Source organism: Macaca thibetana, chromosome 14, assembly GCF_024542745.1.
Source record: "Macaca thibetana thibetana isolate TM-01 chromosome 14, ASM2454274v1, whole genome shotgun sequence".
NCBI lineage: Eukaryota > Metazoa > Chordata > Mammalia > Primates > Cercopithecidae > Macaca > Macaca thibetana.
The window spans coordinates 51,920,109-52,208,466 of record NC_065591.1 but is presented as its reverse complement, the minus strand read 5'-3'; the positions used below and the strand labels follow the sequence as shown (position 1 = coordinate 52,208,466).

The 288,358-nt window shown below is 41.1% G+C and overlaps 3 protein-coding genes and 1 long non-coding RNA gene across 27 annotated transcripts; 2 read left to right on the top strand and 2 right to left on the bottom strand.

Moving 5' to 3' along the window:
- Nucleotides 1-59,133: 59,133 nt before the first annotated feature.
- Nucleotides 59,134-169,343, top strand: BMAL1 (basic helix-loop-helix ARNT like 1). 16 transcript variants are annotated; one of them, XM_050758837.1, is made up of 22 exons: nucleotides 60,367-60,496; nucleotides 92,167-92,239; nucleotides 108,568-108,622; nucleotides 132,061-132,186; nucleotides 134,256-134,412; nucleotides 136,382-136,529; nucleotides 137,302-137,372; nucleotides 138,813-138,851; nucleotides 139,130-139,171; nucleotides 140,597-140,754; nucleotides 142,508-142,587; nucleotides 147,637-147,729; nucleotides 148,806-148,923; nucleotides 151,779-151,928; nucleotides 154,308-154,551; nucleotides 156,223-156,329; nucleotides 157,735-157,885; nucleotides 158,728-158,816; nucleotides 160,440-160,548; nucleotides 163,230-163,323; nucleotides 167,776-167,878; nucleotides 168,673-169,343. In XM_050758837.1, exons 7-22 carry the CDS (start codon nucleotides 137,362-137,364, stop codon nucleotides 168,831-168,833), a joined length of 1,749 nt encoding a protein of 582 aa, XP_050614794.1. In that variant the 5' UTR covers nucleotides 60,367-60,496; nucleotides 92,167-92,239; nucleotides 108,568-108,622; nucleotides 132,061-132,186; nucleotides 134,256-134,412; nucleotides 136,382-136,529; nucleotides 137,302-137,361; the 3' UTR covers nucleotides 168,834-169,343. The 16 variants fall into 16 exon arrangements, with proteins under 16 accessions (XP_050614782.1, XP_050614784.1, XP_050614794.1 ...); XM_050758836.1 differs by having other exon boundaries at nucleotides 160,425-160,548; XM_050758835.1 differs by having other exon boundaries at nucleotides 154,305-154,551; nucleotides 160,425-160,548.
- Nucleotides 169,344-170,104: 761 nt separating this feature from the next.
- BTBD10 (BTB domain containing 10) lies at nucleotides 170,105-242,106 on the bottom strand. Of its 7 annotated transcripts, none has more exons than XM_050758842.1 (9): nucleotides 241,914-242,106; nucleotides 221,413-221,570; nucleotides 197,874-198,070; nucleotides 195,743-196,028; nucleotides 193,445-193,547; nucleotides 190,184-190,304; nucleotides 181,488-181,685; nucleotides 178,993-179,103; nucleotides 170,105-171,226 (listed from the first exon to the last, which is right to left on the bottom strand). In XM_050758842.1, exons 2-9 carry the CDS (start codon nucleotides 221,511-221,513, stop codon nucleotides 170,916-170,918), a joined length of 1,428 nt encoding a protein of 475 aa, XP_050614799.1. In that variant the 5' UTR covers nucleotides 221,514-221,570; nucleotides 241,914-242,106; the 3' UTR covers nucleotides 170,105-170,915. The 7 variants fall into 7 exon arrangements, with proteins under 7 accessions (XP_050614799.1, XP_050614801.1, XP_050614803.1 ...); XM_050758844.1 differs by lacking the exon at nucleotides 241,914-242,106 and adding an exon at nucleotides 241,372-241,601; XM_050758846.1 differs by lacking the exon at nucleotides 221,413-221,570 and having other exon boundaries at nucleotides 241,906-242,106.
- A 15-nt stretch (nucleotides 242,107-242,121) lies between these two features.
- Nucleotides 242,122-250,710, top strand: LOC126936255 (uncharacterized). 2 transcript variants are annotated; one of them, XR_007719411.1, is made up of 3 exons: nucleotides 242,122-242,885; nucleotides 249,512-249,600; nucleotides 250,437-250,710. It is a non-coding gene; the product is annotated as an uncharacterized LOC126936255 (long non-coding RNA). The 2 variants fall into 2 exon arrangements; XR_007719410.1 differs by having other exon boundaries at nucleotides 242,124-242,885; nucleotides 250,481-250,710.
- Nucleotides 250,711-275,148: 24,438 nt separating this feature from the next.
- PTH (parathyroid hormone) lies at nucleotides 275,149-277,883 on the bottom strand. Of its 2 annotated transcripts, none has more exons than XM_050758849.1 (3): nucleotides 277,744-277,883; nucleotides 275,871-275,961; nucleotides 275,149-275,767 (listed from the first exon to the last, which is right to left on the bottom strand). In XM_050758849.1, exons 1-3 carry the CDS (start codon nucleotides 277,820-277,822, stop codon nucleotides 275,506-275,508), a joined length of 432 nt encoding a protein of 143 aa, XP_050614806.1. In that variant the 5' UTR covers nucleotides 277,823-277,883; the 3' UTR covers nucleotides 275,149-275,505. The 2 variants fall into 2 exon arrangements, with proteins under 2 accessions (XP_050614806.1, XP_050614807.1); XM_050758850.1 differs by lacking the exon at nucleotides 277,744-277,883 and adding an exon at nucleotides 277,616-277,702.
- Nucleotides 277,884-288,358: the final 10,475 nt, after the last annotated feature.

The following is a 288,358-nucleotide window of genomic DNA, read 5'->3' as shown; positions in this document are numbered from 1 at the left end:
TCTCTTGTGGACATTTAGTGCTATAAATTTCGCTCTACACACTGCTTTAAATGTGTCCCAGAGATTCCGGTATGTTGTATCTTTGTTCTCATTGGTTTCAAAGAACATCTTTATTTCTGCCTTCATTTCATTATGTACCCAGTAGTCATTCAGGAGCAGGTTGTTCAGTTTCCATGTAGTTGAGTAGTTTTGATTGAGTTTCTTAGTCCTGAGTTCTAGTTTAATGGCACTGTGGTCTGAGAGACAGTTTGTTATAATTTCTGTTCTTTTACATTTGCTGAGGCGTGCTTTACTTCCAACTATGTGGTCAATTTTGGAATCAGTGCGATGTGGTGCTGAGAAGAATGTATATTCTGTTGATTTGGGGTGGAGAGTCCTGTAGATGTCTATTAGGTCCGCTTAGTGCAGAGTTGAATTCAATTCCTGGATATCCTTGTTAACTTTCTGTCTCGTTGATCTGTCTAATGTTGACAGTGGGGTGTTAAAGTCTCCCATTATTATTGTATGGGAGTATAAGTCTCTTTGTAAGTCTCTAAGGACTTGCTTTATGAATCTGGGTGCTCCTGCATTGGATGCATATATATTTAGGATAGTTAGCTCTTCCTGATGAATTGATCCCTTTACCATTATGTAATGGCCTTCTTTGTCTCTTTTGATCCTTGATGGTTTAAAGTCCGTTTCATCAGAGACTAGGATTGCAACCCCTGCTTTTTTTTTGTTTTCCATTTGCTTGGTAGATCTTCCTCCATCCCTTTATTTTGAGCCTATGTGTGTCTCTGCATGTGAGATGGTTCTCCTGAATACAGCAAACTGATGGGTCTTGACTCTTTATCTGATTTGCCAGTCTGTGTCTTTTAATTGGACCATTTAGTCCATTTACATTGAAGGTTAATATTGTTATGTGTGAACTTGATCCTGTCATTATGATATTAGCTGGTCATTTTGCTCACTAGTTGATGCAGTTTCTTCCTAGCATCGATGGACTTTACATTTTGACATGTTTTTGCAATGGCTGGTACCTGTTTTTCCTTTCCATGTTTAGTGCTTCCTTCAGGATCTCTTGTAGGGCAGGCCTGGTGATGACAAAATCTCTAAGCATTTGCTTGTCTGTAAAGGATTTTATTTCTCCTTCACTTATGAAACTTAGTTTGGCTGGATATGAAATTCTGGGTTGAAAATTCTTTTCTTTAAGAATGTTGAATATTGGCCTCCACACTCTTCTGGCTTGTAGAGTTTCTGCCGAGAGATTTGCTGTTAGTCTGATGGGTTTCCCTTTTTGTGTAACCGGACCTTTCTCTCTGGCTGCCCTTAACATTTTTTCCTTCATTTCAACTTTGGTGAATCTGACAATTATGTGTCTTGGAGTTGCTCTTCTCAAGGAGTATCTTTGTGGTGTTCTCTGTATTTCCTGAATTTGGATGTTGGCCTGCCTTACTAGGTTGGGGAAGTTCTCCGGGATGATATCCTGCAGAGTGTTTTCCAACTTGGTTCCATTTTCCCCATCACTTTCAGGCACACTAATCAGATGTAGATTTGATCTTTTCACATAATCCCATACTTCTTGGAGGCTTTGTTCATTTCTTTTTACTCTTTTTTCTCCACACTTCTCTTCTCGCTTCATTTCATTCATTTGATCTTCAATCACTGATACTCTTTCTTCCAGTTGATCAAGTCAGTTACTGAAGCTTGTGCATTTGTCATGTATTTCTCATCTTATGGTTTTCATTTCTATCAGTTCTTTTAAGGTCTTCTCTGCATTGATTATTGTAGTTATCCATTCATCCATTCTTTTTTCAAGGTTTTTAGTTTCTTTGCATTGGTTACATAGTTCCTCCTTTAACTCTGAGAAGTCTGATCAACTGAAGCCTTCTTCTCTCAACTTGTCAAAGTCATTCTCTGTCCAGCTTTGTCTGAAGCCTTCTTCTCTCAACTTGTCAAAGTCATTCGCTGTCCAGCTTTGTTCTGTCGCTTGCGATGAGCTGCGTTCCTTTGGAGGGGGAGATGCGCTCTGATTTTTTGAACTTCCAGCTTTTCTGCACTGCTTTTTCCCCATCTTTGTGTTTTTATCTGCCTTTGGTCTTTGATGATGGTGATGTACTGATGGGGTATTGGTGTGGGTGCCCTTTCTGTTTGTTAGTTTTCCTTCTAACAGTCAGGACCCTCAGCTTTAGGTCTGTTGGAGTTTGCTTGAGGTCCACTCCAGACCCTATTTGCTGGGATATCAGTTGCGGAGGCTGCAGAAGATAGAATATTGCTGCACAGCGAGTGTTGTTGTCTGATTCTTGCTCTGGAAGCTTCATCTCAGGGTTGTACCCCGCCATGTGAGGTGTGAGGTGTCGGTCTGCACGTAGTGGGGGATGTCTCCCAGTTAGGCTACTCGGGGTCAGGGACCCACTTCAGCAGGCAGTCTGTCCATTCTCATATCTCAACCTCTGTGCTGGGAGATCCACTGCTCTCTTCAAAGTTATCAGACAGGGGCATTTACCTCTGCTGAGGTTTCTGCTGCTTTTTGTTTAGCTATGCCCTGTCCCCAGAGGAGGAGTCTACAGAGGCAGGCCGGCCTCCTTGAGCTGTGGTGGGCTCCACCCAATTTGAGCTTCCTTGTGGCTTTGTTTACCCACTTAAGCCTCAGCAATGGCAGGCGCCCCGGCTGCCGCTTTGCAGTTAGATCTTAGACTGCTGTGCTAGCAATGAGAGAGGCTCTGTGGGTGTGGGACCCCCTGGGCCAGGTGTGGGATATAATCTCCTGGTGTGCCATTTGCTAAGACCCTTGGTAAAACGCAGTATTAGGGTGGGAGTTACCTGATTTTCCAGGTGTTGTGTGTCTCAGTTTCCCTTGGCTAGGAAAAGGGATTCCCTTCCCCCTTGCGCTTCCCAGGTGAGGTGATGCCTCGCCCTACTTCAGCTCTCACTGGTCAGGCTGCACCAGCTGACCAGCACCGATTGTCTGGCATTCCCCAGTGAGATGAACCCAGTACCTCAGATGAAAATGCAGAAATCACCCGTCTTTTGTGTCACTCATGCTGGGAGCTGGAGGCTGGAGTTGTTCCTATTCGGCCATCTTGGGCGCGCCCCCCCTAAAATATATTTTTAGGAAGTGAAAGTAAGCATGACCCATGCAAATGTCAATTGACTTGAAGCTGGCAGAGAGGAGGATGCCTTCTGTCTTGAGACCTCAGCGCATGCTGCACATCGGGCAACTGAGGGTTCAAAAGGCAGGAGCAGGGCTCCTTCAAGGCTTCTACCCATATTTTGTTTCCTAAGGCAAAAAAAATTCAAATTAGTGTTTGTTTTTCTTTCACTATCAAGGGCTTTGCATTTTCAAGTGAAGTGCCTTCTACCAAGAGGAATGTTATAATCCAATTCAAGGGGATTTCAGCTCACAAAAGAGGATTAGGAGCCATTGGGTAGATAACAAGTGGCAGCATATTTCCTATTAAGAGCCTCTTAAGACTTTTTTCCCTGACTGGGAGTTCTGCTCTCTCTACCATAAGAAGCTCGGAAGAGACACATTAGAGACACAGGCTGCTTTCTCTCCCAAGTGCCCCTGCTACCTTGTCTTGCTATTTGTTGCAGATCATAAGAGAGTCCATGGCCTTTTCACACTTTGAGATAAAACAAAACTTCCTGAAAACAAAGACCAAAATGATAACCAACCCCCAGGCTCCTGGGCATACGTAGGAAAATGAACAAGATCTGAACCTAATCAGTCCTGATTGCTATATATCTCCACCTGGCCAGCCACCTTGTCCCAGAAAGACGGGGAACATTTTTTTTCTCCTGAAATTTCAGCTTGGAACACATTCCAAGCTGGCTTCTCAAGCAGGAGCTGTGAAACAAGATGCAAAGAGACACCAGCAACAGAACCCAGGACAATGGAGCCCAGTTCCCTGGTAAATGCCTGCCCAGGCCTGGCTCTCCCCCAGGGCCAGGCCTCCCATACATAGCATTCTTCCCTGCGATGTGTAACCTGGAAGGAAGGGTGAGCAGACAGCCTTTTCCATCCTCCCCTCTGACTCACAGAACAAAAGAGGGCTAATTGTTTTTCTTTTGGATGAGCATATGTAGACAATGAAAAAGGCAGCCTAGTGAATGACAGAGTAGGGACTTGGAGTCAGCCCTGTCTGGGCCTGGTTCTCACTATTGCTTTATAGCAGTGTACACTTCTCCAAGCACTAGATCCGTCACCTGAAAGGAGAAGAGGAATAATACCAACTTAGCGGGTCACTATCTGAGTTAAAGCAAATATGACACAGGGCAGGGTCAGACTTAATAAATACCTGCTAAATTTGAATCATTAACTGTATAAAATCAGCAGAGTCTATTACAACCAACTAAATTTTTGCTATTCAGGGTTGCTTTTAGTTTACTTTATTTTTATGGTTTCTAACTCCATTGTTAAAAGGAGTTAAAAGGAGATGGAGACTTCCTCCTGGATTTCTTCAACTTCTAAATAAGTTAAATTCTTCTGTTCAATTCACAAGGAGAAAGTCCTTCATCTAGACAATATCCTCTTGGCACCCTCTAGAAAGCCACTTGCTTGTATGATCAATTTGTCCTAACAACCAGGTTAATTTTCAGGCTCCCAGGAGCCAGCGTGATCATTTCAAACTGCACTGCTTCGGGGTTTAGATGACATGCTTGTGCTTTGGTCCTCGGTTCTATCAGACCTTTCCATCAGGCCTTTCTCTAATACTCCCACCCCCATCCCAGGAAGGCTCTGAACTAAGGATGCTCCTCTGAGTTTGGGATGCTTAGAATGAAGCTCTCACTTCCACTCCTTCTGAGTATCTTCCCTAGGTGCTTGGTTGCAAACCAAGACCCTGGAACCTCGAAACAAGCCACTCCCTCTGCCTGCAGCTGAGGTGGAAAATGTCCCAATGTTACCAGTAAAATGATTACATTTTTACTCACATGTTTTTCTCCCTGTGTATTTCTGCCAATGCATTTTGAACTGAACAGGTTTTTAAAAACGCTTTTCTGCCTTAATTCTCTTGCCTCATTTTTCCTGCTCCCCCTTCTCCAGCTTTTGTTTATTGGCTTGGTTTGCTTGTTACTGCATTGCAATAATAGCCCCAGTTACTAGTCAGGGTGTAAATGGGACATGCTTCTTTTTTGCCAGGACGAATCAAGAGTTAAAATAAAGAAGCAGCTGTTTTTCACTCATTCATTTCAGTACATTTACTGAGCAGCGACTGTGTTCAGGTTACTCTGCCAAGGAAATGAAGATGAATATGGCATGGCTGGCTCTCAAGGAGCTCAAGGGTTGGGGCAGGGACATTGATCCCAGGATTTGTGAATAGGATTCAGAGGGTCTGTGACTCCTGAAATTATAGACAAAATTTTGTGTGTATATACATGCCCACACACACATATGCATGCACACACACACACACACACACACACACACACACCCTATCCGTATATATATACAGACAGTGAATTTTTTCAGGGAGAAAATTTCATAGCTCTTATCAGATTCTCAAAGACATCCAGAGTATAAGACAAATGGGATTGGGAAGCAGTAGGCTAAGAATTATTGGTCTACAAGGAGATACTGACATGAGACTGAATCATTAAGATGCAGTTTCTTGCAGTCCCCTTGATTGACTGATTCTCTCTTTCTCTCCACATCTAATCTGTCAGGAGATCCTATTGGCTCTATCTTGAAAATATATTGCAAATTTATTCTCTCCTCACTACCACCACCACTACCACCCTGGTCCATACTATCATCTCAGCCTTGAGTATTACTTCTGCCCTTGTCCCCGTAATGTATTCTCAACACTACAGAAGCCAGCTCAAACCTTTTCAAGGATGAAGCAGATTATTTCATTCCTCTGCTCCAAATGCATCAAATGCTTTCCTGCTTACAAAGGTTAAATTCCAAACACCTTTATGTTCCAAAGGACCAACGTGCTATGTCCCATCTCTGCTCCTTCTCTGACCTCAGCTCTGACACATTCCCTCTCACTCAGTCATTTCCAGAGTTGCTTCCTGCTATTCCTCATACATCCCTCATAAGTGCCTCAGGACATTTGCACACCATTGCCTCTGCCTGCAACTCTCTTCCCCAAATGTCAGTTTGGCTTACTGACACTTCATTCAAATCTCTGCTCAAATGTCACTCGATTAAAAATATTTTTCATGTCCACCCTAGTTAAAACAGCACCCCACTATCTCTCAACCTTTGTTTTCTTTTTCATCTGATATTAAATTATGTATTTGTTTATTTTCATATTGTATGTACACACACATACAAGGATGTAACCTTCTTGAGATCAGGGATTTTGTTTAGTTTATCACTCTATCTGCAGCCCCAGGTGTATAGAAGCTGCTCAATAAATATCTGTCAAATGAATAAATGAGTGAACCACCAAAGGTTCGGCTAACAAACCTACGGCCCTCGTGTCCCCAGCCTCCTTCCCCTGCCCATTGCAAGGCTCATTACCCTGTACTCCTTCCCTCTGAGGCATGACTTGGCCTTGGAATCCTCCTCAACACAGTGCATCAGGCCACTATTACATAGTAATTGGAGTTGATAGTCAAATGTAAATCTGTTTGTCATCTGTGATATAAGGTTTCTACTTTGAGTGACTCTATAGTCACATAAGTGCAAATGCAGTGAAGTAACAAGTAATAGTTTAATCTACAAAATGCTACAGAAGCACATGGAAGAAGAAGCCACTCACACTGCTTTGGGAAGGTGAAGGAGAGGAGTTTGCCAGGCAGAAAAAGCTTCCAGAATAGGCTATGCCATATCAGCACATTATAGGATGAGGCTGTGGAGCCAGGACTGTGAAGAAGGGTATACTAGAGAGGAGAAACAGCATAGGCTAAAAAGCTGGGGTTGGGGGGCCTGGAGAAGCATGGCCTATTGGGAACTGAAAGTAATTCCAGGAACACTGGGCATTTTCAGCAATGTGAGACTATGCTTGGAGAAATTGCCATGCCCTGTGGCCAGGGGCAAGATAGATTAGAGCTGAAAGAGCCCTAAGGCGGGGAGCCCACTTAGGAACCTGGTGATAGAGATCGACTGAAAGATAAAAAGACCAGAACTGAGAAGGAGAGTAGAAATGGAGAGAAAGGAGTCAGAATGAGAGAAATGGACTCTGGGATCTACTGCATGTGAAAGGGAAGAGAAAAAAGTTTAGGTAACTCTAAGGCTCGGCTAACAAACATACGGCCCTAGTGTCCCCAGCCTCCTTCCCCAGCCCATTGCAAGGCTCGTTACCCTGTACTCCTTCCCTCTGAGGCATGACTTGGCCTTGGAATCCTCCTCAACACAGTGCATCAGGCCACTATTACATAGTAATTGGAGTTGATAGCCAAATGTAAATCTGTTTGTCATTTGCGATATAAGGTTTCTACTTTGAGTGACTATATGGTGCTGTCATGAATTGAAATAGTAAAGAAAAAGAAAGCTTTGGTAGGGAGGATTTAAGTTAACTTTGACCATGTGGGATACAATAATTGTGGAAATCTAGATGGAGATGTTCAGCCTAGTGGAGGACAAGGGAGAGGGCAGCGAAACAGCTCTCAGAACTCAGCTGCTCTACATCCCTCCCTCCCTATCACCTCCAACAGTCCTCCAAACCTCCAGCCTCAGGCCCACAGGGCCATTCATATTTGAGGTCCTGTTCTCCTGCTCTAACTTCATCATATGGCCCTTACTGCCTCACAATCTATGTTCCCACCACTTCTTTCGGCTCCCTCCATGCCCCTCTTCTTTCTCCATCATGCTTCCTCTCCCATGGGCCATCCTTCCCCTCTTCTCCAGTCTTCTGGCTTGGTCTGATTAATGCCTATTCATCCTTCCTCTGCCAGTTTAGATGTCACTCTCCTGGAGCTCTTCTATGGCACTTGGCCTCCTTGTCACAGCAGAGCACCATCCCCTGTTGCTGGGATTGCCTGATCTTTTGTCCAACAGCCCATAAGCCCCAGGAATGTGAAGGCCATGCCTCTGAACACAGGGTAATATCTCTCCATCCTGTCATTTTCCCCTCTGCATTCCTAGGCTAGTGCTAAGCCTACCCTTGAGGCCTTAGTGTCACCTCCCACATGCAGCCCTAGGTACGTATCCACCAACCTGCCTATGCACCAAGCACCCTTTGGTCCCTTATGTGCCAGCCTGAATTGGAGTAGAAAGAGATAAAGATTGGAAATGGGGAATTCAGGAGGTCCCAAACAACTTATGATTCACCAACCTAAAAGAATGTGACACTCAGAGCCGCCTCTCACCTCCAAAGGGAATGAGAATGTACTGGTGACTCTTAGGGTCCCTCAGATTTTATTTTATTTTGGTCCTTCACTCCCTGGCAGAGCAGAATTCATAGGGTCTAAAGTATGAAGCAGAGTTTGTGTCCTGATTGGTTCCCTTGGAGAAATTTGGTTTTTAAGGTAGACTTTCCAGATCTGAGATGTCAGCACCTTTCATTTTATTCTGGTAAGTCTCTAAAGGTACCTGTTGGGAGAATAGACAACCAAAGAGCACAGTCTCTAGAAGCTGCAGAGCACCTCCCCTTCTAATTTCTGCAGGAAGGCATTTCTCTACGAACGACTTGTTGGGAAAGAAAACACCCAGGAATGCCAGTACCTAGTGCATTTGTTACATTTTTGTAGGAAATAGCAACATAAAAGAATGCTGCTTTGGGCTGGCTGGAGAGGGTTTTGGGGGGAAGAATTGGGGCTAGTGGGAGAACATACAGAGACAATGACATGGAAGATTAAAAAAAAAGAGAGAGAGAAATCAGGTGGAGGCATATGATCATTGGGAAATTAATGGGAGTCCTGAGAATCTGATAGTCACCTTTTGTATGCCTATCTTGGGTTACACATTTATTCAATAAACGTTACCTGAACAACTGTAATGTACCATGCACTGTACTGCATGTTAACCAAGAAGTGGTAGCAGTGTCTGTGGTTGGAGATGCTTAATGTACAGACTGAGCATAGCACTGACTGCTTAGGACTCTGGTTAAAGAACACAGTTGTTGCAATCTGACAGCTGCGTTCAAATCATGGCTCTGTTACTTACTAGCTGTGTGGTCTTCAGTCAGTTAGTAATCCCAGGTTCTAATATATAAAATGGAGATAACACTTATATCACAATGTTGCTATGAAGAATAAATGAGATGATAGCACATAGTAGACCTATAAATGCTTGCTTGTATTATTCATGTATTTACTCAGTACATATTTATTGGGGACTCTATGTATTACTATTATTGCAAATCATGTGCTTCTTGCTCTCTAAACACACTCCATCAACCTCTGTCTCTATTTTTTCAACATCTTTGTGAAGACAGGGAGGGATAGAAGAACATTCATCCATTTAGAATAAGAGCATTTACTGACTTGTCTAAACAGGCATTCTACCTGCCAAATAGTTTTATTTTTTTTTTCCCAAAAGGAAAAAAATTCATCTCTCATTAAATCAGTGGGCAGGTTGCCTTCTTCCTCAACTGACAGCTGACGTTGCTGGCAGCACTTCTGTGTAAGCATCTGGCAGGTGACCACTGAAGGAAGCCACAGACGTGGTTGGTGCAGCCCTGACATGCACAGACAGCCAGGCAGACTTGCCAGTCACTGCCCACTTAGAACCCTCTGCTGCTGGTGGAGGCCACCAGCCCAGCCAAGATCACACGTCTAGACAAGGCTCAGGTTGTCCCATTGTCACCCAAGGACCAGAGAGCCACAATGCTGATCTGGTTTCAGTGAGAAAGAATGCACAGGGAACATCTCTAACACACGCTTCAGGTATGTGCACACACACGCACACATGCACACACACAGTCAGAAGTCAGAGACAGAATGGTTGTTTCTAAGCAAAGACATTCTGCAGTAAACCTAGAGTGGATCCTAGCTAAACAATAAATGAGCTATAAAATACATTCTTGGCAGAAGTAGAACCTTTGAATATAATAGGTAGAATGTTAGATGATATTATGAAATTCAAGTTCATTTTCTTAGGTGTGTGAAGGGAATTGCGCATGTGCGAGATTGGGAGCTGTACACTGAAGTACTTAAGGGTGAAGCATCATGGCATCTAGAAATTAATTTCAAACAGTGTAGCAACGTAGACCAACAGATAATGCAAATATGGCAAACTGTTTAAAGTTGTTGAATCCAAATCAAGGGTTTAGTGGCCTATTCTTTCAATTCTTCTTTAGTTTGAAAATGTTAATAGTAATTAACAGAGGTAAAAAGAATTATAAAGAAAGAATTAGCCATAAAGTGCTCAAAAGCTGAAGTTTTCATAATGTTAATTCTCCTGAGATGTACACAGGTTATTAGCGTGAATCAGAATAAGAATGGTGTAGAGGAATATCTGCGGGTGGGGCTAGATTCTGCAGACAGTAGGGGAGATGGCAGAGCCACACGTAACCACATAATGAACATCTCTAAAGAACTTTATCCTATTCAGTTCCTCCTCTTACATATTCTCACTTAGGCTTTGCGAATGGCCCAATGAATGGGGTAGATTTTATTATGCTCTGACTTCTTATAGTTAAGGGAACTAGAACTCAGAGAGATTAAAGTCAGTTACCCAAAGTCATTGACACATAAGTGACAGTGCTAGGATAAAACCGGTGTCTTCTAGTCTGAAACCTTGTGCTATTTTCTCTATATCATGTGTTTTCATGTGGGTTCTCCCAGAAGCAGGCCTTGATACAGGGGTTCTAGTGCAGGAAGTGTATTTGGGAGGTTCAGGGACCAGTACTGGAGGAGAATGAAAGTGACAGAGCAAAGAGAAGGAGCCAGGCAGGGGTGTGGAGTGAGCCTACTATGGCAGTGGGCAACTGGAGCTGAATTTCATGGGAAAAATCTGGGAAACAGTATAAAACACATGAGTCACAATTATCCCACTCAAGGGGTGAAGGGACTGGAATATTTTTGCCCCAATTAGCAAGAATCTTTGGTTGAAGGCTGCTCCCAGGAGTGTTAACTCCCCTGGCACTTCCAGCTTGCAGCAATTCTGAGACAAAGTCTTCAGACACAGAGACACAGATAGAAGATTGGCCCATGAACACTGGATCAGTACAGTTTGAGGAATGTGACTAGCAGACTGCCCACATCTGCTACTCCATGCTCCAGGGAGACCAGCCTCCCCTGCTTCCTTCTCCTCTTACCAGTCAAGTACAAGAAGTAGAGATCAGCTCGGACTGCAACACTGTCCAGGGAGATCCAGCCCCTCTTTAGAGTGAGGTAAGATTTAAAGGCACTCGTTTGAGGCATGTACCCATCCATTCAGGTGGGTCCATACCTGTGATCAAATCCTAAGGCAGCAGTGGCAGATCTTGACCTGAGGGGTGTTAACATGCAGGCACATATGTGTACACAGCATTGCTGTTTCTAAAGTTACTTTAAGCCACATAAGGCTAAGAATAAACCACTTAGAGGAAGAAGCTCAACAGCTGTTTACTGGAGTGTAAAAGCAAATGAATGGGGTTCATCATAAATTCAGACACCACATCAAGCCCCTCATTAGGCTCACTTAGGGTTTGAAGACAATCGGGAGACGGGTAACAGGCTGGAATGAATATGGGGCCCAGGAGCATGATCTAGCATCCCTTTCATATCTCATTATTCCTGCTGCCTGCTGTGCTCTGAACAATCAGACCCATCCAACAGAAAAGAGCTTACAAATGCAAAAACACTGGGCAACCATGATTGTTTAAAATCTGTTTTTAAAATTTTACAGCCATCATAGCTCCGGTAACAGAACTGAAAATATTTCACCCACAGTTCTGCAACCACCAATAAATCAGGCTGCTGTCATTTTTCCGTATTTCCTTCCAAAAAAATAGAAGTGTCAGGGAACTAAATAGTAAAGGCAACACATATTAGAATGGGGCAGATTGAGGCAGTTCACCCAAAGGAGATGGGATGTTGGAATGCTTTGGAGAGGGATTGGCCAGCCTTGGATGTGCTGGCAAAGAAAAGTCACAAAAGCAAGCCTTGGCCGCCCTGCCCAGCGCAGTCCCAGGGAGACACAGAGCTTTAGTCAATGGGTTTTGAGTGTTTCCACTTCTGCTGGCAAGACAATCCCTATGATAAAATCAGGCTGTCTTCACTGCATACTATTAGATACACAATTTCTCTAATTGTTTTGTTCTGGTTCCATGTTTGCCAAGCAAGCTTATCCTTCCCAATAGATCTTCCCGCACAAAGATAATGTGTCAGTCCCGCTGACTTTGAGTATTTCTGTCCCCATCATAATGCTCCCTCAAGAGAAACCAAGAATGTCACTTTAAAAAAATTTTCCCAGGATTATGTAAGATTCACTATTTGTTCAGCATTGCTGTAAAACTAAAGTACTTTACCTAGATCTACTCATTTTAATCCTCATGATGACTCCAGAAAGTAGATGCCACTACGGCCTCCATTTTGCAGATGAGTAACAGAGAATGCAAGGGATTTGCCCCAGGACATGTGGCTAGAAACGGGCAGAGCGAGGACATGAACCTAAGCAGCCTGGTTTCAGAGCTCATGCCCTCTGAAGATCACCAAGTCACATTGCCTCTCTCATTAGGTTTTTTCTTTTTGTTTTGGTGGTAAAATATACATCACATAAAATTTACCACCATAACTTTTTTTGCATACAATTCAGTGGAATTAAGTACATTCACATGGTTGTGCAACCATCTCCAGCATCCACCTCCAGAACTTTACCATCATCCAAACTGAAACTCCATACCTTTTAAACAGTCACTCCCATTCCCCTTCCGCCCGTAACCTCTGTTGTACTCTCCGTCTCTATGTATTTGCCTACTAGGTACTCCATGGCTGGGCACAGTGGCTCACGCCTGTAATCTCAACACTTTGGGAGGCCAAGGCAGGCAGATCACCTGAGGTGAGGAGTTCCAGACCAGCCTGACCAACATGGTGAAACTCCGCCTCTACTAAAAATACAAAATTAGCCAGGCGTGGTGGTGCATGCCTGTAATTCCAGCTATGTGGGAGGCCGAGGCAGGAGAATTTTGTGAACCAGGGAGGCAGAGGTTGCAGTGAGCTGAGATCATGCCATTGCACTCCAGCCTAGGCAACAAGAGCAAAACTCCATCTCAAAATAAATAAATAAATAAACGGAATCATACAATATTTGTCCTTTTATGTCTGGACTTATTTCTCTTAGTATAATGCTTTTGAAGTTCATCTATGTTGCGGCCTGTTTCAGAATACCTTTCTTTCTTAAGGATATAGAGTATTCCATTGTATGTTTTACCATGTTTTGTTTTTGCATTTATCTAACAGTGGACAATTCTGTTGCTTCTTGCATTAGGGTTTGATGCTTCTCATATTTTATCATATGCTGGGGCTTCTGCTTCTGCTTCTGCATTGGCTCCCTCTGCTTCTTGCCTCTGGGGAGAGAAAGCATTACAGTGCTGGGACAGGTATCTCTGTTCCACATGATATTTGCATTTCTCTTTCTAAGTCAATACACTGGCACTCTAATGTCTAGGTCAGGCCTTCATTAATTTTCTTTTAAGTAGAGACAGCCTCTCAGAGCCTGACACCTCTGGCCATTGTGACAAAACTCATTTTCCAGGTCTTGGAGATCCACATCCAGTAAGTCCATAGTGAGGCAAAAAAATATTTCCAGTTCCCGATGCAGGCTTCCCCATGGCTGACAGGTGCATGCATGCTTTTGTGGGCTGCTTTTCATCCTATCATATTTGTTTCCATGACTGTAAAATATTCTTTGTATACTTAGCTGCTATTAATATTTATTTGACACTTATCATAAGCCAACAACTATGCTAGGCACTTTTTAAATACTATCTTTTTAATCCTGACAAGCCTGCAATAATAAAGATTATTTTTCCCCACTTAACAGTTAAGAGATGTTAAGTAATTTTCTCCAAGATCACACAGCTGGTAAGGATCAGATGGTTGCATGCTGTTTTGTCATGTAGCTGTACTATAATTTTCTTAACTGTTGACTATTTTCATAGGATAAAAGTTTTTGCTACTTTAAGTAGCAAAACATCTTTGTCCACATACCTTTATCTTTCTTTGGTGTTAGTTCCTTAGGTTATATTTCCAGGAGTGCTATTACTAAATCAAATAGTATGACTGTTTTTGTGGTTCTTGATTGCTAAAACATTTTCCAAAAGGCCAAAAAGACGGTCATGCCAAGGTTTCATGCCAAGGGTCCAGTGTTGGTGAAATCGCAAATCGGGGAAGCAAATGTTGAAGGCTTCCCATCTCCGCTTTGTGTTTTGTTTGTTTGGTTGGTTGATTGGTTGGTTTCTGTTTCAATTTTTAATCCAACACCTTCAGTCTGACCCTAGAATAGCTAATTAGTCCCATGGCACCAAGTCCTACATTCCTCTAGTAATGTCTTATGCCCCTGAGACATTCTTCCTCCTGTCCCATTCTTCTCTCAAACACCCACCCACCCTCATACCCAATAAACCTCCCTTTTTGTCGGGGTTTATAACTACCATAAAGAAAGGAGTGATTACACCAAGCTGCTAAGGAGTGATAATTTATTTTTAAGGCAGGGTGCCTGGGGAATTTGTCCTAAGGAGCAATGGGGACAGGTGCTCAAAGTGGTATATATGAGAATGTTCCTAGAGGTGTTGTTGACAAAAAGCAGTGGCTAGGCAACCATATGTCCAATAACACTAGATTAGTAAATAAATTATAATAAACCATACAGTGATTTAAAATGATGATGTAAATGTGTGCTTATTGACTTGAAATGGTAGTGTTAAGTTTGGAGGGGGAAGGAGTAAATTACAGAACATTTGATATAATCTCAATTTGGTAAAAGGGAATATATACATACATAGAGGACAAAAGAGGTCCCTTGTATATACACAAGTATATATGTGTGTGTGTATATAAAATATCAACAAAAAAAAAAAAAAAAAAAAAAAAAAAAAAGCTGGAAGGATAGATACCAAAATGTTTTCTTTAGGAAGGTGGGAGTAAGGATGATTTTTTTTTTCTTAAACCTACTTCTAATTAACATGTGTTACTTATATCATCTTTAAGACTTTTTTATGGCATGCTTGGAGTTGGCACTGCTAGGAGAGAATGAGCATGTAATGTGCAGGTGGGTGGGAGAGAGTGTGGGGGCTGGGAGCTTGTCAGGGACCCTCCAATCCACCAGCACTGATACTGGCTACTCCGCCTGCTCCCCAGTCTGGCCCCTTCTCAATGTGCACTGAAGGAAAAACCAGCTCTCACTAATTTGCCCCCCTCCAAATGGCTATAAAAAGCAAGTTGATTTAGGATTCCATGAATCCTACCTACTCTAACATATGCTGAACATCTTTTTTGTGTGCTTTTGTTAAAAATGCTTTCTAAATGAGCTGGTGCCCATATGTCTCAGGATCCTAAAATGTGACTAGGTAGGCTGGCACAAGTCATGTTTCTATAATTCACTTCCGTGGGTTTCTAATGAGCTCAGTTAACTGCAGCAGGAGTTTCCCAGCCCAAACCATGATGCAGACCATATAATGATAAACCTTCTCTTCCCTAGACACCCCCAGAGAAGAAAAGGAGGAAAGATGAAAGACTTATCAGTTTACTAAGCACTTTTTATAAAACATAGTATTGGTTGTATATGTGTGCATGTGTTTTTATCCTATTCTAGAGTGTGACAGACATGTGCTGGTCAAGAGACATTTAGCCCAGTATTATGAACATGGGCCCAAAGTTAGACAGAACTGGTTTTGAATTCCAGTCCTGAAACCTACTAGCTGGGTGATCTTGGACAATTTACTGAATCTATTCTTTTCTGTTTCCTCATCTGTAAAATGGGAATGGCAATAATAAAACTGATCTCCTAGGGTCATTGTGGGGATTGAATAAGACAGTGCATGAAAAGTACCTAGCATAGGCCCTGGAACATAGTAAGAACTCAACAAATATTACTGCTCTTGGTCTAGTTACTAACATTTCAAGTCAAGCATGCCACATTGAGATGAGGACCATGGCAGAAAAGAGCTGGGGTCATATAGGAAGACATACTGGAGGCACTTCCCATAGATATGGGAGGGTCACACTTTCAGGAAAAAGTGATGTCAAAGTTGGGATTCTGAAAAGTTGATATGAGAAGTCAGGTGAAAGCGAAGGAGGATGTGTGGAGAGAAGAAAAGGGAAAGGTCGCAGAAGTGTAGATGTAAAGACAGATGTAGCTGCATATTTCTGAACTTCCATTCATTTACATCCTTACAACGACCCCATGAAACAGACATTAATATTATCCCCATTGTATCAAGGAGAAGACAGGCTCAGAGAGGTTAATTCATTTGCCATTCAAGACTGTTGGGGAAACAAGGGACCTCCTTTGTCCTATATGTCAGGAAGACCTAAAACACAGGGCTTGAGCTAACAAATGGAATGTGGAGGCCGGTAGAAAAGATTTTACTGAGATACAAAGATTAGGACTTGGGGATTGGATGTGGAAGCCAGAGAGGAAGAGCTAAGGCAAGACTGAGCCTCTACTTTCTCTGCCTTAGGAGCATGGCACCTGAACTTGTTCATGTTCCAGGGGTAGATTTGGAGATTCTGCTCTAGATGTCAGGCAAGATGAAGCACACCTTGAGTGAGCAGGTAAACAGGAAAAGAGCCACAGTGCCCTTCTGCCCCCACCTAATACCCTGTGCCCAGGTTCTGTCATCTTAGCCCCTTTCTACTCACCATGGTACTTAGTTTTTGTGGAACTGAAAATGGGTGGAAAGTGATTCATAATTACTATTTCCTGCCCCAGAAGCATTATCCACTTTGTATTCTGAGACAGAGGGTAGTTTCCCAATAAGTACTTTTTAATGGTTTGATTGATTGGTTTGTTGGTTGATGAAAGGACTAGCAAGCATTTTAGTAAATGCGTATGAATTTTTGAAGTCCATAATATTAACCTACCAATATCCTGCCTTAAAAACAAATTTCTCTGGCTGGGTGTGGTGGCTCACACCTGTTATCCCAGCACTTTGGAGGTCAATGCAGGTGGATCGCTTGGGCTCAGGAGTTCAAGATCAGCCTGAGCAATACAGTGAAATGCCATCTCTACAAAAAATTAACTGGGCATGGTGGTGCATGCCTGTATTCCAGCTACTTGGGAGGTTGAGGTGGGAGGATTGCTTGAGCCCAGAAAGTCAAGGCTGCAGTGAGCCATGTTCACACCACTGCACTCCAGCCTGGGTGACAAAGCGAGACCCTATCTTAAACACACACACACACACACACACACACACACACATGTTTCTTTTATCATCATTATAATGGCATAAGAACAGTCAGATGTTGTAGACTTTCCCCAGGCCAGCATCACTTGATACATGGGGAGGTTTTAATGATTTGCCCAAGACCATAGAGAGAATCAATGGACAAATCTGTTGCAAAAGTTCCAGTCCATCATACCTTGCCCTATATCCAGATTAATGGGCTGTACTCAACACACTAACACCAGAAAAGAAAGGGATCCCTTATTCATCTCCCAAACTGCTGTCAAGATTCCCACTAGGAGGTAAAAGTCTCATTAACAATGAGCAAGCCTTTCCTAAAAAGCCTATGAAAACATCCTTGAAATAGAAATTCGTCCTCTTTCATAGGTTTCAGGGGTTAGGAAAAAGAAAAAAAAAAAAGTAGAAACTCATCCTCGAAACTTTAGCTAACTTCTGAGATCACACAGTGATTCTTCCATTCCAATTTGATTTAACAGGCACCCAGACAGGTTTTTTAAAACTTTGATTTTTTGATTAAGTTTGACAATAGCCATCAATTTAATTCCTGAAATGATAATGTTTAGAGCCGGAGAGAAGTATCTCTTACCACCTTTGGGAGTGTATGTGTCATGTCTTTTGGCAAGAGATATAGAGCAGTGCTTCCTTTTTTTTTTTTTTTTTTTTTTTTTTTTTTTTTTTTTTTTTTTTTGAGACAGAGTCTTGCTTTTTGACCCTGACTGGAGTACAGTGGCATGATCTCAGCTCACTGCAACCTCTACCTCCCGGGCTCAAGCGATTCTCCTGCCTCAGCCTCCTGAGTAGCTGAGTGCCACCACGCCTGGCTAATTTTTGTATTTTTAATAGAGACAGGGTTTCACCATGTTAGCCAGGCTGAACTCAAACTCCTGACCTCAAGTGATCCACCCGCCTTGGCCTCCCAAAGTGCTGAGATTACAGGCGTGAGCCACCGAGCCCAGACTGCTTCTTAAACTTTATTGTGCAGCCGGGTGCGGTGGCTCAAGACTGTAATCCCAGCACTTTGGGAGGCCAAGACGGGTGGATCACGAGGTCAGGAGATCGAGACCATCCTGGCTAACACGGTGAAACCCCCATGAGCCGAGATCGCGCCACTGCACTCCAACCTGGGCGACAGAGTGAGACTCCTTCTAAAAAAAAAAAAAAACAAAAAAACCCCCAAACTTTATTGTGCGTGGGGATCCTGTTAAAAAGGAGATTATGATTCAATAGGTCTGGGGTGGCACCAAAGATTCTGCATTTCTAGTAAGCTCCTAGGTGGTGCCAATGTGGTTGGTCCGCAGACTATACTATGAGTTGCAAGGATGTAGGATGCAGAGCAAGTTACAAATTAATTCTACTTTCTTTTAAGAGCCTTCTGAGGAGCCACAGAAGCAGCTTGGTGTGAACAAAAAGGACAAGAGCTTTACAGTTGGACAGATTTGGGTTTGAAACTCAAGTTTCTTCATTCATTAGCTTCTCTGAGCAGCAACTTCATTTTTTGGGAATTAAATTATACAATGCATACAAGAAACATGGTACAGTGAATGGCACATAGGAGTTGCTTAATGAATGTAGCTAGCAGCATTGCTTTTGAAAATGAACAGGAAGTTGTTTTAAACATTCCATGGATTTCACTACAAATTTTGAATAGTAGTAATAGTACGTCACAGTCTGCCTACTATCACTTATTGAGTGCCTGTTGTAGGCATCCTGGCACTTTCATCCCCTTCTCTATTTTTACTGCCCCTAAAAACACCTTCCTCATGCCTTGCTCTCTTCAATAGCCCACTTTTTATCTCTACTTGCTCTAGAGCAGCAATGTTTGCTGTCAAAATCCTGTGCCTCCAAAGAGAGCAACCTTTGTGTTGCAGATGAGAATAGAGGCCTGGCAGGAATTGTCACAGATTTATGCCTCATCATTATTCTCAGACCTTCCCCAAATGCTTACCCTGGCTTGATCTGGGGAGGAACAGAGACCATAATCCCAGCCATCCTTGCATTCCACCTTCTTCTTCTACCTCCATCCCATCCAATGAAGATGAAATTTTCACCAAGTTACAGAATTGGCCCATGTTATTTGCCCACTAGAATGTAAGCTCTTTGAAAGCAAGAATTGTTGCTTAGTTTTTCTTCTGTTAGATCACCAGAGCCTTGCATAGTGCCTGGTACATTACAAGTGCTCAGTAAATTGTTTATGAATGAATGCATGCATGTTATTCTGCAGAGGCATCTGTGATAAAATGTCAGGAACATTGAATACAGAATCAGAATTATTTTTGTTGCACTCCCACCACTCTCAGCTCATGTGACTTACATGTGACTTTGAGCAAGTCACTAATCTTGCTCAGTTTCCCTTTCTGCAAACTGAGGATCATGCATATGTATTGTGCAGTTCAGTGAAATATTGTATATAAAGTACCTGACACATAGCACATGATCAGTTGCTGGAAGCTGAATATTCAGTCCTCCCCTGTACCATTCGACATCACCATGCTTTTAAATCACACAAACATTTAAAATAGATGAAATGCAAAGATCTTTTGGAATATCTCCAAGTTAGAAAAATAGCCTTTGTTCACCGGAGATTTAAATTATGCCTCTATATGTACAGAGACCTAAGAACGTATGTGAATCTGACACTGACAAGTGCAGAGCATGTGGAAATGCCAACTACTCTGTTATAAATCTGCTCTGGGGGAGGAGAGCGATGTTGCCTGGAGATTTTTATTCATTTGAAAATGTTACCATTCACCCAGTGAAAGCCAAAGAACGGCAATGGGACACTTGGATCCAAGTGCTCTGATATTTCCTTGCCGGCAGACACCATCAATGAATTTAGAAGCTGTATTGCTTCATATGGCACTGAATTAAGAAAATGGTGTGTTATAAAAAGAGGGAGAGAAGGCTGTCAAAGCCTAGGTTTCCAATATGTTTCTTTTGTCCCAGACTGTTCCAGAATAAAGGTTAAGTATGGAAACGTCATGGGCTAGAGAAACTTGGGTCAGGAAGAACCCAAGGGCTCACTTCACATTAACAGCTTAATACTCCTTGAGTAATTATGTGCCAAACAGTGGGCTATGCACTCTACTTGGAAAACATTATTGAATTCCTACAAAATCCCTATAGGAAACATGACCCCCACGTCACAAATGAGCAAACTGGAAGTTTGCTTTCTGAGTTGCAGAAAGGCAAAGTGACTTACTCCAGTCTTGCAGCCACGAAGAGGCAGAACGGGGGCTCTGAGCCCATCTAGGTCCACCCTGGCAACACCACTAGAAGATTGAGAGATGGGGCTGGAGGGTGGGCAGCGGGAGGTTGGATGACTCTGCTTGACTTGCCAGGCAACAGGGGATATCTGTCAGTTACTAGCTCCATAGCTCCATGGTTTTGAACACATTCCCTGGTCTTCCTCATCTGAGCTTTGAAGGATTTAGTAGTAAATAATAATAGTAACAACAAACTTTTATGTTTCAAGCACTCATTGTTCAAAAATGTTGTACATAGTATTTCTCAAAGTGCTTGCAATAACTCTTAGAAAGGAGAAACTATTAGCATTCCCATTTTCCAGCAACAGAAACTAATAATGAGAGTCACAGAGCCTAGATAGCACACAGCAAGTGCTCAGTGAGAGATATTACCAATGTGCCACACTGCCTTCTTATCCTTCTTGCAAGCCCTCTTCCAACAGGACCACACCTCCATGCCTTCCCGAGTCCCACCCAGCTTTTTCCTGAACGCCCACCTCTTTCCTTCCTTTCCTCCACCAAATCCTTACCCACTGCAGAATCTGCCCGCCTGAGAGTGTCTAAGATAAACTTTCACCAACACTCCCCCTAGTGGTGGGCCAATGCCACCCTTCCCCAACTTCCTATTTTATTTTTCTATGAAGTTCCAAAATATAATTCTGTAGAGTTTAAGCTGCAAAGATTCAACCAATTGATGAGGAAAATATACATGCTGACTGTAAAGACAATTGTGAGGATTGGTTTGGGGACACCAAAAGCATCCAAAGAAGGTTTCTTTGGACGGCTACTGTCAATAACAGATAACAGATACTGAGAGATTGCAATGTGCCAGACATAATGTGTAGTTTGACTTTTAAAAGCTCCACAACCAATCTTGAATTAGACACAATTATTTTCCCCACCTTACAGATAGGGAAAATGAGAGAATGTAAGAGACTTGTTCAAGGTTATAGTGTTATGACACTGTGACAGTGTCAGAACTGAGCTGCACAGTGACAGAAGGACCCTGATTCCAGGCCTGGGCTCTGGGTCTTTGTGCTCAAAGAACCCTAATTCAAACAAGACATCCAGATTCCAAACCTGTTTTTGCCATTCTAGACCTGTGTTCCTCATTGGTAAAATAAAGGATTGCCCTTAATGACCTCAGAGAATTACAGATCTTTAGAGAAGTAGATTATCTTATTTAATTCTTACTACCTATGAGATTGATTTCATGATCTCCAGTTCTACAGATAGGGAATGACTGTGCACTCCCTAAGGTAGCAGAGGCAGGGCCAGAATTGTTTTCTCTGACCCCAATCCCATGCCCTCTTCTCTGCAGATGCTGACTTTCCAAGTTCAGGTTCACAGCACTCTGTGACTCTGGTCATCCCATCCTTCTTTATCTAACCCATCCATGTCTCTGCTTCTCTAATTCTCAGTTAAATATGTTAATTAAAACTGAAATCAGAATTTCAAAGTTTTTCCTAAGTAGTTGGGATTTTGTTCATTAGTTTCTATCTCTAGAAACCCACCAAACAATTGGATATCTTTGGGTCAGCTTTCGGTATAGCTCATAGGTCAAATAAAAGAAATGCAATATTAAACATGTGTATTAACCAGCCTGGCCAACATGGCAAAACCCAGTTTCTACTAAAAATACAAAAATTAGCTGAGTGTGGTGGTGCGCTCCTGTGGTCCCAGTTACTCGGGAGGCTGAGGCACAAGAATCACTTGAACCCAGGAGACAGAGGTTGCAGTCAGACAAGATCGCACCACTGCATTCCAGCCTGGGCAAGAGAGTGAGACTCTGTCTCAGTCGATCAACTAATCAATCAATAATGTATATTAAATATATTACAAAGAGGAAAGGATGGTCCTATCATTACATTGCCTCAATAATGTGTTATTCAAAGGCTTGTGAATAATTTTCTTAGGTAACTCAACTCTTTAGAGAACATTGATATAAACAGAAGAAAATCCAATACTCAAAAATTCCGAATTATTTACCAGGAGAATACTAAAGTATAAGTAAACCCACATGATATATGGCATGTGGAATTTATTAGAACACATAGTATATGAAAAATATGTTAAAATTAAATCCCAAAATATTGTTGTTATTATATGAAGGATCCTTTCTTTGTCTGTTTTATGTTTTTAAAAGTTCATTAATAAAAATAAATGTTGTATGCCTATTTAAGTGAAAAGAACATTTGATAAAAACATCAACCTTAAATCTCATCATGCTAACAACTATTTTAATATTTGGACATTATTTTTCAGTCACAGCCTGCATACAAACACATTTTAAATATCGACTAATTTAATATTTTGTGTTCTTGGATATTTTTTTACTTAATGTAGCGTAAACATTTTACATATCTCTTTTTTTTTTTTTTTTTTGAGACAGGGTTTTGCCATGTTGGCCAAGGTGGTCTTGAACTTCCGACCTCAAGTGATCCACCCACCTTGGCCCTCCAAAGTGCTGGGATTACAGGCATAAGTCACTGCATCCAGCCTTGTATATTTCTTAATGGCTTTTATTATTGCTATTGGTAATGATCTGATACAACTCCAGAGACTGACATACCATACTTTTTCTAAATCATTCTCTACATCACTGGATATTATTGTCCATTTCCCATCGTCTGATGTTCTAAATCAGCGCTATCCAATATGACAGCCACTAACCACATGCGACTATGGAGCACTTGAGATGTAGCTAGTCTGGATTGACAAGTAATGTAAGTATAAAATATGTGCCAGATTTCTAAGGCAATATAAGAAAAACAATGTAAATGTTTATATTGATGCTGAAATTGTGCTATTTGGATATATTGGGTTAAATCAACTATCAAAATTAATTAATTTCACTTTGTCTTTTTAAATATGATTCCTAGAAAATTTTAAATTATAAATGTGGTGTGTATTATATTTATATTGAACAGTGTTTGCCTAGATGACACTTCAGTGTACAACTATCTGCCTATAAATTTCTACTTCCGTTGAATTCCTCCCACAATCTACAGTCCAGTGAGTGAGCTTACTAGAATGAAACGTATAGTCTTAACGGTTTTTGCTATCTATCATGATATTGCTTTGCATAAGACTTGTAGCAATTTATAAAGCACTAGCACTGGATCTCTCAAGAACATTCCTAGAACTGAATAGTCTACTTTTAGGTATGTTTATTTCTACTAATTTCCCAAGTGTAATATGAATGTAAGAGCCAGACTGTCTGAATTTAAATCTCCCCTAACTAATTATGAGTCGAGCAAGTTACTAAACCTCTCTGTGCCTCAGTTTCTTCACCTATGAAATGGAAATAGCACTATCTCTTATGGTGGTTTTAGGGATTAAATGAACTTATATATGTAAAGCAGTTGGTAAATATCAAAAACTGTAAAATTATTTTGTGTAATTATAATGATAAAGATTGTTTTAAACTGTAATTCTTTGATTACTACTCAGGATAAATGTTTTCTAGGATAAGTGTTTAGTATTTGTATTCTATTCTATGTAAATGTTTTCCTCATGTCCTTTGGCCATTGATCTATTGAGATCTTGGGGTTTTTTCTCTTAAAATCTGAATTACTTCTTCATACATATAGTTGAGTCTTAATCATCTTCGGTTACATATTTTCCTTTCAATCCCATGCCATTGTTTTTACATTTTAAACAAGTTTCAAATTCAATATTGTCCATAATTTAGCAAGAAATTTAATTCCTCCTTTACTTCAAAGCTAGGAAAGTTATTTCTCATCAAGAGATACACATGATATAGTATTTTATCTCTTTTAGCTCATCTATGCTTTGAGCCTGGTTAATAAGGCTGGATTTTTGCTAAATGTTTAGACTTTGACACAGCAAAGGATAAAACAGAAAACTCTCCCATTAGGGTGCATGGAGGCATAAGGAGTAGTCCTAGGGATATTATGGTGACTTCATTGGAAGCAATGAGGTCCTATGAAGACAGAGTTGTTGCCTTCTGTAATCAGATGGATCTGACCCAATCCCTTGCTGTATGGAAAATCACCTGCAAGTAAAACCAGGTAGTGCTGGTTTCTAATTCTTACTCTCCTATTGATTAGTTGTGTGTGATTGGAGGCAAAAAATTTAGCCATCTGGAGCCTCATTTTATTCTACTGGAGATTAAATGCATATGAAAATGCTTAAGCATAGAGCAGCCAAATATCAAACTCAATTTTTAAATTCTTTATTTTAGTACAATATTCAAGATTATGTCATTTTCTTAGTGAGTCAGAAAAGGGAGTGGTTCTATATTAAACATTTCCCTGTTAATCACATTTGGCTAGATGTATCAGAAATTAGCTAGCCCATAAAAGAGGACTAGAGTATGCCTGCTGTCTGTTTAGTAAGACAAATGGGTGGCTTTTGTCCTGTTCCACTTCTTATATAGGGCTTTTACGTACTGTTCCTTAAAACAAACCTGTGAGGAAGACAGAGCAGTTTATCAAAAGTTGATAGCAAAGGAAAACTGGGGTCCTGGAAGATTTAGTGACTTGCTCAGTCACACAGCAGAGCCTCAGACGAAATGAGAGCAGACTCCTAGTCGCATGCCCTTCCAAATTGCAGGTTGCTCCCCCTAGGTGTACAATTGGTTGAGTTGGACAATCTCTGGTTCTTTCCAAACCAGTTAACATAGTTATTAAGATCTTAAGCTCTGGAGTCCAAGAGACCTGGTTGGGTTCAAATCCCAGTTCTACTGCTTGCAAGCTGTATGACCTTATAGCAGTCAGTCAATCTCTTTCACCCTTACTTTCCTCTTCTGTAATGTAAAACTAACAACTTTACCAAATTTACTGGGTTTTAGAAAGGATGAAAAGAAATGGTGCAAGTAAAGCACGTAGCAGTAACTGGCAGGTAGTAAGTGCCCAAAGTTACTCCACTAAAAATGGAAAAATTGAACAATGACTCAAAATAGTTAGGTTTTGAGCCCTGAACTCAAATTTGAATTAGGTCTTCCAAGTGCTTGATCCATTAACCAGTGCATAATACCATGGAGGCTTCTGGAGGTTTCCAATGCTGTGTCCTTTGGCTCTTTCTGGTGTTTCAGGCACAAAGAGCAATTCATGCCAATTCGGCAGGCAGGTGTCATGTTTCTTACCTGTCCCAGCTGTAAACAGCATAATTGAATTTAATGTGAGAGATGATAGCAACTTCCCAGAGACACTTAGTGTTTAGTATTAGATAGCTCATCTAGTGCCTGCCCACTGGACAGGCTGCTGTAAGATTCTAGAACTTGACTTTATTGTACATTTCCACTATATATTTAGCAGCTGTAACATACTGATCTCTCCAGCTGCGCCCAAAGGTGCTCTTTCCTTTTTCGCCTCGTGTACCCAAAGTGCCTTTCTCATGTGGGAACCTCTCCCACTGGGTTGTAATGATCTGTAGCCCAGATGTGGCTGGCATCCCGGGGATACCACTGACCTCAACGAAAACGTCAAACCCAGACTCTTTGCATTCCCAAAGAAAGCAAACTAACTCCAGCAGCAAAGAGAGTCAGGGAGATTTCACTGAGGACCTCATGCAAAGGCTAAGGAGAGGGTTGCATCACACACCAGACAGAAAAGTTGATCAAAAGCTCTGATTTAAAAACTCAATTTCCTTGCAAAAGCCCTTTCCCTGGGTGTTAGCAGCCCTTTCTTCTCTCTTTTCTTTTTCTTTTGAGACAGAGTCTTGCTCTGTCACCCAAGGCTGGAGTGCAATGGCGCAATCTCTGCTCATTGCAACCTCTGCTTCCCAACTTCAAGAGATTCTTGTGCCTCAGCCTCCTGAGTAGCTGGGACTACAGGCATGTACCACCACACCTGGCTAATTTTTGTATTTTTAGTAGAGACAGTGTTTCACCATATTGGCCAGGCTGGTCTCAAACTCCTGACCTCAAGTGATCTGCCCACCTTGGCCTCCCAAAGTGCTGAGATTACAGGCTTGAGCCACCACACCCGGCCCCCTCTTTCCTTTCTTTCAAACCACCCATTTCTTCCTGGCGTTCTCAACAAATTGGCTCTAGACATTGCCTTGAATATCCCAGAAAAATTTGGGAGTTAGCTATTCCCAGCCTCCATAAAAGACATTTCAACCATTACATCTATTCTCTCCCAGTCATGCCTCTGGCATCAAAGCCTCAGTCTTGAACATCTCATTAAAGAATCTACCCAACAGCTCTAAAGCCTTCTGAAGATGTGTGTGCAGATTTTATTAAGAAAACAAAGTTTTCTTAATAACGACTCTCTTGATCTTCATGTTACTGCAAGCTTGCTTGACTGAGCTCTTTAATAAGAGCTGACATTTACCCCATGCCCACCGTGTCAGGCGCTGCTTGCTGTAAGTGCAAGACATGGGTTATATCACTAGTTGTCATGATAAACTTTTCCTAGTAAGAACCATCATTACCCTGATTTTGCAGATAAAAACCCAAGGCATAGGAAAGTTAAGTAGTTTATCCATGGTCATACAGCAAGTGGCAGATCTGGGATTCAAACCCAGGCAGGTTGACATTAAAGTCCACACTCTTAAGCAATAGGAGGGCAAAGTCTCTGTGGTTCTCAGGGACAAATGCCTCATCTCTCGCACAAGGCAGCCCCTCACAATAAAGTGGTGTTGACTGTTTGCTGAGGAGACAGACTTGCCTGGTCTTCTTTCTTTTCTTCTATTTCAGAACATCTATTCCCCTCCCTTCCATTTCATCATTCAATTTAACCAGAAAAAAAATCACATACAGAGTTGTCTATTATGTGCCAGGTGCTATGCATGGCAGTGGAGAAACAGAGACATATAATAAGGCAGAGTCCTTGCCCTTGTGTGTAAAGGTCACAGTAGGTGAGAAAGACACGTCAGACAATAAAGTATAATACATCTTTGGAAGAGCTACATTCGTAACATTAAAATACAGAGGTGGCCCTGCAGATGTCGAAGTGGGTAACCCCCTAGAGAGAGAGTCAAGGGACTTGTGTCTAGAAGAAGTGATAACTGGGCTGGATTTTGAAGGAAAAGGGGGTGGAAAAGGAAATAACTCCAAGGTATAAAGTCACAGCATTGTTTCCCCATTCTGTCTGGCTGAAAAACAGAGATTGAGAGAAATGATGGCGGCCTGTTAGCGGGTGGAGCTCAAGAGACCTTGGCTTGGCACAGCCTTGATTTTCAGCCAGGAGCAGGACACTCCTCTGAGGGAGACTGAGAGTTGGGGAGCAGCCAGGGTCCATCTCTCCTTCTGGGGACTCTGAAGACTCCATAAAGTATGGATGGGGGCATGTTGCTGCCATAGTGGCCGAACTTTTAGGAGGCTCTTAGAATGTTCCATAAGAGGAACTAACAGTGGTATGGATTCAGGAGAGAAAAGAGAGCATTTTAGAATGTCTTAATGAGATGTGGAAGTTTTGACATCACAAAGTTTTGACATATTTTGCTTTGGTCATGGTGCTGCTGTTTAACCTCATTGATAGAGTTCGTTGTTGTTGTTTTGTTGTTTGCTTTTCTTGGTTAATTCTCTAAATTCCCTTAACTTGAGGTAAGATTTCTGGATTAATCAAATAGTGGAATTAACTTAACCCTCTGGGCATATTTCCAAAAGTTCAGTCAGTATTAAGAAGCCAGACTGCCTTCTTTTTTATGGCCTGTCAGCTACTTGTTTTCAAAATTTATAAATTAAGTAGAGATGGGGGGTCTCACTATGCTGATGAGGCTGATCTCAAACCCCTGGCCTCAAGCAGCTCTCCTGCTTTGAAATCCCAAAGTGTTGGGATGACAGGCATGAGCCCCAGCACTTGGCCCAACTATTCCTTTTCATTTATCTTTTTCTGAACTCTTTCTCAGAAAGACAAGAGTTCAGGATCTCTGGTCCTAGATTCAAAATGCTGTGCTAAAATTTTAGAAAATAGAGCTTGATAAAGTGTAGCATGGTTCAGTAATTCTCCAGCAGGAATCTCCCCTGGGCCATGTTCTCTGTTCTACTCATTACTTCCACAAAGTTCAGGGATGTGTCTAACCGGCCAGTGGGAAGCCGCAGCTATGTGCATGCACTAGGAAGAGACGGGATCACTGTTCCTTCAAGATCTGATCATACAAAATCACGCAGATGGGAGGGTGAACAACCATATCCCCAACATCCACCCAGCCCGCTTAATGGTTGGTGCTCAGTAAATGTTTGCTAGATGAGTGAACAAATGAATAAATTAAATGGAAAACAAGAGATCAAGTACACATGGCCAAATAAACTTGAACTTGCTTTAACTGTGTCCCTTCAGACTGGTCTTTTCACGTTGGGAAAACTGAGGCAGCTAAGCTGGCTCATTCATTGTCCAGTCTTCTTAGAGAAGGATATTGTTCTGTTAATGAAGATGTAAACTCCCGAAATTAAAGCTATTAGAACTCAGCATTTACAGATTGAGACTAGCAAAGCAACTCACTCCCAGAGTTGAGTCTTCTGTCTGCCTCCAGTCCCCCAGTTCCACTCCTCCAAAGGCAATCCACTGGAGTTATTGTTCTAAAATAGAAATCTGATTGAAACTCTGCCCAACTGGAAACAAAGAGGGAATTAGCATTCACCAAGAACTATGATATGCCATGGCTATGTTAGGAGTTTATACTTTACCTTGTTTCATCCAAATAACTCCTCTGTATGTGAGGTGGACATGATGTCCCCATCTTATAGACACAGGCACTGAGACTCAGAGAAACAAAATCATTTGTCCTCAGCCACATAGTCAGTAAGTAATGGAACTCAGATTCAAAACCAGATTTGACTCACTCTAAACCCCCGGGGTTGTTTCTCCTCAGACTGCACTGCCAGAAATCCTTGCCATTACACCTCACTGTCCAGAAGCCTTTGTGGGGCTTCAGTCCCTTTGTGAGCTGATTCCAACCCTTATTTCCAGCCTCATCCCCCTCATGCCATGCTCCTCTCCTTGGGCTCCTGCCACCATCTGTCACAAAGCATTTCAGGAGTGCCATGTTCTCCCAGGTCACATAAATTTGTAGTATTGTCATTCTCTCCTCTCTCTATACCCTCCCCCTTTCTCCATCTGGCAGACTTCTATTCATCCATCAAGATCCAGCTCAAATATCCCCTCCCTAAGTTTCTCTGATCACTCGCCACCAAGTAGGCTGTTAGTGGCCCCTGCCCAAGGCTCCCGGTGCCCTTTGTACCTACTACCATCAGATATAATCCAAGCAGTTCTCTGGTCTCTTCCTGTCTGACATCCTTTCGGCCACAGCTTCATGTTTAAGAATCCACTGCAGGCAGAATCTGGGTGCTGCCAACCCTCTAGCCTATTTCTAATTGCTAGGCAGATGCCACCCCCTCTGTGGAAAACACTCACAGTGTTCCCTGCAATGAATTCAGGCAATTGTTTTAAGACGAAATCCTTCCTGGGTGGAATTAACCATCAGGTGAGCTGTGGTTCTATTCTCAGTGCAGTCTGTGAGTGTGTGGTCACTTTTCTGGTTTTGCTCAAGGTACTATACTCAGGTTTTTTAAAATTATGACTAAGTGGACTCTATGAAATGTATGGACCGTAGAACCTTGACATTAAATAGCCTCACACTATCCCTGCTCCTCCCACTCCTGTTCTATGAATAGTAGACCATACAGACAGCAGGAAGAATGAATAAAAAATGACAACATTTCACCAGGAGACTGAAGCTCAGGATTATGGAACAGCTGGCTGGGGGATTGTGATCCACACACAAGCTACTGCATCATCCATTTTCTGCTGATCTTTTCCTTTTAGCTAGAATATGTGCTACTGTCTACACACCTGATTGAGCTGGTAATAAACATGATAGCTATGATTACTAATCTAATAATAAGCAGTTATTAATTGCTTACGGTGTCCCAGCAATTTTCATATGCCTTCTCGTACTATTATCATCATAAGCTTGCAAATAGAATGAATTTGTGGTTAAAAAACAGGCTCTGGAGTCAGAGAGATATGGATTTAAATTCTGACCCTCTAATTCCTAGCTGTGTGACCCTGGGCAAGTCACTCAATGTCTCTAAACCATGTAATTCCACGTGTGTGAAATGAGGATAATAAATGTGGTCATGTGGTATAACAACATGTCAGTCAATTAGGAACCGAATATACAACAGTGATCCGTGAATTTATAATGGAGCTGAAAATATATACGTTTTATCTGAATATGTTATTTATATAATATGTATGTGTTTCATATGTATGTATATATATGTATAATGTCACACCTAGTGACATCTTGATGACATTCTGGCTGTGTGTAGTCCTATGCAAATATGTGTATGTTTGTGTCTTAGTTTTTAACAAAAAAGTTTAGAAAGTAAAAAAGAAAAATTTAAAAATGGAAAAAGCTTATAAAATAAGGATATGAAGAAAGAAAATACTTTTGTACAGTTGTACAATGTGTTTGTGGTTTAAGCTAAGTGTTATTTTTAAAAGTGAAAACTTTTTAAAGATTAAAAAGTTTATAAAGTAAAAAAGTTACAGTAAGACAGACTAATTTATTATTGAAGAAAGAAAAATATTTCTTTATAAATTTGTTGTAGCCTAGGTGTCCCGTGTTTATAAGGCCTACAGTAGTGTACAGTAATGTCCTAGGCCTTCATATTCACTCACAACTCACCCAGCACTCACCCAGAACAACTTCTAGTCCTGCAAGCTCCATTTGTGGCAAGTGCCTTATATGTGTACCATTTTTTATCTTTTATACCATATTTTTACTAAGCATTTTCTATGTTTAGTTACACAAAAATTTACCATTGTGCTACAATTGCCTATAGAATTCAGTATAGTAACATGCTGTACAGGTGCGTAGCCTGGGAGTGGTAGGCTATTCCACATAGCCCAGGTGTGTAGTAGGCTATAACCATGTCGGTTTATTTAAGTACATTCTATGATGTTCATATAATGACAACATTGCCTAACTATTCTCAATTACACATCTCTGTCATTAAACAACACAAGTGTACATTCATCACAGTGCAGAAGAACCTAGTAAATGTTTATCATGTTACTATCAGACACCCTTATCATACAGGATAAAGAAATTGATTCAAGAGGTTAAATGACATGCCTGTGGCTACAAACTAGTAAGTGGCAAAGCTGAGATTTGAGCCCAGATCTGTCTCTTTATATTACCATCCTTTCCAGTACAGCAAAGCAATATTGAACAGTAGTTAAGAATGCAGCTGTCAGGGCTCAAATTCTGGCTCTTCCGCTCTCAGCTTGTGATCTTAGGCAAGTTACTTACCTTCTTCTTTGTGTCTCAGTCTCTCCATTTGAAAAACGGGTTTTATAGGTTTGTTGTGACAATTAAATGTGTTGATATGTGTATAGCTCTTAGAATAGTGCCTGAAATACAGTAAATGCTATACAAGTGTTTGCTATTAAAAATGACTTCCTTAGTTTTCCAAACATTGGATCTGATTGGACCCCTATCACAATGGTTAGGGTGAATGTTGGTAGAAACTTGGGCAGTTGCTCTGGATGGTTCAGTCCTTTTGCTTTTCTAAGATATTTCTCAGGTCCCTAAATCTTCTCCAGGATAATCACCAGTTTCTTCAATTTTCCCTAATAACACTGTTTTAAAAACTGTTCCCTCCACTAACCATGCTCTAGTTGCCTCATCAACTAGAGAAGGGTTTCTCACGCTTTGCACAAGTGACATTTGGCCTAAGTAATTCTTTGCCACGGGGAGTCAGGGGCTACCCCATATACTATAGAATGTTTAGCCAAACCTTTGGATTCTGCCCACTAGATGCCAGTAGCACTCCCTCCAATTGTGACTACCAGAAATGTCTCCAGACATTGCCAATGTCCTGGGGGTCAAAAACACCCCCAGTTGTGAACCATAAGGTGGAGAGCACGGCCACCAAAACTGATAAAATTCTCCAGATATAATCTGGGATCTGAATGTGCAACACTGTATGTCTTTTAAGGCAGCTGAAGATTAGCATAGCTCCTTTGACACTGAAGAATCTCCATTCTCTCACTGAACTTGCTGAATGCTAAGACTCCTATGTCTTTTTCACATGAACTGCTGCCTGTGTAGATGGATTTCTGGCCTTAAGTGCATCTCTTCCCCAGAAATCTCAACGTGTTAGAGACTGCTTAATAGCCCAGCCAGTATACGATTACCAGGGTAATCTTCTCTAAATGCCACCTTCCCTTAGCTCAGAAGCGGGCCCCATTGTCCATTCTTCCATTTCTACCCCTCTGTAAGGCCTAATTCAAGTGCCATAGCCTTTAGGAAGTTCTTTCTGATGCTTTGTTAAAATTCTTATTCTTCAGCTGTCTCTACTGTGCTTTGTTTGCATTCTATGGGCTATTTCTTCCAAAGGACTGTTAGCTCTTTGAGAGCAAGAGCTTTCTCAGGGAATTCTACAGTTCCAGCCATCTGCTTAGGGCAAACTCTTTCCCAATGAACGTTCTTTGAATAGAGTTATGTCCTGACCCTACTCATAAATATTACAATATCTTCTTGTGTACTGGAATATCAACACTCAACCATTCTACTTGGCATTCAACGTCTTCTGCACACTGTCTCCACTTACCCAGTAAACTAGTCCCTAAACACATCTTCCAACTGGCCAGATCAGTCTGTTTTCATCCAGGAACAGGTTTACTCTTTTTAACCCACAGAAAGCTGATGTCTTAACCCAAAACACCTGCCTCATCTTTCAGCCCTAGTCTTCTCAGGCATGGCTCAGCTCATGTTTAGCTGTTTCAGATCCACTTTGGATGAGATAGTAGATAAAACACAAATGCTGTCTTTAAGCACAGCCTTTCCTTTGTTCTCAAAGGCAGACAAGTGGAGTGATTTGTATAATCTAACCAATCAGATAGGCATGGGCTCAAATTCCACTTCTGTAGATTCCATAGCACTGTGACTTTGAGAAAATAACTTCACCTTACCACCTTATTTCCATATCTATACATAAGAATTGTTTGGTCCATTTTGTGCTGCTATAACACCGTGCTATAGACCGGGGTGATTTATAGTGAACATAAATGTATTTCTCATAGCTCTGGAGGCTGGGAAGTTCAATATCAAGGTTCTGGCATCTGGCAAGGGCATTCTTGCTGCATTATCCCATAGCAGAAGAAGAGAGGGTGAGAGAGAGAAAGAAAGAGAGCAAGACAGGGCTTAGCTCAATGTTATAACAAAGCCACTCCTTTAATAATTGCATTAATCTATTCGTGAAGGTGGAACCCTCATGACCTAATCATCTCTTAAGGGTCCTACCTCTCAGCACTGTTGTATTGGGGATTAAGTTTCCAATGCACAAACTTTGGGAGACACATTTAAAGTGTAGAAAGTATCATAGAGGTGCCTGTAGAATAGAGGAGTTGAGAAGAGTGAGGTAATGCATGTGAAGTGTTCAGCCTAGAACTTGGAATGTGGTCACCATTCCAGAAACATTCGCTATTAAAGCTCTTCCTTGACCAATCCACCTACTATTGACCTTCCTTATGAATTCCTACAGCCCATAGACTATGTGCCACATAATGTATTCTTCCATTACACACTGTCTTATATTTTCTGCTTGCATGGCTTTAGGACTTGTTATGTCTCTTTAAATAGACTGTTAAAATCCTCTGAGGCTAGAAATTCATTCACTCAACAAATATCTGTTGTGTACTCACTACAAGATTCAGGCTAGGCACTGTGGATGGAAAGTACACAGACATATCAACTTGGACCCTGACCTGTAGGAATTTACAGTTTAGGGGGGAAGACAAGACATGTACAATAAAGAGCCATAATTTAGGTAGAGAATGATCAGTGTCACTAGGAAAGTGTAAGAGACCAAAGGTAAGAAGAATCACTTTTGCCTGGGTGATCAAGAAAGACTCAGGAAATCTGAGCCTTACAGAGATGTGGGCTGAGAGAAGGCTTTATGGGAAAATGGAATAGCTTGAGCAAAAGCATGGAGGTGAGAAGGCAAGAAGCTTATATGGTAAACTGAGTAGTTCAGTGTAACTTGAGCTTGGGGTATGTGAAAGGTAGCAGTTGGAGAAGAAGTTAGTGGCAAGAAGGGACCTTAAATATAAGGCTGAAAAAGTTGTACTTAATGTAAACTTAAGGGTAGGGAACAATGGGAGTCTTGATCAAGGAAATAGCCTGCTCAAATTTCTGCAACTGGAAGATAAATGTAGCAGGACGCAGGATGATCATTTATGAGACCACACTAATAATTCACGTATGATATGCAGGGAATTAACTTAGAGCAGCAGCTGTGAGGATGGGAAGGGAGGATGGAGTGGGCAAGACTCTGTGAATGTCAGGGGGACATGGATTACTATGTGTTCTTCACTTTGTCCCCTACAGTCTATTCTTCATACAGCAACCAGAGGGACCCTTTGAAATGCATATCAGATCATGTCTGTCCTAGTTGGTTTTCTGTTGCTTATAACAGAATATCGAAAACTGAGTAATTTGTAAAGAAAAGGACTTTATTTTTTACAGTTATGGGGGCTGAAATCCGAGGTCAAGGGTCTACATCTAGTGAAGGCCTTCTTGCTGGTGGGTGCAGGGCATCACATGGTGAGGGGGCTGTGTGTGCCAGCTAAGTCTCTCTTTTTCTTATAAAGCCATGAGTTCTATTCCCATGATAGCCTATTAATCCTTTAATTCATTAATCCACGAAAAGATTAATCCATTCATAAGGGCAGAGTTCTCATGGCCCAATCACTTCTTTAAAACCCCACCTCTCAATTCTGCCACATTGGGGATTCAATTTCAACACAAGTTTTGAAGGAGACAAATATTCAAACCATAGGAATGTTGCTTCTCTGATTGAAACCCTCCAATGGCTTCTCATCACACTTAGAATTAAATTCCAAACCCTTTTCCATATCTCATAGCACAATCTGGAGGTGCTGCTTCTCTGGTCTTGTCTCTTTACTGTCAACCTATCACTCGATGCATTCCGGCTGCTAACCTCTTTGCTGTTTCTCAAGCAAGCTCCCACTTCTGGCCCTATGCATATGCCGTTCTCTGTCTGGTGTTCTCTTTCCCCAAATATCCACATGGTTTGATTCTTTATCCTGCTCAAATGTATCTTCTCAAAAAGAACTTCCCTAATGAAAATAAGCAGCATCCCCACCCCATCGCTTTCTATTCGCTTTTTATTTATAGTATTTATTGATTACTAACTGGCATTATAATATACATTGATATTGATGAGTTTAATCTTGGCCACCCATACTAGAATGCTAGTGCCATCAGTTTTGGTCCATGCTGTATCCTCAGAAGGAATGAATGACTAAACGAAAGGGGGAGTCAAAGAGACACTAGCATTTCCAATCTGGATAGATGGGAGGCCAGCAGAGCTGCCATGAACCAGGATGGGAAACACAAAAGGAGAAAAAATTTTGAAAAGAAAGATGAAATCTGTTTCTAACATTTACTATTGCAATACCAGCTGGACATACCATGGGAGAATCCTAGTAGGTAGCTAGGAAAGGACTAGAATTCTGGTTTGCATTGGGGCTCAGGAATCAATCATAAAGAGCATTTATTCAGCCATGACACTGGCTGGACAAAAGCGTAGACAATCCATCTATGAGTGTGTTCAAAATGAGGAAGCAGGCAGGGAAAGACAGGTTTTTCAATATCCACTCATTGCTCTTGGGAATAAATCCCAAACCCTCTCCATGTTCCCTACAAGATCACACATAATCTGGCCCGTTGTCCGTGGCTCTGACTTCATCCCTCCACCATTGTTCCCTGCACTTTAGCTACATGAGTATTCTTTCAGTTTCTTGAATCTGCCAAGTTCCTTCTCACTCCAGAGCCTTCACAGTTCTTCTTCCTTTTCCTGGAAGCCACCTCTCCAACTTTACCACTCCTCACTCAGCTAACATGTTTTATCTTGCAGATCTCAGCTTTGAGATGTATCACTTCCTCAAACTGTTCTTCCTTAACTTGTCTTCCCCTCTCCCAGCTTCCTCCTTGTTATATGCTTTTATAATATATTGTAAATATGTAAATACACACATGCAGCAAATAGCTGATAGAAAGAGTGTGTATGACTGATGTCTGCTCTATTAGACCATAAGCTTAAAGGACTAGCGGGCCACTGACAATGCCTGTGATGTTCACCATTATATCCTGGCAGCTAGCACAGTTGTGGTGTAAAATAGATGCTCAATTAAAAATAAAAAAATTGTTCTGTGAGTGAACTGAAGCAGTAACAAGAGAAGCAGGAGGAGAACAAAAAAATATATACAATGATATGAAGTCAAGGTGGATTTTTCAAGTAGATCCAGGGCATTGCCATTGTTCAATACTGCAGTTGCACATGGCAAGCTGAAGACCAAGGAAAACCTGCAATCAAAGGGCCTAGAAAACTGTGACTTTAGGAACCCAATTTAAATATGGTGATGAGGGAGGGAGAAGAGGTGTTGAGGAGAGAGTAGGTGGCAGAGAAATAGAATCAGCTAGTATAGACTGCTCTTTCAAGCGATTTGGCAGTAAAATTAAGAAGAGAAGGAGAAGATGAAGGTTGAAATTGTTAGAGTCACCAAAACGAATTCTTGAGGTGAAGAAGAATTTTACATTTTCTAAAGTCAAAAAGAAAAGTTTAGCTAAAGGGAATTACAAAATATTCGTAAACAAGTACAAAGTAGTTGATGGCGCAAAGCTCCAAAGAGAAAGGGAATGGAATTTGGGACTCAAATGGAGAAGCTGGGGGGGTGGGGGTGGGAAGAAAATTCAGAAATTCAGGGCAGATGCCTCAGTTGCACATGCATCCAGCCATTTAATCCTCTTTACAAATCTCTTTGAGGTTGGTACTATTGTCATCCCCACCTATGGGTGAAAAAGGTGAGGCTTGAAACAGTAGATAAATTGCTCCCAGACATAAAACTGCTTGCTACTTGAGCTCAAATTCAAGCCCAAGACTGTCAGTTTCCAAAATCCATTTTTCCCCATTATACTTCTTGGGCACCCCAAAGGATGAAGTGGAGAAGCTTTACTCCTCTGAGATGTGAAAGAAGGGAGTGTGGTGGAGGGTAGGGAAGTTGAGAGAGCTCCAGTGAGGTGGCTTTCCCTCCACAGTGAAGGAAGAGGCAAAGGCATCTTTGGAAAGTGGAGTCCAGCTGAGACTGAAAGGTTTACAAGAGATGCTACAGAGCGTGGAAAAGAAGCCAGGTGGAGGTGATGGGAGAGTGGCCAAGTCACGGAGACAGTCCTCCCAAAGTTGTAACAGATCCAAACATCCTGGGTTCCTGAACTTCCCCAGCAATGTGAAAGAGTAGAGAAAATAGAAGGGGTTTGTCCAGGTCTGGAAATTGGTAAAAGAGGCAGGGCTGCAGTAGAAAGAAAAGAGAGCAAGACAAGGAAGCAGCATCTTGCAATAATTGAATCTGGGCCAAAGGCTGGGCTGATGTTACGAACATTAGGAGAGAAAGGATATTTGATTGTGAAAATGGAGGATTTGAGGCCAGGGCATTGGAAGGGTTATCACTATGAGGGTTCGAGCTCTAAAGGGAGACAAAGAGAGGTGGAGAGGTGAAGGCTGTGAGCCTGGTGCTAAAATTCTTAAGGACTCCAAAAGAGGAAAATCTGTTTGAGGATAAGGGTAGAATTATGGTCTGTAAGCTATAGGCGAATCCATCAGCTTATTGAGAGGACAGAGGTGAAATACGAGCAGACCCAGTAGAGAACTCTGTGAGGGGAGCAACGTCTTGATAGGGGACTTAACACCTTGAGAAAGTGGCAGTGATGATTGAGAAGACCCTGAACATCCTGGGGAGTTTGTTCCCAGTAGAAAGCAGCAGCTCTGTGGGGCTTAGAAGTCAAGACTGAATTCATAGATGAATGAGGTGATGGAGGAAGAGATAGATAGGAATGGCCATGTCTAAGCTTGTGCATAGCATGTTGAGTTTAAGTGAAAGGAATTAATTCATTCCGAAAATCATTGTTGAGGATCTACATACTAGAGTAGGAATACAAATGAGACACAGTCATACCCTTCGGGAACACCCTTTCACAGAGAAAATAGATTCATAGCTTAGTGATTAGAGTGCAGTTACATAGCTTAGGCCCAGCCTACAGCTTTGCCAGTTGCAGTACAGTTACTTAAACTCTATAAATCTTCTTTTTTTCATTGTAAAATGTGGATAATAATAAAACCCACCTTGGCTGGACACTGTGGCTCATACCTGTAAGCCCAACACTTGGAGAGGCCAAGGAGGGAGGATCACTTGAGGAAAGGAGTTTGAGACCAGCCTGGTCAACATGATGAGACTCTGTCCCTACAATTTTTTTTTTTAATTAGCCAGGCATGGTGGCATGCACCAGTAGTCCCAGCTAATCAGGAGGCTGATGTGGGAAGATTGCTTGAGCACAGGAGTTCGAGGCTGCAGTGAGCAGTGATAGCTCCATTGCACTCTAGCCTAGAAGACAGAGCAAGACCCTGTCTCAAAAATAAATAAATAAATAAAAATATGACCCACCTCATCAATTTGTTGCAAAGATTAAATGAGATAATACATGGAAAGAACTTAGCACGGTGTCTGGAATACAGTTCTCATTAACGTCAGTTATTACTATTCATTAGAATACAGAAGGAGAAGTGTTGAGATACAGACATGACCAGAGTGCTTTTATAACTAGAGGAAATCAGGAAAATACTTCTATCATTTTAGAGTAAAGAGGTCTTTTTAAGTAAAAACATAAAATTTAAAAGCCAAAAAGCAAAATATGGTCATATTTACTAATATAAAAGTGTAAAGCTTAAAAAAAAAAGTGCATCTTCTATATGACAAGAGGCATTATCAAGTTAAAAGGCAAGCCAAAAATTTTGGAAAATATGTCCACCCTCTCTAACAGATAAACATTTATATTCATAGTATGTTCAAAGTCATTTCAATAGTCAAATTTGTAGAGATGAAAAGTAGAATAATGATTTCCGGGGCTGGGGAGAGAAAAAAATGAGAAGTTACTGTTTAATGGGTATAGAGTTTCAGCTTTGCATGATGAAAAGCGTTATGGAGATGGATGGTGGTGATGAATGTACAACATTGTGAATGTACTTAATTCCACTGAACTGTACACTCAGAAATGGTTAAGATGGTAACTTTTATGTCAGGTGTTTTTTACCACAATTTTTTTTTAAAAACCCATTGCAAATGAATAAAAATGAAATTGAACACTCCTATAGAGAAATGATTGATGGATATAAAAATAGTTCATGGATGAAGGACATAAATGATGGTTAAATATCAAAAACTATCAAGCTCAACAATTGAAAACAAGAAAGTTTTTGACCAATTAGGTAACACAGATTAAATACAGCAATAATACCCACTCATAGTGTGAGCTTCTGACACTCTTATGCACCACGTGTGGAAGTAGAAATGGGCAGTAGAATGCTTTTTTAGAAGACAATCAGGCTGGAGCTGTCAACATATGAAATGAGATGCCATTTGATCCAACAACTCCATTTTTAGAATATATTCCAGGCCAGGAGTGGTGGCTCACTCCCGTAATCCCAGCACTTTGGGAGGAGAGGTAGGTGGATACACTCGAGGCCAGCAGTTCAAGACTGGACTGGCCAACATGGCAAAACTCCCTCTCTACCAAAAATACAAAACTTAGCTGGATGTGGTGGCACATGCCTGTAATCTTAGCTACTCAGGAGGCTGAGGCACTAGAATTGCTTGTACTGGGAAGGCGGAGGGTGCAGTGAGCGGGTGCAGTGAGCCGAGACTGTTCCACTGCACTACAGCTTGGGCGATAGAGTGAGACGCTGTCTCAAAAAAAAAAAAATATATATATATATATATATGTGTGTGTGTGTGTGTGTATATATATATATATATATATATTCCAGAGAAATAGCAACTGAAATTTGTAAAGGTGTAACGGGATTTATACCAGCATTGCTTGAAATTAAAAAAAAAAAAAAAAAGAAGATACCTAAATAGCCATAAAGAAACAGATTTTCTAAAATGATAGTATAAGCACACAATGAACCAGTAATCAGCCACTGAAAAAGCAAAGTTGCTCTCTCTATTACAACATGAAACATAAATACGAGAGATAGCAATTGAAAAGTAACTCACTAACTGGTATTATCCAATGATCTGTTTTTTACTTTCTAAAAGTATACAATGGTCCCTTTTTTATTTAAATGAAAAGAGTTAGTATATGCTTACAAATGCAAAGAAAAGAACTCAGTGGTACTCGTGGTCACCTGGAGCCATGAGAATGGAAAGGGAGGCTTTCATTTTTTACTTTATACACTTCTGTGATGTTTGCTCATGGTTTTCTAGGAGCACTTTCTAATTTTTGTAATAAGAGAAGCAAACATGAGAAGGTTAGGAGAAAATAAAAGTGTTTGTGGAGCCTAGAAGCAGAAGTAACTAACATCCTACAAAAAGTGTCAGAATGGGGTGAAAAGCTATTGTAAGGTGAGCAGCAATGTGCTAAGTGGAGAAGGTGATGAAAGGCCTCCCCAGGCTGAGGGAGGCAGGCACCTTGGAAGCAAGTTCAAGACACCTGTCAGTGGTGGGGACGAACAGGTGTGACCAGGCAAGAAAAGGCACTTAGTTGATGATATCAACTTCCCCAAGTTCCAAGTGGAATGTGGATTTGAAAGAGTACATTCTTTCACCCGAAAGTATTTACTGAGAACTACTATGTGATTTAGAACAAAACCTACATGAATTCTCTTCCTTTCAAATTGCTTTCAGTCTAATGGTAGGGGCACACAAAAAGTTAAATTAAATTTAAATTTAAGTAAGATAAAATTAAATAATTGGCAAGAGCTTTGAAGAAAATACTGACAGTGCTGAAGTGGAGAATACGGGAGATGGGTCCAGGCAGTTATGCTTCAGTTTATATGCACACTATTTTTAAAGCCATTACAGTAGTGAAATTCAGAGATGAAAAATAGAATGGTGATTGCCTGGGGCTGGGGAGAGGAAATATGAGGAGTTACTCTTTAATGTGTACAGAGTTTTAGCTTTGCACGATGAAAAGAGTTATGGAGATGGTTAAGGAGATAACTACAACCCTCTGAGGCAGTTTTGTTTAAGCTGAAAGTTGAAGGATGACAAAGTATGCGCTTAATGGATGCACTGCGTCCATTAAGGGCAAAGGTTTTTCAGGCAGAGAACACCATGTGCGAATGCTGAGAGAGGAAAAGTCTGTTCGAGAAAGGAAGGAAAGTCAGTGTAACCATTTTCCGAAGCAATACCAGGAATTTGCCTAATATGGTATTCCTTTATAGCACCTAGGTTGGCTGAGGGGTGAGGACCTGGAATGCCCTTCTGCAAACACCTGTTAACTAATGGGCTTTTTGTTTGATATGGCATTAAAATTTTTTATTACACACTAAATCTTGTACCCTAAGCTTCATTCACGTATCCTTAGGCATTTCTACTCTGTGTGTTGTATATCTGTGTGGGTGTGGGGACAGAGGGAAAGACAGCGAATGAAAAACAAAGACAGAGAGATGGAGGGAGAGAGAAACAGAGGAGAAGGAGGGAGGGAGAGGGAGACTTGGAGTGCAATTTAGGTATGCTGCTATCTGTTCCTATCTTAAACAATTAAATGCAGAAATCATGCACCCTGAAACTGTTGCTCTTTTGAAACTGAATACTCAGTGTTGGTGCAAGCCAAATGTTGCTGAAAGTCACATTGAATGCAAAAAGCTGCACGGAGGGAGAGCAGCAGGATTGACCATTGTTGCAATGCAACTTCTTTTAAACTTTTGACCATTATACAAATGGCAAAGAGTATAACAGCTGGTGTGTAAACTCTCCTTGATTCAATTAAGATGGAGCAAACACAGTACTCATCCCTGGGGAGCCCACAGTCTAATGGGGAAGATAAAGAGCATGGACCCATCCCATGCAAGGTAATAGCTGCTAGAAGAGAGGCACACATCTAGTGCCATGCAAACACAGATCAGGGAGCAACAAACTCAGCAGGGGTGGGAACAGGAGCCAAGAGTACTCCTGCAAAAGGAGGTGAGATGTGGGGGGCGCATTGCGGGGCTGAGCAGGAGGCAGTCAGTAGGCGATGGGATTCCAGGTAGAAGAAACAGCATGAATAAAGAAAGCAGAGCTGAAAGTACACAATGTTTTCAGGAAATAATGAGCAGGCAAATGTGGTTAGAAGCTCAGGGAGTGGCTAGTAATGAATCTGAAAGTTAGGCAGAAAGTCAAAGAGTGAAGGGTCTTGGATGGCCTATGAAGAATTTTGGAATTTCTGTAAGTGTGTATTCAGGGAGGGTTCCCTCAAAGGTTTTCAGGAGAGGGAGGTGATCTGAGCTGTGTTTAGAAAGATCACTGACTACTGCGTGACGGATGGACACAGGGGCAAGTCAGGGCAAGCAGATGAGACAGGATTCTTGTTTAGGACACCGTTCCTCCTCCACCCCACCCTCACCTCAGCCTGGCCTCTGTACACGAATAGGTCTAATGGCGGATGGAGAAAAACACCAGTCAGCTTCTACTCTTCCTCCATGGCAGGGCCGACCTCGGCACATCCATACTGCAGTTTTCTCTTGGAAGGGAGGATCAGGCTAGCGAGGCAGTGTCCTCACGAGGCCTCATGCACACCCCTAAACGCTCCATTAGGAGATGCCTGTAGGTCTGTAGCAGCTGCAGACAGAGCTGAGCCCTGGCTTCAGACTATTTCCTAGAGGGAGCAACGAGGAAATTTATCCTCTACCTTCCCAGGAGAGTACCTGCTTGGTGCTGGGTTATTTCCTAAGCTGAGTTTTGATTACTTTATATTCCAGTTTAGGAACGTCTCTGTCATTTGGGAACTGTTTTTCTGGCTGCAGCTCAACAGTGGCAAACATGGACACTGGGAACAGGCCCAGAGTCCTGAAATGATTAATATCCTGTGTTGTGAGATGTCCAAATGCATGGATAGCCAAAGCATTTAGAGAGCCAGGCTAGGCAGTGCAGTGTGATGGCAGACAAGTCCCTCAAGTTATATGGGGGGAAAGATGCTACAATTCCATATACTAAATCAATGAAATTGAATAAAGGTTCTGAACCAAACCTCCCTGTGGACATTCACTTTCAGGAAATGCTCGGGCTGGTTGGTCTGCAGAGCTCCGGTCATGCAGGGCTTCTCCAGGGAGACTCAGCCGATCCCACGTTTACCATCTTCTCACTTTCGACCCGATCCCTCAGTTTGACCAGTGGCGGCCCTGCCTCTCCTGACTGCCACAGATCAATTGCTTTGTTTATCTTATTGTCAGCCTGTTTTGGAAACACTCTCCTAGACTCCTGTCTGACTCATAGGTTAAGGAGCGTGAGTAATTCTTCTGGAACTCACTTGGAACAGGAGGGAACCCTTCCCATTTGATTTCCGGTCCTAAAAAAAGACAAGATAGTTCACACAGGATACTAATTAGTTTTCCTATTCAACAGTTAGCATGGCCTAGCCCTGTTTGGAAAGCTGCCTTTTGTGCTGCAGGGTTTAGAAATTTGAATACCTCCAGCTTTTATTCAGAATTTATAAAATGACACCAGAATATCGTTTTGTTGTGATTAGTTTTGCTGCTAAAACTGTAGGGTTTTTTTGGTTTGGTTTTGTTTTTTTACAGAGGAAACCCAAATGGTTTCTCTTATGAGACGTAAAAATGAGGAGAAATGAACAACCGGATTTCTCTTCTAGATTGTTCTTGTTTCATTGTTGGTGGATGAAGGTAACCTCTCATTGTTCTCCTCCTGTAGTTTTTGGCCTGTCCTTCTAAGCAGTGATGTAAACTCATGAAAGCTTTCACTTCAAATGGGTGTGGCCCTCTTTGTAGCCAGAATGGTTTGGCATTCATTTTCTGTAGCAGAAATGGTAAGAAAGTGGTTTTATATTCTTCTGTTTCTAAACTGGCTTAAGAGAGGACCAGCCCTTTCGTAGAGGTCAGGTACCTGAGAGCTTTTCACGTTGCCGATAGGAAGTATTCTAGCTCTGCTGGGGGAAAAACCACAGAGCGCAAGTTCAAAACCTCACCTTAGGGGCAGGGTTACAGGGAGCTTTAACTTTCTACTTTATGCAGTTTTGTACAGTTTGCATTTTTCACAATGAGTGTGGAAGACATGAGGAAAAATCAATCAAAGACTGACTATATTTCTTTGGAAATAGTTTCTTCATTCATTTTTGTCTTAGCTGCTCTGTGGCCTTGGACAAGTTAATTCACCTCTTTGTCCTTCTCTGTAAAATAAAGGTGGTTTGGCTCATGCCTGTATTCCTAGCACTTTGGGAGGCCGAGGTGGGTGGATCATGAGGTCAGGAGATCGAGACCATCCTGGCGAACACAGTGAAATCCCCTCTCTACTAAAAACACAAAAAAATTAGCCAGGCGTGGTGGCGGGCGCCTGTAGTCCCAGCTTCTCAGGAGGCTGAGGCAGGAGAATGGCATGAACCCGGGAGGCGGCGGAGCTTGCAGTGAGCCGAGATCACACCACTGCACTCCAGCTCAGGCGACAGAACGAGACTCCGTCTCAAAATAATAAAATCAAATAAAAGATAAAGGTGGTAATACACCCGTATAAGGCTGTTGTACACTAAAACATCTAATGCACGTAAGTACTCATATTGAGTACACAGAGTCATGCTCCATAAGCTTTACTGTTGTTGCATTGTTGATATTGCTCATTGCCAGTACCCAAGACCCCCTCTCTGAAGCATGGCTGTTGAGTGGTGCAGAATGTGACTCTCACCTTTTTGATTGCAAGGAGGAATATTAGTCTTAATTAGAAAAACCTTATATTGGGAAGATTTGGAAGAGAAAGGCAAACCCACAGGTTTCCCCACTTTCTCTCCAATCATTTCTCCAGAAAACAGCTGAGAAGGTCACTGTCCACCCCATGCTTCTTCTAAGTGTAAGTTGGATTAAGCTCCTCCTCACTTGAGCCCTCTGAAGGCTTCCAAAGCACTTTGAATAAAGTCAGACTCATCTGCCCTTCTAGTCCCTCCAGATCTGCTTCTACTCACTTCTTTCCTTTTCTTTTCTTTTTTGAGACAGAGTTTTGCTCTGTCTCCCAGGCTGGAGTGCAGTGGTGCGATCTTGGCTCACTGCAAGCTCCGCCTCCCGGTTTCATGCCATTCTCCTGCCTCAGCCTCCCAAGTAGTTGGGACTACAGGTGCCCGCCACCACGCCCGGCTAATGTTTTGTATTTTTAGTAGAGACAGGGTTTCACCATGTTAGCCAGGATGGTCTCGATCTCCTAACGTCTTGATCCACCCGTCTCGGCCTCCCAAAGTGCTGGGATTACAGGCGTGAGCCACTGTGCCCAGCTACTCACTTCTTTCCTGGTCTATCCACTCTCCTGCCAGCTCATTAAGCTCTGGCATCCGACTGGACCTCATATGGGCAATCCACCCTCCTATATCCACTGTTTCTCATGGGTCTCAGTCTAAATATTACCTCCTCAGAGAAGCCCTTTCTTGTCTGCTCTCTTCATTATTCCATACACAGCCCTCTGTCTATTTCACTGTACTTGACAGAAGCTATCACTAGTTTACTTGCTTGTGGGTTTCTGTTTCTCTTATCAGATTGTAGGCTCCAGGAAGGCAAAGAGTAACCTGGACTGGCATGTAGTAAGTGCTTATTAAATACGCCATAGTAAGTGGGTAGGGGGCAGATCTGTGGAAGGAGTAAGAGGAGAGAAGTTAAAGGAAGGAAGGAAGGAAGGAAGGAAGGAAGGAAGGAAGGAAGGAAGGAAGGAAGGAAGGCCTGCAAAGGAAGGAGAGGTCAACTATTCAAGTGGGTGGCTTTAAAAGTCTAATGACTGGTAGAATGTGGTGCCAATGACAGAAACAGTTTGAGAGGGAGAATAAGATTAAAGAGTAGATTGAGAGCTTGGTTCAAACATGTTGCATTTAAAGTGAGGCCGAACACCTAGGTGAAACTTCCACCAGGCAGAAAGATGCAGGACTAAAACTCAGGACCAGACCAGGGCTGGAGATGCTAGGTGGAGAGTGATGAAATAGTATTTAGTCTCTCAGAATGGAAGAAACCTTTAAAAGTCAGGGAAGGAAGGAAAAGAGAAGTGCTTCTGGGACTCAGACCTTTGGGTTCTAGGGAGAATATGATTGCAAAACAGAAATTTAAAGGAATCTGTAAAGAGCAAGATCATGAGTGGAGCCTGAAGCTTAATTTGACCCAGCGTGGGAAACCTCACCCAGGCAGGAAATGGGCGGATTGACAGATTCCTGTCTTCATTTAGGGTCAGTGAATGAGAAGGCACATTCAGAGAGACAGGAGATGGAAGATGGTGTAAGGTCATGGCCAATGGAGAGGAGGACAGGGTTCTTAAGAAGACACCAATATAGTATAAAATGCCTACGGACACATTGCTCACAGGTTACTGATACCTCTTAGCAGTGTCCTGCCAATTAATGAGCAGACATGGACAGGTGATGGTGATGACCCCAGGCAAAATTGTGAAGTTAATGGAGTCTTTCTTTCCCTTCAAGGGTTTTTCTGCTTCCATTTGCCCCTTTCTTGCTGCTGGTGGTGTTTCTTAGAGGTACCATGGAGAAGAGAAAACAGTAGGGCCCTGGAGCTGGAGAGCTCTGGATTTGTATTACCTACTGCCAGCTTGGTGATTGGGAACATTTTCTCTGTGAGCCTTAGTATTGTTAATCTTTCCGGTGAGGATGATAATATCTACCTCCTGGGTAGTTGTGAAGATATCAGAAAGCCTCTGAAAAGCCCCTAGCACACTGTCAGTGCTCCGGAAATGTTAATTATCTTCCTTCCCAAGGCCTTTCACTTTCTGCTACCTTCTATTCTTATCAGAAATTAGTGAAACGACTTTATCTCTTCTAGGAGTATTGGCATTTATAGCTTTTTATGCACTTGTGAAATGCATTTTTAATTATTCATTCGTTCTTTCCACAAATGTTTATTGAATACTTACTACATATGTGTCCAATGCTGAGCTAGGTGCTGGGAGCACAAGGGTGGATACAACAGACGTACCACACCTCAAAGCTTGCTAGGGAAATTAGTTTCACTGTTCTAAAGTATATGCAGGAGGGTGCAGCAGTAGTTCCCAAACTCCTGCATGGACCAGAATCGCTTGGAGGGCTTTTTAAAATTGATTGCTGGGCCCCATTCAAAGCGTTTCTGGATCAGTAAATCTGGAGTGTAGTCTAGAAATCTGCATTTCTAACAAGTTCTCAGATGCTGTTGCTCCTACTGCTCATGGTTCAAGGACCACACTTTGAGAACCATTGAAATAGAGCATTAGGAAGAAAGGGGAATAGGGTATTAGTAAAGTATTGTCAGAAGAATCTGGTACCTCTTGTCTTTAAGATGTGTTGTTTTCTTTGTTAAAGATAAGCTGGGGTTGTTCCAGCTAAGTTCATAAACTGCAGATGTTTTGGAGGTACAGAGGACCTCCAAAACAGTTGCCTGGACCTCCAAAACAGTTGCACAGCAACCTCAGCTTCCAGATGCAGGGCCCATTTGCTTTCCATCCCAATTCATCTCTTTGTCCTGTCCTTAAAAGTCTCTATTCAAATCAAAGCCTTTTTCTGATGACTTTCCTCACTTTCCCAGATAGAGTTTGGCCATTCCTCACTTGCATCACACTTAATACATCCCTTTATTATGATAACCATCTCACTGGATTGTAAATTTGTTTATTGACTTATATTCTCTGGTAGCCCAGAAATGCCTTGATAGGTGGAACTATATCTTATATCTCTCAGTATTGCAGTTAAAACTTGAATGTTAATGGACCACTAGACTAACTGATAGGACAAATGGATGTGTCTAATGAGTATTAAATTATATGATACAGGAAAAACTATCAAAATGATACTGTGTGTAGATACTGAGAATTGGGAGCAAGGTTTCTCTTGTCTGACCAAAATGGGTTGAACTCGTTACTCCACTGATAGTCATGTAATCTTGGATCAAATGCCCAATCATTCTGAACTTTCCTTTCTTTATTGGTAGAATAAGGACATTAATCTTTGCATGTGTGTGAGGATTAAATGAAATAACATACATAAAATGTTTAACATAGTGCTTGGCACATAGAAAAGGTGAAATAAAATGTACTATTTGATAAAATAAAGCAAAAGGAAGAATTAAAAAATGAAAACGGATTGGGCAGGGAAAAAGTGGCACCGTCAGTTAAAGCTATTTATAATACTTGCTTAATATTCATGTCCAATTACTAAGAAGTAACTTTTTTGCATATCAGTTAATATATGTTAAATTAACTTTGGTAATTATTTTTCCATTAAACTCTGTGTTGTTCTCAAGTCAAGAAGACTGAAGACTTAAGGAAAAGTCATTTGAATTGGTGTTTAGGATGTCATTGGTGACTTTTAAGAAACTTTATTCAGGAAAATGGGTATATAGGAGGATAAGGAAGGATTTCAGAGTGTATAACAAGAGGCCACAAGTATAGACAACTTTTTTGGGATAAGTATAGCATTACTTAAGAGAGAAAGATAGGCCGGGCACAGTGGCTCACACCTGTAATCCCAGCACTTTGGGAGGCTGAGGAGTGGGGATCACCTGAGGTCAGGAGTTAGAGACCAGCCTGACCAATATGATGAAACCCCATCTCTACTAAAAATACAAAAATTAGCCAGGTGTGGTGGCATGCGCCTGTAACCCCAGCTACTCGGGAGGCTCAGACAGAAGAATTGCTTGAACCCGGGAGGCAGAGGTTGTGGTGAGCCGAGATAGTGCCATTGCACGGCAGCCTGGGCAACAAGAGTGAAACTCCATCTCAAAAAAAAAAAAAAAAAAAAAAAGAGAGAGAGAGAGAGAAACATAATAGCAACTCTTTGTTGAACAACTTATCTATAGGAACTAAATGTTTCCACTGGCATTAGCAACATATACCAGATTTGAAATGGTTTTAATGCAATGTTCTAGGTATTCTTGAATCTGAAGCCCTGCAATTCTTTTCTCTATATTCTATGAGGTAAATGTTCAAATTCACATGTAGCTCATTTTAATGTTTCATTCCAAGATTTCTTTACCAATGGATTCCCAAGCATACTTTTTCAAAGAGCACTTAAAATGTTTCTACTTAAAAACGAAGCTTTTTTACAGGATAGATATTTTAAAATGGGCAACACCCCAGTAAGAGGAAGAATACCATTAATAAATTTGGTTTTAATGACCCTGGCAGGGCAGAGCAAGCAGGACCCTGTCATTGCTGAATTGGCTTCAAAGACAGTAAAGCACAGGAAATGGGATGACAGCAAATTTCAAAGCACAGCAAAATCCTCATTAATGCTGAACTTGGAAATCACACTTCAGCTTAAAATGTGCTGAAACAGAAATAGAAAACAAACATATTGCCCTTTGGGTCTTCTTGTGTGGAAAAAAAAATGAGTGATGAGTGATGGATTATTCTTTGGGATTCTATGATAATCAATTTTGACCACTTGTTTTTCAAGGAGCTTTTATCTTCAGATTCATTCTCAAGGCGAGCTCATCTAGTGCATTCTCCCCAGTGTGTTCAAACATGCACCAAGGACTATCCTACAAACAGAAACTTGAAAGCTTTTCAGCCTCAAAAAATAAATAAATTAAAAAATAAGGCTTCTGCATTGCAGATAATGGCCTCTTACAGAGGCTTGCAGAGAATAAGTGCAGTTTAGAAGCATGGTTAGTAACAAACTAAAAAAAAAATAATTATAATTTTTTTGTTCTTTGGTGTGTGTGTGGTTTTTTTAAAAGAGAAAATGCATTTTTCTAGTTCAATCAACTTAGTAGACCCTTTCCCTCCTTGCAGAATAAGAAACAATGTTTTCAAAAGACTATGGTACTTAATATTTTAAAATCAGATTTTATTTTCTAAACTTGACTAATCTATGACTTTCAAATGTAGTGAGTTACAGACCATCATTTATAAGGTGATCCCTTGGAAGTTTGAAAATACTTTCTAAGGGGGAAAAAGTGTTCTTTTCATTGTGTTTTCATACTAACACAAGTCTCGTTAACCCATGATGTATTTAAAAGGACATATAATACCCCCCTTTTTTTTCCTTTGAGATGGAGTTTCACTCTTGTCACCCAGGCTGGAGTGCAATGGCACGATCTCAGCTCATTGGAAACTCTGCCTCCTGAGTTCAAGCGATTCTCCTGCTTCAGCATCCGACCAGCTGGGATTACAGACATGTGCCACCACACCTGGCTATTTTTAAATTTATTTTTAGTAGCGACGGAGTTTTACCTTGTTGGCCAGACTGGTCTTGAACTTCTGACCTCAGGTGATCCGCCGGCCTCGGCCTCCCAAAGTGCTGGCATTACAGGAGTGAGCTACTGTGCCTGGTGCAGGACATATAATACCTTTTATAAGTAGGACTATCCTACCTTGTATTAGTAGGAATAAAAAATAGAACTTTTTATTCCTACTTATAAAAGGTATTGTATTAAATAAATAGCACTATTTCAGGTTGGAGAAAACACAAATATTAGAGTCAAAGCCACCTGAAATCTGAGTTGAATCCTAGATCAGCTGCTTACCAGATTTGTGATGTTGAGTGAATAGCTTTACCTTGCTGAACCTCAGTGGCTTCATCCATAAAATGGGGGTAATGCCTATATCCCAAAATTGCTGCTGTGAGACCAACACATGGGCCGAGAGCTGCCTCTGGAGTCAGATGTCTGGGTTTGGATTCTAGCTCTACCATTTACTTCCTGGGAGCCATAGGCAAGTTATTTAACTTCTCCATGCATCAGTTTCTTCATTTATAAAATAATGATAACATAGAAACTTACCTCTGGAGTTGTGTCAATTGCGATGGGTTGAGTCAATATGTATAAAGTGTTTCAAATAATACTTGGCACGTGGTAACACCATAAAAGTGTTGGTTTTTATTATTATTATTTTATTAGGTATGTTTTCTCTCTCAAACAACAATAATGAACTCTCCTAAGTTTAAAAATAGATAGATCGATGGAAGGATAAATAAATAGATTGATAATAGTTACCTAGGAAACTGATTTGGTTCATGGTAATTTACCTCTATGTATAGGAAACAAATTTCATCCCCTAGATTGTGTAAATGAAAACATGGAGAAAGAAGGAAGGATTATGTCTAGCCAAAACCACAATTTCAGCTGCACATTCACTTGGTTTAGAAAGAATGTCAAGTGTTACCAATTCTTCAGCAGAAGGAAAATAAGCAACAAGTCTCTGCAGCCAGACATAGAAAGCACTGTTTTGAAAAAACTGGGAAGTAGATCTCAGACATGCTTGGGCAAGATTATTATTCCACTGCATTTTAATTGCAATTGCCATACTAAAAATAGTTGCATTAGACTTCATTTATCATTGTTCAATAGCCCCATTTGTGGAATATGAAAATATTTAATGCCTTGCAAATGAAGACAGCTGGATGCTTAAAACTCTGTCTGAAGAATTAAATAGAGAGTCTTACTGTATTATATTCCCCTGGTACAGTGAAATTGCTGTTTGTCTTTCATATTCTCCAGTCCTAAGATTAGGAAGGAGTGAGGGAAAAGGTTTTATTTTAATAGGGAGGTTACCAACTATTTTAACTTCATCTACTTGGAAAGGTTAACTCCTAAACCTTATAATGGACCACGAATCATGGCCAACCTTCCAAGGTGCCAATATTGCACTCTGCATTAGGGGAAGAGAGTGGAGGAGTAGACAAGGTGGGGATTATGTGAGAAGAGCTGGTTCACTCTAATTTCCAAAGCCTGCTGTCCCTGGGAAGCATGAAATCACGAAGACCATAGCCTCAGGAAAAAAATTATGTTTTCTCACTTTGGGCCCAGACCGGGGCTCCCGACTAAGGCATTGACCTGGCGTAGTGTGTGGGGTTGTGGTGTTACAGTGCAGAGGTCCTTTAGCTATGAATGTTCCTGGGCAGCAGAGTGTCTTCCCCAGAAGCAGAGCTTCAAGCTGGAGAATGTCCAAAAAATAAAAATAATGCCAAGCACCACTAAAACTGTAAGTCATGTTGAATTTCATCTTGGAACCGGAAATTCACAATACAACTCTTGGTATTTCTCTATCAGTGTATTGAGATTAAAAGGAGCTCCAAGGCATAAAAGCAGATCACCCTGGAATTTTCCAGGGATCCCAGCCCAACCAGGGCAAGTCATCTCAAAGGCTGTTCAATTTGAAGGTGGATAACTGGTGACTAAGAAGAAAAAACCAGAATAACATGAAGTGGTGCCAGAAAACACATGAAGTGTTCTGGGACACTTGGCTCTCCTGGTTTCCTTTTAAAATTATTTTTATTATTATAAACAGCTTTGCAGAAAGTTTGTCCCCTAACCTCTTCAATAAAATGTAATCAGTGAGATACCTCTAGAATACTTATCACTTTGTCCATGTATACACATCTTATTTACAAAATTTCAGTCACTCTGTATACGATGGGAGTCTCACTTTTCATATTACATTATTTGACTTTTTTCTATATATTTATGGTTTAATGTCATGTTTAACATTTTAAAGGATGACATTGTATTTTATCCAGCTGATATAACTACTTATTTTCTCAAAAGTGAATCAACTTTCTAGTCCTTATTATTGGACTTCTGAACAACGACAGCAACAACAACAAAATCAACATTCACACTGTAGCTTATGAAAAAGTTTATTTTTCTACCCAGTGAGATACTTTATTTGAACATATTGTCAACCCACTGTGAGGCAGAAAAACATAAAAAATTTTGATAGCTGCAACTTTAAAAATTGACTAACAAATGATAGAAACAACTCAACTAAAGGAAAATATTTTAAAAATTATTTGTTCTTTTATTTCCCTATATTATGGAATATGGTGCTTTTTGCTGGAAGTTGATAGGACTGTTTAGAAAGCCAAAATGGCTCAATGTGCTGCACTTGGGAATCTCATTGATTCATTCATTCATTAACTAATATTTATTGCACACCTACTACCTGCTGGAGACTATTCTAGATGTGAGAGATATGGCAGTAAAAATAACCCTCCCCTCACAGACCTTACTGTGGGAAGCATACAATAAATAAATGAATACACAACAAAATGTCAGCTAGTGATATGTGTTGAAAAGAAAATTCAAGAAGGGTAAAAAGATGAAATGCAGAGGCTGCTGTAATATTTCAGAAGGGATGGGAGGTTTTCTCTGATGAAGGGGTAATTGAAGCCATTGCTTAAATCCTATGAGTATCTCTGGAAGGTGATGTCTTGCGTGTGTCCATGCAATAGGTACAGCTCACTTTCGCATCTCTTTATCATTTTTTATTAATTTGTTCAGACAATATTTGTTCTCATGAATGTGCCACTGCTTTGATAGCTATGGGAGATACAGAAGTGAACCATGCAGGTGTGGCACCTGCCTCACAGAGTTTATGAGAAGACGAGAAATTACAAGTGTGACAGTGCTTTGAAAGAGGAAGTACCAGGTGCTGTTGTGGTAGATTTTTATAGCTGGGAGGTCAGGGAAGGTTTCCCTGAGGAAGTGACCTTTAAGCAGTGAAGCAAGTGTGAGCCAGATTCATGGGTCAAAGGCAATGGAAGTAAGGGAAATTTACAGGCAGGGAGATCAGTGTGCAAGCTTGCTTTCCTTTCTGATCTTTCTTTCCTTCCTCCCTCCCTCCCTCCCTCCATCTCTCTCTCTTTTCTTTCTTTCTCTCTTTCTCTTTCTTTCTCCTTCCTTCCTTCCTTCCTTCCTTCCTTCCTTCCTTCCTTCCTTCCTTTCTTTCCTTCTTTCTTTCTCTTTCTCTTCTTTCTTTCTTTTTCTTCTTTTCTTCTCTTTTTGGCTGTTGACTTTCACCTTTCTCACCTATCCAAATCTTCCAAGGGCTAAGAAGTAATATCACTTGATTATATTTTCTTGTCTTTCTCTGGTAAATGTGCAAATGTATGATTTAGTAGTAGATGAATAAAAGAAAATGTACATGCAGCACAGGAGTCAAAAACAACAATAATAATAATACAACCCAAACTAAATGGACTTTATTCATACTCAAGATTTGGATAGCTTTATTTACAGTAAGTTTTATTGTCCATATTTTGTTAGCTAGAGTGCTATCAATTTATGACACAGATTTTGGCTCATACATTTCTCAAAGACCACTTATCAAGTTATACTCACTTGTGGTTTTGTATTTAACTCAAGTGCATATAATTTTCCACGTCTTTAAAATAAGTTTTATGGCAGAGAGAGAAGCAGCAGCAGGAGAAGATAGCATTGAAACCTTATAAGAAAAAAATATGTAAGTTGTATTTCCTGTCTATACCAGCTGATTCTTTGAAACCCAGTGTGGTAATGAAGTAGAGTAGGAAAGCTATGGGCCGGTCCCATAAGCTTATAGCTTCCAGAGGGCCCTGAGGTTTAAAAATCCCAAAGAATGTTCTTTTCAAAACTGTTTACAGATGAACCTCAACTTACGATGGGGTTATGTCCCAATAGACCCATGGAAAGTCAAAAATATTGAAAGTTGAAAATACATTTAATATCCCAATACACCAACCATAAACTAGAAAAATTTAAGTCAAACCATTGTGAGTCCAGGGCCATCCGTATGATAAAGAAACATTAGAAACTATGTGAATATTTTCAATGAGAGAGTTTTGCATAATGAGGTATAGTTTCTCCATACAATAAAAATGCTGCAGCCATTAGACAGCCTGTTGTAGAAGGAGGCTCAGTAACAAGAGAGAATGCTTGTGATAATTTTTTAAAGCAAGATGACAAAACTTTGACATGATAAAAATTAGATCAAAAGAGCTGGGTGTGGTAGCATGCCTACAGTCTCAGCCACTTGGGAGGCTGAGGCTTGAGGATTGCTTGAGTCTAGAAGTTCAAGTCCAGCCTGGGCAGCATAGCAAGATTCTGTCTCTGAAAAAGAAAAAAATTAGGTCAAAATATGATATAGTTACAGAGAAAATACATTGATATTTTAATGGGGGTTATATCTTCTTAATGGAATTATAGATTATTTTTATTTTCTTCTTTATGTGTGTGCTTTCCAAATTTTTGATCACAAATGTAAATTGGTTTCATAATCTAAAAAAAAAAAAGCAATAGATGTTCTTGTTCTTCCAAAGAGAAAGGAGAGATTTGAGTAGCAGTTGTTCTTACAATGCACACACATCTGTGTACAAGATGAGAGTTTTCCTTAGGTAAATTCTGAGTCTGTAGCTTTTATGTGAGTGGAGCAAAGGACCCAGAGTTCACTGCAGAGGATCTGAACAACCTTTGATGCTGGAGATTGTGCTTGGTGATTATAAACTTTTGTTTGTAAAACACCAAATGAGAAGGAGAGGGCCAATGAAGTAAGGCAATGTTACAAGGAGTAATTCTTTATAAGGAGTAATTCTTCTACCAATGACAGGTTAAATGACATCACTGCTTACATCTCACCATGCCAGCTGCTGACTTATTAACTGGAATGTGTATATCGCGCATTAATAATGTGTTGTGGGGCCTGCATGCTAGTTTTTCCTTTATTTCGTTTATATGGAGAGTGTGTGTGTGTGCAAAGGTTTCGTACACAAAGGTGTATGAAGTCCACCTTTATTTTCATAGCCTCTGGATTTTGTGTTATACTTAGATGTGCCTTTCAAGATTATAGAAGTTCTACTCATATTTTTTTCTAGTGTTTTTATAGGTTTGATTATATGCACTTAAATTCTCTATTCCTATGGTTTATGTTTTAATGTAAGTACAGGGTAGGGGGTAAATTTTATGTGTTTCCATACAGCTAGCTAGTTGTTTCAATAGCATTTATCGAAAAATCTATATTTTCCCCAATCCTTTAAAATTCACGTTATAATTCAACTTTCATATACTTTGGGTCTGTTTCTGAAAGCTATGCCTTTTAATTCGTCTATTGGTCTGTTTCTATACCAATACTAGACTATTTTATTACCACAGTTTAATAGTACACATTGATAATGTATGAAATCTAATTCCCCCAATCTATCCCTTCTTTTCTTTTTCAAAAGCATATTGTAAATTTTTTTGAGCTAATGCATTTCTGAAATGGCTTGCTTGAACACTTCACTTTGCTATACTAACTTGAAGAGATTCTTCCTTTCTTTTATATCTCCAGAAAGTGAATTCTAGTCTGCTCATCCCAGTGAAGCAGGGCAAAATCGATGCCAGTTTTTTGAAGACAGTGTCTATCTGTTCTTCAGAGCTTCTGTTGAGAAGCCATGTGGCCACTGGTCCTTTAGCTCCCTCTAGCCAAATGGAAAAGCCCCTTTCACATCTGAGCACCAAGATCTTTGGAATCTTCGCCATGTCTGTAAGCAAGATCTAGTCTAAAGCCTAATTACACGGTCTAGGACACATTCCAAATAAGGTATTACTGCTCTCCCATTCTGAACTGCTATGGCCATCTCATTCAAAAAAGAGCCAAAGAAAGTCTTTTCAAACGCAGCTGAAAAAGCTATAAACACTGATTAACTCATTAATGCCTGATTTTTTTAATTCCCATTTTTTGTACACCCAGATGTCAACCTTGGTTAACAGATCAAACCATTCACAAATGTCAAATCCCAATGAAATGCAATCAGAATCTTCTAGAATGGGACTCAGAAGTCTGTATTTTTAAAACTCTCCAAGTAATTCTGATGGATCCAATCATTGGATCAGAGTCAGGGAAACTACTGTAGATTATACTACTTTATCCTCACTAACTTCATTTGTAAAACGGGAGCAAGAAATATCAATTTCATAGAATTGCTAAGAGTGATACCTAATATATACTAAATCTTGACTGTATGCCAGGTGTAACAGCCCTATAAAGTAGATACTAGATTATCCCCCTTTTACAGATGAGGAAATTGAGGTACACAGAGGTTAAGCAATTTGATAAAAGTCATCCAGCTAGCAAGTGTGGAGGGCAAGCATATCAACTGCTAGGGTTAATGTGAGGATTATATTAAATAATGTATTTAAAGCCTCTGGTACACAGTAGGTGCAAATAAATGCTCTCTCTTATCTTCCTTTTATCCACATCATTCTACTCATGCCCAGGACAATACTTTGACCTTAGCAGTGCCCTAAGAATTGAAAGTTTAGTATCCTGGAAAGTAGAAAAGAAAAGGGAAGTTAAGTAGTAGTGGAAGGAGGTGTTTGGGATCTCCAACAGAGAGAAACACAAAGAAAGGTGTAATTACATAGGGAAAAACAGGTGCACATGAGGGGAGACAGTGGCTTGGCCACTGAGGGTAGGATAAGGCAGGGTGATAACCATTAAAAGAGGAAAGCCAGGGTACAAGATGAGAATTTCAGAGGAATGGAGTCCAAAAAGACACCTATTTCAGCCCCCCTCCCACTGCATGGTAATTCAGTTCTCACTTGGAGATTTTCTGTGAGAAGAAACTCAATTTATCAAGGCAGAGGATGCTTTAGCTGTTAGAAAATTGTTCATATTGATTCATTCTAGAGTTTCTACCCACAGGTTCTCCTTCAACCCCTTAAGGTCCTGAAGAATAAGTTTAATTTCTCTTCTATTTGACGGTTCTTCACATATATCAAGACAGTTACCTTGTACCCCTGGGGCAAAACCTTCTGCTTCCTTTAATATTTCCTCATACGACATAGGTTCTAGCCTCTTTACATCCTGGTCCCTCTACTTGTGCAGGTAGATAATTTCTTTCTGCCAAGTCTTAATTGCAGACAATACTTCGTGTGGGTACTCACCAACACTAGGTAGCACAATAAGACCTATCTTGCTTTACATGTCAGACTTCCATTGATGCAGCCTAAGAGCATTTATTTATTTTGGCAGCCACAATTCACTGTGGACTCAGATTTTTTGTCACCTAAGACCCTTTATCTTGCTCCTATAAGCATCTAAGACACCTCTGCCTCCGGCTGGCTTCACACAGGGTGGGACTCCACATTTACCCTTAGAGTCAGCCCACTGCTCCAATATTGTATGTGGTTTGTGCTATATAATAGCGTCTCTTCCCCTCCTGGCTTTGTGTCATCTGGACATGTGATGCGAATCTTCTGGATTTTCCTTCAGGCCACTGATAAAAGTTCTGATGTCTGGACCTGGGAGAGAGGCTTCTGTCATTCTGAGGGTAACTGGTGTGGTATAGACGCTTTGAAATAAAAAGAAAAAGTCTGGTTTGAATCATGGTTCTGCCACCTACTGTGTAACCTTTGGCCAGCTAGCTAAATTCTGACTTTCAGTTTTCTCATCTGTAAAATGGGGCAATAAAAGCTTCCCCACAGTGTGGTTATAAAGATTAAGGGAGAAAATGCGGGGAAAGTACTTAGCACAGTGTCTGTTATGTAGTAGGTGCTGCTGGAATGTTGACTGACTCCCTGCAATCTTCCTTTCAGTCAACGTGGACTCATTAATCAGCATCTTTAGGTTATGGTTACTTAACCAGTTATTAGCCCAATTAATGATACTAGCATCCATCCCATATTTCTTCATCTTGTCCACGATATCTTGTCAAGTGCTTCCCTTAAGTCCCACTTACCTAGAGTGATCTCCTCATGAAATGGGGGCAGAGACAAAGTAGCAATAAGATTCCATCAGCGTGTAAACTTAGGAAAAATAGCAAGCTACCGACCGAGGTGGTTGACCTAGAAAACAGTCAGCATTCAGCCCACAAGCACATATTGGGCACTCCGTGCCTGTCAATGAGCTGGGGATGGGCAATGCTGTTACAAAGATTAAAAAACGCAGTGTCTGTATTCAAAGAACTTATCAGCCTAGAAGTCTAGAGTCACGGGGGGCCAGTCTGGGTAACAGAATTAGGCCAATTGATTTAATTCCATTTGTTCATATATCCAGCCAACAGATATTTATGGTGCACTTGCTGGGTGCCGGTCCCGCCCCCACCACTCCACCCTACCCCAGCAGGCGCTAAAGGAGAGCTGGCACGATGGATAACGAAAAAGAAGACGCTGTCCTTCTATTCAGGGAGTTTAACATCTGGAAGAGCCGGGATTTCTTTGTGCTAAAGGCCCTCTACAAAGTGCCTGGGATGCAAAAATAAGTCAGTGTCTCTGTCCTCTCAGGAACCGAGTTGCATGTCGTTATCAAATTTTTATTTTCTCTGTTTCCTTCCGTCTCGCTCCGTAGACAGCTTTTCGCAGCAGAGAGCGCTGCCGCAGGGCTGGTGTCTACCCCTCAGCAAGTGGTCAAAACCTGGCTACTGGAAGGAAATGGCAATGGAATCGCTCCACGCTCGAGTATTCTCTTTGGAACTACGGGAATGACAGCTCCAGTGGGACACTTGGAGGTCATGACGAACGCAAAGAACGTGAGAACACTTGCAGTCCTCGGGGTGGAAATACCTTCTAGAAATACTGAGTATTCGTTCTCTAGTTTAGACTTGGGCACACCAGGGGTTTTAGGAAGGGTCTGGCACTCAATGTTCCTAAAATTGGTTTCCTAGATGGAGCTGGAGGGAGGGGAGTCAGGAACTGCTGCTTTTCGTCGCAATGCCCCGAGTGGAGGAGAAGGAGGAGGGGTGAGGGCAGACGGCCAGACGCCAGCCGGCAGGGGACCCAGAGAAGAGGGACATCCCCGGCGACCCCGAGGAGCGCGGCGTGGGCACCGCAGTGGCCGCGGTTAGTGGGAGACCTGAGGGGAAAGGGAGAGGGCAGGGGCGAGGAAACCCAGGGAGCGCGCGCAGATTGGTCTTCTCCTCGGGGCGTGCGCTCCTGTGCGCCAAATGATTGGTGGCAGGAAAGTAGCAGGTAAACCGGCCCCCGCCGCCTCGCCATTGGTCCGCGGCCTCTCTAGCCGCCACACAACTGGCCAGCGGGCTGCCGAGCCGCGCGCGGATTGGCTGGTGGCGGCCGCCGGGACCGGCTCCCTTCGGGCGCTCGGATTGGCTGGCGGGAAGAGGCAGGTATCCGGGCTCCGCGGCTCCTCCATTGGTGGGCGGGGAAGGGGGGTTGGGCACAGCGATTGGTGGGCGGGGGGCCGGGCCTGGGCCGGCGGGGAGCGGATTGGTCGGAAAGTAGGTTAGTGGTGCGACATTTAGGGAAGGCAGAAAGTAGGTCAGGGACGGAGGTGCCTGTTTACCCGCGCCGGACTCACCGCCGCCGCCGCCGCGGGATCCGAGTGCGGGCGCGGGCGCGGGCGCTCCCGGCGAGCCACGGTGAGTGTCAGGCCGGCGGCGGCCAGCGGCGCGATCCCGCGCACCCCGTCGGGGGCCGTTAGAACCCTCGCGGGCGCTGCGCCCCTGCCGCCGCCCCGGGGGCAACCCGGCCGCCGAAGAACCCTGCCCGACGTGCCCGCTGCCGGCCTTAAAGGGCCCGTGACCGCTCCCTGCCCCCACCCGGGCCGCGGGGAGGCTGCGCCCCTTAAAGGCGCCGCGCCCGTCCGCCCCCATCCTCCTCGCCTGGGCTGCCGTTGCGGGCTAGGGCAGGCAGAGGTGCCGCAGGAGCCCTTGAAGGGGCCGAGAAAGTGTCCGCTGGAGTACCCACCGCCCTTCCGCGGGCATCGCTACCTGGCGGGGGGAGGGGGCAGCTAGCTGCCTCTTAAAGGGACAGCTCTGCACTTGGGGGCAGTGAATCGGCTGAGGAGGACTCGTAGATGTATCCCCGGGAGCTTCGGGGATCCCCGAGGGGACCATCCCTGGCGGCTGCCCCCCAAGGGCGTTGGGCGAACCGTGCCGCGTCTGCCCTTCCTCTCCGCTTCACTTCCCTTTCGGGAGCCCGCGAGGCTGGGTGGGGGCGGAGAGGGCGTCTCCGTCGGGCTTGGGGAGTCCAAGTCCGCCCGCCCCTTCGGCCCTGTAGCCAGGGCTGGCGCTGCACCCGGGAATCCCCGGCCGGCACGGGGCCGACCCCAGCCTGCGAACTTTCGTGGGGCCTGTGCGGTCCAGGTCCTGGGCGGCCCGCAAGGATGCCCCGTGGGTCTGCTGGCAGGTGCGCTTCGGCGTGGGGATGTCGCCCGGAGCCCGGGTGCGGGCCGGCCTTGGAGCCCCAGAGCTCCGGGGAGGGCGCAGCGAGGCTGGCTCCAGCTCCGAGTTTGACAGATGTCAGGGAAGAAAAGGTTCCCGCTTGGCTATTGCCGGGCGTTGACGTCCCAGAGAGCTCCCCGTTTGCTTGGAAGAAGACGAGGAAGGTAGTGGTGAACGTCGACCTTGTGGGGTGTATGTCAGCCACCCCGAGGGGTCGCGAGAGCCGGCTGCGGGGTGAGCGCAGGTGTCGCCCGGCAGGAGCTGGGGAGGGAAGGGGTGTGCTGGACACCGGCGCCTGCTGTCAAGTTCTCGCCGGCCGGTGAGAGAGCCGCTGCCGCCGCGCACCCCGCACCTCCTGACCCCTCTCCCCTCTCCGCCTCGGCCTCTTCCCGGTCACCTAGCGTTGTTTTGGCGCTTTGGCGCTTGCGGTCTCTTCTCCCTTCTTCCACCGCTACTCTTCAGTAAAGAATTATTAGCCAAGTTTTCTCACCCAGCTTCCAAAAATCAGATTCCGTATTTGTGAACAAGCTTTTCTTGACACTACCCGTATACCCGTATTTCCAGCATCGTCGTTTTATTAAAAATCCACAAAAGCTGCTCCTTAGATGCATTCCTTTCCCACGACACCTGCTTGCTTGTCATTTGTCCTTCTGACATATGCTGTTGTTCACCTCTTTAATCTATTTTTATATGACTATTATTTTAATTCTTCTGGACTCATTGATATCAAGATCTGTCAATTTGGGTTGGTGGTGTCTTTAATTAATGTACCCGTTGAATCATAAGCTTAAAATAATCATTGCTGCTCTTGAGCAGTTTTGAATAATATCATGCTCTCTGTGCTTGCAAGACTTAAAAAAAAATCGCCGCTGTTATATTTGATTTCCATATCAAAGGAATTCCAAAATTTTTTTGAAAATACAAAATTCGATCTTTCAGTCCATGTTTTGTTACTCAGATCACTTTATTGATAAGTCTTTAAAACCGCTTATAGAACATATTTAGAACGTTTGGAAATTTCCTGGACAGGATTTGAAATTGCCTGTATCATCTGAAGCTGGGTCTGTAGAAGCGTTTTGGTTTTGATTGTAGGCGTAGCCAGTGAATGATAGCAATAAGTTAAAACTGTAGTTAAATTTGTTCTTTATTCTACCCTCTGAAGAAAAAACAGGTCTCGTACAAAAGCACTAAGGGAGTTAGAAGCTGGACATCCTGGTTCTAGTTTAGGCTTGGGCTCTCATGGCCTTTCCAGTTATTAAATTTATTAAAAGTTATTAAATTTTTCTGGGTTGTGTTTGCCTCTGATGGAAAGTAAGACAGTTGAATTAGGTGATCTCAAAGGTTCCTCTGCTGTAAAGTTCTGTAAGTCTCTAAATATTTAATACATCTGAATTCAGGTTGGTATTTACCTCCTGGCACCTCCAGAATATCTGAGCTGAAGCCCTATTTTCATAAGAAGGTTAAGCAGATAAATAGATGGTGTTTTAAAGGATCCATTTCAAATGATTTATAAAACGATGACTACTCACGAGTTTGTCTGCTATTTGCAGAAGAGGTTTGCATGCCACAGGGCAGGAAAAGGAAGTGGCCGTGTTTTCAGATTTATCCCTTCACACAATAATCTCTGTGGAATTTATATGCTAAAAGATGGACAAGCACCATAGAAAGATTTGGCTGTATTAACAAAATTGCATATGAAAAGGTAAAAACTAGATAGTTAATATCTCTCTTTGGTGTTAGGGTTATAATATATCTGAGCTTTCTTTGTGATTTCATCATCAACTCTCACTGTGGTAGGACAAAGTCAATATTGAATAAACAGCTTCAGCCCCCTGATTACATGTAGTGATTTTAGGAAGCATCGTGATAACTAAAGTAGTTATTTGCAGGGAAGTAAAATATTCTTTCTAGACCTTGAGGTTTAGTTGGGAACTAGGGACACAGGCATGTTATCCTTCTCCACAGTCTTTTTTCATTGTCACCTTATCACAAGACTCAGATTTATCCCAAATACCCACCCTGTATTTTCTTCTCCTTCATGAAATAAGACCTGCTCTGACCCAACCCCCCTCAGCATCTCTTGCTTCCTGCCCAAAATGTCCTGTCTCTATCCCCATCATCCCCTCCTCTCCTCCCAGTTCAGAGAAAGCAAGTGGACCCCTCCTCTGTTCCTTTTCTTGGCCTCTCACCATGGGCAAGTGCCTGGGCTTAGGTGGCGGAAGAATCTATGACTCAGGTTTGGGCTGTGTGGCCTTGGATGTGTGCTTGACTCCTTTGACCTCAGGCTTCTCCTCTTGGTGTAATGGCAGTGCCTGCCTCATTGAGTCTGTGTGAGGATTAAGGGAGATGGTGCATGTAAAATGCCTGGCACACAGGAAGCCTTTCCTTTGTGCCAGCTGCCATTCCTTCTCACCTCTGCCCGGGTCCTGTCACTAGAATATTATTTGTGCTGTTTGTCCTTAGTCTCCCCCTCCCCACCCTGAAAACCTTAGGCTTGATTTAGGAGAGGAAGGATGGAAGAGGCAGAAACACACTTGTGGCGAGCCTGCTGTGTGCCAGGCAATTTACATGTGTCTTTACTTGGTACCCCAGGTTCGTATGCCTCTCTCTTTCCTCCCTTCTGCCAGCCTCCCCCACTCTCCCATCTCCTGCTCCATTCTTAGTACCTGCCCTCTGGCTTCTCTCTCTACCACCTTTCTTTATATTTCTTCTCAAAGTTTTCTCCAAAACTTTGTCTTGAGTTCCTGGGGCCCATCTGCCCATCCTTATTCCTGAGTGGTTGTTCTTGGCCCCTTTGCAGTATTTTTTTTTAAAGGGTCTCACTCTTGCCCTGCCATGGCTCACTACAGCCTCCCAAGTCTCAGGTGATCCTCCTGTCCCAGCCTCCAGAGTAGCTGAGACAACAGGTGCATGCCACCACACCTGGCTAATTTTTGTATTTTTATTAGAGATGGGAGTTTCACCATGTTGCCCAGGCTGGTCTCAAACTCCTGGGCTCAGGTGGCCCACCCGCACCAACCTCCCAAAGTGCTGGGATTATAGGCATGAGCCACTGTGCTCAGCCCCTTTGAAGCTGTTACCTCACTTGTTTTTTTGTCCCTTGAAATCCTTTCCTCCCTCAGCCTTTGGGTCATGCTGGTTTCTTGATTCTCTTCTTGCACCCCTGTAAAGATAAATGTCTGTCCTAGCTTCTGCTATTCATACCATCCATGGCCCGGGGTCCCCTCTTTAGCCCTGACCTGTGTCTCCTGTGTTCTGCTAGCAAGGCCATTGTGGACATTAATGGCAACCTGTAACCTGCATTTGTGGCCTTGGAGTTACGGGTTTGCAGACTGCTTGCAAGCACTGTCACAATGAGTCCTCATGACACACTGGAGCCTACATCCCTTCATTCCCCAAGCTGTCCTAAAAGGCAGTTTGGTTGGGTAGTTTAGCATACAGACTCTGGAGCCAGATTTCACATCCTAAGTATTCCCTACTGGCTTTGTGACTTGTGGTCAAGTTTCTTTTGCTCTCTATGCCTTGGTGTCCTCATCTGTGAAACTGGGATCATAGTAGCCCCTACATCAAAGAGTTGAGGTGTGGATTAAATGAGTTAAAGCATTGGAAAAAGCATTGACAAGGGGTGCAACAGGGCCATAAGTGGACAAGGCCGTGAGTACTTAGGTCTGCGTGGAAGGAGGGTTTGAATTGGGGACTTAACCTCAGGGGGAGATAAGATTCGATAAGGTTTAGTCATCTTCGCTACAGGGGAACGTTGAGTACTGGCATGTAATGGAGTATGGTTTTTACCTTAGTACGTGCTGTCCTTTTAAATAGTGTAAACTAATTTTTATCTAGCCTGGTTAAAGAAAGGATGGCTGGTCTGCCTAACTTAATATTTGGCTAATGCTCTACCCACTGAGTTTTGTGCATGTACTGAATGAAGCATTGGCTTGTAATTATTCCTTCAACCACTGTTTGAAATGTGTGACCTGGGCAAGTCAGTTAGCTTCTCTGAGTGCAAAATAGGAATAACAATTATTATGGTAATAGCTAACATTTATTGAACACTTTCTATATACCAGCACATATGTGAGTCACCTCTGCTTATTAACTCATTTAGACCCCATAACAACTCCATGAGGCAGGTACTATTATCCTTACTTTACAAATGAGGTGGTTTTATAAACTGTCCAAGGTCACTCAGCTGTTATGGCTTGGGGCAGGATTTGTGCCGGTGGACTCCAGAGTCTGCCCTGTAACACCCTAGTAGATGCCTACTGGGAGGAAACACCCCGTTACATCCCTTACGTCACTCAGCTGCACCATGCCAGGAGCCTAGTAGGCCGACAGCAATTGGGAATCAGTGTTGTTGTTGACAAACGTGGTATGAGCCTCTTTTAGAGCAGGACCGGCTGAAACCCTCCGCATAAGGGACGCGGACCTGGATGCTACCTGAGCAGCAGCTCCAAGGGCTTGTGAGCATTCTCCTCACATTCTGTTGTGCCTGGCTGTCTCTGGCCTCCTCCTGCCTTCTCTGCAGTGTTGCTCTGACCCAGGCCCCCTGTGGCTTAGCCAGCTCCTCCCCAGGCAGCTCCTTGTGTGAGATGAACCTTTTAACATAACTCACTAACCCCACCTCCTAGCCTCATCTAGCCATCTGCAGAGCTCCTCACCAAGGAGGGGACCTTTTCAAAGGTCTCTCACCTTTGTCCTTTTCTCCCTGAAGACCAACGTCCACAACCTTGGTATATCCACAGCCTTGGGGGTGTGTGTGTGTGTGTGTGTGTGTGTGTGTGTGCATATATATATATATGTTTTTAATGCCAGTTGTTCCCCAAATACATTTAGATAGTAAGGGACACATTGTTTTATGTCAAGAACCTGTTACATAAAAATGTGTTATATAATGTTCAAATATATACTGCACAGTGAAATTAGATACCACTTTTTTTTTTTTTCAAAGAATAAAAAGATAATAAACACAGGCCGTCCTGAATATAATTAACCTCAGATTTGGGAGGCATGGAAGGACGTGCCCTGCCCTCAGAGCTCTCATCCTGAGCTCTGTCTTTCTTGAGTGCACCAAGAGCAGGACGGATGGGAAGTTGGCCTGAATCTGCCATGGTGTGCTACTGTGAGATGCTCTGGAAATTGTCTTTTTTTTTTTGGCGGGGGGTTGGAGATGCCTTCACATCTTGCTCACTTGTATCTTTCTCATGCCTAAGCAGAGGAAAGAAGCTCTTTTTGCCCCCTCATACTTAGACCACCCAGGTCATCTTCTGACTAGTTTTCTGCTCTGCTTACCTCCTTTCAGTCTTCCCACATGACAGGCCAGCTTTGCCTGCTAAGAACAGCCCTGTTGCCAGTGGCATGCAGGTGACACCCCTGTGTCCAGTCTTCCAGGCTCTCCAGGGTCTAGTCCTGTTCCTCCTCTGCAACCCTGCTTCCCCACCCAACCTCCATTCCCAGCCACAGCCCTGTACCCGAGGTTCAGTTCTCCTTGCCTCTCCGCTGTCCTCCCTAGGCCTCCTGATTTCACACTCTCCCTCTGGCTGGATGGGTCGTTGCTTAAGTTGTTCCCTTGAGGCCTCTCTTCCTTGCCCCTGCCTGCCTTGGATCTCACTTCTCTGTGAAGTACCTCTGATGACATTTGTTCCCTTTATGTGTGTTCTCCTTTTTACTCTTAATTACCAGCCATTTATTCATTCAGAAGCAAGGGTATGTCATAATGAGCAAATTACCATATCATACCAAATCAGGATGGCCAGTTCTCTCATTTTTAAATTGTTTCATGGCTAATTATCTGTGCTTACTTCCAACTCTCCAGTTTCACTCAGTTACTCTGTCTGTGAAGTTTATTGGATGCATAGCACTGTTCTGGGCACTGAGGATACAGCAGTGAACAAAACAAGGGGCCAGGAGGAGGAGGCAGATGATTAATAATGAAACACGTTCATGCTTTGCTGTGACAAGTGCTGGGAGTGCTAGGATGGCAAGCAAATAGAGTAAAGCAGTAGTGATGAGGTATGGTGGGAGGGAGGGTGCCTTATCTGGATCACAGGGGAGACCTCTCTGATGAGGTGACGTTTGAGCTCAGCTCCAGAAAGATCTGGGGGAAGTATCCCAGGAAGAGAGAACACCATGTGTAAAGGCCCTGAGGTTGAAAGGTGCTTGATATCTTTGAGGAAAGTAAAGGCTAGTGTGACTCAATTATGAACCGCTTGTGTACACATGTTTTCTGCCTCGTTTATACTCCCTTTAACCCTGAGTCCAGGGTTAGAAAGGCCTTGTAAATACTTGCATACAGAATTATAGCATTTGTCCTTGGTTATATATTATAAAATAGTAATTTACCATACCCTGCTTGGAAGGCTTTTAATAAAACATTATATTGCATATAAACAAATTAAGAGTTTGAAGGGTTTTCTTATAAATGCACTCCTAGCATGTTTCACCAAATATTACTGCTTTAATTGTGTTTAGTGCAGAACTTTAGACCTCAGAACTCTGCTTCATGTGCACAGCCATCTTAAAAACAGGTTTTGTTCCAAAAGTTTATTTGTAAGGCACTAGATGGAAACTTGGGATAAATTTTTCTATAGGAAAAAATGAACTAAATAGTGGTTTAGTTCCTAGGCGAGCCCACAAAAGCTATTTAGTGGTGACTGTAGCTGAAAACATACTGGTTAGTATCAGCAGTCGCCAAGCCCTCTGCTGCTAGACCCTCCTCTCAGTAGCATTGTGCCTGATTTGCTGCTAGCGTTCATAGGACCCATTTACCTCAGTCACTTCTCCTACTATAGTTTCAGTCTGTTAAACTTTTATAGAAGGGATGTTTTACCTCTATATCTCTAAGATTTGGTTTCATGTGTTATAAATTTGACAGTAGTGCAGAGAGTAGGGAAAACCCTGGACTGAATGCTGGGAGAGGCCTGGGCTCCAGTCTTGGCCCAGCCACTGACTGGCTGAGTATAACTTCGAGTAAGTTATCCCCTTTGAACTGTGATTTCTCAGGTGCTTTTTGACTGTAAAATCCTGTTGTTTTCTCACCATAGCAGGGGAAAATAGATATACTTCATTGTTCAAACCTGCCCTCAAATGGCTGCCTCTGATTTCTTCTTGAAGAAGTATATGGCACTCAGCAATGAGGAACTCCAGCAGTTCCCATGTGTAGAGCTCTGCAGTGACATTCTCAGTAGGAACCTTGATTTTGATCTGCTATCTTTCTTGATGAGTTGAAAGAAATTTTGTCCCAGAACTTTTGGTCCAGATAAGATTTCTGTGTTCTTGGCCAACTTATCTTCCATATAATTATGTAAATTGTTTTTTCTGTTTAACTCTTAGGGATAAAAATGGTGACTCTGGCTTGCCTGCTTATAAAATATACTTATAAGTGCCCTTAGGGAATGGAATGAGTTTGCAGGAGAGAGCAGGGCTGAAAGAGTGTGGGATCAAAAACAACTTTAAATGTTAAATGCAAAGCTATTTTCAGTACCCTGCTGGAAGAAAAATTTTTTTTCAAGGTTTTAGAGGATAGAAGAGGTTTTTGCTCCAAAGAAGAAAGGAACCTAAGGTTTTGCAGTGGTGAAAAGTACCTGATCTTTTAACCAACTACCACCCTCCCTTCCCACCTCTGAGTTTTGTTTTTGACATCATGAGCCACATTTGCCATTTGAGAGGTTTGATATTTAAGTGACGCTAGTGGCAGGGCTCAATTGGCAGTGTTCAAGTGACTTAGGCGCAGAGTGCCGTGCTGCAAACTTCCCCAGTGCATTCTAGGGTGAGGAATGCCTCATAGGGAGTGACAGAGCACTTTTAGCACTGCCTCTATTTGGTCAGTCGTGAATGGTGTGTTCCTTTTTTTCCTTACTTGAAGGCATAGCAAGCAGTTGGTACAAGAAGCTGTTGCTTCGTGGACTTCACCTTGGAGCTAGAGGGTGGTGTTATACCTAGCCTACCTTCTTGGATGCTGGAATACCAGCAGCAATGTCATCTCTTTTGTTCTCTGCCATATCCCCAGCAATGAAAACAGTGTCTGTACAAGAAAGTCTCTCAATAAATACTTGTTTATTTATTCAAAAAGTGAATTCAGCTTTGGATAAACCTCTAATTTCCTCCACTCTCTAACAGTATAGGCTTATGAGGTTGATCTTGCAAAATACTTTGGTGTTTAGGTTACCATTTCTTTTTGACATCTGTGTTTTTCTTATTCTTCAGGTTGGTCGGATATCAGTGTCTTTTACTGCTGATGGTTGTCCTTGCCCTGCTGATGTTCATCTTCTGTTAACTTCAGTTGGCTCCAGGCTGCAGCAAATCTATAGCTGAGCCACATTAACTAAAAGAACACTTGTTCATATTTATTCGGGCATAGTACTACACATTTATTTATTTAGTCAACAAATATCTGTAAGCCTATATGCCAAGAATGTTGCTAGTCCAAAGGAAGAGCAGAAATTGTTGTGACCAAGGAGCCTGCAGTTTCTTTGCTTTGTGGAAGATGTTTGTGAGCATTGTAGAAGGGAGGAGGCTTCATAGAACAGGTCAGGCTTTTACCTTTAAGGATGGTAGGATTTCGATTCACAGACAAGGGGAGGACAGGTATTCCCAGGAAGTGGCTGGGTGGAAACATAGCATAATTAACAGAAGTAAGAATGGACCAGTTTGCATTCATGTACACAGACTTGCCTAAAACGGAAGGTTCTTAAATAATGGTGGGAATTTAAGTTTGGAAGATCACTGAAGGCCCAAACCTGAAGCCATTTTAGACATCTAGTGACTTGCCTAAAGTGACAGCTGGTAAGTGGTAGATCCAGGCTTAAAATAAGGCCATGGGAGCTCTGGAACACTGGCACTGGACTTGGCTTTCTCCCAGCAGTCTCTAGATTCAGGATTTGGGCTTGATTGGGGACTTTCTTTTTCTTTTTCTTTTTTTTTGTAGTGGATACTGAGATTGGGGGTTTTAGAGTCATGAGCTGGAAATGGGCAAGGCTCTATTTAACCCACTCTTTCATTTTGCAGTTGAGGAAACTCAGTGAGGTTAAGTGGCAAGTTGGAGTTTGCCTAGTGAGTCAGAGATTGGTAGGCATTGGAGAACCACTGGAGTTGTTTTATTATGATCATGATTTTAGTGACATGAAATATTTCTCCCTAAAGCATCAATCCAGTGTTCGTGTTCCAGTTGGATTGGAGCAATGAAGGACTAAATGCAGCAGAGACCTGACAGGAGACTGCTAGATTAATCCAGGCAGGAGAGAGAGGAAGCCAGAACTGGGAATTAATTGTCAATTATGTTAATTAGCATGGCTGTTATCAGTCACCCTTTAGATTTCTAGAGTGCGGTGAACATCTGCCTGTGTGAGTGGCTTTCAAGTGTGTGACTCTGCACTGCACTGTGACCAAGATATCTTAGTTAATGAATTCTCCAGACAGAAAGTGCCATTATGGAAGTCGAATGTTGTAAAACAAATGTCCACATTTTCTGGAAAGAGCACCAGATTAGGAGGAGTCGGATAACCTGCATTTTAGGCTGCTTCTGCTGCTTAATCACCATATAGCCAAAGAAAATCACTTAATGTCTCAAACTGAGCCTGACTCCTTATCTGTGGAACAGGTATAACGATTCTTGTTGAGCCTTTTTCAGTGTATGTGTGATGCTTGTGTGAGCTAAGGAAAGAATAGACATTTTGAAGCTGTAAAGTTGCTTCCTGGCTGCAGGGAGCAGCAGTGCAGTTTTAATAAATAGTGAAGACGTAGTGGCCCTTACAGGAATAGCCTAGGAGAACCAGAAAAAGTTCCCCTACTTCCAGGGCGTGTTTAGGGATCTGGCGCTGTCCACCAGGTGGGTGCTGATGTGCACTATTTTGTTGGATAGGGCCAAGGTTTTTGTTTGTTTGTTTGTTTTGTTTTGTTTTGTTTTTATTATACTTTAAATTCTAGAGTACGTGTGCACAATGTGCAGGTTTGTTACATAGGTATACATGTGCCATGTTAGTTTGCTGCACCCATTAACTTGTCATTTACATTAGGTATATCTCCTAATGCTAGCCCTCTCCCAGCCCCCCACCCCCTGACAGGCCCCAGGGTGTGATATTTCCCGCCCTGTGTCCAAGTGATCTCATTGTTCAGTTCCCACCTGTGAGTGAGAACATGAGGTGTTTGGTTTTCTGTCCTTGTGATAGTTTGTGGAGAATGATGGTTTCCAGCTGCATCCATGTCCCTGCAAAGAACATGAACTCATCCTTTTTTATGGCTGCATAGTATTCCATGTTGCATATGTACCACATTTTCTTAATCCAGTCTGTCACTGATGGACATCTGGGTTGGTTCCAAGTCTTCGCTATTGTGAATAGTGCCGCAATAAACATACATATGCCTGTGTCTTTATAGTAGCATAATTTATAATCTTTTGGATATATACCCAGTAATGAAATCGCTAGGTCAAATGTTATTTCTAGTTCTAGATCCTTGAGGAATCTCCACACTGTCTTCCACCATGGTTGAACTAGTTTACACTCCCACCAACAGTGTAAAAGTGTTCCTATTTCTCCACATCCTCTCCAGCATCTGTTGTTTCCTGACTTTTTAATGATTGCTATTCTAACTGGTGTGAGATGGTATCTCATTGTGGTTTTGATTTGCATTTCTTTGATGGCCAGTGATGATGAACATTTTTTCATGTGTCTTTTGGCTGCATAAATGTCTTCTTTTGAGAAGTGTCTGTTCATATCCTTTGGGATAGGGCCATGTTTTAAAGATGATTATGTTTCACCCCATAAGCCTGGGCATGAATGGAAAAGTTAGGCATGGATAGCCATGTGAATCTTATCTGCAAACACCTTTCAGGATAGTGACAGGCAGCTGTGAACCAGAAAAACAAGTGTCAGAATCTAGCCAGCTGGCCAGTCTGTCATTCTTGGATGTTTCACCTATCCTGGGGCATTAGGCAGTGATCCAGAGGAACCTTGATTAGCCTGGGGGAACTCATGACTGAGCCAGCATGCTGTCCAGGTAATACCTGGCAGCAAAGCCTGACTGGAGATCTGCCAAACCTAATTTCTGCCAGCATTACAAGTATATTTATTATTATTATTATCGTTATTATTAATATTAGTGTCCAACCTTTGACTACTTACCGTATGCCAACAATTGTGCTAAGTGGTCCTGTTTTCTAGTTAGAGAGACTGAAACTCAAAGGCGCTTCAGATGATACATGCTAAGTGCAAAAGCCATGATTCAAACTCAAAACAGTCTCACTCCAGTGCCTGGATGCGTAACTGCTATATTCTCCTTTCTGTCTTTTCCTGGTACCTCAAAATACTTCTTGTCTCTGGTTTTGAGGTTTCTGATTGTGTTTTTGGTTGATGGACTGGTTGCCACACAGAGGCTCAGCTCAGCACAGCTCTTTTTTCTTCATAGTTTGTGACGGACGTCCTCCTGATACTCCGGCTGATGAGCAAATGGATGCCAGTGGTGAATGCAGCAGAAAGACGAGCTCTTGCCAGCTAGTGCGTGTGGGTGAATTTTAAAGACAGCAAAAGAAATTTCTCTAGGTCAGTTTTTCGAAGAGTGGCTGGTAGCGTGTGTTCTGCTTAAAGTTTTCGTGAAGATGTTCATCAAAGTCACCCCATAAAAGCCTTTCCAAGTGCTGTGATTCTGATAACAATACCATAGAACATTCCTGTGTAATTCACAAGTAGTTTTTACATACAATGTCGTGTTTGGTCATCATCACAACCCTATGAGACAGGTGTTATGACATTTCCTCTTGTGGACTGGGAAATTGCTTAGAATTTAAGCAACTGTCCAGGGTTCTACAACTGGTCAGTGGCGGAGGCAGCTTTGTGACTTAATTCACTCTCCATTCAAGTTTCATCTTTGCTTTCTCTATTGAAGTTCTTAAATGTTCTGATTCACTGTATTTAGAAGTCAGCAGGGATTATTAAAGTGAACTTCTTTGTGGTATACAGTGTTACTGAATCAGAGTCAATAAAAGGTCACATGATTGGTTGTTGTGTTAGATTTAATTGATGTGTACTCACTTTGTATGGTACAGAATACACACATATCTTTTGTGGGATATCATTGGTACAACAGCTTTAAAAATCTCAAGGCTTTAATAGATGATAAAACATGGAGTTTATATTATTTCTTGAAAAAGTTGACCATTGAGTTCTTGGTCAGGAACACAAGCTTCAATTGTAACAGTTTCCATGGAGACATTAGCCTTGGCTTGCATCATTTCAGCTTTCAGTGCCTTTCCTAGGAATGGAGTGAACTGCTGAAAGAAGAGCACTGGTTGTGGTTGTCACTTAGAGCTCTCTCCCCTACTATTTCTGCTGGAGGCTGATTTGCTTTTCTGGGTCCTCTCAGTTTTTCCTGTGACCTAAGCATAAATTGTCTTTGAGATCCTGGTAATCTCATATTTTAAAAGTTTTCCACGAAAGAAAACTGAATGGAACACTTTTTTTCACCCCTTTAAAGTATTTAATTGGTGGCAAGGGGCTTTGCTAGAAGAATGGAGACCTGGTCTCACTCTAGCTTCTTGTCTTAGTTGGGATACCAGGTAAGTCCCTCTGTTAAAGAGACCCACAGGCACAATGGCTGAAACCAGGTAGAAGTTTTCTCTCTCATGTGCTAGTCCCGAGTAGATAGTGGTCCAGTCCTAGTATGTTTAACATATGGCTTCCATTTGATGGCTGAAGGTAAAAACTTACCATCTCCCAGAGGAAGGAACCAAGGGGGCACACATCCAGTCATTTTTAAAGGGAAGACCCGGGAGCCGCACATTCTCTTTTTCCAATGGCCAGAACTTGCAACTACATATAGTTGCAAAGAAGACTGGGAGATATGTTTAGTTGGGAAGCCGTGAGTCTAGCAAAATCTCTGTTTTTATGGGTGGTGAGGGGAATGAATGAGGAGAACTAGCAGTCTGCTGCGTTGTGATGGCAATGGAAGGGATAAGTAGAATTTGAAGCTGTTGTCAGTAGAGTTGGGAAGATGCCTGAGTCAGGGGTGAGAATCTAAGCAGGCACACAGAAACCAGGGCATGTGCAGCCATCTAGAGGTCAGGGCAGCTCTTGGCTCTGAAACTAAGCAGTGGGGGGCACCCAAGCATGGAAGGGAATATGAATTACCCAAAAGACGTTAGGTTGTCAGTAAAAGGAGATTCACCAATGTAACCGAATCAGTAGAAAGAGCACTTAGACTAGGAGTCAGAAGACCTAGGTTTGAGTCCAGCCCTTTTACTTCGTAACCTGGGGCAAAATACTCCCAAAAATATTTACTTTATTGTTTAGATAATGGCAATAACGGTGATGGCCTTTCCTGCCTCCCAGGCTTAGTGTGAGACCACAGGGTGAGGAAGTACTGTGTAGACTGCAGCCCCATGGAGATGTACACAGTGTCTGCCCAGCCCAGGGCCTGCCAGGGGTGTATTTGTTGAAGTGTGAACTATTAAAAGAGTTAGGGAAAATGCATTATACTAAGGAGATCTTAATCCTGGACAGTCTTCTCTACCAGGCAGAAAGTTTCTGCTCTCCACTGGCCAAGGCCTTGGACATGTGTGTAAAACCAGGTCCCCAATAATCACATGGGCAGATGCCTGCAACTCCTTACTGGGTAGCACATGACATGTAGTATGTCCTTGGCAAGGCCATTTGCTCATTCCTCTGTGTAGGTAACTGAGTGCAACAGAACTCGATGTGAACTAGTCATTTTTAAATGATTTGGTCCATGGGCAGGTTAGAAGATGAAACCTTCCCAAGGCCACCAAAACTTGATTTCTTGCTTCAAAATAATAAGATGCAGTTATAAAATGCTTCTGTTGATTTGGAAAAAATGTGTGGCTTGTTCAAAACAATATGTATTAATAGAAAATGTAACATAAATAAGAGGATACAAAAAAGGGCTTGATGTTTCTATCTTCTGGGCCTAATATTAGTGATTTTTTTTCCCTTTTGGTAGGAAAAAGGGGGCTCAGTGGAATAATTAGTCTTGTTTCTTTTTCTTTTAACTTCATGAAGGGTTTGTATTATTCATTTTGTTACTTAAATTGTTTATTTGCTAAGGAAAGCGCTTCTTTCTTGGAACTCTGTGGAGTGTTTTTAGATGGACTTTACTGGAAAAAAACAAGAATTGAAATTGTATTCACAGTGTGCTCTAAACTCTTTTAAAATCTCATGCTTGGATGGAGGAAAATGCACCGAAATATTAATAGTGGTTCTCACCTCATGGAATTAGAGGTGACTTAGGTGACTTTTATTCTCATCTCCTTCTCTGTAGTTTCCTATTTTTCAACAATGAGTGTGAATTACTTTTTTTTTTATTATTATACTCTAAGTTCTAGGGTACATGTGCACAACGTGCAGGTTTGTTACATATGTATATATGTGCCATGTTGGTGTGCTGCACCCATTAACTCGTCATTTACATTAGGTATGTCTCCTGATGCTATCCCTCCCCGATCCCCCCTCCCCACAACAGGCCTCAGTGTGTGATGTTCCCCTTCCTGTGTCCAAGTGTTCTCATTGTTCAGTTCCCACCTATGAGTGAGAACATGTGGTGTTTGGTTTTCTGTTCTTGCGATAGTTTGCTGAGAATGATGGTTTCCAGCTGCATTCATGTCCCTACAAAGGACATGAACTCATCTTTTTTTGTGGCTGCATGGTGTATATGTGCCACATTTTCTTAATCCAGTCTGTCATTGATGGACGATTCAGTTTGTTCCAAGTCTTTGCCATTGTGAATAGTGCTGCAATAAACATATGTGTGCATGTGTCTTTATAGCAGCATGATTTATAATCCTTTGGGTATATACCCAGTAATGGGATGGCCGGGTCAAGTGGTATTTCTGGTTCTAGATCCTTGAGGAATCCACAATGGTTGAACTAGTTTATAGTCCCACCAACAGTGTAGAGTGTTCCTATTTCTCCACATCCTCTCCAGCACCTGTTGTTTCCTGACTTTTTAATGATCGCCATTCTAACTGGTGTGAGATGGCATCTCATTATGGTTTTGATTTCCTTTTCTCTGATGACGAGTGATGATGAGCATTTTTTCATGTGTCTGTTGGCTTCATAAATGTCTTCATTTGAGAAGTGTCTGTTCATATCCTTTGCCCACTTTTTGATGGGATTGCTTTTTTTTTTTCTTGTAAATTTGTTTGAGTTCTTTGTAGATTCTGGATATTAGCCCTTTGTCAGATGAGTAGCTTGCAAAAATTTTCTCCCATTCTGTAGGTTGCCTGTTCACTCTGATAGTAGTTTCTTTTGCTGTGCAGAAGCTCTTTAGTTTAATTAGATCCCATTTGTCAATTTTGGCTTTTGTTGCCATTGCTTTTAGTGTTTTAGACATGAAGTCCTTGCTCATGCCTGTGTCCTGAATGGTATTGCGTAGGTTTTCTTCTAGGGTTTTTATGGTTTTAAGTTTAACATTTAAGTCTCTAATCCATTTTGAATTAATTTTTGTATAAGGTGTAAGGAAGGGATCCAGTGTCAGCTTTCCACATATGGTTAGCCAGTTTTCCTAGCACCATTTATTAAATAGCAAATGCTTTCTCCATTTCTTGTTTTTGTCAGGTTTGCCAAAGATCATATGGTTGTAGATGTGTGGTATTATTTCTGAGGGCTCCGTTCTGTTCCATTGGTCTATATCTCTGTTTTGGTAACAATGAGTGTGAATTACTTTTGTCATCATGAAAGACCAGTTAAAAATTAATCTCACAAATTAACACTCTCAAGCCAAATCACGAATTTTTATTTTTCACAACCTGGCTTGGACTATAAACTGTCACACTATCTCAGACCTATCCATATTCTTTTCTGAGTGAGGCATTGAGGAACTTATTATAAAGATGATGCTTTCCTTCTGGAAGTCAAGAAACAAGCCAAGGGCTTGTAATGTGTTAGGAAAGATGTCCTGAGTAACTCTCCTCCTGGAATCTGACTAGCCTTTATTATAGTTACCTAAGGAAATGAGTTTTGTGGGTTCCCTGTTCACTGTGTCACCATTTTTTTTCTTTATCCTGTACTCATATGTACCTCAGGGTCCCCAGACTTTCTTATCCTGGGATTGCATGACTTTGTCCTTGGCTGTCTTGAGCCCCTGCCATTTCCAGTGTCCTATGTTCATGTTCACAACATTGTTGATTTGGCTGTGGCTTCTTCCCCCGGTGTTCTTATAGACTGAAGAGAGCACATTGCTGTCCGTGTCCCTGTGCAGCTTCCCCTTCCTCTTTATCATTGCTCAGGTGAGTGGCCTGAGCAGTGCTCCTGGGATGAGGTGAAGAGAAGCCATCAAGACTGCAGGGAAGGGCTGGGGTGCTGAGCTGGCTGAGCTTTCCTGGGGGAAGGCACTGGGCCATCCATCCAGCAGCAGTTGGCCCACAGCTGGCAGGGCAGGCTCAGGAGTGGCTCTTGAAGATGGCTGCTTGGTGTTTGAAGACAGTTCCCAGGGCATGCATTCATCTGTTGAACACCTTCAATGTGGCAGCCTCTGTTCTAGATGCTGGCTGATGACCAAGGCTGACATGGCCTTGGCTGTCATGGGACTTTCATTCTAGTGGTAGAGGGAGAGAGAGAGAGACGATTAGCAGGGAAATCAATGAAGAAGATAATTACAGGTTGTAAGAATGGTCCCAGAGGGGGTTACAGGTACCTATTTACAGGGGGACAGAGTTAGGATAGGAACCTATATCCCTGATTGCAAGGTCTGGCTCCTTCTGTGTCCTCTGGGCTTTCTGGTGGGAAGGGGGAGGTGGAGGAGCCCCCCTGGGAGGGCTGAGCTTCTCCCATTCAGCCAGTCTGGGCCAACCTGGGGCCTTCAGATGGAGATAGCAAAGGTTGAGGGCCTGAACTAGGGACTAACTCTCTTGGTCACTCCAGTTACCCATCTCTAGACTGCCCCAGGTGAACAGCCATGTTTTTTAAAGAATGAGGAGCAAATTTGCATACAGGAGTCCAGATTTATGCATGCTGTAGCTTTAGTCTGAAGACAAGCTTATAGTTTCTCCCCTATTATTTTCAACTTTTAATGAGATACCAGCATCTCAGTGCCTCTCCAGCAAGGATATTGGGCTGGGGTTTTCAGGGAACAATTTTCATTAACTCCACCTTGCCTCCCTATCACCCAGCCACCCCCAGACCCCTTCCTGGTGGCTCAGAGTCTGGCCTTGGCATGCAATAAGAATATTTTTGCCTTGGTGTTAGCCTTTCTGAAACTCTTGATTACCAGTGCTCACAGGACCTTTCTGCAGCACTGTCTGCTTGGCTGTGGACTACCCAGAGGAGCTTGGTGTCAGGCAAACTTAGGCGATTTCCCTGAGCATCCTTGTTGAGTCTGCCTTTGTACTTCTTTGTCAGGTCTAGAGGCTTGGCCGTTTGTCCTGCTCTATTGTCCCCTCCTTCTGGGAACCCTCAGGACCCTCACTCCATGGAGACCCAGCACCCTTCCTCCTGGAAACATCAGTGATAGGGCTTTCCCAGCCCTTTCCCCCATCTTCCTTTTCAAAGAACAAAGCCTTTGAAGCTTGTCTCTTACCTGTCCAATGCAGTATGGGAATCTGCAAGTTCTTTGCCTCCTGAAGGGGTCTGGAGAATCACTTGGCTTTTAGAGCTTTCCTCACTCCTCTCCCACCCATAGACTGATTTTAACCTGAGAGTAAGTCATTCATGTTGTGGTTGAATACTCCTTCCAGGCCCACTAGAAAGACTCTTTGTTACTAAATTCTGTTTTCTTGGGAAAGGGGAGCTTATTACTATCTCATTTTGTTGGTTGTTATTACCCTCCTTTAAAAATGTATCTACATACAGGCATGTGTGTACCTACATGTTTCTGTATTTCCCTTGTGAATGAGGCCCTCAGAGGTCCTGGATTTAAACCCTGGGAGTGGTAGTGACCCTTTGGGAAATGTATTCTTTTTGTTCCAAATCTTCTCTGGCTCAAATATGGGAAGTTTTGTTTAGCCGTAGTGTCATAGTTTCTCCCAGTTTCTAAGATAAGTATGGGCTCACTGTAATCAGCATGCAGACAAGAATATGGCCATCAGCCCTGCCCCTTAAATTCATAGTCAGACTCAGTGGGGAAGCCGTTCCTGTCCCACCTTGCGCTTGTGGCTTTGTCAGCCTCAGGCGGTTCCTGCAGTGTCCCCCTGCCTGTGACAGTATTGTCAGGAGTTATTGGTACTTGGGTGCTGCTTGGCCTCAGGGTGCCAGGGCTCCCATGTAGAGTGTGCCCGCTGCTGTCTTTACAGCCCAGGTGTCTCTGCAGTCCTCCTCTTACATAGCCACAGCACAGTAAAGTACATCTAGTTTGTGCTGTAGTAAGCAATTTTATTTAAAAAATTAGTTTAATACGTAAATGGTCCCTTAGTTCGTTTGAATGGCTCCCCTCTGTGGCTTTGGTCTGAGACCCCTGCTCCACTCAGCGTGGAGTCACCCCCCTGCGCTAAGGAGGAAAGGAAGAAGTTATTCTTACCTTGGTTTTGAGACAAGACAAGCCTGGAGAATGCTATAGGGATGAAGCAGTCGCCCATTTGTCCAGCATCAGTTGAGGGTCTACTGTGTGCCTGGCATCATAGGAAGCCTCTGGAGTGCTGTGAGCAAGAAAATAATACCTGATTTATGTTTTTAAGGGTTCTTCTGGCTGCCTGTGGGTCGGCGGTGAGGAGGACAGGAGTGCAGCAGGGAGATGGGTTAGGAGGCAGTTGCTGCGGTCCAGGGAGCAGTGCCAGCTTGGGGACTGTTGGTGGGTATTGGTGTGAGTGTGGGCAGGCCGCAGATAGGCCTTCGCCCATTGGCCTTGCCATGTGTCCCCATGTGTCCCTAGGGGAGGTTTTGGGCATCCCAAACCATGAGCCTGCCCTTTCCCAAGTGTGCTAGGACCTGCCAAGCTCCTGCTCCATGGCCTATGCTGTTCATTCCATCTGGAATGCTCTCTTCCCCCTGTTTTTCCTCCTAGCTGAGTGACATTGATTAAGTGACCAGATCTCTCTTGAGCCTCATTCTCTTATTCTGTGAAAGAGTGCTCATGGAACCTACTGCGTGGGACCATGAGGCTAAGACTGTAGTTGAGTGTGGTGATTGCAGTAGCCTCCAAAGCTGTCTCCTGCTTCCAATTTCATCCTGCTACTGTGCATTCTTTACACAGTGATCCTGTGACCGAGGGTCAGATCAGGGCAGGCTTCTGCTCAGAACCCTCTTCACAGTAGCTTCCTGTCCCAGTGAGAGGAAAAGCCAAATCTTAGCATGGCCCTCAAAGCTTCCTGGTACTTCTGACCTCATCTGCCACCCCAGGGCCATGGTGTATGGTTGATCATGCTGGGTTCTGCACAGCTCCTTGTGGTGCATGTAAGTGGCACTTGCTTCCTCCCCAACTTATGCATTGCACAACTTGCACAGCTGTATATGCTGCTCCTACCTGCCCCTCTCTAGCTCTGCTCCAGCCACAGTGGAATCCGTGTTGTTCTTCAAACACACCAGGCATGCTTCCTGTTTAAGCTCTTCCTACTGCCTGCTCCCTTGGCCTGGAACATTCTTCCCCCAGAGGTGTGTATGGCTAGTTAGCTCACCTTCTTCAGGTCTTTTTTTCAAATGTCACCCTATTTAAAATTGTTCCATCTGGGTCACTGCCCCCAGATGTTCCCTTTTTCCCTTTCTCTATTTTTTCTCCTAGCACTTATCACCATCTAATATATTTACATTTTCCTTATTTGTTTATTTTTATTTATTTTTATTTATTTATTTTTATTTATTTTTTTTTCCCAACAGAACATAAGCTTGATGCAGGCAGGCACCAGTGTTAAATTTTGTTCACTGCTGTATCCCCAGTGCCTGGATTAGTGCCTGGCATTAGGGGCTCAGTGATGCATGAGTGAATGAGTTTGGATGCACACAGGTAAAGTGTTGGAAACAGTGCTCAGCACACAGGAAGCACCCAATACATGGTTGCCAGTATTTTCATTGTCTCTGTTAATTGTCCAGGCTCTGGCTCAAATGTGGCTTTCTCTGAGCCTTTCTGTAGTCCCTTCTGAGGCTGAATTAAATCACCACCACCTGTGCTCTGTGTTACCCTTCACTTTGCCTTCTCTGCTCAGCATTTATCACACTGCAGTAGTGGGGCTTATCTCACACTTTTTCCTGTTCCAGTTGGAATTCCTGTGGGGCAAAGACTGGCCTGTTCAGATTTGTATCTCAGGCAGTCTGCGCCCCCAGCTGGCATGTGGTGGGAGCTTAGGAAGTGCTTGCTGCTGGCGGCTGTGGGAGGTGGAAAGAGCTCTTTAATCCATCAGGACCCTTACAAGGGGGCCTGGCTCCAGCATCACTGCCGTCTGATGTTTGTGCCCCCTCCCAAGGAGTGTCAAGGGAGAGCTTGACAACCACTTAAATGAGAGTCTCCAGTGGTACATTTAGAGCAAATTTTGGAGAGAGGAGTCTCTTGGATGACAGCATCTAGGTGACCTGATTGTTTCACATATAAGAGTCTGGCTTTTTGGCTACTCAGGCTTTGAGAGGTTGGGGTCATTCCAGGGAGGCAGTGTTAAGACCCATGTATTTGGAGGTGGCTGGGGCAAGAGGGTGCAGGAGAAAAGGCTTGAGCTGGCCTGTAAGGGATCTGGGTTGGTGAAGGGAGCATAGCTTCTGGGGGTGGCAGAAGAAACAGGAGAGCTGCCCCTGCCATACCTGGGGAGGGGTGAGTGCCTTGGGAGGCATGGTTAGGTAGGTGGTTTGGGGCCGTCGGGGGAAGACTGTAATTCCAGGGCAATGACTATGGCCTCTTGTATTTGGCAGGAGGGGTCCACACTGGGGATTGTGGTGGAGTGAGGGAGAGGGCACTGGGAGAGAAGCTCTGGAGTCATTTTCTCTTCCAGAGGTGGAGTTGTCTTGTGGACCTGCACATGGCACGCAGAGCCCATGCTCTCAGGCACCTTCGGGGTGGCAGAGTTTCAACTGAACCAACAGAGGACAAGGGGCTGAGTAGTTGGAGGCCTTGGCTGAGATGCCCAGTTTCTTGGTTCACTTTCTTTACCTGTCAGATTAGCAGCAAGCAAGCAAATCCCTCCCGCCTTTGCCCAGCATTAGCCTCAGAGACTTGGGAAGAGCTGGGCCTTCAGGTGGGAGCTTGGTGGCCACACTGGAGAGTGCCAAGCTTGACATTGAGTGTCCGAGGGGCTGCAAGTTGTTCGCTCATCCAGAGATGGGTTCATTCTGCAAATGTAGGAAGAGTTCCCTTCCCATTCCTCTTGGCTGTTTGGGGATGGAATTTCTGAATTGACCTTGGCCTTTCCCTAATCTTGGCCTTTCCCTTGCACCGTGGCCTCTTTACTCTTAACATTATGCCCCAGCCCTTTTCCATGGGTCCCTCGTCTTCCTTATGGCCATGTAAAATGGCTGTATAATATTCTATCAAGGGAATGTTTTCAGTAAGCCATGAGCTTGTTATGGAGCATTTAGATCGCTTCTAATTTTTGCTCTTTCAGCTAATGCTACATTAAGTCATCTCTGTGTATTATGGAATCATTTCATTAGTTGGCATTTGTCTAGCTAGTGGCAATGGCCCAAGATTTAATAGAGAATCAGAATTTCTTTTTTCAAGAAGAATGTCATGAGGATATATAAAAAATTTACTTAAAATGCTAGGAATCATTTTTGTTGGGGTTTTCATGAATGAGGAAGCAGGGAAACAGTAACATGAAATTAGTCGTAAGTGAAAGGCTGTGTGTATACAAGTAACTCGTGACTTGTTTATTCCTGAGTGTGGAGTGGAGCCAATAAATCCTTGGAAGCAGCAATCTACCTGTGAAAATCAAAGAGATCTGTATTCCTGTGTCTGATGAAAACATAACAAAATAAAATAAACAGTGATCTCTTCTTAAGGATATTTTTAGAAATGCCCTAAAACAAGAAACAGTAAATAAGATTTCCGAGAAAAAACACGTCTCCTTAATTGCGAGTGAGCTTCTCTGGAAATGCCATTTAGTAGTGGAAGCAGGTTGTAGACTTGCTGAAAGGATTTGATTTTTTGGTCATTAGGAAATAACTAGAATGAAATTGACAAATAGCACTGACTTGGTCCCCAGTACTGCTGAGCCTGAGGTATGTGTTGGCTTTGGAGCGATGGGGAAGGCTTCCTCTGACTTGCTGATTTGTTGTTGTTGTTGTTGTTGTTTTGAGATGGAGTCTCGCTCTGCCAACAAGCTGGAGTGCAGTGGCGCAATCTTGGCCCACTGCAACTTCTGACTCCCCGGTTCAAGCGATTCTTCTGCCTCAGCCTCCCGAGCAGCTGGGATTATAGGCACACACTACCACACCCAGCTAATTTTTGTATTTTCAGTAGAGTCGGGGTTTCACCATGTTGGCCAGGATGGTCTCTATCTCCTGACCTCATGATCTACCTGCCTCGGCCTCCCAAAGTGCTGGGATTACAGGCGTGAGCCCCCACACCTGGCCTGTTGTTGTTTTTATTGTTTCAGTCTCTGGTGGCTTATTATATAGACTTGGTCTGTAAGCTTTGCATTTCAGTTTAAACCAGCAAATGTTTACACTATATAAGGTTGCAAGGAATAAAACTTTAGGGAGAAAGAACCCAATGCACCCGTGTTTCTGAGAAGCTCATGACCAGGGAGTGGGAAGGATAAAGCAATGGTTATTCAAGGGAGATTAAGAAGGGGGCCCTGGGAGAAGTCAGCTCCATCCTTTTAGAGAAGGGAGGAGTTCTGCCTCACTGCTGGGCAGGATGGGGCCAAGAGGCAAGAGAATCAAGAAAGGTTTTATGGAACTGGTTGCGTTTGTCAACACCTTGAAGGACAGGCTGAAATGGAGGCTGGACATTCTCAGCAAAGGTAAAAAGCCTGAGTAGAGGAGATAGAGACGGAAGGACATGGGGCAGTGTTTGGGATTTGGCTGAAGAATCGGATGCCTGTAGTAATGGGCATAGTAGCACTTTATGGAGAGTATCAGGTACCAGGCATGGTTCTAAGAGCTTTTTATGTAGTAACTCACTTAATCCACGCAATGAACTAAATGAGGTACTGTTATTACCCCATTTTACAGATGAGGAAGCTAAGATATATAGCAGTGAATTAATTGCCCAGTATCACACTGCTGTGGAGCCAAGATCAGACCAATTTCATCTGGCTCCAGGCTCTGTGCTTCTGACCATGAAGCTGTCCTGCCTCTGATTTGGGGAAAGAACAGTCACTAGAACCAGAAAGATGGACAGATGCCATATGTTTAGAGGCTGGGATTATCAACATTCAGGAATACAGAGGTGGAAAAGAGACCAGAGTTGGAGATGAGGGGGATTGGAGAGGTGGGGATGGGAGGAGGGTTTGGTGAGAGCCGTGAGGGGCCACAGGAAGACGAGCTTTAAGAAGTTTGTCAGTGAGGCCCAGGGCTGCAGAGAATCCCAGGAGGTGAGACCTGAGGAATAGGTCTGGGCCAAGGAGAAAGCTGTGAGGGCATCGGGAGAGGGGCAGCAGGGTGACCCAGGCTGGAGCTGCTGTGGCGTCCTATCCTGGCTGCAGGGTGCTGCGTGTTCCTGGGGGATCATAGCTGTTGATGAGTATCACTGTCCCTGTCCTCTTATCTGTAGAAAGAGGTGAGTGTGACAGAGGAGGCAGGTGAGAGCTGGCACTGCTAATTTGGCAAACCTGGTGACTTTTCTGCAGCCTAATGATTTTTGAAAGCTGTTTGCTGTGCTGAGGCACAAGTGTGACTTCCCCCATCTAAATGCTGTGCAATTGCTATTTTCCCTGGAAAATTGGGCCCATGTGGGCTCTGTGTGTGGTTTATTTGAGTTCCATTTTTATAGCCTTATTACCTTGTCCCCATGATGCAAGAGGCCTCTCTCTTTTCTTGAGCTTTGCTGTGAAAATTGTTTCTTAAAAGGCACAAAGTGATCTCTCGTCATCTGGGTGGTGCTCGCTCCACAAGCAGCACTTTTCTGCAGACTCCACATACACTTGTCATCGCCCCTGCCCCCACTTGGCAGGTTCCTCTGATTGTTGGCAATTTACTGAGAACTTTTAAGCAGCTCTTGAATCTCACTACCTAGGTGTTTGTCTTGATTTCCTCTGGAAGAGTTTGTGCATGTAAATATCCATTCAGCCTCTTCCTCTCTGAGATGTTGCCCTGCCACTGACAGTGCTAGGACCCGAAACCCAGTCTTGTCCTCTGGCCTCAAGCTGATTAACAATAGCAGTCGTCATGTACAGAGCCTGAGCAGTTACCAGGCACTAAGCTAAGGCATTATGTTCATGATCTTAATTATTCCCAATTTCTTTGAGGTAGGTACTGTTACTTCTCCCATTATACTGATAAAGAAGATGAGCCTTAAAGGGGTAGAGTAAGTTACCCCAGGTCACACAGCTAGTAAATGGCAGAGCTGGGCCTCAGTGAGCCTTTCTAACCTTGGAGTCCATGTACTCCATTCATTCATTCATTGGCAACAAATGATTGCCTGCAACAGGCTGAGAACTGTTGTAAACCCAGGGTGTACAGCAAAGGGAAAAAAGGCAGAACTCCCACCTTCAGCTTATATTCTAACTTGGGGAGATAGAGATCATATAACAAATGACATATACATTATGCTATGTGGTAATGACAACTATGGAGAAAAATGAAGCAAGGAGGTCAGATGGGAAGTGGGAGGATTTTGAATAGAGTGGTCAAAGAAGGCCTCTTTGAAAGTACACCAAATTGTTAAGTTAACAAACCCCCAAATCTCAGTGTAGCAACACAACAAAACTGCACTTCTGTGGAGAAAATTTCCAAAGTGACTTCTCCTGGTTAGCAGGCAGCCTTCCTTGCAGTCATTGAGAGACCTAGACTCCTTTTATCTTGTGTCTCTGCCTTCTTCAAGGGCTTTAGCTTCCTTTCCATTCAAATGCCGGAGCGTGAGGAAGAAGAGAAGAGGGTAGTTTGTGAGGAAGGCTTTATGGACCCATCTGGAGGAAGCATCCCTCCCTCCCACCCACTGGCCAGAATTCAGTCACATGTTCACTCCTGACTGCAAGGGAGTCTGGCAAAGGAAGTCTAGCCATGTGCCCCCTAAAAAAGGAAGTGAGTTCTGGTGAACTCATGGCATGTTGTGTGTTGCAGTGAGTGAGGTGGAGAAGTGAGCTATGTGTTTAGCTGGAGGAAGAGCATTTTATGCAAAAGGAACAGCAGGACAAAGCCTGCTGGAATGGAGTGGGGAGGAGAGGAGAGTGGGAGCAGATGAGGGCATGGAGTTGTGGGGGCCAGGCCATTGGGGTCTCTGTAAGGATTTGGTTGCCTTGGGAATGGCAAGAGGAGCCAGAACATAGAGTTTTGAAGGAGGAACAACAGCCTCTGAGGCATGTCTCACAGGGCTCACTCTGGCTGCTGTGTTGAGAGTGGACTGAGGGAGCAAGGGGAATGCAGGGGAGAAGCGGGCGTTTGTGGTTGTTATCCAGGTGTGTGACCGGAAGGTTTGGCCCTGAGCTGGGGTGGTAGAGGTGGGAAGAAGCCATTAGATTTGAGATCTGTTCTGAAGGTGGGCCAGCAACTTTTGCTGTGGGATTGGTAGTGGGGCATGGGGGAAAGAAAGGAGCCAAGATAATTCTGAGGTTTTGGCTTTGCCTAATGAGTATTAGTCTTACTTCCTACCCTCAGAAGCAAGAGGGGAAATTTTTTGGAAACAGATATCTGAGTGTTCTCTGGGCCCTGACCTGTCCTCCATAACCTCTTTCACTCTGCGGTACTTTTTTCGGCACAGATGGGCAATTCGCATTCATGACTAAGCTTTCAGACACAGGGAGGGCACTTGGAATCCCTCCTAGCACACAGCAGAGGTGAGGCAGCACTGAGAATTGTCTCATTTTCTCTGGGCTCTTTGGGTCAAACCTTGGGACCCCTTTAGAGGGACATGGGGGGGACTGAGTGTGCCCTCGAGGGGGGTGAGATATGCCTACTGGAGTCTACTTCCAGTGCCTGCAAACGCTGGTGACACCCTGGCTGAAGGGTAACAATCCACGTGTGTTTGAGAGTGGGAGCGGAAACTGTTTCCCACGTACTTCCTTTGGCAGTCATGACCTGCCAAGGCTGAAACTGGAGATGGGACTTTTTAATAGACCATGATCTCACTAGGAGCATATGGGGAAGAAGGTTCATCTTAGAGATGGCAGGACATGAGCTGTGAAAACAAATAGTGCACACCTACTAGATGCTGGGTCCCCGCTAGGTGTTTTATTTCACTGGAGAGCAAAACAATATATCATCCCTGCCCTCATGGCACAGACGGCCTCAAGTGGCTAAACCACAGAATGGTTAGCTGAGAGAAATTATAGTTATTTCTTTTTTTTCTTTACTGATTGCAAATGGGGTTGTATTTTAAATTTTGGTATCCATGTGTTCATTGCTAGTATATAGAAATCCAATAGATTTTGTGTTTTTATCTTGTATCCTACATGTTTACTAAACTCACTAATTAGTCATAGAAATTTTTTTTTGTTTATTCCTCAGGATTTTCTGCATAGACAGTCGTATCACTTGCAAATAGAGAGTGTTTCATTTCATCTTTTCCAATCTGTATGTTTTTTATTTCCTTTTGTTGCCTGAGTGTGGTGGCGAAGACTTCTAGTCCTGTGTTGAACAAGAGTGCTGAGAGTGCGTATCCTTGCTTTGTTCTTAGTCTTGGGGAAAACATCAGCCTTTCACCATGAAGTGTAAGGTCAGCTGTGGGTTTGTTGTAGATGCCACTTGCACTTTGCTGGCATCGTTGTGAGTAGGACTGTGGGTTTTGTGTGTGTGTGTGTGTGTGTGTGGTGGTTGGCTGAAATACAGTGGTTATTATCTACAAGTTTTCTGTCTTGAAAGAGGGAGATTTGTTGGGGTATTTTCTCTTTGTGCTCTTTGGCATTTCTGGGTTGCCAGTCTCCTCAGTTCCAAGTCTGAGCTACATGCAGAAAAGGTAATGCAGGAAGCTCACCACTGTGTTGTTCCTTGGGTCCTGAGGTCACAGCTGGTCTACCTTCTTCAGTCTGCCCTTTGGAGTCTTCTTACAGTCATCTAGCATAGAATGCCCAGGGATTTTCGTTGTTCTTAGCAGGTGGAATCGGTGAAAGTGCACCTGCTCCATCCTGCTGGGAGTGGAAGTGGTTGGGGGAAATTGGAGCATATAGGTCAGGGCTAGTTTAGATGCAAGGGCTCCATTCTGTAGGTGCAGGAGGGCCATGGAAGCCCAGCCCTGACAGCAGTGGGAGGGGGATGGGAAGAGGGGGAGTGGAGAGAGCCCAGGTGGCTGCTGCCTATGTCCAAGCAGAAGGTCCTGAGGTCCTGGCTGTGACAGTAGAACTGCAGCAGAAAGGAAGGACAGGAAGTTCCATCAGGACAGTGAGGAAGTGCAGGGAGACCAGGTTGGTCTGAGGTTTCTAGCTTGAGCAGCTAGCTAGCTCTGAGATTACAGAGACAGAGGGAGGGGTCTAAGCATGGCAGAGGCGTGTATTCTAGGCATTGTAGAGCAGATCTGGAAGACTGGGCTAACTGTGCTTCCCCTCAGGGGAGGCTCCACAGAGGAAGTTTGGCTGCTGGATAAAAATCCAGGGAGTGTGCTTTCTGGGCAGAGGAAACAACGTGGGAAAAGGCACAGATACAGAAAACGGCATGATGGGCCTGTTGGGACTCCAGCTAGCTGAGGCGTAAGTGGGTAGTTACTGGTTCCATGACTGGGAAGGATGCTGTAGGAGTGCACAAAAGAAAGAAGTTCTGGAATGCGAGTTGATGCTGCCAGCGGTCCATTTGGCTCCTTGCCTTCTGTTCTTTGTGTGTTGGCATCAGACCTCTCTACCGCAGACAGGCTGCTCTGCCTGAGGGGCTATAGCTGCCAGCAGCCTCAGTTTACAATCCCAGTGAAGGGGGAGAGCCTTTCTCTACATCTAGGTATCAGTTTAAGGGAAAGACTCTGATTGGCCCAGGTTGGTGATGTGCCTGCCTTTGGACCCATCACTGTTGCAAGGGATTGGAGAGTTCTAATCTAGGCCGGATCGTCTGCCCACCCCCGCTGGGGCAACCAGAGTCTTTTAAAGGAGAAGGCAGACAACATGCATCTAGGGAAGATAAAAAAGACTGTTTACCATGGCTTACTATAATAGATTGTGAAGAATATATAATATGGCAGTGTAGGAACTCTTCACAGAGGTTAAAGCAAGGGACTTGATCAAAGTTAGGTTTTAGTAAAATCATTTTGGACACTGTACGGGGTTGTGGTCGGAAGTGAGTGATAAGAGGTGTTGAGATGGGTTCGGAGGCCACTGCTGTAGCTCCAAGGAGCACTGATGATGCCTAAACTAGCTTAGAGTCCTGACTTACTTTATTTGCACTTCACCTCCAGCCGCAGCATCAGTGAGGTGGAGGACAGGGATAGAGTCCTAGAGATGTTAGACAGGCAAGACTTGGTGGCCAGATGGAGGCAGGGAGAAGCGGGTCTTATGGAAGATTCCCCACTGCCACCAAGGGCATAAAGAATGAGTCTCTGGAAGGCTAGCCTTATCTTTGGAAACATTATTAGGTGTTGGCATACTCGACGTACCTTATTGCTTCTTCAGAAGTGTTAGTGTTGTTGGCTTCTTGTGGTATCCAGCTGGAAAAGGAAGCTGATTGATTGGATTTCCCTCCCTTTAAAGAGCTTCCTTTTTTGAGAAATCAGATGATAGATGATACAGTCAGGACTGCCAGTGGAGAAATAGGTGGGGGAGAGGAGGACTCTGGCTTGGAGACTGACTCTCCTGCCCCCAGCCTGCCCCGAGGCCTGTGAGTCTGCTTTAGGCACATTCGTCCTTTTGGCATCATCCTTGCTGGGAAGGCTTTTAAGGGATTTAAGGAAAGAAATGACACAATCTGATTCATGTTGCACCAGATTTCCTCCTCTGTTCAGAATAGAGTATGGGTGGAGGTAGAGTGACTCCAAGAGTAGCAGCAGGGAAGCAGGGCACCAATTAGGAGACTATCGCAGCAATCTAGGATGGGGACAGTGGAGGTGGTGAGAAATGGCCACATTCTGAATACATTTTAAAGGTAAGAACCAGTTTTAGTGAGGATTAGATACAGAGTGAGAGAGAAAGGAGATGAAAATGACTCCCAAATTTTTGGTCTGGGCAGCTGGAAGAACATTGTCTTAAACTGAAGCGGATATGACTCTGGGAGGAGCAGGTCAGGGGTCTGTGTTGTCTCACCGTGTCTTACACAAAGCTCCCATCTACTTCTTACTTGACACAAGCAGTTGGATATCCTGGTCAGGAGTTCAGAGGAGGGGTCCAGGCTCGGAGAGAAATCCGAGCATCATCAGCATGGAGGTGATATGTGTGAATTCAAGAGACTAGTTGAGATCACCAAGGGAGTGACAGAGAAGAGATGAAAACAAGGACTGAACACTCTGACATAAGAGGTGGGGAGATAAGGAAGAATAAGCAAAGAGAAGGAGCAGCCAGTGAGGTGGGTAGAAAACCAGGAGAGCTAGAGGGCATGATTAAATGGTGTCAAAGTTGCAAGGTAAGGACTGAGACTTGACCAATGGATCTAGCAACATGCAAGACAGGCCTAATGCATGCTGTTGGACCTAAGTTTAACTTTGCAAATAAGTCATAGTTCCTTTCCAGAAGGAGAATATAATTTTGCAAAAACAGATCATTTAAGATTTATTGAAATAAATCTAAAAAGATGTGAAGATAGTACCATAGGAATCCAGCAGAAGGAAACAGGGCTTCTGGCTTTTGTGGGGAGGATTGAGTCACATTCATTCATATATTCATTAATTTATGTATTCATTCATTTGACAAAAACTTATTGGGTGCCAGGGGTTGCGGGGAGGAGGGAAGAGAGAGTTGTTGTCTAGTGGGTATAGAGTTTCGTTTTTTGCAGATGAAAAGAGTTCTGGCGATGGCTGGTGGTAATGGTTGAACAACAATATGAAGGTACTTAATACCATTGAACTGTACACTTAAAAATGGTTAAGACTGTAAATTTTGTGTGACATGTATTTTCTCACAATTAAAAATGGAGAGAGATTTAAAAAAAGCACTTTTGGGGGCCCCATCATGAACTTGGCCTGGGATATGATGCTTGAAATGGATGCACCATCTCAGTAGATGGAAGTAATGTGGAGAAAAGTGGAGGAAGATGTCCAACTGAGAGGGTTTTGGGAACTACCAGTCCTGTTTGTCTGGATAGTAGGGTCTATCGGGGGAAACCAAGCAAGCTGAGACTGCAGCCGGGCCAGTTGGTGCAGGCCCAGCATCCTGGGCTGTGGAGTTGGGCCTGCCTTCTTAGATTCTGGGAGCCTCTGGTGGTTTCTGCCCAGGGGAGTGTCATTCCAAAGGTGTGTATTTAGATTAATTTCATTAGTCCTTCCTGTTTAAACCATTGCCTGTTAAAGGCAGTGGGGTTGAGGTATTCATTTTTATGGTGAAAATTCTGGCCTAGCAGAATTTTAGATATCCAAGCATGTTTTAATAAATTGAGTAGGTTATTTTTCCATCCATTTTACAAGTATTTATTGAGGAACATCTAAGTGCCGGTAGTGTTCTAGGCAGTTGGGGGTATAGAATGGGGTGAACTTAATAGATCTCTTCTCTTGAAAAGCCTACAGTGTAGAGAAACCCCCTCTCCTTCCTAAACAAGAAGTTATGCCACAACGTGCCATGTGTTACCATAGGCATGCTACTAGCGTTCCATGGGTGCTGAGAGGAGGGGGTGCCTGGCCTGCCTGGAACACTGGGGAGGCTTATAGGTAAAAACTGCCCAATGGATTTAAAGGACAAGCAGGGATTTTCTAGGCAAAGAAGCAGAAATGGGCATCCCAGGAGTATGGTAAATCAAAACATATTGGGTGCTGTGAATTTAAAGCTAAACTTTTATTTCATTGGCTTTTAGGTGGTGCTGGCTAGAGTGTATACGTTTGGACCCAAGCTTAACTTTTCCAATGTGGAATCCTGGGCCTTCATTGGTAAGTTTGTTTGATGCCTTCTTACCAAATTATGCTATCGAGGATTGGTATTTGGAATGAAAGGCAAGGTAGTTATCATTGGCAAGTTCTTTGTGGAGGTTACCAGTCCTGGACCTGGAGAAGCCTGTAGGGCAGGCTGAAGGGGTACATAGGAAAAGTGAAATCTCACTGTAGGTTTCTGTGGTAGATGCAGAGAGGGAGGCCACAGGAAGGGAACCAAGGGGTGCGGGGGATGGATGCAGCTGGCCTTATGGAGAGGTGGAGCTTTGGCTCTGGTTTGAAGGGCAAGCTAGATTGAAAAAACTCCAGGGAGGAGTGAAAGATTTTCGGGGCTTGAGAACATAGAGGTGAGGTATAAAAAAAGTGGGCTTAGCAGCAGTCCTATAGGAGCAAAATCTTCATCGAAAGGAGTCATGGGCAAGAACTGTGGTGCAATCTGCTGGCGTCTGACGATTCTAGTCCATCAGCAAACTTTTTCTGTAGAGGACCAGATGCTAAATATTTTTGGCTTCGTAGGCCATGTGGTCTCTGTCACAGCTACTCCACTCTGCTGTGGTAACATGCAAGCAGCCATAGATAATATGGAAATGAATGGGTGTGGCGGTATTCCAGTAAAATTTATTTACAGAAGCAGGTGGTGGGCTGGATTTGGCCTGCGGGATGTAGTTTACCGACTCCTTTTCTAGACCCTAAATGCCTGGCTAAGACACATAGACTTTATCCTGAAGGCAGTGGGAAGCCATTGAAGTTATTTTGGGCAAAGAAGTGAAGTGGCAGAAGTGATGTTTACATTTTAGGAACATCCATCTGATAGCTGGACAAGAGGCATGGGCCCCTTTTGGAAGGCAGCAGCAGTCATCCAGGCATGAGGTGTTGTGGTGAGCAGTAGTGAAAATGGAAGCAAAGGTTCAATGGAGGAGATACTGCAAAGGGAGAACCAATAGTGTTTTCAGTCTCTTAGACTTTAGAGGCAGGAGTCAAAGAGGATGAAAGTTTAGACTTGCTTGTTCACAGTGGTATCGTTGACAGAAATGTAGATGTTGGGGGTGGAGAGGAGTAGCTGATGCTTTTGGTTTTAGATATGTTGAATTCAAGATAACAGTAATCATCCATAAGAAATGTCCAGCAGAGAATTGGAAATGCAGGGCTGAGGCCTAGCCTGAGAAGATTAAGTCTAGAGATGTAGAATGGAAGCCATAGGATTAAACACGGTCTCCCCAAGATGAGCAGTGGGCTGATTATGGGGAACATGCATAACTTTGGGATAGGAAGAAGATGGAAGAGACTCAGAGGCCATGGAGGAGAGTCCCAGGAAGGGAAGAGAATGGGGAGACCAAGGAGAAGGGACCTGAAGGGAGGCTGCTGAATTTGTGACAAGGTCTTTGCAGATGGCCTTGAGGAATGTAATGTCACAGAAGGGGAAGGAAAGAGGAAGCCAGGTTACATGGAATTGGACATAAATGAAGGATAAAGAATTGAGATGTTACAAAAATAGACCACTCATAGAAGGTTTAGGTAGTAAAAGAAGGGAGATACATAAGATTTAGATACTTGCTTGTCAGAATAACCTTTGCTTTAGCTTTGAGGCAGGCAAAGCATGCTGTGACCAGTTCTCATTTCCTTCTTTGGAGCCAAGCTGTGTTTGGGAGTTTGTGTGTACTGTAGGCTTGTGATTGTATTCTTATGCTCCCTTTTGAGGTGTGGTGTTCATAACTCTGCCACAACTTGCACCACAGAATCCAGCCCATGTCTGGACCCTTGCCATGAGACAAGATGTGATCTGTTGGGGGAGTAGTTGCAGTTGTATAAGTTAGAGGAGAAAATAGAGTGGACCAAAAATTGAAATAAACCTTCTTACTGCAGAGTCTATCCAAATATGGGGACTTGAGGATAATTCCTCCACTCATGATTGAATTACGTTTCAATTTGTGCTCTGAGTATTTTGAGTGTACCTTCTTTGGTTTGAATTCTAAGTAGTTTTTGACTTGGTTTGTGTGAATATAGCAGTTAGAGAGCTGGTAATAAAAGCAACAGGTGTAACTGGTTTAGAGCCATGATTTATTGAACACTCATGATGTACTAAGTCCTGTGCTAAGTGCTATTGTGTATCATCCCATTTCATCTTTGCAATGACCTATGTGGGGGAAGTTATTAACAGTATTCTTATTTCAGCCAGAAATAAGTCTTAGTTGAATAACCTATGCAAGGTTACAAGGGATTTGAACCCAGGTCTGTATAATCCCTGGCTTATGCTACTTCCTGCTTTTTCTCGCCTGTGTCTGGAATTTTTCCTCCTACTAATGTAGAAGGACTAGAGATAGATTGAGTCCCTCAGGTTAAATATTCAGAGCCTGTAGTGGGTGTTTCCTCTCCTTAGGAGTCTATTGAAAGGGCAGAAGAAGTGTGGGAAGTCTGGAAGAGACTAAGGCCAAACCTCAAACACTTACTTTAACTGTTTCCCCAGATAAAATTTAGTTGAAGGCAGCAGCCTTGGGCTTGGGAAGAAAATAGCACTAGAAGGCATGAGAGTCAGATTCCAGTCCTAGCATTATGACAATTATAATGTCATTTTTGTTTAAACTCTTGGCATTTCTCTCCAGTTACCTCCAGCTTTGAGCTCCAAAGGCAGGCTCCTATTTTGTCTTGGTTTTCACTGTATCCCCAGTATCGTAGCACAGAATCTGGCATGTAGTATGTTATGTACTCACTAATTATTTATTGCTTCAAATGAACCAAAGGACTTGGTAAAAGGTGCTTAGCCTCTCAGGCACTGCTCTTGGCACCATGGTTGTAGAGGTGAAACAGGACGAGGTCTCTGCTGTCGTGAAGCAGACGTCTACATGTGTGAGATGTAGAATGTGACATCAGCTATGATTATGCTCTGAAATAAAAGACAATGAGACCAGGGTGAAGAGGGAAATGCCTGTCCAAGAAGTGAGACAGTGAGCTTGTTTGGGGGTAAAATCCATAAAATTCCTCTTGGGGTGACTACAGATTTAATTATTTTGCTTGGCTGCCATTGCTAATGCCCAGCTGATTGCTCCCTGCAGTGAGGACTCCCACCCCAGGCCTCGTTTTCTTCAGCTCTGCTGAGCGTGCCTCTCCTGGGTTGGCTCCCAGTTCTCCTCCAGCTGCTCAGATCCCAGCCTCCACAGCCTGCTCTGCTGGTTCTCGGTTCTTTGTCCTTAGCTTCTGGTTTGGCTTGGTCCCTTTCACGTCATCCTTGACGTCCTCCCTGGGTGAGCTCATCCACCACTCACCCCTGTCTCGAAGACACCCAGATCTCCATGTCCGGCCTGAACCTCCTCCCAGTCCACATTCCTAGTGGTCTGCCCTGAGGGCACCTCAACCTGTCTGTCCCCTCCAGAGTGCCACATGCATCTTTCTCCCTGTGCTGCCTGCTTGGTCCACACCCCTCAGTTGCTTCTGCTTCAGTAGTCGTCCTGGCCTTGTCTTTTCCCTCATGTTCCCTTGGTTACCACATCCTGAAGAGCTCATCTTCTAATTTGTTAACTCTGTTCTTCTCTGTCTCTCCACTCCTGTGTTTAGGATTCATCATTTTGTTCTATGACAGCCTCTTAATTGGTCATCCTGTGTTCATGTTTTTCCTCCCTCACTCCACTGCCCACATTCCTATCAACATATTTCTAACACACGTCTGATCAGAGCTCTCTTCTGCTTAAAACTCTCCAAGAGCTCCTCATTGCTTAGAAAGTAAAAGCTAACCCTCTTCGGTGGGCCTGCAGTCTTCTCATCATCTGGCTTTTGGCCCCCTGCAACTTTTGCCCCCCCACCCCCACTGCGCTTTGGGTTTTCCTTTTTCCCTAACTCACATTTCTAACCTCAGCCCAGTTACCAACAGCCATCACCTCCTAGTGTCTTTGCAGTGCTGGGCCCTCTCCTGGGAATGGCGTGGTCCCTGTTCACACTTTGGGAACTCAACTCCAGTTTCCCCCAACTCTTCAGGACACCATCCTTCCCTACCCAGCACCTCTCCATGACCTGGAAATGACCTTCCTCCTGGCTCCCAGAACACCCTCATGTCTTTCTCTCTTGCAAAGCACTTATCATAAGGTGTTACTGTTGATTTACTTATCTGTTATGCTCAGCAACCTGAGCTCCTTAAGGGTGGAGACCACACACACACACACACACACATGTGCGCGCGCGCACACATACACACTCTTTCTCTCTCGCGTGCGCGCGCGCTCTCTCTCTCTCCCCCCGTCTCTCTTTCTGTCTCTCTCTGTTCTAAGTGCCAGCATAGTTTACCTGGCTCAGGAAGTTTTTGTTGAAAGAGTGAGGACTGTTCTGTTTGTGCAGCCAAGCAACAGATTTATAATGTGATAAAATGTACTTGAAATGGGAAGTTCATTGGCCATTGGGTTTATTGGGGCACTCTTCTTGTCAGCCTTGAATGCAGGACAGGTTGTGTTGGGCTTGAGTTTGTGACTGCCTGTTGTGTCTCCCAGCATGCTGAGACCTCAGGAATATCTCTTCTCTGTATTCTTTGCCCCTGACTTTTTATTTTTTTAGCTCTTGTTGTTGATGGACCGCTAATAGCAATTCAAAATGAAAAATAATCCATCAAGGAATTCTCAGGAACGAGGTCCACCCACCTTGGTCCTGGATGAATCCCAAATTTCCTAAATCAGCCAGAATATCTATTCTTGCCAACCACTGTCTGATAGCCTTTTTTCCCAGCTTAATCCAGCTGAGAATGCTTTTCTTGAAGGGTGAGTATACTTAGTGGCCCTTCATGGAGGTGCCTGAGGGCCTCTTTGTCTTTGTTTTAAACCTTGTAAACTCCCCAGTGAATACTGAGGAGTCTAACAAATAGGAAGAAGCTCTGACCCCAGGGGTCCCAAGTCAGTGTCTGTACTTTGCATGGGAGCTAGCACAATGCACCTAGCCAATAGCACATAAACTCTCATGTTTTCATTCAGGGCCTTAAGCTTGATGCTTGTTGTGTCTTCTTCACTTCCTAACTCTGCCAGAGACCTAAGAAGTTGTGCCAAGAGTGCAGCTTTTATTTGGGGGCTCACAGTAATCTAGGAAAGCTTTTCGGAAGAGAGCCATTCTCAGCCCCGAGGTGTCCTGCAGACCAGGGCCCTCCAGCAGGCTCTTGGAGCTGCTTTCCTTGGCTGGAAATGCTTGTGATGCTGCCTCCCCTTGTAGGGACTTTCCATACGCTGTTCCCTCAGCCTGGAATGCATTTTTCTCCTGGTTTGCCTAGCTTATGCCTGTTCACCCTTTGGAACTCAGCTGATTGACCTGCCTCCTCCTCAGAAGCCCTCCCACCTCACTGATAAGAAGGCTAGGTCTTGTCCTCACCATTCTCATGCCAGCATCTAGCGCTTATGGGCTGCTCACCTTGTGTCAGGCACTGTTAGAGTGCTTCATGGGTAACTACTTTGTATTAGGGGCTTGGTAGATGTTGGCTGAGGTAAATGTCATCATTATCCCAAAGACACTGTGTGAGGAAACTGAGGCCTTGACCCATTAAGTAGGTGACAGAGTAGGAGTTTATCCCAGATGCTGGGCTGTGGATTTCTGCTCTGACCCTTTCTTCTCTACACTACCGTTCCCTCTGCTCCAGGTCCTTGCAGTCTGTCCTTTTTCAGCACTTGTCACGGAGGTCATGACCTCTGTTCATGTGGTTATTTGATGAATGAATGTTCGCTCCCTTGCTGGGCAGCCCCTTTGAGCCCCAGGATGGCGGGAGTACGTAGGACTCTAGACAGCTGCTCAGCATGGAGTTCACCGAGAGCCTGTGGGACTGCCCACTTGCCCACAGCCGCTTCTTGCCTTTTGCATCACAGGAGTGTGGGCTAGGACCATAAAAGAGCCAGCCCAGGCCTCCCCCTTTCTGGAGCTCACTGGGTACGTGCATGGGGTTTGGCCCTCACCCTCGCTTCCATGGTTCTGCACCAGAGCCAGCTGTGCTGAGGAAACATCTGTGCCTTGTTAAGGTCTGTTCCTTCTGCCCACTCCCTTTGCCCTTTTCTCTACCTTACAACCCCTTTGCTGCCCTTCTTTAAGGAAAGAGGCTCCCTTTGCCTCTCAGGGCAAAACCAGCTGCCCTTCTCCTGGTCTTCTTGATCTGCATACACTCTGAGGATGACTGCCCATGGCGGGTCATGATGGTCCGTGTGCCCTGGACTTTGGTTTCTCTGGCAGAGCAGTACTTTGTACAGTCAGGGCTCATGGCCCTATAGGAGACTGAGGGAGAGCCCGAGGTCATTACCTTAAGAGAAGCTGCTTCATGGTGCAGTTTGTGTGTGTGTGCATGTATGTGTGGATGTGTGCTTTTTTCATGCATGGCGTTTTTATTTGTGTTATTTATCCCCCTGCTGTATCTCCATCTCTCAGAGGTCTAACATGGGGCTTTGAATAGTGGATATATCATAGCTCTTGGCAAAGTCTTCTCCCCTCCTGATCTGAAGGTACCTCCCTTTTCCCCTACCCCTCACTTTGGTACCTTGACGTCTTCACAGGGTTGTTATGACTACCAGGACACTCTTCTCAGACCTCATTGAGATTGCAGTGATGTGAAAACTCTACCTAGATTCTAGCCAGCTGGGCAGGGGCCTGGCAGCAGGGGAAGCCCGGTTCCCTAGGGCACCTCACCAGGCCTCCAGGGCTCTCTAGGGCCAGACTGGCTGAGCTTCAACTGACTCATACTGTTTTTGACTGGGAAAAATAAAATGTTTAAATGGCTTCTGACCAAATGGGGAAAGTGGATGTGGGAGGAAGAGAAGGGGGACGTTAGCCACACCCTAGGTACATTTGCCAGCAGCAAACTGAGATGGGCTTATAAAGTGCGGCTGGCCTCTAAGACGCCTCCTTCAAGGGGCATTCAGCACACTGGTCTCAGGCTCTGGAGGCCCACCTGCTTCAGAACGTCAGCTCCATGTCTGTCTAGCATTGTGACTTAAGACAAACCCACCAAGCTCCCTTAGCCTCCATTTTCTCATCTGTAAAATGGGATTGTAATCATTAGAATAACCTTTATAAGGTTCTTGTGAGAGTGGAATGAAAACATGCTTAGCACTGTGACCGGCATGTAGAAAGCACCAAATATTTATTATCTGTTATTGTTGTTGTTTGTCAAAGTATTGTTGTTAATAATAACTATAAGAAGACTTTGGAGCAGATATAAAGTCTAAAATGCAGGCTGTGATGAAAGGGAGATGCTATGTAAGAAAATTGCTTTTTGAATTGCACATTATATCCAGATACTATTATTAGCACAGGTGTATCTATTATTGTTTTGTCTTTGAAAAAAAATGCTGGAGCACAATTTTATGATGTTGAGTCTATGTCCTTTGTTGTTTTGGAAAGAGGTTTATCACATTGGCCTTTATTGGAATCTTGTCTAGTGAATGCATGACTCACATTGGTGACCCTGGGTACCAAATGCCTGGACAGCACCTGGCAAAGAAGAGCCATTATTTCCATGGGCACTATTGTTTAAAATGTTTATGGTAAACAATACCTGATAGGAAGTTCTTAGAGGTTTATTGACAGTAAACTGTCAGGAATGCACTGAGTTATTATTTACTCTAGACCTGAGAAATTCTCCCTCTCCAAGTTTTGTGCCTTGTATAGCTAAATAAACATAAAAAATTTCCTTAGAATTTGATATAAACAGCTACCATTGTCTTCACAAATATGTTAGAAATATTTTCTTAATAGCAGCTACTTGACTGTTTTGTTTTTTGTCTCCATTCTGTACCGTTGCTCTGTCTCTTCCCATCTTTCTGAAAATAAAAGTGAGCCAAATTCACCATTTGAAAAACACATAGATACTTTTAGGCAGAGGTTGAAAACTCTCTACCCTCTGGCTGCATCTGGCTTGCAGATGTGTTTTGTTCAGCACTCATAGTGTTTTAAGATGTTTAAATTAGTGGCCAACATTTAAAAATGGGTGGATTTTGAATCAAAATCCAGATTTCCAACTCTTCGTGAAAAATCGAAGGTCTGGTGGGCCTGGGCCCATCTTCCTTGTGGCAGTGTGGAAGAGTGGCGGTCCCTCTGCTGGGAGCTTGTTTCTCCAGCCTGCCCCAGGCTGGCCCAGCCTCCCTGTACCTTTCCATGGCCTGCTTAGCCCCTGTAGGTAATTGAGTTTGTAGTCTCTGCTTAATATAACTAATACCCCTTAGATACTGTGCATCAATTTAGAATTATTTCCACTAGCGACTGTGACCATAGGTAGGAAGGATATTTTACTTGCTAAGTTGTCTTTCTTATGATAGCTCAAATGGCTATAATAGTATTTTAGGCTCTTTTGGATTTAATAGAATTACCTTCTCTCCTCTCTGTGGGATTTCCTCATTAACAATTTTAAAAAAGTGTTCAGCAAAGCTTATATATCAACATAAAATTTTAAATAATGCAGGATATAAATTTCAATAGCTACTATTGAAGGGAGGTTGCAAACAAGTGAACTGCTTTAATTCAATAATTTATGGTGTTGTAAATTTGAAAAATAAAAGATACTTAGTGTTTTTTTTTTTTTAGAATAAAATAATTAAATAGTTGACCTTTGGCAGAGTCTTTGTTGAAATAGGCAAGGGGTTTGAGCTTCTCAGAACTTGAGACCACTGCCTTCTGGAGTCTTTCCTCAGATGAGTCTGTGCCTCCCGCTAGCTAGTGCACGCTCAGCACTGTGGCCACATGCAGAGGGCAGAGAGAAGACTCAGCTTCCCATGGTGGTCACTGTAGTCAGGGGGCCCTTGCAAATACCAAAATTTTAAAAAATTACTCTTTTCTGAGTTTTTAAAAACTTTTTTGTTTTTGTCATCACAAAAGTAATAAACACTTGGGATAAATTCAGACAACACTGAAGTGCTTTAACCTAAGCAACAAAATCTTCTGTAACTGCCCTCAACCTTTTCCAACCATTCCTCAAACATAAGCACTTTTGAGAGTTTGCTTCTTATACTCCTGGACTTCCGTGTTTGCTTGTTTCTCTCCACCCCTACCCTTTGCCCTCAACCACAACATAGGTACTTTCCCTTTTATTTTCTAAAGATAGACTCTCCCTGTGCATGGTGTTCTGCAACTTCCTTTTTACAGCTGTCAATTATTTTGGTTATTTTTCCAAGTCCATATGTAAAGATCAATGTACTTGTTACTTTTAAAAGTTGTACTCCATGTTATGGTTGTATGTTAAGTAAATTTCATTTTGTATTGGTAAACACTCAGGTTGTTTCTGATCTTTTGCCATTGCAGCCACTGCTGCTGTGGAAATTTTTGTGCACACCTGTGAACTTTTGCATGAGGTTTTCTTTGGTATAGATACATAGAAGTAGGACTTTCGGTTTAAATGGTTTACTATTTAAAGTTTGAATCCATATTGCCAAATTACCCTCCAAAGAGGCTGTACCAATTCATGCTCTTCCTAGGAACATCCCATTATGGCTTTGCTAATCTAGTTTTTGCTTAAACATGTATAAGAAAAGTAAATCTTAAAAGCCTCACAAAAAATGCCATCAAAATTACATGTTTATCTTAGAAAAGCATTCAAAATATATGTCTGTAGATTTAATTATATGATTTTTTATGTCTTGACTTTGATGATGGTTATCATCCTGCAGGGTGACAAAAAAGTTCCCTAAATACTGTACACAATTATTAAATAATTATTAAGGATATCAGTCGCACCGGGTAGCCTTTGGAAGAATTACAGCCAAATCACAGCTTCCTTTTCCACAGCTCTGCCAGATTTGCTTGTCTTTCCCACCGAGGGCTGAGCCATTAATACTGAGGCCGGGTCAGCATTTGCAGGGACCCTGCCAGGGAGTACCAGGCCTGGAGCCCCAGAGACCTGGGAAGCGGGAGATGGCAAGTGACTGCTGTGAGGCTGAGACAAAGTTTTTGCCTACAACACCCCATGGCTTTTTCGTTTACTGAGCTAGATGAGGAAAGGAAAGGGAAGTGATATTCTCAGACTTCTGGTGGTCACTTTTGTTCATGGATTTCTCACAGGAGTGCTAACGTTTAGGCTCATGTTCACGAAGGTTTGAAACCTTAGCATTTGGGAAGGATCTGCAGATTCTCAGCCAGGGGCCTTAACTGATCACAGGTAGTTGTGAACTCTTGGTCCAGGCTATATTTCAAGACTCCTTCTTAGAAAGAACAGGTCAGGTTACCACGTGCTAACTCCATGTGAAATTTTGAATTCTACCTTCTCTAGCCCTCCTCTCTGGCTCCGAGCTGGTATCTGGCATTTGCAAACAGTTTACCCTTTGTTGACTTCTTAGAACTAGCCTCACTTTTATGAGGCTGAGTAGACTTGATGCCCAGGCCATTTATCCTTTGAAGGTGCCCTCAGCTTCATCAGACCTATGCTGGGCAGTCTGGCGTAGTGGAAAGAGGCACTTGGAGCCAGACAGACCTGGGTTTAAATCCTGACATCATCACATTTACTAACAGTGTGACCCTTTGGCTGATGACCTGACCTCTTTAAGCATCAGTGTCTCCTTCTACAAAGTAGGGACAGTAATTATTTCCCAGGGGCATTTTGAAGTATATACGAATTAATATTTGTCAGGTGCCTCTCAGATGTTCAACACAGAATGAACAGTGTATAAATATGAGTCCTCTCTCATCTTCCTGCTGTAGAGAGAAAGTTCCTTGGGGATGCTCCAAGCTGGTGGCTACTGGCTGAGGATCCTGGAGTGAGAGGAAGGCTACCATGTAAACCCAGAGATGAATCATACACAATGTGTATTCTCAGGAGCTTAGTATTTGATACGGGAGCCTAACAAGCAAATAGTGTGTTCAGTAATAGGAACTAATTAATAGAGGAAAGATTAACCTTCTAGGTGGGTGGGGTTGAAAAGTAGGTGGGGTATTGAAGGTTCAACAGGAGTCTGACAGAGAAGACAGACTATAAATAATTAATATACAGCTGTATCCACTAGAGATAAAGTTACATTGTTTTTTATGTACATGTTGACTTCTTTTGGACTTGCCAATACACTGATATATTCAAATTCAGCTCCTCTCTTTTTCCCTTTCCTTTTCCCTTCACTCTGCCTCTCCCCCAGCCCTGCCTTGAAATATTCAGCCACTGAAAATTTCTTAAAGAATTTCTTTATACTTTAGTAAGTCATCAGAGGATACTAATTCACCCTACTGAGATTTTACAAGAACTTTGGTGTAGCTGGGGTTTTTTTTTGCATTCCTTTTTCTACAGTAAATATAAGTTCTTCTGAGTTGCCCAGTAATGAACAAACTACCAACCATTTGATGTTTACTGCGTGACTGCTGTGTACCAAGCACATGTGCCATTTCACTTAGTCCCCAGAATGTCAGAGCAGCTTTGTGAAATGGGCTGCCCATTCTTTTTTATGGATGAGGAAACTGAGGCTTAGGGAGGTTAATATACTGAATATTATACATGTAGTGAGTAGGAAAGCCACAGTTCACCTCCAGGGTCTTTTTCTCCCTCTTTGCTGCCTTGCTTGGGGTTCAGCTTCTAGTAGGCAGACAGCAGACGTTTGTCTGAACATACGAGAGCACTGCCTGCCATGTGCCAGCCAGTTTGATTTGTGCTGCTGGTTTTGTAACCCACATGGGGCAATGACAGCTGCTCAGTTACTTTCCTAACTATTAGTGGGGCCCCAGGGTCACACATCAGTCATAATTGACAAAAAACACAATTTCCCTTTCCTCTCAACTTTTATTTCTAAGGTACTTGTAAGCAGATAGATTAGATTGTTAGCTTTTTAATTTTTTGCTTTATCTCTGCCCTTTAAAGACTATGTGAGAGAATACACAGTGCCCTGAGAGCCTGGCCTGGAAATCAGAAACTTAGATTCCAGCTTCGGTTCTGCTGGTAACTCCTCAGTTGTTATGGGTAAATAACATTCCCTTTCCAGAACTACTAGAGTGTGTCCTTGGTGCAGTCTGGGGTTCAGGTGGTCCTAGGGATCCTGCCTACTGCATGAACCCGTATCAACTGTGTGAGGCTGGAAGGAGCTCGGCGTTGGTGTTGGGCAGGCCCAAGTGAGCATCCTGGCTCCTATACTCCCCAGCTCTGTGACCTTGGGCTAATCACCTGACTCCCTGATGCTTGTCCTTGTCTGCAAAGGAAGGCTAAGAGGACCTGCTTCCCAGGATCACTGTCCAGATTGAATGAGAAGGAATGTCGGCTTCCTTCCCTCTGTCTCCAACTCCTGAGTGCACTGGTTTTGGACTAACTGGGTGTTTCAGCAGTTGAAACCAAAACACCTTCATTAGGTACAGGGTTCATTACACCTCGCAACACCCTGAGATACTCAACATTTAGATTTCTTGAAGCTCTTTTTTGTTAAGAAACTCCTCAAAGGAAGATACTCTTCTGCCCCATTGAGCTTTATTAGTGCTTCAATGACAGCACCTTATTTTTTCACTTTCTCCCCTCCCCCGCAGACAGAAGCTGCAGTGTGAATCAGTTTGCATTTATATAATTTATTTTGCATTTCTTTGCAGAGAGGAAAACTCCATTCATTTAGCAAATGTCCATCGTGCCCAGGCCTTATGTTAGGTGAAGGGATTCAGAGAGAAATAGAGTCACTGACCTCAAGAAGCACACAGGGAGGAAAGGTATAAATACATAAAGTGACACATGGGTTTGTCCTGTCACCAATGTATGCAGTAGGTGCTGTGGGAGAAGAGAGGATGACACTGGTTCTCTCTTGGAGGACCTCATAGAGAAGAGGTGACTTGTGAACAAGTCTTTTTTATTTTTTGGAGAGAGGGTCTTGCTCTGTCACCCAGGCTGGAGTGCAGTGGCGCTATCCTAGCTCACTGCAACTTTGAAATCTTGGGCTTCAAGGGATCCTCCTGCTTCAGCCTCCCAAGTAGCCGGAACTACATGCATGTGCCACTTGCCTGTCTGATTTTTTTTTTTTTTTTTGTAATTTTTTGTAGAGACAGGGTCTAGCTATGTTGCCTAGGCTGATCTTGAACTCCTGGCCTCAAACGATCCTCCCACCTTGTCCTCCTAAAGTGCTGGGATTATAGGCATGAGCCACTGCACCGAGCCGTTGTGAGCAAGTCTTAAAAGATGGGTAGGAAGGAGTCTATCAGCTGTAGAAGTAGGAAGGGCCCAGGCGGAAGGAGCACAGTTCAGAGGCTGGAGCCTTGGTAGGAGGTGACACACTAGGTGCATGTCTGGAGCTGGAGCCAAGAGGTGGAGGACCTGAGTGGCTTCATCTTGGCAGTCACCCATATATTGGCAAGTCCCAAATCTTTGTTACCAGCCCAGATTGTCTTCCCGAGCCCCCAACTCCTATACCCACTGCCCATTCAGCAGCTGACTGCATGTTGAAGTGTAGTGATCTTCCCAGACGCAACATAACTAAACAGAAGTCTTGATTTGGTCTTTAAAAAACAAACACAAAACTAACCTTGTTCCTCCTCAGTCTTCCCCATGTTATGAGGTCCCATCATTTTCACCTGGCTCCCCAGGCCTAAAATGTGGGCATCATCTTTGATTCTGCTTCCTCCTATGTCCTTCACATCATCTGTTTGCAATTCTGTTTTTGTTTGTTTTACTGGTTTTAAAAATTACTTATTTATTTATTTGAGACCGAGTCTTGCTCTGTCATCCAGTCTGGAGTGCAATGGTATGATCTTGGCTCACTGCAACCTCCGCCTCCCGGGTTCAAGCAGTTCTTGTGCCTCAGCCTCCCAAGTAGCTGGGATTATAGTTGCGCGCTACCACTCCTGGCTAATTTTTGTATTTTTAGTAGAGATGGGGTATCACCATGTTGGCCAGGTTGGTCTCGAATTCCTGACCTCAAGTGATCCACCTGCCTCGGCCTCCCAAAGTGCTGGGATTACAGGCATGAGCCACCTCACCTGGCCAATTTATTTATTTTTAATTAACACATAATAATCATACATATGTATGGGGTACATAGTGATGTTTCCATACATATAATCTATAGTAACCAGATTAGGATAATTAACGTATCTGTCATCTCAAACATTGCAGTTCTTGACAGCTGTTACTGTATGTCCTGGAAGCCACCACTGCTCCGTATTATTATTATTATTAGTTTCTTTGTCAACCAAACAGACAAGACCGCTGCTCTCTACCCGCGTTCAAATCTCCACTGTCTCTCAGCATGTCTCTGGCAGTTTTCTACGTAGGCAAAGAGATCTTTTAAAAAGCAAATATGTGTCATTTCCCTGCTCTAAACTCTCCAGTGGCTTTCTGGCATCTTTGGAATGGAATCTAAACATCTCGCTGTGGCCTGCCAGCCCCTCCTGCTCATCTTCTCTGGTCTCATCACTTGGCACTCTCTGCTCACTCCATTCCAGCCGCTGCATCTTTCTTACTGTTCCCCTTGTTGCTTCATGGGCTTTGCACTTGCTGTCCTCAGCCTGGGCTGCTCTTCCCCAGACACCACCTGGCTCACCTTCACACCATGCTGGCCTCTGTTCAAGTGTTCTCCCACCTGTCTGAAAAAGCACCATTCTGCCCCCTCTCCCCGCTGCTTCAACCATTCTGTCCTACCTTGCTTTGGTTTCCTTCATTAGCACTCATCACTCCCTGACTTTATATGATATGTTTGTTTGTCTTCTTGTTTATGGTTTGTCTTACCCCACGAGAATATAAATCCATGAAGATGGGACCTGGTTTTATTATTGCATTCAGCACCCTAGGGCCTAAAACAGAGCCTGGCACACAGTGGGTGAACCTGAAACATGAGGTGGGTGGATGGACAAATGACTGAGTTAATGCATGCCTGCTTGCAAGCGAAGACTTTGGAGTTTATTTCATAGGCAGTGCAAATCTAGTAGACATCTTTCAGGAGGTGAGTGACGTGGTCAGCACTTTTATTTTAGAAAGCCAGCTGGTGGCAGTGTGGGGGCTGGACTGTAGGAGGGAGGCAGCAGAATTACTTTAGCGGTTGTTAAAATTGTCCAGGAAATTGATGCTGAGTGTTGTGCTAGAGCTGTGAGGATGGAGAAGAGGGGACAGATGACAGGACCTGAAGATGACAGTACCTGAGTGTCTTTGATTTCTATTGGGATAACTTGGTATAGTGATTCCTTTATAAGAAAAGCAGGAGGGGACGATCTGGTCCAGGGAGAGATTGTTGACACTCCGTGGTGTTTTTCTCACCAAGCAAACCTAAGCCCTGGGATGCATGTTCTCTGCAGTGGCGTTGGCTTTCTGGGGAGTGACTCTGCTGCTCCGCAGCCTCCCCTGTTCCATTTTTTAATAAGAGAATAGTCAAGATGGTGGTGTCAGTGAGTGGGAGTCTTCTTCCCGCAGATGGATCCATTGATCTTTGCATACTCTAAGCCACACTAAATCATTGGTTCTTTTCTCTCAGTGGGTACATTTCACCATATTTGATTCTGCTCTGACAAATGCTGCTTTTTTTCTTTTTCTTTTTTTTTTTAAAGAACACCTAGACTGTGCTCAAGTTCCAGGTGGGGTTTACAGATAAATGGGGCTCCAGCATCTCCCTTCTTACAAACACACACAGGAGCCTTTGCCGTCCTTGGGTCTCAGGGAGGCAGACTGGCAACAGGCACACATTCCTGGCCCAGGTGTAGCCATGCTGTCTGGTGCTGCCTTTTGAGACCCTTTTTGTGTGTGTGTGGGGGCTTGAATGATTCCTTCTTTCAAAAATTCAACCCTCTCCAAGTTTTGATGAAAAGCCTTTCATCTCTAAGTAAGCACATTATTTCCCATCTTGATGAGGTGTGTCCCCTCTGTGTCCCTGAGAGTGTGTCATTCCAGCCTTCTAAATTTTATTGTATTTTTTTAGGTTTTATTTTTTCAGACTAGTCAAGTGCAGTAGTGAGAAGCGGGGAAAGAGTAGAACAAGGGGCCGGGTGTGGTGGCTCACGTCTATAATCCCAGCACTATGGGAGGCCGAGGTGGGCGGATCACGAGGTGAAGAGATTGATACCATCCTGGCCAACATGGTGAAACCTTGTGTCTACTAAAAATACAAAAATTAGCTGGTCATCGTGGCACATGCCTGTAGTCCCAGCTACTTGGGAGGCTGAGGCAGGAGAATTGCTTGAACCCAGGAGGCGGAGGTTGCAGTTGAGCCGAGATCGTGCCACCTCACTCCAGCCTGGCAACAGAGTGAGACTCTGTCTAAAAAAAAAAAAAAGAGTAGAACAAGGAGTTTGAACTATCAATGGAGATAACTGACTACCTTTGGACCAGCCTTATCCCAGTCCTTTAAGCCTGGTCCAGAATTTCTAATCCTGCTTGTCAAGCCCTTCAAAGTGAAAAGTGAAATGCCGTACCATCTGTATAGCTGGATGCTTACCTCCCACCTCTCCTCTCCCTTCCAAAGGTTCCGATGTCATAGGAATCTACACTAGACGGCTTCCTGTGTGCCGGGCACTGTGGTAAGCACTTCCCATGCATTCTCTCTAATCCTTACTACTTTGGGGATGTAAGCATTATAATCTTCTTTTACAGATGAGGAAGCTGAAGCTTGCCACTGCTTAGTAGTTAAGAGTATGGGCTTACAGCCAAACAGACCCTGGATTGATTCTCAACTAGCTGGGGACCTTGGGCATGCTACTTAATTTTTTTAACCTTTTTGCGCATTTAGAAGATAAAGATAATATGTAGATAGATAATATAGATTATATAGGCATTTTATATATATATCTTCTATATTATGAAGATAATACGGAGTTGTGATAAAAAATTAAATGAAATGACCAGACATAGTGGCTCACTCTTGTAATCCCAGCACTTTGAGAGGCTGAGGTGGGAGGTCACTTGAGGCCACGAATTCAAGGCCAGCCTGGGCAACATAGCGAGACCCCTTCTCTTTTATGAAAAAAAAAAAAAAAACAAACTAAGAAAAATAAAATTAAATGAAATAACATGTAATTTCCTAAGTACATAAGTATGTGCTTACTATGTGCCAGACATTGTGCTGTCAGCAAATAAAAGCTCATCGCAGATGCTGTTGTCATTATCATCATCTTCATCCCAAAGTCACAGACTGAGTCTGTATGTGAGGTCCTGCCTGGCTCCAAAGATTGTTTTTTTCTCCTGTTGCTCCCAAGTTCACCTGTCCCAAACTTTCTGGCCCCTAAGTTTACTTCCTTGTGCTTTTCTCATTGTGCCATTTGTCCCTGTCTGGGCAGTGGGCTCAAGCTAAGGCGCAGCAGTTTTCCAGTCCCTTTGAGATACTGACCTCTTTTATGTCATTGACTGAACAGTTTCCGGTGGCTGGATCGTCTGTGTAAGAACTTGGACAATTTTTTCTGATTGTTACCATCATTGTGTTTACTGTGAAAGGGCTTCCTGTCTAGTTGTTTGTGTCAGCAGCATTGTCTAAATGAAACAGGAGTTGCAACAGAAGGGGTAGTCCTAGTCTTTTGGGGTCACAGATCACTTTGTGAGTCTGAAGAAATTTATAGACCCTCTCAAAAAAAAAAATGCACAAGACAAATACAAGCCCAGCATTTTTCATGAGACATTTTTCCTGAAGTCCACCCGGAGATCCCAGTTAACAGTTTCTGATCTGGAAGGCTATGTGCTCGTTTGTCACTGTGCTGCTCCTCATTCACAGCCATGGAGGGTGTAATGTTTCTGCAGGATGTTTGTATTTAAGGGTTCTTGGGCAACTTGGCAACGCTATACCTGTTTCATTGATACTATGTGCTGTTTGCATTTATTTCCCATATTTGAGATATGTATTCACACACATGAGAACTGGCCTGGCCATTTTGATGAGATGTACCTGCTGATTTGCACATAAACTCAAGCCATTGCCTGCATCTAGAGGATAGACTGCAGAGGCTTTCTTGGCCCAAAACATCAGACTAGTAGGAATTTTATTGTGAGTTATAGACTGAAAAAGGGGATAAACTTAGCTTCAGCAGGGTTTAATCTTCTCAATTCAGGTAAATGTAAATCTCTACTTTTCATTGTAAACATTTTTGAAATTTCAGTCTTTAAAAAATGCTTTTTTTCCCCTTCCAAGTTTCAAGGTATGGGTTTGGGAGAAGGCAGATTACAAACACTTTAACTCCTCGACCTCAGACTTGCTTATGAGCCTCTCTTTGGAACATTTCCAGTGAACCGTGGAGCCAGCAGCCGTAGGCATGATGATCGCTGGTGCCGATGGCCCCTCCACTCCCTGCCTGGCTTTTGAGGCCCTACGGAAAGAAAGGAACCGAATCTTTTCATAAGGAAGGCCCCAGAATCCTTTCTCCTGCTGTAGCTGTGCTGCCAGTGTCCTCTGTAGATGGAAATGGAACTTGGATTTTGGGTGCCAGAACTGAATTCATCACAGATAAGATTAGTTGATATAAAGCTCTTTCTGATGAGCAGTTTTTCCTTCAGAGTTTTTCATTTTTGCTGTTTCTAAATTATACAAAGTAATAGACACTCGTTACAAAGGGAGGATCATAATACTCCATACCTGGTTTTGAATTCCACCTCTATCACTTATTAGATGCAGCCCTGGGCAAAATACGCACCCTCTCTGAGCCTTGATTTTCTCATTGAATGGGAGATCTAATTGTTTTACCTCATAATATTACTGTAGGGATTGAGGGATATTGGTATAAATATGCTTTTCTGAGAGTCTGGTGTGTATTTGTTTTTTTTTCAGTGAATTAATAATTGAGTACCTACTAAGAACCAGTCACTGTTCTAGTTGATCTGGAACCAGTCGAGCAAAACAGAGAGTGTCTCTGCTCTCATGATGCTCACATTCTAATCAGAGGAGGCGCAAGAACACAAGATCACTTCAGTTATTAAGAAATTAGAACCCAGGGGTAGCATGAGAGTCGTAGGAAGGACCCCTTTGCATCGGATGGCCAGCAGAACCCTCCCTGAGGAGCTCAATGCTTTGTGACCACCCAGGTCCCAAGTTTTCCAGGACTCCTACTTTTAAAAACACTGCCCCTCCAAGTGTATAGGTCTCACTTTTGAGTTTGGAAAATCTGACCACATATTCTCTTGTTCATTAATGGGCTTCCCATTTAGAGAGTGAGTTCCTGGGGCAGGAGCGATGTCACAGGACCTTTTGAAGGTCTCCGGGCCAATGTGGACGACACTTCTCTTGAACACTCACCCAGTTGGGCTGACGTGAAAGCCTCATAGTGGGAGGTGGGAGGTGATTAGTTTCCAGCCAGAGCCCATTTTGCTCCACTGCTGCTTTGAACATTCTGGTTTCTAAGGTGCTGGAAGTAATTTCTCTCAGTGAGAGTGTGGCACACTGTCATCTTCTGATTCTCTGCATGCAGTTCTTCAATGGCTTGTTGAGGCTGCATGGAAGCACAGAGGCCGGGGCAGTTCCAGCTCACACACTGGCATTTGAACTGCAGAGCAGTAAGCCCTACACCTGACATAACTGCATTGCCTTCTTGGGGTACGGTACAGATTTTTAAATGACCATTTCAGCCTGCTGGGCTGGGCAACGGTGACCCAAACTGATGACTCAGGAAGCCACTAAGCAGAAAGGCAGGCTGCATCTACTCACCTGTCATGTCCATAGTTGACCTACTTTTGTTTGACCTTGATTTGCTCAGTGCAGTTAAAGATGCTGTTGTGAGTGTCCTTCTGCTACCTGATTTAAATAAAGCCCAACATGTGACAGCTCAGGGTCTTAAATGCACACACTACTTAGGCAGATGGACAGATGGGTGAGTGGTTAGCCTTTCACTTACCTCTGAATTGTAATTCTATCACAAGGAAAGGGCTTAATTTCAGGAACACGGAGTAATTATTTGAGACTAGATACAATGCCAAAGCAGCAGGCCTTGATTCCTTGCTACAGGGCAGCTTAATCAGGAAATGGCCTAGATGGCCGCCTTTCAAGTAGGTCCTTGCAGTAGCTTGGCAACAGGCACAGGGTCATAATTGGAAGAATTTGGCTCTGAGTGTCTGTGGGTGTTTACAGTGCACTATAGGGCAGGGCTTCTCTTATTTATAGAATATTTTGAGCAACAAGCAGCAGAAGGCTGAAAAGCCACTAAAATCTCGATTTATTTTTAACAAATTCCATTTTTCTCCTCATCCCAGAAGGAGAACTGAGTTATTAAAAAACAGTTAAAAAATACATCATTGCAGAGCATGCCATATCTAATTATGGGGTTGCCAGCATCGGCCTGCAGCCACATTTTAAGGGCTTCGTAAATCAACCATCCATTCAATCTGTGAACTTATATGACTCCTGTTCTCCATTTAGATGTAGAGCGAAATTATTGGCAAGTGGGTGCCGATCAGAAAAAGTTCTTCCTGCCTAATTTAGGAGATGGGAGGGATAAATATAGAATAGTATACTTATGTTCTCAAAAGGAGATAAAATCATTCTTCATTGTCCATTATACTTAGCTGCACAAACATCCATCCCATTGCACTAAATATCCACTTTAGGGTTTTCACACATTGCAATGGCAGTTCTGTGCTACTCAAAGGCGCAGTATTGTGATATCTTGCTGAGCCTAACCCTGAGTGATTGTTGCTCACATAGTCGTGAAGAGACATAAACCCAGTGCTTTTTTGCCTGTGTTGTCATAGTCTACTAGAGCTACAAGATGGGCCTTCAGAGAGACACTAGTTTTAAGTACATCTCATTGTAGGTGGGGAAGCGGAGGCCTAGGCAAGGGAGTGCCTTGCCTAGGGTCCCATTAAGAGTCATGGCAGAGGTGGGCTGGGGCGGCAGTCTGTGTGCTTCTCTTGGCAGTGCCCTGCTGTGCTCGCTGGAGCTACTGTATTAAACAGATCTTATTTCTACCCTTCGGGGGTTCACAGTCTTAGAAGACACAGACACGAAGATGGCCAATCACCCCATGCATAAGCAGACCAAGTTATGTGTGTATAACAGATTCGTTGAGTGGCGGAGAAAATGAGAGTGGGGAATTTTGGAATCTATTTGGATAGCAAAGCAAAGGTAACATCAGTTGCTTTCTGACCCACTTGGGAAAAGCTTCTAGATGCTATAAAGTTTTCTAATGGAAAAAGGTGCAGTACGTTTGCCACGTGTTAGTGGGAAGATAAGCATGATGCAGTGGTGGGTGGCAGGAGGCAGTGAAGGTAAGTATTGCAACTTTGGAGGAGCCCTGGGAATGGACTGTTGAGGTGATTTCATAGGAATACCAAAGGGAGCATAGGACTGGGCCACAGGCCAGAGACAGGCAACCCCGAGTTCCCTGGAGTGCTCTGCCCTTTTCTGGGAAAGCAAGTGGGTGGCATGAGTGCTGTGTTCCCAATGCTCTGGCCCCACCCCTGATAGGAGAATAATAACTGGTCATGGTGGGTTTGGGTTTTTTCTGACCCTCTGTATCTTTGAGTAGCGTTCTGGTAGCTAATATCAATGGACTGGTGCCAGCCTGTGTGGTGAACCTGCATCTTTCTTGCCCTGGGCTACATGTCAGGCACAGTGCCTGAGCCAGAGTGGGCTTTGGGGAGTTACTTCTCTTTCTGAGGCTGGGAGGGGCAGAGGGACGAAGGGAAACCTTTGCTAAGGAGGGCAAACTGTGAAAGCCTCTGGAGAAGTCAGCTGTTGGGATGCCAAAGGCCAGGGCTTTTAGAGGATGTGAAGAGGCCAGGCGGGGTTGGTCTGGGCCTAAACTAAGGCTGTAGTGGCCAGCATGGAGAGGAACAAGTGAGGGGGAATGATTATGGGTGAGGAAGATATACTAGGGTTTGGCTACAGACAGACAACCAACCAGAGAGTAAAAGACAGTGACATGCTGGGACATGAACCACCTACTACAGAGAAGGTCAGAGGTGGGGAGGGAGGAATTGGGGCTATGGGCAGATCCAGCAGCTGGGATCCAAAGTTGGAGCCCTTAGGTTATTGAATCCATTCTTTCTGAGAAGAGATGGTTCATCTTCCTGCCTACGGAGTTCCTAGCCGGACTGGACAGTGGTTCTCAAACATGGTGCCAGGTGTTGCCAGATAGGAAACAATTAGTGTGTCCACAGAATGTCCCCAAGGTCACCTACACATATTTGTTTTTCCTAATCTTTTGATACCTACAGCCACTTACCCGCTTTTGAGTTCTCAGAGTTGAGAATATATAAATTAGCAGTAACAACTACACAGGAAATACTTGGAAAATGGCTGATGAACTTTAGTTTGGAAATTTCATTTTTTTCTTGGATCTGGATTATAATTTCAATACAAGCTAGCAATTTTTCTTGTTGATAAAACAGTTTCTAGTTTTAAAATTGTTTCTGTAGTTAATAAAGGTAACACTATTTCATGATGTAGGCGGCCCCAGCTCTGAATGAATTTTCACAAAGCAGATTCCCCTCTTTCTCTCTATTACTTCTTGCTCTTGGACATTTCACTATGTTCTAGCAACTTTTCCTGTGTGTGACTCGGCCAGGAGACTGACTTGGGTAAGATCCAGGTCAAGAGGTTGTGTGGGTGGGTTGGAGGCAAGGAGGTGCTGAAGAACACTAAAACCTTTGCCTGAGAGGAGGCTGAGAAGTAGCCTGTGAACTGGAATGACCCCAGGCTTCCTATCACGGTCACAGCCCATGGAGTTGGCAGACTTGATCACTCTATATTGTGTGTCCCCAGATAATAATGGCATTAGTCATCGATACTGTCTTTTTTTTTTTTTTTTTTTTTTGAGAGAGTGAGTCTCAGTCTGTCGCCCAGGCTGGAGTGCAGTGGTGTGATCTCAGCTCATTGCAACCTCCGCCTGCTGGGTTCAAGTGATTCTCCTCCCTCAGTCTCCCGAGTATTTGGGATTACAGGCACATGTCACCACACCCAGCTAATTTTTGGATTTTTAGTAGAGATGGGTTTTCGCCATGTTGGCTAGGCTGGTCTCGAATTCCTGACCTCAGGTGATCCTCCTGCCTTGGCCTCCCAAAGTGCTTGAATACAGGCGTGAGCCACCGCGCCCAGCCAATACTCTTTAAATCGTCCAAAGTAAGAAAATGTTGATAGCTTGTCACAGCCCTGTCATTTTACACATTCCCTGAATTATTGTCGGGCACCAGCAGGTGTTCTAGAAACACTTTTGGTTCTTTGAGCCATTACTGGTCATTCCTGTCCCCACTGCCACCACCAGATGTGGTTCTGAGAGTATTAAGTAAAAGTTTTGAAGGTTGTGTAAAGACTGGTGCAAAGTCCATCCTCCTTCCTTCAGGCTGATCAGCCACACCCTGGCTATCAGCATTTATTTACTTATTTTCAAAGTGACAGAATGGTCCAGTGGGCAGGGGCCTAAGGGGTCACTTCCTCTAGCCACCCACCAGTGCAGGAGGATCCCATCTGTGCAGTGGCTGCCTGTGACAGGCAGTCCGCTAGCCCCACTCGGACATCTCCACACCAGACATCCTGCTCCCGCTTTATGGACATCTTTGGCTCTTAAAAATCCTCCTTTATTCTGACCCCAGATCTGCCTTTTGGCAGTGTTTCCTTAGTGACCTAGTTCTGCTGTTTGTAGCAACACCGAACAAAGGTCCGTAGGCATGGCACAATTCCACTTTAGAAGTTTCAAGGTAGTGCTCATGGACCCACATCCTTTCCCTCTCTACCCGCTCTATCTCCCTCCACAAGGTTTATGTTCTCCAGTGCCTTCAGCCATTCTCTCTATGGCATGGCAGTCAGTATTAATCCCAGTAAAGGTGACATGTATCCAGAGAGTGCTTGCCATGGGCCAGGCACTGTTCTAAGCTCCGTACATGAATTGTCTTATTTATGACTCAAAATCACCGTGTGAGGTAAGCCCTGTCATCATCCTCGTTTTACCAATGAGGCAACTAAGGAACAAGGGCTCACATCTTGTCCAGAGCCACACAATCAAGCAGCAGAGCAGAGATTTGGGGCTGGGCATTGTGACTCCAGAGCCCATGCTCTTAGTTATGGTGCCAGAATATCTTACAGCCTTTCCTGCATAATGCTAAAAATAAGCCTATGGTGCACTGGACTTGGGCTGGTCCTGCTTTAACTTATTTTGCAAGAAATCATTTGACAGGAGCCTTAGTTGAACCATTTTCTACGAAACCTTCAGAATTTGTTTTGACAGAACAGACTGCAGGGCAGAGGCATCTGCCCTATCCCCAACAAATGGATTCATCCTGTAGCTCTGCCAGGCCCTACAGGGTTCATGAAATGGTGACTTTAGATCGAGGTGACAAATACAGGGCTCTTGATGTTTTCTTTTCCTGAATATGGTGCCTGAGCAATAGGTTTCTTGTTTAAAGTGCTTAGTCATGGTTTTATGGCCAGAAAGTAGGAGAGAGGTACCTAAGAATTGTAAAACTGGGTCACCTCTTCAAGTGCCTAATCCAATATTCAGTCTCAGAGAACAACTCCAGCAGTTATGGGGGTGGAAGGATGTGTTGACCACCTACCCTCCAAAACTGGGATGTAGGTGCCAAATACACATTCTCCTGAAATGATCCCTGGTGCCTCTAGCCAGGCTCTTCCAGGAGTCTAGAGAAAGATGGCCCATGACTTCATCGAGAGTCTTTGCTTCCCGTGCTCTGGGATGCCTGGGCTTTTCTGGCCAGAGCCATATACTGACAGGACCAGAAGGGCTGAGATGCTGGGATTGAACCATCTTTCTCTTTGAGTTGCTTTTCAGATAGCACACATTCCCGTCACTATTTTCCAGAGACTTAAGCAGCAAAGTGAGGGACCCTGGGGCGTCGACTCAGAGACCTGGAGGGGAGCAGCTTGAAGCAATGTAAAAAGCACTGGGTAAAATCTGGTTCTGCCAAAAATAGGGCTATGAGAGTTACTTCACCTCCCTGAAAGGTAATATCTTTATCTGAAAAATGGGGATGATAATAGTACTAACCCAGAAGATTGACAGGAGGATTAGGTGAGATTCTGCATGGACATAACAGTGCTTGGCACAATTGTCTAGCAGTGAAGAAAGATAAATATGAGAATAATAACTTCCTTCTTCCTCCGCTATCTATTCCTTCTCTTACTCTAGTCCAGTCTGCCATTGGGTTTTCTCTGTTGTTTTGGGTAAATATCTAACCTCTCTGCCTCTTTTTGTCTGTAGAAATGCTACCGGTTCTGAGTGGGTACGTCGCGCCCCCTATAGGACATCATGGGAATGTGTGTGGGTGATCTGGCTGTCACAGCGACCCAGACGAGGCTTTATTGGGGGAAGAAGGGAAGGCAGGGGTGCTAGATATAATGCTTGGGGAACAAAAGATTGCCCAACACCAGCACAGTTGCCTAATGCTCAGTGCATTCATGTAGGCAAAACCCTGCTTAAAATTATCCGAGCCTGGAATCTGACTCCAATTAACACCTAAACACAAATAATTTTTGCATGTTTTTAGTATATACTGAATTTTCTAGGAACACAGCTACCAAGTATGTAAGATTTGCCTATTTGTTATGAATAGGTGCAAGCATTTCATATGTCTTTCATGATGTTTTCTGGTGTAGCAGTGCCTCAATACTTGCATATTGATTTACATATTGTCTTAGTTTTTTTTTTTTTTTTTTTTTTTTGAGACGGAGTCTTGCTCTGTAGCCCGGGCTGGAGTGCAGTGGCCGGATCTCAGCTCACTGCAAGCTCCGCCTCCCGGGTTTATGCCATTCTCCTGCCTCAGCCTCCGGAGTAGCTGGGACTACAGGCGCCCGCCACCTCGCCCGGCTAGTTTTTTGTATTTTTAGTAGAGACGGGGTTTCACCATGTTAGCCAGGATGGTCTCGATCTCCTGACCTCGTGATCCGCCCGTCTCGGCCTCCCAAAGTGCTGGGATTACAGGCTTGAGCCACCGCGCCCGGCCTGTCTTAGTTTTAACTATATTTCCTTTCTTCTTTGTATTACAGTTAGGGCATTATATTGATTATTTTTGGAATTATAAGTGTTGCAAGGTTATATTGTTTACAGATTTCAAGAGAGCTAAGGACATATTTAAAATATTTTTATTGCGTCTTTGAAAATATGAGAGAGCAAGAGAGAGAGTGTGCACATGCACACACATGCTTACAAATTAGCTAGAAAAATTCTAAGACAGACTTTAAATAAAAAGAAATGGTTTCATATCTCTTAGAAATGTCCTTTTACATAAGGATATGTAGTAGAAGTCTAAATTTTTAACTGCATTCATTGTCAGAGAAATGAGGTGTTTTAATGTTTCCCCTGTCCCTTTTAGAAAATATATAATCCTAAAAGAGCCTGAAACAGTTTCCATTGTCATATTTTTTCATTTTTGCCATCTCTATTTTTTTCACTCCTCCCACCTGTGCATATATATATTTAAGAAGTCCCCATATAGACTTTTAAAGAAAGAAAAGCCAGCCAGGCTCCCCACTCTTTACTAAGTTTGTTTTGATTGTTTTGTGGCCTCTACCTGCACCTCAGTCTGAGTCAGACTGACTCTGGGAGCTGTGGCCAGGTCCAGGGGAAAGTCAAGGAGGTAATGAGGCTTCTCGTGGGGGTAACTTGTAGGCCAAGTTGGGTGGGTGTAGTCAGTCTACCAGAAGCATCCTGCTCAAGCCTGGGCCTCTACCTGCCCTGAAACCTGAGGGCTCTTCAGTTGGACCACAAAGGTCTGACATCCAGGAGGGTCCCCAGGAGAGAGCAACTGTCACTAGGGAACATGCTGCCCAGCACTGACTGTACTGAGCAGCAATGTTGTGCGCCTGTTGGGTTGATGCCATGGATAGCCAGGCGTTCAGAACTGAACACAACACCTAAAAGGCAAACACAAACTGTGAATGTGCCAGTGTCAGATGCTGCCTTGGTGGTCATGTGTGGGCTGGCAGTAAGCTTTTGGTCCCTTAACACTCACTGTGTTGGAAATTTCCCAAGGCTTTCATCTAGGGTAGCTGGTGTGTGATTTCCCTGTCCTTTGTTATTCCTATCTGGAAACTAGTTGAAGTCTTTTCTATGATGTTGATATAGTTACAGAAAATCTGAATACTTACCACTAAGTTTTACAGTTCTGCTTAGTTCAAAAGTAACACAACCTCATAAGAGAAAGTTTGAAACAGGTAGAGAAATTGAAAGATGAAAATCACTACCCATTGTCTCAGCCCACAAAGACAGCTACCATCAGCATTTCTGTTTACTTCCTTTCAGTCCTTTCTGTGTTTATGAAATTTTATTATATAAATAATTCATGTCCAATATAGAAAAAGATGGAAAATTGAGAATTATAATGTTAAAACAAAAATGACCCATCTCACCAGTTGGAGATGTCTTAATATTCTGGTGAATTTTTTCTTGTCTTTTTTCTGTAGACACATAAGAAGATTGGGAAATATTGTGTATATAAGTTTGAATCCTTTTTCACCAATGTATATCAATGTATATCAGTTCACTAAGATTATTAAATGAAATAATCATTTATTAATTAAATAAAAATTTATTAAATGTATATCAATTTTTATCTGTTGATATATTAACAGATACCAGTGCATGTCTATTAAAAGAGTACTATGTAAGAGATGATATTCTTAAACATAAAATTTAATTTAGACATGAAATTACTTTGTCAAAAGGTATATCAGTTTATATTCAGATATACAGTGTACTGACCTGCCCATTTACCACATCTTCACTAATACTGGTATTATCTTTAAAATAGAATCTTCGCTAATATGAGCAGTGAAAGTGGCATATTATCTATTAAATTTTGACTGTTATGAGATTGAGCATGTTTTTGTATACTTACTGGTCTTTGTGTTTCATCTTTTGTGGTTTCCTATTCATATTCTTTGCTTAGTTTTCCACTGAAGTATTTGCTTTTTTATTGATTTATAGGAAATTTTGTTTTGTTTTGTTTTGTTTTAACTCAGAAAAGGTAGTATTGCTTCAGTTGTCACAGAGCTTTGGAGTCAGACAGACCTGAGTTTGAATCCTGGCTTTCCTACTTGTGAACTGAGGAATTTCAGGCGATTTATCTGACCCCTCTCAGAATTAATTAGTTCTTCTTTGAGGACTAAACAAAACAACACTGACTAGCATGAAAAAAAAGCCTGGTGTGTGGTTTCTGCCACTAGTTTTTGTGTTGTTATTTTTGTTGTGATTCCTGCACTATTTTCTCAGAAAAATGACCTTGAGCTCTACGACTCATGCCTGTTCAGAACCACAGAAACATGATACTCACTATATCCAAAGCTCAGAAAAATGAAACTGAAATCACTGAAGTTTGTGGGTTTTTTTTTTTTTTTTTTTTAATTCTTCTTGCCAAAAGAAGACAAATGAAGGGAAAAAAACAAGCTGATTTCGTTTTCATTAAGAGGAACTTGGGTTATTTCTGGGATCAGGCAGGATACATTCAGACCAACATGTTAGATCTAGGGCTCGGAAGATCCTGAGACTCGTTATAGATTACATCATCTTCCTCCAAGTGCGCTTGCCAGGCAAATGGACAAGTGCATTTTAGAAAGGTTTTCAGTTGTTCACGTTTAAACAAAAAGGATCTCCTGGCTTTTAGTTAACCCATTGAACAGATGTGCCATTCCGCCAGCGCACTGGTTATTCACGTCCTTGGTACTGATTTTTGACATCTTTGCACCGTAGGTGGGGGAGGGATGGGTATGAGCCTGCCCTGCTCTCTTTCTCCTACTTGGGACAGAGCTGTTGCTTTTATTTGCTGAGTCACTGAAGCAACAGAGCATGTGCAGAGTCCCAGCCCGGAGTTGGGCATATCTGGGTTCCAATCCCTGCTCTGGCCCTTCTCAGCCGTGTGATCTTGGACTAGTTGCCTTACCTCTCTAAGCCTCAGTCATCTTCTACATGATGTCGATGCCTCCCCCAAAAGGTCGTTATGAGGACCGAAGGAGACATGTCGAGGCAGGAACCATCCTAGGCACGTGTTTGATGCTCAGTAAATGGGACGTGGTCAGTGTTCAGAGGGGCGGGGGTGGCCGGTGACTGCTCTATTTCACCTCCACTCACAGCAGCAGGGCCTGTGGTGTCACCTAGACATCTCATAGGCATCCCACACTGAACAGGTCCCAAACCAGCAGCTCCTCCCTGGATAGGTGGATGGCGTCCAGGGCCCTCTTCCTACAGCTGTCACATGGGGCATGTACCTGGAAAGTGGCTTTGCCCCCTTGGCTGGGGGCCTTTGTGCAGTTCATGGACTGGGAGTCACCCCCATGTCTAGACCGTCAGGAAACCCATTGGCTATTCCTTTAGAGCATGCCAAGAATCAACTTCTCAGAACATACCAAGAGTTGACTTTTTTCACCCCGCCATGGCCACTCAGACTGACTCCTCTTACACCTCACATCCCATTGATCAGCACAGCCCCTGGAAATATGTCTAGAATCCAGCTGCTTCTCATCACCCCCACGCCTAATACTGAGGGCTGAGTCACAGCATCTCTTCCCTGGACTGTTGTAGCTGTCTCCTAACTCAGCTTTCTGCCCTGCCTTTACACACACACACACAGGGTGTCTTCTCACCACTGCAGCCAGATGTAAAAACTAAGAGGGATCATGTCACTCCCCATTTTACTCAGAGTCAAGGCCAAGATCCTTGCTGGGGTCTTCAGGCCCCCAGGCCTGGCCCTCTGACTGCACCCCTACCTTCCTCAGCTGTCTCCTCTCCCTAGTCCCCACAAGTCACTGGTCCCCTAGCACTGGGCAGCTCCCTGCGGCCCTGTTCACCAGCTGTCCTCTGCATGGAACACCTCTGTCGCCTCTCACCTCCTCCTGTCCAGCCTCCTTGGGGCCTTCCTGACTGCCTCCCTCCCGTGGTCTGCCTCCTCCCCATCTCTGACTTTCCTCCTGAGCACTCACTGCCACCCAGCACCCGACTGACTTGTTTGGTTTTCTTGCCTTCCTCACCAGGAGGTGTGCCAGATGAGGACAAGGATTTTTGTGTCCCTACCCCCATCCCCAGCACTGCCGTGGAGAACAGTGCCTGGCACTTGGATGCCCTCAGTACATATTTGTTGAGAGATTAATGAGTGGTCGTGGGCCAGCGCACCAACAGTGTCTTCGTTGTTACCAAATTGTCCCGATTTAAAATTTGGCTACTACATGCAGTTTGTGGTGGAAATTTACTCAAATTACCAATTCTTTCACCGAAGAAATTACCTGGTATATGTGGGTTCTCAATAAACTGTGTTGGATTGCCTCAAGGTTTTGGGGCAGTGGTAGCCATCCGAGGCCTCCTTGCCAGTCAGCCAAACCCTGTGCTGGGTGGGACATAACAGATGCCCCCAGCATCCTTAGCTGATGTGTCACCCCAGAATCCGTGGGGCAGCCCACCCCTCAGCAGCAGCTGTCACCCTGCTGGGTTCCCCTTCTCCTCCTGTGGGCTTCGTCTCCCTAGGGAAGTCATTGTCCTTGCTTTCTACATCTTATCTCCCTGAACAACTCCAAAATTCTGTTATTCAGATCCCACTGACCTTTCTCATTGCCCTAGTCCAAGCTTTTCGGAGCTGTCTCTGTTTTATATTAAAACAAAGCAGTTGGACTCTTAAAACTCCATTCACTTTTCAAATTATTTTGAGTCCTCAATGCTTCCTGCTACAAAATGCTGCCCTCTGGAATGCCTTCCAGACCCACCCCCAGGACACCTGTAGCCTTCCCTGCAGCCACTCTCCTCGACTCCTTCCTCGTTCCCAGAGGTCACTGTCCTGGATCTCTCCAGCTTTAAGTTCCTTCATGTCCTCTTGCCACCTCTGCTGTCACCATCTCTGAGTTCCTGCATCCCCAAGATTTCAACCTGAGTTTGCATCTCCTGACATCACTTTTCCCAGCCTTTGCCCTTTTCAGCCAGCACAAGGCCATCCACTTCCATGGCTATAGTGGGCACCACTGAGCATGCTAGGTGTTTTCTTATATTCAACTCATTTGGTCTGCGCAACAATCTAGTGCAGGGAATCCCCCCCTTTTACAGATGAGGCATCTCTAGCTCCTGGAGGTCACCTAACTTTCCTAGGACATGTAACTATTAAGTGGCAGGGCTGGAATTGGAACCCGAGAGGCCCTGCACTGACCACCATCCTGCCCTACCTCTCCTCAGGCACCCAGAATCCCCTCACTCTATTGTCAAAACCCACTTCTCCTGCCTTTCTGGTACCTGGGGGAGAACCCTCAGCCTCTTCTTCTGCTGCCACTTGCTTCCTCTTCTGTCAAGAAGGTCCCATACCTGGCCGGCCTGCTCTGGAGACATGCCCGCTGCCCGGCCCTGCCAGGAGGCTCTGCTGTTGTGCAGGCTTCCCGCCCCACACATCCCTTCCTGCCTGTCCTGGGGTCCCACCACCCTGCTTTGTAGTTGGCCTTGCTCTTTACTGTGGTAAAAGGTGTAGGCCGTTCCATCTAAGATCCTATAATATTCCCTTTCTCTGCTGTTGAATGTTCTTCCCATTCTCCCCACATTCTCGAAGAAGGCGTGTGGTTTTCTTTGCGTCTCAGCCCGCCCTGAGCTCAGCCCCTGCCGCCTGGCCCTGCCTGTCTTGTTGGCAAACCCTAAGCCCTAGCCAGAAACACAAGCACCTTTCAGGTGCTCCATCCTAACTCCACCCTCCCTCACACCGGCCTCTCTCCCTTTGCCACCAAATAACAGCAGTGCATTCTTTTGTTTCCTTTAGAACAAGATGCAGATGTTTTCCAGAATTTTCTTCAACTTCAGGCAGTAAGTGTGCTGGTGAAAGGAGTGTTCCTCCCCTGAGTCTGTAGAACCAGGCTCTCTCCTCTTATTCTGTAGCAATTAAAGACAAGGACAGGCAGGAAAACAATGAAAAGAAATAGGAGCCAGGTGGATGCGCCTTCACTTAGCTGGTCCTTGAGCATGACTCGTTGATCCTTCTTGCTTCCATCAGGGATTGTACCCTGTGCCCTCTTTGAACGCAGGGGCGTGTTGAGACCAAGGGTTGGGAAGAGAGCTTTGGCCTCACCAGCCTCGTCCCCAGAGTGGAAGTGGCAGGACTGGAGGGGTGTGGCAGACAGAGAGCGCATATTGCCCCCGGCCTTGCCCCCACATGTGGAGTGCTAGGTGCCGGGGTGCAGAGGGGAACAAGGCCTGGACCCTGCCTGGGGAGAGGAAGCACCTGCGAGTTCTCTTTGTGGCTTCAGATCCCATGTTGTCCTCCAGGTAACGCAGACCATCTCTGGGGTCTAGGCTGGGGGAAAACTCTTGCAAAAAATTCCTGGTTCTGGGACAGGCCGTGGGCTAAATGCATAGGGTCTGCATGAGGGGCATAGGACAGTGCCAGGCCAGTGAGCATGCACTAGGCAAAGGAAGTGGCCAGAGACCACTCAGAAGAAAAAGTGGGACATGAACCTCAGAGCCTGGGCTGCTTTCAGAGGAGCCAAAAGGCTGGGAAATAAGCTCTTTCTGGTGAGGAAATCAGCAAGGGGCAGGGAGGGTCACACAGGAGGGGACTCTTAATCCTGAATGGCTTTGCAGAGCACGGTTCCCCTTGTGTGCCCCATGGAACCCTTGGCTGTTAGACGTGAGGTGATAAATGGTGTGTGGATGCATACACTTGGGACTCAGACTCCACTGCCCTTAGACCTTCACCCTCCATGGGCCCATCTTTAAAGGTCCAAGAAGCCTTGCAGAAGAAACACCTAACTATTGAACCCAGCATTCCCTATACGTATTTGGCCCCTGATTTTTCCCCCCAGATAACATCATTACAATCCTGTGGGATTAGTGTTCCATGGCAGAACTTTGGGAAGTACTTTTTGAAGAATTTGTAAATCCCTGCACCCTCTGGACTGTGCCCATTTCTTAGTTTGCATGGAGGCTGTGCTGCACAGTGGATGGAGTATGGGCTTTAGATGGGACTGGCCTGTGTTTAAATCTTCCTTCCCATTATACAAAATCACTGATCTCGATCAAGTTACTTACCCTCTCAAACTTAGTTTCCTTATCTGTAAGATAGCGGATGAAACATTAGCTAGTTGTCTTATGAGACTGTTGTGATGGTTAATGGGAAGATAATAATGACACTTACAGAGGGCTTGTTATGCTCCAGACACCATTCTGAGCACTTTATATAGCTCACTTTTCACCACAACTGTGAGGCAGGTAATGTTATCCTTATCCTACAGGTCGGGTCAGAGACCAGTGACACATACAGACTAAATGTTGTGCCCAACATCACACGGCTGGTAAATGTGGGACCTGAGATTTGAACGCTAGGCACTCATACATGATGGGGTCAGGATTTGAAACTTGACCGCCATCTCCCATCAGAGAGCATGCTTTGAATCACTATGTTATAAAGGGTCTAGAGCAGTAAAAGCACTAAGTGGTATCAGTTCCCTTTTCAGATGCTTCATGGAAATGTTAAGGGGATTGATGGTTCCTGGGACTCCAACTCATTCTGCAGTCATTATAATCAGCCCTGTTGAAAGAGTAATCTCCTCGATCTGCTTGCCAACTCAGATGCTCCCATTGTGACCATTTTGTTTGCTCTGCTGCCTCATCCTGGGCCACTTCAATTTGGGCGGCTGCTCAGTGGTCAGGTGGAGTCAGGCCACTTTCCACAGCTGTCTCATCCGTGGCCTGTACCTCCACATCCAGGACCAAGAGTCCCCCCCAAGGATGCCCAGTGGGTTGGTAGCTTGTTTTCTTTCTACACCTCAGTGATGGACTTGGCAAAGGGTTAAGAAGACATCCTTTTTATCATTCAGCAAACCGAGTGCCTTTACTGAGCTAGGTGCATGCCCTGGGGGAACTAGTCCTGTTTGGTGACTTAGTTAGATCTCTGAATCCCTCTACCAACCCTCAGTAGCTGTCTGGGAGACTGGGATTCTGTGGACTTTCCTCTGTCAACGATATTGGGGTTCTTTTCCACAAAGACCAGCCTTGTTTTGATTGACATAGTGCCCCAGATTTACAAATCTTACTCCTTGCGGGATCCTCTCAACTGATCAAGCCCCATAGCTCCAAATGCCGCCTCCTTGATTGATGTTTAATTTGGGGATCCACAAGCATCTAGAGCTACCAGTTGAATTTGGGTACCCAAGGGCCACAAATGGGCCCTCCTCACACGCCAACACCTGACAACCAGCACCTTTGAGACTGAAGTACCACTGCATATACTGCTGTCCTCTGCTCAGGGCATTCTCCCTACCAGCCAGGCCACCCGGCAAACCCCTGCAACACCTCCTAAGACCTCTTCGCTGGTCCGTTCTCCTTTTATTAACACCTCCTCAGCACCCCTCCACACACACCCAAGCCCACAAACAAATCATTTTTTCGTCTGTTCTGCTCTTGTACCTTACCTATGCCCCACTGCTACAAAAAAAGCACACCTTCCTCAAGACACTTGACTGCCACCTGCTGGAGAGTTGTCATCATGACTCAACAAATATCTGCCACTTCTAAACCCCCAGGCACCTCTGGAGTAGGGCAGTGCATTGCTTGTACAGCTGTAAACATGGCTTGCCTGTGAATTGGTCATGGTGACATGTACTTATTAAAACACTTGTCCCTCTAGCTGGACTGAGGACATCTTGAATGTAAGGACTGCTGATTTCTGTCTTCGTCCCCATTGTGGTTTCTGCTAGGGGCTAGAGAAATGCTTATTGAATGATCCTTGTGCAAACACCTGTTACCTTAGGTTCAAGGCATCTGCTGACATTCAGTGAAGGTTTTCTAAATCTGTTGCAAAGCAAGGCTCCCCACAGGCGGTCACAGTAACCATGGAGGTCGGGCAGGACTTGCAATGGGGACAGGACCCCATCAGCCTCTCACCTCTGCTCAGAGGCACCGCCCTCTGAACAGATCAGAGCATGAACAGGTCAGAGCAATTCAGTGTTCACTCCCTCTGCAGACATCAGGGCAGGCACCATGTAGTGAAGAGTGGGGCCAGGGGCCATCTGCATGTATGTTTGGGCTGGGGAAGGAGAGCAGTATTTCTGGAGCATGTGCTGTGCTCAGGGCCAGCTCCCTGTAGGTAGGTTGTGGGAAAGCAGAGGTGGCAACTCACGCACCCCTGCTGGGGATTGGGAGTTTTGTGGAGAAGTAGATCAGTAAGCACACGGATACCAGACAGAGTCGTCAAGGGTGTTGATTCACTATTGTCCCTATTTTCCTAAGCTCGCCACATCATGGAAGGCTGCTACCCAAGTGACATTCTGGGGCTTCACCAAGTGTTTTAACAGAGCTCCACCCAGCTGTCACACTAGGGGTAACACTGTGGGCCAGAAGGAGAGGCAGGCCTTCACTGGGGTCCCATTTTAAAAAGGGGGGAAGGCCTCTGTTCTTTTATAACACTTGTTTTCCCCAAGCCATTCAGCATAGTATTACTCAGGTCCCATAGAGAGAACCTTCCCAGAGACAGCTCTCCTTGCTCAGGCCTGTCCTGATGAACTCCCTGATACACTTCCAGGTCTTAAAAGAGTGAGAGCCAGCATTTCCCTCTCTGCCCTGGCTGCCAGGAAGCTCAGAGATAACTTGTTTGCTCAGTTCCTGTAGCTTTCCTGACCCATGATTTCTTTTTCTTATAAATTCTCCTTGTTCCTTTTCCAGGAATGCTTGCTTTTTATGTTTTGTTTGTGTTGCTTCTGTCTCTGTATTATACTTTTGGGAGGTGGTTTTTGGAGGCAGGATTGGCAGCAATGTGGTAGTTAGAAGCACCAGCAGTAAAGCTGGACACACCTGGGTTTCATCCCCACTTGCTAGCTGTGTCATTTTAAGTAAGACAAGTTGCCTCTTCAGTTCTTAGTTCCTCACCTTGAAAATTGGGATAATGATCACAATGAATGGATAGATTATTGTGAAGATTAAACTTGTTTATTGTAAATGCCATTGTTTCCTGTTCCTGCTCTTGGATCAGGCTTGATCTGTGGCTGTAGAATCCTAGTCTTAATTTCCTTCTTCCTGCCCGTGTCTGTCACCATATGATGAGTTGTACAATAGCACTGACTACAGGACCAACCATCCTGGTTTGTCTGGAACAGAGGAATTTCCTGGGATGCAGGACTTTCAGTGCTGAATGGGAAGGTCCCAGGCAAATGGATGAGTTGGTCACCCTGGTAATAAACAACAACCTCAACATTTCAGTGGCTTACTGTAGCAAAGGTTTATTTCTTCGTTGTGCTACTGTCCATCCAGGGCCTTGGCTAAAGGAGGAGCCTCTATCTGGGAAATTGACGGTCTTGGGCAGACAGAGGAACACATGTTAAAGGTCCTTTAGAAGGCTGTGGCTGTGACTTCTGCTCTCATTCACTGGTCGGGGTCAGTCACATGGCCAGCCCTGCCACCAGGCTGTGCAGAACCTTCCCACTGGGTGGGGTAGCTCAGCCTGGAACACTGATCCACTCTGCCAGGCTCACCTTTCTGTTCTTTTGCTTTTTAAGGTGCTGGAGCAGGGACCAGGGAAAGGAGAGTCACCTGGTCTGGATTGGGGGTCTTGGATGTGATCATCTTCCTGTAGATAGTGGGTATGGGTTTTTTGAGGGGCAGTGTTCAGCTTTACCCTGCTCTGCTCAGAGGAGCAGCTGTATCTCCTTTGGACGCCTTCTAGTGGTTGATGCCCTCACCTTTCTCAGCTGCCAAGGCCTCTCTCTGCAGGGCAGGCTGGGCTGTGACTTCTCTTCCACCCTCCTTGCTCCTTCCTGTGGGACCCCTGAGATCCTTTCGCCATGCTCCTCGGTGGAATGGAGGGTGCCCTCACATTCTTCCAAGGCATCCTGCGCAAGTCCCTCCATGCCCTGCTTTCTCTGGCGGTCCAGCAAGACTCCATCTCACCTTGGGGCTCTCTAGCTCAGAAGTGGGCACACCTGCAGCCCCTGACTCCAGGACCACAGGCCACACTCTCCCCAGAGCATCCTCACCACATGCCATGTGGATGGCCGGGTCAGGGCGGCCCTCAGAGCCCACCGTTGGCAAGGGTGCCCTCTCAAAGGCACCTCTTTTGGCTCAAATCCCTTTTGGAAGTAGCCCAGAAGAGGCTTTCTTTTTTATCTTTTGTTGTTTTATTTATTGTTCTTGCATCTAAGAATGCCTTCTTGGGCAGAAAACAGTTTCCCAGAAATAATGTTAATTAAGTGTCACAACTGGTTTAGCTTCCTTACCTTGTCTAAGCATGCAAGAGAGGCTTTTGAGGCTGGGCGTGGTGGCTCATGCCCATAATCCCAACATTTTGGGAGGCCGAGATGGAGGGATTGCTTGAGCCCAGGAGTCTGGGCAGCATAGTGAGACCTTGTCTCTTCTAAAAATAAAAAATTAGCTGCGTATGGTGGCACATGCCTGTAGCCCCAGCTACTTGGGAGGCTGAGGTGGGAGGATCACTTGAGGCTAGGAGTTCTAGGTTGCAGTGAGCTATGATCACACCACTGCACCCCAGCCTGGGCAACAGGGTGAGACCCTGTCTCAAAAAAAATTAAAAAGGCTTTTTGATTTTTGTTTTGCAAAAGTACCAAAATCTATTAGCATTTATTATTATTATTTCTTTAAATTTGAATATTGGGAAAATTGATCAAAATGAGAAATTTCATATGGAGTTTAGTGCTTGAAATTTGGATCCTTCATCTAAATTTCAAGGAACTCAGGGCTGGGCCTGGTGGCTCATGCCTGTAATCTCAGCACTTTGAGAGGCCGAGATGGGCAGATTGCTTGAGCCCAGGACTTTGAGACCAGCCTGGGCAACATTGCAAAGGCTCCTCTCTACAAAAAAATATAAAAACTAGCTGGACATGATGGTGGTGCACACCTGTAGTCCCAGCTACATAGCACACTGAGGCAGGAGGAAAGTTTGAGCCCAGGAGACGGAGGTTGCAGTGAGCCGAGATCATGCTATTGCACTCCAGCCTGGGCAACAGAGCAAGACTGTCTCAAAAAATAATTAAATAATTAAGTAAATTTCAGGGAACTCAGAGAACGAGAAAGGACATGAAGTTCTTCATTTATTTAGCATTTGTTGAGTACCACCTGGAGTGAGGCATGAGACCAGGCACAGGAGATGCCTATAAATAAGGCCCTACCTACCTGAAGCTTATGGGTGGTGGAGGAGACACGCCTACAAGCAGAGAATGGCCACAGGGCATGAAGGAACCTGGGCAGGAGCTGCTGCAGGAGAGCCAAGGAGAGAGGATACAGCTCTGAAGGCTTCTCCAGGAGGTGTGCCTGCAGGCACAGGAAAGGAAAGTAGGAGTTTATCAGGTGACAGGGTGGTTGAAGGGAGCCACACCTCCAAGAAATGTGGGCCCAGCAGAGGCAGGTGGTTCTGGGAACTATCATCTTCAGTCTGTCGGGGGCTTTGGGCAGCAGATGGGAGGGTTGGGCTGAAGATTAAGCAAGGCCTGATGTTTCCTGCTGGGGGGGGGCGGTGAACTTTGTCTGGAAGACTTAGGGGGAGCAGTGAAGCTATTGCAATGGTCTGAGCAAGGGGGTGTCCCGCCTCTGACCACAGTGGGGAGGGAATGGGGCTGGAGAGGACAGCAGACTGAACAGAGGCAGTGACAAGGAGCTAGAAGGAAGTGGCTGGGCCCATCCCTTAGAGGGCTGTGTGGGGGCTGTGGGGTGTGGGAGGGAGAGAAGAAGGAAGCCCAGGGTAGGTTCTGGGTTGCTAATTTGGGGGCTGGGAGGATAGCGTGCGACCTAAACAGAGAATCAGATTTAGATGGAATTACGTATATTAAGCCTGGGGATTTCACATCCATTTGCTGCTGCTTTACCAGTTGAGGCTCAAGAACGAGAAGCCCAAAATTTCTGGTCACATTATTTGCATGTGCCCAGACTGGGGTTAACAGAATCCGAAAGTGAGGTTTCTTGAATCAGATTGCAATGGGGAATGAATGCCTTGGGAGGCTGGAAGCAGTTGTGTTTGCAGATATTCATTTGGAGATCTCTATAACGATCGAGGCAGAGATACCCCAAAGACTGCAAGAATTAACCAGTGAAATTTGAAATGCCAAAATTTTTGCTTCAGAAAGGTCAGGAAAGCCCTGTTTAAAATCTAAATCTTGCCATCTCAAGGCAGTGCAGGGATGGATTAGGAGGATGTGGGGTGACCCTTTTCTTCCTTTCAGAGCCAGTTCCTGCCAGACACAGGAATCCTCCACATGAGTCATAGGGTGGAGAGGAGACCCCTCAGTCCTTTCAGTAAGTGGGAGGGCAGCACTGCCACGTGGCTACCATGAACCCTGTTTCAGAATTTCTTTCTTTCTTAACTTCGTATGTGCCCAGATGCACTTGAGATTCACTGATGTTTTCTTTAGACCGAGGAGCTTGCTTCAGCAGTTCGTTTCAGGTGTTGGCTCTGCTGGCATTATGTTTCGGCTTAATGTTTTCTGAAGACTTGTTTTCTGTTGTTTTTCATTGTTCTTGTTGTCTGGCTTCAGGCCACTACCTTCAACCTAGCAAGAGCTAAGTGGTGTCTTCAGCAGTGAGGTAGCTTCTGGAGGCTACCACTCTCTTGCTATGTGACTTTGGCTAGTTTTTGCACCTCTCTGTGCCTCAGTCTCTTCTGTAAAATGGAGAACACAGAAGTGTCTACCTCATAGAGTTACTTTCAGGTTTCAGTGAGTTAATCTACATGAAACAATAAGGATAGAGCCTGACACAAAATCACACTCAGCAAGTTTTCACAATTATGATTACTTGACCCCGTAGGAGAAATAAAAAAAAAACACAACTAACTTTCTTCTAAGGACATGCCCAAGAATCCAGTTTTAGTAACTTTGAAGGCATTGTTTTTCACAGAAAATATCTCCTGCCAGATTTTTTTCATGTGTTGGCAACTTAGCTTTAACAAGAAGCTGAAGGATGGCCAGGCACCAAGGGGTGGTAAGTGCCGGTAGAATGTGACGTGCTCGCCCAGCCTTCCTCCCTGTAATTAGGAATCATGAACCATCTCCACTGTCTCCCTTAGCTACTAAGAGATTTTTACACTTACGTACCTCAAAGTGACCTGTCTGGGTTTTCTTTTCTTGTGGCCCCCACTGTAGGTTTTTGGAAGAAGCTGACCGCCTGAAAAGAAATTATAAAACATGAAAATCGCTTTGAGGTGACCAAGTCCAGAGGCCCCTAACTCCTCCCAAGCTGGATCTGGGGTGTAAGAACTGTAACTTCAGGTAACAAAGTAGTATCCCATTCCTGCCCGCTGTGAACTGATGATTATTGGTAGCTTGCATGGCAGTTCTTCCTTTAGGAAGCGTAGTTTCTTCCAGGAACTCTGACACTTGGGATATTCCACCTCATGCGGTTGTTTGACTGGTCAAAAAAGGGAGTGGGGGATTCTGGAGGTACTTCATATCTGCTGCGTGGTCCAAGGGGACCAGGGCTCCATAAATCACCAAGACCCTGAGGGCAGGGCTCGGTACTCATTCCTGGCCCTGCTTCTGTAAATGTTAATGACAAAATAACAACAATGTCACCCACCCAACAGGGTCTTTAATATGATTAAATAATCATGAAATACTTCTTGAGAGGTAAATCAGAGAGAATAGCTAGGAAATTTCTGAAAATAAAGAGCAGTGAGAGAGTATTTGTTCTGCTAGCTATTAAAATGTATTCTAAAGTGCAGTCATAAAAACAGTATGGTACTGTGATGGAAATAACTAGATCAGAGGAACAGAGTAGAGAGTCCAGAAATAGGTGATAAATCAATAAAGGTGTATTTCAGGTTAGTGACAATGGGATGTATGAGCTAGCAAATGGTGTTAGAAAACATTTCCTATCCATTAGAGGGAAATAAATTCCTAAGCTTAGGTAGTATATCAAAATAATTTCCAAATAGCATTAAATTAAAAAAATCATTAAAATCTTAGGAAAACAGAATATTTATATTATTCTGGGTAAGAAAAGGCTTTTAAAACATGTCACTTTTGGTGCCACATACAAATATCGTAAACAAAGTTAAGCAAAAGGGTGGAAAAAGTGTTGGCAACATCAGTGATGAACAAATTAATATTCTTGGTATACAAATTTATTCTTTCATTCAATATATATTTATTGAGCACTTAGTATGTACTAGAAAGTATTCTGGGCACTAAGGGCACAGGGAGTAATTACTGTGCCTGCTGTCCTGGTGCTTAGACCCTGCTGGAGAGGACAGCCAATGAATATGGGAGATTGTGGTAGGTCACATGTTGACGAGGGCTAAGGACAAAACATTAAGCAGGGGGCTGGGCTAGGGAGGCTTGGCAGGGTTTGCATTATATAGCTATTCAAGGGGGCTTCACTGATGAAATGACATGTGAAGAAAAAGGGAAAGTCATTGAATGTCGAGCTGATAGGATTTGCTGATGGATTGAATTCAGGTTGTGAAAGAAAGGAGTCAGGATGGCTTCTAGGTTTGGGGCCTGGCAACCAGAAGGATTGACATAGGAATGACTGAGAGGCTTGGCTTGGAGAGAATTAGAGTTTTGGTTATGGATGTTTCAGTTTGACATCTTTCTTGTATATTCAAGTGAGGACGTCAGGGAGGTGGTCGGCCATAAAAATCTGTAATTCAGGGTGACATCTGGGCTGGAGATGTAAACTTGGGAGTTGTTACAGTGTTTATAGTATTTGAAGGAATGACACTAGAGCCCCTGGAGAGCGTGTGTAGATAGAGAAGAGGGCCCAGGACATCCATGGGACCCTTCCTTGAAGTTGAGGGAGATGAGAAGGAGCCAGCCAAAGAGAGCAAAAAGGAGTGACCACTGAAATGGAAGGAATCCTGCAAGAAGGGGGATCTCCCAAGCCATGAGACAGTGAGAAGGGCGAGGTCAGCTCTCCTGGATGTGCTGATGGGCAAGGAGAGAACTGGCCATTAGATCTAGCAGTGGGGAGGTCACTGGTCAGCCTGACAAGGGCTGTTTTGTGGGAATGATGGGGAGAGAATCTGATTGGAGTTGGGTTATTGAGAATAAGAGGAAAAAAACCGGAGACAGAGAAATGGGACAATAGCTGGAGGAGGATGGTATTCAAGTAAGTTTATTTTTCCCAAGATGGGAATTACGTAACTCTTGTTTTTACCCAAGTGGAAATGATTCAGTAGCGTGGGGAGAGTGGATGGTGCAGGATTGGGCTGGGGCGAGGGTTCTGAAATGGTGGTCTCGAGGAGGTGGGAGAGGTAGAATCCAGGCATCAGCTGGGAAGGGATCCTAAGTAGGAGCATCTAAGGAGGTGGTGGGTGTGCACCTGCCTCTTTTCTCAGTTCACTAAGAAGCAGAGTCCTCAGCGGAGAATGGAGACTGAGGAGATGATGGAAGTTTGAGGAGAGAGGACAAAGTATGAAGTCCTTCATAGCAGAATGAGAAAATAAATGGCCAGGGGAATGAAGCATCGCTGGGCGGCATGCAGGCCTCTAAGGGGTATGTTTTCTCCAGCCATGCCCTGTTACACAGGTGAACATGGGGTAGGAGGCCATTGTGGTAGAAAAACAGGACATGAGCAGACACAAGGGAAGACAGAGAAACGCCTGTAAACAGAAGAGCACCATCAGTAATAGCTGAAGAATACAAGTAAAAACAACGAGGTCTTCTTTTTTTCCTCTTCAGACTGGCAAGAACTCTTGTTGGGGATAGAAATTATTGTCGCTTTTCTGGAGCACAGTGTTACAGTATGTTCCAGAATACATGTGTCCCCTTTTGACCTGTCAGTCCCACCTTTAGAAATTTATTCTAAGAAATAATCGCTCAAATGCAAGGAGATACATGCACAAAGATGTTCACCCTAGCAGTGCTTATCAAAGTGAAAAAATGGCAGTCATCTAACCAGGAGGCAACTGGTTCACTTATCTGTCGGCAGAACAGTGACAGTGGGAAACAGTAGCTCACACTCACCCTCCTGTTTTGCAGATGAAGGAAGTTGGGTCCAGAGGGGGATAGTGACAGCTCCAGTCCTACTTCACGGAGCTCAGACCCCCTGACTGTAGGCAGGCACCCTGCCCAACCTCTTCAACTGGGCTTGGAGTCAGAGTCCCTTGCAAGGCACTTGTTAGGCCCTTTTCAAGGGCTGGTTTGCTTAATGCTTTTAAAATATGAGTTCTCAAAATGTTTTGCAAATTTCTTTACAATGTCTTCATTTCATCATTCATGGCTTTCCTTGCAAAGGATGCTGACAGTGGGGGAAAACAGGCCGAATGCCTGGGCCGTGATAGAGGGGATTTTCCTGATTCCCAAGTAAGACTTACAGTGGAAGAAAGGATATTTTCTGCTTTCTTACAATGTTTACAAAGGTCATAACAGGATGTGAGGATGATCTGGCTGCAACATCTGTCACCCCATTGATCGCCAGGGTTGATTGAGCTGATCTGGCTGGCTAGGCGGGTGTCCCATTCCTCCCTCGCCAGTCCATGTGCGTCCCTCCCAAAGCTGTATGCTCAAAAAGGATGACCACCTCCGATAGAGGAGGACCAGTCTTTGGTCAAGGGTATATGAGTAACTGCGCTCTTCGGCTAGGACCTCCAAACAAGCTCTCAAAAGTCCTAACAGAAGTACAAAGATAATAAGGAACTTGCATTTATTCGTTTCCTTGATCATATGTTTATTGATTAGAAGAAAATACAATTAGCAGCCAGGTGTGGTGGCTCACACTTGTAATCTCAGCACTTTGGGAGGCTGAGATGGGCAGATCTCTTGAGGCCGGGAGTTCAAGACCAGCCTGGCCAACATGGTGAAACCCCATCTCTACTAAAAGTACAAAAATTAGCCAGGTGTGGTGGTGTACACCTTTAGTCCCAGCTTCCCAGCATTTTGGGTGGCTGAGGCATGAGAATCACTTGTACCTGGCAGGTGGAGATTGTAGTGAGCTGAGATTGCACCACTGCACTCCAGCCTGGGTGACAGAGTGAGACTTTGTCTCAAAACAAGTAAAAAATAAAAATAAAATAAAATTAGCTTTGTTGGTGGAGAAAAGGGAGGAAAAATAATTAGCATTGTCGGAGAACATCTGGGATATTTGGTCCCCTCAATGGGAACTGCCCTGGGTTGTCACTCCTAGAGTTTCTGGTTCTGGTTTAGTTTTTCCATGCCACAGCACAGGGACTGAGAATCTGCTCAGCTTCTCTAGGCTTTTATGTCTTCACCAGAAAAATGAGCGGGTAAGCTTAAATTTCCTACAAAAACTCTTAAAATAAATATGATGCTCTTTCCATTCTATCATGCCTGTTCTGGGTCCGGGGGTGTGAGAGATGCGTTAGTGCTGCTGTAAACCAGCCCCGGGTCTCCCCCAGCCCCGCCCGTCCCACCACCAAACCCCCAAGCACCACCCTGGGTTTTCCACCGCTTTCGAGAGCTCATCGAAATAAACACGCCTTTGTGCCTCTTGTAACAATTCCAGATCATCCAATGGCAGACCAGAGAATGGACATTTCTTCAACCATCAGTGATTTCATGTCCCCGGGCCCCACTGACCTGCTTTCCGGCTCTCTTGGTACCAGTGGTGTGGATTGCAACCGCAAACGGAAAGGCAGCTCCACTGACTACCAGTAAGGCCTTTGGGGCATGTCTTCCTCTTGTTAAACTTGGTGTCAGTTCTTGGGCATGGAACATCTAGCAACCAGCTACTGTTTCTCCTGGAAAAGGGGATGGGAATAAAAAACCCAACTCTAGGTGGCTACACAGTTGGTTTTTGGCTTTACCTTCCCCTAGTTTGTAAGCAAGAAGGGAGCCTTCAGCACTACTGAGGCATTTAACTTCCACCTCCTATTCCCAAAATGTTCTACACCCAGGGAAAATAACAGCCTTAAGGCCAAGTTCTGCCTTTTACCCCTTTCTTCCTCTTCTTTCATTGCTCCTTTGAGCAAGAGGGTTAAGTCTATGGGTGTCATCTCAGGGGGTTCAAAGAGAGCTTAGCCCGAGGACCTCTCTGAGGAAGACAGCAAGTGTCAGGTGCTTAATGAATGTTTATGGGAGGAATGAGTGGAGGTCCTCTCTGAAAACAATTTAGGAACATTGATATTGTCCTTAAACATTATTTAAATTAGTATGAACTTGTTATATTAAATAGTATTTTTGTTTATTTTTAGACTTAATGACTTTTCATTTAAGTAAATTTTCACACTCACAGTCATCCCTTCTATATATGTACAAACACCTCGGGAATAAGGCAGTGTAGAACATTCAAAGGCACATTTTCTTTTGCCGAAGCACCTGCGTGGAATCTTACCCAAATGTCCATTTAAGAGGTTTTCTTTTGTTTAATGAGGGAAAATCTCCAAGGAGGTATCCCCCCTACAGCAGATGTCCTTTCTGCTGAAGTTCACAGGTCGAATTTGGGGAGCACAATGGCTGGAGGTCAGATGCCCACTAGGAGATGCTATGATTAATATGTAAGTTATCCCAGATGATTAAGACAGCCAACACCCAGGGGCTGGAGAGTGGGTATGAGGGCTGTGAGGGCATTCTTCCATAGCAGTAACTCCCCAGCAGAAAGACTGTGAGATGTTGGCCACAAACCCTTTGTCTTGAGCAAGCGCTGAGGGAGCCACTGATGTGTTCTAAGGCCTCTGTCATGTAGACCTGTGGGTTCCAGCTTGGTCACCACCCAAGATTTCCCTTGTGGACTCTGGTTTGCTAATCTTCTGTAATTCATGGAGACTCAATTAATTAAGCAACCGTAATCCCTTTCATTATCTTTTAATGTAACTGAAGTCATCTATGACTGTCAGGCAGAGCTTTTTCTCACCTGAGATTATCACCTGGCCTCAAGGAACAGATAGAATTCTAGACAAAAGGGATGGGGGAATTTTTGTTTTTCCGTGCGGCCTGCATGATCTCTGAACTTTAGAACTAGCTGGGGAAACCTTCTGCCTGTGAGGAACCCCAGGGCATCTGATTGGGAACACTGTTCTAGAATGCCCACGATATGATCCAGTGCTCCTAGAAACAGCTATTTTTGCCCTTGGGATTACATTGTTTGAAGGGCCATGATCTCTCTTTTCCTATGGGATAAAGGAAAAAGGAGAGAGGCCCAGCTGGCAGTCCATGCCCTCCTGATAAATGTATGGATAGGAGAAGGCTGTGAGGGGGGTTTGGAACTCCTTCCTCTGGGGATTTCAGTCTCTTTTCTTCTACTGAACCACAGGATGCAACGAAACTTGGATTTCTGGAGTCTGTGAAAGGGAGGGAGATCTTTGCTGTGACCCCAGGACCCTCTGTGGCCCTCAGCCCCACTACGCCCCTCCATCCCAATTCCTGAAGTCTAGGGGTTCCCATCTAACTGAGAAGCAGAACACTTGGCAGCAGTGCCTTTGAAAAGCTGCCTGGGGCTCTGCTCAGTACTTTGTTGGTACTTTAATTCCACCCTCCTCACTTCACCCCTTCCCTGCCAAATAGATATGTGTGCACATTTATTTTTGATGCTCAATATGTTTTGCAAATGGAATAAGCTTCATTTATCCAGAATTATGGAGATAATGAGAGGTTAGAGATATTTCGAGCCTATGTTTAACTAAGCATTTTTATAAACACTACATATTCCCAATTTTCAAACAATCAGAATATGGTAAAATATATATTAACACACAGACTCTTTTGGGATGATAACTTTTGTTTGATAACCTGAGAAGCTGGTCCAGGTTTTATAGTAAGTTCAAGTTAATTTCTGTTTGTTTGTTTTACCCTTATTATACATCATTAATCGATACTGTGGCTGTTCCAGCTTTCTAATTGTTTGGTTTCTGGATAAATGAGAGCCTTCTGTCTTACGATAAGAAGCTCTTCTGTATGTCTTTATTAACATGCAGTCACATTCTCTTTTGTTTTTTCAGAGAAAGCATGGACACAGACAAAGATGACCCTCATGGAAGGTACCATGAACCTAGTAATTTGAACTTCAGCATCCTTATAGCCATTTTCTTTGCACTGTTACACATTCTGTTACTTGGGGCAGCACCCATGTCCTCAGCTGGAGATGAGCAAGGAGGCTGTGAGCCTGTGGGCTCACACTGTGTCCCTTCAACCCCCAATCCCCTTGTGTGTCTGCAGAGAGATGACAGGGATCGGGCAGAAGAAAACAGCAATGTGTAACTTTGCCATTCATCTCCAGGGAATTATGTTTTTATCTTTTGCTTTTTCCTCCCTCCAGGTTAGAATATACAGAACACCAAGGAAGGATAAAAAATGCAAGGTAATCTTGGACCTCGTTTTGTCTACAAAGCGTTCTAGTTCTGGTTGCTTAGAGAGCAGCTAAGGAGGCTCTGCATGTTCGTTCCTGTCTAAGAGTCCTGTTGGGCACTGTCACCTCCTCAGGGAACAGGCAGGTAGTGGGCCTTGGCCAAGGTGGCCTTCTGCCCTCCATGCTCTCCATGCTGGGCTGGCCTTTACTCTTTGCTGTCTAAGCACCTTTAACCTGAAGGGGATTTGAAGGTAGCAGAAATCAGTCAAGGCTCAAGTTTTTCCCCAATCTTCAGCAGAGGACATCTTCCTGACTGGAGCGCCCTCCACAGGAGACATGGCTCAGTGATTTGCGTCTTCCTGACTGGAGCGCCCTCTACAGGAGACATTGCTCAGTGATTTGCGTCTTCCTGACTGGAGTGCCCTCCACAGGAGACATGGCTGGACTTGCTTCTGACAGGGGCTCCTATTGCACTGTGAGTTGCAACTGAATGCACCACACGGGGCACGCTAGGTGCCTCTAGTAGATTCTCTGCCTGGGTCCTTCCTGCCTCCAGCCACACTTGCTGACCTCTTCCCATTGGGTCCTCAGTTCTGCCGTTAGTACCAGGCTGTGTTCTGAGGCTGCATCATGACAGACTGATACAGGGGGCTGCAGAAATTGGCTGCCCTAAGGCTTCAAGCTCTTCCCTCAGAGGCCAGCCTTGGCAGGAGCTCCCATTGCTCTGTATCTGTGGCAGCTGCAGCAAACTGAATTTCCATAGTTGCTGCACTTCCTTAGGAGGACCGTCACCAATGGCAGATGCACATCAGTCAGTGTCAGCCTGCCTCAGCAGGCAGCCACTCCCGGGAGGGAGGAGTGTGACATTCCTCAGGGGAGGCTCCTGGGGACAGATGTAGCATCTGCTGCACCTAGGTGGAGTCCTGGTTGATCCAAGGATGATGGTGTTGGTTACTGCGTGCCCTAGTCAGTGAGGCTGTGACTGGAAAGAAGTGGTGCCCTGCCCAGGTCACACGGCCACACAGCAGGCTCCTCACAGACCTCAGGGACAGCCCACGGGGCTCTGGATGCTCTGTGCTATGAAGCCACCACCTCCCTTCTCTGTCCTTTCACCCCCATTTCAAAATCCAATTTTGCAAAGGCTGAGAGGAAAAGAAATGAGGAGAAATGAACAATTCGGTTTACTCTGAAAAGACAATTTTTGTAGCTTTTCTCCTGAATTCTAAGGATGAGGTAAACATAAACTAATACTGACCTGGCAGTGAGACCATTTTCTTGGAGACTTTAGTAGAAAAGTCTAATTTTGAACATTCTGCAGATTCTAAATTTGCCTTGTCAGATGAACATTGAAAACAGTTACAACTCATTTATTTTTGTCGTCTTTTCTTGATGCTTGGTTACATTTTATAAGAAATCGTTTTTCATATTGTTGTTCAGGGAAGCTCACAGTCAGATTGAAAAGCGGCGCCGGGATAAAATGAACAGTTTTATAGATGAGTTGGCTTCTTTGGTACCAACATGCAACGCAATGTCCAGGAAATTAGATAAACTTACTGTGCTAAGGATGGCTGTTCAGCACATGAAAACATTAAGAGGTGAGACCCTGGGCTCTATTGTCCTTTATGTCCTTGCCCACAAATGTTACCACCCTTGCCTAGAATGTTCCTGTCCCTAAGGCAAATGTTTATTACTTGCAAGTATGTAGCCTTGAGTAGTGTGCCTTTACTTTTCAGCAATAGCCGTGATGCCAAATGAAGTGATTATTGAGCTTATGTGGGTTTTGACATGCAATTTTGCAGTCACACATTCTCAGAGCATAGAAACTATGTGCTTTGCACATCTCTGTATATGCATGTAATCAGGCTATGTGCCTATCAGACACGATACTGCTCTGATGTCTCACATCTTGCCTATGTTTGTGCCTGGATCCCATCCTTACAATTATGACACGCAGAAATGTAGGTGCACACAGTGACACAGAAAAGTCAGTTTCAAAGATGAAAATGCATCATGGTTCCTTTGAAAAGTGAGTCACGGGTTGCGGGTTCTCGCGGCATTTTGTTGTCAGGAATGAACACTGAAGATATTTTCATCTTCCTGGAATTTTCCCGAACCAGATCCACTCTTTGTGAGGGAGGCAGTATTTTCCTTCTTTTCTGAGTGTGGGGAGGGTGAGAAAACAGAGGCAGAAAAGTGGAAGTGACTTATCCAAACCACAAGAGAAATCTGAAATATATCAGGCATTTTAGTGAATGCTGTTCCTGGAATTTTCCATAGCTAGTCTTGGACTTTTGGAGGAAATTGGAAAGTGGGCGCTCAGTCAGATCTCTGACCTGCGTGGTAGAATTGCGTCTTTTTATATTTGCACAAAGCCACCAGAAATAAGAAGTAACTGGTTTTGTCTGACTTTAGATCATTATCCAAAAATATAAATGTTATATCCTGTGCTGGGAGACTGACATTTAAAAATTCATATTAGCAAAGATAACACGGGTTAAATTATTATAAACTAATTTCTATTAAATTGGAAATAAGTGGCAAATCTCAAGTTACAATAAAGAGCAGGGATAGGGATCAATTGAATGGTTGCAACACGTCCTGTCTCCCTCCCTCCCCATGGCACTTTGAATTGTTACAGATCCGTTTCATTTTATTCTTTCACTATTCCACTCGCTATTCTGCAGACTCCAAATCATTTACTGCTGGCATTTTTCTCTGTTAAGTGATTGTTCTCCTGAAAAATGCCAGATTGACAACCTTTTAAGCGTAAGTCTTGTCCCCTTTCAGTCCTGGGAGTGGGAGCTGCACTGACTGAAGCAATGCATTCCTCCACATTGCCACACTCATTTAACTCACCCCGATGAAGAGGAACTCACATTAAATGCCTTCCGCAATGTATTTACTCAGGGCCTGGCAGACTGGATGGGTTCCCAAGAACATTTAGAGTGGTGATTTGAAGGACTACCAGACAACCCATTTAATACAGATCTTAGGAAGAGGGAACTCTCTGAGGAGCCTCTACCAGTTTACTTCCAGAGCTGCCTTCTCTCTTAGAAGCAGATTGTTAAACTTCCTTCTATTATCTCTTGGTTTTCCCTGTAATGAGAAAAACAGGCTTGTTAGGTCTCCTGTGGGTAACAGTGTTCTCTTTTCCATGGTATTATCTTTGGCTTACAGCATTCCGTCCAAAGCCAGATCTAGGCTCATCTCAGTTAAGGCCTAAACAACGAAATTTAAATACCAGGTCACAGGGACTAGGCCACTTGCAAAAGGTTTGAGGCAGCAAATTAGAATGAGACATTTTCTGAATATCAAGTATACCAATACTTTCTCTTTTTCCCCCCTAAGGTGCCACCAATCCATATACAGAAGCAAACTACAAACCAACTTTTCTATCAGACGATGAATTGAAACACCTCATTCTCAGGGTATGTTCAATTATGGGATTGTTTTACAACATTTGTTTTGATAAATTTTCAAGTAAGTAGCAGCATGTGGGAATTTGATGTTTCAACACTGAGCTTTTTTTTTAGGCCTGCTTCCTCTCTCGGGTCCCTCCCTTTATCTTATTGTTTGGACAGGCTTCACATTTCTTCCACAAAACCATTCTCCTCTTTTAACCTCATCTAGGCAAAAATGGAAGGCCTATGCTACTGCAATTTTAAATCAGAAGAGGCAAGATTTGTTAAAAATAAGAGGGATTTAAGAATCACATTTCTGCATGAAGATTTTAGGAAGCGACTGAAACCAACAACAATTGAGACTTTCTTTTCACCTGATTTAACCACTAGCACAAAAAAAGTCCACCTAAATCTTTACACCAAAATCCCATCAGAACAACAAAACTGTGGCTCACGCCTATAATCTCAGCACTTTGAGAGGCCAAGGCGGGCGGATCGCCTGAGGTCGAGTTTGAGACCAGCATGGCCAACGTTGAAACCCTGTCTCTACTAAGAATATAAAAATTAGCTGGGTGTGGTAGCAGGTGCCTGCTTGGGAGGCTGAGACATGAGAATCGCTTGAACCTGGGAGGTAGAGGTTGCAGTGAGCCGAGGTCACGCCACTGCACTCCAGCTTGGGCAACAGAGTGAGACTCTGTCTCAAAAATCAAGGAAACAAACAAACTTCCAAAGACTAGTGGTCCAAATAAGAAAAATAAATGCAAGAGGTGTATGCTTTCACTTGCTTGACTTGAGTGCGCTCTCTGTCTTGCTAAATCTCTGCTGGAAGATGGTTGAGGTGGCACTGTGGGAACCTGTTGTCTTCCATGAGGAATTAGGTCTGCACAGGGCTCTAAGTAGTGTTACTAGGTAAAGTGAGATTAACTTGGGAATTGAAGGGAAAGAAACTGAATTCAGAAATGTGTTCTTGCAAATTGTAAACAGAAGAATAGAAAAACGTTAACTAAAAGGAAGGATACCTGCTTCCACCTCCCACGAAGTCAGGGCTGACCTTACTTGCACAGCCTACAGAATCTGCATACCCATCTTTGAGCAGAAGTTTGCAAAGCCCTGGAGTAGAGGGTAGTCCATCTGGAATTTTGCATCATCACTATCCATTTTCAGCTCTCTGTAAGCCTGGCCTGTCTGCTCACTCCAGCATTCTCTATTTATCTCCTCATGACGTGCTATCTCAAATTGGAAAGCATTCACCTGCAAGGACCAGAAGACCTGATGAATAAATAGAGTTTCATTTCTCAAGTATAACTGGTCTGGAGTAGGTTATGTGGGGTTGCTGCAGTGGTTCAATGAGGTCAATAGGAACCAGGTTCTTTCTGTCTTTGCACTCAGCCACACCAAGCTAGCATGCTAGCTTGTTTCCTTAATGTAGCCGGGTACCTCTGCCAGGTCTAAGTAGCCAGACCCACTGTAAAAATAGGGGTAAATGAAACTCTAGTCTGGCTGTCCTTTTTATCAAGAGAGGATACACCTTCCCGAAAACTCAATAGTGGACTTCACCTTATCCAAAAGTGTGTCACTTGGTCACACCTGGCTGCAGGGCAGGGTGCAGAAGCAAGTGTGTATAGATTTTCCAGCCTCCCTGATGGAGACAGGCAAGAGAGAAGGGGCCTGGGAATGGTGTTGGGAATTGGCTCCCCCAACAGTGTTTGCCACACACACTTTCCAGAGCCACATGCATTTGCTCGATTCCTTCCAGAAATGACTCCCACAACCCAATATAGCATGTCAACTGTGGTCTGGTTGGCCTGAGGATGAATGGGGCTAGTGCCTTCCTTGCCAAAAAAGCCATCTCATTAGTACCGCATCATTTGGGGCAGCTGCAGTACTGCCCCCTCCCCCTTCTCTCCTGAATATGAATTATTGTTAGGTCAGGTTTTTTACATCTTGTATAGGTGCTTTTTTGAACTTAAGATAGGACTTCTCTTTCATTCCTGTCAAAACCTGTTTGTTGAATGGCCCCACAGTCCAGCTTGTCATTAATGACCCTTGGAATCTTTGTGTGACTTGTAGATCCAATACATGCCTCTGTGCCTTTCATCCTTGTTTATTCATAAACTCAACAAATATTTTTGTATACTTAATAGATGCATGGCATTGTTCTAGGAACATCCAAATCAATGATAAACACTTTAGGGTGGGACCAGGCTCCCGATCAAGTGAGTGATGGTGTTTTGGTTACCACTCTCAGGACACAGTTATTCAAACACCCAGCTCTGTCCATCTCTCCATGCTTTTCATAAAAATGTCTATGTTCTCAGGATTTGCTGAGGTTAAAATATGACCGATGTCTGTAGCATCTCGAGAGCTGCCATCGGTGCCAGCTTCGTGGGCTTGCGACCTCTGCAGTTTCACAGGGCCCCATGCTTGGTTTAATGCCCTGTCACCATCTTGAAAATGTAATTTTTGAGCAAGGATCCCTGCATTTTCATTTTGTACTGGGCCCCACAAATTATGTAACTGGTCCTGATTCCCATACTGGTAACAGATCTGCAGCTGTAGATGTAATAGGCATGCCTCTATCTCTTTCATTCTTGCGTATTCATGAATCCAACAAACACTTTTGTGTACTTACTAGAGGCTTGGCATTGTTCTAGGAACATCCAAATCAATGACATTTGAGGCTGGGGTACAGGCTTGATTATTTTAAGAAAAAGAATCTATGTCTTTATTTCATTCATATATAGGTATGTAAAATAATTATCAAGCAGAGTCCTGTGGATGGACGAATTTAAAAATAAATAAAACAAGCTCCTTTTGCAATGGCACATGCTTAATCGTTTTCTTTTTATTGCTTTTCTTAATAATTTTCTATCAGATACCCATACTTACCAGGGTATGGAACAAGGATTATAATGCTGTCTCAGCTAAATACTTCATGTTGGGCTTGTCTTTTCTACTCCTTTGTTTTATGCAGCACTCAAGAGTGATCTCTCTTGCCTGATGAAGCTTTTGTCACCTCTCTGGCACGTCAGTGGCTGTGAAATGCTGTCCAATCCCTTATCACTTCCAGGGGCCCAGTTCCAGGGACTTGCTTCAACAGAAAGCCAGGTCCACTCAGATGATGTTCAGACAGTTTGGTTGCAGGAGCTGGACTTCTGCTTTTCCTCAGCAATGCAAAATGGACAAACTGCTTTCTTTACTAAGTGCTTTCAAAATATCTTTAATAAAGTGTATGTCAGGGATCAGTCAACTGTATCAGTTTACAATGTCTACATTACTTCTTCATGTTTTAAAAACCAGGCAGACCGTACCAGGGCCTCTGTGTCATTTATTAACCAGCACTGTCTTCCCAAGAGTGACCCTACCACTGGCTGGCCCTGTGGCTCTGTGGTGCTGGTAGTGTTCTCACAGCTTCTGTTCCTTAGCTGTCCTTTGGGCCCGGCTCCTTCACAGATGGTCTGCCAGCCAGGGTGCTGTGGAGTTGGAATGTCCAGAGCCTCCCCCTGCTGATGCATTCACTGCTTTGGAACCTGCTGGCTTTCCCCTGGAGTGTTGAAATAGCTTTACCCATGTTGTCGGTTCAGGCCGGACCCTGCCCAGCATTACCTCCAGGGTGTCACAGTTCCCTTCTGTCCAGGTACCTTTCAAGCCACATTGCCACATCAATGAAAAGCCTCAAAAACACTTCTGTGAGATATAAGATTATCTGCAAGGCAAACGAGGAAGTTATTAATACCCTATTTGTTGACAGAATGAGGCTTCCAGCAGATGGTGCTTGGAAAGTTACTTCCCCCTCACTGTCATCCCTTGCCCCTGGGCCAGCTTAGGGACCTAACTTAGGAAAGGCTCCTCCCCAGCTTCCTTCTGGCTGAGTAGCCTGCCAGGGTCTCACAGCAACAGTGATTCTGTTCCCCTCTCACTCATGTCTTCTGTCCCAGCACAAGTGCATGCACTATTCTTTTACCTTCTGGCACATTAATTCATTTCCTAGTTCCTTGAATTAAACTACATCAGGAAGGCCCTTTTGTGGAAAAAGAGAACAGAGTTTCTCTGTATTTTTCCAAAGAACAGATTGAGGACCAGTGAATAAGGTGAGAAACTAGCCCACTGTGTATTAGAACCAAGGAGGGCTGAGTCATAAGAGCAAGGGCATGACAGAGTGGGGCGCACCCTCCTTGTCACCGGAAGACCCCAGCAGGAATTGAGTGGTTGTATGTCTGGAAGGCAGTGGGTGGAATTCACACATATGCTGACAAAACAGCCCAAGCTCTCAGGCACTATAGCTTGGGTATTTACCTGCTTCAGTCTCTTTACCAAATGTTGTCCTGTCTTAATGACTGGCTTTATTGGAACATTTAGATTTTTTCCTGTATTTAAACTGAAGAAAGGGGTAAGAAGAATCTAAGTGGCGGGGTGGAGGGGTTTGCTTTTCTTGTCGCACTTGGAATGCAAATAGTCCAGCCCTGGATGGAGGGATAACATTTGAGAGTAGTAGTTCTCAGCCCTGTGTACGTTAGAATCACATTAACGTGGAAGTGGGATGGGTTTAAAAAATGCCCCAGTGATCAGCCCCATGCCAGACCATCAGCATTAAAACAAAAACAAAAAACACTACTCCAAATGTTGAGAACCACTGTTTTAGAGAGCTCCCTGTACATGGAGGTTTTCAAGTTGAAGGTAGATGGTGGCTGAGATGTTAGAGAGGGGATTTTTCAAGAGTCCTTCCAAATTTCAGATTCTGACTCTCCATAGAGTTGTTATAATTAGAGCAAAGAAGTATGATTTCTCTGGACCATGATACCTTCAAAAGAATATGTACAAGCTGAATTCTGCTTTGAAATAGAACTTACTTTAATTGGACTTTTTTTCTATAATAATTAGATGATATGTAGAAACACACACATACACACACACAATTTGTTTTCAGCATCCTGCACTCAGGATATCACTGAAACTGTCAGTGATTGTTCCTGTGCTTTGGATGCTTAGAAGGCACATCCTCTATTAGTTATCAGGGGGATTACAAGTTATCTTTCCTAAAGTATGAGAAATTGATTATCCATTTTTCCTGATTAGGCAGCAGATGGATTTTTGTTTGTCGTAGGATGTGACCGAGGGAAGATACTCTTTGTCTCAGAGTCTGTCTTCAAGATCCTCAACTACAGCCAGGTATTGTTCATGCTCCTGTTGGTGGCGGGCAGCCTCACAGCAGTCAGAAGTGTCACTCAATTTTGTCAGAATAATTATGGTATACAAGTCACATGTGAACTTCTTCCAGAAAATTCTTAACTTCTTAACAGATAAATTAATTTAGACTTAGAACAGTCTGGTCATATGTTCCATATTCCCCCCATTGGAAGATCTGACTCTGATCTGATCAGTAGCCTTATGGCTTTCTTCTATTGCTGCAAAATAAATATCCCACAATATGTGGCGGGACAGAGGGTAAGAGGCTATCTGACAAGGGAGAAGTGTAGGCAGGTAACACAGTAACAGAGAATACGACACTTGGAAATCCACTCCATACTGTGTTTGCAGTGCTGTGTCACTTCTTAGCTCTATTGAACCTCAGTTTACTCTAAAAATTGATGATGATAACCTATAGGATCAAATAAGAGTAACATTTATAAACGCTTCTAGAACAGAGCTTTTCACCTGTTATGTCCCCCAGAGCTTTTATTCATTTATTCATTCACTCACTGACACACTGGTATTTGCATGGAAGCTTGGTAGGCAGAAGACTTGAAGAATCAAAATGACATTTATGTAAATTAGAATTAATGTAAATTTAATTTTTCCAAAGATTTCTGCTCTTTTTAGTCTCAGAGCAAAGTTATGGCGGAAGTTGCTGTTATCTGTCTGTTAATAGACAAGGTGACTGAAGCATATGATATGTGTAACTTGCTTGAGAACAGAGAGGCTGAACAGCAGAGCTGGAGTCAGAGCCCACCCCTATCTTCCGCCTTCTGAGGTCTTACAGGGGAATTCCAAGATTATTGCCTTAGAAGAGCATGAACTATATAATTGAGGGTTTTCCTCTCACGTTATGAAAATTAACCTCCAGATGTCTCCTTCCTTGTGTCTAGGCAAAGTGGTTGGACATATGTACAGGTTCACATAGGAAAAGTTTGAGGTCTCATGCACAAAAACACAAAGACAACATGCAGACTGTGTGCGCTTACTTGTTGCATAATTGATTTTCTGCATGCGGTTGACTTGCCATGTTTAACATTTCATCTCCACAGAATGATCTGATTGGTCAGAGTTTGTTTGACTACCTGCATCCTAAAGATATCGCCAAAGTCAAGGAGCAGCTCTCCTCCTCCGACACTGCACCCCGGGAGCGGCTCATAGATGCAAAAAGTGAGTACCACAGAGGCCTCGCATTTCCTCAGCACTCACAGGCAGCCAACCCTGAGTGAGCAGAGGGTGAGTGTGTGTGATGGGCTCAGCCTTTCCAGTCCTACTTCTCTGTCCTCTTTCTGGGGCACCAGAGCTATCTTTGGCTAAATGGAATTATTTATGTTCTTTTGGGTTTATTTTACATAAGAAGAAAAAAATCTCGTGTCCAAATTTATTGAAAAGAAGAGCTATTTAGACTGGATTCTTTCTGATTTTTAGACTTCTCTTTTTTCTTTCAGAATCTAGAAAATCCCAGTTGTATGCTCCTGAGTTTAAAGGGCTAAGTTTGATTTGTTCTCTCAGAACAAATGGGCTCTATTTACCTGAGTTGCACACAGGCAGCCTCATAAAAGAAAGAAAACGTCAACTATAAATATGGTGTTTCTTCAACCAGAGTGTTCCTCTTTAGGTTGGCTCCCCCACCTGGCTTTCTTCTTGCAGTAGTGGAACCACCATTCACATCGACCCCTCTGCCCCCGGCTTCCTGCTACTGCACACACTCCTGTGCAAGGCCCCAGTAGCTGTCATCTACTTTAGTCCTGTGGGAGGCTGTGCACTCCTACAGTTAAGAATGAGGACTCTGGCTGGGTGCGGTGGCTCACACCTGTAATCCCAGCACTTTGGGAAGCCAAGGCAGGTGGATCTCTTGAGGTCAGGAGTTTGCAACCAACCTGGCCAACATGGCAAAACCCTGTCTCTACTAATAATACAAAAACTAGCCAGGTGTGGCAGTGCATGCCTATAATCCCAGCTACTTGGGAGGCTGAGGCAGGAGAGTTTCTTGAATCCAGGAGGTGGGGGTTGCAGTGAGCCGAGATCGTACCACTGCACTCCAGCCTGGGTGACAGAGCAAGACTCTGTCTCAAAAAAAAAAAAAAAAAAAAAAGGAATGAGAACATAAGGGAGATTATTGGGCTCATTCCAGCTCCACCATTCACTAACTGTGTGACCTTGAGCAAGTTACTTAACCTCTCTCTGTCTCAGTTTTCTCATTTATGGAAGAGTACCTATTTCATTGGGTTGTTGTGAGGATTGAAAGTGTTAATGTATATAAAGTAGGCAGAACAGTTCCTAGCATATAGCAAGAACAGTATCAGTGTTGCATTCACGTTGGCCCAGTGCAGTCATGGCCTAACTAATGTCCTGTCCCCAAGCTGTCCATGTTAATCCCTGGAAAGAAACACCACCAGAGGAATCTCCTTCAAATCATCTTCATTACAGCACTCCTCTTGTTCCTAAAAGTAAGGTGCAGACTTTGGTATCTGTTGTCCTTTATAGTCTAGCCTTGGATTTTTTTAGTGACCTTAGGAGAAAAATATGAATGGCATTTGGTCCTTACCTTTGAGGCTCTTAGCATATAGTCAGAGAAACGAGGAGACAGACAGCACCCTGCATAGTAATAGGTGCAGCCACAGAAATAGTGCCAGGCGTAGAGAACGGATGATTAATTCTCATGTGGGCGCAAGGACAGGCATCACTGAGTAGATGACAACCGAGGTGGGTTTGAAAAGATGAATTAATGTTTGCCAGGTAATGAAGGGAGGAAGAGAGAAGAGGAAACATCATCTGTGGACAGGTGCAGGGGTGTGGAGCCACGTGGCATGCTTGGTGCTATTGGACAAAACATGCGGGGAGGGGAAGGGCTGAAGCATGAAGACCTTTTGTTCTGTGGGGACACAGTGAAGAGCTCTGAGTTGGGTGTGGCAGGCTTGGATTGGCATTCTAGGGGAGATCGCAGAGTGGGCAATGTGGGAGGTAGATGGGAGGGGAGGAAGCCCAGAAGGAGCCCTGGGCAGCAGCCATTCCTTGGCACACTTGCTCGCGTGATTTCCATGGGTGTGTTTTCCCTCGGCTTCTGTACTGACACCTAGCCAGTGTTTGGTAAGGAGGTGTGCACCTCAGAATCACCTGGGAGCTTTTCAACATAGTCATGCTCCACCCCCAGAGATTCTAATTTGGTTTTTCCAGACAGCACAGTCCAATAGAAACATAATGCAAACCACAAACATGAGCTACATGTGTAATTTTATATTTTCTGGTAGCCAGATTTTAAAAAATAAAAATAAATGTAAAATTAACTCCAAAATATTATTTCAGCATGTAATGATTATAAACAATAAGTTCGCTCACATTCTTTTATTTTTCTGTACTGTCTTTGAAATCCTGTGTGTATTTCACACTTATAGCACATTTCAATTTAGAAAAGCCACATTTCAAGTGCTCAGTAGCTGCATGCAGCTAGTGGCTAATGCATTGGACAGCACAGATCTACAATGGGGTCCAGGAGTCTGTAGGTTGATCACGCATCCAGGGGATTCTGGCCTACAAGCCAGGTTGAGAACTTAAGGCAGTCCTGCTCCCTCCTTTCCTTCCCAATATCTGTATCCTACTCATCCTTCAGTGCCAGCCCAAGTTCTTTCTCCTCTGGGAAGCACAGGTTGTCTTTGCCATTTATTTGGCACTAATCTTATATCACCCTGTCCTATTATTAATCTTTTCTTGGTGCACGTCCATTTTCCCTTTGTCAGCCATAAGTTTCTGTTGGGCAAGAACCCCATAGTATATTTCTTTTCATCCCCAGAGTACCTAATCAATTTATTTAGTAGCACACTCTATGTGATTTATAAACATTTCCAGACTGACAACACACCTATCCATGCTGCATCTGTTAAAGCCTACACTAGGGAGATATTTGTCTCATGTCATCATTATAAAACAGTGAGGCAGGCAAGAAAAGGCTTTGCTCAAGGTCACACTCCCCCTCCTGACAGACAACACTGCTCTCAGTTTATCACATTTTGTGTATTGATTTGCAGCTGGACTTCCAGTTAAAACAGATATAACCCCTGGGCCATCTCGATTATGTTCTGGAGCACGACGTTCTTTCTTCTGTAGGATGAAGTGTAACAGGCCTTCAGTAAAGGTTGAAGACAAGGACTTCCCCTCTACCTGCTCAAAGAAAAAAGGTAACAATTAAAACCCTGTGACAGGTGAAGCTTGCTTTCTACAGCGGAGCTCTCAGGAGGGCATTGGTTCAGTGGTTTCTGGCTGGCCAGAGTGGCAGGTCCCAGAGCTGCAACCAGTACCCTGCAGTCCTCCCTCTGTGTAGGGCAGCTGGGAGCAGAGGAGAGAGCTGAAAAGCCTGATGGCAGAGATCTGTGGAGAGGACTCCTCTGTTTAAATTGTGTTTCTTTTAATGCGATTGAGGAAGAATACTCTCAGCCACAATCCTAACTGCCTCATGAACACCCATCAGTCTACCAAAATTACTCTGAGCTCACCAGTGACCTTCATGTTGTTAAATGGAATGCACACTTTTCCTTTGTCTTCCTTCTTGAAGTGTTCTCTTCCCTTGATTCCATGAAACCACATTCTTCCTCCTCCTCGACCCCCTGCTGTTACAGGCTCTCTTGCTGGCCCCTTTGCTGGCTGCTCCTCTCTGTCCTGGGCTGCTTCTCTGTCTGCAGTCTCTCTCTGTAGGTCACATCATCTACTCCCTTGGCTTTAAATGCCAACAACTTCCACATTCATATTTCCAGCCTAGACTTCTCTTTTGAACTCCATATTCATAAATGTACTGCTTACTAAATCAACCTGCTTGGATATCTCAGGGGAATCTCCAACAGGATACATGCCGAAGTAATCACCTGAGCCTCTCCTCCAGCATAAATGGCACTGCCATCCAGCTGGCTGCTCATGCTAGAAGCTGGGGAGGCACCCTCACTTCTGTCTCACCACCCCACTCCTCAGTCCTGTTAGTTATGAAATCCTGCCACAGAGAGTCCCATCTGCAAAAGTTCTCTGAAATGTTTGTCCCTTTCCATGCTGCCTACTGTCACTCAGCTCCCAGCTGCCCCCAACTCTCACTAGGTCGAAAGTGTTGACACACATGTTCCCCACCTCCAACACAGCAGCCAGGATGATCTTTTTATCAGTCCCCTTTTAAAAACCCTTCAGTGTTCCCTATTGCTCTTGAAGAAAAGCTCAAAATATTTAACATGACCATGCAGCCCCTGACCCTGCCACTAAGCACATGTAAGCCATGTTGACTTCCTTTGATGCCTCAAGCCCTTTCTGGGCAATGCCTCTGCACATGCTGTCGCTTCCTGGTTGGAATTTCTTCCCTCTCCCCATAAGCTCCCTTCACATGGGTGTCTCCAACCTCAGACCGCCTTATGTCTTATAGCACCCTGCTGGTTTGCTTTCTAGTGCTTTCTTGTACTTGCTGTTATATAGTTATTTGTGTGATTATTTGTTTAAAGTCTGTCTCCCCACTAGGCTGTGAACTCCACAAGGGCATGTCTGATTTGTTTTTCACTCTTATTCCAGTAACCAGCACAGACTCCATGCTTGGCAGACACTCCATAGTGGCTTGCTTGTTGGTGAAGTCTATAAGTGCTCTACACTTAATGTGTCCCGAATCAAAATCTTTTTTTTCTCTCTCTCTGCTGGTCTGTTTTCTCTCTTCTCTGAGTCAGTGAATGACACCAGCAACCACCCAATCCAGAAAAGTTGGAGTCATCTTCATTTGTTTCTTTCCCTTAAGCCTGATATTCATAGCAAATCCCAATAGTTTGATCTCAGAAATTTCTCCTGCTTCCTTTCTCTTCTCCCTCTCATCTTCACTGCACTGCCATAGTTCAGTCCTGCTCATCTCTTGCTGTATTATAGCCACTGGCCCCTGAACTAGCATTCCTACTTGTGTTTTCTACTCTCTTCCAGTTCACACGTCACTCTGTTCCTACAGCATCCAAACCACAATTTGATTTTGCTGTTTCTGCACTTAAATACCTTTAGAGGCCCTCCGTCTCCTGCCTTAAAAAAAAAATAGACCAACATATTGGTTAGCAAGTGATCCATGGCCCTTTTAATCTTCCCCCAACCTGCCTTTCCAATTTGCCCCTCACTCCCAGTACCTCCAATTTCACTTCAACCACACAGAGCTCTTGGCCATTCCTATATAGGCTGTTCCTCTGTGCCTTTGTATGTCCTCAGCCTTTATACATTCTAGTCCCTCAGCCACTGCTCATCCTTCTTGACCCACCTCCTCCACTGGTTTTTTGGGGGAGCCTTCCTTTCCCCAGGAAGAGTTAGATATTCCTTCCTTGGTGTATGTAATGAATGCCCATGGTATAACTGGCCCTACTTAAGCATACTGACACTGGATGACAGTTTTTGTTTTTCTTTCTGTCTACCCCTTTCACTAGATGCTCACTTCTGGAGAGAGAAGCATTGATTTTTTTTTTTTTTACTCCCTACTTACATCCCACCCCACCATCGGCTGCGTACACCTCTATGACCCAAACCTAGTGCTGACACTAACCATAAACTTTGCCTTCTAGCAGATCGAAAAAGCTTCTGCACAATCCACAGCACAGGCTATTTGAAAAGCTGGCCACCCACAAAGATGGGGCTGGATGAAGACAATGAACCAGACAATGAGGGGTGTAACCTCAGCTGCCTCGTTGCAATTGGACGACTGCATTCTCATGTAGTTCCACAACCAGTGAATGGGGAAATCAGGGTGAAATCTATGGAATATGTTTCTCGGCACGCGATAGATGGAAAGTTTGTTTTTGTAGACCAGAGGTAAGAGTCTACATACTACTCTTGAGCAATGATGGTAGAGGATTTTCAACCCTGATCTAAAAAGCAGAGAAGACTGGGCCATCAGCTGGCTTTTCTAAGAAGAAAGAAAGAAACAAAGCTGGGTGGAGTGGCTCACACCTGAAATCCCAGCACTTTGGGAGGCCAAGGCGGGTGGATCACTTGAGCCCAGGAGTTTGAGACTAGCCTGGGCAACATGGCAAAACCCTGTCTCTACTAAAAATACAAAAATTAGCCAGTCATGGTGGCACATACCCGTAGTCCCAACCCTCTGGAGGCTGAGGCAGGAGGATCACCTGAGCCTTGGGAGATCAAGGCTGCAGTAAGCTGTGATTGTACCACTGCACTTCCTCCTGGGCAACAGAGTGAGACCCTGTTTCAAAAAAAAAGAGACAAGTGATGTGAGTCTCTGTTAAAAAAAATGAGATTCAATAGGATATCATCATAAATACAGAGATTTTTCTGTCATTCTTTGGCATATAGAGACAGTTAAGTGAGTGCCTTGATGTCCATGGCTGAAAGAAAAATAGTAGGGATAGCATGCTGTCTGAATCTATGGAATGTTCCAGAACCATTATTGTGATTGAAATTCTTTTGAATCTAGGACTTGGAAGCAATTATTTAGTCCTGAGTTGTCCAATAAAATACTCATTGGCCATGGTAGCCTCCTATGTGGCTAACGGCACAGATGTAGAACATTTCCCTCATCACAGAAATTATTGTTGGACAGCCTTGATCTAATCCAACCTCCTTATTTTATGGATGAAGAACGGAGGCCCAGCCTGGGGACTGGTCTCCTGTAGGATTCACAACTAATTGGTAATAGACCTGGACCAAGCACCCAGGTGTCCCAAATTTACTGCTGCCTACTGCTTTCCTTCAGAATATGCATAGGCTAATAATTTTTCTGGCTACTAGAGACAGCCACAACATGCTGGAAAAGGAGACAGCCTCAGCTGTCTTGTGGCCTCAGCTGCTGCAGCTTCTGGCATTTGGTTGTCCTGATAAAAAGGAGGCAGCAAAAACCAGAAGCCTTGCACTGAGATTTAGATTTATACCACATTTTAATCTAATTAATGTAGTTCCTTTTTTAAAGACGGATCTCAGTCTGTCACCTAGGCTAAAGTGCAGTGGCGAGATCTTGGCTTACTGCAGCCTTGACCTCCCGGGCTCAAGCAGTCCTCCCACCTCAGGTCACAAGTAGCTGTGACCATACATGTGTGTCACCATACCCAGCTCATTTTTCTGTGTTTTTGGTAGAGACAGGGTTTCGCCATGTTGCCCAAGCTAATCTTGAACTCCTGAGCTCAATCTGCCCACCTCGGCCTCCCAAAGTGCTGGGATGACAGGCATGAGCCACTGTGCCTGACTGCTTACCATTTTTAAAGCCCCCTCAGATTTGATTTCTTGTGATAATAGTCCCTTTACAAAGCTTCTTTGCTTTGTTTCCCTCTATTTTTATAGCTTTGATTAAATTCAGATGCCTGAAAAAAAAAGATCCACACAGTGAGCCCTCTGAAAATCCATCCAGCTCTTTTGTGTGCAGCTTTGACCTTGCTCTCATAGGCTGTAGCAGGGTTTATCCATTGCAAAGTTGCAATTAATCGTCTGAATGGCTTTTTCTTCTTTAAATATTCCTTTATTCCCTTTTAGGGCAACAGCTATTTTGGCATATTTACCACAAGAACTTCTAGGCACGTCGTGTTATGAATACTTTCACCAAGATGACATAGGACATCTTGCAGAATGTCATAGGCAAGGTAAGCTAGGATCTTAAGTTTAAAGTGTCCCCTTGCTTCTAGACTAGTCCACATGACCTTCCAGGGAAATCTGTCCACTGAGGATGTAGGACTCAGCCAGCCTAGGACTCTTCAGGTCAGAACATCTGTGTGAAGAGGAAACTGCTGCCTGCAGGCACTGTTTATCCCCTTGTAGTTGCCCTGTGCTGACTGCATGGCAGTTTCTGAAAGACATCTCTTGTTCAGAGGGTTTTCCCAGACCCTGGATTTAGTACGGCCGAGACTGATCTGATTCTCTTTTCCATTCAAGCCTGCACTACCTCCTGTACTTTCTCTCTTGACTAATACTGTGGCTCCATGTGCAGCCTCCTGAGAGAGACCAACACTGACTCCTCCTTTTACTGTGTCTCCAACAGATCCTGTTCATTCACCTCAGACATGCATTTCCAAAAGTCTACTTTTTACCACCCCTACTGCCATCACCCTGGTTCAGGCCCTTGTGCCTACCTAGAGACCTGTGATAGACTTCTCAGGGTTTCCCTGCTCCCTCTCACCCCCAGTTCATCTTCCATAGTTATCCCATTTATCCCCATCATCCCCAGATAGATTGAGACTGATAACACCAGCCTGCTTAAAAACCTCCTGCTTTAGACTCAAGCCCAAACGCTTTTCACAGGCATTCAAATGTGAGACTTTCCACCTCCTGGCCCCAGCCCACCTCCTCAGTTTCAGTCCCCATCCCTGCCTGCAGAGGCCTGTGCTCCAGGCACCCTGACCTTCTCACTGGCCCCTCCCTGACCAGACCCTGCTGCTCCTCAGGCACTGCTGGGTTCTTCTCTCCCTCCTTCTCTTGGCAAACTCGTGTTCATCCCTCAAGGCTCTGATCTCTTCTCCTGTATAGCCTTCCCTCACTCCTTTTCTTGAGGGCAGGAGTCATAGCCTGTCTCCTCTTGTATCTCCAGTGCCTGGCACATGAGAAGTGCTCATTACATGTTTATTATATGAAAGAATGAGGTTGAATAGGTGAGTGGCCTCTGTCGATTTGGATGTTCTTAGAAATAAGTTCTGTATTGCCCTCGGGCTTTGTGATTGGGATAAAGCATGACATTTTGGACAGTGCCTTCTCATCTGCTGGTGGTCATGTTAGAGCTGATTCCAGTTAGATATATAACATGCAGTCAGTAATTCCCTAGAGCCTCAATTTTACAGACTATGGAAAATTGTGACAGCTTCACAAATGAATTGAAAGGCTCTGAGTTAGACCCTCAGAAACAACCTGTTTCCTGAGTGTTGACCACTGGGGTTTCCTTGGCTTACTAAAGAGCGATGTCATTGCTCAGGTACCTTTACTATTTTGTATTGGATGTCCTGTTTAATACTTTCATCTGAGAAAACAACAATGTTCATGTTTTCTTTACATTTTCAGTTTTACAGACGAGAGAAAAAATTACAACTAATTGCTATAAATTTAAAATCAAAGATGGTTCTTTTATCACACTACGGAGTCGATGGTTCAGTTTCATGAACCCTTGGACCAAGGAAGTAGAATATATTGTCTCAACTAACACTGTTGTTTTGTAAGTACTTTTCCTATATCTGAAGCTCCCCTTGCTTCAAAGAGATGCCTAGGGCTCCTTATCTAGAAAATGGGGTGCAGGCAACATCCAGTATCACATCCTTTAATGCCATCTTGCTAATACCTGTGAAGCCTCAGGACTGGCAGAAGCTAGAAAGGATTGTTAACAAAGGACAAGCTTCAGTACTTGTACCGTGCAGGCCCTGGCTTATGAAACTGCTCCAGGAAACAGCAACATTTCCTTCCAGATAAAGCAGCTAACCTTTGAATTGCACAGGCCCTGCACTCTAGGCATCCACTTGTGCTGCTGTGGAGGAAGGGGTTGACGATCTATGAAAGGCTCATACAGGCACTAGCTCACACTGGCCTTGGCTGAGGATATATCAGGCGGGGGTCCAAGCACTGGCAGCTGGAATGCCATCTCAAAAGGCTGCTACCTGCTAGAGGAGCAGAGGGAGGTGAAGGAGCCTCTCTTCGGCCAGGCCTGCTCTCTACTCTTCCTTCCCCATAGTGTCCCAAACCCCACCTATCGTTAGAGCTGCGTGAAGGGCCAGGGCTAGGTGCACTGCAGGCTGGCAGGAGGAGGTGCTGTAGTGCTGCCAGTGGTTACTGCAGCCACCACCTCTGCTGAACTGTGTCCCACACATATTAGGCAGGCCCAGGCAGGCAGTGGGGCCAAAGGCCAGGATGCAAACAGTGAGACCTGTTCTCCCACTCAGACACACACTTCATTTTCTGGCCTGTCCAGGTCCAGAGTGGACACCGGACACCTTGGCCAAGTTGAAAGGTTCACAGTTCTGAGCAGGCCTGACTCACGTTTCCTTATTGCTGGGATGTTCACAGAGCCAACGTCCTGGAAGGCGGGGACCCAACCTTCCCACAGCTCACAGCATCCCCCCACAGCATGGACAGCATGCTGCCCTCTGGAGAAGGTAACTATGTGCTGCTGGGGCCCTGGGACTTGCCCGTGAGAAGCTGCTTGTGGTCAAATATCCTCCCCTAAAGTATTCAGGGTCCCCTCCATTCATATTCCGTGGAACAAGGGAGGTCTAGAGGGGATGATGTGCGGATTTCCCCATGAATGCCGAGGACACTGTCATGTCACTTTCTGTTGAGCCAGAATACTAGGAGCTCACTGATGCACTTCCCAAAGCTGCCAGCCCCTGGAAGCCCTTGAGCTTGCAAACTTCGTACTCCCCTTGTGCTTTCCTCCTGTGTTGCCTAGTGGCCATGAGGTGAAGTGCTCTTTGGTGACTGTCACTGGCTCCTGTGGTTGGCAGGCAGGTGTCTTTCGGCACTGGGGTGTGTACCATACCCAGTGGGCTCCCTTCTCAGGCTCAGCCTTGGCCCTGTCCCTGCTGTCCACACTGGACTCATCCTTCCTGGGACCATCCCCACATGCATGGCTGCAGCCCCCATCAATGACTCCATCAGTCATCTCCATCGATGACTCCCACATCCACATCTCCAGCCCCAGTCTCTCTCCCAAGCTCCAGATCTGTCTCTCCAAATGCCTCATAGACAGAACCACCTGGATTCCCAGAGGCACCTGAAATTCAGAATATCCCAAGCTGATTTTCTGCACTCCCCCACCTGATTGGTTAAGCCAGAAACCTGGCTGCTGTCTCTCCTCCAGTATATCCAAACACGGAGTCCTGAACCTTCTATCTCTTAAACTTCATCACCACTGTTGCTATTTCACCCTCCTCATCTGCTGCCTGGATCACTGCAAATCACTTTGCAACTCTAGTCCCACTCTCCCCACCCCATCCTCCATTGTAGTTCATTCACCTTGCCGTGGACTTTCTAATAACCCAGATCTCATTTGTGCCTTTTCTGTGTATCGTCCTTTGGTACTCCTCATTCGCTTGTGGGAACTGTCCAAATTCGTTAGTACGGCATCCAAGAGGCTCCTCATGATCGGATTGGTACCTGCTGCCCCAGTTTCATCTATCATGCTCTCATCAGCATTCATGATGAATTCCTTGGAGGAGTCTCCCAAGTTTTAATCTGCCTCAGTGCTCCTGCACGTGTTGGTTGCTGTGCCTGGAATGCTTTCGCCTCCTTACCTCTCTGCCAAGCTAATTCATACTCATCTCTCAAGACTCAGCTCAGGGTGAACTTGTTCCAGAAGCTGCACCTGGCCCCAGATGAGTTGGTTGCCTTGTGCTTGCCTGTCAAACTTAACGACATTTTGCTTTAGCCATTGTGTTCATCCTGTTGGTTTCCCTGTTAAACTGTGAGCTCCTTGAGGGCAGGGACTTGTCTCTGTAACCCTGGCACATACAGTGGTCTTCAATAAATGTTTTTTTCAGTGCATGAAGGGAATTAGATGCTGCATGAAGGGAAAAAACTAGCCTCAGATCCTAGAAGGAAACGAGCCTTTCCCTGCTGGAATGCCTTTTCCTGACAAGCTGTAGCCCTAAAGTCCCTCAAGGCACAACTCTGATGGTGAACTGCAGGTGGATCATGGGATAAACTCGTTTTACTTTAATACATAATAGTATTTCTTCCTCAGTTTTCCCCTTTCCTACTCTCAGATTCCTTTGTTGTAGGTGGCCCAAAGAGGACCCACCCCACTGTTCCAGGGATTCCAGGGGGAACCCGGGCTGGGGCAGGAAAAATAGGCCGAATGATTGCTGAGGAAATCATGGAAATCCACAGGCAAGTAAAACCTTCTAGTTCCTCTGTTAAACCAGTGGTTCTCAACCCAGGGAATTTTTTTCCCCCAGGGGATATTTTGCAATGTCAGGAGACATTTTTGGTCTTCACAACTGGGTGGGAGGTTGCTACTTAAACATCCTGTGAATAGAGACCAGAGATGCTGCTTGTTAAACATCCTATAGTAAATAGGACAGTTCCCCGCTCCCCACCCAACAAAGAAATCCTGCCTTAAATAAAGATCCTAAACCAAAACAGCCCAGAGCTAAAGAGAATTATTGAGGAGACTTTCTTACGGCTCAGGGAGCTTCCCAGTGCGGACAGATGTACCTTTACTTTACAGGAATGCAGGAGTAGAGCTGTGAACTATCAGAGTGATCTGGACCTTAACAGAACATTCATTTTTTTTTTTTCAATCAAAGAGCTGCCCAGGATTAGTACTAGAGACCAAGCAGATCAGCTAGTTATTACTAGTTGTCTTGGGAGAGACTTCCTTTCCATATGAAAGAGAAGGAGCTTAGGAACAGTCCACCTGCGTGTGAGTCCTGGGCCTGTCTCTCTACCTGGCTCTGCTGAGACTTACTTAACCTCTTGCTGTCTGTTGACTTAAACCATAAAAAGAAAGCACTATTTCCCAAGAATTGTGTTAGGATTGTGAGGGCACTCAGGAAAGCTCCAGGAACATAGCCTGACATATAGTGAGTGCTTAAAAATTAATTAAATCTGTCTTTAAGAGCAGTCATTGAGAGGGACGCAGTTATCATAAGTCTGTCCAAATTTGGGGAATAGAGAAAGTGGTAACCAGATTCTTCAGAACGCAACTTAATGTAACATAATAAGAAAAGGAAGAAAAAACTGCTGCCACTGGACTGGATTCTGTCAGGAGAATTAGAGGCTGGCCTGTTTTCCAATTGGCCCATAAAGGGGCTGTTATCCCCATAGGTAACACAGCTCTCTTCCAACCCCATAGGGTTAGTGGGTGTGACCTCTGCATCAGGAAGGAGATATGAGGGTAGTGTGCAGTGTAATCAGCTTCAAACCCTGTACTTTGCATTTGCATACGCTATACTTTGCTTGAGACCATCCAAGAACAGTATCAAACAGTCCTTGACCTCAAGAATTTTAAAATCTTTTAGAAGTCTATTTTCTTTATGATAACAGGAAAAAGGGAGAGTGCATGGGCCAAAGCAAGCGAAGGAGGAAAGATCTGAACTTGGCCTTAGCCAGGGTTTGCAATGAGAGTGGATGTTCCCTCTAGAAAAGTCAGGGATATTCTTGAGTGGGCATGTGAGTGGCAAATTCAGGGTCAAGAAACAAGCTACCTAACTGGGCAGGCTTTGTGTAGGAAGGAGACACAAAGCTATGATGGGAGATTAAGAAACCCAAGAAATGATACTATGCAGTTTGGACTGGAAGAAACCTGTAAGACCCCATTTGTTGTAGGATGCTGAACAAGCATCCAAAGTCTTGTGTTACGCTTTGTGGAAGTTGCATTGGAATAGGGAGAGATGAAGGTGGGCATGTTTGATAACCCAGGAATGAGGCCTTATCCGACAGAGATGACACTGCCAAAAGAGAAATCAGTAATCTAAGGTCTAGCGTTTGAAGATGAAATCAGGAATGATGAAACAGCAATTCCAAGATGAGAAACCTGGGGAAATAGTGGTTTCATAGACGTAAGTAGGGAAAGGTAGGGGACACTCAGCAATTTTTCTGTAAGCAATTAGCAGCTATTTGTGCATGCTGAGAATACATGATACGTAGTTGTAAACTGCCGTTAAGAAGCTTATAATCCAGAAAGAAAACTTGTTCACTCTCAAATCTAGAGAACGAGGCAATACAAGAACCAAAGGACTTCTGGGCAGTGGAGGAGTGGTCTCTGGGTCACCCAAAAGCTGCATTCACCCATGTAGGAGCTGAGAGCCCTGTGGTTACACAACTGCCATCACACTCTCCCTTAACTCTAGCTGCAATCCCAAGTGATGGATTCTTTCCTGAGGTCCTTCAGCCTGACAAGTGTGTAGATGGATTTACAGTTCTAAGTCTTCCCTTCTATAAATCTTCTGAGAGATATGCTAGATAAGAAAGTCCTGGACCCATTTTTCATCAACCACTGCCTTCGAAGACTGCTCTTACTATCACTACTCCTAGGCTACCTTTTAGAGCCTGGTGCCCTCCATGTCCTGAGAGTATTCGCTAGCTAAACAGTGTTTGTGGAGAAGGGGATAAATTTTTTGCTGTGGATCAAAAATGCAGGTTGATCTTCGAAGGCCTCCTCCAATTCACCTGGATTCTGTGAGGAAATAAAACTGGCCACTTACTTGAAATTCACCAACTGAATGCAAACTCCAATCCAAGGGCTTTGTCAGTGAGATGCTTGACTCTAGGGACTGCATTCGGTGCCTGCAGAACAAATCCAGCTTGTCACCTCTTTTTGTAAATTAAGTTTTACTGGAACACAGCCACACCGATTCATGACTGTGGCTGCTTTCAAGCTGCAGAGGCAGAGTTGACCTTTTGTGACAGACACTGTATGGCCTAGAGAGCCTACTATCTGGGCCTTACAGAAAAAGCTTGCCAAACCCTAATCTAGATCTTCATCCCCTTTCTCACCTTTACCCCTTAACAAAACACACACACTCCACTGAAAAAAGAAAAGGCAGTGTAATTCTCTTTTCTGACAGGATAAGAGGGTCATCACCTTCTAGCTGTGGCTCCAGCCCACTGAACATCACGAGTACGCCTCCCCCTGATGCCTCTTCTCCAGGAGGCAAGAAGGTAAGACTGATGACTCTTAGCCTAAGCTAGAGAGCCTCTTGCCCAAGATTTGAAATGTTGGGGGTGGGAGTATGGAATTGCAACTGTGACTGCTGAGACAAGTTGGACTACTTCCTCCTTGAAGTAAATCCATCTGTGTGAGGCTGGATATAAAGCATACTGGTAGGGCTAGGGAGGCTTGCTGGCATCCTCAGAGGCTTTCTTCCATGTGAGTGGAAGAAGGGAGAAAGAATAAGGAATGGGGAACTGTCAGTTCAGTTAATTGAGGGAGCAAATTCAGAGTTCCCATGAGGGAAAGATTATTGAGTACCTCACATAGAAAAGTTTCTCATTATCTGCCAGGAGTTTTCAAGGGAGAAAATATTAGCGTCTAGGGCAGGCAATGGAAACAGCAATGCCACCAGCACTGCTTTGGAAATCAAGCCATGCCTTATAGCTGCAGAATACTTGGGGATCTGCTGCCTGGAGGTTCCTGTGGTGTGACAGCATTGGATCCAAGCAGTGGATCAATCACCAGCCCTCATGAAGAGCTTTCTGTAAGACTACACTATAAATAGGTTTAGGAACCAGTCATTTGTTTTCATCTTTGCCGGAGAACTTATAAACCTAGGCCCACGTTAATCGTAAATCATAAATCTGTTTATACCGCCTGATGTCAGTAGAGCTTAGGACAATTTAAAGGCCAGCATTTTGGACACAATGGCTTCCCTCCCCATCTCCTAAAACACATACAGAGAGAGAATATTAGGAATTTCCATAGGCAGGACTCCTAGGGCACAAACCATCAAAAGCAGGGCAAGGATTTTCAAAACTGAGCTCCCCGGAGGTTTGTTCAGGTTACCAAGAGCTGTGGTGTTACCAGGTGGGATGGGCGTGGGGGTAGTTGCTAAGGAGAGAAGGTAAGGGCAGAAATCCTGCTTCTGCAAGGGCAGCAATACTTCTTTTTTATATAGGAATCTTCTGCAAACATTTCTATTTGAAAAAGGGTTTTGCTCCCCTCAAAAAGGTTGAAAGTCAACAAATTAATGGGTAAGACTACAAAGTAAGAAAGACCTGGGTTCGAAGCTTGGCCTTGCCATGTGCTAGTTATATGAACATGTACAACTTTCAAGCCCTAGTTTTCTTTATAATGGAGCGAATACTGGTTAGGGTAGCCAGCATCTTTGCACATGAGGTCCTATTATGAGATAATATATGTGGAAGTGCTTGGCTCACAATACCCATTGACAGGTGAAGTCTGGGTTTGGCATCCCGTGCCCCTCGTCCCCCTGCCCCTAACACAGGCACTGCTTGCCAGCCGTCTTCTTAGTTGTCCTTCTGTTACACCTCCAGGTCCTTCCTGCATATTGGATCCACCATCTTCTTAGGGTGGTCTTCCAGTCTCTGCTTCTCAAGTTAACTTTTAGGTACTTTACTTGACTCCTGGTATTACCAGGGATTCTACTACTTGGTTTTGTAAAGGTTATCAGTCCAGTATAGGCTTAAATATTACTCAAAGAACTTTCATATACATTGTCTCATCTCACCTTCACAACATTATAGTGACAAGATCCAGGCTCCTCAGTGTTCGTTTTATAAGTATGGCCCGAAACTACAATCCTGGGCTCATGACTTCCAATTCTTTTCACATCAACAACTACCAGCAATCAAAAGCTGTGCTCTGCATCATAAAGCTCCAGCTATTTTTGAGGCACTTATGAAACTTCTTCCTTTTCTTTGGGAAGAATGGATTATAAAATGAATCTGCGAGAAGAAATTTGGATGTGTTCTCATGAGATGAATCCTGGGCAGCAGAACTTACAAGAAAAGCAGCTTAAACAAGACAGTTAAAACTGACAGCAGTATTAAATGGTGCACCGTATCCAGCCCTTTCCAGTCACTTTCAAATTTGGAAGGTCCAAAAATGAACCATTTTGCCTGCAGTTGTTTCAGTCAGGATCAAGCTAAAAAGGAAGCCTAAGTGAGCCTCTGTAGGTCCCAGGAGAGTACAGACATCCAGAAGCACTAAGGAAAATTCAGATAAAGCAGCACTTCTACAAATGTCACCTGCAGTCTTTTTCCAGAAAGAGGGGGCACAAGATCCTTTTAAGGGTCTGCAACGTTAAAGCTATTTTCTTAATAATGTTAAGACATTAATTTTTTCACTGTATTGATAATGTGCACTATTCATGCTAAAAGCACTGTTGGGTAAAACTGCTGGCATTTTACCAAAATCAGACAAGTGGCACCAAACTATACTAGTAGTCACTGTATTCTTCACCACCACACACTTGCGATTAAAAAAAAAAAAAAAAAAAAAAAAAGTTTAAAGCCAGTTTCATTTAAGATTGTCCATCGTGGCTAGGTGCAGCAATTCACCCCTGTAATCTCAGCACTCTGGGAAGCTGAGGCAGGCAAACTGAGTCCAACGGTTTGAGGCAAGTCTGGGCAACATAGAGAAATCCCATCTCTACTAAAAAATACAAAAAATTATCCAGGTGTGGTGGTGTACCTGTAATCCCAGCTACTCGGGGGACTGAGGTGGGAGAATCACCTGAGCCTGGGAGGTTGAGGCTGCAGTGAGCTGAGATTGTGCCACTGTACTCCAGCCTGGGCAACCAGAGTGAGACCCTGTCAAGGAGGGAAGGAGGGAGGGAAAATGTCCATCATTACTTTTATAAAATTCTCAAGTACATATCTTTTTAATGCTCTGTGACAAAATGAGAAGTACACACAAAGAACTTGTGCTGCATACCAAAGTATGATGTTTGTCTCAAAAACTACTTGTGTGATTAAGTTGTGAGTTGAACTAGCTGCTGTTTTCATTGGACACCATTTTTATTGTATGTGGTCATTCAGTTTTGTGTATTTAGAATACATTTTTTTGGAAATGAACGAAGTGAACCTATCACTTCAAGGAAAATGACAACGTTTGTTGCCAATGATAAAATGTGAGCTTTCAAGCAAAAATTGGAATTTTTAGAAAACTTGTATCTGCTACTTTGACCTTGAGATATTCCTAAAACTTAAAAAATGTTGTTGATGAGATAGGAAGTATTAACAATGGTGGTATTTTGATGCTGTATAATGAAATGTGTCAACATATAGAAGATATGCATAATTCAATGAACCAATATTTTCTAACTAAACGATGCAAGATATTTCAAAATCATGTAAGGGTAAAAGATCTATCCTAAGTGCAAAGATATAAAAGAGTACAAAAAAATTCATTGATACGGTTTCAGATTCCACTTTGCAACTCACCTTTAAGAAACTTCTACGTGTCAAGTTTTGAAGTGGTATCAAAAAAGAATACAATTATTTGAAAAGTCTATTAAAATATGCCTCCCTTTTCCAACTACTTATCTGTGGGAGGTCGGATTTCCTTCATATACTTGAATCACAAGACGTATCTAAATAGACTGAATGGAAAAACATATATGAGAATCCAGTTGAAAATTATTAAGCCACACATTAGATTTGCAAAAATGTAAAATAATACCCTTCTTGATAATTTTTTGTTATTTTTTGGAAAGTAGTTATTTTTCATTAAAATACTATTCATTATTTATGTTGACATATAGTGGGTTTCTTACATTTAAGAAATCTATTAGTTTTAATTTCAAATACAGTAAATATTGATAAATACAGCCTACATAAGCTAAAGTTCTTTGGAGTCCTCAATAATTTTTTTAAGAGTGTAAAAGGGTCCCTAGACCAAAACATTGCTGTGGAAATAAAGTAAGTTATAATGCCACCTACTGGCAAGGCCTGAAATCCCTGCTGCTCCTGAAAGCAGTAGCTACCAAACTGTTTCCTCATGTATATCCAGATAGGTCTCAAATAATGCTCTTCTTTGATACTCAGCCAGGGGAAGGCAGCTGGGGTGAGTGGGGGAGATTTTGAGACAGAATTAGAATTCTCCTACTGAGTAGCAGTAATAATCCTCCCCAGTGGCCTGTCTTAAGAATTTAAACCATAGGTTACTGAAGTTGGCACCTGTAGTATAAGAGATTTACTTTTAAGTGTTTTGTTCATTTGACTCCTTAGAGCTGTGTCTCTTCACAGTTTGTTAACTCCACTTATTTCTTCTTCAGAAATATCTGTCACTATGTTTTATTCCCTTATAGGGGAAATACCTAGCTGGGCTCATTGAAATTTAGGCATTGGTCCTAAAGAAATATGTAGGCATCATGATTCCAGGCAGTTGAATGCTCTTGGGATTTTATTCAGCCTCTAAGTTGCCTCTGTGGGCTCACTAAAATGAAGAGAAAAGAACAGTTTGGGGGAGAGGTTTTTTTCTTACTATGACCATGTCTAACAGTTCCTTGTTTGAAATCATCCAACAGAAAACTGAAGCCATTTGAAGCTTCTCCCCACCCCACCCCATGCATTTCCAACATGCTTCATTTTCCTTTTGGCATTGCTCATAATACTGATTCAAACTTCACACTTCCCTCTTTTTGTTTGTAGATTTTAAATGGAGGGACTCCAGACATTCCTTCCAGTGGCCTACTATCAGGCCAGGCTCAGGAGAACCCAGGTTATCCATATTCTGATAGTTCTTCTATTCTTGGTAAGTGGCATTATTATTCATTTCCATTTCAATGAGCTTGCAAAACATCTGACATAGTTTTAAGAACTGAACTGTATGAAACAAGCTAATCCTAGATAAATTTGATAGGAACAGAATAAAAGTTTAAAATTTGTTTAACTCTCTAAAAAGTTGACTTCAGTGTTTGGGTTTTGGTGGAGGTCCAAATTTGTGCCTGGAACTCAAGAGGAGGCTACAACTACCTAGACATAGGCTTTCTCCCATGTGGGGCATAATCTCTTCAGAGAGGCGGCTAATGAAGGTTCAGAGATAATGCCTAGAAGGGTGATTAGTAAGCATATCAGAAGGTACTAAAAGTCATTAAGTGAAAAGAGTTTGCTTTTCCCATCACATCCATCTTTTTCTCTACTTGTCTTTCTAGATCTGTTTTTTTCCCCTAAACTCTCCCTTCCTATTTGCCTTTCTTTTTGTAACTCCTCTTAACTGGTTATATCAGAATATTAAAATAAGCTCAACTCAAATATTTTTAAGATTAAATTTTAAGCACTTTTTACTTATTTCTAAAATGATCATTTGATTCCTTAGAGCTGTGTCTCTTCACAGCTTAACCCCACTTATGTCTTATGTATTTTTTTAAAATTGGTTCTTTCCTCTGAAAAACAGCAATATAAAAAAAGATAGCCATGCAGCCCAAAAAGCAGCCTCTCACCCTACCATTAAATGTAACTTTCTTATTAAAAGTGTGCTTAGGAATTGCTTACTTAATCCGCTTTAAAAAAAAAAAATCACTGACCTGTCTTTATCTCCTCCCACAGGTGAGAACCCCCACATAGGTATAGACATGATTGACAACGACCAAGGATCAAGTAGTCCCAGTAATGATGAGGCAGCAATGGCTGTCATCATGAGCCTCTTGGAAGCAGATGCTGGACTGGGTGGCCCTGTTGACTTTAGTGACTTGCCATGGCCACTGTAAACCCTACATGTTGCTTTGGCAACAGCTATAGTATCAAAGTGCATTACTGGTGGAGTTTTACAGTCTGTGAAGCTTACTGGATAAGGAGAGAATAGCTTTTATGTACTGACTTCATAAAAGCCATCTCAGAGCCATTGATACAAGTCAATCTTACTATGTGTAACTTCAGACAAAGTGGAACTAAGCCTGCTCCAGTGTTTCCTCATCATTGATTATTGGGCTAGCTGTGGATAGCTTGCATTAATTGTATATTTTGGATTCTGTTTGTGTTGAATTTTTTAATCATTGTGCACAGAAGCATCATTGGTAGCTTTTATATGCAAATGGTCATTTCAGATGTATGGTGTTTTTACACTACAAAGAAGTCCCCCATGTGGATATTTCTTATACTAATTGTATCATAAAGCCGTTTATTCTTCCTTGTAAGAATCCTTTACTATAAATATGGGTTAAAGTATAACGTACTAGACAGTTAAATATTTTTAATAAATGTTTCCCTTGTTCTATAAATACTGTTCACACTTCAAATAATTAGAAAAAAAAAAATCCTATGTGTTGCAGGGCTGGATTATGAGTTTCTACAGTGGATGTTCAAGGATGATCTATGCCAGTAAAATTTGTGGTGCTTTTCTGGCCTTCATAGCAATTCTGGGCTTGCATAATTTCCCCATGCTACTAGCTTAGCTGTGTTGTTAAAATAGTTCATTTCTAAATTGTTGCAATTTTAATTTATGTGAGAGCAAAGATGTTACTGCTTACACGCAAACATCGAATCCTCTGAAATTACAAATTCAAGATTATATTTAACACATTGGCTTTTCTAATGCTGCACCTTTCTAATACTACTTCAGTTATATAGTAAGTGACCCCAGTCCTAAGGCACCTAAATATTTGATTCCTTCTTGAATTGGACCACAGAATATTTAGAATAACATTTGCATAAATAATTTGCTAAGCAAAGTAGCATGGTATCATGGAAAAAGCACTGAACTAGTATGAGAAACTGGCTCTGAAACTTAGGGTGACTATATGAACGAGTAAAGTCATTTTGCCCTTCATATCAAGTTGGACTAGAAAATACTCTTTTCAGCTCTAATATTGTTTTGATTTATAGTATATTTTATAATTAGTAGGGAATTTAAATGCCTCATCACACATATAATAAGTTAAAGTTCCTTGAGCTACTATTTCTAATAATACTTATACCAGGGGGATGGGAAATTATGAGACTAAAAATCTAGTCAACGTGGTTATAAATTTGGTCAGAAACATTAAAACAATGGAATTTTATTTTGATGAAAAACTCAAGTTTACAATCATTTAGTAAATGAAGAGCAAACACTTCATTTTCCTATCCCATAACTCTTAAGAAAAAAAAAGCATTAGTAAATAAATATCTGTGAACAGATTAAGGGTAAGGCAGACTGGATAATAAACCACCTCTGACTTTCACACTCCCTGCATGTGACTCACTCTAAAGGGTGAACCGGCCCTGGAGATAACTGCACTGGTAAGATACGGGCATTAAATCTCATCCTGATCATTCAGATAAACCCAAGATAAATACTTTTTGCTCATCACGGGCAGCAAACTACACAATTTTTACTGGAGGAATACTTTGACAGAAGCACTTAAATTATATTGTGTATCACAACTATAAAATGGCTTGAACATTTCCATTTAACCACCATTTATAAAGTGCAACTATAGAATACTCTTCATTTTATCTGGGGTGTGATGGCTATCAATCCAAACTGAAAGTACCCCAGCTGCCAATTTCCACCACTTTTGAAAAGACCTAGATGTGTGAAAAAGGACCGTCCCCCATACAAAGAACCAATTTCACAAACCTACTGGTAAACAAATACATTTATATAACTGGAACTTCAAAATGCTAGAGTTGTACTCATTTTTTAAAAAACCATTCAGCTACCTTTGGTCTTTAAAAAAGCCTACACTGCAATATCCTAAACATTGTTATGTGCATCTCACAATGAAGAACAGTGGCCTTGCAGTGCAGAATGAGGAGAGTACAACGTCACTGTGAAGAGTAGCATGCTATGGTTTCAAGGAAAATCAGCATCACAGCATTGGATTCTGTGCATCAGGATCGAGGTCACTGTTGCCAGAAGGGGGATGGATAGGGAGAATATCCAGCTCATCCACTTGCGGAGTTGGGTGCATGACCACCAGCTGGTCCTGGGGAATGTCTGCTGCAGCTGCTGCAAGATTGGTGATAGATTTACTCTTTACACACTGAAAGTCTACATGCCGACTCTTTCCTTCTTCCTTCTCCCAGGACATTCGAATAAAGGGCCTTTGGACATAGTTGTAGATCACTTCTGGGCGGCCTCCAGGCCTTTTCTTTACTTTTTCTTTGTAGGTAGGATAACCTGAAAGAAAGAAAGATTTTAAAAACCGAGGAAACACACACAGACCTTTCACCCAATTTTGCCTTAGAAAGCTTTTGTGCTATAGATCCTAAAGAAACAAATTAAAACAAAGAAGTGAAAACAATATTCCATCCACCTACTCATCAGTTCATGAGCCAGAGATGAAAACCCTACTGATGTAATTCACAAAATCTATCATTCTTTCAATTACTCAATATACCCACCATCAAAAAAAAAAATTCTTAAAGTAGGAGTATGTTGGAGATGAGTCCTCAGTACAATAGTATGGAGCAGATCTTGGTCTCTAGCTATGTATCTTTTTTTTTTTTTTTGACATGGAGTCTCACTTTATCACCCAGGCTGGAGTGCCATGGTGCAATCTTGGCTTACTGCAACCTCTGCCTCCCGGGTTCAAGCAATTGTCCTGCCTCAGCCTCCAGAGTAGCGGGGATTACAGGCATGTACCACCATGCCCAGCTAATTTTTGTATTTTTAGTAGAGAGGAAGTTTCACCATGTTGCCCAGGCTGGTCTCGAACTCCTGACCTCAAGTGATCCACCTCGGCCTCCCAAAGTGTTGGGATTACAGGTGCGAGCCACCGCGCTGGCCTCTAGCTATGTATCCTTATATTCTTGTCACAGGATTACCTGGCCTACAGGCCTGCAAATTATGCCACACATTAGCCTTCTAGTTTCCTTAAACCTACATCTCATCTTTATATTGCTCTGACTTTTTTCTTCCCTTTTTCATTAAAAGAAAAAGCTGTACAGCTCTCCAGGTGGTTCTTGATACTTCTGCATCTAGATCAGCAAGGCCAACATTTTAACCTCCCATATCATTTTTAACATTACTACTCCCAAAAACCAAGCATTCAATTTACAGTCACATTTCCAAAGCAGCGTTCCCTGATTAATAATACCTAATATTACCTTCCTCTTTTGGAACATAGTCACTTAAAAGGAAGGACAACCCTAGATTTGAAAAAAAAACAAAAAAACAAAAAATTATTTACTAGTAAGGCTATTTCTCCAAAGATAAACTGTCCTTAAGAAACTATTACAGACACCTTCCCTTCTTTCTTCTAGTAAGAATTAACTAGTTTGGACCAGGGATTGGCAAACATTTTCTGTAAAGGGCCAGAGTAAATACTTCAGGCTTGTAGGCCACATGGCTTCTACTAGAACTACTTCACTCTGCCACTGTAAAGTGAAATCAGCCACAGAGAATATGTATATAAATGAGCATGTATATGTTTTTCTTTTTTTGGAGATGGAGTCTCTGTCACCCAGGCTGGAATGCAGTGGTGCTATCTTGGCTCACTGCAACTTCTGTCTTCCAGGTTCAAGAGATTCTCCTGCCACAGCCTCTAGAGTAGCTGGGATTACAGGCGCCTGCCACCACACCACAGCTAATTTTTGTATTGTTGGTAGAGATGGGGTTTCACCATGTTGGCCAGGCTGATCTCAAACTCCAGACCTCCAGTGATCCTCGGCTTCGCAAAGTGCTGGAATTACAGGCGTGAGCCACTGTGCCCAGCCACATGTGTATGTTTCAATAAAACTTTATAAAAAACAGGCAAGGAGCTGATTTTGGCCCATAGGCCAAAGTTAGACCATAGTTAGAAAAAACAGAATGGTCTCACATAGTAGGGGATCAATTACCGATTATTGCATAAGGGAATGCATGTAGGCATCATTGGTAGCTAGTACAAATAGCCATGTGTGGAGTATGTGTGTATGTGGTGGGGGTGAGATAGGTGCAGCGGGTGAACAAAGCTAAAAATCTAAAAATCTGTAGAATGTCTTTATTTCATACTTTTGGTCAATTGCCTCTGAAGGCAGCACCAGACATCAGAAAGGTCTCCATCTCCATTCCCTTGTCCTTGATTCCTCCTGGACTATTAGAAAGACTTTAGAATTCCCATCTCCTTGTATTCTGTCCTCCACACAAAATCACCACTCTAGACAAATGTAATCATATTACAATCCTTGCTTAAAAACTACCAATGGTTTCCTCATGCTTAATGGGAAGGTCTGTACTCTTTAGAATATTATACAAGGCTTTTTTACAACCTGGTTCCAATCTACTTACTGTCATCTATTATCATACTACACTCTAACTCTAGAGTTCTTAAATACACCTGCCATATTAAGCTTTCCTGAAACATGCTTTTACACAAATTGTTCTGCTGCCTGTTCTCTCTCAGCCTCCTTACCCCTGAACTCCACCTTCTTTTATCCCTGGCAAAAACATTAAGATTCTCCACACAGTTAATCATTCACTTCTTATGTTCCATAGCACTCCCATATGTTAACAATACATAACAGAACCCAACTGTAATTACCTTTTTGTATGTCTGACTCTCTGACCTAAATAATGAGTTCCTATATGGCAAAGACAGTGTCTTTGTTGGTGTATCCTCAGTGCCTAGCACAGTACCTGATAGACGGCAGGTGCTAAGCAAATATTTGAGCAAAGAGTGAATGAACTACCAGGACATGCCAGTTACAAGTAATAACCTCTTCCAATATCCATCTTACTCAGAACATTTTTTCCTTTAAAAATAAAGTAAAAGCTCTTTGGGAGGCCAAGGCAGGCGGATCATGAAGTCAAGAGATCGAGTCCATCCTGGCCAACATGGTGAACCCCGTCTCTACTAAAAATATAAAAATTAGCTGGGTGTGGTGGCGTGCGCCTGTAGTCCCAGCTACTCAGGAGGCTGAGGCAGGAGAATCACTTGAACCCAGGAGGCAGAGGCTGCAGAGAGCCGAGGTTGCACCACTGCATTCCAGCCTGGTGACAGAGCGAGACTCCTTCTGATAGATAAGATAGATAGATGATAGATAGATAGATAGATAGACAGATAGATAGATAGATAGAGCCTGCCCCTGACTTGCAGATTTACCAACCTATTCAGTCAACAGTTAAGGGTTTAGCAGTTACTGCATCACAGAATTGTAATGCCAGAGTGCTACCTTAAAGGTGTTTACGGTCTGCTGAGAGTGATTAAATTGTTCATAAAGTCAAAGAATATTCCAAACAAAATATATGTACATAAGATAAAGTGTTAGAGCAATAGTGGAAGCGTAAAGAATTCAGAAGATGAATGAGATTCCAATGGACTAAAATAGAAAAAGCTTCTTGAAGGCCTTCCTTAATCTTAATGGATGAGCAAGACTGGGATGGGCAAGAACAAGGGGAGCGCAAGGTAGGCAGAGAGAGTATCATTCTAAGGAGAGAATGGCATCAGGTAAGCTACAGAGGCAGGAACACAGAAGATGGTTTAGAAGACCCTAACACATGTATGACTGGAACAAAAAGTGTACTGGGAAACAGCTGGAGGTAACATTAGAAGACAGATTATGGTCAAATGGAGGACAGCCATGAGTAGATTCTACTCTTTAATAAGAGTAAATTATACTCTTTATTAAAAGAGAAGCTCAGATTTTTTTAAGCTTAGTTTGTTTAAATCTTGCAGAGAACAAAATTTTGTATGCAGTTCCAGAAACATGGAATTGGGAAATCAGAGGTTCTGTATATAGGTGAACTTTCAGGGATAAGAGCCAGTCCTACTGTCTTGCCATTCCTGCCCAGGATGTGGAGGGTAGAATAATTCACAATCCAATCCAATTAAAGACTTCATTACTTAGTCTCGCATTTCCTGTATTCTATGGGAACTGTAATTCCACAATTATTTTAGAGTTTGTAATCTTAAACTTCTGGTTCTTTTCTAAGTCTCGGCCAATTACTCTGATAGAAGAGAGCTTTCCACTGAGTTCAGAACAAGGACTAATGATGGGAGTAAGGCCACATCCAATATGGTCTGCTAGATGGGGTAGCAGTAGTCCTAAACTGCCTTAAGAACCCAGCCCTAGGAGGTTGAGAGATGCTGTTCCATTAAAGGATAAGTGAAACAAAATGGAAAAACTCCAAAGACGTGCCTTTTGGTGGAATTGTGGTGTGAAGAATGATTTAGGTAAGAATTATTTGTGCTTTCCCATGACACGTTTGTGTTTAACAACACCAATAAACCCAAAAAGCCTGCTTAAAATTAAGTAGAAGAGGCCTGACTATAGCAGTCTCTCAATATGAATATGGGACCACAGAACTAAAATTATTTTTTGAATACTTCCGGCCTTATATTTCATCATCTTTTCTCACACATCCAAGTTCTCTCTGGTCCTCCTCATGTCTCTTGTACACCAACCCAATCTAGCTCCCATAAAAGTCAACACATTTAATATTCTAATAAACTACTTTTAAGGGACTTGGGATTGGTATGGCCGGGGCACAGCAATGGTGGGGGAGGATAGTAACAAAATGGCTACCTTGGAAATCTCATTTTTTTTCTTTCATCCCAAGAAAGTCTCAACACTTCTGCCGGGGTTATGACTATTCTACTTATTTTTTCAAGAGGAAAAAGTAATAGACTTGATGAGAAAATACGGTTATTGGTGTACATATTAGTTGAGAAAGGAAAGAGTGCTTCAGTACATAGAAGCAGTTATTGAAAAAAAGAATAGAAGAGCCTGGTTAGTTACCGTCCTGCCAAAGTCAAGCCCAATATCACAGATTGTAGTACACAGGCAAATAATTTAAAATTTTAAATTTTAAAAATTTCCACTTAAAATAATATTTCAAAACCACTCACAGACTCAAATCACAGAGACTTGGATTCAAGACCTGGCTCTGCTATTTATTCCCAAAAAAACTTCAATAAGTATTTAACCTTTTAAGCTTTAGCTTCTTTCTCTTTAAAAACAGAGACAGTGATAGCTAACCAAATAACCCCATTAGGTAGAGGAAAGCTCTGTTTTACAAAATACCAGCTGATAAATGTAAAAGGAATGATAAATTAGAAAATTATCATTTTGCAATCTTTAATGAAATTACAAATTCAGGCAAAAATTATCAACTAGTATTTAAAACCTTTAGGTAATGATTAGCAGGGAGCTGAACATTCTTAGTGTCAAAATACCGCACAAAGGAACAGCTTAATCTTATAATAGAGAGATCAGGTTGTCACCCACAGATAGGTTTGGCTCTGTGTTCCCACCCAAATCTCATTACAAATTGTAATCCCAACGTGTCAGGAGAAGGGCCTAGTGGGAGGTGTTTGAACCATGGCAGCAGTTTCCACCCTGCTGTTCTTGTGATAGTGAGTTCTCATGAGATCTGATGGTTTAAAAGTATGTGGCAGTTCCCTCTTCACTCTCTCCTGCCACCATGTGAAGAAGGTCCTTGCTTCCTTTTCGCCTTCTGCCATGATTGTAAGTTTCCTGAGGCCTCCCAGTCATGCTTCCTGGTAAGCCTGCAGAAGTGTGCATCAAATAAACCTCTTTTCTTCATAAATGACCCACTTTCAGATAGTTCTTTATAGCAGTGAGAAAAAGGACTAATACACGGACTAAGCCTTTAATCTAACTTACAGTTCACAGAAATTACTAAACTGAAGGACACACCAAGGAAATAATAGGGCAAATCCAGAAGTGGGACCTTCTACAAGACAACTGGCCCAGACTCTTCAATAGGACAATATCATAAATAACTACTCTAGATTGAGAAATTTGACAAAACAAGCAGTTAGTTATAAGATGTGGTCCTAGACTGAATCTTGGTTTAGAGAAAACAGCTAAAAGGAAATTTGGGGAGACTACTGAGAAATTTTAATGTGGATTGATTCAAATAAAGTATTCTTAATTTTGTAGGGTATGTTAAAATATTTTTTAGAGCTGCATATTAAAATATTAAGGAGTGAAATATCATATATATCAGATATATATATACACAGATATATATGTTACATAATATATACACACACATATACTGTACTATTTTAAATGAATTTTATATGAGGTTAATAGTAAATAGTACTTGTTACTAGGTCCTTACAATTATATGAAAATTCATTTAAGAGTTATGGCTCAATGCTTTAGAGCACTGCTATTTTCTCCCTGTGACAGAGAAAGAAGTCCTCACCTTCAGTAACTAATTTACATATAGCTTTTCCATAAATCTTTTATTTACTATTTGAGAACCACCTATACCTAGGAACGAGGCCACATGTTAGGTATACAATATGCAACTTGACTTCTCTCAAGGAGCTCACAGTCTATGACTGAACCGAGTATATTATAGCAAACTATTCTTAGGAACAATTTCACAGAAGTTCCAAGAAGGTTTCAGAGGATTTGAAGGATGAATAATAGTTGCCATGAAAAGAAAGAGGAAGTAGAGTGGGAAAGAAGGAATTTCTAGTAAATAATATTTGATTATCACAACTATCCTCTAAGATATACAGAGTATTATACTCACTACCAAGATAAAGGAAACTGATGCTCAGAAAGGCTGAGGGACTTACCTTAAGACACTTGGTCAGTATACTCCTTACCATGGCCTATAAGACCCTGCATCTTCTGATCCTACTTTATCTCTTCTACTAATTCTCAGACCAACTATATCTCTTCAAATCTCCTCCTCATTTATTATACCAGACATATGTATGTTTTCTGTACCACAAATATAGTAAGCTCATTACTACCTCAACACTTTTGCACTTGCTATTTTCTCCTTCTAGAGCCATTTTTGTCACCAGGCCTCCCCTTCAGTGTCTTCTCCTCAGAGGCCTTCCCTGTCCTCCCAATCTAAAGTAGCTCCCAGTGCCTTCTCTCTAGCTCTAAGACCAAGTAGCTAAATCTCACTGTTTACAAAGTAATGGACTAGGGCACTAGACCAATGCTTCATATATCAGCAATTCCACTGCTTTTTAAGCCCAAAGTCTCTGGCCCTTCCCACACAAAAATCCTGTTTCTGGTTATTCTTCCTATGTATCTCAGCAGCCCATTACTATTCTCCAGCAGTTCAACCAGGTAGGTCAATGATCAACACTATTATCTTCATTATCACCATCACAAACATATACTGCGAATTTACTATGTACTAGGCAGTGTTTTAAGTGTTTTTCACGTATTAATTCATTCTATCCTTACGAAAACCTTATAAAGTACTCATTAATGCTCTCATTTTAGAGGAAAGAAACTGAGGCACAGAATTTTTAAGTGCCTTGGCCAAGGTCACACAGCTATTAAGTCACAGGATTTGAACATAAGTAATCTGGCTCCAGAGCCTTTACTCTTTACATGTCATGCTATATCAATTAAGACACTTTGTTCTTCTTAAGCGTATTTTAAAATAAAAGAGGCATCTGATAAAACATTGCAGAAAAATTCTTTTAATTCATAAAGTAAGCTATCTAAAACTCTATGCATTTACATAAGATGAAAGAAATTTCATAATTTGTTTTTACCTTGAAAATAAGCTATTATTATACTTTAAGACCTAAGTAAGCTATTAGTAGTGCTGCTGTTACATGAATTTTCAGGAAGTAATTTTTAATTCTATTGAGCTTCAATGACCACAACTATGCAAAGAGTCCTGCCAATCCTATGGGAATGTACATATATTCATGTCTACACACACCACATGGGCTTTGTCAAAAATGAATTAGGGCAAACTAGGGCAGAAAAAGACAAATACATATCTCTATCACTAGAGAATCTTATGGAATAACAATTTCTAATGGCCTTTTATCTGTCTTCTAAGTGCAGTTTATTTTTGTTATTTATAGGTCTACTGCATAAGCATGTGCTAATCATTTGTCAGAGTTTTTCTCAAAGTATTCCAACTGTATTCTAAATAAGATCCAATTGTTTTTAACCTTTTTGTTTTCAAAAGAAAATTAATAGAAAATAATGAAAATGTCTTACCTTCTATTCCCAATCTAATCTTCTTAAGACCCCTCTCCTTCAAAACTGACTTGGCCACATCTCTGTTTTCAATATACTTGAAAAATCTATATAATTTTGTGCTATAAATAACTAGAAACAAAAAGACAAAAATGTTATTGTATTAAAATTAAAGGATTTAGAGATGAACTTAAATTTATCTTGCTCATCAAAGGGGCCTAACAGTTCTAAAAGCCCAAATAATGGATGCAGTAATGCCAAAGGATGACTAGCCAACATGACAGGGCAGTATTCAGTATAGTTAATGTAGAAGCAAATGTCTACTTAAGTGGAAACAAGAAAAGCTTTGACAACCAATCAGAAAACCCAATCCACAGGAAGAATCTCCTTCTGAAAGATACATCACCTACACATTTATTGGAATGGGATCTGCCCCAAGTTTTAAATAAGATAATCCAAAGAAGATATCAATATCGCATCATTATCAAGCAAAGTAAAGGACTTTGCTAAGAAGTCTACAAGGCCTAGTCTAGAGGGGGAAAAACTGCCTTGTCAAAGAGTACAAAACAGATACATTTTACATTTCATGGATTGAGCAACTATTAATAATTTCCCAAAAGGCAAAGACCCTCCCCACAAACTGTTTTCCATTCAGGCGAACAGCCCCATTTAATACTGATGTTAAAAATGGCAGATTCGAGCAAGTTCTGCCCAGGTTAGTCTGTTTAGAGCAAACTGGCTTTGCAAAGGACAGACATTCCACTGACAACATGTTGAGTCTTCCAAATGTGCTGAGAACTTCAGGGAGTTAGACTGATGGACATTCCTCGCCTTCTCTCTTTCAGGTTGAGTTATCTCCCTTAAAAGGTGAACTGCAAAGGTTTTTTCAAAAAAAGAAAAACACACTCACAAACCAAACATGCTGGTTTAAGAGCCAATAAAAGGAAAATACGTATATAAACTCTACTCATGGGGTAAATTTGTGATTATTACTACATCCTTAAGATTTACTGGTATTTTAAGAAAAAGATTATTTTAGATCTTAGAAAAGACAATATATGTCATAAAGTCACATGTGGAAAAATCAGGCCAAAAGGCTATCTCTAGCTCCTCAAATGAATCTTCTTTATATTGGATCATCTTGATACAAAATAATACATATTTAGACAACTAAGTAAAAATGTTTTCAGGCCTTTTAAGCTTTAAGATAAAAAACAAGAAAATAAAAAAATATTGAAGTGAAAAGTTCAACAATGGAAAAGAAAACAGCAGGTTTATTATAATTCCTTTGTCACCATCATATCATTTCTATGTTCTATGGTTGGCTGTACTTTCTTGGGGTCAAATCTTTTGAAAAGTAAAATATAAGTTATAAGCTTGTTCATTCCTTTTCCTTAACAGAAAATAATTTAGTATACCTCTTTTATTTTTGACAACCTTTCATTTTTCTTGGGGTTTGTTCAACTTTTTATTCCACATATTATAGAAAAACATTGTCAGCAAAGAGCCTAGAACTGAGGAAATAGCAACAGAAACGTCTATTACGACAGCTATCCACAAAGGAATCACAACACTCATTTAAGTACATCATGCAAAAGAAATACCTCAGTGCAAACTCTGAAAAGTGCTACCATAACTTGTGTTAAAATAATCTTTCAAAAATCTCCTTTAGAAGTAAAAAAGAATGCCATCTGGAGTCTGCTTTGTTTTGATTTTAGAAAAGCATATGTAAAATGGAAAAATCAGAGACAAAATGTTTTGGTACTTTCTATATTAAACCCTAATCCTTACCAAGACAACAGACTATATAGTACAGAAGAAGATGCTAGGCTATTTTATTCAATTCCTTGAGTCATTCTTTCAATTCTTCCTTATTTATTAAACTGGTCAAAAATACTAATATTGGGCTCATCAAGAAAAATAACAAAAAAATAAGAAAAAATGTTAGTGATTGTTGCTCAAGACAGGCCATTTTGGTCAGAAATACCCAAAAGAACTATAGTACAAAGGCTTATGAAGGGTCACTGTATCCTTGATGAACATATATGATATTTTTAAAAAGGGTACCTTAGAACTTCAAGTTATCCTCAAAATCAATGAGTTAAAGCTTCTAAATGTATATAAAAACAAAAACTCATTTTTTAAAAAGCTATTTTTATAAAGGAACTAGTTCTCCTGAATGCTTTTAAATACAAAGAAAAAAAATCTATCAAGTTCCAGAGAGTCAACAAATAACTAACTATGTGTGTATGGCATGGGTGGGGCATATTCTTCTGCACAGGGACATACTTTGGGCATTGCGAGCCATGCAGTTTCTGCTGCAACTACTCAACTCTGCCACTGTAGCATGAAAGCAGCCATAGGCAATACACAAAACTTAATTTATAAAAATAGGTGATGGGTTGGATTGACCCCCAGGCTATAGTTTGCTGGTCTATGAGAAGAGCTCTTTCTTTACACACACAAGAAATAATTTGTGATGATTCAGGAGAAAGAAAACATGCCAGAATACTTACTTTGTGAATATTCTTCTCCCATCTGTGGTGGATATTCTTCATCCCAATCAACCACATCATCATCTGTAAGCACCACTATATGACATTCCCGTTCCCCACTCTGGGCACTAGCTACCATGAGAGGGAGGATCATTTCTTCCAAATAAAATTCAAATTGTCTACGAGCACCATCATTTGATAACTCATGCATTAGGGCACCTGAAATGAAATCCACAAAAATATCTTACCAAAACTTTTCCTAAAAAGACTTCTTTTAGAAATATAGAATCTTATAATAAGAAAGGCCAATTAAAGGCATCCTACATAGGCCCCGTCATTTTACACATCATGAAATAACTTGCCTAATATTACAAAACTAATTTGCAAAGTCAGAATTAAAACCCTATCCCTAGCCTAGCATATTTTTCACTATACCATATTATCTTCCATCAGTATACGCAGTATGTCTTAAGGTATATCTTAAAGATACTTTTCAGGTTATCCACATAAACTGAAATAGTTCTTATATTCCATTTCCTGCATGCTCTGCTTCTCAGAAAGTTGCAAACCGATTTAATATTTCAGTGCAGGTTGAGAGGTGAGGTGAAAAGGGTCAACAGTCTTTCGAATAAGGCAAGCAAAAGGTCAAGCAAAATACAACATGATGCAGGAATTCCACAGCAAACTTGATACTAGAAGTGAGAGAGCTGAAAGATAAGACTTCAACCTCCTTAAGCACAGACATAATGAACAACTTCAATTTCCTAAATGCACAGCCACTAACTCACCTGCACTGCTTTTTTCTTTTATTCCTATTGATTGGCAATGTCCTATCTCCCTATTGAAGATGCCAACATCTCAAGAACTACTGCTACTGCATCAGCATGGAGAGCAAAGTCAGAGAAGCAACCATGGCAACACATGAGAGAGTGTGTGTGTGTGTGTGTGAGAATGTGTGTGTGTGTGTGTGTTGTAAAAACTGGAGAACTGGAGACGGGATGAAGGAATACACTAGAACTCAAACCTACAGTCTCCCAAGGGAGAGCTTTTCCTCCCTACAAAATGTCTCCATAATTATATAATAAATACTATATAATTATTATAATTGATTAGATAATTAAATAATCTATATTACTATTACTTAGCCATCCTCTCTCCAGGCTGGCTATTTCCCATTGTCATTTTAAAAAGTTATCTTTATAGACAAATACCTATATTTCAACACCTTCTCTCTCCCCAGCTTCTGAACCAATTCCAATCTGGCTTCTACTCTCACTATACTACAGAAATGTCTTGCTATGGTCTCCAAATGGCCTTTATATTGTCAAAGACAATAATCATCTTTGGTCCTGATCCTATGTGACCTCTCAGTTAAATCTCCTACACTGGACCACTCTTTCTTGAAACATACTCACCCCTAAAAATCTCTGATACCATTATCCCTGTTTTTTTCCCTCCTCCTGGCTATTCTTCCTCAGTAACCTTTGCCAACTCTTCCTTCTCCAGCTGTTCATTAAATACTGGTATTTCTCAGGACAATTTTAAGTTCTTTTCTTCTTTTATCCTATGCTGATAATTCCCAAATTTATTTCTACTAATTTAGTCTTCTGTATTCGAGATGCATTTTATTCAGCTGCTTTCTGGAAATTTCCGCTTGGATGTAACCTCAGAGGTACCCTAAACTCAATACATCCAAAATTTAACTTACCATCTCTGTCTCTCTCCACAGTATTTTTCAAATCAGTAAATGGCATCACTATCCACCCAAGTTTTCAGAACCATCTCAGTACAGTGCTGGGCATAAAATGGGAACTTAAATATTTGTATACTAAATCAATAAATCCTGGATTTCTCCTTTACCTCCTAATTCAAATAATTCCCCAAGTCTTCTTAAACATACTTGAATTGTGTTATTTCCTTCTTTTGGCAGATATTTACCAAAGATAGCTGCAAAATCTCCTAAGCCACATACTTCTCTGCAAGGTGACCTTGACATCTCTTCCCAAAAAGTGGAATTTAGTTCCCCTCCCCTTTAATTAGACTGGTAATACAAACTTGTTTGTAACCAGAGGAGCATGGCTGAGGGGACAGCACATGACTTTGGAGGCTAAGTCAGAAGAAGCCTTTCAATTTCTGCCTTGGTTTCTCTGGAATGCTTGTTCTTCAAATTCTTCCTTTCTGAATGCAACCTACAGGATTTGAGAAGCCCAAGTCATATGGAGAGACTACACATAGGTATTCTGTTTGACATTCCTAGCTGAGTCCAGCCTTTGAGTCATCCCAGTCCTGGCACCAGACATTGAATAAAGCCTCCAGCCTTGTGAGCCACCCCAGCCCATCAATTCTTCACAGATGAGGCCTCAGATATTGTGATACAGCCATAAGCCACCTCTGCTGTGCCCTGTATAAATTCCTGACCCACGGAACAAATGAGAGTAAAAAAATGGTTATAGTTTATGCTAAACTTGAGGTGGTTTATTACACAGCAATAGTTAACCCAACATATTCCATCCCCTTGCCTCCATTCTGGTTCTGTTCATCATTAACTCTCACCCAAACTACTACAAAATCTTTCTGATTACATTCCCCCAACATCTGCTTTTGCCTCTCTGCATTTCATTTTCCCCACAGCAGCCAAATCTAATTGTCTCTGCTAGTCTAACCCTCTCATGACTTATACTATCCTCAAAATAAGTCTCAAATCCTCAACTTGGTACATAAAGCCCTGCTATGTGAAAAAGAATGTTACAGATCAGAGTGTAGAATCAATCCTTTAATCCATTTTCTTTAATTATCCATATACTGATGACTCCCACTTACATCTAGCCCACATTTCTCTGCTGAACTTTAGACATGTATACCCAATGCTCCACTTAACAGTTCTACTTGGATATCTAACAGGTATTTCAAACTTAACATGTTCAAAATCAAGCTTTTAGATTTTTGCTCCTCATGAAGTCTCCCCCATCTCAATTAATGGCAACCTCAAACTTCCAGTTAAAGCTCTCCTCTCCTTTCCACTCCACATTCAGTTGAAGAGGAAATCCTGGTAACCTGAACATCAAATATACCCAGAATCTGACTAGTTCTTACTGTTTCCACTCTAATCCAAGCCCCTACCATCTCATACCTGGACTTTGATCATGGTTTCCTAACTGATCTCTTTGCTTCTAGCACTATTCCCCTTTTGGTCCATTTTTAACACAACAGCCAGAAGTGATTCTTTTTTTTTTTATTATTATTATAATACTTTAAGTTCTAGGGTACATGTGCATAACATGCAGCTTTGTTACATATGTATACTTGTGCCATGTTGCTGTGCTGCACCCATCAACTCGTCAGCACCCATCAACTCATCATTTACATCAGGTATAACTCCCAATGCAATCCCTCCCCCTTCCCCCCTCCCCATGATAGGCCCCGGTGTGTGATGTTCCCCTTCCCGAGTCCAAGTGATCTCATTGTTCAGTTCCCACCTATGAGTGAGAACATGTGGTGTTTGGTTTTCTGTTCTTATGATAGTTTGCTAAGAATGATGGTTTCCAGCTGCATCCATGTCCCTACAAAGGACACAAACTCATCTTTTTTATGGTTGCATAGTATTCCATGGTGTATATGTGCCACATTTTCTTAATCCAGTCTGTCACTGATGGACATTTGGGTTGATTCCAAGTCTTTGCTATTGTGAATAGTGCCGCAATAAACATACGTGTGCATGTGTCTTTATAGCAGCATGATTTATAATCCTTTGGGTATATACCCAGTAATGGGATGGCTGGGTCATATGGTACATCTAGTTCTAGATCCTTGAGGAATCGCCATACTGTTTTCCATAATGGTTGAACTAGTTTACAATCCCACCAACAGTGTAAAAGCGTTCCTATTTCTCCACATCCTCTCTAGCACCTGTTGTTTCCTGACTTTTTAATGATTGCCATTCTAACTGGTGTGAGATGGTATCTCATTGTGGTTTTGATTTGCATTTCTCTGATGGCCAGTGATGATGAGCATTTTTTCATGTGTCTGTTGGCTGTATGAATGTCTTCTTTTGAGAAATGTCTGTTCATATCCTTTGCCCACTTTTTGATGGGGTTGTTTTTTTCTTGTAAATTTGTTTGAGTTCTTTGTAGGTTCTGGATATTAGCCCTTTGTCAGATGAGTAGATTGCAAAAATTTGCAGAAGTGATTCTTTTAAACCTTAAGTCAGGTCAGGATTATAACACTTAACAACTCTACATGGACTTCTGTGTGAACAGGGCTCCCATGAAATAGTACAATGTGACAGTCTTACAGATCATATCACTCTTTTGTTCAAACCTCTCCCATATCTTCCAATCTCACTCAGAGTAAAAGCCAAAACATAAAGGCCTTATTTGACCTAGGTGCTTTGTTACCTCTCTGACCACATCTCATATTACTGACACTCTCACTCACTCCACTCCAACTATCCTGGCCTCTCTGCTGCTCTCAAATATACGAGACAAACTCCTTCATTGTGTGCATTCACTAGCAACCCCTGCTTGGAATTTAAATTTTTATTTCCAATGAAAGTTTCTCTGGCTCCTCTAAGTAACTTCTCCACTTTTTTCTCCTTGGCACTTATCACTAACATACCATATATGATTTATTTACTTTGTTTATCACATGTTTTTCCCAATAGAGTGTATGTTCCATTAGAACAGAAAGTTTTGCCTGGTTTGTTCATGCTGAATCCCCAAAACTTAGAACAGTGCTTAGTACAGAGTAGAGCCATTAAATATTTGTTCAATTAATAAATTTTGTTTCCTCTTTACCTCTCAGGCCTTATTCCTCACCACTCATACTCCATCCCTCTGCTCTAGCCACACGTGCCTTTTTTTGAGTTCCCTAAATATGTCATATTCCTTACTACTTAAACCTCTGCACATATCATTTCTACTGCTTGTATGGTCAGCTTTCCCCCACTCTTTGCCACTCCTTCAGGTTTCAGCTTTAATGGCACTTAGATAATGATTCTCCACAGACCCTTTGTCATACACTTCTAATAATATCTCATTTCTTCACTGCATTTTTCACAGCTTTTATTACTTGTTAAATGTCTGTCTTCCCAACTAGACTATAAACTCCATAAAGGCAGGGACAATGTCTGTCTTTGTTCATTACTATAGGTACTATACGCATGAAACTCATAAAAAGCTTGATTAAGAAGGAAGAGGGGACAAAAGGACAAGTTAAATGGTAAACTAGAAATGAATAGTTGATCAGGACGCAGAGGCACAAGAATGATATAGTGGATTCTGGGAAGTCGGTGGGGAAGGCTGGGAGGAAGTGAGGGATAAAAGACTACATACTGAGTACAGTGTACGCTGTCCGGGTGATGAGTGCACCAAAATCTCAGAAATAACCACTAAAAACTTATCCATGTAACCCAAAACCACCTCTATCCCAAAAACAATTGAAATAAAAATTAAAAAAAATTAAACCTGACACTTAGAAATTAAAGATAAAAGGTCGAAATCCCCAGTATAAAGATAATATTCGACACCACAGTGATGAATAGCACCACTTAGAATACGTGCAGTTTCTGTGAGAGAGAAAGTAGCTAACAGAGGAGAACAACCACATTCCAAGGATCAGGAAGAAGGATGCCAAAAAGCCAAAGGAAGGGAGAGTCAAGAAAAAAATAAGTAACATTATAATTATGCCTAAAAGAAATGACTTTATTTTTCTTGAGAGAGGGTCTCACTATGTTGCCTATGATGATTTTGAACCCCTGGGCTCAAGTGCTCCTCCCCACCTCAGCCTCTCGAAGTGCTGGGAATATAGACATTAGCCCCACGTCCAGGGAAATGCCTTTAAAGACAGAGATGCCAGAATTCCCATTAAACTTAACATTGTTCAAAATCTTCTAGCCAATTTGACAAGACAAAAAAAAGACATAAAAAGTGTTATTTGTAACACAGTCGATTAACTATGAGGCATATAGGAAGATCAAGTAAAAAATCATTAGAAACAAACAGGGTTCTATGAGGTGGCTACATGTACAAAATTCAGTAACTTTATTATAAGTCAGCAGTTTGAAAAGTTAAAACATATTCTACACACAGCAATAATAAAAACACAAAATATTAACAAGACCAGAGCACGCTATATGAAGAAAATGATAAAACTCTACTTAAAGACACAAAAGTGTGAATAAATGGGAAGACAGCATTTGGAGCTATATGTTAATTCTTCTGAAAAGTTAACTTCAAAGGATTCCAATGAAAAGTTCGAGTTATTTTTAATGAGAATGTTTTTGAACATCTAGAATAGACATAAGTCAGATTTGAGTATGTTTGAGCCTGAGGTTTACTACACAGAGAAAGGGAAAGACTGATGATACCAGAGAGGACAACCAGTGGAAGAGGGTTCTAAAAACACACAAGAGAATACAATAATTTGTTAATTCAGCAAACATTCTGTTGAGTCCTTAGGATGTGCTACACACCATAGACACAAAGTCAAAAAGATATAGTCTCTGCCCTCAAGTCCAAACTAGTTTAATGCCACAAACTGAAAAAGAGTGCCTCAACCAGAGAGAGAGAACATGCGAGCAAATTGTATAATTTCTTCTTAAATTAAGACATAAGCCCAGATATTTTAGTGCAAAGTGTCATTCCAAATATTCAGCAAGGGCATATATTAGCAAGAAAAAAAAATTACTTTTGGATCATTTTTAAAAGATCATATCCATCTCTTCAAATTCTATATAGTTTTTTTATAAACATCTTTGGGAATCTCTAAATTTTTAGTAACATATATTACAAGTAATCTAAAAACAACTACAAATATTACTGAAAAGCTAAAAGTCTAGGATAATCACATTACACATATTTTACATAAAAGATACTTAGTATTAAGTATAAATAAAAGATACTTAGTATTAAGACAAGGTAAACTATGCACAACAAAAGATTGCAGAACTAAGAGATTCACATCATCTGTAAAAAATTCTAGTTTTTTTCCTATCTCTGCCAGTCACCAAAATTCAACATCAAATTATATAAAGATTAATTTAAATGGTCATATGAAAAGACACAAAACTTGAAATCAGAGATCTATAATGCTCATGGTTTCAACTAAAACCTTTTTTTTTTTTTTTTTTTTTTTGAGATGGAGTTTCACTCTTGGTGCCCAGGCTGGAATGCAATGGCGCAATCTTGGCTCATCACAACCTCTGCCTCCCGGGTTCAAGCAATTCTCCTGCCTCAGCCTCCCGAGTAGCTGGAATTACAGGCATGCGCCACCACGCCTGGCTAATTTTGTATTTTTAGTAGAGATGGGGTTTCTCCATGTTGGTCAAGCTGGTCTCGAACTCCCGACCTCACATGATCCGCCTGCTTTGGCCTGCCAAAGTGCTGGGATTACAGGTGTGAGCCACTGCATCCAGCCCCTAAAATCATTTTTTAAGATGTGAAAAAACAGCAATTTTGGCCAGGCATGGTGGCTCACACCTGTAATCCCAGCACTTTCGGAGACCGAGGCGGGTGCATCATCTGAGGTCAGGAGTTCAAGACCAATGTGGCCAACATAGTGAAACCCTGTCTCTGTTAAAACGAAAAAATGAGTCAGGTGTGGTGGCGAGTGAATCCCTTCAAGGCAGGAGAATCCCTTGAACTCAGGAGGCGGAGTTTGCAGTGAGCTGAGATTGCACCACTGCACTCCAGCCTGGGTGACAGAGCGAGACTCCATCTCAAAAACAACAACAACAAAAACTCAGCAACGTTGTTCAAATGTACAGTTGTATGTTGGATCTACTGTATACCTACTACATCTTTACTCCAGAAACCTCAGGTCTTAGAATTTTTTGTATTACCATGTAGGATGATATCCTGGGCACTATAGAAGACACAAATAATTCCCCAAAACAATACTATCTACTCTTTCTAAATCATTCAGTTCATTCTTTACTACCTATTTCCACTAAACTCTTCCACAGTCCTCTAGCCCACAATGACTTCCTCTTCCTCTGAACTTCTCCAACCACTTAAGTGTTGGCTTAAGTATCCAGGTACTTAATATTGATATCAAATATCAACATTTGATACTTCTCATACACTATTTTGACTTTTTTGTGCATAATCACATCTTTTCTCAGGGTTGGCGTAACAATCAGAGTAGGGGTGCTGAAGAAATGGTGAGAGAAGAAAACCAGAGTTGGGATTACAACATTCTACACACTGCTTTGAGACTATATTTGAAGTTCTTGGATGAAGTCATTTAATCCTATGCATAAATGAGGGATAGACATTCAATCTAGGATCTTTAATGATAGGTATTGTTTTTGAGAATTATTTGTGTTTTCCATAGTGCTCATATCATCATATGTGGTAATACAAAAAATTATAAATTTTTGGATGATGTGATCAAAGAAATGAAGCCAAATGACCACACTTGACCAAAGCCAAGGATCCAAATCTAGGAGATAAAACTGGTAACAAATAAATAATATAGAAAACTGTCTAGGAGGAAATCTGGGTTTGTCAAAAAAGAAAATTATTAAAATTGAAAAAAATATTTGGAAAATTGCACAAGGAGATTATCAAGGTCTTTGTAAACTTTCATTAATAATCTAGAATGCTTCATAATTCAAATAATACTTTAAGTCTAACTAGGTAAATAGCACTAATTTCAGGCTTTTTGTTCCAATATATTCTAATTATACAAACCACTTACACACAAAACATCATACTTACTGAGATCTCTACATTTAATAGTACTATATTCAAAAGAGATGCAAAGATAGTCACATGCTTCTCTCAGTTCAGGAATAGATATGCCATCAGGACAACGGATTATTCCTGTTTTATAGTAATCCTGGAAAAAGAAAAGTAAGAAAAGCATAAAATATCTGGAGAACAAGGTAGCCAAAACTTATTATTAAGGTAGAGCTGGTAACATTTTCAGAAACAGTAGAGAACTCTGACATCTTTGAAATGTGGAAGTTTAATCTTAGATGAGACCTCCGTTCACCTACTTTTTCATTTTACCTATAAGGAAAATTCAGGTCCAAATGAATTCATCGACTGACCCTGTCATACAATTATTTAAAAGCAAAGGTAAGATTTGAATGTAGGGCTCCCTGTTACCTAATTCATGTCTTCTTTATGGCATTATACCAATGCATATGTATTTTTCTTCTACAAGTTATATTTCTATAAAGCTATCATAAAGTTTTAAATTTTTTTTAAAAAGTAAGGAAATTGAATGATATATTATGCTACCTTAAATACTACCTAGATAATTTAACAAAATTTGAGGTTTTTAGTACAGAATTATAGTCCTATTCAGGTATTAAAATATGTAAAATAAGACATACCATTAGATATTCTTCTTCTAATACTACCCTTTGGTGATTCCATATGATGACAAGCAATACTAATTATTTCGAAAATCTACGTAACAGGTTGTTAAAGGACGACCCCAGAGTCACAGATAAGTTACTTCAGAGATGAGTGACAAAAATTCTTTTCAATTCCACAAGGGGAAATATGGACAGCTAAAAAAGCACTTTTTCCCCAAAATTAAGACCTGGCTCGGCCAGGCACCATGGCTCACACCTATAATCTCAGAACTTTGGGAGGCCGAGGCGAACAGATCACCTGAGGTCAGAAGTTCAAGACCAGCCTGGCCAACATGGTAAAACCCTGTCTCTACTAAGAATACAAAAATTAGCTGGGCATAGTGGTGCACACCTGTAATCCTAGCTACTCAAAGGGCTGAGGCAGGAAAATCACTTAAGCTCAGAAGGCAGAGGTTGCAGTGAACCAAGATCTCACCACTCCACTCCAGCCTGGGCGACAGAGCGAGCCTCCATCTCAAACAAACAAACAAAAAGATCTGTCTCAAGTTTCCTGAGGTTCAGAACCAAAGTAACCAATTTCTAAGGTTGCTGCATCAATGGAAGTGAAACATCTTCTGGTACTTGTATGAATATTCACCTGATCAAGATCAACTACTTTCCTGATCTGTCTTCCATCACAGAATCCTCCCTTCCCTCAAACTACTTAAGAAAACGGTATTTTCAGGCTGTGGCACAAACTGTCACAAACTATCAAACCTTTTTTTTTCTTTTTTTTTTGAGACAGGTTTTCACTTTGTTATCTAGGCTGGAGTGCAATGGTGTGATCTCAGCTCACTGCAACCTTCGCCTCCTGGCGCAAAAGATCTTCCCACCTCAGCCTCCCAAGTGTTGGAGGCCGAAAGAATGAGGGCAGTGACCGACTCAGTATACCACTGGAGGCTATATGAGCAAACAGCAAACTGTTCTCATGAAAGCAGGTTGCTGGCAAACTGAAACTGCATCTGCCGCCCAGAACTAATGCTGAGGACAGTCACGCCCCAGGTGCAGTGTTTCTTGTGATTGTCTACGCACAACTGAAGTCTGTTAGCAATCATGTGAACCTGTGATAAATCAAGCAGCTAACCAACAGCGCCTTCTCCCGGTTCTTTGTCCCCAGTAAATACAAAGGGCTGTGGAAGCTCAAGGTCCTTGCTCACTAGAAACAAGGAGCCCCCAGCCCCTTCTTTAAACCAGATTATGTTGTCTTTCTTTTCATCCCTGCGTTCATCCCCCTTCATTCAGTCCCGTAGTAACCGTCACATCCCAAGTACCTGGAACTACAGGCGTGCCACTACGCCCAGCTAATTTTTGGATATATTCTTTTGGTAGAGATGGGGTTTTGCCATGTTGCCCAAGTTGGTCTTGAAATCCTGGACTCAAGCCATCCACTTGTCTTGGTCTCTTAGCGTGCTGGGATTATGGGCATGAACCACTGCATCCAGCCTTATGAGCCAAAATCACTGAATTTAAATTACAAGTAGGGGCTCTGTATGATAAATTAAAATATTAAAAAAAAAAAAGACCGGTTAAAACCTCAAAAAAAATTTTAAAACAAAGACATCGGCTGGGCACAGTGGCTCACACCTGTAATTCTAGCACTTTGGGAGGCCAAGGCAAGAGGACTGCTTGAGCTCAGGAGTTCAAGATCAGCCTGGACAACATGGTGAAACCTCATCTCTACTAGAAATACAAAAAATTAGCTGGGTGTGGTAGCACATGCCTATAGTCCCAGCTACTAGGGAGGCTGAGGTGGGATGATCACTTAAACCCAGAAGGTCGAGGCTCCAGTTAGCCGTGATCACTCTACTGCACTGCAGCCTTGGCAACAGAGTGAGACCCTGTCTGGGGAAAAAAACAAAAAACCAAAGATGTTAACAAATACATTTTGGAGATGACTTTTAATGTTTCTAAGTTTGCTAGTTATGTGCAATAAAATAATAGAATCAAGTAGTAGTCATATTCATTCTCAGATAGTAAAAATGATCGATTTACTGCATTTAAGAGAAAGAGAAGTAAATATGACTCCAGAAATGTTACTAAATACCTGAAAGAACTGCATATGCAAACCTAAGCGATTAATAATCCCCTATCCTATCATCCTGAAGGTCATAAAATTCATTTGCTTCTATTATATTATCTGTATGTACTAAAATAAAGATGAGAACACAGCATGGTGGCTCAATGCCTGCAATCCCAGCACTGGGAGGCCAAGGCGGGAGGATCACTTGAGCCCTGGAGTTTGAGAACAGCCTAGGTAACACTGTGAGACCTCGTCTCTATAAAAAAGGAAAACAAAAAGAATTAGCCAGGCATCGTGGTGCGTGCCTGTAGTCCCAGCTACTCAGGAATGTGTGGCAGGAGGATTGTTTGAGCCCGGGAGGTTGAGGCTACAGTGAGCTATGATTGTGCCACTGCACTCCATCCAGCCTGGGTGAAAGAGCAAGAAGACCCTATTGCAAAATAAAAATATAAACAAAATAAAATAAAGATGAATTAAATGGTATTTAAGGAAAAACAATATCCTGGAATAACTCCAGAGAGATATTCAAATAGAATTCTGCTTCTAATCCAAGTACCTACTAAGAAGGGGTCTTATGATTAAGTCAATACTCACCAGAATAGCTCGAAACACAGTGGAACCAATTCCCTCTGCCACCTCATACTCTCCTTTCTCATTAGGTCGTGTAAAGTTATGTTCTCGGCCAGATCCAAACATCCTATGATAGTAAATAATTGAGAAATATGTCAATAGAATACTTCCTTCAAAAGGGAAAATAGATTTCATGTACAAATGTAAAAAGGAATTATATCATTAAATTAGTCAAGAATTTTTATCATTAATGTATTCTGGCAAACATCATAAAAGAAGGAATATTAAAAACATTTTCTTTTTGATGGTAGGGAACACTAGTATAGATTTTCTCTAAGCAACAATAAAATAAACAACAAAATTCAGAAGCTAAAGAGCTTTCCTACCACTTCTCCTCAGAAAACAACACCAATCAATTAATCAAGGGAAAAAGGTGAGTTTTTAATACTAATCTTATCAGGAAGAAAAAAAAAAAGGGAAACCATGTTATCTGTGCTTTTTCCTTAAAACTGCTGTTTTCATTGTACAGTTAATGCCATAATGCAGCACATAATAGCAGGCTAACCTGAGACAAAGTGATATGATACAGGACAAGTCAGGTTGTTTTACATTTCACAATCTTAACTATAAATGTAACAAATCCTACTCAAAATTATTAGACTTGCATCCTGGAACTGAAAAACAAGCAATCAAATGCTGGGATAGACAGGAATTAAGAAATAGGACAATGGCAAGTTTAAGAAAATTAAAAAAAAGCTCTTACATAAGAAAATACAAATGACTTTATGTTTTTTTCAAGTCATGTTTGTTGGCCCTTCAACAGTGCAATTTCCAAAATATGTCCTTAACAATAAAAAATGTACTCTAGTACTCTCCAGAAAATATAAAAATCATGATTAAAGAAAGGTGAACCTCTAGATCCTATGGTACGGTTGAATTAAGTATTCTACTTAATAGTTTCCTAATTCAAATAGTTTTCTCTTTCGTTGTAACACAGAAAACTATGAACAACAAAGCTTTTTTATGTCAAAGTTTCCAAAAGAATGCCAACTGCTTTTTACAGTTCCCATGAATATTAATTTTCATCCCCAAAGACACACTTTAGTCAATCGGCATAAAAAGAAGGCTTTGCTAATTGAAAAAGAAGAAAAAGAAGATAGTCTTTCAGGAATCAAATGTCATGATTTAAACTTTTTACAAAAGGGGAAAGCTACTCTTTTCACATCAATATGAACACTTAAAAACCTTTTTTTTTTTAAGAAAATACAACAGCCAAAATTTCAAATATGTACTTTTTATTCTTTCTATATATCTGATGTAAAAATATAAAGTATTATTAACAGTGTCAAGTCATATTCCTGATAATTTGTCAATAATCCTCCCCTACAACACTAAAAACACAAAAAAGCCTATAGTTCAAAGATATTTTTTTCATGATATAAAGCATAGTGTTAACATTGAAGGAAAATATTTAGTTACTCAAAAATGTATACAATATCACAACGGCAGCATTTATTCTGTATTATGAGACAATGATAAATCACACACACACACACACACACTGCATATGCAATCTAGTAAAGTTTTTATCTCATATAAATTTCTATTTCATGCACATGCCCTTTCACTTGATAGTAGTGTAACCAAAGATACTGATTTTACAATTAAAAGGTATAGTTTGGACATGGGGAAAAATCAAGTCTCTATTGTCTATATCCTTCTTAGACTGTGGTTCCCGTAACTGCAAACTTTAAATAGATCTACTACTCTGGACCAGCACAAATCAGAAGATGACAATTATTTCCTTCATTTTGCTAACTACTTGTTGACATTCCTTTTTTATTTTTTTTTTAAGTATCTACATCAAACTGACAATTCATGCTGACTTTACAGCTAAACAACCTATTGGTTTTTTTTTTTTTCTGCCTTTAAACAATGCTGATTGTTTGTATTTTGTGATTCAATGGGAACTCAAGTGCAGGAAACATATTATCATTGCTAAATTCACCTGGTTAGATTAAATTTACAGTCTCAATACGTAAAGACATTTTAGTATCCTGACTTCAATAACTAATATATTTGCTATTTTCTACTGGTACTACAAAGAACACTAGAAATAAAACCAAGTTCAAGTTCTTACTCTATCACTTTCTAGCTGTATTAACTTGGGACAAGTAATTTAGCCTCCAAAGCTCAGTTCTTTCATCTGTAAAACAGAAATGTTACATTTCAACAGAGAATTACTGTAAAACTTAAACGAAAAAATAATGGCGGTAAAAGCACCTTATAATTAGTAATGCAAATAACTGCAATAATACAAACCTGCCCAACATTGTATTTGGCTGTGCAGTAAAAATGGATGGGTCTACAACAAATCTAGTGTTATCCACTATTAGTGTCACTCGTTCTGACGTTCTTATATTCCGAGCTCCCTCTTTTGCATTTTCATATACAAACACCATCTCCCCAGATGTTTTACAGCTACCATCTGAACTTGACTGACTACTGTTTCTGCTGCTGGTCCCAGCACTGCTAATGGAACCATTTGGGGATGCTTTTTGAGGACGCGGACTGCTTGGACGAGAGGAACTGTGATCTTTTTCTCGTTCTGAAATAAAGATGTTAGACAAAGTTAGGAAATTTTCTTTTAAAAATTCAAGATCTATATATATATATCTTTTTAAATGTTTGATTTATAAAAGTTGTTTTAAGTCACAGCATTTCTACTTTTCAGTTTCAAATAACATGTTAACAGAACACCATAAACATTCATTTAGTTCCAGGAATAAAACCCAAAACATCAAAATGCTTTCTAAAATCTTTAGTTGTAGACTTTTAAAAAAGATGTATAGCTGACTAATGCTAACCCAAACTAACATCAAGATTAAGGAAAATTTTATATTTTTACTCCACTTAAAAATAGAAACCCAAGGAACCGAATATTCTCACAAGTAAAATAAATATGCTTTGAAAGTTATTACAGTAAAAGATTAATAAGAATACCAATTTAAGCTGTCCTAATTACTAAAAGGGATAACACTATTCTGAGAACACAAAGTACAATCTTTAGAATCTCACCATGTTAATAAGGGCATTCTAAAACCAGCAACTTATCTCAAAAAAAGAAGGCCCCCATCCCCCACAAAAAAGAAAGAAATTCACTAAGGGCAGTAAGAAGTATTTATTTATTTTTAATGATTTTTATGTCTACCAAATAAAGTGGCTTTAGTAGCTCATGATATATTGTTTTCTTCTCATTCTCAAGTTTGTTGAATAAAGCACTGCTACAAATTTTATGATCTATAATTATAGTCTGAAATAAAAACTAAGATTTTGTGATATGTTTCACTTAGAGACTAGATCGCTAAACTTTAAAGGTGACCTAAAAATGTACCTCCATCTCATCAGTTTCATCAGCTTTTGCCAAATTCCTCTATGACTCAAACTACTTAGAACACTCTGTACAGCATTATTGATTATATAATTAGGTTTGACATATCTCCAGAGATACTCTGACGCCTCCCTTTTATTGCCTGATTCTACAATACTGGTAACATCCCAAAAGCAAAATTTGCTAAAGCAGTATTAATGAAATAATGTATCATATCCTGCTATTCTACTCCCAGATACTGGCTTTTTCATGTAACAAACTGTCAACTCTAATTTATACTTTTGTTGCTGTCTGGCTTGTAAGTGCTAGTTTGACTTCAAGGATCAACTGAAACATTGACAACTTCTCTCATAATTAGACCCTAATATTAATGATTCTTATTTACAACAGATTATCAGAAACTACTGCTGCATATAGTAAGTCAAAGTTTTAATTTGTCCCTTCTGCGGGAGAAAATAAAAATCAGCAAGCTCACATGCTAAGGTACCTCTTCTTCAGCTGGTGTTTTATAGTCACACCATGTGTTCACCTGGGATAACAACGGTCATTTATAATAATGAATAGGAAGGAAGGGAAAGACCTGAGCTAGTTACTAACAAAGTAAAACACATCACACCTTTCATCTATTTTTATTATTAAATTTGAGATATTGTCAAAAATCAGAATAAATAACATAATGGCTATTCTACCTTTCAGGTCCTTTGTTAGCATGATAATAACTAAACTCCTATCAATAATTTACTACAAACTATTGCTATATATTTCATAAGACAAAAATTAACTTGAGAACTTTGAAAATCTATATATCACAGTTTCAAAGGCTTTTCAAATTACTTATTTTATAAGACTGTACCAGAGGTTAAAAAATTCACGTTCACTTTGCATTTAATAAGCTGTTTTTTCTTTCACAGCAAGAACCAAGCTCAACTAAAACAGAAACAACTGAATAGAAGAAGCTAATTACACTCTGCTGTATTAGGCACAATTCAATGTCATTATTACTTTAAAAAGGTAAATGCATGTTTTTAAGAACTGTTAGGAAGGTTAGTTGATTTTACATACCAACATGGTGCTGTCGTGTTGGAGAAGTCACATTTCTAATACAAGGAGTGAGTTGAGACTCTGTTCTTTCATGAGATGAATCTCGTGATCTGTCACTTGACCTTCGTCTATCTCTTGATCTCTCATGACCCCCACTAGCACCATGTAGACTCATTTTGGTGTGGTCGACTCCTCCCTTAGCAATACGCGAGGATGTACTGATAAGTTAGAAAGGAAAATTAACCATAAAAGCAGAACGTAAGATTGCAAACATTTTAAAAGAAAAACCCGAGTAACATAAAACTAATATATTGAAGTGCAAAAATGAAATGCTACTTTCCAATTCTGAAACCTAATTTACTTCAAACTTGTAGGCTTTAAAAATTCTGGAATGTGTCTTTGAAGACTGCATAGTTGAACTCAGTTTTTTCTGAACGAGAAAACTAAAGCTTAGAAAGGTTAACTAACATATGAGTTAGTAGAAGTTGTAGTAATAGTAGTAGATCACCCAGATATCTTAAATGTTACTCAAATGTTCTTTTGATTTCCTTCATTGTGGGGGAAAAGAGAAGGCAAGAGCTTCTGGAACTCTTAAAAAACTGAGGAATGGGGCAAATAAATTAGTCTCCCTGCCAAACAAAATAAGTCTACATGCTAACTTCAATCAACCAACTTTGAGTTGAGTCTTTTCAAAACACTATGATTTTTTTTTTAAAGTTTTTCTGAAAAGCATTTCTCAGCCAGGCGCAGTGAATCATGCCTGTAATCCCAAAGCTTTGGGAAGTCAATGTGGATGAATCGCTTGAGGTCAGGAGTTCGAGACCAGTCTGGCCAACATGGCAAAACCCTGTCTCTACTAAAAATACAAAAATTAGCTGGGTGTGGTGGCACACACCTGTAATCTCAGCTACTCAAGAGCCTGGGGCACAAGAATCGTCTGGGAGACAGAGGTTGCAGTGAGCCGAGATCACGCCACTGCACTCCCGCCTGGGGGACAGAGCAAGACTCTGTCTCAGGGGAAAAAAAAAAGGAAAGAAAAGTATTTCTCTGAAAAACCTAACAAACCTACCTACTCTGACTACATAAAGTCACAGAATTTTTAAAAACTTAAAAATATCTTATATATAATAAACTTCTCCACCAGAAGTGAAAAACTCAGAATGTTGATTAAAATAGTCCAGTTTACAGAATATTTTAACACAATTATGTATTAAGTTACACATACTATACGTACAATGCTATGTTAAATGCCAACAGAAAGACGCTTCCTCAGGAGCTTGTTTTCTAAGTGTAGCAGTAATAGATGAACATGCAGAACTTTAAACAATTCAAGAGTTATCCCAACTTCCAAATATAAAACTACTAAACAGTTCCCAAATACGTAACTACTAAATGGGTATTAAATAATAAATGCTTTAGGATCTCAAAGAAAAAAGACATTGCTATAGAGTAGCCACTAGTGTATCACTAGTGTCCAGCTCCTGACAAATAGATAAAATTTCAATAATTAGAGTACATTTTGCAAATAAGAAAACTGATGGTAATAAAAGTAATAAAGCCAGACCTAAGGCAATTTGGAAATTTACTATGTTAGCATATACTATGGTTTAAGCAATTTGAAAATTTGCTATGTTAGCATACACTATGGTTTAAAAATATTAAAGTACTTTTTAGAAACAGAAGGAACTTCATGGCTTTAAAGTAAAATTGTTGGCTAATGCTTATTGCTTGACATTTTGAATGATACTTAATATTCTGGAAACTTAGGTTTCTCATTTGTAAAATGTAGATTCTATTTATTTTCTAAGGTTAATAGGTGAATTAAATGAAGTATAATAAGTAAGCTGACCAGCAATGTACCTGGCACAACATAATTACTCAAGAAATGTTGGTTTATTTAGTTATGACAGATGAGGATATTAAAGTTCAGAACTGCAAGACTTGCTCAGGGTCACATAGTATTTAGTAGAAATGCTAATAACACTATAACCTAAGCCTTTTGATTCATTCCAGTGCCCCTTTCATAATATTATACTGGTCTCCTTTAGCAAAACCATATGAGTTAAAATTTAATCTTGGTGATTCAGAAAGCAAAATCTTTCGGTGTCTCTGGGTCATCTCTTTGGTTGATTTTATTAGCTTTAATATTTTTTGTTATTTTGGTGGTTTCTTTCATTACAAAAATCAGTCATCACCTTGCTATAACAGACTACAAGGACAGAAGATAAAGTTGACTTTGTATTTATCCTGAAAGTTACTTCTAGGGAAATAAAGGCAACCTAACAGCCTTTATCAGTTATTTGTTTCTCATAAACCTACAGAGAAAAATTCTACTCCCACCTTCATTCTAGTGAAAAAAAAAATCAGAGTACAGCTGCATCAATAGAACAAAATCTTTTCCTTCAAACAGAACAAATCAAAAGATCCTACTGCACTCATGTTTTTAAAAAATCGTTAGAGTAGGAATACTGGAATTTCTGGCTTGTTTTCTAAAGTAGGAAAAAAAAGGAATCCACACTAAATAGAACAAAGATCATATATAGAAAAAATAGCTCTTCAAATTATTCTGGCGGCTAAGTTTCATCATTTTCAACTATAAGAAAGCACATTATCTAAATGTGACTCTGGTAATTTAATGGACAAGGTACAAGCACAACTACGAGTAAGACAAATACAAGCTAAATGTTCAGTGTGAGTAAGGGCCAAGCAGACTGACTAATTAAAAAAGCGTTTTCACCAGACATCTCTGTAGCTGAAAGACTAGACACTGCTAAAATATTGGCTTCATTTCTAAAACACTTAGATTTTAAACGAATTCAAAAGGTGTCATAATACACTTTCATATTTTCTTTTAATTCCCACATAGACCGAACCCTGAATCAGACCTTCAAAATCAGATGTCATGGAAGACAAATTATGTCCTACTATATTTAATTCAATACTTTTAGATTAAGAAAGCACTCTAAAGGCAAAAACAGTTAATATGTACAAAAGAAAATGAGGATGAGTAAGTTCAGAGGGGAAAGCTCTGCTTCAGGCTGCATTGAAGCGTTTGGGATTCATGAACTAAGGATAGGTAAGGACATGAAGACTAGATTAGCCCTAATACCTATTTCCAGTCAAGATAGAATAACAAGGGCTGAGTTTATACTCCTGTCTGAAACAACCCAAGAAACCAAACAGAATATATGAAACAATAGTCTGCAAGACACGGCACATGAGGCAATGAAGGAGAGCAATCACTGAAAAATGGAAAGCAAATGAGATAGGCCCAACAATTGTCCCAAATTACTATCTTGAGAGCATTTGCAAAGTAAACACAGAGAGGGAAAACACAAGCAGAACCCAGTGGACTGTGAGTGAAAGACATGGAGCTGAGACACTGGGATAAGAGATGGCTAGAGTTCTAAGGGAAAAGTAACACAGAGAGAAAACCTCAGAAATTTGCAGAGTCCTCCTTGAGTACTGAGCTGGATACCAGTCACACATGTGAGGACACTATGAAAAGCTGGGGAAAAAACCAACTCAAAGGATTAGAGGAAATAGTGCCCAGCACTCATACAGGGCCAGGAATAAGTCCTGTTCCCACTAGTTCAGACTGGAAAGCCTAATAATTTTTAGGGCATTGGGAAGAGAATTAGAAGACTCTAAAATGGGAAATAATTACAACTAGACTGAGCACTGTTCCAGTTCCCCTAACAAATTTTAACATCAAGACCAAAAGGACCACACTGTTTCCATATAGCTAAATCCTAAAGCAAAGCTCAAGAATATTTGTAAGTATAAGAAATATCAAACACACAAATGAAGTAAAGTTTACCATGTATAGCATCCAATCAAAAATTATCAGGCATGCAAAGAAGTGAGAACATATAACCCATGAGGAAAAAAAATCAAGTGAAATAAAACGTGAACTGACACATATGTTAGAATGAGAAATAAAAATATTAAAAAGTCACTATAACCATAGCCCTCCAAAAAGAAATGTAGAGACACACAGGATTAAAAAGATGCAAATCAAGCTTCCAGAGATAAAAATGTTTACATGTGAGATAAAAAGTATACTAAATGGCCCTTTAAAATGACTATAGTTAACAATAACTTACTATATATTATCAAATGGTTAGAAGACAGAACTTTGAATGTTCCCGACATTTTTTTAAAATTTGATGGGTGCAGCACAGCAACATGGCACAAGTATACATATGTAACAAACCTGCACGTTATGCACATGTACCCTAGAACTTAAAGTATAATAACAAAAAATAATTTAAAAAAAAAAGATCAATGTTTGAGGTGATAGATATACTAATCACCCTGATTTGCTCACTACACACTGTATACATGTATTGAAATATCACTCAGTACCTCTAAATATGTATAATTATTACATGTTACACATCAATTAAAAATAACTTTAAAAAAGAAGAGCACACTGAATGGAATTAATGGGAGATTACACATTATAGTAGAAATGATTAACAAATTTGAAGACAATGCAACAGGAAATATTCAAAATAAAAAAGACAGAGAAAACAGAAAAATAAACAGCATGAGTAAGCTGCAGGTCAATTTCAAGTGGCCTAATATAGGTATAAATGGAGTCCATGAAGGAAGTGGGAAGGAAAAAAAGGAAAGTAATATCTGAACTTTCTCCAAATTTGGCAAAAATTACAAACCCACAGATTCAATATGCACAACAAATTCCACACATACTTCAAAGAAAAAAATGAAAACAAACCCTGTCAACCTAGGTTTGCCATAGCCACTAAAAACATCTTTCAAAAATAAGAAGGATCTGTACTGATTTGTTGGAAAAAAATAAGAAAGTACAGACATTTTCAGGCAAAAAAAGACAAAGGAATTCATCATGAGAAGACCTGCACTACAAGAACAGTTAAAAGGTAGTCCTTCAGGGAGAAAAAAAAAAGCTAATGCCAGATGAAAATATGAATCTACACAAAAAAATGAAGACCACTAGAAAAAGTAACTGCATGGAAGAATATAATTTTTTTTAATTGTTTAATTCTCTATAAAAGATTAAACAATAATGATAATAATAATAGAATAAGGGGTTTATAACATACACATATAACTACAGCAGCACAAAGTCTGGGAGAAAGAAATCGAAATATATTATTGTAAGGTTTTTACACCACACAAGAAACAGTATAACATCACTTGAAGGTATACTGTGATAAGTTAAAGATGTATACTGTTAATACTAAAGCAACCACTAATATAAGAAAACAAAAAATTACAGTTAATATACCAAAAAAGAAGATAAAATAAAATCATAAAAAAAAGATTTGGCTAATCCAAGAGGGCAAAGGAAAAAAGGGATTGGGAGGAAGAAGGAAAAAGAACAAATGGGACAAATGGAAAATAAATAACAAGATAACACTTAACCTTAACCATGTCAATAATCACATTAAATACAGATAGTCTTAGCATTTAGATGTAACCACTCTAAACCATAAAAGGTGAAGATTATCAGATTGGATATAAAAACTAGATCCCCAGCCTGGCAGATCACTTGAGCCCAGGAGTTCGAAACCAGCCTTTCGCAACGTGGCAAAGCCTCATCTCTACAAAAAATACAAAAATTAGCTGGGTGTGGGGTGCATGCCTGTGGTCCCAGCTACTCAGGAGGCTGAGGTGGGAGGATCGCTTGAGCCTCGGAGGTCAAGGCTGCAGTGAGCAGAGATTGCACCACTGCACTACGGCCTGGGCAACAGAGGGAGACCCTGTCTTAAAATAATAATAATAATAATAATAATAATAAAAGCCAGGTCCAACTACATGCTATATGGTACAAAGAGATTCAATATAAAAGAATGAGGAAAGATACACTATGCTAGCACTAGTTCAAAGACAGCAAGAGTGGCTATATTAATATCAGACAAAGCAGAGTTCAGAACAAAGAATATCACTAATGTATTTCATAAAGGGGTTAATTTATTAAGTGCACATAACAATCCAAATGTTTTTCTGCCTTATGAGAGAGCTTCAAAATATAGGAGGCAAAAACTGATAAAACTATGAGAACTAGACAATTCCACAATTATCATCAGAGATTTCATCACCTCTCTCACAATATTTAACAGAAAAACTACACAGAAAATCAGTAGGGATTGATGAGATTTGAATAACATTATCAACTGACCTGACCTCACTGACATTTACAGAACACCCAAAAAGGGCAGAAAACTCATGCTTTTCATGTGCACACAGAACATTTATCAAGATAGATCATATTTTGGGCAATAAAACAAGTATCAATAAACTTAAAAGAATTTAATCATACAAAGTATGTTCTCTGATTACAATGGAATTAAACCAAAATTCAAAGATAGAGATATCTAGAAAATTCCCAAATACTTGGAAATTAATATCTTTACCTAAACAATTTACAGAGCAATAAATGAAATTAGAAAATTTTGAACTAAAAGAAAGTGGGAAAAAACCCAAAATACCATAATTTGTGGCATGGTATGACATTGTAACAGTACTTAGGGGCCAATTATAGCATTAAATTCCTATACTAGAAAAAACAAAGGTCTAAGAAAAATGACATTAGTCAATAAAATTGTTAAACCTCCACCCAGACTGCTTGGGACAAAAATCGAGAAGATACAAACTACCAGTGTCAGAAATAAGAGAGGCTACAGATACTAAAAGAATAATAAAAGAATATTATAAACAACTTTAAGCCAATAAATTCAACAACTCAGAATGGACAAATTTAAACCTACAAAAAAGCTCACTTAAGAAAAGGTTGAATAGCTCTATGTTTACTAAAGAAATTTAATTTGTAGTTTAAAACATTCCCTCCAAGAAAACTCTAGGCTCATATGGCTTCACTGACAAATTCTACCAAGCATTTAAGACAGAAATAATATTACCCCTACACAGCTCTTCCAGAAAATTGACGAGAAGATAGTATTTCCCAACTCATTCTATGAGACCAACATTGCCCAGACACCAATATCTAGAAAATTCCCAAATACTTGGAAATTAAATAATACCTTTACCTAAACAACTCACAGAGCAGTAAGGAAATCAAAAAGGAAATCAGAAAATTTTGACGTAAAAGAAAGTGGAAAAAATATTACAAGAAAAGAAAACCACAAATCTTAGAACACAAATATCAATATTCTAAACAAAATTTTCATACATCAAATCCAGCAATACATACAACAAAAAGAATAGTAATCAAAGACCAAATGCTCTCCATCTAAAATCAGAAACAAGAATCAGAAATAAGAATGTCCACTGTCACTCTTCTTCAACAATGTACTGAGGATTCTAGCCAGTGCAATATGGCAAGAAAAGACATTCAGATTGATTAAGATGTCAAACTATCTTTATTTGCAGAAAACATGATCATCTATTGTAGACTCTAGTAAAAAAAAAAAAAAAAAAAAAAATGTTACTAGAACCAGTAAGTTCAGCAAGGTTGCAGAATACAAAATCAGTATTTTAAAATGAACTTTATTTCTACATACCAAGAATACGCAACCTGAAATTGAAATTTTAAAAACACCACTTACAAATAACACCAAAACCTGAAATACTTAGGGATAAATATGACAAAAGATGTGAAAAACTCACACATTGCAAATTATAAAACATTATTGAAATTAAGAAGACCTAAACAAACGGAGAAACCTACCGTCTTTACAAGTCAATTTTCTCCGTAAGTTAATCTACTAGATACAACATAATTCCAATGGAAAACCAAGTAGGCTTGCTTGTCAAGAGTGACAAGTTGATTCCAAAATTCATATGCATATGCAAATGACTTAGAATAGCCTAAATAACTTTTTTTAAAGAACAGTTGGAAGACTAACACGATCTGATTTCAAGACTCATTAAAAGGCTGTAGCAATGAGTAAAATGTGCTACTGGCATAATGACAGGCACATACATCAATGAATCAGAATAAAGACTCCAGAAAAGAATTCACATACATATCTAGACAACTCATTTTCAACAAGGGCTCAAACACAATTCAGAGAAGAAAGAGTTTTTCATCAAATGGTGCTGGAACAAATGAATATACAATAGGTATTTCACGTTCAACAATTCTAGAAAAAAAAAAAAAGGAACTCTGCGTAATAGTTCCCATCATATACAAAAGTTAACTCAAAATGGACCACACACCTAAATCTAAAACTTAAAACTATAGAACTTCTAGAAATAAAAACCACAATGCATAAAAGAACAAACCGACAATTGAACTTCATCAAAATCAAAAACTTCTGATCTTCAAAAAACAGTGTTAAGAGAATGAAAAGAAGCTATGCGCAGTGATTCAAGCCTGTAATCCCAGCACCTTGGGAAGCTGAGGCGGGACGATAGCTTGAGCCCAGGAGTTCAAGACCAGCCTGGGCAACATAGTGAGACCATTTCTACACAAAATTTTTTTTTAAATTAGCCAGGAGTGGTGGCAGGCATCTGTGGTTTCGGCTACTTGAGAGGCCAAGGTGGTAATATTGCTTGAGACCAGAGGTTCGAAGTTGCAGTGAGTCATGGTCATCATGCTACTGCACTCTAGCCTGGGCAACAGAGCAAGATGCTGTTTCAAAAAAATTAATAAATAATAGAGACTAAAAACACAAGCCTCAGAGTGGGAGAAAATATTTGCAAATCATGTATCTGACAGAGGACTGACATGTAAGCTATATAAAGAACTCTCAAAATAACGGGAAAAAATGTGAGACACGCAGATAAAAAAATAAGTACATCAAATGATAGCGTCACTTGTCATTAAAGAAATGCAAACTAAAATGACACTGTTACATCATTACACATTAGAGTGGCTAAATGAAAAGACTGACTATATCAAGTGTTGATGAGTACGTGTATGAAATGGAACCCTCATACACTTGTGGTAGGAATGGAAAATGGTACAACCATTTTAGAAACTGTTTCAAAAAACAGTTTGTTTCTTAAGAAATTAAACATAAACCAGCCATATGATTCAGTCATTCCATTATGTATTTACCCAAAAGAAAAGAAGACATTATCCATAAAAAATGATTTGTAAACAAACATTCTTAGCAGCTTTATTTGTAACAGCTCAAAACTTTATTTGTAACCTAAATGTCTATGAACAAGTGAAAGGATAAACCATTTGCGATATATCCACACAATGGAATACTACTCAACAATAAAAAAGAATGAACTACTGACATAAGTTACAACATGAATCAATCTCAAAATAATTACACTGAATGAAAGAAGCCAGATCTCTCCCCACCCCCAAAAAATAAATTATATAAAATTCTAGGAAATACAGAATAATGTATAGAGCAACAGAAAACATATTGGTGGTTTCACAAAAAAGGGGTATTAAGAGTTCAAAGGGAAGGGTTACAAAGGGCACCAAAGAAGTTTTTGAGTGTGATGTATATGCTCATTATCCTAATTATGGTAAGGTTTTATGGGTGTATATATATGTACCAAATTGTATACCAGAATTGACCTCTTGGCCAAAACACAGCTGCCTGAGAATACCATAATAGAAAACAAATACTTAACCATTTCAATTACACTTAAGTAACAAAAGTCATGCCTTTCTTCTTCTAATAGTCCTTTCTTTTCACACTTTTCTTAGCAGAGTGCACTAAATTCCTTCTCTTACCAATCTATATAGATTCTGGCATCCTCTTCTTGTAATATGGTCCATGGTCCCAAGAAACCAAAAGCATTTCTACAATCAGATTAAAAACATCTACCATCACCAACTGATCACCACTTGAAAACTTCACAAACCAACGTATACTACCCAGTAAACTTACTACCAAAGCCCAAATCAGAACCCTTAATCATGATCCTCTGAGATCACAATTTTCTTAAACTGAGGAATATCAATCACTTCCAAGCACCTCTAGTTACACAAACAAATCCACCTTAAACAAAAAAGAAAATATTTCCATTTTTAAATTTTGCAGCTTTACGACTTAATAATGCTTCTGTTTTCTTTACTATCAACTTTTCACTTTGTTTCAAAATAATGCTTTGAAGCATAAGGTGAATCAACAGGCAGTAAAGTTTCTAAAAACCTTTAAATCTTATTAAAATGGTCACTCTCAGAAGCAAGTATCTATCGCTTCTCGGCCTTTTGACTAAGATCAAGTGTAGAAGCAAATATCTATTCACATCAAACTTTAGAATGCAAATCTGGTATGAACTTCTGCATATGATTTCGTCACCTAATTTGTTTAAAAATTCTAATTACAGCAACAGTTTTCAATGGCAGGCAGGTTCCTAAGAACTGAAGAAAAACATAAGGGTCTCGTTTTGTTCAATGAAACTAGATACTCCTACAAGGGGAAAAAGTTTATAATACTAAACTAATACGTACAGAGTTTTTAAAATCCAACAGTACTGCAAAGTTTATAACAAAAACCAAGCCATTTTTTGAATGGGTAAACTGTAGTACAGTCATACCATAGAAAATTATTCAGCAATTTAAAAAAAACTATTGATATCTACAACAAATGTGAATGGATCCAAAAGCATTACACTGAATGAAAAAACCCAAACCCAAAAGTTTATACGCTATATCATTCCACTTATATAATGTTCTCAAAACAACAAACTTATAGGGATATAGAACCAAATCCGGGGTTGCCACAGGTCAGAGTTGGAGAGAGGGTGTAACTATAAAGGGGTAACATAAGAGAATTTCTTTGTGGTGATAGAACAGTTCTATATCCCGATTGTGGTGGAAGTTACATGAATCTATACATACGATAAAATATCACAGAACTATGTACCAGAAAAAAGAAAAAGTGCATGTAAAAATTGATAAAATACAAGAAAGGTCAATAATGTAGTTATTAGTATTGTACCCATGTCAGTTTCCTGGTTCTCATAATGTACTAAAGTTATGTAAGATGTTATCATTGAAGGAGGCTGAGTAGAGTACCTGGGAACTCACAGTATGATTTTTTGTGACTTCTTGTAAATCTAAAATTATTTCACAATGAAAAAGCTTAATATATATAACAAAAGGGGCGATAATGTGGAGACAAAAAAACACTAAACTATGATAAATTCAGGAACATAAAAAGGTATCCATAAAATAAGGACAGGAATGCTGCAATTTTAAAAAAATTAAAGAATAAGAAAAAGTTCTGAGAAATTCAAAATAATAGCAGAAATTTTTACAAGGTTACTAGAAGGGTTGAAAGAAAATATTGAATATATCCTTAAAAGAACAAAAATACAAAGAAATGGAAAATAAGAAAGCATTTAAAAAGAGAACTAATGAAGGAGGTCAACATTCAACTAACATATGTTCTACAGAGAACAGAGAAAATAGACAGGAGGACATTTTCAAGGAAATAATATAAGAAAAATTTCCATAAGTAGCTGATATAAGTAGCACTCATATCAGAAAACTGTTGACAAATACACAAAACTGTAATATAAAAAACTATACATAGCTCTGTAAAAAACCATGTATGTCTCCATAAAAGGCTATATACATGTTTTTGTCCATGTTTCCTGGCTCATAACTCCCATTGCCCTTGTTATAATGTTGGGGGCACTTTAGGCCTCAGAAAACAGAATCTCTCTCTCTGACCTTCACCTGCCCTCTTTTCATGGCTCCTTTTTCTCTCCAAGGCAGGCCTTAGAAACTAAAAATACATTCTACTCTTCCCCTGCCTTTCTGTAATGGAGCTGACCATAAAGAAATCCCCTGACCTACTTTGCTTATAGGCCATAGGCCCCTCATTTCAGAAGGTGTCCTGCCCCATACCCTGGAGTTTGAGTGTGTTTTTTTTCCACTGACAATATTCCTATCCATTTGAATTAGTCGGACCTCAATAAAGAAGCAATATTTTAAATCCTATTTTTATTCTGGGAGAAAAATTAGCTGACTTTTTTTTTTTTTTTTTTTTTTTTTTTTTTTTTTTTACTATTCTAACAAATACCATATCCCCTGTTGCAGTTTTTTAAACTAAAGCTTTTAAATGATTTTATATTAATATATTTTTGAAGCAACTGATTTGCTTTTTATAAGGATCATTAATGTGTTAAGTCAGGATTTAGCAAACTATGGCTCATGGTCCAAATTCTACCCATTGCCTGATTTTGTAAATAAAGTATTATTGGAACATAGCCATGTCTATTCATGATTATTGTTCATGGCTGTTTTCATGCTACAATGACAAAGTTGAGTGATTAGGACGGTGACTGTAGCCAACATAGCCAAAAATATTTACTATCCAGCCCTATACAGAAAAAGTTTGTTGATCCCTATATTAAATGTCAGTAACTATAATATAAAAAATGCTATCAAACTTCTAAATAGATTTGATAACAATTTCTCTCTCATTTCCTTTTTTTGGTCAATTAGCCTTCTATAAACTTTCTGCTCTTCTGCTTAATATATGGTCAGTTTCCCAAGGAACAAAGGCTTAATAATGGAAAAGGGAAGTTCTCAACTGAAGAATTAGTTAAATTCTCAAAGATCACCTGTAAGTCTGTTGTCGGATATGTTTTTCCCATAAAAATATTTTTCAAATGATACTTAAATCCCAGATTACCCCCACAAAGACAACTTCAGCAAGAAATATATATAACCTAAAAATAGTTTTAATACTATTTCTAAATCCTGACATCTTTCCCTTCTTCCTAAAATCCCATTGCAGCAGCAGCAGCAGTAGCAGTAGCAGGGCCTAAGAGTATCTTGTCAAATTTCAACTGAAGTCACATGAAGACCCAGATACTAACGTAAGGTGATAAATGTTATAAGGGAAAATAAAGGTAACAAAAACAGAGTGTCACCATTTTGAATGGTCAAAGTAGAACTCTCTGAGGGGGAAATGTCTAAACAAAGACCTAAATATGTAAGAAATAGAACTATGAAATACAGAAGGGAATAGCAAATGCTAAGGCCCTGTGGTAAGAATCATCCCTGGCTTTTTCAAGACATTCAAGAAGCCCAGGGTTGCTGGAGCATAGAAAATAAGAATGACCATGTTAAAAAGGTAGCTCTTAGGCAAGACTAGAACAAGATTATGACAGGCCTTGAAGGAATGTTTAAAGGGTTTTTGCTTTTGTTTGAGTGAAATGGGTAGCAATGAAGTGTGAATTAAATGATCTAATTTACGTTTTAACAGAATCACTTTAGCTGCAAAGCAAACCATGGGAGAATAGGAGAAAGGAGGCAAAGGTAAAACCAAGAGACCATTTCAGAGGTTACTGTAAATAATCAGGCTAAAGCTGAAAGTGACTTGGACCAGTGTTATGGCAGAGTTACGTGTTAAAGAGTGTACTAGACTATATATTTTGAAGAATATGCCTCTGAAATTTACTGATGGATGAAATGTAGGAGGTGAGAGAAAAAGAAGAGTTAAGGATGACTCCATGATTTTATCCTGAGCAACTGGAAGAATGGAAGTTCCATTTACTGAATGCAAGTGAGAGAGTGAGAGGACTAGGTTTAGAAATGTAGGTATGTCTTAGACATGTTAAAAGTGAGATGCTTATTACACGTCTGAGTGTACATAAGTCTGTGTATACTTACGGACACATAAGTCTAAAGTTCAGGGGAAAAGTCTAGGCTAGAAATACAAATTTGGGAGTTGGCAGTCACTACTTAACATTCTTCAGCAACTTCCTAGCATGAAAATTTTTTTTTAAATAGCTAGCCACTATTAAAAATTGTTCAAAGCTAAATTAATGGTTGAACAGGTTTATTGTGTATCTGCTGAAGAGTATTTGTTCAATAAATATTTACTAAGCAACTACATTGTGCCAGTTACTGATCTTGGTACTGTTAATGATTGAGAAGAATATTATAATGCATGCATACACAACCAATATTTTTCAAGCAATGCTTTTAAATATTATAATTTCTTTAACTTTTGGAGTATAAAAGATATGAAGTACAAATACAAGACTCAGTTTTTAAAATATTTATCTAATGATTGTGAATATTTTAATAAATTACTTTTACAGACAGATTTTGATGGAGTCTCACTCTGTTGCCCAGGCTAGAGTGCAGTGGCGCACTCTCAGCTCACTGCAACCTCCACCTCTCGGGTTCAGGCAATTCCCCTGCCTCAGCCTCCCAAGTAACTGGGACTACAAGTGCCCACCACCATACCTGCCTAATTTTTTGTATTCTTAGTAGAGGTGGGGTTTCACCATGTTGACAGGGCTGGTTTTGAACTCCTGACCTTGTGATCTGCCTGCCTTGGCCTCCCAAAGTGCTGGGATTACAGGCGTGAGCCACCACGCCCAGCCACAAAACAGATTTCTAAAGACAAATCACAGCCATCCCACAATCACTCCTTCCAAATGACCTTTGAAAACATAACCTTTTTCTATTAAATTCTCTCCATTATGCCTTTTATTCAATCCTAAATATCAAAATAAAAATTAAAAATCTATAATGTAATTAGATTGATGAAATTAAAGACTAAGAGAATTTCTATCAGAGGCCCTTTGATGTTTTTGTAATTCAGTATGTCTAACTATCCTAAGAAATATCCACAGAAACATAGAACCTTAGTTTAGGAAAAACCCTTTAGAAAATCTAGTCCAAACACTTATCTAATTCCTGAATCTTCACCTAGAAAGTGTCCTCGAATTGGCTGACCTACTGCTAATGACAGGGAAGGGGAACTTTTCTCTTTTTAAAATTTCATTCTAGACTTGGAAAGTTCTGACTCTTAGGCTGTTTTTCCTTAACATTAAGGCTTAAACCTTTTTACCTAACCCAAGTTCAGGGTTTTGGCCCAGGTTATTCTTTGTTGTAAAGAGGCTGTTGTTTGCATTATAGAATGTTTAGCAGCATCCCTGGCCTCCATCCACCAGTATGCTAGTACTTCCTCCAGCTCCCTAACCAAAAATGTCCCTAGACATTGCCAATGCCCACTGGAAGACATAAAATCACCTGGGCTGAAAACAACTGCCTTAGTTCTACCTGCTGGGACCAAATAAAAACAACAACAATGCTAACACTTGGGCATTTAGAACAATACTGGGCACCTTAATCCTCAAAACCATCCCAATTTTACAGCTGAGAAAATGGAAACTTAGCGGCTAAGCAAGGTGCCTGAAATCATATAGTTAATTAAGTGCTGGATCTGAGATGTGACCCAAGGAGTTCAATTTCAGAGTTCATGCTCCTAACTTCAAACAAGTCTGACTCAAACCATGTCTAACTGCTTTTCAAAGGAAAAGTCTTAAAATATCTGAAGACAGCTCTTATCATGACATTCCTTAATATCCAAACAGAGCTGTCACAAGATTTCTTTTTTTTTGAAAAAGATTCTCACTCTGTCATCCAGACTGGAGTGCAGTGGCGTGATCTCCGCTCACTGCAACCTCTGCCTCCTGGGTTCAAGCAATTCTCGTGCCTCAGCCTGTCAACATAGCTGGGGTTACAGGCGTGCACCAACACGCCCAGCTAATTTTTGTAATTTTAGTAGAGACGGGGTTTCGCCATGTTGTCCACGCTGGTCTCAAACTCCTGGCCTCAAGCAACCTGCACACCTCAGCTTCCCCAAGTGCTGGGATTACAGGTGTGAGCCATCACGCACAGCCCAAGATTTCTCTTAAATTCTTAGTTCCTTAAACTGGCAACATATCCAACTTTTTCACATCCTTCCTTTTGAATATACACAGAACTAAAAATAATAATACTTTGGTATTCAGCACAGTTACTCTATTCTTCTTTTCCATTAATTGAGATGGATTTTTTAGGGGAGGGGTGAGGAAGAAGATGGGAAGCCATATGGTACTTTTGTCTTATATCTAGTTTACTGCCAACAGCCACCCTCAGGTCTTTTTCATATGTGATGCTGTAGAGCAGTGCTACCTTAATGTATCCTGGTGTTTTAAAGGCCTTACGAATATACTCCCAAAAAGTTCATCTAAACTTAGTACAACAACTCAGCCTCAAAAATTATTTTGGATCATTTAGTGTATTATTTACTATCGCTCACTCCTCATTGTCACTGATAAATTTGATAATTTGCTTTCTCCATATAAGCAATATGACAAAGCAAAGAACAAAGCCACCTTTCAAGATTAATCAGTCTCTGGATGGGATCATTTAAAGTCAGAATTGGTGTAATTAATTATCACAATCAGCTGGTAGCTAACTTATTGTTCCCCCACCTTACTCTCAAGGATATCAAAATGACTTTACCAAAAGTTAAGCTTAAGTCCAAATATATCATAGCGTTGCTAGTCTACTAACTGCATCAGAGAAAAATCTAAGCTGGTCTGACAATCTAATTTTAACAAACCTATTCCTAATCATTTTTAAACTGTTTTTCTTCAAGTTAGTCATAAATGAGTCCTTTCCATTTTTAATTCCAAAATCTCCTACCTGTTTCAAAATCAAGCCCAGAATCTCCCATCTCTTAGCAGTTCTTGTATTCTCAGAAAATCTTCAAAGATCACACATAATAACAATAATTTTAAGGTGTTGCATGCAGTTCCTTTTATAAGATGTTTTAAATAGCCCAGAAGACAACTCACTTAATCAGATGCATTCTTTACCTCTATACTCATATTGGTCTTTATGTCCTTCCTACCAATGTTTGTCTTATTTGTATTTCTGTTAGAGATGGGGGTGGCTTCCTCTTCGACTTTGACAAAGAAGCTTCAAGAGCTAAAGATTTTTCCCCCTCATTGTCATGCATTATTATTATACTTTCCTTGATTATTCTTCTTACATTAAATGTAATATAAGAAAACTTTTTTGGTGGTCTTGGCATTTTTCTGAAGTCTCAGTTCATCTGAGCTCTAGTTTTCCTGATTTTTTATTTATTTTGTATACTTTATTATGGTTATCTTACTATTTGCTTTGTTTTAAAAGTAATGGGTATGTCTTTAAAGGCTTCACTGTGTAACGACACTGAAGATCTTTCTCTGTCAGAAAACTAATCAAAATTATATTTTTACTTAACTCCTTACAACATTCTTTCTTTTTGGAGATATTTATGCTGTGAAATCATGCTAATCTTTTCTCTGATCAATTATCAGAAAAATGTGGATTGGTGAAATAAATTACAAAATATATATGTACAAAACACTATGTAATCTTTTAAAATTATGCAATAGAAAATCACTTCATGACTAAAGGATGTTCATAATTAAATTTCTTTTTTTTCAAGGATAGGTTACATAACAGTACTACAGTAATGTCTTTTTAAGTGCATATGTGTTATTTTATATTTTCATATATACATAGAAAAAATAGGCTATATGACAAAATATTTAGTTTTCTCTTGACAATAGAAAAACTTATTTTCATTTTATTCTATATGTTTTTCTGGGCTTACCAAATTTACCTAATGAATATGTACCATTTTCACAATAAGACAGACATTATTATCTTAAAAGAATCAGCAGAACCAGGGGAAAGTATCCTACAAAGTATAAGATTAAAAGGTCTGGCTTGAGATTCTGCTTTTAAAACTCTATTTAACAAGCTTAGAAAAACATTTCTAGACCCTAAGCCACAAAAAAGGTCAATACAACATACCACGAACAGAACTATATAAATAAGTCATGACAACCATAAGATGACCATTCAAACTTTTAGAAATTAAATGGGGGAAATTAAAAGAACTTCCTTACACTTCAAGGAAAGAATGTTATAAACCATTTAAATACATTAAAAACAAAGTAAATGTAAAATGCTGTATATCCCAAAAGTCCATATAAAATTAAGGATCAGCAGGATAAGGGTAATAAAGACAGAAGGAATAAAACCATTATTCAAAATGTTTTAAATTGTTGTAAAATTTCCTAATAAAGTGAGCAATATCATCTGTTAAGATTTAAAATCTCACAGGAAAAACCATTATCCTTATTTAGAAATTTTGTCTGGTTGAAAATTAATATTCACTAATCCAAAACCTCAGTGGCAGTAGTTAGATCATCTATTCAGATTCTGGGTTCTTTGACTTGAAAGAAAGTCATTTTAACTAATTAGAGCTTTATCATTTAAGTACATTCAGTTCTGTAAAATACTATACATAAATGGTTCAGTTAACCCTTAGTTCATCCAAATGTAAAAATATATTCAATTCCTTCTTTAGAAAATTATTTCAATTATTTCATTTATCTTGAATTTATTTTCAAATACATCAAAAATATTATTTCAAAATTACTCTCTCCTTAAATTTTTAATGATATTCATAAAAAACAACACCAAACACAATGCATCAAACCCACAAAAACAATAAAAACATATTTCATTTATTTTAAGTAACTTGTCATTAAACTGAAAATCAGACATATGATCTTTTATCTTTAGTCATGTAAATGATCATAATAAAACAAAGGTCACACATATCCCTCTCAATCTTTCTTTCAAATTCATATATGTAAATAATTATAACCCAGAGATATCATGTAATAAATGAATACACACCTTCCTTTAGTATATGCCAAGGTAGACACACAAAAACAAGAAAAAAATTTTGAAATCAGAGTATAAAGGGACTCTGCTCTTTCAAACAATGAAGCACTGAAAGCCAGGTCAGCATCCTTGGGCATTACTAGGAAACTTTAGCACATCTGATATTTCCATCATCTTCAAGATTCCTCTGAACAATCAGAAAATTCCCCAATCTCCCCCTACCTCACCTGTCCATAGACTTCCTTTAGCTTCCTCCCTCTACTGTGTAATAATGCTGTTGCAATATTTAGGCGTTAAATGTTCAGAGATACAACCCCCTCTACATATTAATTCAGTTTATTTTCTCACAGACACTGACTCAGCCGTGGGTTGTGCAGCACTGACGTTTCTAACAAAACAGCATCGTGTGAGCTGTGATCGTCCCATTTCTCCATCTCTGAGCAGTGATTGGATATTGTAATTGATAGACAGGCATAACAAAACGCAGGAGTTGAGGGCTTAGAGATATGTAGATATGTTGCCAAATGCCATCTGTAAAGCTAATTCTAGCTCTGCCAGCTTGCCAGGGTTTAGAAAACTAGGATACAGCTAACTTTCTTTTTCCTTTCAATATTTTATTGGGTATCCATTCTGGACAATAAAGCTCTTTAAAATCAAAGAGAAAATATTATTGTACTTAATTAAGAATCCACTCAAGAACTATTCTTTAAAGCAACAAAACTTTTGCATTTCTAAACTGCTGCTAGGGCTATGAAGTGATTTAAAAGGGAAACTGGAACGTTCAGACTTTATGCAGTCTCAGGAGAAACGAGCATGCGTACTTCCATGTGGGAATGAAATCTTGCGGCATAGTCCATACTCAATGTATCATCCATTTATCTTTAGTAACCTGAGTGGACTGCAGACCTGAGTTTTATATGGTCATATTCCACCCAATTCAAATATATAAGAGCTTTTAGTGTAACATCTATCTAGACATTTTAACCTCCTTATACAGAAAAAGTGCTTTTCTTTTTCTTTTTTAAATAGCAAAAACTCCTCTAACTCAAAATTTAAAAAGAAGTTGTCACAAAACCAGACCAAATACATTTCAACTGAAATGATCTTTAACATCTTCAGCAGGCTATCAAACTGTTCTATATAGATATCACACAAGTATACAACTAATGCACTCTCTATATAACTATACAACTACTCACCCAGAAATAAGTTGAGCAACTTACAAACAAATTCAGTAATTTTAAAACTAATTTTAAACCAATTCAGTAAATCTTACACAAATTCAATCATATAGACCTGCTGAGAGACCACAGGCACCCTAAAAGTCCATCCATGTTCAGATTAGTTTCTCTAACTGTAAACAAATTTTTTAAAGAGATATATACCTACATTCAAAGGAAAAGTTTAAAAAAGAAAGCACCTTTTACTGAATATTCCCAACACAAAAAAAGATAAATATTTGAAATGATGGACATGCTACTTACTCTGATATGATCACTGTATGATACACAAATCATATCACTATGTACCCCATAAATATACACGATTATGTGCCAGTTTTTTAAATTTTTTAATCTTTTGAAAAAAGAAGAAAGAAAATGATCAAAAGTAAAATGTAATACTTAAATAATTTTTTAAAGTACCTAAAGTTGTTTAGATAGAACAGAAACCACAAGGCAATGCTCCCAAACTCTCAAACCTTCATGGTAAATACACATTAGATAGTAACTGTTGCTGTTACTTTTATAAATCAAAAAATTTATTTTTATGCTAGCCAGCAAGGAAAAGTAGGGAAAAAATCAAAAGTACAAGACTAGAAAAAGTCTGGCTATTCCAAAACATAAAAAGAACAAAACACAAATTTCAACAAGACAAAATTTAGATTATCTATAAAAACCAAACAATAAAGTATGCTTATTTCCTTATGTTATAGATTTAAAGGCCCAACTGTTCAAGGTGACAATGTGCCCAATTTAAAAACCGTATTTCTCAGTGTCCCTGATCCAGAGATGGCCATATGACATGATTCTAGCCAATGACTGGTTTATAAGCAGATATCTGCTGGAAATTTCTGAGAAATTTAATTTCCTGATATAAATGAAGCCCTTTTCCATTGTACCCTTTTTCCTTCTTGTCTAGAAAGTGAACATGATATCTGGAACTATAATATCCACCTTGTGATAATGAGAGGAAAGCCAAGAAAACAAGAGATTTTTGACCCTAACATCCTTAAGCCACTAAACATGCATCTGCCATTGCCTCTCTCTGGATTTCTTATATAAAAGAAAAATAAACCCCTAACATCAGCCAGTGTTTAGTCTTGTTTTCTTTTACTCAAACATACCTAAATAAAATACACAACATTCAAAAAAGGAATGAGAGTAGGAGAGGCATGATGAAACAAAATCAGCCATGAGTTGGTAACTTAAAGCTAGGTGATGAATACCAGGGGTTCATTACATCTGTTCTATTTTGCATGTATTTAAAATACACCATAATAAGCTATTTAAAATTTGAAAAAGAAAACAATGAGAAACTTGTTTATAAATCCCAGCTCTGCTATTTACAAGTTGGATGGTCCTGGGCAAGTTTACTAATTTCGTTTTTTTTTTCATTTGCCAAATGGGAACAATAATACTATCCACAGAGCTCCACCTTCAGTTCCAGGCAAGGAAATCTGAAGATCCCTGCCAGAAATGTCCTCCATCTACCTAATACTCTAATCATCCAGGATTAGCTCAAGTCTCATTTTCACCTACTCAAGCTGATAATGATTCCTTCTCTGAACCCTTATTTTACAACTCATTACCATAGTTTAAGTGACTTATTGTCCTCTAATAGTTCCATATGTTGACACTAAACCATTCCATAACAGTACACTTTTGAATCTCTCCTGAACTGAAGGCAAGTTCTCATTAATACCTGCTATTACTTTTTAAAACCTCTCAATTAATTTACTAATAATTCAAAAAGTAACACTTTAAAAAAGTCAAATCATACTTTGTAAGTGTCCTAAGTTATACGTTCCTAAGCATATAGGGACAGGAGGTCTCTAAAAGTTCTTCCTTGAGCAGATTTTCCATGAATGAGGCTAAAATAAACTCATTTAAAGGACTTCATAGTCTGCATTTAAAAAAAATCAATTCACTGGTATTTATTTTCCATTTTATTTTAATGTTCTTCACTCAAATAACCCTAAATACTGCTGCAGTCTACCTAAAAATAGCTCCAATTAGCTTGTTGTGGTGGTGGTGCATGTCTGTAGTCCTAGGTACTCCAGAGGCTGAGGAGGGAGGATTGCTTAAGCCTAGGAAGCAGAGGTTGCAGTAAGTTGAGATGGTGCCACTGCACTCCAGCCTGACTGACAAAGTGAGAACCCATTTCCAAAAAAAAAAAAAGTAAAAACAGCACTAAAAAGTTACTGATGTTACAGTTATCAAGAAGAGCTTTGGTATTTGTTATTGACAATGAAACAATAATGAAAAATGTACTGTTCATTTTTATAAATTTTTCCTGCTGTTATGTATGTAGCTTTTATAAAACAATGGCTTATTTTCTCCCTTGTCACCTCTTCATTATATAATGCAGTATTATACCTCAGCAGAAAAACAGCAAGAACTAGGATGAATACTATATAATTCACTTGAAAAAAATACACATATATATATAACATAGTAGATATAAATACAGCCCCACATTTAATGTGATAAAACCAATACTTTTTTTTTTTTTTTTTTTTTTTTTTTTTGAGACAGAATCTCACTCTGTCATCCCGGCTGGAATGCAGTGGCCTACTGTAACCTCCGCCTACCAGGTTCAAGCAATTCTCATGACTCAGCCTCCCAAGCAGCTGGAATTACAGGTGCATGCCACCATTCCTGGCTAATTTTTGTATTTTTAGTACAGATGGGGTTTTGTCATGTTGGCCAGGCTGGTCTCAAACTCCTGACCTCAAGTGATCTGCCTGCCTCAGCCTCCCAAAGTGTTGGGATTAAAGGCATGAACCACCACACCTGGTAAAACCAACATCTCTTTAATCTAAATGACAAAATAATTTCTATGAAATAGAGAAAAAGAACAAAAGCCCCAGTTTGGATGCTGACACACACACACACACACACAGAATGAACAAACATAAAAAAATAAAAAAACACCCATACCATTTGGCATGGACTTATGAATTATAAAAAAGTCAACTCAATACTAACATTTTAGACCTCATCACATTAAAAGTCCACAATAAAGGTGAACATATTATCAGGAGACTTAAAAAGTACCAATCACTCAAATTTTCTAGCTATAGTGTATGAAGTATCTGAACTATTTCTTTAAAATCACAAAATTTCATTATTACAATATTACGGCTTTTTTTTTTTTTTCAAGAAAGCTGGTATTTGTTATCAGTGGTAAGGAGAAATTTATATTCAAGTAAGTTAAATGCTCAATAATATGCCCTAAATAATATTCATAGAAGATTTTGCTTTATGAAAACATGCTTACATACCTGTAATATGTGAGGTTTCTGAGTTGTCAATTAACATCTTAAAATTTCAGATCAAAGTGTATAAAATGAGGTATTCCTCATTAAGTTACACAGCAGAAAATGAAAGTTTTAAAAATAATAGATAGATGGGCTGAAACTTGAAATGAATTTTATTTCATGCAGCAAACTTTAAATAAACCAGTGGAGTCATTCCAGAAAGATTAATTTTTCTCATTAATAAGAAGGATAACAACACAATATAAACTCAGATAGTTAAAAATGTAGGAAGCAAACACTGACATAAATCTATATATTATCCTGTGTAAGGTATACAATGTATTTAGACACAAAATACATTCCTATTAGAGAGTTTTAAATACAAAGAACTAACCTGTCATGTGAGAGTCCCCAGTTAAGTAAATTATAGCATTTATTCATGGGGTCAACTAGGGAGATTTTTACCATCTTTAGAGACAGAAATACAAATATTAAAAAATTAAAAAGAAATGTTTCTCCAACAGTTATCTATGGAGACAGATAAACATTCATAATGTTTTGTAAAATATTCTCCATCCTCTGACAGGAATTGCCACAACCAAATGCAGCGGTATTCCTTACAATCAGTTTCAGCAGAGTTTTCATACGCGAAATACATGTTTTCTACCTACCTTGAATGTTTATAAAGTTTACGAGGTCTACTATGCAATTTCCGATCCCAATTCTCTGGATCACTGGAGTTACCGTCATAGGGATGAGGCCGTCCTGCCATCCCACTCCAAGCTTCCTCACACTACTGCTCTGAAAGCACACATGTAGCACCCATAACCTACATAAAAGAGCAGTGTTGACCTTTAAATCTATTCCATGCAGAATAAAATAGTCATAGAATTGTACAGACTTGATATTATTATTATTGTGATATATTTTTAAAGTGAATAGATTATAAAATACTAACCATACAAATGCCACAAATCAAATTAAAATAAACACCAGAGGTCTTTTTAGGTACTTTTCATTTGATTTGTCTATTGAATCTGCTACCACTATGTAACAGTTTAATAATGTGCTATTTATATTTAGTAAATATACTTAAACAACTGCTGTATAGGTACCTCATGTATCCAAATATCATTATGGTACCAAAAAGGCAAAAACAATTTCACAGAATGATTCTTTTAGACAAAATTTCACTTGGAACACATTTCCTAATTACTAAAAGCTTAAGATGCTTAGGAAAGCATATAGTAAAAACAAATAACCAATGTTATTATTTCTTTAATGATTATTTCTTTAATGAAGTTAAAAACTCTGAATAGAAATTTAATTTTTACTCAAAAATAAATGTATGTAAACATTCTGATGTTTCCTTATAGTGCAATAACCATAAAAATGTTTTATCAATTCAATTCATATACTTCATGCCTTTTCACATGTGAGGCTTGTAACTGCTATTTCTACTACAGTCAAATGAAATGATAAGGAAACTCACTTAACAACAGCTTTACAGAATACCTGAGCTAAACACTTTTAAACCACATTCACTATCCAATTTAATCTTCACAATCATCTTGCAAGGTAGGCATTATGATCCCCATATACAGACTAGAAAGCCTCAGAATTTTAGTAACTTTGCCAAAGGTCACAATGCTGCTAAACGGTATTATAAAGAACAATGATAATTCACTATATAGAACAAAATCTTGATCTTGAAAAATGCTGAGACTAAAGTATTTGTTTGGAAATAGATAATTTGATTTTCAGAAATTGCAGACACCAAAAGAGAAACCAAATGAAGTTAAACAATTTAAACAAAGTTATACAATTTGGACTGGAACTCAGGTTTCCTGACACCCACTCCTGTATACCTTCTATATACTTTTCCAAGCTGGATTTGATGGGGGGAGGTGAGGTAGAGTTGTACATAAAAGTCAAAGGGAAATTCCAAAACTGGGAAAATACTATACTTTCCTGAGTTTTTTGTTATTTTTGAGACAGAGTCTCGCACTGTCGCCCAGGTTGGAGTGCAAGTGGTGCGATCTCGGCTCACCGAACGCTCTGCCTCCCAGGTTCACGCCATTCTCCTGCCTCAGCCTCCCGAGTAGCTGGGACTACAGGCGCCTGCCAGGACGCTCGGCTAATTTTTTGTATTTTTAGTGGAGACGGGGTTTCCCTGTGTTAGCCAGGATGGTCTCCATCTCTTGACCTGGTGATCCGCCCGTCTCGGCCTCCCAAAGTGCTGGGATTACAGGCTTGAGCCACCGTGCCCGGCCTGCTTTCCTGAATTTTATGTAGTATTGCAGTAAAATTTCACAAAGAAATTATATATTTATTATATTAAATGCTCATTAAATGCTCATTTAATATAATAAATATATAAATATATAGGTAGATCCATGAGTTAAATAAAAATAAAAGACGGAGACAGGAAGAACTGCTGATTCAAATTCTTCCTTTGAATCAATGACTGATGCAAATTCCTGAGCAAATGCCACATAGTTTATTGCTGCCTGCTCCTGGAAAAGGAACCCTATTTCCTACTTGTTATTTCCTTAAGAATGACTGTATCATAAATCAATCAGGTATTAGATGATATAAAAACCATGAATTATTTTGTACATAAAAGTATGTCGATCTCATCTGAATTTTAGATTATAAAAATAAAAATGTATTCAATACAAAAAAACTTTTAAAAACCTCAATTTTGCTTTATGACTAGTTATCCGTACTGAAGAGATGAGGTCAAAGAGAAGAAAATGGGGAGAATGAACAAATCAGAGAAACAAAGGAGAAAGAAAAAAAGTAGTCACCAAATGAGATACAAAAGGTATAAAGATAGCAGAAAGAAACAATGAGAGAAAAGAGGTAGAAGTTTGGTAGATTCTGTAGAATGAGATTTAGAACATTTTTCCTTATTCTACATATCCTCAAGTATAAACTATTTCAGGGATTAAGTTTTCTTTTCTTTCTTCTCTCTTTCTCTGTCTTTCTCTCCTCTTCTTTTTCTTTTTCTTTAACTCTTTCTTTGAACTCTAGGCCTCAAGTGATCCTCCCACCTCAGCCTCCCAAAGTGGTGAGATTACAGGCATGAGCCACCGCCCCCAGCCATTTCTTTCGAGACAGGGTCTCCATCTGTCACCCAGAGTGGAGTACAATGATGCAATCATAACTCACTGCAGTCTCCAACTCCTGGGCTCAAGTGATCCTCCCAATGCAGCCTCCAGAATATCTGGGAATACAGACTAACATATCTTTGAAGAGCATTTTATCTCTTCCTTATCCTTAACTATCAGATATTCTTCTGAATAGGATAGCCACAGATGTCCACTGAGGGAAGAATGATCCTAAACCATGGGTGGCAGTGACCAAAAAGCTAACTACGAGGAACAGATAAACAAGGCAAATTCAGATTCAGATTTTCTACCACTATTACACTGGATGGTAAACAGGTGGCAGGAGGGAAATACCTATATGTTTTCCTAATCAATCCTACTTAAAGTAATCAGCATGTATTTCACAGCAAGCCATAAGAAAGTAAAGAATGTTCAGATGAAAGTGCTCAAAAATCAGCTGAAAAATCATATTCACATTTCATTTGTCAATAAAACTTAGGTATTACCACGTGAAAGATTTTTCCCCAGCCCTCACTCCCAGTAGTCATAGGGTTACAAGCATACTAAAAAAATAAGTGAAATTCAAGTTGAGATGTTTGGAAAAACTATGCCTATGTTTGCCTACACAAACATAACGTGTTTTATGTTTGTGTAAAAATACACAAAAATGCTAGTGTTTTAAAATTTTATCAATAAGCTACGTTATAACTGTAAATGGTTGAAAGGCCACTGGCACATGTTATATACTATTTTATAATATCTAATAATCTCTTCATTTTTAACCATCCTCTGTGCCATATTCAGTGACAATATATTTGTCTGATTTCATTCATTCATTCATTCAGTCAAGCACTTACAAGCATTTACTATAATATGCCAATATGCAAGGTGGTGAAGTAAGTTAGACATTATTCCTGTGCTCAAAAAACTCATCCTGGAAAGGGGAAAAAAGACTCCTCTCATGATTCCATATCCTGCATCTCTCTCCCACCTGTAGCACTTCTATTCAAGTTCTACTGTTGCCTCATCCTTCACCCTCATTAAATCTTGGCGTTCATTAGGATTCCATCTTCCTCTCTTCTCTACTTGCTGGGTTGAGAGAGACAGGAAACAAAACAGAAATGAGGACCAAACCCTTGCAAACATCAGGATTTATACACTACATAGAATCTATGTTTGCATTATTACTATCTGAATTCTTTAATAGGCACCCCAACTTCAATGGTCAGTCTCATCATCTTGGCCTATCACATCAATTAATGTCATTTCTATTCATCAAGCTAAAAACTTTGAAATCATCCTTTACTTCTTTCTCATTTCCCCATACCAAGTCTACTTTAGCATCTTCTTTTGACTCCTCTCCCTTTCATTCATACGACTGCTGCCTTTATTTAAGCCCTTATCATCTATCAGTAAAAATGTTGGCTGACCTCCTTACCACCGTTCAATTTCATACTGGCTTTGTTGTAATCAGAACGGCCTTCCTAAAAACTGAATGGCTCCTCATTTCCTATATCTACACTCCTTACTATAAAAAGGTCCCTCAGAATCTGGCACTTGAATCCCTAATGTCTAGACAAACTAAAGTTTATTGTTGTTTGGATCTTGTAATCATCAAAAAATAATTACCAGACTACTGAAAACAAAATTACCAGACTACTGAAAACAAAATGAAAATATCTCACTATTCATTACTACGTTTAGGCATGATAGAAATAAATTTAAATTCAAAATAATCTAGACATCATCTGTACAGAGGCTGGAACCACTCGGCCTGTTGGCTAGGGGCAGGCATTCAGGAGACTGCCAAAAGTTAACTGAGAAAAGGATGATGCAATTACTTCCCCTTCTCTTGGACATTCTGTCCAAACAGGAGGTGGGGGTTGCGGGATAGAATCTTCAAAACTACAGTAACAAAATAAATAATTGCTCCTTGGGACACTATTTCCAGATAGTATCAATTAATGGTAATGATATATGCAAGAACAAAGACAAATGCACAGTGTATGGAGACCATTTATTCTATTTTCATTATCGATATTCTAGGAAGTTTATATATTTTCTCCTATTTAAACCTTAAAACAACTCTATATTATTATCCTGTTTCATATATGAGGAAATCTTAGAGATAAGATTAAAATTCCATTCTAACAAAAAGCCCATGTTATTTCCAATGTACCAAGCAAGGTATATAAAAATTGGTACTTTTTTCAAGTCCAATAGAGTTTAAAGGGAAAAAAAAGAATTGTATTTTTGCTTATTACCAACAATGTGCCTTTTAAACCTCAGCCATCTTGTGGCTTCATCCGTCCTATTAAAATCTTACTCTTAGTCCATTTTCCGTTGCTGTAACAGAATATCTGACACTGGGTAGTTTATAATGAACAGGAATTTATTTAGCTTATGGTTCTGGAGGCTGGAAAGTCCAAAAGCAATTCACCAGCAGGCAAGGGCCTTCATGCTGTGTCATCTATAACAAAAGGTAGAAAAGCAAGAGAACTTGGGCAAGAGAAAACACGAAGGGCTGGGCTCACTTTTATAATAACCAGCTATCTTGATAACTGACCAACTCCTGAAATTATCTACATTAATCCATTTATTAGGGCTCCATCCTCATGATCCAATCAACATTTATTGGGCCCTTCCCAGTACTTTCACAATAGGGATAAAGTCTCCAACACATGGATTCTTGGGGACACAGTCAAACCATAGCATACTCTAAATAGTGTCGTTACGCAACAGCTTTTCTACTGATGTAAAATTATTTTTATCTCTCAAACTTTGCAGACAAAATATTTCAAGGGCAGCCATTACTAGAAAGACCTGATAGATAAGAGAGGGAGAATAGTGAAGAGGATAGAATTACATAGTGATACTAGAATCAGACAACAAGGTTTGCCTTCAGCTACAGAAGTCCAAATATCCAAATATGTGGATGGTAAATACTGACCAGGAGGAAGCCAAGATGACACCTGAGTCAGCTAAATGACCTAAAGTGACATTCTCTATATGGAAAGGACCAAAAGGAGGAGAGATAGCCCTAAAGAACAAATTAATCACTTGATACTGGCAGACAAAAGAGCAAACACCTGAATGTTCACAAAGTTAATTTTGTTCTAACTACAAAGAAGGCCTTAGAGGGGTCTACATGAAGGAAGAATTTTAAGGACCAGAAACTTAAAGATCACTTGATGAGCTTCTATCCTTAGGAACAAAAGAAAGACTGTACCACCAAAAACACAGTAAATGTATGATATGGATATAACCATCATGAAAATGTTTATAATTTCCTCTTGATTGCTAATCTACTCTAAATTCTCCCATGGAGTGTAACATAAATCCAAAAATTAATTGACAGAGAACTGAACAGTCATTTTTAGCAACATCAAGAACTGAAAGAGCTTGAGGAACTGCAAACTATCACAGATAATAATGTAGGACAAAGAAAAGGTGGAAGCAACTTTTAAAAGAAAAGGAGATCAGACAGATGGAAAGAAACTTCTTGCAAACACAGCCAGGTGAAGTGCTCATGCACACCTCCAACAGAAAGCAATTATTTAAATCGGGGTACACTATAAAAAACAACTATTTAAGGGCACTGGAAAGTGTCCAAAAGCAGACAGCAGTGAAAAAAGAGCTTACTCTTGAAAAACTGCAACTAGAAGCAACAGAATCATGAGTTCAGTTCAAAGTTTTTTTGCTGAGTGGCCTCCCCATCCCTCACAAATATGGTGAAGGAAACCAGACAGCCACACAGCTCAAAGTGGCAGAGAAAACCTCAGAGCTGAAATTTCAGGTAGACGTAATGGAAGTGAAGGAAACAAAGAAAGGTGAGGCTCAAAATCTGAGCATAAACTCTGCTCAAATCCGACTTGATAGCTAAAATACACATGTACGGGAGGTAGGGGAGAGACACCAGGTAGAAAAAGCAGGCAGAGACCGTAGAGAACTCTACCCTTGAAAGCTGCATGGCACAAGACATGATTTTGATGTTTTCTAAGCTGAATGTATTCCCCAACTGTATACACTTCCAGCAGCAGAAAGCTGAATCCCTTACTGGTTAGGGTATCAGAGGACAAAGACCACTGCTAGCAGGTAAACTGGAGATTAAGAGGGAACTCCCAGAAGAGCCCAGAAAGAGGGTGAATTCCAAAATGTGAGTATAATCTCCGTCCAAATTCTTGGCTGACCACCAAATTACAGAGGTGCAGGAAAGCCTTCCCTTTGCCCTGATCCCCAGGAAAACAAGCTAAAAAAATAAGTAGTTGGAAGAAGTAAGAAATAAGCACAGATGGCAGCTGCTATACACTGCAGGGGAAACAAGTTTGCCCTTTGAATCCAGGCAAGTTAACATTCTCTAAAACAATAACAAAACAACAACAACAAATCCTCATAAAAATATTACAATGCCCAGGTTTCAACCAAAAATTATAAGACATGCAAAAAATTAAAAACAGTAAAAGGCAGAAAACAGAAACTCACTCCAAGTTGGTCCAGATGTTAGATTTAGCAAACGAAGACTTCAAAGCACCTATTATAAATATATTCAAACAATTAAAGAAAAAGTCTGTACAAAGAACTAAGAGAAGAGCACTGTCTTGATGATTGACACAAAGGGCATCTCAGTAGAGAGGTGGCAACTGTCAAAAGAAATGGAAATTCAGCTCTACCTGAAAAGAACAATGACTAGAATGAAAAATTAGATGGATACAATAGCACATGGAGATTAAAAAAAAAAAAATCAGGGAACTTGGAAAACAGATCAATAGAAATTAACCAATCCACAGAATAAAGAGCAAGAAAGACTGAAGAAAATTGAAGAGATTCGGAGACAGGAGGGACAGTATCTAATAATAAAGGTAGGTAAGTTACTGAATACACACAAAACATGAATTAATCTTAAAAGCATTAGATAAGTGAAAGAAGCCAGACTCAAAGGTTACATACCATATGATTTCATTTCTACGACATTCATTGAAAGGCAAAACTATAAAGACAGAGAACAGATCAGCCAGGAGTTAAGGCTGAAGAGATTACACAGGGACAGCACAAAGTAATTTTGGTGAATGATGAACTATTCTGTACCTTAATTGTGGTAGTGGTAAACACCTGTATGCTTTTATCAAAACTGACAGAACTGTATATCAGAAAGAAATAATTTTATTGCATTTAAATTTTAAAAGAAAAAACCAGTGATGATTTTAATTAATACTTTAAAGCATCAAATATATTAGCAAGGCATAATGAAACCACTTTTTGATCAAAAACCCCAATCATACTGTCCCATTACCATACCAAGCATAGTTAATCAATAGTCATCCTTCCACTGCCACAAACGACATACATAAACTTTGGATAAAGAAAACTGGTGAGTTTTCATTTCTACTTCTGCCACAATAGTGAGTAACGAAGAGGTTTTAGAATCAGAAAAAAACCTGTATAACTTTGTAAAAGTTTCTTGACATTCAAGACCCCAATTTCCTTAAATGTGAAATGGAGAAAATAACACAATTCTCATTATTTGGTGGTTAAAATCTACTATTATTTTAACCACCAAAGTGTTAGACAGGATACCTTATGTAACACAGTGCTAGGCACAATGCTTACTCTCTTTAGTAGGCAACCTAATATAAATTTTGTGTATATTTCATTAGTTCATTCATGCCTAAAAGTTTTAAGATTTTGCTCAGCCCTTGTTTAATTACACATACCACTACACTAATACAAAATGAATACATCTCCTTTCTCTCCCTGACATGATATACAGTACTATTTGTCCTAGAAAAATCTAGAACCAATCTAAATGTTCATCAAGTTAAGAGGTTAAAAATCTGCACAATATATCATGAAACCAGTAAAAATGAGATATATAGATGATGTTACGGAAAATATTTCAAAATACATTGTTAAGCTAAAAAGCAAGATACAGATATGCATTATGTAATCCCATATTTACACACAAGAAAAACAAAAACAAAAAAACAGAAAAAAGAAAATTAAAAAATTAAATACACATACACACACACACTCATCCATGCTTGTATATGTTAAGATAAAATGTCTAGAAATATCATATAAAACTAAAACTAGTTGCCTCTGAGGAAATGCTGGAATAAGGAGACTTACTTTTTGTTGTATCTCTTCATAGTATTTGAATTTTCTACATATTATTTTCACAATGATAATATTGGGGAAGATTTATTAAAAAGTGTTTCGAGGTGATGGTGTTACAGAAATTTTTTTCCTTGTTTAATTTTACTGCTTAAGTGCAGTTTTGTAAATTTTTTAGGATTGCTTAAATATAGGCACTACACATGCACTGACAGAATATGTTTCTGCCACATGTCCCCCATTAGACTATAAGATCCTTGAGGGCAAGAACAAAGTATGATTCAGGTTTGTGTCCCCTCAGACTAGTACAATTTGTATGTAAGCTTTTACAAAATGTTAACTACATTAAGAAGAAAGAGGCTGGGTGCGGTGGCTCACGCCTGTAATCCCAGCACTTTGGGAGGCCAAGGCAGATGAATCACAAGGTCAGAAGTTCAAAACCAGCCTGACCAACATGGTGAAGCCCCATCTCTACTAAAAATATAAAAATTAGCCGGGCATGTTGGCAGGCGCCTGTAATCCCAGCGACTCAGGAGGCTGAGGCAGAATCGCTTGAACCTGGGAGGTGGAGGTTGCAGTGAGCCAAGATCGCACTACTGCATTCCAGCTTGGGCGACAGAGCAAGACTCCATCTCAAAAACAAAAACAAAAAAAAAAAGAAGAAGAAAGAAACTGACGGACATTTCACTTAATACAATTTACTAGTGCAGAGGAAATAAGAATCACAAAGATTTATAAGCAGTCTTTAACTTTTAGTTGTTTGTCTTAAAAGAATACTGTCATATACCTGTACTCATGTTTTAGTTATGGCAAAGAGCACCAATCACGTGAATCTTACTTTCAAATAAGCAAAACCTGTAACAATTCAATTTCTAATGCTCTCAGGAAATGCATATCAAGATAGTGGGGATAAAAGAGAGAAAATATCACATCCCTGAAAACATTTTTCAAGATATTACCAAACAAGTCCTAAGTTTCCCCGAAACATTCCTCAAAGATGTGCCTATTTAAATCTCACAGAAGCCCTTTCAATTGTTAAGGCTTGTCCTTTTCTGATTTGTTACAGTTAAAACAAGACAAGCTTAGCTGAGAACTTTATTCAGGGTATTTTTGTAACCGATTGAATTGTATGTATCTAATTTCACCACATAAAATTAAAGTGGCCAGGTATGGTGGCATGCACCTGTAATCCCACCTACTTGGTAGGCTGAGACAGGAGGAAGACTTGAACCCAAGAGTTCAAGGCCTGCCTGGGCAACAAAACGAGACCCCCGGGTCTAAAAATAAAAAATTATATTAAATTTAAAAATTAAGGCCGGGCGCGGTGGCTCAAGCCTGTAATCCCAGCACTTTGGGAGGCCGAGACGGGCGGATCACTAGGTCAGGAGATCGAGACCATCCTGGCTAACACGGTGAAACCCCGTCTCTACTAAAAAATACAAAAAACTAGCCGGGCGAGGTGGCGGGCGCCTGTAGTCCCAGCTACTCAGGAGGCTGAGACAGGAGAATGGCCCGAACCCGGGAGGCGGAGCTTGCAGTGAGCTGAGATCCGGCCACTGCACTCCAGCCTGGGCGACAGAGCGAGACTCCGTCTCAAAAAAAAAAAAAAAAAAAAAAAAAAAAAAAAAAAAAAAAAAAAAAAAAATTAAAAAGATTTTAAAAAATAAAATTAAATTAATTTATTCTTTCATTCAAAATCTATTTATTGAGTACTTAGCACCTTTCAGGTATTTTGATAACTGCTAGGGAGACTCCAACAAACAGATTTAATAAAACTGCATGGTATTCCCATTAAAATTAGGATCTGTTATTTGTTTTTTTTTTATTTATTTATTTATTTAGAGACGGAATTTCGCTCTTGTTACCCAGGCTGGGGTGCAATGGTGCAATCTCAGCTCACTGCAACCTCTGCTTCCCGGGTTCAAGTAATTCTCCTTCCTCAGCCTCCCAAGTAGCTGGGATTACAGGCGTGTGTCACCATGCCTGACTAATTCTGTATTCTTTTCAGTAGAGACAGGGTTTCACTACGTTGGTCAGGCTGGTCTCGAACTCCTGACCTCAAGTGATCCTCCTGCCTCGGCCTCCCAAAGTGCTGGGATTATAGGCATGAGCTACCACACCCGGCCCTGTTGTCTATTTAAAGGATGATCTCTAATTCACCAAGATGTTAAGACTTCCAAAGTCAGCTCAGTCAACCCTTGATGTTCCAGAGGTGATTTGGATATAAAATCTTTGTGCTAATTGATTTTATCACTTTTATAGAATTTCTATTCAAATTTTGCTGACTTCTTAATTAAGGCATTAACACTTCAGTAAATGAAGTGTTACTCGTTTCTTTCCCATCACAAACAGCTCAATAAATGTTTGAAAATCTTTCCATGTTTTAAGCATTTACAAAGTACCTACATTACATGATTAGCATTGTAAGTAACTAGACGTTGTTTAGTTTATAGGCTACCTTCTTAAAACTCAAAAGGCGTATTTTTTAATATCCTAAAGAAATAACAATGTTTTACTTTTCTACTATGACCAAAAAGTGTTGACTTCAAAACCAGAAACACCTTAGTTGAAGTAAACCATCTTGACATAATATCAATTAATACAGGCAATGCTCCTGAAGCTGATGCCTAAATCAAATGAGATTACAGTCAATTCTTAAGAAGCAACACCCTTTAAACAAAGTCAGACAATATTTTAAACAATACTTTTCCTTCCATGATGCCTTTTTATATTTTTTCATATAATGTTTATTATGCTGTTCCATTTTAACCTATTCATTATTCCCTTTACCTTCCATTCCTTTCAGATTTTTGCCTATCAGCCATCAATTCAACAGGCTAGTAACGGCTCTATTAAATATGATTCAAGTGCCAGACTGCAGCACTGCTCAATAGGACTTTCCATTATCACAACAGTGTGATAATGGACATGTTCTATGTCTGCACTGTCTGAAAAGTTTAAGGAATCTAAAATTTGCCCTGAGACAAAATACTTGCTCACAAAGAAACATTTTACACATCTTTGTGTCTTGGTACTATAGGCAGTGTTCCATTTTAATAAAATTAAAAATGTTCTCATATTCAAAGATCTTTGAATTAAGGCTCATTTCAATAACTAAAAGTCTGTGGTGCATGAATAGACAAACCAACCAATATAAGAGAATTAAAGGCCCAGAAACAGAGCCCTAAAACATAAAGAACTTCAATATATGATAAAGTGATAGCTCAAGTCATCGAGAAAAGACAGACACTAATAAATGGCATTGAAACAACGGAATAAACATTCAGGAAAACATGAAACTGGATTCATACCTCATACCACATACTAGGATATACTCCAAATGAATCATCTATATAAATGTAAAAACTGGTACCATACAAATACTAGAAAAAATATGGGTGATTTAACTGACAACCGGGAAGGAGAGAAAGCCTTTCCTATTTGCCTATGAAAAACACCACTACTTGCAAAAAGCACAGAAAAAAATAAAGTTTTAAAAACAAGTAATTTTTTTTTAAAAGGAATAATTTCATAGTATATAAAGAGCTCCTTAAAAAAGGAAAGAAAAAGACAACTTCTCTTCTCCAAAACAGAGAATGCACAAAGAAATGGGCAATCTTCAGAAAAATAAAGGCAAATGGCCTTAAACATAAAAATATGTTCAACCTCACTCATAAAAGAAATGCAAATTAACACCTCCAAGTTTGATCATATACTCTGCTGGTGAAGCTGTGGAGAAGCATTCTCAATACTGGCATACACTGCCAATGAAAAGTACAAATGACGGCCTGGCGCAGTGACTCACGCCTATAATCCTAGCACTTTGGAAAGCTGAGGTGGACAGATCACTTGAGCCTAGTAGTTTGAGACCAGCCTGGGCAACATGGTGAAACCCCATCTCTACTAAAAGATATAAAAACTAGCCGAGCATGGTGGCACAGGCCTGTAGTCCCAGCTACTCGGGAGGTTGAGGTGGGAGGATCACTTAAGCCTGGGAGGTTGAAGCTGCAGTGAGGGGTGATCATGCCACTGCACTCCAGCCTAGGTGACAGAGTGAGACCCTGTCTCAAAAAATAATAATAATAATAAACAAATAAATAAAAGGAAAAACACAAATTATATAACTCCTGTAGAAAGGAATTCTGTAATATCCAACAATATTACACATACACTTACTAGTCCTACTTCAAAGATGATACAAGTCCACTAATATTCCACAAAATATCGGCAAATATATTCACTGTGGTATTATTTGTAATGGGAAAAGGCTAAAACAATCTGAATGTGCATCAAAAGAAGCTAACTGAATTAACTATGTGCATCCACACAATAGAATACTAGATCAATATCCAAAAATACACTGTTAGGTTAAACAACAACAGCAAAAAACAGGTAGGTTCAGAACAAGCAATATTCATTGTACTACCTTTTGTGACATAAAGGGGAAATTTTAAAATATGTACATATATTCAAAGACAAATATACATGTATTTATTTTTGTAAAAGAAACTCAAAGTATAAATAAGACATTAATCAAAATGGTTACCTATATGGGCAGAGTAGGACTGGGGTGAAGGTAATAGGGATGTAATGAAGACTTCTGAGTTCTTTTTTGATATACTTTAGCTATCTGAACCATGTAATGACTTACATACTTCAAATAAATAAATAAGGGGTGTATGTAATATTCATGTGTGTATGTATGTATCTGTGTACACACATATATTTGTGACTGGAAGCAATTATCATTGAGGCATGGGATTATGGTACCATTTTCTTCCTTGCCCTTTGCTAAATGTCCCCAGTTGTACATAATGCACATTACTTTTATAGTCAGAAAGAAATTACTCCAAAGAAATCTATTTTTATAGGAAATTTTTCAAAGTACTCATTAAAAAACAATTTCAAAATTAACAGCCATTCAAGCTGTGGTGGTATGTGCCTGTAATCCCAACTACTTGGGAGGCTGAGGTGGGAGGATCACTTGAGCCCAGAAGTTCAAGGCCAGCCTGGACAACATAATGAGACCCCATCTCAAAAAAAACCAAACAAACAAACAAACAAAAAACTCTTCCAGTCTACTGTCAAATAATATCATTCACTAGGGAAGCAAAGATGATCAAAGATGCCATACCACTTTAAAATATGGCAGTTTTTCCTTTTCTTAATACGTTGAGTTCGAGTAACACGGACAGCTGCATATATGTATATTTATAAACAATGCACATATACTATCACACCAGTATTATGTATATAGTGCATACACACATGAAATGGAAACTTAAAAAGGATACGGTTAAAAAATAAATAGAAGTTCTATCGGTTTCTTCATACACCACAATGAACAAGTTTTTCATATATCCCCAGAAGCACATGCAACCCACTAGTGGGATCACTGGACAAACTACTCCAAATCAGGAGACTTGTAGATTTGTATTCTAGTCTTAGGCGTCTTACTGCCTGCCAATATCTTTGATGAAAATCAGTTAAGGGGCTTGATTTGCACTTTAGTTTTCTCTTCCAAAAATTGGAGTATTAATGGTTTTAAAGTTACTTTCAGTATTATGGTTTCATAATCCCACTAGTCTCTCTAATAATTTTCTCCTTTAAAAGAGAAAGTCCAACAATTTGGAAAATTAAGGAAGAAACAAGAATGTCTCGCAGTTAACCATCTTACAGGAGGTTATGGTCTTCTCCAAGAAAATTCTAAATGAACAAATGAAGAGCTGAAAGAAACAGATCATATCGCTTGCTTTCTTGATGTGAGAAAAATCAAATTCAAGCCTGCACTGTATAAAATTGTCCTGAATGAAGTAATTACCTTTAAAACAATCCAGCACTATTTGTATGCCACCCAAAAACAAGAAAATCATAACAACACTTTTACAATTTTGTACCCAAGATTCTTTCTCAGGTATCTGAGCACTAAAATTTATTTTTATTTATCTTTTATTTTTTTCCAAACCTAGTTGATTTCCTAGGATGACATTTATTTTTAAGCTGACATTTCATGTAGTCTACAAATAGAAAACCCAAGATAATTTTCTACTCATGTGCTACAAGCAATAATAGTCAAATATGCTAAAGGAAAATAATCTAAATTAATAAAAATGGTTTTTTTAAAGGTAGATAACAGTATCCCAAAAGACAATTTTTAAAATGCCACACAGTCTCTCTCTTCACTCTAATCTCTTCCCTTTTGCCTACTTTTCTAACTAGCATTCATATTACACAGAATACCAGATATCAGCCAGTAGATGCCAATATGAAAAACAAGAAAAAGAGCTTCCTATTGTTCAATGCTTACTAGAATAAGTAAAAAGAAAAAAGAAAAAGTTTTGTAATTTTCATTGGAGGAGTGATATTGGCAAGGCTGCAAATAGTCAGTTGAACTTGTCCTCTCCAAGTGAGATAGTCAGATGTGAATGTAAATCTAACTAATGGAAGTGTTTCAAGATCACTGGCGATAGAGAGGTGGGAGGAGGAGGCAATGATGCCAGCATGCTATTTTCCGAGCATAAACATGGAAAAAAGTGCTAACAATGTATACATCATTTTACTATTTATAATAGCACTTTTATATACTTTTATTTCATTTCATCCTTAAATCCCTGACAATTGGCCAGGTGAAGTGGCTCACACCTGTAATCCTAGCACTTTGGGAGGCCGAGGTGGGCGCACTGCCCGAGCTCAGGAGTTCGAGACCAGCCTGGGCAACACAGTGAAACCCATTCTCTACTAAAAAACAACAACAACAACAAAAATCAGCTGGACGAGGTGGTGTGAGCCTGTAGTCCCAGCTACTAGAGAGGCCGAGGCAGGAGAACTGCTTAAATCCAGGAGGTGGAAGTTGCAGTGAGCCGAGATCGCGCTCCAGTCTGGATGACAGAGCAAGACTCTGTCTCAAAACAAAACAAAACAACAACAACAACAACAAAACAAAACAAAACAAAACAAAAAACAAGAAACATCCCTGACCATTGTGTTCTATATACATTTTTCATGTGAGGAAATAAAGGCTCAGAGAGGTTAACATTACTGTCATAGAGCTAACAGTGGGCTTTAAACTCAGATCTAAATGATGCTAAATAAGACACTTCAGGCAGAAAGGTATGATTACAATTTAAAATGACCTTAGTTCCTACAGCTTCCGTGGGTGGAGGGAAAAATAAACAAAATAAGTTAATAAAATAACCTTAGAAAAGTATTTTTCATAGTTTCTAATGAAGTACTTAAATCAGTGATTCACTATAACAGACTTTTATTCCGAGCTAAATACTAAACGATAATTTCAAGTTGTCACCAAAATTACTAATAGATCACTCATTTCAACTACAAAGACAAAAATAAGCACCATATAATCAAATACCTTACATTTAAACAGAATAACATAATTAAACTATTAACAGGGTGCAGAAAGATTTTTCTTTTTTTTTTTCCTTTTTTTTTTTTTTGAGACGGAGTCAGTCTTGCTCTGTCGCCTAGGCTGAAGTGCAGTGGCATGATCTTGGCTCACTGCAATCTCCACCTCCCAAGTTCAAGTGATTCTCCTGCCTCAGCCTCCCGAGTAGCTGGGATTACAGGCGCATGCCACCACGTCCAGCTAATTTTTTGTATTTTTAGTAGAGACAGGGTTTCACCATGTTAGCTAGGATGGTCTGGATCTCCTGACCTCGTGATTCGCCTGCCTTGGCCTCCCAAAGTGCTGGGATGACAGGTGTGAGCCACTGCACCCGGCCAGAAAGATGCTTTTATTGGCAACGATAATTTACAATCTTCAGAAATCTACTGTGACATAAGGTTACATATTTAAATTAAAATCATTCCTCTTTATGTTCAAGTTTCTACTATTTCAAATACTCAGCTCATTGTATTCCCAATTACCTGACAATTTCTCAATCCTTTCAGAGAGCATCTTTTCCTTCCATCTTCAAGTTATAGATTGCTACATTTTTTTTTTTTTTTTTTTTTTTTTTTTTGAGATGGAGTCTCTGTCGTACAGTCTGGAGTGCAATGACACAGTCTCAGCTCACTGCAACCTTGCCTCAGCCTCCTGAGTAGCTGGGATTACAGGCACCTGCCACCACGCCCGACTAACTTTTGTATTTCTTCGTAGAGATGGGGTTTCACCATGTTGGCCAGGCTGGTTTTGAACTCCTGACCTTGTGATCCGCCCACCTCAGCCTCCCAAAGTGCTGGGATCACAGATGTGAGCCATGAACCACCACGCCTGGCTGGCTGATTGCTACATTCTTTAGCAAACTAGGTCTCAGTTTCAAAGATCTCAAAGTAAACGAGAGTAAGATATATTAAGGGAAATGCAACATTGACTTGAACCCTGATGAAGACTCTATTAAAAAGGAGGAAATATTTTAATAGTTCTTTCTCCATTAACAAAACAAGGTAACATCTGTACCTTCCTGACCCACCTTACTTTTGGTTCAGAATCAACAAAAAATAAAGGATCCAAACAGATGACGATAAAAATATAACTGAATCCAATGTGCAAAAACCCTTATTACTTCAACTGCAAATTAAACTTACCCAGTTAGAACTGTAGGCATTCCATTATCTTCTCCCTCATAGTATTAGTAGTCCAGCCTGCTCAGATAAGCCTAACATACAAATGAATAGACAATGTATAGCCTGAGAATTGAGAGTCCCAAAAATTGAATCATAAGGCATTGAACAAAAGTATACTCAATCCCTTCCCCTAGCCTCCCCTAATCCTCCTTTGGGACGGCCACTCAGGGGATGGGAAGAAGCTGAAAGCTATTTCCAAAAAAAGAACTTCCTACTTTATGAGTCATGGTAGAAACATCTAGAGACAAAAATAATGGTTCCCCCTTCAACAAGCACAATCTTCTCAAATATAAAACAAATTCCTCAGAAGTAGTGCTCTTCAACAGGAGCATCTCACAAACACAATATATATCTCCTCTTCTTTCATTTCCTATTTCAGAGAGAGGCAAAGATTGAATGAACAGATATTAGCCTAGCTTGGCCTGAGATGACTGAGCTAAAATGAAGAAAATCAAGTCTGCAAATTCCCAAAGCAGTCCTGATTAAAAAGCAGTATTCTATGTAGTCTCTGCACAAGTTATGATAAATTTACCTACAAAAGGCAGACCTCTTCGTAAAACTGCACAATACACAAATGAGTACTTAATCATTTCACCCACCTTTTCAAAATTCTCTCCCTTACCTAACTTCCTCTCTCACCCTTATCCCCAGTGAAGACTCTCAACTTGCCCTCTATATGCCTAAAAACCACCTCTTACTTAGGTTTGACCTCTAGCACTCCATTCCCCATAACTCAACTAGGTATGAATCAGATTGTGTGATTAAATTACTTTACATTAATGGGTAAATGAGGCTTAATCCACAAAGGTCAATTCCATACATGTCATTATACTCTACTATGTATAAGGCACTAAGTTTAATCAATTAATGTACCTATCCTTCTTACAAGAAAAACTAACACAAATCAATCCTTTAAACAATGTAAGGAAGGGGCACAAGAATGTTTGCTTCACATCACAATTTCTCCACCCATTTCTTTCCACCCTGTTGCCAAACCCCTCCAATCTCCATCTGGCATGGAATAAAATCCAAGGGATCAGTACTTCTTCCAGTAAAAGTCAATGCCTAGGAAGACAATGTGGGATAGCACAGCAAACAATAAACATTCAAATCCTGAAATGGACTATAGATGGTGTTTTGTATTTAATTTTATATATTAGCTGCAAGTACAATAAAGAGCTTCTAAATAATCCAATTTCTGTATAAGATACCTATAAATCAGCTATGCTCAGAACTCTGAGTTCTTAAACCATAAATACTGAGATGTTTTTTCTTCAGTTATTTCCACAGTTAGAATGTTTAAATACCAGTTCAATTTGCCCTACCATACTTAAAGGCTATTAAATTTAACTACTGTTTTCAATTAGACGTGACATTTTTCCCAAGACCCCTTAAGTTTGAAACTCCAAACTTGCTTTAAACCTCCTTTTTTTCCAGTCATAAAATTTATTAATTTTAATCTATAACAGAGCTTCTAAACTGGAAAGGAGAATGCAACTATAGACAGGTTTGAATTTGATTCAGCCACATGATATTTTTAATGGTTTTAATTAGTTGCCAATATTTTTAAGACGCAAGACACTGAATGTAAAAATCTAGATTTCTGGTTTCTCTTGAGAATGCTGAAGATGGGGTCCATATTCATATATGGCACTGATTAGGGGGACCTCAGACTTGGATGTCTCTCTGATAAGGCATTTCCCTCATTTTCATTATCTAACTAGTACCCAAAGGCATGTGAGTTTGTTGCTCATGCTATGGCTTTGAAAGGTGCATAATATATTCCATATGACTTCCATACTTCCCTAAGTCACCTACTATAAAAAGCCAAAAGCAGACCACAGTGGTTTGCAACTCCATAGTTAATAATATTAAAAATTCACACAGCTTAGAAGGAGTGAGAAAGATTCAGACTGGTGGAAGGGTAACATAATTACATAGGGTTAAAAGTCCATCTGAAAGCTTTTTTGGGAGTGAGAAAAAAGATGAAAGAACACAAAAACATTGTTGAAACACTAAAAGCTTTTCTGTGTGAACACTGTTACTCTCGGGTGGTTCCTTACCACATTCCACGCTTTAGAACCTTCCTTCCTACTTTGTATGTATTAATATAATAGCAGTTAGGTCATACACGCTGAGAAATGTTGGAAAAATTTATAAAACACATTTATATCATCAGAAATAATTCTTCTTACTTTTTTTTTTTATTTTTAACCAGTCTTAGTTCATTTTCAAATCCCTTCCCAAGTATTTTCTACTGCTTTCTGCTTTATATTCAAATGACAACTTCAGACCTGGGTTTCAGGCCTAAACTTCAATCCTGGACAGGCTCTCTTAGAACACAGAAACTCTTTTGGCCCTTATGGCTGCATTCTTTATTATATCTCTTATTCCGATTTCTACAGTCTCTTTCATTGAAAATTTATCCCTAACCCCCTCTCTAAAACATTTTGGTCAAATTTGTGTACTTTGGGGGTTGGGAGGATAGGGGCAGGAAGGAACTCAGTTGTACAAATACAACTAATATCCTGTGCTGTTTCATTTAGATTGCTAATTTGAATAAAAAGCATGAAAACTCTGAAAGATAATAAATCTTCGTAAAATAATCTCGTTTGCTAAGTGCACAAAGCCACAAGCAAGTAAAGCTCTATCTTTCAGCATGTCTGGACTACTGACTCTTCATCACAGACTCAATACTGACGAGAAAGCAGAAGCTGAAATCTGTGAGGCCCAGAAACAGTCACACTGGCCCACACTAACAAATTACTAACCGATGTCTCACCTTCCCCCGCCCCATTCCCAAAGATAAGGGTGTCAGGGCACCTGCATCTGAAGAAGAAAGACCAGAACCTCTTCCGTGCAAGTTTTAAGAAAACAAAGCTTTACCACACGTAAAACGGTTACAGCATAAAACCACGCAGCACATTAGTGGGGTATCACTCCTCTTCACCCAGAGGGAGGCTGCCCACCACCTTATTCCCTATTGTGATGCGCCCTCCTCAGGATGTCACTGCGTTCGTCTGAGATGACAGGAAAGGGGCGGGGCACGGGGTTCTTCTGCCCTGGAAAGGGATGAGGGTATCGCCTTCATCCCCAGGGAAAGGCCTCTGGACTCCCAACCCAAAAGCAGCAGCCGCAAAACTCAAGTCTTATCCCGGCCTCTCCTAATTGGGTGTTCGTGGCCGGAGCCCAAAACGCCACCCACAGTCCCCGAGCAGGGTCCGGTCGCCCAGACCACTGCCACAGCAGCCTGGCTCTCACGCCCAGATTGGCCCCTCCGCCCTTTTCCTCTTTCGCCCCAGCCAAGCCCAGCCTCCCGCGCCGCCCCCGTCGAGTTCCCCAGCTGAGTCCACTCACTGTCGAACCTGTAGTCCCCCTTCAGTGCCCACAGAAGATTGGGGCAAAGGCCGAGGCCAGTGACACCGCCACTTCCTCCTCAGCCAGATCCCTCCAGAGGTGGCTGTGGAGGCTGCCACTGAGGCGGCTGCGCGTAGCAGAGCCGCCCTGGCAGGTTGCAGGCCGGTTCCTCAGCCTCTTCTCGCGAGAGCGCGCAATCCGAAGAGGCGAGGCCAGCCGCGTTCTCGCGAGAACGGTGCTCTCCGCCCAGGAGTGGGCGGGGTACCGAGGGACAAGGCAGTTGAGGGAGTGGCGGCCTCCGGTGGGATCTCAGCCTGTGGGCTGGCGGCGCGGAGAGGAAGGCGCAGCGCGACCTCTCCTCACAGACATCAGCGTGGGTCAACCGCGAGCCTGGATCCCGAGTGGCTGAGGGCTGTTACCTTCAAACCTTTGAAACCCACGTTTTCCCATTGACTTCCTGTCACCGTTAGAGAAAAGCGGACAGTGTCTCGGTCACAGAGTGGGAGAAATATCTCAGGGACTCTTCAGGGAAAGCGTTTTCCTCATCAAAGCAAACTCCAAAATCGCTTCTGCCGGCATGGACCAGCTGGAACCGATGAGAGTCGGTAGTCGTGAGGGACACCCTCTGTTCCGTAGCGTACCCCGCTGCTTATTTTTGAACGCTCGGGTTGGCGGGAACCCGTATGCCAGCTGAAACTCCTTCAGTTTGGCTGCCTAGGAAACATCGAGAGTCACCTGCATGGGCTGGCTGGACAATAAAAACGGGAAAAATTGTAAAAGACACAGTCTCCGCCCTCGAAGCTTACACCCTCGGGGCGAGACCTACAGGAAAGTAGATAATCCCATTATTCTCTGATAAAAGCCGAGCTGCTTGCTTGCCTGAGCTCTGGGAGCAGATAGGGAGTAACCGGCTGTTCCCCGCGGCCTTGTTGAGAAAGCCTTCACCTGGGAGTGACACTTGCGCTGAATCTTGAGCATAAGTAAGTTCTCCAGTTTAGGGAAGAGAGGGAAGGGCATTGCAAGGAGAGGAAGCAAAGAGGAAGAGGATCTGCTTTGAGTAATTGGGTATGAAAACAGATATTGGAGCAAGAACTTTGTTGAAAAACCTTTAACCACTGTTTAGTTTGGATGAGAACATTCCCAGGCTCCTACCGTGTGATACGCAAAGTATTTTCCAAATCAGTGTTTATGCTAAGGAGATGAGCAGTTGAGCTGGACAATTACAGCTTCATCTTTGTCCTGTAAGAACCCTTAGATGGCAGAAAGCTAAGAGAAACAGGTTGTTGTCATAATTCACTAAGTTGTTATAGCCAACATTTTGCTAAATTGGAAATTGCCAATAATTTCAAGTTGTCTACATAAGAGCAATCTAATAGTAATTTTGTGATACAGTTTCTCAGAGAAACTGAGAAAATTCTCAGGCAAAAAACAAAAACGTCATGACTTATCAAACTTTTCTCCTATAAGCTCTGCTCAAAAGAAGTCATTCTGTAGTCCAAGTTAGGGCTAATGTGGTCCGTCAAACAGGAACCATTTTCTTATATCAAAATAGAAGCCGTCCTCTTCTAAAGAAAGAGTCTGGTATTTTGCTGTAGAGTTTCCACTCACCTTCCTTTAGACACATTATTTTCATATTATTACATATAAAAATAATATGTATACTATATGAAAAATACGATGTATACTATAGTTTTATTTGGCTTACCCTACTCACCCTACAAATAAGCCCAACACTTAGTAGGAAAACAAAAAGTTATTCTAACCCTGCTAATATGGTTTGGATCTGTGTCCCACCTGAATCTGATGTCAAATTGTAATCCCCAGTGTTGGAGGTCGTTGGATCATGGGGGCAGATTTCCCCATTTTTGCCATTCTGGTGATAGGGAGTTCTGGTGAAATCAGTTATTTAAAAGTGTGTGGCGCCTCCCCCACCCTCCCTCCTCCCGCCATATAGGACGTGCCTACTTCCCTTGGTTTTCTGCCATGATTCTGAACTTCCTGAGGCCTCCCCAGAAGTCCAGCAGAAGCCCTCGGGGTTCCTGTACAGCCTGCAGAGCCGTGAGCGAATTAAAACTCTTTTCTTTATAGCAGTGCAAGAATGGACTAATGTACCTGTCATAGGCCAAGTGGGTGCTCTGTTAAGCATAATTTCACATCAAGTTCTTGGAATTTTCCAGGAAGCATTAGAAGAATCATATGAATGAAAGACTTCAGGCAAAATATGGATACTTTGTTCCATACTGGAATCTGTTCAAACCATCATACCCTACTTCGATGGGTCCTGGAGCTCATTTCATTCTGCTGTTCTTCAAAAACAAAAAATAGGGGTTGGGAGAAAATATAAAATCTAATAAAGTTTCTACTGTTCTTTGCTCTAAAAGAGAATTAACCAGCCGGGCACGGTGGCTCGCGCCTGTAATCCCAGCACTTTGGGAGGCCGAGGCGGATGGATCACGAGGTCAGGAGATCCAGACCATCCTGGCTAACACGGTGAAACCCCGTCTCTACTAAAAATACAAAAAATTTAGCCAGGGGTGGTGGCGGGCGCCTGTGGTCCCAGCTACTCAGGAGGCTGAGGCAGGAGAATGGCGTGAACCCGGGAAGCGGGGCTTGCAGTGAGCGGAGTTTGTGCCACTGCACTCCAGGCTGAGCGACAGAGCAGGACTCCTTTTCAAAAAAAAAAAAAAAAAATCTTTCAAATATTAATGTAGTAGCACTAGTAACAGTTACACATTTGGTAGGTAATGCCATTAATTTAGACAATCACAAATCTGCTCTACATAATGATTTGTAAATGCTAGCTGACTGCATAGGCTAAGGTTCAGAACTTTAATGAAAGTCTTTCTTCCACACACCAAAGAGGTCAATACAGAAAGAGAAGTTTCATATAGTAGTAGTGAATAAACAAGATCATTTGGTAGTTTGTATTATAGCATGCTAAGGCAATACTGTTTCAAAGCAGATAAGACCACAGACCCAGAATCCTTTTTAATTGTTAAAACCTGGTATTTCTTTGCACTACTAAGTTTGAGCACTGCCATCTAATGGCAGGAACAGGAAAATCACCCGCAAAAATAACTCGAACCCTATTCAGCAAATACATTTATTAATCAAGACCCTGTGTAAGAATACCAAAAGAGCTGGGCACTGTGGCACGTGTCTATAATCTCAGCACTTTGGGAGGCGGGAGGATAACTTGACAGGAGTTTGAGACTAGCCTGGGCAACATAGCAAGGCTTCTCTACAAAACTGGAAAAAAAAGAATACTAAGAGATTCAGATGATATTATACATATTCTGACAAAATAAGATGTATAACTAAATAAAAGGAAAATTAAGTTGGGTCAAAGGTAGAAATAATGTGTTATGGGAGGACAGAGATGAAGATCTTTTTTTTTAGACGGAGTCTCTCTGTTGCTCAGGCTGGAGTGCAGTGCTGCAATCTCCGCTCACTGCAACCTCTGCCTCCCTGGTTCAAGCGATTCTCCTGCCTCGGCCTCCTGAGTAACTGGGATTACAGGCATGTGCCACCATGCCCAGCTAACTTTTTGTATTTTTAGTAGAGATGGGGTTTCACCATGTTGGCCAGGCTGGTCTCGAACTTCTGACCTCAGGTGATCTACCTGCCTCAGCCTCCCAAATTGCCAGGATTACGGGCATGAGCCACTGCATCCAGACATAAGATTACTTATTTTTATTTTTTCATTTTTGAGAAGACAGATAAAGATTACTTATTTTTATTTATTTTGATAAATTTGATACCAAAAAAATGCTTCTAACTGAAGAGATCAGGGAAGTACAGAAAAGGGAAAGGAAAGGAATGATGTCTAAAGTGGGCCTTAAAGAATAGGATTCATGCATAAGTAGATAATAGCAAAGAATATTCCTATGGAGAGACCATCAAAGACATACAAATAGCTAAAAGTAAGTATCTTTATAAGGGGAACAATGAGCAATTAAAAGGAATAAATAAGAGAAAAGTAGATTTAAATTGAAACATAAGGACCTGGAATGTTAGGGTAAAGCAGAGGTCTGAAGACTTTTTTCTGAAACGTATTAGCTTGCAATAGGGTAAAAATCTCAGAAGTTTCAGTTTTTGGCAAATACTATTAGACTTTTTTAGTGGAAATTGACAAGATAATCCATAATTTGCATAGAAATGCAGAAGATCTAGAATAGCCAAAAGATTTATGAAAAAGGTAAGCAAAATTGGAGAAGTTACACTTTGAGATTTTAAAAAATTTAGGTCAGGCAGGTGGCTCACGCCTATAACCCCAGCACTTTGAGAGGCCAAGGAGTAAGGATTACTTGAGCTCACGAGTTCAAGACCAACCTGAGCAACATAATAAGACTTCATCTCTACAAAAAATTTAAAAAGTGGGCCGGGTGGTGCATGCTTGTGGTCCTAACTACTCAGGAGGCTGAGGTGGGCAGATTGCCTGAGCTCAGGAGTTTGAGACCAGCCTGGGCAACATGTTGAGACCCTGTCTCTACAAAAAAATAAAAATAGGCCAGTTGTGGTGGCTCATGCCTGTAATCCCCACGTTGGTAGGCCAAGGCAGGAGGATTGGTTGAGCTCAGGAGTTCAAGACCAGCCTAGGCAACATAGAGAGACCCCAATTCTACCCATGAAAAATTTTTTTAATAAGAAAAAAATATTAGCAGGATGAGGGGGTCACATGCCTGTGGTCCCAGCTACTTGGGAAGCTAAGGTGGGAGGAACGCTTGATTGCTTGAGGCCAGGAGATTGAGGCTACAGTGAGCCATGTTCATGCCACCATACTCCAGCCTGGGCAACAGAGTGAGACCTTGCCTCAAAAAAAAAAAAAAAAAAAAACAGAAACAAACTAAACAAACAAACAAAAAAAATCTTAATGCACTGCTACAGGAATCAAGATATCAAGATGGTGTGGTATTGGCACAGAACTAAGCATATAGAGCAATGAAATAAAAATGAGAGTACAGAAATAAACCCTTATATTCATGATTGATTGATTTTCAACAAATGTGCCAAGAAAATTCAACAAAGAAAGGATAGTCTTTTCAAAAAATGGGGTCTGGTGCCAGGGCAATTGGATATTCATATGCAAAAAAAAAAAAAAAAAAAAAAAAGAAGAAGAAGAAGAAGAAGAACTTACATCCTTACTGATGCCAGATTTTTCTTCATCACTTTGCCAGCCAGAGACCTCCAGCCAGCAATACCCCTTCCCAGGCCTTGCTCAGGCCTGGATTTGCCACAGGAGATGCCCCATCTACTTGACTTGCTGTGCCACACCTGACTTGCATCCTGGCATGGATCCTATGGCCACCACAACTAGGTGCTTAGCCCCTGGAAGAAGGGGGTTTGTGAGTGAGCAAGTGTGGGGTCAGGACAGCTGTTCCAAGCACCAGCACAGGAGTGGGCTCTGTGCAGGGTTTGTTGGTGGACCAGGTGTGTTGAACTGAGGGGAACACAGTAGCATCCAGGCAGTGGTGCCCACAACCCCAAAGCCCCAGAGGGGATGTTACAGCATGCTAATTAGCTCTTTTAGTCCTGCCGTCTGTAGCCCAACAGATGGCAGTACATTAACAGCTCTGTCAGCCCTGTTCTGTTGGCCGGCTCCAGCCCCATGGCTCCAGGGCTGGCTTGGCCCTACCACTGCTTACCATTGCATGGGGAGGCTACCCTCTGCCAGTGGAAGGCAGAGGTCCACAGTGTTACAGCCTTCTTTGTACTTGTGTTGAGTGTGTACTGAACTCTTGTCCCATGTCCAAGAAGAATGAGGTTACACTGACAAAGGGTGAGGAGGGTGCAGAAGAATTTTATCGAGTGACAAACAGCTTTCAGCAGAGAGGGGATGCAAGGGTGGTCCCCTATCCAAAGTCAGGTGGTCTCTCTCTCACTGTGGCTGGGTACAGGTCTTTTATGGACTCAGAATGGAGCAGTGCATGCTGATTGGTTTGTGAATATGCAAAAAAGGCCAGATGAGCACAACAGTGTAAAAAACCAATTAGGGAAGGGTAGGTATATATAAAATAGGTGAAGGGCAGAGATCAATCAGAAGAAAGCATGCCAAACAGGAAGAGAGGCTCTCAATCTGGTCTCTGAATTTACCCAGGACTTGTAGCTGGGCTTTAAACTGTCTTCAGCTTGAAGGTCAGGTTTCACCAGGGACCCACCCCATGTCTGCCTAGGATTTGTCTTCCTTCTGCCACTATCATCACCACACATCATACAAAAGAAAATTAACCCTAATGGGTTACATGGACCTAAATATAGAAACTAAAACTCTAAATTCACTAAAAAAAAAAGTTAGAGGAGAAAATTTTCATGACCTTGTAATCACTCAAGGAATTAATTTTGCCCACTGCTCAGAAAAGCCAATGCACTGAGAACAGCAGATTTTCACAGCAAAGAAAGAGTTTGCTCACAGGGTCAGCCAAGTGAGAGGACAGGAGATAATTCTTAAGTTTATCTTCCTGAGAATTTGGAGGCTAGGGTTTTTGAAAGATAATTTGTCAGGCAGAGGGCTACAGAATGGGGAATGCTAATTGGTTGTGTTGGGGAGGATATCAGAAAGGTATTGAGACTATCTTTGTGCAGAGACAGTTCCTGGGTGTGGGTCACCAGTCCAGGTGGCATCAGTTGTTCCACTGGAATGCAAAGTCTGAAAAATATTTCAAACACCAGTCTCAGGTTTTACAATAACAATGTTATCTATAGGGGCAATTAGGGAAATTACCAATCTTGTGACCACCCCATGTGACTCCTGAGCAGTATACAATGATTACTTATCTTTAACTATGCATATGTGTTAGCAGAATTCAGGCCTCTTCCATAATTCTAATTCTATGGCTTTTCATTAGTTTTTACAAAGGGTGTTTTGGTCCCTGAACCAAAGGGACCGAAGGGGCTATTATCATCTTTGCTTTAAGGTTAAACTACAAACTAAATTCTTCCATTAGTAAGCTTGGCCTAAGCCCAAGAAAAAGCAAAGACAGCTACGGTCACCTTGTGAAGTTAGAAGCAAGATAGAGTCAGTCATGTTAGATTTTTCTCACTGTCATAATTTTTGCAAAGATGGTCTCAACCTTGGATTAGTCAAATAGTTTCTAGACATGACACCAAAAGCACAAGCCATAACAGAAAAAAAATAAATAAATTGCACTTAACTAAAATTAGAACCATTTGAGCTTCAAAAGACAGAATTAAGAAAATGAAAAGACAAACCATACACTGAGAGAATCAACCTAAGGGAGAAACTGAGGCAAAATTAATGTAAGTAAAGAGTTTATTTGGGCCAAATTTGAGTACTACAACTTGGGAGCACAGATTCAAGGTGCCTTAAATATATGCTGTAGTTAGCAGCAGTAAAACATGGATTATTTTTTTAAGATGGGGTTTCACCATGTTGCCCAAGCTGGCCTGGAACTCCTGGGCTCAAGCAATCCTCCCACCTCAGCCTCTCAAGTAGCTGGGATTACAGGCACACACCATTGTGCCCCACTTAAAAGTGGATTTTTAAAGGAAAAAAGAGGTAGTTGTCAAGTTGTTTACAAATAATTTATATAAAAATAACATAAGCTATTGATTGATTATACATTATTCTTTGTATCATATATTCCAGGAACGTGAAGATAATAGATGAGACAGCTACTCAGAAAACTATGGGGAAGAAAAGAACGATCAAAATGCCTTTAAACAACTGCCCTCAGGGTATGTGAGAGAGGGGGGGGGTGGGGGGGAAGGGGGGTATGACTGAAGTTTTTCATGTCTCTTTGGGCCTGATACATTTTGCAAACCTCATATAGCTCAGACTGCTCTGAAGTATGTTTCTTTCTTCATTTCCCCCTTTTGATAGAGATCTTTCTCTTCTGAAAGCATTGATCATTAATATTTTAGATTTAAATTTCTTCCATGTTGCTGGAAAGGCTAATTTCCAGGTAATCTGCCCCATGTCAAGGGAAAAAGGGAAGGGAGTGTGGCTTAAGAATTAAGTGAGGTCAGCCAGGCACTGTGGCTCATGCCTGTAATGCCAGCACTTTGCAAGGCCGAGGCAGCTGGATCACATGAGATCAGGAGTTCAAGACCAGCCTGGCCAACATGATGAAACACTGTCTCTACTAAAAATACAAAAATTAGCTGGACTTGGTGGCACACGCCTGTAATCCCAGCTACTTGGGAGGCTGAGGCAGTAGAATCACTTGAACCCAGGAGGCAGAAGTTGCAGTGAGCCAAGGTGGTGCCACTGCACTCCAGCTTGGGCGACACAGTGAGTCTCCATCTTTAAAAAAAAAAAGGAATCAAAGTGAGGTCCCAAGACTGAATTCATTGGCAACACAAAGGGATAAACCAAGGGAATCTCCATGAGGTCCATCTGCTGACAAAGGAACCACACTATGTTGGAAAATTTTAAGTCATGATTGGTTTTTTTGTTGTTAACCTTAGGCATCCAGAAATATAAGATATTATCAATTTAAGTATCAAAAATATGATAAACAATAAGGACAAGTATTAACAAAACAGTTTGAAAAGTGTTCCTGTTCCTGAAGGTAACCAAATAAATATTTCATCTACTTCTTGTCCTGGTCTGAAGAACAAGGTGTTGAAGATCTCCGATGATGAAGATGTCCATGCAGACAGGGCTGCCTGATGTGGTCCATTCGATGTGGTTGGAAGGAGTGCTTTATTTGATGGTGTTTTCCAATAAACAAAGTCTCCAAGTTGGACACCATGATCTTTGATGTCTCTAGCTGTTAACAGAATCCTCAGTTAACTTAGAATTTTTATTGAGAAGCTTATAAGGCCTTGGCAATAATTAAAAATACCACCTTTTTTTTTTTTTTTTTTTTTTTTTTTTTTTTTTTTTTTTTTTTTTAGAAAACCACCTTTAAGGAGAGCTGGTTTGTAGGCTCCTTTTTTCAGGGGGCATGGGACTTCTCATTATCACTTCAATGGGAGAGAGCTGATGTATTTCAAGCAGGGTAGAATTTAAGCTAAGCAAATGAAAGAGTCTTAGGCCAAGGAAGATAAGACGTTTCTGCAACCTTTGCCAATTGATTTTTTATTTTCCCATTTGTGCATTCCACCAGTCTGGAAGTCTGAGTGTAGTATGCACAATGGAAATGCTAATTCATCTCTTCTCAATCAGCTTTCACCACACAACATTTCTATAAACCTTTTATAAACTCTTACAATTGTTTTCAATTTTCTTTCTTTCCTCAGTTTTCTATATCCATTCAGTTTTATCATTTTTTTAATCTCTTCAACTAAAAACAACCTTTAAAAACCTCTGAACAAAATTGCTTTCTTTTTAACAAAAATCACATTCTCATGCCTCCTTCATAATCCTTTCAATCAAAAATACATCTTATTTTTCTTACACACGGTATACACAATTGTTTCACTTATATCTAGTAATTTTAATTACGTATGTTAATTACAATTTTAACTCTTAGTAACCTTAATTTCTAGTGAAAAACCCAGAAAGTAATTTTGAACTGTTTTATATCAGTATTTGTAGATAAATTTTTAAATTAACAGATACAAATGTAATTAGTTTTTCTATACCACATAAAAACAAGATGCTAAAATAGACTTAAACTTAAACTTATGTTTAGTGATTAATATTTCAGTATTTTAACTTGCTTAGAAATGACTCTGACATTTTATGATTATCTATTAATTTAATACAGCATAAATTTAAAATAACACAGGAATTCTCTCTATTGTCTTCTCAGTCATCCTGGGTCCCAAGTATCCACATGGCATCCAGGATGGCTGTAAAGGGTGGAGCTCATCTGGGTCCTGAATTTGCATACCAGGTCTAGAGCTTAGGAGAGAGGGCAGAGCTATGAAGAGGATGCCTGGAGGGTCCGACCCTACCCAACATAAACAGGAGGCATAGCTTGGCCAGGGAGGATACGTTGGGTTTGCCCTACACCTGGCAGCCTAGACACTGTGGACATATGTATGTCTTCAGGCTTCACCATGGCCACCTGTCTAGACCCCAGAATCTAAAGGCTCAAAATCAAAGATGTAAGCTCACAGTAAGATATGTTCAAGGCTTCAGGGAAGCCCAACAGCCAGCCCTCAGAGCTTTGGCTCAAAGACAAATCAAGCATCAAAAATATCACAGAAATGGCCAGGCATAGGGGCTCATGCCTATAATCCCAGCACTTTGGGAGGCAAAGGTGGAAGCAGCACTTGAGTCCAGGTTTTGAGGCCAGCCTAGGCAACATAGGGAGACCCTGTCTCTACAAAAAATTTAAAAATTAGCCAGGTATGGTGACACACACCTGTAGTTCCAGCTACTTGCGATGCTGAGGCAGGAGGATTGTTTGAGCACAGGAGTTCAAGGCTGCAGTGAGCTATGATTGTGCCACTGTACTCCAGCCTGGGCAACAGAGTAGGACTCTATCTCACCAAAAAAAAAAAAAAAAAAAAAATCAAGAAAATTTTAAAAATCGCAGAAGCAACGGGTTTTTTTGTTTGTTTGTTTGTTTTTTGTATGTGTCTTTGTTTTCGTTTTGTTTGTTTTTTTTTTTTTTTTGAGACGGAGTCTCGCTCTGTTGCCCAGGCTGGAGTGCAGTGGTGCGATCTCCACTCACTGCAAGCTCCGTCTCCCGGGTTCACTCCATTCTCCTGCCTCAGCCTCCCATGTAGCTGGGACTACAGGTGCCCGCCACCATGCCCGGCTAATTTTTGTATTTTTATTAGAGACGGGGTTTCACCGTGTTAGCCAGGATGGTCTCGATCTCCTGACCTCGTGATCCGCCCGTCTCAGCCTCCCAAAATGCTGAGATTACAGGCGTGAGCCACCGTGCCCGGCCTGTTTTGTTTGTTTTTATAGAGACAAAGTTTCACTATGTTGCCCAGGCTGGTATCAAACTTCCTGGCTCAAGTCATCCTCCAGCCTTGACTTCCCAAAGTGCTGGGATTACAGGCGGCAACCACAGTGGTTGTTCACCAAACTCTGTTACCTTAAGAAATCTAGTGGAAAGAGTATAAATATGTCTCACCAAGAAACCTGGGTGAAAATGTCTGAATTATATTTAATACTGAACTTCAAAAGCATTTGGGCTTATTTGCTTAATTAATAAATGCTAATTTATTCATAAATCAATTTGGCACCATGTAGACAATATATAAACACAGGCATGTACCCACTGGGGAGAGCAAAATCACATGGTCATCATTGAACAGGCCCTGGAGACAAAAAATCCTCATCTGAGGAATTTAGAAGGGAGCAAAGACCACCTGGTGACTATCAAACAGGCCATCCAGAGGCAAAACTCCTTAGCTGGGGAAAATTAGAAGTAATTAAACTTCCCTGGTAGCCAAAGTCAGCATGTGGTTCCAGGTCTCTCTCAACTTTTATAAGTAACTACAATTCCTATACATCTCTGGAATGCCATGTGGAAACACATTTTACAATCCTACGCTCCCACCTTAAGGTCCATAAATTCTCCATACGCTCCTGCTGTAAGGTCCATAATTTCTCCAGAGAAAAATCTGCCACAGCATGCTCAGTCCTCTCACTGAGGCACCCCACTGCACTCCTCTGCCACATTCTTTCTAATAAACTTCCCTTTTTCAAACCTATACTGGTGCTGATAAATTCTTTTTACCAACCTGTGATTCAAACTCCTCCCAATGCTGGGGCTCTGACACCTTGTCTGGCCCATATGGGAACTTTACTGGGATTTCCCCCTTCTTTTTCTTCCCTACTTCCCTCAGTGGTCTGGTTCACTTGGGAACCGAAGGCCCCTGGCCAAGGCTGGGATCTTGAAGCACTAGAGAAGGGATACTTATACTTTATTGTTGTCCTTAGGGGTGAGGGACTAGCCAGGTTTCTTTTCTATTTTTGGACTGCCAGTGAACCAGCTTGAGTACTCATTGGCAATTGAGGGTTTCTGGCTGAGGGCACTCCCTCATATTACCCGAACTGGTGTTACCCGAAGGCATAACAAAAGAGTGAATTCGCTATTACCTGTCAGGGTGGCGAGTCCACTTTTAACACTCTGTAAACTGTGCCTTGGAAATGAGCAGCAGCGATCTGAACACTGCACAGACACTCTACAGGTTGCCGACCCACTTTTGCATTCTACTTCATCACAGGCACCTCATCCCAAGTTACGGGTGAGTTATCCTTCACATTAGGCTTGAGCTGACCACTCAAACAAGGACACACTTGGACTGGTCATCCAGGAAAGGGCAGGCCCTCTATTTGTGGTGGGATGCCCCCAAATAGAGTGAGTCGAAGGGAAAAGGGATATCCAAATCCCTCAGGAAAGCCTCAGGGATCTTATAGTCCCTTACCAAAACCCAACATGGGTTCAATTTATTCTTTAATTCATTCCTTCTTGCTTTTAGGTTGCAGTCTTAAAAATTGGTCCCATTTTAACCCAAAAACTCTAAAAAAAAAGTGTATAATTTTCTTTTGTAATCAGGGGTCCCATACCTCTGACTTGATGTTCAGGTCTGTTTAGCTTTATCCCAAAACCCAAAATTACATAAAAATCACCGTGTATGCTTCCAAGGAACTTCCTCTCTCCCTGATTCTGATGTCTTAGATGATCATTTATTTTGTCTATCACACTCCCCTCAGCATGTTTCCCCTGCACTTATGTCCTCTTCATCTGTTCCATCCCCCAACCTCCTCCACATGCAATACTCACACAGGAGTCACATATGCCACCAGTAGTACAGAGTCCTCAGAAAATCCCAAAAATATTTTGCCTCTCCACAAGGTGGCAAATGGAGATTCGGGAACAACTCGAGTTCATGTTTCTTTTCCAATGTCTGATCTTTCACAAATTCAATTTAAGTTGAGTTCATTTAGCCAGGATCCCTCTTAAATTCATTCAAAAATTTTCAGGCTTTAACTATTGCCTTTGATTTAACCTGGCAAGATATTATCGTGTTACTAACTAGTTGTTCCTGTGAAGAAAAATCATGTATATAAAAATTTTTGCAATCTATCCATCTGACAAAGGTCTAATATCCAGAATCTACAAGGAACTTAAACGAATTTACAAGAAAAAAAAAAAAACTCCATTAAAAAGTGGGCAAAGGATATGAACAGACATTTCTCAAAAAAAGACATTTATGCAGCCAACAAACATGAAAAAAAGAAGCTAATCATCACTGGTCATTAAAGAAACGCAAATCAAAGTCACAATGAGATACCATCCCACACCAGTTAGAATGGTGATCATTAAAACGTCTGAAAACAACAGATGCTGGCAAGGATGCAGAGAAATATAAACGCTTTTACACTGTTGGTGGGAGTGTAAATTAGTTCATCCATTGTGGAAGACAGTGTGGCAATTCCTCAAGGATCTAGAACCATAAATACCATTTGACCCAGCAATCCCATTACTAGGTGTATACCTAAAGGATTATAAATCATTCTACTATAAAGACACATGCACACGTATGTTTATTGCAGCACTATTTACAATGGCAAAGACTTGGAGCCAACCCAAATGCCCATCAATGATAGACTGGATAAAGAAAATGTGGCACATATACACCATGGAATAATATGCAGCCATAAAAAAGAATGAGTTCATGTCCTTTGCAGGGGCATGGATGAAGCTGGAAACCATCATCCTCAGCAAACTAACACAGGAACAGAAAACCAAACACTGCATGTTCTCACTCATAAGTAGGAGCTGAACAATGAGAACACATGGACACAGGGAGGGGAACATCACACACCAGGGCCTGTTGGGGGGTGGGGTGAAAGGAGAGGGATAGCATTAGGACAAATACCTAATGTATGCAGGACTTAAAACCTAGATGATGGGTTGATGGGTGCAGCAAACCACCATGGCACATGTATACCTATGTAACAAACCTGCACATTCCGCACATGTATCTCAGAACTTAAAGTAAAATAAAAAAAAATTTATAAACTCCTGAAAAAAAAATGCAAAATAAAAATCATGCATATGGTCTTAGCTCAAGCTTCAGCAGATGAAGCTCATGCTTGTAATCTTAATGATAATAGAGCTAGGGCAGAAGCTGTCCACAACATAGAATCCAGCTGGCAGTACTAGGATGCCAATGCCGGCCCAAACAGAGGTGGGGCAGATTAGATTATATGATAACTTGCTTGTTGGAAGGAATGAAAAAGGCTGTAATAAAACTTGTTAATTTTTCTAAATTATGAGAAATCGCCCAGGAGCCATCTGAGAACCCTACCCTTTTCCAAACTAGACCAGTGAAGGCTATGAATAAATATACAAATTTAGACCCTGAAAACCCTAAGGGCCAATCCATTCTGGCCATACATTTTATAAATCAGGCTTCCCCAGACATCAGACAAAAACTCCCAAAATTAGAGCAAGGTCCACAAACTCCCTTTCCTATGTTGTTAAATACAGTCTTTAAGGTTTTCAATAACCGGGAGGAAACACCAAAAATAAAAAAGGCTCAACTGGAGTAGGAAAAATGCTGTTGTCAAGCTAATTACATGGTGATAGCATTGGCACATTCTTTTTCCTTAGCTAACAACCCCAAGGCTCATCCCTATAATACTAATAGTATGGAGCCCTGTCATCGCTGCAGAAATCCAGGACACTGGAGTAGAGAATGTCCCAAACCTCTGGGTTACAAGCCGCTTTCAGGACCCTGTCCTCATTTCAAACAAGAGGGTCATTGGAAGAGTGATTGTCCCTCTTTCCCTCATGAGAGGGGACCACCTCTTCTTTCTGTGCTGTCATAGCCACAACCTTGCCAGCCTACCTGATGAGAAATTCATGCAGAACGAGGAGTAGGGCAAGGGCAAGGACAAGCACCTCTAACTCTATTCCTGGGCTATGATCAAGCCTTCAAAAGTCATCCTCTAGATGACTGATGGGGCCATGAGGCTATCCAGGCCCCTATCTTTTCCACTTCTATGGATGAGCCTCAGAGAAATCTGATTGTGGCTGAGCAAGAAATAATGTTCCTCATAGATACAGGGTCCAACTTTAAACATTTATTATAACCCAATGTGCCAGTCCTTCATTTTCCTCATGGGTATTGAAGGAAAACCCCAACGAAGCTGTTTCATATTGCCACTCCCTTGTAAAATGGAAAACTCATCCTTTAACTACTCCTTTTAGTCCTGCCAAGCTGCCCTGTTCCATTATTGGGTCATGACTTACTCACAAAATTACAAGTGAATTTACAGTTAAAACCTTACCTTCTAGCTGTATTAACTCACACTTCACCAAAAGAGCCACTGCAGTCAATAGAACCTCACATTCGAAAACAAATGCCATTTGAGGTTTGGAATACTACTCCTGGGCGTTCAATATCAGCTGTTTCTGTCATCATTCAGTTTAAAAATCCCAGTGAGTTCCCCAGAATCCCCCAATATCCCTTGAAACCAGAAGCATGAAAATACTTAAAGCCTGAAATAACAAAATTTTTAGCCCATGGATAATTGAGCTCATGCAACTCACCTTGCAACACTCCTATTTGAGCTGTAAAGAAACCAGATGGCTCCTACCAACTAGTACAGGACCTTAAAATTATTAATGAAGCTGTTATTCCTATTCACCCTATTGTCCCAAACCCTTACACCATTTGTGGACAAATTCCATCTACCACAGCTTGGTTTACTGTACTTGATCTTAAGAACACTGTTTCCTGCATTCCTGTACACCCAGATAGTCAATTTTTTTTTTTTTAACCTTTGAATGGTAAAACTCAGATACTCAAATAACTCAACAGTTAACTTGGACAGTTCTGTGTCAGGGATTCAGAGATAGCCCCCACCTTTTTGGACAGGCCATAGCTAAAGACCTGTCTACCCTGCAGCCTCACCCAGATAGCAGTTACTCCAGTATGTGGATGACCTACCAATCTGTAGTCCTAACAAGGCTGGTTCAGAACAAAATACAGTATTAGTAACTAAATAAACTTGCTAACTATGGGTACAAAGTAGTTTCTTCCAAAGTACAAATATCTGCACAAAGCATTCAATTTTGGGGCCTTAGTTTAACCCCCAGTCAATGAGCCTCTCTAGTGCCAGTAAAGATCTCACCTTAAAATGACAACCCTTGTAATTAAATAACAGCTTTGGTCCTTTTTGGGTATGGCTGGGTTTTGCAGAATATAGATTACTTCCTTCAGATTATTAGCAAAACCTTCATATGAAGCCCTCAAGGGAACTGAGGAACAACCTCTACCAGGGACTAATGATATGAAGCCTGCTCTAAACACTTTAAAACAGGCTTTAATCTCAGCCCAGCCTTAGCCCTAAAAGATCTGACTAAGTTTTTGCTTTTGTATGTACATGAATGAAGGGGAATTGCTTTGGGTGTCTTAGCCCCAAATCTGGGGCTCTCTAAGTGCCCTATAACATATTTTTCAAAACTTTAGACTTGGTTTCCCAGGGATGGCCCCCTGCTTAAAAGCTTTAGCATCAGTGGACCTCTTAGTCCAAAAAAGCTTCAAGCTGTATTACTTGCCCCTCCTGGAATCTTATGGTTTTGTGGTACCACCAATAATTATTTAAACCATTTTCAAACTTTGGCCCTATGCCACCTTGATAATTCTCTTCATTATGGTGATTGTATTTTGGGAACAATAGCTCCCACCCAAATCACTGTCTTGAACATAACTCCAATTCAGTATTTCATTCTAGAAAAAAAAAGGGCCCTAGAATGTACTGTGGCCATAGTTGTGGGAACTATCTTGGCTCTTGCCACTTGGAGGTTTTACTTACCATGAAATCACACTACAAGAATGTACTCCCTCCCTTTTGCCTTAGCAAAAACTGGCACAAGTATATCAGTGATAGAAAAGTCCTTCGACTCACTAGCAGCAACAGCTTTTCATAATAGACAAGCTCAAAATTACCTCCTAGCTGAACAAAGAGGAATCTGTGCTGTCATCAACAAAATTTGTTGCACCTACATTAATGTATCTGAAGAAGTGGAAACTGATACACACACTTTTCCAAAGTAACCAAGACTGGACCAAAACCTTTATTGAAATCACATGGCTTCTTCCATTCTTTTAGACCTTTATTCCTTGTCATTCTTTTAATATTTGGTCTCTACCTTTTTAATGCTCTCATTAAGTTTATATCTTCCACATCACAAAGATTCCACCTATAGATGGCTATGCAATATCAATACCAGCCTGCAACAGCAACTTCCACTTATATGGGGTCTCTTGATGGAATCTGGTCTTCCCCCATGAACAAGTTTTTCATAACCCCTCATTCCTTTCATGCCAAAGAACAGAAAAGGGAAAAATGCAACCTATCCCTACATTTTGCCTCAGTTTCTTCTTTTAGGTCAACAAGATATTGTAGGATTTCCTACTTAGTTCAGCTAAGAGCCAGGTCCTTGTCACATGGCCAATATTAGGCTCACAGACACTTCGAAGGGTGAGAATAATAGAATTTATTGGGCAAAAAGGAAAAAAAGGGAAACAGGGAGTCTCCACACAGCCGAAGTCCCTGCTAGTGTGCTTCCCACTCACAGATTGAATTCCAGATTCCACCCAGGAAGAGGAGGGGCCCGACTCCTCCCAACTGCAAACTGCACGAACTTCTGTGGCTCCACCCCATTGCACATTCCTTTCAGTGTGCAGGCTGGTTGGAGTTTCCCTGGGGACCCCTTGCCACCTGGCTGTCTCAAAGAGAAATGTTTGTAAATTATATAAAGGACTTATATAAGAATACATAAAGAACTCAACTCCATAACAAATAAGAAGACAAAGAGTAAAATTAAAAAGTGGCAAAAGATTTGCATAGACACTTCTATGAAGACATATAAATGAATTATAAACATAGGAAAAGGTGCTCAAAGCTCTTAGTCATCAAGTAAATGTAAACTAAAACCACAATGAGATACCAATACACATGCACAAGAATGGCTATCATAAAAAATGAGACAATAACATGTATAAATGAAGATGGGAAGAAACTAGAACCTCACACATTGTAGGCATGAATATAAAATATAGCTATTTTGGAAAACAACATAACAGTTTTTAAAAACTTAAATATAAATTTAACATTGTAGGAAATCAAGGTATGCCACCCAAAATATGCCATTCCAGAATAAGGACTATTTTGAGCTGAAGACATTTGAAAATCAATAAATGCAGAAAGAAGCTTCCTATAACCTCCCCTTATCTCCCTAAAAACAAACCCTCAAACAAAGCAACCAACCCCGGTTATCATAAATTCTCTCCCCGAGAGTTTCATCCACCAGTGAGGATTGACTCGTATTACACAAGAAAGAGACTAGAAGTCAGCACCACATCCAGATTGTCACAAACTATCTTATCTCCCATCTACTCTCCTAAAATAAGCCAAAAGAACAAAGCTGGAGGCATCACCTTACCTGACTTCAAACTATACTACAAGGCTACAGTAACCAAAACAGCATGGTACTGGTACCAAAACAGAGATATAGGCCAATGGAACAGAACAGAGCCCTCAGAAATAATACCACACATCTACAGCCATCTGATCTTAGACAAACCTGACAGAAACAAGAAATGGGGAAAGGATTCCCTATTTAATAAATGGTGCTGGGAAAATTGGCTAGCCATAAGTAGAAAGCTGAAACTGGATCCTTTCCTTACCCCTTATACAAAAATTAATTCAAGATGGATTAGAGACTTAAATGTTAGACCTAAAACCATAAAAACCCTAGAAGAAAACCTAGATAATACCATTCAGGACATAGGCATGGGCAAGGACTTCATGTCTAAAACACCAAAAGCAACGGCAACAAAAGCCAAAATTGACAAATGGGATCTAATTAAACTAAAGAGCTTCTGCACAGCAAAAGAAACTACCATCAGAGTGAACAGACAACCTACAGAATGGGAGAAAATTTTTGCAATCTACTCATCTGACAAAGGGCTAATATCCAGAACCTATAAAGAACTCAATCAAATTTACTAGAAAAAAACAAACAACCCCATCAAAAAGTGGGCAAAGGATATGAACAGACACTTCTCAAAAGAAGACATTCATACAGCCAATAGACACATGAAAAAATGCTCATCATCACTGGCCATCAGAGAAATGCAAATCAAAACCACAATGAGATACCATCTCACACCAGTTAGAATGGCAATCATTAAAAAATCAGGAAACAACAGGTGCTGGAGAGGATGTAGAGAAATAGGAACACTTTTACACTGTTGGTGGGACTGTAAACTAGTTCAACCATTGTGGAAAACAGTGTGGCGATTCCTCAAGGATCTAGAACTAGAAATACCATTTGACCCAGCCATCCCATTACTGGGTATATACCCAAAGGATTATAAGTTATGATGCTATAAAGACACATGCACACGTATGTTTGTTGTGGCACTATTCACAATAGCAAAGACTTGGAATCAACCCAAATGTACATCAGTGACAGACTGGATTAAGAAAATGTGACATATACACACCATGAAATACTATGCAGCCATAAAAAAGGATGAGTTCATGTCCTTTGTGGGGACATGGATGCAGCTGGAAACCATCATTCTCAGCAAAGTATCACAAGAACAGAAAACCAAATACCGCATGTTCTCACTCATAGGTGGGAATTGAACAATGAGAGCACTTGGACACAGGAATGGGAGCATTACATTCTGGGTCCTATTGTGGGGAGGTGGGAGGGGGAAGGGATAGTAAATGACGAGTTAATGGGTGCAGCACACCAACATGGCACATGTATACACATGTAACAAACCTGCACGTTGTACACATGTACCCTAGAACTTAAAGTATAATAATAATAAAAGTATCAAAGGAATATTCTTTATTTAGTTAGGAAAAGAAAGCCTGATATGTATCCTAATATTTTAAATATTATTAAAAAGAATATAAAGAGTTTAAAAAAAAGTCTTTTCTCTCTTCTTTTTCCCTTAGAGGGAAAAAGATAGCATATAAACTCTCAAATCGCACTGCTTCTTTGGGTATTCTCTTGTTTCTCTGATGTTCTCATGCATGTAAAATTAAACACTAATTAACTTGTATATCTTTTCTCCTGTTAATCTGTTGTCAGTTTGCTTTTTTAAATTAAAAATACTATTTCTAATGGTACTTTGGATGTTGTCAGTTTAATACACAGGCCTCCCGTCCACTGAACTTAAGAGGGTAGAGGAAAAGTTTTATATCCTCTATAACATACTATCTGACTATTTCACCCCTAGGAATCTACCTAAGAGAAACGAAAACATACATCCACACAAAAACTTCTACACAAATGTTCATAGCAGCATTATCCACAGTAACCAGTTCAGGTTAAACAGAATGTGGTATGTTTATACTATTGAATACTCTTCACCAATTATAAGGACTGAAATACTGATATGTGTTACAACATGGATAAACCTAAAAAATAGTATGCCAAGTGAAAAGAAGCCAGATGCAAAATACTACATATTATATAATTTCATTTATATGAGATTTCCAAAAATAAGTACATTTATGGAGACAGAAAGTTGATAAATAATTGCCTCGGGCTGGGAGGGGGAGCAAAGACTGCAAACATGCATAAGGAAACTTTTTGAAGTGATAGTAATCATCTAAAATAAAATGGATGATAGTTGCACAACTCTATAAATATTAAAAGTCATTGGATATATTGAGTGAATTTTAAGTTATATACATTATACCTCAAGAAAAGTATAATTATAAATCCTATCAGGGGCTGGATATGGTGGCTTATACCTGTAATCACAGCACTTTGGAAAGCCAAGGCAAAGAGATCACCCAAACCCAGAATGTGGAATCAGCCTGGGCAACAAAGTGAGACTCTGTCTCTACAAAAAATAATAAATAAAATAAAATTAGCTTGGCATTGTGGCACTCACCTGTACTCCCAGCTACTCAGTAGGCTGAGGCAGGAGGATTGCTTGAGCAGAGGAGGTTGAGGCTGCAGTGAACCATGACTGCACTACTGCACTCCAGCCTCGGTGACAGAGCAAGATTCTGTCTAAAAATTGAAAAAAAAAAAAAAAAAGAGAGAGAAAGAGATTCTATTGAATTACATATCTCAGTCAGTTCTTTGGATCCCATTCTAGTTTGCTTGAAAAAATACTTCCGGAAATTGAAACTGCAAATAAAATTTCTCAGTTCCAAATTTGGTATACAGCATAAAGCTTTCATAAGCATGTATAAAAAAACATTGAGAGAAATTAGGGACATCTTAATAATTGGAAACTCAATATTATAAAAATATCAATTCTTTGAAAATTGATCTAATAAGATCATTGCAAAAATCAAAAGATTTTATGTGTATGTGTGTGTATGTGGAGTGGAGGTAGGGCATAAATTTAGCAAACTGGATCTAAAATGGAAATACGAAAATGGGAAAGGTGAAGAATAACCTAAACATCCATTAAGAGGAAGAAAAATGTATGAGGAAGTCTTCCACCAGGTATCAAGAGTTAATATAAAACTATTGTTTTAAGGTAAGTGTGGTATTAGCATTAAAAAAGACAAAAAGGACCAATTGGCTAGCATAAAAAGCCCAGAAATAGCTTAAGCATATGTAGACTCCTGATTTTGTAAAAAAATAAATAAATAAAAGCAGCATTACAGAGAAGTAGAGAAAAAAAGCACATCTTTTCAATAAATACATGTATAAAAGCAATAAATAAGCTGAAAAAATGGATATCTATATAAAAAATTAAAATTGACCTTCACCTCACACTTGCACAAAAATTAGTTCCAGATGTATTATATCTCTAAATGTATAAGGCAAAATAATAAAGATCCTAGAAGATAATATATAAAAATATCTCTATTACCTCAAGGAAACTAATGAGTTCTTAAAGTGGACACAAAAGCACTAACTATGAAAGATTGAGAACTCTGACCACATCAAAATTAAGAATTACAATTAATAGAAAGATGCTGTTAAGAAAGTGACAAAGACACAAAGTGAGACAATGTATTTTCAATATAGACAACTGACAAAAGATTACTATTCAGAATATGTAAAGGATAAATCAGTATCAAAAGACAAATATCCCAAAAAGGAAATGGAAAAAAGAATTGTATAGGCACTTCACAGAAGAAGAAACCTGCCTGGCTAATAATCATATGAAAAGATGCTAAAACACACAAGTAACTCGAGAAATAAAATTAAAGGAACAATAATATGCCCATCGAATTGGCAAAATTTTAGAATTTCACAATACTTGGTGATATGGTTTGGCTGTGTTCCCACCCAAATCTCATCTTGAATTGTAGTTCCCATAATCCCCACTTGCCACAGGAGGTACCCAGTGCAAAGTAATTGAATCATAGTGGTAGGTACCCTCATGCTGTTCTCGTGATAGTGAGTGAGTTCTCACAAGATCTGATCGTTCCATAAGGAGCTTTTCACCGTTTGCTCAACACTTCTCTTTATTGCTGCCACGTGAAGAAAGACGTGTTTGCTTCCCCTTCCACTATGATTGTAAGTTTCCTGAGGCTTCTCCAGCCATACTGAACTGTATAAATTACCTTTATAAATTACCCAGTCTTGAGTATGTCTTTGTTAGCAGTGTGAGAATATACGAATACAGTAAATTGCTACCGAGTAGTAGGGTGCTGCTGTAAAGACACCTGAAAATGTGGAAGTGACTTTGGAAGTGGGTAATAGGCAAAGGTTGGAATAGTTTGGAGGGCTCAGAAGAAGACAGGAAGATGTGGGAAAGTTTGGAACTTCCTAGAGACTTGTTGAATGGCTTTGACCAAAATGCTGACAGTGATATGGACAATAAAGTCCAGGCTGAGGTGGTCTCAGATGGAGATAAGGAACTAGTTAGGAACTGGAGCACAGGTGACTCTTGTTATGCTTTAACAAAGAGACTGGCAGCATTTTGCTCCAGCCCCAGACATCTGTGGAACTTTGAACTTGAGAGAGATGACTTAGAGTATCTGGTGAAAGAAATTTCTAGGTGGCAAAGCATTCAAGAAGAGGCAAGGCATAAAAGTTTGGAAAATTTGCAGCCTGAGGATGGAAATGTGGTAGAGAAGAAAAACCCATTTTCTGGGGAGAAATTCAAGCTGGCTGCAGACATTTGCAGTAGTAACAAGGAACTGAATGTTAATCACTGAGATAATAAAGAAAACATCTCCAGGGTATGTCAGAGACCTTCACAGCTATACCCCCCATCACAGGCCCAGAGGCCTGGTAGGAGGAAATGGCTTCCTGAGCCAAGTCCAGGGCCCCCTTGCTGTGTACAGCCTTGAGACTGTGACCCAGCTGCTCCAGCCATGGCTAAAAGGGGCCAACGTACAGCTCAGGTCATTGCTTTCAAAGAATGTAAGCCCCCAGCTTTGGCAGCTTCCATGTGGTGTTGGTCCTGTACATGCACAGAAGTCAAGAACTGAGATTTTGAACCCTCCACCTAGATTTCAGAGGATGTATGGAAATACCTGGATGTCCAGGCAGAAGTTTGCTGCAGGGGCAGAACCCTCTTGGAGAACCTCCGCTAGTGCAGTGTAGAAGGGAAATGTGGGATCAGAGCCCCCACACAGAGTCCCCATTGGGGCACTGCCTAGTGGAGCTGTAAGAAGAGGGTCACCATCCTCCAGATCCCAGAATGGCAGATTCACCTACAGCTTGCACCTGTGCATGTGGGAAAGCCACAGGCACTTAGCAGCCTGTGAAAGCAACCTGGAGCAGGGCTAGACCCTACAAAGTCACAGGGGCACAGCTGCCCAAGGCTGTGAGAGCCCATTTCTTGTATTAGTGTGACTTAGATATGAGACATGGAGTCAAAGGAGATCTTTTTGGAAATTTAAGGTTTATTGACTGCCCTATTGGATTTCAGACTCACATGGGGCCCTGCAGCTCCTTTGTTTTGGCCAATTTCTCCCATTTGGAATGGGTATATTTACCCAATGCCTGTACCCCCATTGTATCTAGAAAGTAACGAACTTGGTTTTGATCTTACAGACACATAGGCAGGAGGGACTTGCCTTGTCTCACATGAAATTTTAGACTTGGACATTTGAGGTAATGCTGGAATGAGTTAAGACTTTGGGTGACTGTTGGAAGAGCATGATTATGTTTTGAAATATGAGGAAATGAAATTTGGGAGGGTCCAGGGGTGGAATGATATGGTTAGGCTGTGTCCCCACTGAAATCTCATCTTGAAATGTAGTTCCCATAATCCCCATGTGTCATAGGAGTGACCTCATGGGAGGTAATTGAATCATGGGGGACAGTTATCCTCATGCTGCTCCTGTGATAGTGAGAGAGTTCTCATGAGATCTGATGGTTTTAATAGGGGCATTTCCCCCTTTTGCTTGGCACTTCTTGCTGCTGCCATGTAAAGAATGACATGTTTGCTTCCCCTTCTGCCATGATTGTAAGTTTCATGAGGCCTCCCCAGCCATGCTGAACTGTGAGTCAATTAAACCTCTTTCCTTTATAAATTACCCTGTCTAGGGTATGTCTTTATTAGCAGCATGAGAATGGACTAATACACTTGATATTGACAGGAATGTAGAGCAATAGGAACTTTTATACACTACTGGGGGCAGGAGATGTAAACTGTTGCAACCACTTTTGAAAATAGGTTGGTATCTCCTTGCAAAATTGAACATGCATATGAATGGAATCATCAATTCCATTGCTAGCTAAATACCCTAAAGAAACCCTTGCTGGTATAAGAAATATGCAAAAGAAGGCTCATTGTTAGTAATATCCAAAAACTGAAAACAGCCCAAATTTCCATCAAAAATAAATGCATAAATAAACTGAAGTATACTTATGCAATTAATTACTATACAACAATTGGAATAACTAACTATAGCTACATACATCAATAGAAATGATAGCAGTAGGAGGTAGTCAAATGCCTAGGCAGATAGGGGTGAGTCACTGATGAAATCCCACCTTCAAGCCACAGGCAGTTTGTACCCTGAAAGCCAAGCTACAAGTCAAATCCATGGACTGGATTGAGAACCTCTCTGCCCACTTGGCACACTTTCCTCTAATTGATCCCCACCCTTCACCTATTTTATGTATATCTACCCTTCCCTAAATGCTTTTTTATACTGTTGTGCCCACCTTTAAATGGTGCCTTTGTTTTAGCCTTTTTTTGCATACTCAAAAACCAATCAGCATGTACTCCCCCATTCAGAGCCCATAAAAGCCCTGGATCAAGCCACAGTGAGGAAGAGACCACCCTACTTTGGGTGGGGGATCACCCTTGCATCCCTTCTCTGCTGAGAGCTGTTTTGTTTCTTAATAAAACTCTTCTCAATCCTTCTTACCCTTTGATTGTCAGCATAATCTCATTCTTCTTGGATGCGGGAAAAGAACTTGGGACCCACCAAATGTGGTGTATTAGTACATTTTCACACTGCTGATAAAGATATACGCAAGCCTGGGAAGAAAAAGAGGTTTAATTGGACTTACAGTTCCACATGGCTGGTGAGGCCTCAAAATCATGGCAAAAGGCACTTCTTGCAGGGTGGCAGCAAGAGAAAATGAGGAAGAGGCAAAAGGGGAAACCCCTAATAAAACCATCAGATCTCATGAGACTTATCCATCCACTACCACGAGAACAATATGGGGGAAACCACTCCAATGATTCAAATTATCTCACACCAGGTCCCTCCCACAAGACATGGGAATTTTGGGAGTACAATTCAAGATGAGATATTGGTAGAGCCAAACCATATCATTCTGACCCTGGCCTCTCCAAATCTCATGTCCTCACATTTCAAAACAAATCAGGCCTTCCCAACAGTCCCCAAAAGTCTTAACTCATTTCAGCATTAACCCAAAAGTCTACGGTCCAAAGTCTCATCTGAGACAATGCAAGCCCCTTCCGCCTATGAGCCTGTAAAATCAAAAGCAAGCTAGTTACTTCCTAGATATGATGGAGCTACAGGTATTGGGTAAATACAGTTGTTCTAAATGGGAGAAATTGTCCAAAGTGAAGGTATTACAGGGCCCATGCAAGTCCGAAGTCCAGTGGGGCAGTTGAATTTTAGAGCTTCAAAATGATCTCCTTTGACTCCAGGTCCTACATCCAAGTCATTCTGATGCAAGAGGTGGGTTCCCATGGGCTTGCGCAGCTCCATCTGTGTGGCTTGGCAGGGTACAGCCTCCATCCCAGCTGCTTTCTTGGGCTGACATTAAGTATCTGCAGTTTTTCAAGGCAAACAGTGCAAGCTGTCAGTGGATCTACCATTCTGGGGTCTGGAGATGGTGTTCCTCTTCTCACAGCTCCATTAGGTGGTGCTCCAGTAGGGACTCTGCGTGGGGGCTCCGCCCACATTTCCCTTCCACACTGCCCTAGCAGAGGTTCTCCATGAGAAGCTGCCCCTGCAGCAAACTTCTGCCTGGTCATCCAGGTGTTTCCTTACATCTTCTGAAATTTAGGTAGAGGTTTCAAACCCCAATTCTTGACTTCTGTGCACGCGCAGGCTCAACACCAGGTGGAAGCTGTCAAGGCTTGGGACTTGCACCCTCTGAAGCCCCGGTCTGAGCTTTATGTTCGCTCCTTTCAGCCACAGCTGGAGCAGCTGGGACACAGGGTACCAAGTCCCTAGGCTGCACACAGCATACGGACCCTGGACCCAGCCCATGAAACCATTTTCTCCTAGGCCTCTGGACCTGTGATGGGAGAGGCTGCCATGAAGACCTCTGACATGCCCTGGAGGCATTTTCCCCATTGTCTTGGGGATTAACATTAGGTTCTTCATTACTCATCACATTTCTGCAGCAGGCTTGAATTTCTCCTCAGAAAATGGGTTTTTCTTTTCTATCACATTGTCAGGCTGCAAATTTTCTGAACGTTTATGCTCCGCTTCCCTTATAAAACTGAATGCCTTTAACAGCATCCAAGTCACCTCTTGAATGCTTTGCTGCTTAGAAATTTCTTCTGTCAGATACCCTAAATCATCTCTCTCAAGTTTGAAGTTCCATGAATCTCTAGGGCAGGGGCAAAATGCTGCTAGTCTCTTTGCTAAAACATAACAAGAGTCACCTTTGCTCCAGTTCTTAACAAGTTCCTCATCTCCATCTGAGACCACCTCAACCTGGATCTTATTGTCCATATCGCTATCAGGCTTTTGGTCAAAGCCATTCAACAAGTCTCTAGGAAGTTCCAAACTTGCCCATATTGTCCTGTCTTTTTCTGAAGCCTCCAAACCATCCCAACCTCTGCCTGTTACCCAGTTGCAAAGTTGCTTCCACATTTCAGGGTATCTTTTCAGCAATGCCTCACTCTACTTGTACCAATTTACTGTATTAGTTTGCTTTCACACTGCTGATAAAGACATACCTGAGACAGGGAAGAAAAAGAAGTCTAATTGGACTTACAGTTACACGTGGCTGAGGAGGCCTCAGAATCATGCTGCTATAAAGACACATGCACAGGTATGCTTACTGCGGCACTAGTCACAATAGCAAAGACTTGGAACCAACCCAAATGTCCATCAATGATAGAATGGCTGGATTAAGAAAATGTGGCACATATAGGCCATGGAATACTATGCAGCCACAAAAAAGGATGAGTTCATGTCCTTTGTAGGGACATGGATGAAGCTGGAAACCATCATTCCGAGCAAACTATTGCAAGGACAGAAAACCAAACACCGCATGTTCTCACTCATAGGTGGGAATTGAACAGTGAGAACACTTGGACACAGGGTGGAGAACATCACACACAAGGGCCTGTGGTGGGGTGGGGGGAGGGGGGAGGGATAGCATTAGGAGAAATAGCTAATGTAAATGACTAGTTAATGGGTGCAGCACACCAACATGGCACATGTATACATATGTAACAAACCTGCACGTTGTGCACATGTACCCTAGAACTGAAAGTATAAGAAAAAATAATAATAAATGGCCGGGTGTGGTGTCTCACACCTGTAATCCCAGCACTTTGGGAGGCTGAGGCAGGGGAATCACAAGGTGAGGAGATCGAGACCATCCTGGCTAACACGGTGAAACCCCGTCTTTACTAAAAATACAAAAAATTAGCTGGGTGAGGTGGCGGTCCCCTGTAGTCCCAGCTACTCAGGAGGCTGGGGCAGGAGAATGGGGTGAAGTTGGGAGGCCGAGCTTGCAGTGAGCGGAGATGGCGCCACTGCACTCCAGCCTGGGTGACAGAACATGACTCCATCTCAAAAAAAAAAAAAGTAATAATAATAATAAAATAAAGTGAACAGTAACACTCTAAAGCAGATGTAAGAGGTAACTTTGTGGCCTAGGGCTGGGGAAAGACTTCAACAACATTCCCCAAAAATACAAACAATAAAGTGAAAAACTGATGTATCTGAGTCCATCCAAATTAAGTATAAAGATGGCGGCTGTGGTGCTGGTGGCGACGCAGTTGCTGCTGGGATCGGGTTCTTGGGGCTGCCTGGGGCTTAGGTGAGCCACAGGTGAGCCAGGCCTTGGCCTGGGGCTGGGGTGGCTGGAGTTTTTCCAGAGGCTCTATCTTTGGGTTCCGCTGGCTCATGTCCTCAGGCGGGCTCACCCCTGGAGACACCAGCCATCCTCCCAGAGGCGATGGGGGCACTTCACGACTTTGCGTCTCCATCCCTGGCTCACAGTCCCATTTGTCTCTCCTCTCCTTGGCTACTGGGTACTATCCTGCCCTCACCTCTCCAGAGGCCATGTCTCATCTCTCTGCCTCTGCCCCACTCTCCTTCAGCATTTTTCCCTCAGAAGGCTGAGCTGATGGGGGCTGAGCTCTGTTACGTGTGACAGCAACATCTAAGCCAAGCTCGTCCAACCTGCGGTCCACCAGCTGCATGCAGCTCAGGACGGCTTTGAATGCAGCCCAACACAAATTAGTAAATTTTCTTAAAACATCGTGCGATTTTTTTGTGAATTTTTTTTTTTTTTTTAGCTCATCAGCTATCATTAATGTCAGTGTATTTTACGTGTGGCCCAAGACAATTCTTCTTCCATTGTGGCCCAGGGAAACCAAACCAAAAGATTGGGCGCTCCTGGTCTAGGTTCTCGATTGCTGAACTCGTGTCCTCTCGGCTGTTGATTCCTGACATTTAAGGACTTTTTCTGTCCCCTCTGCTCTTCCTGCCCGGGCAGCAAGGTCTGTCTTTCCCCACAAGGGTGCATTCATTCAGGCAACAGGTATGTATTACCCTTCACTACATAATGAGCACTATTTCAGGGATATGGAGGTGACCAGAGAGAGTTGCTGCCCACAGGAAATGGAGACAGACAATAGTGTGAACAAAGTATTGCCAATCATGAAAATGGTGTGAAGTAAACAAGCAGCATTTAGTGGCAGAAAATAGCAGGAAAGCCTAGAAAGACTGAGGGATAGCCGTTTATCAAGGTGACATTTAAGTCAAGAGATGAAGAATGAAGGAAGGGGAGGTCACATGAAAAGGGAAAGCCCTGAAACAGTGAGAACAGAAGTTTTGGAGGTGATGAGCCCGGTGTGTTCTGGGAATTGATGGAAGAGTCGGTGTGACTGGGACCTGTAGGGGTGGGAGGTTCAGGAAATGAGTGTGGAGAAAGAGACACTAGGCCTTCAAACCAGATTAATAAGGGGTGTGGCTTCCACCTACACTTCAGTGACACTGCTGAAGGGCAGAGCTGTTTTAAGTGTTTTATGTGTATGAACTGTACTTGAGTGAGTTTTGGTTGTAAGCTGTATTTTACAGAGATGGCAATTAATTGAGACCCAAAGTACTGAACCAGCTTGCCTCAAGGTCCTTTGGCTGAGCCAGGATCACTCCTCTATGCTGTCTTTCAAGATATGTAGAAAGAAATCCTTTAGAAAGGTAAATGTTGATATCTAATGCAGACAAAACATAACTAACTGTACCTAAGTGGTCATCATAGGCTCAGTTGTCTCAATTCTGTTGTAACTGGGTCAGTTTCTCTGTTTTAGGTTTGGACTCCCTGTATACAGACACTTTAGAAGTGGTAGCACCTCTCCCTACATCCCCGCTCCCTACTTCTCTCTTACCGGGAGTACCTAAGCCTGTTTTTGCTACAGTCAATGGACAGGCAGAGTTTGAAACCAAAGTTACCATGTTGGATAATGGGCTTTGTGTGGCATCTTAAAATAAGTGTGAAAGTTTTTATATGGCAGGAAGTAAATACTGTTGGTAATGTTGTGGGTGGTCTCCTTGTTTTAATATGTACATGCTTTAGCTGCTCTCAGTTGTAATTAATATGCCAATTATGAATTGTACTCTGAGTGGAAGTATGTTAGAAAATCCAAAAACTTAGTAACCAAAATATCAACAGTGATCATTTTTGGTGGTGGCATTTAGGGTGGGTTCCCTCGTCCCCCACTTTTAAAAGTCCTTTCTGTAATTCTAAAAGTTTTCTACCACAAACATGAAGTGTATGGCTTCATAAATGTTGACCTACATATATACCTGTGAAGCCACCATCACAATGAAGATAATGAGTATATCCATCACCCTCACATAATTAAATCTGGTTATTAAGTCATTGATAATTTTAAAACATATCTCTTGACTAAAACTTATTTTGAACACCTGATTTAACCTGTGAATTTTCTTTATATTACTAGTTCTTATTAATTCAGGATCAAGATACAAAGCAAAATACCATGGTGAAATTGCGTACTCTTTGGAAAGTTGGCATTTTCAGTCAGTTGCCCAATTTGTAGTTTTTGAGACAATACTACAGAAAGATGTTTCAAGTTTTTCTTTTTTAGAATGGTTATCTCAATACATTATTAAGTTGCTAAGTTAATGCTAATAAAAGACCTTTAACTTTAAAAAAAAAGCATACAAAGAGTTAGCAAATACATGACACACTGGGAGAAAATATTTGTGGCATTTAAAACCAACACGGGGCCAGGTGTGATGGCTCATGCCTGTAATCTCAGCACTTTGGGAGGGGGAGACAGGAGGATCACTTGAGCCCAGGAGTTCAAGACCAGCTGAGCAACATAGTGGGACCTCATTTCTACAAAAAATTTTTAAATTAGCTGGGCATAATGGTGTGCACCTATAGTCCCAGCTACTCGGGAGGCTGAGGTAGGAGGATCACTTGAGCCTGGGAATTTCAGGCTGCAGTGAGCCGTGATTGCACCACTGTAACAGCCTGGGTAACACAGTGAAGCTGCTCTGTCTCATAAATACATAAATAAACAAACAAAACCTACAAGGAATTTGCGTTAGAATATACAAAGAACTCAAAATCAACAGGGCCAGAAAACAAATAGAAAAATGGCAAAGGATATAAATAAGCAGTTCATACCCAAGTGACCAACATATAGAGATAATATCAATCTCACTAATAATCAGAGATACACAAATGAAGCCAATGAGCTACCACCTGACATCAATATGGCAAAACTTTTTATAAAGGCATATCATTCCAAACTGGAGGTGGAAATAAGGAAACAGGAATGCTCAGCTCTACTGGAAGGAGTATAAACTGTGCTTGTGAAACTCATCTATGTCTGTCTTATGATTCTACTTCTGGGTAATGATCCCAAAGAAATTCTCACTCAGTTCCGTAAGAGGACATATTCAAGAATACTCACTGTGGCATTTCTCTACCAGGAAGTCAGAGACACTGTCCACTCCACCTTCTAGTATGTATTCCTCTATTACATAGGCTGGCAAGCTAAAAACTACATTTTCCAGACACCTCTGCAGCTAAGGTTCAGCCAATCATATGCATTCTTATGAGAATGGGAAGGCAGAATTAAGGTGATCTACCACTTCTCCCTTTCTGTGGGCAAGCATTGTTGTGGACCAGTGTGATTTTAGCGTACTAGTGTTAGCAAAGGTTACAGTAACAAGGCACTGACAGATGTCAATAGGCAGAGTGCTGGACATGTGTTTTCTGGGGTGGATGGTAGAGGTGTAGTGTGTTTCTGGAACAGCAGCTGCCTCCTGATCAGGGCAGTCTCAGGATAATAGTCAGTGCAGCCACTGCTATTAGAAGAGAGAATCGCTCCCTCAGTGACTTTGAGTCTTTCCTAGATTGTTTCCTTCAGCATTCTCTGTGATTCTGTAATGCATCCCTTTCTATTTAAAGTTGATTTTCTCTGCATTTAAACTACAGTTTGATTGATTCCACCAGAATGCAAGAAATTTGTTAATATTCTTCTATTCTACATTTTGCAAAGTTCACTTGCCATTAAAGTTCCATCTCAATTGTTCATTCTATCAGGCGAGTCTACTCTGTCTGTATCTCACAGTATTTTGCATTTGTATTGTAATTACTTGCTCACCTATCTGTCTTTCTCATTAGAACATGAACTCTTTGAGGCCAGAGATGGAATCTTATTCATTTTTGTAATCCTGGCTTTTAGCATTACAGCCATCTTCCCTCCCAACTAAGTGCCTTTGCATATGCTATACCACCTGCCTGGGAAACCCTCCTACTTCTTTTCATCTAATTAACTCTTACTCATGTTTCTTATTCAACTGGATCATCTTGAGATTGAACTATACTGTTCAGTACAGTATAGTAGCCACTACCATATGTGGCTATTCATATTTTTTATTTTATAATTTTATTTAAATTAGTTTTAAATTAAATTTAAATTTTAAAATCGTTCAAATTGACCAAGGGATTGAAAATAAAAATAAGTAGATAAAAATCAGTCATCAGTCACACTACCCACATTTTATATAAATGAACATGTGGCTACCACATTGGACAACACAGAATATAGAACATTTTTGTCATCACAGAGAGTTCTGTTGGACAGCACTGATCTAAGTACATTAGGGCTCTGTATTTTATACTCCTGCAATATCGTGTGCTGTGCTTACATAGCACTTATCAAACTAAATTATGGATTAATAATATCTGGCTTCTCCATTAAATCTTAGGCCTCATGAAGACAGAAACCATGTCTGTTTTGTTTACCGTTGTATGCTAGTGCCTAAGACAGTACATGACAAATAAATAAACACTAAATAAATATTTGTCAAATGACAAATGAATGAATGAAATTATCTTCTAATAGATATAAACATTCTATTTCTTGCAATTTTGGGTCCAGACTAGAACTATGATTAGTGGGTTTTTATGTAGGGGCAAATACTTTTTTCAAGTTTCAGACCACTTCATGCCCCTTTTTTTTGCTGAGCATTTTATTTCCTTTCCTGAAACCAAGAGGACAACAGTATTTAGCCACTGAAAATTGGGAAACCTCGTACTTTGGTAATACTAAAAGGTTGATGTTCAAAATATCCAAATGTGAAGCACATGATTAAAAAAATACTTTGTATTGTTCTACCTAGTCATGATCAATGTAAACATCTGGGTATCCATCATAACCAAAAAGATATACTTGCAATGAGTGAGAAATACTTCATTTATTTAGACTTATGATCATTACATTTTTGTTTTACATTTTAAGGTAGAAGAGAGGTTTAAAAGTGCAATTTTATTCTTTTATAAATTATGCAATAACATACTTTAAAAAGAATAAACTATAGAAAAGAATAATTAAAATAACTCTTAAATGCATAAAAGTAGAATCAAAATAATCAATTAAAATTGCAGCTATCATGGCTAGTGATGGATTATATGTAGTTTGTTATATCAGAGATATTGGTACTTGGAAATCTTAATAGAGCTTTGAAAAATTAGCAGCATGTATCGTTGCCCTACACTGTCTAGAGCAGAACTCTGACCATATCTATTTTCATTTTCATTGGGATTTAGCTTTAGTTAATACATCCACATCAGCTTTGTCTGCCTCTCCAAGACTTTTTTCATGGCTCTCTACCAAGATATTGTCTTCCTTTTTTCGGGGCCTCTGGGAACCAGCATCTCTGGGAGCTAGAGGAGCTCCAAGGGCAATAAAATTGTGCACATCCTGCAGCTTCTTACGCAGCCATTCTACTCTCTCCATCGAGTTCAGATGTTTTCCCAGGTTATGCATAAGCTGTATTTCACTCACAGATCTCTTCCTGGGAAGAAGAGAAACAGAGAGGGCCACTTCCCATTAGCTCCCCACTTCAAAATGATAAAGTCAACATTAAAAATCCAATTCCCAGGCAAAACAGTACTTACTTAACAGATTTCCCATCTGATTTTGTAAGAAAGCAAATTGCCAACATGACAATCATTACTTTAGCCATGTCTTTTGCAGGTATCATCTTCACTAAAAGGAAAGGCAAAATGGAGGTATTTTAAAATACTTTTAATATTCAAAACTATAGTACACAGAATGCAATACTAACTAATTGGGTTGGTTTTCATGAGAAGCTTTTGGAACCAACCTCTTTATTTTATGGATACACTAGTATACATTATATATACACATAATTTAACTTAGAAATTAGTTTTATGCTCCTAACTATCTTTTGGAGATTTCTTGTGCAAGTTTTAATATATAAATCTTAAGCCACAAGAGGAATGAAAGAGCTTATTTTTGAGAATGCCCCCCCGCACTGCATTTTATGTTGATTATGCCTAAATGCTTATAACTTGCTTGAAAATGGCTAATTTTCTTAATAGTGTAAATTGTTAACACTGTTTATTTACTTAGCAAATCCCTTTCTTAAGTAAACTTCATTTCAGGCATTGTAATAATAACCATAAACACCAAACAAATAGGTGCTAATTTAGAGATTTTCACTAAATTAATGCACATTTCTCCTAGCATTAAAAATAATGTGTCAAAACATTTAAAAATCATCTGATTGATTACTTGTGATATGGATTTTGAGCTTTATCTCTAAATGGAATGCTTGTATTTTATTTATTCAACCTATTTTATTAACAATTATCTTTTAATATAACGTTTGTCTCTTTCTTCGTTTCACATCGATGTAGGATATTCTTGCCTTAATCAGCATTTCAGTACTTGCAAAGACTGTTATTATAGAAGTGCTTTTCCTTAATGCTCAGTGTACTACATTTTAACATACACATAGAGTAGTTATGTTTTACAGGGAAACTCATCATTTAGAAGTAGCATAGGAAATATAATCTGCTACATTTTTGTTTACTCTACAATATAAAGCTATTGATGGAGCAACATGAAAATTTTCTTTTTCTGTTTATGTTAGAAACAAGCACTGTAGCTGGAGGACAGGAGCACTGGAGTCTAATCTTACTTTGTCATATTCATCTAGTGACCTCAGATATCTCTGCTTTGCTTCCTTGTCTTCACAGGAATATGGGCTTCTTATAAGAATATCATGAAAAAAAGCTGAAAAATTGTTGCAAAACACCCTTAAATTCATGTAATACAATTTCATGAAATTAAGGAGATACAGTTTTCAGAATAGAACTGTCATTTATGTGAAAGGAATAAATATTCACTAGTCAAACTGTGCTTGTCCAACTTTAGTATACAGATTGGGCTCTTTATGAGCCATAAAATAAATAATCTAAATAAGAATACTCTGCAGGAAAAATAGAATATTAACTCCACTTAATACATTTATAGTGATTATTTAAACCAGAACTATTCATTCACCATCAGCCTGTTTTATTTCAAAATTTTGATACCAATACTATTATATTAAAGCATAGCATGCCAAATTTTAATGATTTTTTGCTATAATTTCAGATGAGTTTTTAAAAAGCAAGGTATCTCAGAAGACTTTAATCACAATGTATTTTGTGATTTGAGAGTATTTTAATGGTATTAATTTATTTTGTATGTGACATTTTATATTAAACATAACACTCTTAGCATTTTACCTTGAAGAAATAACATGGTATTTGTAGAAATGGTACACATTAAATAATAACTTGATTATCAAAAATCTCATGAGATTCAGAAGTGAATTTTTAAGATTACTTACCATGCAATGTCTTAGAACAAAATCTTCTTTCAGGTATGTTAGGAGCTGATGTTGAGTAAACTAAAGACAACTGATGAATTGGACTGCAGACCCTTAAATGTGACTTTTATATATAGATCTCTGCTTGCCAAGAGAGGCTCTTTTATTGTTACAGATGATGTCACTCCCAATTCTCTGGATCTCACCTATAGGTTCAAAGCAGCACATACACACACCCACAGGGCGGTGCACACTCTTCTTAAGTTTTGGTTAGTTGGATACTAAAAGGAAAACAGCATTTGGCTTGAAAAGGGGCTTATGCAAAGACTTTTAACAAATACAGAATTATGCCACCTAGAAAAATTCTACCTGGATTAATGAATCTGAATTTAAACTGTGAAAAGACTGATTTCAAAGATATATGATAAAGTCATTATCTTACTTGAAAATAAAATCCAAAAATAAGTATATTTGTTATAACCATACTGTTGGTACAATTTTATGATAATAAATCATAGATGTTATGCTTATTTTACAAGCCATTTTCAACCAATCCATGTCACTTCTGGTCATCTTTCAAAAAGATGTAGCCCTTTTCTTAAAGGAATTGTTAAAAATAATTGGAGAAAATTCTCTTGGTACATAATTACTTTAAAAGCTTCAAAAGTGAAATTATTTTAAAATTTATTTAAGTTATATTTTATTTGTGCATCTTAATCTGTAATAACAACATTTGATAAGCACTAACTGCATGCCTAATTACATACATTATCCCACTAGATCTTCACAGCAGTCCTTTAAAGTTAGTACTTAAAGTACTAAAGTAGGTACTTATCCCCATTTTTACATGAGGAAACTTAGGCTTGGAAAGCAGAAAAGATGGAATTCAACAAAGGTCTTTATGACACCCGATTCTTACTACCTCAGTTTCTGCCTAAAAATATAGCCCTTCTTTGAACTCCAGTCTTGACTTTAATTTGCAAAGTCATCTGAAATCACAGCAAAAACTCATTGCAGCATTTTCCCCCAGGAGTTAAGTCTTTATTCTCATGTTCCCTAAGGGATGATGAGAGCCTGCTCCAAAACCTAATGGGGCGTGATGCTGCTACATGTCTGACTTCAAATATTGCTCCAGCAATAATTGCCTGGTCCACCTATCAAAACACGTTGAATGTCTTTGATATATCTAGGACTCCTTTAGACAGCTTTGCTTTCCCACCAAAGATCCGGTTACAGAGTGGGATCTGCTCTCTCAGCTCTGGTCCCATTCTGGCTTCATGTCATCCTTTTCCTACTAGCCATTGTCAAGGTTTGACTCTACCTTAGGTAAGAGCCGATACAAATTTGAATAGTAACCATATGGAGTTTATAATGAGAGATATATACTAGTCCTTCCCTAGGAAATTCTCCGCTCTGGGTAAACCTCACTTAGAGTGTTGCTCCAGGCTCCATTTTAGAAGTAGTAGAGACAAATGGGAACATATATTGAGGATATCAATCAGTTTGGTGAAAATGTTGAAAACTATAACATGAGAAGTAGTTGAATGAAATTAGAAAAGTCTGAGGAAAGAAAGATGGGATGACTTTATAGCTGTGTTTAATTATAGGGTTACCATAAGGAAGGAGTATTCTCTGTGGTTTAAGAAGGAAGAGCTGGGTTCATAGGGCTTAAACTGGACATTATAATTGTCAAAATAAGGAATCAAGTACCTTCTCAAATAATGATTTCTCCATCACTGAGAATATTCAAGTAGAAGGTAGATAAGCATTTATCAGGTGTTCTATGGAGATTCATACATAGATGAAGGTTGAACTAGATAACCAAGAGGTCTCTTTTAACTGTAAAAATCTGTTGTCTTGATCTTTTTAAAGACCTCTTCTGATGTAAACTCTACATGTGATGTTTGTGTATCATTTTTCTGTTATACTCTGTTGAGAAGAAGAATTGGAAATACAAATGGTTTTTCTTTTTTCTTTGAGATGGGGTCTTACTCTATCTCTCAGACTGGAGTGGTGCAGTGGCATGGACATGGCAGCCTCAACTTTCTGGGCTCAAGCAATCCTTCCACCTCAGCCTCCTGAGTAATTGGGGCTATAGGCACACAGCACCGCAACCAGCTAATTTTTAAATTTTTTCTAGAGGCAGGGTCTAGCTAAATTGCCCAGGCTGTCCTTGGCTCAAGTAGTCCTCCCACCTCTCACTCCCAAAGTGCTGGGATTACAGGCATGAGCCACCATACCCAACCACAAATGGATTTTTATTTTCTAACTTTTAAGTTCGGAGGTACATGTACAGGCCTGTTATATAGGTAAACTCATGTTGTGTAGGTTTGTTATACTAATTATATCATGACCCAGGTATTAAGCTTAGTGCCCATTAGTTATTTTTCCTGATCCTCCCCCTCCTTCCACTCTCCATCCTTCAGTAAGCCCCAGTGTCTGTGGTTCCCTTCTTTGTGTCCGTGCGTTCTCATCTTTTAGCTCCCAATTATGAGTGAGACCATGAGATACTTGGTTTTCTGTTCATATGTTGGTTTGCTAAGGATAGTGGCCTCTAGCTCCATCTTGTTCTTTTTTATGGCTGCCTAGTATTCCATAGTATATGTGCACCACATACTCTTTATCCAGTCTACTACTGTTGGGCATTTAGGTTGATTGCATGTCTTTGCTATTGTGAATAGTGCTGCAGTGAACATACACATGCATATGTCTTTATTATAGAATGATTTATATTCATTTGAGTATATACCCAGTAATGGGATTGCTGGATCAAATTTTAGTTCTGTTTTTAGTCTTTGAGGAACCACCACACTGTTTTCCACAATTGTTGAACTAATTTACACACCCACTAACAGTGTATAAGTGTTCGTTTTTCTCCACAACCTCACCCACACCTGTTATTTTTTGGCTTTTTCATAACAGTGATTCTGACTGGTGTGAGATGGTATCTCATTACGGTTTTGATTTGCGTTTCTCTGATGATCAGTGATGTTGAGCTTTTTTCCATATGCTTGTTGGCCACATGTATGTCTTCTTTTGAAAAATGTCTGTTCATGTCCTTTACCCACTTTTTAATGGGGTTGCTTGGTTCTTGTAAATTTGTTTACATTCCTTATAGATGCTGGATATTAGGCCTTTCTCAGATGCATAGTTTGCAAAAATTTTCTCCCATTCTGTAGGTTGTCTGTTTACTCTGTTGATAGTTTCTTTTGCTGTGCAGAAGCTCTTTAGTTTAAGTAGATCTCATTTGTTAAATTTTGCTTTTGTTGTCATTGCTTTTAGTGTCTTCATCATGAAACCTTTGCTCATTCCTATGTCTATAATGGTATTGCCAATGGAGTCTTGTAGGGTTTTTGTAGTTTGGGTCTTTAATCCACCTTGAGTTAATTTTTGTATATAGTGTAAGGAAGGGGTCCAGTTTCAATCTTCTGCATACACAAATGGTTTTATAAACACATTTTGCATTGTTATTATAAAGCCATGCTAAATATTCTGATTTGGAGATTTTTCCCACTTTGGGTAAGCTTGATGTAATTGACAGCCTTCTAGGAGTAATGCAATTACCACTTTCTTGTTCTTCTTCCTCTTACACTTATTTATAGAATAAATTGTCATACCAAGGCAACCACATTATTAAACCAGTTTTACAGAAAAATAAAGCAAACAGTTTAGACAGTGGTTGCTCAAAAAATGTCTATTACCTTAATTGTGGTGATGGCATCACAGGTATAACATGTATGTCCAAACTCATCAAATTGTATACATTAAATATGAACAGTTCTTTGTCTATCAATCGAAACTCAATAAATCTGGTTTTTTTGTTCACTCAAAAAATGCATTGAATACTATCTGCCAGGGGCTGTATTAATCATTGGATAATTGAGACATAATCAATGCCTTGAAATTTAATGCATAATTACAGTATAATATGATAGGTATTATAATAGGGTATGAACAAAGACTTATAAAAGCACAGAAGAGGAAGTGACAATTTCCCTAAAGTTGTTGGAAGCTGTTTTACTGAAAAGCTGAACTGTCCTGAAAGGTGATTGTGTTTTCCATCAGAGAAGGTAGGAAAGGACAGAGGGAACTGCGTGTGCACAGGCATGCACTCAATGAAGACTGAATAGGCGCAGTGGCTCACACTTGTAATCTCAGCACTTTGGGAGGCTGAGGTGAGGGGATTGCTTGAGCTCAGGAGATTGAGACCAGCTTGGGCAACATAGCAAGACCTCATCTCTCCTAAAAGTTAAAAAAAAATCAGCAGGATGTGGTGGTGCGCACCTGTAGTCTCAGATACTCAGGAGGTTGAGGTGGGAGGATCACTTGAACCTGGAAGAAGGAGGCTGCAGTGAACTGTGATCATGCCACTGTACTCTAGCCTGGGCAACAGAGTGAGACCCTGTCTCAAAAAAAAAAAAAAAAAAAAAAAAGACTGAATATTGAGTATGTGCCTGTGGATGGAGAAGGGAAATGGGGAAATGGATGATGAATCCAAAGAAGTAAGATTTGGGTAAATTTTGGAAGGTTATTGTGTGAATGCCAAGGAATTTTGTCTTGCAGTCCTCTCTAAACTCTAAACATGTGCATTAGTAATATTGTTGTGTCCTTCAGATTTTTCAAAGGACTACTTGACCTTCTCACAAAGCAGTAATATAGCTACCAAGACTTAACATATAGTTTATCTGAACCATCAGGCTCTGGACCTGCAGATATTAGATAGAAGGAAATCACTTAGGAGGACAAGGCTAGGGGATATGTGGGCACAAGAGACTGATGACACTGTGACCGAGAAGAGCTGAGCACAGCTTTTTGCTTTGAAAAGGTCAGCCTTTCTTAGCGTTCTAAAGTACTGAAGCTAGAGTCAAATAATCTAATGTATTCCTCACATTTGGGAAGGATAAAATGCTGTGTGTTGTGCCCTCTTCCCTTATGGAAGGTTTAAGTTAAGACGGATACTTTTTCCTTCTGTTTGCTCAATAGGAATTAGTATGGCTTTGGGAACTTGACATCAACAAGCTTCCAGGGCTGAAAAATCCAGCTACATCTCTCTAATTCCATGTTTTGTGAACAGATTGGATAATTTCAACCCCCCCTTTTTTTGAAAAAAAAAAAAACCAGATTTATTGAGTTTCGATTGATATACAAATAACTGTTCATATTTAATGTATACAATTTGATGAGTTTGGACATACATGTTATACCTGTGATGCCATCACCACAATTAAGGTAATAGACAGAGGCAGCACTTCTCAAAGTTTCCTTGTTGTTTAGAACATAACATGAGACCTACCTTCCTAAATTTTGAAGTTCACAATGCAGTATTCTTAACTATAAACACTACATTGTATAGCAGATCTCTAGAACTTATTCGGAATAGTGTCTATCTTAATGGTTGAGTCACCCTTTTGCTTCAAGCCACTCTGTGCAATGAGTTACTGAGCTCATTATTATTATTATTATTATCATTAATTTTTTTGAGACAAGGTCTCAATCTGTCACCCAGGCTGGAGTGCAGTGGTGTGATCTCAGCTCACTGCAACCTCTGCCTCCAAGGCTCAAGGAAGTCTGAGTAGCTGGGACCACAGAAGCATGCCACCATGCCAAGCTAATTTTTGTATTTTTGGTAGAGACGGAGTTTCACCACATTGCCCAGGCTGGTCTCTACCTCCTGGGGTCAAGTGATCCATTCGCCTCGGCCTCCTAAAGTGCTGGGATTACAGATGTGAGCCACTGCACTCAGCCAACCAAGCTCCTTTTGATCTATCAGAAAAAACTTTCTTCTCTGCTTCCTTTCACCAGCCCCTAAACATGCTTGTAGTTGGAGGCAATGAATGAATGCTTAAAGTGACTTAGCACATAATAAATGATTAATATTCCAAGTATTTATGATAGTATTCTGTTCCTTATTTTTCTTTCTCTAGAATTTTTATTGATGGACACTGTGATTTTGATTCGCTAATAGGCAGCATTTAGAAGGCCACTGATCTTTATATATTCATGTTATAAACTCTGGGATCCATTATATCTAAGTAGCTCCTTGAAGTTAAAATGTGCAGCCACATTCACAAATACAATATTACTTGTTGTTTTTTGTGTGCTCTATTAGTGAACATCTAACTCTGCGTGAGTTTTCAGCTTTCTACATGTTTATATGGATTGGAGGAGTGTTAAGATGATATGCAATGTTTCCACAATCAGAAAGAGGCATCTCTAGAGGAAGGGACTGAAGGAAATAGTCAGTTACTGGATGCCTGGGATGAGGCTGTCTTTCTAAATACAGTAAGGAATGTCTCTGTCTTGTCACAGAGCAAACCTAGAGTGTCACTTATGGACTTAATGGAACCTTTAGATCTTTATTTGATTGAAAAGGTTTTAGTTGCCTGTGCAAAGTTCTCTGTTTCTTAAAAAAAGAGAGCGAAAGAAGTAAACACAATTGAGTCATCACTTTTTGAATCATAAGAAAGCCATAGCAATTTAATTGAGAAGTGAAGTCTCAGATTTTCTGTGGCCCTTTCCAGTGAAGTAACCAGATGACTAATGTTATTATTATTAATTTTTCATCCAAGCTAGACTGCAGGGGCATGAGCATTAGCTCACTGTAACCTCAAACTTCTGGACTTAAGCAATCCTCCCACCTTAACCTCCTAAGTCCAAGTAGCTAGCCTCGTAGCTACTAGTAAGCCTCCTAGCTACTCCTAAGCCTCCTAGTAGCTATGCTTGTGCTATCACATCCAGCTAATTTATTTTTTCTTTTTTTGTAAATACAGGGTCTCCCCATGTCGCCTGGGCTGGTCTTGAACTCCTGGCCTCAAGTGATCCTCCTGCCTTGGCCTACTAAAGTGCTTGGATTGCAGGTGTAAGTCACTGCACCTGGCCCAACACTCTTGATTCTAAATACTCTCTTTTATTGTCCCATAAATGTAGTTATACTGTTTAGACCAAGTGTTTCAATTCAGGGTTCATATCCTATTAGTTCCTGCCAGAAAAAAAAATAATATAAAAAAAATTTTGAAGTTTAGATAATATGGTCTCCTCAGTTAATGTGGGTCTTACTCTGGATTACATAGATAGCTTTCTGCTCTACTCTTCCTTTGTCTTTGATAGAATATCATGATGATGCAATTTATGATACAACAACAAAACAAGAAAATAAAATATCTTTTATGTCCCTTATCCAGTGTTCAACTGGAGCAAATAGGCTATGTACTTGATTCTTCCCTTTATGTTTTTGAAATGGTGTGGGAAAGTAGCATGGTTTCCCATTAGTGAAGCTCTAAGTCAAATGATCTGGGTTCTCAGACTCCAGGAATGCCAACATTGCAATTTACATTATGGTTTTCATCTAATATGGTAAAGTTTTATTGAGCCCTTACAGTCAACCAGGCAAGATTTCCCTGCTCATAATCTTTGTGAATTTTGTTTTTATGTGATTTTTTAAAAAAATTATGACGTCTTAACCTTTCGTAGTTTAAAATTCAACATCTCAAAATAGAATACTGCCTTCCCTCATTTGATGAGCTTTCAGATATGAACTATCATATGTGAAAATGCTTTACATATAATTGGCATTCAAAAAATGCTTGTTGAATCTAAATCTGAAAGAAAAGTGTCCCTTACCCATCCCGTCAGGTGGGTCCGTCTCACTCTGGGAGTTCCTAGTAATAAGCATAGAGAGTGCTGAGCAACTTGGCCCAATCTGGTCTCTGCCTCCCAGATTTGTGAGTCCAGCTCCCTGAAGTGCAAAGAATTCTGAGGCAGTAGGCAGTTATGATGTTCATAAAAAGCCATGTTGAGTTTGCTAATTACAGAAGGAGTTGTTGTAAAACTTAAACTAAAGCTAAGTGTATCTTTTTTCTTCTGGTAGCAATATGTACTAAGTGTGATTAGAGAGTGGACTCTTATTCAAGTTAACAAAGCAACAAGCAGCCCCAGAAGCTGTGTTCTTCTTACATCCACTTGGCAGCACTGTGCAGTGGAAACACTCAGGATGTGGATGCAGACATTGTGGGTAGCTTGTAGCTCTGATACTTATCAGCTGCACAACTCAAGATATGCCATTTTACATAGCAGAACTTCAATTTCCACAGAAAAATAGGTATAAACTACCCCCCTAGACTTTGTGAGGATCATGTAAAATAATGTATATGCAAGTACTTTGTCAACAGTATCAATGGTACTGATTAGAATCACAATAATAATAACAGTCTATGTGAATCCTGTTAAGATGATGTAATTCAAATTTGTAGCTTTCTGTGTCTCTGTTGCTGATTGCATGACATTTGACATTTCAAATAACATTTCAGAGCTGTACTAAAAGCTGATGCTAGAATGCTACTGACTTTATCTTTCAAAAATGAAAAGAATCTTCAGCATGGCCTAACTCAATACATTGTTCAGAAGAATGCTCTAATGGATGCGAAGAGAGGCATGAAGATAAGATTCTCTATTTTCTCTCCAGGGACAGTTTTCTAATGTTTAGGGCAACAATGAAATATGTAAAAGTAGCTGTAAAATTTAATTCAAACACACTTATGCAGTTGGTTATTTTATGTAATCAATTGAAGGGAAGGTCATAGTGGAAAGAGCACTAGATTTAGAATCAGAAGACCTGAATTCAGATCCTGACATTACAAGAGTTGCTGGATTTAGCAAATAAAAACACAAGACACCCAGTTAAATTTGAATTATTTCTAATTTCCTAAGCATATGTACACTGAGATAAAAAAATATTGCATGAGACCTACTTATACTAAAAATATTTGTTGTTTATCTGAAATAAATTATAAGTATCTAAATTACATGCTTCTCTTTTACATTATTTTTTCCTGATGATTTGGCTCTTCTTAACAGTTCCTATTTTGCAGAATTTGCTTTCAAGATTTCTTGCAGTTGTAGTTTATGTTCCAGTTATATCATAACATAGCTTTTATAGTGGTCACATCCAACTTACTCCACTCTTTGGGGCATTGAATTATCACTAGTAAGAAAACGTGTTCAACATTATCATTATAAGTTGAGCTCCTGAACAGGTACTGGTATAAAATTAGCAACTCAGAATTGCACCTTGAAATGGATTTGTGAAAGCACATAATACCATCTTTCATGGCATTAACTGCTTTTATATTGTTCAGGATTACATTTTATCTCTTGATCAATGACTTTTAAAATTGTTATCTACTGACAATAAGGAACGTTGTCATCAATTTTGATTTTCTTCTTCAGCATGATGTGATGATTTCACTTGTTTCCACACTGGATAAGTATTTAGGAATATTCATGTAAAACAATGAGATTCTTTGAGGGATGAAATCTATTTGAAAAGATAGTCATGGCAAGTGCTATAGCAATTGTCCACATCAAGTTGGAATTACTTTCCTATCCATAAGTGATATTGTCTATTTTAAGAACAGCCTTGACACTTAAAGGCAGATGTTTTTTATTAATTCTTTCTTTAGCATACTCAACAAGTTTCTTTAGGCAAAGAAAAACTTTAAGGCCTGGCTCCGTGGCTCACACCTGTAATCTCAGAGCTTTGGGAGGCATAGGTGGGAGAATCGCTTGAAGCCAGAAGGTTGAGCAATGGAGCACTTTAATAACAGTTTACTCTTCTTTGTATTTGCATACTCTTATTGCTAAAAAGATATTGAAAACTGTGAAAAAGGAATAAGTAGGCTTCATTCAATAGAGTATTTTAAAAGTCAGTAATAATTTTGGGGATCTTTTGAGAAAGTATGATTTCAATGCATCATATATATGTATCAATGATTTCAATCCTTAGAAACTAACAATTCTCTAACTGCATTTGGCAGGGTCAACTGGTTTTTGAATGTGAGATAACTGAGCAATACTGAATGCCAACAAATCACAACAATCCTTTTATTGCTCATTTTGAATAGCATAAATACTGCAGGTTAGATACCCATCTCCCAATCAGGGTCCTGTGGCCCACTGTCCACTTAGCTGGGACTGTGGGTGGAGGCAACTTTTCTTAAAATGAGCTCTGGGCAAGGCAGGAAATTGTACACACACACACACACACACACACACACACACACACACAGAATCTAACATGGTATCATGCATCAAGTGTTTGTTTTTAAAAAATGTTTAGGATGAGAACATAACTCTCCATGCCTTAAATGTAGGCTGTGCATAGTGGCTTCTTCCAGAGAGTGCAACATGGAAAGGGGGAAAAAAGAGTAACTTTATAGTGGAGATACTTGACAAAGCCTAATTCATCCAGGTGATCAAATCAACATCAACAGTGATAAATAGTGTTGATAGAATGCATCCTTGATACTATGTGATGAAAATGGCACTTTATCTCTGCAATTTTCCTCCCCAAGGCAAATTAGAATCTGCCATATTTTTCTCATGACTAGTCCAGGATAATCATGAGAAATATAAATCCCTATTAGACTTATATCCCTGGTCTAATCATGAGAAAAACAAGGCAAATTCTCATTGAGGGGCATTCTACAATATCTTCAAAACTGTCAAGCTGCCAAAACCAAGGAAAGCCTGAGAAACTGTCACAGTCAAGAGGAGCCTAAGACAACAAGACAACTAAGTGTAAAATAGCACTTTGCATGGGATCCTGGAACATAAAAAGACAATGGGAAAAAACGAAGGAAATCTGCACAAACTATGGTCTTTAGTTAATAAAAACTTATCAATGTTAGTAATAGTTAATAAAATCAATAAAGTTAAATAATATTAATGAATTACCAATAAATTAATAAAGTTTGTATCAATGTTATA

What these genes read in the sequence shown, in the direction of transcription:
- BMAL1 (XM_050758825.1), top strand. Translation starts at nt 134,364, where the DNA reads ATGGCCAGGGGAATGAAGCATCGCTGGGCGGCATGCAGGCCTCTAAGG. An exon ending in AGATCCTCAACTACAGCCAG is followed by an intron (nt 147,730 to 148,805) that starts GTATTGTTCATG and finishes TCATCTCCACAG; the next exon opens with AATGATCTGATTGGTCAGAG. An exon ending in TGATAGTTCTTCTATTCTTG is followed by an intron (nt 167,879 to 168,672) that starts GTAAGTGGCATT and finishes CTCCTCCCACAG; the next exon opens with GTGAGAACCCCCACATAGGT.
- BTBD10 (XM_050758841.1), bottom strand. Translation starts at nt 216,398, where the DNA reads ATGCCCAAGGATGCTGACCTGGCTTTCAGTGCTTCATTGTTTGAAAGA. An exon ending in CTGTGTTTCGAGCTATTCTG is followed by an intron (nt 190,305 to 193,444) that starts GTGAGTATTGAC and finishes TTCTTTTTCCAG; the next exon opens with GATTACTATAAAACAGGAAT. An exon ending in TATTAAATGTAGAGATCTCA is followed by an intron (nt 181,686 to 190,183) that starts GTAAGTATGATG and finishes ATTTCATTTCAG; the next exon opens with GTGCCCTAATGCATGAGTTA.
- PTH (XM_050758849.1), bottom strand. Translation starts at nt 277,822, where the DNA reads ATGTGCTGCTTTGAACCTATAGGTGAGATCCAGAGAATTGGGAGTGAC. An exon ending in CAATAAAAGAGCCTCTCTTG is followed by an intron (nt 275,962 to 277,743) that starts GCAAGCAGAGAT and finishes CTTTCCTTTTAG; the next exon opens with TGAAGATGATACCTGCAAAA. An exon ending in TCAGATGGGAAATCTGTTAA is followed by an intron (nt 275,768 to 275,870) that starts GTAAGTACTGTT and finishes TCTTCTTCCCAG; the next exon opens with GAAGAGATCTGTGAGTGAAA.